The sequence below is a fragment of the Spea bombifrons genome, chromosome 8 (assembly GCF_027358695.1).
Source record: "Spea bombifrons isolate aSpeBom1 chromosome 8, aSpeBom1.2.pri, whole genome shotgun sequence".
In the NCBI taxonomy this organism is placed as follows: domain Eukaryota; kingdom Metazoa; phylum Chordata; class Amphibia; order Anura; family Pelobatidae; genus Spea; species Spea bombifrons.
In genome coordinates this window covers 42,566,230-42,843,438 of record NC_071094.1, presented here as the reverse complement: position 1 = coordinate 42,843,438, position 277,209 = coordinate 42,566,230, and the positions used below count along the sequence as shown (strand labels likewise).

At 47.5% G+C, this 277,209-nt stretch overlaps 23 protein-coding genes and 1 long non-coding RNA gene across 32 annotated transcripts in view; 12 read left to right on the top strand and 12 right to left on the bottom strand.

Moving 5' to 3' along the window:
• The window catches only part of LOC128503795 (complement factor B-like), an 11,154-nt gene extending 7,520 nt beyond the window's left edge, over positions 1-3,634 (bottom strand). Inside the window, exons 1-7 of the mRNA XM_053473988.1 lie at positions 3,586-3,634; positions 2,740-2,934; positions 2,441-2,626; positions 1,965-2,138; positions 1,261-1,359; positions 916-1,049; positions 395-533 (exon numbers count right to left, since the gene is read on the bottom strand). Of these exons, the coding sequence (XP_053329963.1) occupies positions 395-533; positions 916-1,049; positions 1,261-1,359; positions 1,965-2,138; positions 2,441-2,626; positions 2,740-2,934; positions 3,586-3,619 (961 nt within the window). The 5' untranslated portion in view covers positions 3,620-3,634. The remainder of the gene's footprint in view (positions 1-394; positions 534-915; positions 1,050-1,260; positions 1,360-1,964; positions 2,139-2,440; positions 2,627-2,739; positions 2,935-3,585) is intronic.
• Positions 3,635-6,218: 2,584 nt separating this feature from the next.
• Positions 6,219-18,375, bottom strand: LOC128503794 (complement factor B-like). Its single transcript, XM_053473987.1, has 18 exons — positions 18,242-18,375; positions 16,215-16,409; positions 15,903-16,088; positions 14,945-15,118; positions 14,519-14,617; positions 14,279-14,412; positions 13,720-13,858; positions 12,917-13,048; positions 12,621-12,719; positions 11,764-11,901; positions 11,492-11,586; positions 10,686-10,806; positions 9,654-9,801; positions 8,725-8,804; positions 8,428-8,531; positions 7,351-7,483; positions 7,097-7,146; positions 6,219-6,543 (listed from the first exon to the last, which is right to left on the bottom strand). Exons 1-18 carry the CDS (start codon positions 18,273-18,275, stop codon positions 6,382-6,384), a joined length of 2,223 nt encoding a protein of 740 aa, XP_053329962.1. The 5' UTR covers positions 18,276-18,375; the 3' UTR covers positions 6,219-6,381.
• Positions 18,376-21,685: 3,310 nt separating this feature from the next.
• On the top strand, positions 21,686-33,866 carry SKIC2 (SKI2 subunit of superkiller complex). The gene is made up of 30 exons (XM_053473985.1): positions 21,686-21,753; positions 22,752-22,801; positions 22,891-23,012; positions 23,147-23,256; positions 23,630-23,747; positions 23,882-23,996; positions 24,110-24,184; positions 24,334-24,387; positions 24,657-24,835; positions 24,983-25,117; positions 25,463-25,608; positions 25,891-26,037; positions 26,225-26,309; positions 26,393-26,499; positions 26,844-26,990; positions 27,232-27,325; positions 27,641-27,853; positions 28,142-28,252; positions 29,169-29,280; positions 29,610-29,728; positions 29,904-30,041; positions 30,207-30,344; positions 30,799-30,903; positions 31,274-31,427; positions 31,699-31,825; positions 31,950-32,160; positions 32,242-32,352; positions 32,569-32,787; positions 33,218-33,358; positions 33,650-33,866. Exons 2-30 carry the CDS (start codon positions 22,789-22,791, stop codon positions 33,848-33,850), a joined length of 3,747 nt encoding a protein of 1,248 aa, XP_053329960.1. The 5' UTR covers positions 21,686-21,753; positions 22,752-22,788; the 3' UTR covers positions 33,851-33,866.
• A 1,603-nt stretch (positions 33,867-35,469) lies between these two features.
• NELFE (negative elongation factor complex member E) lies at positions 35,470-38,955 on the top strand. Its single transcript, XM_053473990.1, has 11 exons — positions 35,470-35,548; positions 35,836-35,915; positions 36,279-36,348; positions 36,636-36,781; positions 36,929-37,003; positions 37,085-37,122; positions 37,243-37,499; positions 37,596-37,740; positions 37,823-37,877; positions 38,002-38,104; positions 38,544-38,955. The coding sequence occupies exons 2-11, from the start codon at positions 35,841-35,843 to the stop codon at positions 38,651-38,653; spliced, it is 1,074 nt and encodes a 357-aa protein (XP_053329965.1). The 5' UTR covers positions 35,470-35,548; positions 35,836-35,840; the 3' UTR covers positions 38,654-38,955.
• Positions 38,956-39,598: 643 nt separating this feature from the next.
• LOC128503793 (complement C2-like) lies at positions 39,599-50,441 on the bottom strand. The gene is made up of 18 exons (XM_053473986.1): positions 50,305-50,441; positions 49,157-49,372; positions 48,403-48,585; positions 47,772-47,945; positions 47,155-47,241; positions 46,583-46,725; positions 46,247-46,388; positions 45,475-45,609; positions 44,849-44,938; positions 44,536-44,676; positions 43,983-44,086; positions 43,458-43,560; positions 42,513-42,660; positions 42,188-42,264; positions 41,267-41,382; positions 40,793-40,904; positions 40,468-40,517; positions 39,599-40,180 (listed from the first exon to the last, which is right to left on the bottom strand). Exons 1-18 carry the CDS (start codon positions 50,378-50,380, stop codon positions 39,983-39,985), a joined length of 2,295 nt encoding a protein of 764 aa, XP_053329961.1. The 5' UTR covers positions 50,381-50,441; the 3' UTR covers positions 39,599-39,982.
• Positions 50,442-55,262: 4,821 nt separating this feature from the next.
• Positions 55,263-56,977, top strand: ZBTB12 (zinc finger and BTB domain containing 12). The gene has a single exon (XM_053472860.1). The coding sequence runs from the start codon at positions 55,323-55,325 to the stop codon at positions 56,679-56,681; it is 1,359 nt and encodes a 452-aa protein (XP_053328835.1). The 5' UTR covers positions 55,263-55,322; the 3' UTR covers positions 56,682-56,977.
• A 1,168-nt stretch (positions 56,978-58,145) lies between these two features.
• EHMT2 (euchromatic histone lysine methyltransferase 2) lies at positions 58,146-69,443 on the top strand. Of its 2 annotated transcripts, XM_053472858.1 has the most exons (29): positions 58,146-58,277; positions 58,947-59,025; positions 59,652-59,783; positions 59,900-60,096; positions 60,320-60,392; positions 60,502-60,566; positions 60,850-60,999; positions 61,091-61,141; positions 61,368-61,476; positions 61,848-61,946; positions 62,078-62,223; positions 62,437-62,580; positions 62,911-63,131; positions 63,223-63,405; positions 63,521-63,627; positions 64,159-64,265; positions 64,363-64,485; positions 65,781-65,846; positions 66,169-66,270; positions 66,358-66,462; positions 66,630-66,784; positions 67,057-67,224; positions 67,369-67,513; positions 67,602-67,679; positions 67,769-67,884; positions 67,979-68,065; positions 68,289-68,367; positions 68,681-68,856; positions 69,016-69,443. In XM_053472858.1, exons 1-29 carry the CDS (start codon positions 58,251-58,253, stop codon positions 69,188-69,190), a joined length of 3,465 nt encoding a protein of 1,154 aa, XP_053328833.1. In that variant the 5' UTR covers positions 58,146-58,250; the 3' UTR covers positions 69,191-69,443. The 2 variants fall into 2 exon arrangements, with proteins under 2 accessions (XP_053328833.1, XP_053328834.1); XM_053472859.1 differs by lacking the exon at positions 65,781-65,846.
• Positions 69,444-71,233: 1,790 nt separating this feature from the next.
• Positions 71,234-91,440, top strand: SLC44A4 (solute carrier family 44 member 4). The gene is made up of 22 exons (XM_053472917.1): positions 71,234-71,308; positions 78,728-78,776; positions 78,859-78,932; positions 81,168-81,246; positions 81,327-81,417; positions 82,880-82,996; positions 83,361-83,421; positions 86,182-86,287; positions 86,702-86,785; positions 86,995-87,107; positions 87,600-87,722; positions 87,953-88,052; positions 88,144-88,236; positions 88,361-88,463; positions 88,774-89,030; positions 89,146-89,240; positions 89,386-89,489; positions 89,771-89,844; positions 90,456-90,526; positions 90,686-90,780; positions 90,882-90,966; positions 91,157-91,440. Exons 1-22 carry the CDS (start codon positions 71,290-71,292, stop codon positions 91,288-91,290), a joined length of 2,127 nt encoding a protein of 708 aa, XP_053328892.1. The 5' UTR covers positions 71,234-71,289; the 3' UTR covers positions 91,291-91,440.
• A 7,668-nt stretch (positions 91,441-99,108) lies between these two features.
• On the bottom strand, positions 99,109-105,283 carry LOC128503899 (uncharacterized). Its single transcript, XM_053474094.1, has 10 exons — positions 105,255-105,283; positions 102,115-103,244; positions 101,720-101,827; positions 101,511-101,585; positions 101,324-101,428; positions 101,105-101,242; positions 100,745-100,924; positions 100,421-100,633; positions 99,567-99,758; positions 99,109-99,293 (listed from the first exon to the last, which is right to left on the bottom strand). The coding sequence occupies exons 2-10, from the start codon at positions 103,240-103,242 to the stop codon at positions 99,201-99,203; spliced, it is 2,232 nt and encodes a 743-aa protein (XP_053330069.1). The 5' UTR covers positions 103,243-103,244; positions 105,255-105,283; the 3' UTR covers positions 99,109-99,200.
• A 2,108-nt stretch (positions 105,284-107,391) lies between these two features.
• Positions 107,392-114,166, bottom strand: PPT2 (palmitoyl-protein thioesterase 2). Of its 2 annotated transcripts, none has more exons than XM_053472682.1 (9): positions 114,074-114,166; positions 112,937-113,104; positions 112,296-112,452; positions 111,676-111,771; positions 109,069-109,176; positions 108,754-108,837; positions 108,080-108,164; positions 107,747-107,801; positions 107,392-107,608 (listed from the first exon to the last, which is right to left on the bottom strand). In XM_053472682.1, the coding sequence occupies exons 2-9, from the start codon at positions 113,090-113,092 to the stop codon at positions 107,465-107,467; spliced, it is 885 nt and encodes a 294-aa protein (XP_053328657.1). In that variant the 5' UTR covers positions 113,093-113,104; positions 114,074-114,166; the 3' UTR covers positions 107,392-107,464. The 2 variants fall into 2 exon arrangements, with proteins under 2 accessions (XP_053328657.1, XP_053328656.1); XM_053472681.1 differs by having other exon boundaries at positions 113,782-114,164.
• Positions 114,167-118,043: 3,877 nt separating this feature from the next.
• On the top strand, positions 118,044-125,036 carry LOC128502834 (carnitine O-acetyltransferase-like). Of its 2 annotated transcripts, none has more exons than XM_053472773.1 (14): positions 118,044-118,200; positions 119,294-119,521; positions 119,695-119,813; positions 120,818-120,871; positions 120,981-121,146; positions 121,399-121,573; positions 121,719-121,897; positions 122,081-122,181; positions 122,353-122,481; positions 122,797-122,919; positions 123,319-123,454; positions 123,685-123,747; positions 124,065-124,202; positions 124,712-125,036. In XM_053472773.1, exons 1-14 carry the CDS (start codon positions 118,156-118,158, stop codon positions 124,925-124,927), a joined length of 1,872 nt encoding a protein of 623 aa, XP_053328748.1. In that variant the 5' UTR covers positions 118,044-118,155; the 3' UTR covers positions 124,928-125,036. The 2 variants fall into 2 exon arrangements, with proteins under 2 accessions (XP_053328748.1, XP_053328747.1); XM_053472772.1 differs by having other exon boundaries at positions 118,044-118,245.
• A 1,279-nt stretch (positions 125,037-126,315) lies between these two features.
• On the top strand, positions 126,316-130,609 carry PRRT1 (proline rich transmembrane protein 1). Its single transcript, XM_053473418.1, has 4 exons — positions 126,316-126,738; positions 129,282-129,601; positions 129,866-130,042; positions 130,274-130,609. The coding sequence occupies exons 1-4, from the start codon at positions 126,720-126,722 to the stop codon at positions 130,448-130,450; spliced, it is 693 nt and encodes a 230-aa protein (XP_053329393.1). The 5' UTR covers positions 126,316-126,719; the 3' UTR covers positions 130,451-130,609.
• A 4,619-nt stretch (positions 130,610-135,228) lies between these two features.
• LOC128502774 (uncharacterized) lies at positions 135,229-136,416 on the bottom strand. The gene is made up of 3 exons (XR_008355163.1): positions 136,257-136,416; positions 135,562-135,669; positions 135,229-135,477 (listed from the first exon to the last, which is right to left on the bottom strand). It is a non-coding gene; the product is annotated as an uncharacterized LOC128502774 (long non-coding RNA).
• A 724-nt stretch (positions 136,417-137,140) lies between these two features.
• FKBPL (FKBP prolyl isomerase like) lies at positions 137,141-138,104 on the top strand. The gene has a single exon (XM_053473083.1). It carries the CDS (start codon positions 137,182-137,184, stop codon positions 137,986-137,988), a length of 807 nt encoding a protein of 268 aa, XP_053329058.1. The 5' UTR covers positions 137,141-137,181; the 3' UTR covers positions 137,989-138,104.
• Positions 138,105-141,484: 3,380 nt separating this feature from the next.
• On the top strand, positions 141,485-152,343 carry ATF6B (activating transcription factor 6 beta). The gene is made up of 16 exons (XM_053473285.1): positions 141,485-141,564; positions 141,836-141,921; positions 141,998-142,073; positions 143,734-143,816; positions 143,958-144,090; positions 144,851-145,009; positions 146,284-146,417; positions 146,973-147,158; positions 147,269-147,360; positions 147,433-147,591; positions 147,692-147,799; positions 149,693-149,783; positions 149,869-149,939; positions 150,052-150,163; positions 150,245-150,329; positions 152,124-152,343. The coding sequence occupies exons 1-16, from the start codon at positions 141,489-141,491 to the stop codon at positions 152,330-152,332; spliced, it is 1,860 nt and encodes a 619-aa protein (XP_053329260.1). The 5' UTR covers positions 141,485-141,488; the 3' UTR covers positions 152,333-152,343.
• Positions 152,344-168,500: 16,157 nt separating this feature from the next.
• Positions 168,501-193,596, top strand: LOC128503898 (tenascin-X-like). Its single transcript, XM_053474093.1, has 25 exons — positions 168,501-168,757; positions 170,762-170,994; positions 172,548-174,830; positions 175,092-175,234; positions 176,070-176,220; positions 176,314-176,577; positions 177,846-180,395; positions 182,363-182,461; positions 182,817-183,107; positions 185,032-185,316; positions 185,685-185,957; positions 186,075-186,347; positions 186,457-186,744; positions 186,894-187,193; positions 187,362-187,484; positions 187,595-187,732; positions 187,844-187,963; positions 188,532-188,675; positions 188,827-188,957; positions 189,096-189,228; positions 191,509-191,660; positions 191,752-191,848; positions 191,934-192,095; positions 192,455-192,618; positions 192,774-193,596. Exons 2-25 carry the CDS (start codon positions 170,790-170,792, stop codon positions 192,870-192,872), a joined length of 8,868 nt encoding a protein of 2,955 aa, XP_053330068.1. The 5' UTR covers positions 168,501-168,757; positions 170,762-170,789; the 3' UTR covers positions 192,873-193,596.
• Positions 193,597-194,138: 542 nt separating this feature from the next.
• On the bottom strand, positions 194,139-199,193 carry LOC128503639 (steroid 21-hydroxylase). The gene is made up of 10 exons (XM_053473795.1): positions 198,956-199,193; positions 198,223-198,312; positions 197,510-197,664; positions 196,981-197,076; positions 196,770-196,880; positions 196,583-196,669; positions 196,135-196,344; positions 195,806-195,975; positions 194,763-194,866; positions 194,139-194,400 (listed from the first exon to the last, which is right to left on the bottom strand). The coding sequence occupies exons 1-10, from the start codon at positions 199,191-199,193 to the stop codon at positions 194,147-194,149; spliced, it is 1,515 nt and encodes a 504-aa protein (XP_053329770.1). The 3' UTR covers positions 194,139-194,146.
• A 2,090-nt stretch (positions 199,194-201,283) lies between these two features.
• CENPA (centromere protein A) lies at positions 201,284-203,993 on the bottom strand. Of its 2 annotated transcripts, none has more exons than XM_053473576.1 (5): positions 203,921-203,993; positions 202,705-202,842; positions 202,227-202,372; positions 201,948-202,025; positions 201,284-201,832 (listed from the first exon to the last, which is right to left on the bottom strand). In XM_053473576.1, exons 2-5 carry the CDS (start codon positions 202,793-202,795, stop codon positions 201,698-201,700), a joined length of 450 nt encoding a protein of 149 aa, XP_053329551.1. In that variant the 5' UTR covers positions 202,796-202,842; positions 203,921-203,993; the 3' UTR covers positions 201,284-201,697. The 2 variants fall into 2 exon arrangements, with proteins under 2 accessions (XP_053329551.1, XP_053329552.1); XM_053473577.1 differs by lacking the exon at positions 203,921-203,993 and adding an exon at positions 203,795-203,903.
• Positions 203,994-204,974: 981 nt separating this feature from the next.
• LOC128502828 (proteasome subunit beta type-7-like) lies at positions 204,975-210,953 on the bottom strand. The gene is made up of 8 exons (XM_053472764.1): positions 210,577-210,953; positions 209,611-209,704; positions 209,274-209,371; positions 208,288-208,428; positions 207,808-207,923; positions 206,798-206,856; positions 206,109-206,260; positions 204,975-205,271 (listed from the first exon to the last, which is right to left on the bottom strand). The coding sequence occupies exons 1-8, from the start codon at positions 210,639-210,641 to the stop codon at positions 205,166-205,168; spliced, it is 831 nt and encodes a 276-aa protein (XP_053328739.1). The 5' UTR covers positions 210,642-210,953; the 3' UTR covers positions 204,975-205,165.
• A 3,010-nt stretch (positions 210,954-213,963) lies between these two features.
• On the bottom strand, positions 213,964-233,589 carry LOC128502910 (complement C4-like). Its single transcript, XM_053472861.1, has 41 exons — positions 233,467-233,589; positions 232,854-233,064; positions 232,471-232,654; positions 232,315-232,385; positions 231,547-231,635; positions 231,091-231,173; positions 230,759-230,846; positions 230,398-230,503; positions 229,422-229,545; positions 228,918-229,033; positions 228,334-228,489; positions 227,405-227,590; positions 226,486-226,668; positions 226,243-226,398; positions 225,397-225,520; positions 224,423-224,500; positions 224,088-224,285; positions 223,751-223,862; positions 223,290-223,360; positions 222,147-222,286; positions 221,553-221,765; positions 221,390-221,441; positions 221,206-221,295; positions 220,823-221,026; positions 220,650-220,725; positions 220,408-220,564; positions 219,912-220,010; positions 219,658-219,826; positions 218,961-219,127; positions 218,471-218,623; positions 218,083-218,142; positions 217,818-217,911; positions 217,321-217,480; positions 216,966-217,056; positions 216,488-216,562; positions 216,116-216,221; positions 215,762-215,851; positions 215,220-215,321; positions 214,917-215,000; positions 214,404-214,533; positions 213,964-214,239 (listed from the first exon to the last, which is right to left on the bottom strand). The coding sequence occupies exons 1-41, from the start codon at positions 233,538-233,540 to the stop codon at positions 214,098-214,100; spliced, it is 5,064 nt and encodes a 1,687-aa protein (XP_053328836.1). The 5' UTR covers positions 233,541-233,589; the 3' UTR covers positions 213,964-214,097.
• A 5,913-nt stretch (positions 233,590-239,502) lies between these two features.
• EGFL8 (EGF like domain multiple 8) lies at positions 239,503-245,475 on the top strand. Of its 2 annotated transcripts, none has more exons than XM_053473307.1 (9): positions 239,503-239,968; positions 240,992-241,077; positions 241,503-241,622; positions 242,125-242,237; positions 242,417-242,512; positions 242,967-243,131; positions 244,303-244,367; positions 244,960-245,122; positions 245,292-245,475. In XM_053473307.1, the coding sequence occupies exons 2-9, from the start codon at positions 241,019-241,021 to the stop codon at positions 245,339-245,341; spliced, it is 831 nt and encodes a 276-aa protein (XP_053329282.1). In that variant the 5' UTR covers positions 239,503-239,968; positions 240,992-241,018; the 3' UTR covers positions 245,342-245,475. The 2 variants fall into 2 exon arrangements, with proteins under 2 accessions (XP_053329282.1, XP_053329283.1); XM_053473308.1 differs by lacking the exon at positions 239,503-239,968 and adding an exon at positions 240,017-240,035 and having other exon boundaries at positions 240,989-241,077.
• Positions 245,476-252,187: 6,712 nt separating this feature from the next.
• Positions 252,188-259,503, bottom strand: AGPAT1 (1-acylglycerol-3-phosphate O-acyltransferase 1). 2 transcript variants are annotated; one of them, XM_053472464.1, is made up of 9 exons: positions 259,477-259,503; positions 258,653-258,701; positions 256,184-256,348; positions 254,895-255,084; positions 254,395-254,528; positions 253,775-253,950; positions 253,380-253,475; positions 253,152-253,224; positions 252,188-252,772 (listed from the first exon to the last, which is right to left on the bottom strand). In XM_053472464.1, exons 3-9 carry the CDS (start codon positions 256,233-256,235, stop codon positions 252,615-252,617), a joined length of 879 nt encoding a protein of 292 aa, XP_053328439.1. In that variant the 5' UTR covers positions 256,236-256,348; positions 258,653-258,701; positions 259,477-259,503; the 3' UTR covers positions 252,188-252,614. The 2 variants fall into 2 exon arrangements, with proteins under 2 accessions (XP_053328439.1, XP_053328438.1); XM_053472463.1 differs by lacking the exon at positions 259,477-259,503 and having other exon boundaries at positions 258,653-258,807.
• Positions 259,504-262,786: 3,283 nt separating this feature from the next.
• On the top strand, positions 262,787-266,668 carry RNF5 (ring finger protein 5). 2 transcript variants are annotated; one of them, XM_053472466.1, is made up of 6 exons: positions 262,787-262,978; positions 263,828-263,846; positions 264,367-264,479; positions 264,795-264,855; positions 265,244-265,361; positions 265,766-266,668. In XM_053472466.1, exons 1-6 carry the CDS (start codon positions 262,878-262,880, stop codon positions 265,858-265,860), a joined length of 507 nt encoding a protein of 168 aa, XP_053328441.1. In that variant the 5' UTR covers positions 262,787-262,877; the 3' UTR covers positions 265,861-266,668. The 2 variants fall into 2 exon arrangements, with proteins under 2 accessions (XP_053328441.1, XP_053328442.1); XM_053472467.1 differs by having other exon boundaries at positions 262,808-262,952.
• A 5,379-nt stretch (positions 266,669-272,047) lies between these two features.
• Positions 272,048-277,209, bottom strand: part of PBX2 (PBX homeobox 2) — a 17,431-nt gene continuing 12,269 nt past the window's right edge. The window contains exons 3-9 of one of the 2 annotated variants that reach the window (XM_053472461.1): positions 275,377-275,621; positions 274,581-274,771; positions 274,123-274,258; positions 273,783-273,936; positions 273,091-273,179; positions 272,856-272,939; positions 272,048-272,761 (exon numbers count right to left, since the gene is read on the bottom strand). In XM_053472461.1, the coding sequence (XP_053328436.1) occupies positions 272,669-272,761; positions 272,856-272,939; positions 273,091-273,179; positions 273,783-273,936; positions 274,123-274,258; positions 274,581-274,771; positions 275,377-275,621 (992 nt within the window). In that variant the 3' untranslated portion in view covers positions 272,048-272,668. The remainder of the gene's footprint in view (positions 272,762-272,855; positions 272,940-273,090; positions 273,180-273,782; positions 273,937-274,122; positions 274,259-274,580; positions 274,772-275,376; positions 275,622-277,209) is intronic. The other variant, XM_053472462.1, reaches the window with a different exon arrangement.

Here is a 277,209-nt window from a genome sequence, read left to right as displayed (position 1 = left end):
TGGAAAGTCTTTGGATGTGGGTAGAACAACCGATTCCAGTTCATCTCTGCCCACCGTCCCATCCGGTTCCATTACCGTCCAAGCCGGTACCTCACCGTCTTTTAGGTTGCCGCTCCCACAGCACAGATAGCCCCACCTCCTCAAATGTGGGCTCCTCCCCCCTATATAACGCCTTTACTGTGATGAATAGGGAGGCCTATGGGCAGGTGCACTCGAGAAGTTGCGTCTCTCCTTGGTCAACGCTGGACCACTTACCCCAGGGTGTGTATATATTTATGTGTGTGTGTGTGTAAAGCATATTAACCCCCTCTAGTGCCCGGGGCAAATGGAGGAGGTTACAGGTAACTACGCTGTGTTTTAGGAATTATCCCAACGTAAGCCACACAGCTCTTACTCGAATAACGGAATTCTTCCAGCCTTTCTGACACCGCGTCAGGATCCAGGCTTTCCTCTTCCGAGAGACGCACAATGGAGATGCCCTCCGAGGCGTAGGAGATGACGGCGTACCGAGGTTCTATGTCATAGCTGGAAACCTTCAGGAAGGAAGCATAGATTTATAGACATACGCAAGACAAGTCAAAACACAGCAAACACAAGCAATCCGGGTTATTATTTATTACAATTCTACCTTTTGAACTTAGTTTATTTTATGTCTTCCGGATCAACAGACATCTATACAAGGAATGATTCAACCCAAATAACCATAGAAAGAATATATATATATGTATATATGAAAAAGAAACGTGTGTGTTGCTTTTCTGCGACCCTTAAAAGAAAATAATAAAATGGCAAATATATGAAGGTTTATTTTCTTAACATAGTAAATATTGCAATTGAAGTCTGAGTGGAACCGCATCTTTAATACCTGTTAATAAGCCAATGTCTTATAGTAGACGCTATCGTACCTTATCCTACCTTTTCTATAAATGTTATGCTACTTTCTTTAGCAGTATTAAAGTTTTTTGGTCCAACGCTCTTTGAGGCATCCAGGATGATAAATATGTTCATCGGGTCTCCGTGTTTTATGCGCACTTTGCGATCGACGTCACCTAGAGGGATAACCAGAAACATTTACAGGAGAGGATACATAAAACAAACAAAGTAACAAAGTTAAGGACGATAAAGAGAAACATAAAAAGGGGATGTGATTTAGAATGAGGTTTGTGGAGAAGGAGCTACCTTGATCAAGAGAGAATTGCATCACTTTTATTTATATAGCGCCGGCAGATTCCGTAGCGCTGCCGTAGAACGTTCCCGTACCTGTCGTTTTCTTATCCGGGTCGGCGACTTCAATGCTCGCCGACAGAGTGGAGGAGAACATTTCAGCCACTTCCTCCGGGGTGTCGAACACGTACCAGTCTGCGGGAGAGAGAATACCCCATGTGAGATCGCCAAGATGCCTCCTGTAACTTAAAACCTGCTCTGCCTCCGTGGGGCTACTTAGTCGAAGATGCCCCTTCAATCAAAGAAGGGCGCGGGGTTTAGTCTTCGATATTATATGTAATATGCATGTTACATACTCTCGCCTATCTGATAGATGCTGCCCTCCTTAATACCCCGACGACCTCCCGCGATGTCATCACCAAGTCAAGACTAAAGCTATATCCTCGCATAGTAAATCTGGATATGGTGACTAAAGAGCCCAAGAGTTGTCCACAAACCCAAGAGATAAGGCTCCGCCATTTTGGGGGATTATCTATATAGAATAACATGATGGAGCTATAGTATAAATCAATAGATAATGATAATAGTGGAACGTATGAGCCGACAGATGCTTTAATACGGATCCATGTAATCACTACATCTGTCTATCGACCTTAGGGTTGGTGATTTAAGACAAACAAGGAGTAAAAAAACATCACGGGTTCCCAAATCAAAGGGTCTCCTTCCCCACTGTGTTGACCTGGAAGCCCGTAGTCCGTTCCTACTTTCCTACAGGTGAGCGATAGAGACGTTTCTCGCACCTCTGCATGAAGGTTCGGCGCCCGACCATCGTTTGTTCTCCTGGCATTCTCTCACTTTCGATCCGAACATCTCGAGCCCGTTCTTGCACTCGTAAATGACTTTGTCTTCAACTCCGTAAGAACTTCCAACTTTAGTTGTGCCGATAGGGATTCCGGGGTTGGGGCAGTGACCTCCTGTGCCGAGAGACGCCATACAAACAGATAAAACATCATAACAAAAGACTCCTTGCTCATTGAGTGCGAGTGAGAGTGCAATTCTAGCTCGCGTTTAAAGAGAGATGTTTTGAGGGACACACGACCGGCATGTTCCCTGCTTTTGCGAGGATGGCTTCTTCTTTCTTCTTCGGAATTATATTTTGGGCTTTGCTTCTCTTTCTAGTGATTTGCGGGGGATATGGACATGGTCCCGGTCTTTTAGGTGTGCGCCACAACGTGAATCGCCTTCCCCTTCTATAAAGCCTCTGATGTAACCTCACCAAAGTCTTCGCACACCGTCGTCTTCCCGCTCCACTTTCCATTCTCCTGGCACGTCCGGTTCTCCGGTCCCTTTATTTCGAATCCTCCCCAGCATTCAAAGGACAGAACGTCGCCGATGTGGTACGCAGCTTTCCTCGGGTAATATTCTCCATTCTCGAACATCATAGGACTGGGGCACCGAATATCTAAAGGGGAAAAGAAGCAGGCGGCTCGTTGGATGGGTGCCGCTTATGGCCGGGGGGGTTCCAAGAACCTCTGATTACAGTAGGAGACGCGGCTGATGGTGAGAGAAAGTTACCTCGGCAGACAGCCTTTGAAGTTGCCATTGTCCATTGCCCATTGTGTAGGCACTCGCGTCTGGATACCGGGTAGGGGTACTTTCCCTCCGCACAGGTGTAGCGCACCTGGTCTGTTTTTTCATCCACGGTGTAGTTTCCACCAGAAATGTCCACTTTGCCGAGGTCACATTTTGAGACAGGGGCAGCAATAGAAACTAGGAGAGGAACGGAACACAGTAAGCGAGAGAGAGAGAGAGAGAGAGAGAGAGAGAGAGAGAGAGAGAGAGAGAGAGAGAAGGTCCCTTTTTGCAGTGGGGTAACTACAGGGGTCGCATGAGGGTCCGCAACGGTTCAGATTTTTTTTGGAAAGGGCCCTTCCGACCTGGACCGCACTGGTGTAGGTGTTTGTGTGTGAACATGAGTGTGTGAGTGGGGTGAGATGGAGTGTGTGTTAGAATGAATGTGTATGTGTGTGTGTTAGTGATGAGTTAGTGTGTGCCAGAGTGTATGTTGGAAAGAGGGAAAGGGGCAAAGAAGGTACAGACAAGTTATTTGGGGGCGATGCTGGCACAGACCAGCTGTTGGAGTTGGGGGCCCCGGGGCAATTTTCATAACAGGGTGGTTTCTAGTTACGCCTCTGCCCGTTAAAAGACTCCAGCGGTCCTTCTTTTTGGATAGAGACCAATAAGATCCAGTCTTTCTCCAGGTCTTGGGGCCAGGGAGGGAAGGAATGGGGCTTAAAAAAAATAAATTGGGCTATATGTACAAAGAGCAATGCTGGAATGAACACTGATAACATTATGTCCATTTCCATGGCGACTGTGACATATTTAAGATTTTGTCTATTATAATATTCTGTTACTTACCTGCTAACTGGCTGAGAAGGACCAAACAGAGCATTCTGGATCACGGATCGTCCCTCGAATATCTGAGGAGAAAGTATCGGAGTCCCCCCCAAGAATCTTCTCCAGGAATTGTTGAAAATGAAGTTGAGGTCCACGTTCTCTGGCGCCGCTGCCACTCGCCAAATCGCTGTTAAGCGGGAGGGTAGGAACTGAGGAGTAAACTTTGGGAAGTTAGAATCAGGTGAACGCTCGTTAATATTAAATGAAATCTCAGTTTCACAACAGGTATTTAAGCAGCGGAGGAGGGGTGCGTTACGCAAACCAGAAGCAAACACACAGGAGGGGGAAATTCAGGTAAACGTACCAGAGAAAAGTTGAGAAATAATATAACAACGTAAGCCAATGAAACCCATGGTAACCGATAATTACAATAAGCCGGATTGGGTTAAATTGGGTCGATTTGTTACCAAATATTTATATGTATTGGAAAGCCAACTCCATGCGTGTGTAACGGGAGCCAATTGGGCCTGGCACTTTAAGGCCAAAGGCCACCAAATGATGTCCGTGCAGCTGCCGGCTGAATGTTTTCATGCTTCAGCCACATGTATTCAGCTGGTGGCCACGCCCTCCAGGAGCCGACGGGCCGCCAGTACACAAGATGGCCGGTCCTGACGTGATGGGATCGTCTTTACTTCCTTTTCTCAGGATCTGGATGATTATTCTTACAGTAATTGTCAGGTTGAAAAAAAGACGCAAGACCACCAAGTTCAACCTCGTTGTTGATCCAGAAGAAGACAAAAAAAAAACACATTGAAGTAAATTCCCAGTTGTACCAAAACTGCCCAAAACGGCATCTGATTTCTCACTGTATAAACTTACGCTGCTTGAAGTAAAACGTATTTTCTTGAACTTTATTCCATTAATGAACAGCTCATCAGAGATCGCTGGCATTGTCCCCGTATATTTATATCTATAATTTTTAATTATATCCCATTCCCTCTCAGATTCTTCTAATGTAACCAAATTCAATTTCTCTTCTTTCTTCATAAATAAGGTGTTATATCTCCATTATTAGCTTTGCAGCGACATGAGTCTATTGGTCGCCTAATTGGTTGATGCCAGAGGAGGACCCTGCAGGCAACCAATAGAGTCGTTCACACAGCCCTTTAACTCCTGACGGAGAACCTACGGATTTCCGCTTCCGTTAACCCCTGCGATGTTGCGGAGATAAGGTAGGCTAGATGGGGAAGGGACCGGGGATACGTATACGCTTTGCCGCCGCCGTGTTAGTATGTCCAGTATTCGGGCTGAGCAACGAAAACGCACCCTTCGTTTTCATGATCGCCCGAATACGAATGCACAAATCTAGTAACTACCTGGCTGAGATTTTGAGTGAGTAGATGCTTTTGGTTTAGATAAGACTATTTTCATAAACTCATCAGATGTGATCACTGAAGAAAAAACATTTATGGATCAGACAACTGGAAACCAATTTTCGAAGTCAAGTTGGGAGAGGTGAAGGTTATGAGAAGATGCGAAATCTAACTTTATTAAGGCTATACCAGTACCTTTTTCATCGAAAGAAGCCGCGTTAAAAAAAGACCAGAGGAACAAGTGTCTATAACTCGCAGTGCTTGGGCTTCTCCAGGCGTTCCAGTGAAATCAGGAGAGATTCCAATCAAGAGAAACTTTTTCTCGAAGGTTGATTTAAAGAATGCGTGCTTACAGCTGAGAGGAGATGAAAAGTCCCAAAACATTGTTAACCATTAATACACACAAAGGGTTATTTCGTTGTTTTTTTTGGCATTTCGCCAGCGCCTGTTATCTGAAGAACTATGGATTCCGGGATTCCTGGCACACGACGCTTACGCGATACCCGTTACTGGAAAGCATGACCAGGCACGTAAGCAAAATGTAAAAAAGTAAGCGAGCGAGATCTCGGGAGATATTCAGAAAGGGTTTCCGCGGCTACTGCTTGTTCGGAGTCTGCCCGGAGGATAGGCGCAGGCGTAGAAGAGGTGGCTCTGGGATAGGTCACAAGTCCACGTTTTGGGACTTGGTCCCGGTTAGAGGGCGCATCCAAGCGGTGGTTCTGGTATTGAAAAAAAACCAAAGCATCTGGTGCTTGAAGAAAGAGTTTTTATGCCAAATAAAGTACCACACGCAGAATTAAAAGACGTGACAGGTTTTATGGACATTTATTTTATACATGTACCCTACTTTCCAATAAACTGCTTTAAAAAACATTAAGAAAATACTTTATATATAAAAAAAAAATATTTGATTCGATGTCTCAGCGCTGTTGAGCTGCGGCAGAACAGAGTTACCTTGCCGCAATGAAACTGCCACTTGTTAGCTGCCGAGGGAACCTTTGTCATGAAGGGAGAGACTCTCTGGCCGTTTCTGTATGTGCGTCTATGGTCTAGATGTACTAAGGTGAGAGAAACATCTCCATTGATGTTATAGAGAATTTTCCATGTCGTTCTTGCCTCCTACTTCTCTATACTGCAGATGTGTGTATGTTGGGGTGGTTGAGGGGGTTAGAGCCAGAGGCATGGGCAGCGGGGCAAGTTGCAGAGAGGTGTGAGTAGATACAAGCAGGCGGGACAATATATTTCAGATATCCAGGAGGTGGACGGTCTGCGAGAAACGAAGCATTTATACGCTGAATGGAATCCGGCCTCCGGTGACAAGGGCTTCATCATAGAGAAATACTGTGTGGGGGATGGGAGATCTTTCTGTGTTACCCCTCAGTCTGTAGGACTGGGGCAGCCGAGTCGCCCCGTTGCCCCCAAGCAGTTTCGGGATCCAGGAGGTTCAGTCGGGAAGGTAGACGAGTTCGTCTTTGGCTATCTCCTTTATCCAGGGCAACGCGTAGAAAAGACTGACGTGAAAGTCCCGAGAATTCTCTGGAACCGGTGTTTTCCGCCTCGTAGATTTATCACAGTGATTCACTGTGCCCCAGCTAATTATTCCCACCTAACGAGAGAGAAGAGACGACGGTGATTACAGACGCGGCCTCTTCATTTATACTGAGAACTTTATCTCAAGACAGAAAAACCCAACGTCAGCTACAACCTCCATGATTCCCAGTCAACCTTTGGCAGTTGAAGAGCCTCGGGAGAGATACTTTAGTAGTTTTCCCATTAGGCACATATACGTAGGGTGAGGGTATAGCGTCTGACACCACCCGGGGGTCGTAATTAAAACATCCATCTGACCCGGTTCGTAGGACACAGCAGATCAGCGATGTGTTACTCCGAGAAGCGGAATGACTACCAACCTATAGCCGGCTCAGACAACGGCCAGGGACCCTCCGGTCTACCCGTTGCTCTTTTACTGCACTTTTCCCCCAAAATGTCTACCCACTTTGTTTCGTTTAAAGGTCAAACCCCTTTAAATGATACAAAAATAGAATCCTATCCCTATTGTGTTACTTCTGTAGAAATAGGAAGAACTACGTTATGTTCTTTTCCCCTCTTACAACGCTGAGAGGGAGAGAAAAAGGACGCTACCAATCGTGCTTACATACCTGAATGTAACGATTCTTATAGTTAATGATCAGGGGTCCTCCAGAGTCTCCTGTACAAAATGAAACCCAAGGACCATGTTAAAACTGCGAAGGACAATATGGGTGACATTGGGATAGTCCCATGATGAAAAAAGAAATTTGAAATTGAATACGTTAATCAATTTTATCACAAGGAAAGGAGATAAGACAGAAAAGGAATGTAAGCTACAAAGTATCGATGTAACGTAAATGCTGAGTAAGAGATGATGATTTACCTTTACAGGTCGGGGGATCCACAACCGGCTCCGTTCCCCCCGTGCAGAGGAATTGGTCGGTGACGGCATCGCGAATATCCGCCACATTCTCAAATTCCGTTATTTTTGCAGACGCTGAGAGGCAGCCCTCCCTCTGGGGGGGGGGGGATGCAAAAGAGAAGAGGAAAAGGTCACAAAGGATGAGAAGCATACCTGGGAACTCTCCGGGTTTGACCAGGAGATTGCCGGGTGAAGCACCCCTTCTCCGGTTCAAGACAAGAATCCTCCGGGTGGCGGGACAGGGGTCTTGACACGCCCTGCTCCACGTCTATTTTCCCTTTAAACTGGGGTGTTTCCCGCTGCCGGACCTCCCACCGAAGTCAGTGGGCAGTCCTTGCTGCATCCCACAAGGGAAGCCGGAACCCAGAAGTTCCCAGGTATGATGAGAAGGCGATGGTGCACAGGGCTGGGAGCTTAGCTAAGGCACATTACATTACAAGTACACTATATGACCAAAAGTGGACGCCCCTCCTAATTATTGAGTTTAGGGGTCTCAGCTGCACCCGTTGGTAGCCGGTGTATAAAATCCAACACATATGCAGCAGTCTCCATAGACACACATTGGCAGTAGAATGGGTCATACTGAAGAGCTCAGTGATGTTAAACATGGCAGTCATTGATGCCACCTTTGACAACAGTCTGCCCTGCGTGATCTGCCCTGGAGTTTGGTGCAGAGGACCTCGAGTGACCGCACAGAGGCCTGACCTATGAGATGGGAATTGTAACGATGGTTGCGAGACAGACCTTCTCGCTCAGCACCAGTGGGTGTCCTCACTAATGCTCTTTCGTCTGAAAGGGAACAAATTCCCACAGAGGCTCCAAAACCTTGTGGAAGGACTTCCCAGAAGAGTGGAGACTATTATAGCCACAAAGGGGACGATTAACTGCATATTAATGCCAATGGTTTTGGAATGGAATGTCAAACAAGATCATGTAGGAGTGATGGTCATGTAGGTGTGATGGGATGGTCAGGTGTCCCAATACTTTTGGTCATATAGTGTGTGTGTGGATAGGAGCGTGCGTTCCACACATTAGTACCTTTTTCCCCATCTTTATTCTCACGTCCTTCTGCTCCATGGGATTCGTGTCTTCCTGTGCAATGAACAGAGCTTTGACCAGTTCTTCAGAAAACAGTAATTTCTCTAGGAAGGAAAGATATGATTAGTTATGCCGTATATTATCCTTCATCCTCCCATATTCACTCTGTCTGCCTGCTGTCAGGAGACATCCTTCCCGCAGACACCAAGATCTCCTCTCACGCCATCTCCACACCGGTTTAAAACCCATTCTCTCTTCCCGCCGCGCTGCATCTCACCGCCCTCTCCCCCAACTCACCATGGTCTACGCACTTTGTCTCCGGATCTTTCTTCCTTAAGGCCCACGCTGAGCTTTTGGTGCACGGAATACAGATGGGTCTGCAACGACACACAAAGTCCATGTCATAAAACATAAAATGTAAGTTCCCAGCTTTCAGCATAACGAAGTCCACTAATTAACTTGTGAGCTGGGATCGTTGGCAGCCTGTGGCAGAGCCAGCATTATCTACTCAATTTCATGTCCTGAAATCCTCCAACATTTTACCCAACTGCAAAATGTAGGATTTGGACTCAAAGATGGTGCCGTACTTTATTGCTGTCCTTTTCTATTTTAAAGGTCTACATTTTATCATATTACCGAACTCTGAATATTCTTATATTTGATATCCTCGGTTTCATACAAAACAGGCTTTTGGGTAATACAGGGCCCGGTGTATCTTGTATTCAGATTCCTAAGTACCTGAATGACCAGGGGCAACTATTGGGACGTGTGAATAACAGGGACGAGCGTGTGTAATAACAGACCATGAATGACCCGGAGATATTAGCAAGCCAAATGTTTCAATCCAACAAAATGAATTTGTTAATATACCCCCTTTCTACACACATACTTTATCATCTTTACTTGTATGTCTATAAAGTATGTATATAAAGTTTGTAAAGACACCGTGGGAGCAGCCATATTATGCCGTGTTCTCAGGATTATCTCTCTCCTGCTCCAATGTTGCTGATTGCTTTTGGGGAGCAGAAGGGAGATAGAAAGTGATGGAATAACTTTGGCTCTGCTGCTCGGAGACACCATGTGGTCGTCGCCTCTAATAGACAAATAGTTATAAACTATGAATCATTTTGAGACATGAATTTAGTTATTCTATAAGGTGTGACAGTCGCCCGTTCAGGAGCACACATATTCCTTTGTGTGTTTGCGGAGTATCAAGGCGATCTTACCTAACCTGGCTGGAATAGCGGATTTTCCTTTTGAGTTTAAGAAGAGCCACGTCATAGTCAAAGGATTTTGGGACGTTTTTGTCTTTCTTCCCTTCTGGCTTATAAAGGGGGTGCCGGTAAAACTCCTGCACAATCAGCAGGTCTTTACCTGCAATGTATAAGAAATCAGTAATGAAAGGGGAGGTAGACAGAGAGCAAGGAGGAAAGGAGGGTTAAGGAACGAAGACAGAGGGCAAGGAGGAAAGGAGGGTTAAGGAACGGAGACAGAGAGCAAGGAGGAAAGGAGGGTTAAGGAACGGAGACAGAGAGCAAGGAGGAAAGGAGGGTTAAGGAACGAAGACAGAGCAAGGAGGAAAGGAGGGTCAAGGAACGGAGAAAGAGAGCAAGGAGGGAAGGAGGGTTAAGGAATGGAGACAGAGAGCATGGAGGAAAGGAGGGTTAAGGAACGAAGAAAGAGAGAAAGGAGGAAAAGAGGGTTAAAAAAAAGGAGACGGAGAGCAAGGAGGAAAGGAGAGGTAAGGAACGGAGACAGAGAGCAAGGAGGAAAGGATAATGACAATAATGCCAGAATGAGCAGAGGTTTGGGTACTGAATTAAAGGGACAGTACCGGATTTGTTTAAAGCATCATCTATTCCTTCTCTCTAAAACCTACAGAAACCCAATGCAGAAGTTTGACGAGCGGACTTCTCCATTCTATACAATGTAATATAGAAACCTGGGCATGCGTGCTTCTTTTTGTTACAATTTCACACTTCATTTTTCCAAAGAATTAAATATAATTATATGAAAGATATAATTTTTATCCTGCCAAAGCAGCCCATGTAGGGCAAGAGCACGCTGTCGTCTCTTACTGTGCATGAGGGGACGGACAGTGAATTTAAGACTTGACATCCGGCATTAATCTGGAATATGTTTGTTTGTTGTGCCGCGGTGTATTCACGTTACCATGTACTACGGCAATGGAGTAATCAATGGTTAGAGAAAGAGGGAGTAAACTGAGAAAGAAATGAGAAAGCCCAGGAAACACTCACTGTCACCGATTTCCACTTTAATATTTTCTACGTCTTCGTCGAAGTGGAAGCAGTGAGCCGCCGTCAGGATGAAGTATTCGGACAGAATGGATCCTTTGCAAACCTCTCGTGTACCAGCGCGCTGGATGGGAGATAAAGGGTAAAAACGATATTTAGCTGTCAGCAATGCCGATCTATCGATATTCGCTTAATCATCATTCTTGTCTGCATGCTTTGTGGCTCGTAGGGGCTCCTGGTGAGATACCGGCCGGGTCGCTGAATGACTTATCTCCTGAGACATATTTGTTGAATTAGATAAATGATGTACTTTAACTTTACTGTGAACCAAGGAACGGCCACCTTCACAGCCTTTAGGACACGCCGATTATTTTATTATACTACCGTTAGCTTGTCCTTTTTAGGGATGTTCTCTCCCTTCACCTCCGACAATCCTGCAACAATCAGCAGATTAACAATAGGGGAGAGATAACTTAATGGAGAGGGGGGAGGGGTCTTCTTTTGGATCAATGGCAGGAAGGATTGGTAGGATCGATGTAGGAACTTACATATTTTTTTCAACCTAAACTAAGTTAACTATCTTACCTAATAAGTTAATAAATTAACAGATTCCCCTAAACTGAACGCCAAGGTCACTGTCGGGGAGTGCTTAGCGCTCACGTCTTTCTTTCAGTGAGGCTGAGTGCACATGGCTATCTGGCAGAGTGCTGGGTGTTCATGGCTGTCGGTGAGTGCTTATGACTATCTATCGGTGAGGCTGAGTGCTTAGTGTTCATGGCTATATGTCAGGGAATGCTGGCAATACTCACAACAATCGTGATTTTAGCGATCCAAGGAAACTTCTCATTTTCATCAGCCGAGTCAGCTTTGTTGAGTCCGCACATGTCCATAGCGTCTGTTTCATCTTAGAGCGTGAAAAAACAAAGACAGACAGGGACATGATGATGGAGGAAATAATGAAAGAAGGAAAGGAATGAAAAAAGAATGAGAAAGCCTGAATGAACAGAAGAAAGGAATGATTAGATGAGATCCTTTAAGGCGGTGGAAGGTAGGATGATCGCCAAGCAAGTAGCCGTTCTACCTATCATTTTCTCGAAGGCTTGCTTCATGGTGTCTGCGTTCTCCATTACGAACGTGTGCTCCTCGTTGGTTTTTTTTGATGCAAGCTCATTCAGCTCGCTCAGAACGAGATCGCTACCCAGGCCAAAGACATACACATCTGTAAATGAGTACAGCGTATAGTAACTGGTACGACTGATATCATACAAAGTGCAGCCAAAACATTGTTTAGTACAACGCCGTTTCATAGTTTATTTGATAGCGCATAGCCGGTTTAATTAACTTTATTTTTACGTTGCCGGTCGGTAGCCAGTACATTCTATATAATACACAGTGTTGGCATTGGTTAGTATTATACGGTACGTTGCCGGTCAGTAGCCGGTACATTCTATATAATACACAGTGTTGGCATTGGTTAGTATTATACGGTACGTTGCCGGTCAGTAGCCGGTACATTCTATATAATACACAGTGTTGGCATTGGTTAGTATTATACGGTACGTTGCCGGTCGGTAGCCGGTACATTCTATATAATACACAGTGTTGGCATTGGTTAGTATTATACGGTACGTTGCCGGTCGGTAGCCGGTACATTCGATATAATACTCAGTGTTGGCATTGGTTAGTATTATACGGTACGTTGCCGGTCGGTAGCCGGTACATTCGATATAATACTCAGTGTTGGCATTGGTTAGTATTATACGGTACGTTGCCGGTCGGTAGCCGGTACATTCGATATAATACACAGTGTTGGCATTGGTTAGTATTATACGGTACGTTGCCGGTCGGTAGCCGGTACATTCGATATAATACACAGTGTTGGCATTAGTACCGCACGCATGGAGCATTGCCGGTCTGTAGCCAGGATGGTTTCCGTACCCAAATAGTCTTCTCTTGGGTTCTCTCTTTTTCCGATGTCCAGTAGCTCTCGGATCTTCTTCATCTCCACGCGGGGATCGCCACCCATATTGTATTTTCCTACAAAGAAAGAACTGGTTGATGGAACCCGGAGTCTGTAAAAACATAGGCATGCGCTGCTTTCAATAACGGTGCTCTAAAATGTGGTCCTGGGTGCACCAAAATACTATGTGATAGCATGTCAGAGATTTACATGTATGAAATGCCGGCACAGATATTAAATATCGGGTGTTTAGACGCTGGAAGTTTTTTATTACCGTCCGTCATAAGCAGGATGACATTTCGAGTCTTCAGAAAATTCTGGTTGTCTTTTAGCTCCTGAGCAACCAGCATCTCATTGACCAGAGCCAGAGCCGCCCGCGTGTTCGTTCCTCGCTTATCTTCGTGGCCTGAAATAAATCACACGTAATAAACCTCACACGCCTGACGGTGCATCTCCACTATCCTCACGCTAGTAATGAGTTAGGCGGCTCCACGACCGGCGATGTGACACGGACTGCAAACCTTAGTGCTGAGATGGAAGTCGGTCTTCTTCACAAACAGCCAAACAAATTCCAAAAGCGAGGAGCCACCGGCTCGTGAAATGCTTCATCTGGATGCTTTTTTTAAATAAAAATCCCGTTGAATGTCTTGTGGTATCTTAATACCAGTGGAACCAGTGGTATCTTAATCTTCGGCGGTGCTCTAAGCGTATACCAGGGCAGCCGCCTCTTCCGCACTACCTTCTTATTGAGAGCCAATTAGAAATCTCAGACATTATCAGATCGATGTATTAATGAGCGACCCTGAGATTTAACCCCTTCAAACTGAGATTGGAGCAAAAACCCTGAGTTCCCGGGTATGGTGGTCCTACAGGGACCCCAAGAGGGTGAGCTGCAGTCAGCCTGGGCCAGAATACACCACCGTGTCAACACTGGACCACTGAGACCTGCCGTGTGACCCAGTGTGCATGTATGTCTGAAGTACATTAACTGTCTTTTACTACCAGGATCAGGGGGAGAAGGAAAATAAATGGGAAAACCCTTTGCTGTAAATAAACAAAAAGTCACACAGCTCTTACTCGAATACTTGAATTCTTCCAGCCGTTCGGAGACGGCGCTGGCATCCAGGCTTTCCTTTTCCGAGAGACGCACAATTGGGATGGCAAGTGAAGCATACGAGATGACGGCGTATCGAGGCTCTATGTCATAGCTGGAAATCTTAAGGAAAAAAAATAGGTATTAGAACATTGTATGCATGCATTTAAGGCATAAAAAAAAAAAAACGTTAATTAAAAAAGGAGAACCCAAGCGTTCAGGGTTATTACACTTCCTGTTTTAGGATCGACATGATTATTCCTCCTCACTAAGTAATCTCTCTATCGTTACATCACTGCTTCCATTCTTCGCAGAAATAAATAATCATTCGCGTAAAATGTGGTCTCATTCATTTTTGTGCGGGTCGGGAACACTTAATAGTCATGTGATACAAAAGCATACACCGCTAGGTTGTTGCCATAGAAACTGGAAAGCACAAAATGACGGATCTTACCAATGAATCACCATTAGTGTTAATTAGAGTGTTGCACAGAAAGGCTACGCACACTCGCATGCAGCCTCTCAATGCCTTCCCGCACATACCTTGTCTATAAATATTATACTGCTGTCTTTTGCGACGGTAAAGTTTTTTTGTCCAATGCTCTTCGAGGCATCCAGGATGATAAATATGTTCATCGGGTCTCCGCGTTTTATGATCACTTTCCGATCGACGTCACCTAGAGGGATAATAGGTTCATATGGACACATAGGGGAGGAAAAATACATATAAAGCAGTTCTTGCTTTATTACATTTTTATCTTGAGTAAGAGAATATTTTTGTACTTTGCTTTATCTTATCCGGGTCGGCGACTTCGATGTTTGCCGACAGAGTGGAGGAGAACATTTCAGCCACTTCCTCCGGGGTGTCGAACACGTACCAGTCTGCGGGAGAGAGAATACCCCATGTGAGATCGCCAAGATGCCTCCTGTAACTCAAAACCTGCTCTGCCTCCGTGGGGCTACTTAGTCGAAGATGCCCCTTCAATCAAAGAAGGGCGCGGAGGTTAGTCTTCGGTATTATATGTAATATGCATGTTACATACTCTCGCCTATCTGATAGATGCTGCCCTCCTTAATACCCCGACGACCTCCCGCGATGTCATCACCAAGTCCAGACTAAAGCTATATCCTCGCATAGTAACAGCCAAAATCTGGGTTTCATTCCTCAAAACTAATTAAAGAGTCTCTTTTTTGAGACGTTTCTCGCACCTCTGCATGAAGGTTCGGCGCCCGACCATCGTTTGTTCTCCTGGCATTCTCTCACTTTCGATCCGAACATCTCGAGCCCGTTCTTGCACTCGTAAATGACTTTGTCTTCAATTCCGTAAGAACTTCCAACTTTAGTTGTGCCGATAGGGATTCCAGGGTTGGGGCAGTAACCTCCTGTGCCGAGAGACGCCATACAAACAGATAAAACATCACAACAAAAGACTCCTTGCTCATTGAGTGCGAGTGAGAGTGCAATTCTAGCTCGCGTTTAAAAAAAAAAAAAAAAAAAAAAAAAAAAAAAAGTAAAACGATCTTTTAAGGGAGACGATTGCTTATTCTGGGTTTGTTTTCTGTGAAAGGTGAATAAATACGGAATTTTATTTTGGTTTTGGGTTGTGCTTCTAATCTTGTGATTTGCAATGAAGCTGCTAGGATGGTAAGGAGTGAGAGAAAGGGTAAGGAAGTGAAGGAAGGAGGCAGAGAGTGAGGGAGAGTGCGACAGATGACAAGGGCTTGGCATGAGTGATCATGTGTAAGTGAGTGTTAGCGTGAGTGGGTATGTATAAGAGTGTGTATTAGCATGAGTGTGCATGTATAAGTGTGTTGCCATGAGTGTATATATGTAAATGTGCTTGTTAGCATGTGTATATGTGTGTGTATTAGCATGCGTGTGTATGTGTAAGAGTGTGCATTAGCATGACTGTGTATGTACACGTGTGTATTCGCATGAGTGTTTGTGTGTAAATGTGTGTTAGCATGTGTGTGCAGATGTGTTTGTTACAGCACATATTGTAGCATGAGTGCGTGTGTTCAAGTGTGTGAATGCGTGCCACAGTACTATTTAGCTCTTTACAGTTCGCAGTTTAATTGGAGGTACAATAAGTGCTGCCAAGTACTGGTAATAAGTAACATATGGTAATATGGGAGCAAATGGGGAGGAAAAAGCCAGTATTCTCACCAAAGTTTTCGCACACCGTCGTCTTCCCGCTCCACTTTCCATTCTCCTGGCACGTCCGGTTCTCCGGTCCCTTCATTTCGAATCCTCCCCAGCATTCAAAGGACAGAACGTCGCCGATGTGGTATGCAGCTTTCCTCGGGTAATATTCTCCATTCTCGAACATCATAGGACTGGGGCACCGAATATCTAAAGGGGAAAAGAAGCAGGCGGCTCGTTGGGTGGGTGATCGTGAAACAGCGCCGCTTGTGGCCGGGGGTTCCAAGAAGCCCTGATATTAGAGCAGAAGACGCGGCACTTGTCACGGAACGTTACCTTGGCAGACAGCCTTTATCTTCTCTTTCGTCCATTGCCCGTTGCGCTGACAGTCCCGCTTGGGCGCTGGATAGGGGTACTTTCCTTTCGGACATACGTAGTGCACATTGCCTGCTCTTTCATCCACGGTGTAGTTGCCTCCAGAAATGCCCACCTTGCTGAGGTTACATTTTGAGGCAGGGGCAGCAGTAGAAACTAGGAGAGGAAACATAGAAACATATAAATTGCCGGCAGATCAGATCCATCCAGACCCCCGTTTTTCCTGCTCAAATCTTAATCAGTCATTTTGCCTCAGGAGCCATATGTCTATCCTACGCATGTTTAAATTCCCTCTGCTGGGAGGCTGTTCCACTTATCTACCACCCTCTCAGTGAAGTCAAACTTCCTTACATTACATCTAAGCCTCTGACCCTCTAGTTTTAGATTCTGGCCGCTTTCTCCCTCCTGTGCTTTGTTAAATACATAAGTATTATTTAAATATTCTATTTCGCGGACATGCCCAGTACCTCTTACCTCCCAAGCTCCGCCCCCAGTGTCCCTATTCGCTGGGGGGGTAAAAGTTGGGACGTATGTCATCTGCAAACATACATACATTACCTTATAGATCCTTTCTAATATCGCTAATAAGAAATTAACAATTAATTCAATTATTTTAACGTCCAAACCCAAACACGGCAACTTATTTCTAAATCTTCAGTCAGCGTTAAATCCAGATGGACGATATCTACAGCCCCCCCCACCAGGGCTATTATTTTAATAACCCCGTGAAATAAATAAACTTAGTTTAGATAAGATCTCCCTGCAGTGTAGAGAATGAGGGATGGAGGGGGCAAGGTAGTGAAAGGGTTAATGAGGGCTATCGGTTACATATTCGGGTTTCTAAAGACCTGTTTTTCTGCAAATGTGGTCTGGTCGTCATAGCAGCCAAAGAAACAGTCCTGCTGAACGGACCCTTCCATTGGTTGCTATGATGATCAGAAAATGCAATTTTGTGCCAGAATCGCTCTTTATAAACAAACTCCCCATTTATATGAGAAAGTAGGGAACAAGGAATAAAACTGAAATAGAAATCCACAAAAAAAAAAAAAAGTATATAAAAACAAATGGAAAGATACACAAAATACTAACAAAAAAATTAAATATGGATTTTCTTTATATATATATATATATATATATATATATATATATATATACACACCGTATATATATATAATTTTATTTTTATAGTGTTTTGTGCATCTTTACTGTAAATAATAAAATAGTATATAATAATAATAATAAAACAAAATCCACAAAATAATAATAAAAAAAAATGTATAAATACAACTGGAATAAAGATACATGAAATACCAAAAACAAAACATGTACTAATATGGAGTTTATTTTTATATACCCATACGTATATATATATTTTTTTTTTGTTTTATTATTATTATTTTTTGGCTAGTGTTTTGCGTATCTTTACTTTAAGTAATAAAATCGTATTTATTAAGACCACTACTACTAATAATAATAACAGAAATATAAAACCACTAAATGAAAATAAATTTATAAATACTAATATCAGACAGATAAACACAACACAAACAAAAAAATAGGAATCAAATATGTAATATACGGCTAACACGGTACCAACTCTCACCATATATAAATTACCGGTATATATATTTTTGATAAATTTTTTTTGGTATTTTGTGTATCTTTATCTTTTTTTTAATTTTGTGGATTTCTATTTCTAATTAAATACTAAAGCAGTATTTTTTAATAAATTCACCTGTCGACGTTACTACAATACGGTGCAGCTATATTGATGGATCGTTAATAGGCAAAGATTCAAGATTGTAAGCTTGCGAGGCGAGCCTCTCCACCTAATGGATCGGTTTTTGCTTAGTCTGTCAATTCTCGTCTACTAATAATAATAATAATTGGAAACAGTAGTTTCACCTTAAAGAATGTAAGTATACGCAGTTGGAGTAAAGCACATTGACCTATTGATGTCCTTTACGGCTTATCGCTTTGTTACTTACCTGCTAACACGCTGAGAAGGATTAAACAGAGCATTCTGGATAACGGATCGTCTCTTGAATGTCTTGGGGGAGAATAAGCTGTAATTCTCCCTATTTCCTTCCCCAAAAATTGGTGGAGATGAAGTCCGGTGGGGGGTCCCCCAGAAATGACGCTCTGCTTAGGTCTTATTTTAGTTGTATTAAGGTCCGCGCTCTCTCATGCCGCTCTCTTGCTCACCGTTCCCTGCCGTCTGCCCCTGTGCTACGGACCGGGAGGGCGAGTGAGGTTTTACCTAGGAAAGGGGGGGCAAGGTCTGAAAAGTGAACTTTGGGAAGTCAAAACGAGGTGAATTCCCGTTAATGTTAAAATAAACTTCGGTTTCACAATAGGTACTTAAGCAGGGGAGGAGGGGTGCGTTACGCAATCAGAAACAAACACACAGGAGGGGGAGAAGTTCCCGTAAACTTACCATAGAAGAGGGTTTGTTAATAAATAATATAACATATATATATATATATCACATATATATATAACATATACATATATATATATATATATATATATATATATACACACACACACTCGATTATAAGACGACGCCCCCAAAATTTGAACATAATTTAGGAAAAAAAGAAAAAGCCTGAATATAAGATGACGCTATAGGAAAAAAGTTTTACTAGTAAATATTAATTCACATGTAAACTATTTTTTCATATTTAATAAAAACTATGATTGAGAAAATGCATTTTTTTGTTTCCTTTTATTTGCCGCTCTGCCCCCCAGATATGCCGTATACCCCCTTATATGCCGCTCTCCCCCGCATACACTAACACACACGCTAACACCATTTACCAGCACAAATGTCCTGCGCAGAAACTATGGGGCAAATCCATACGGGGAGTTCTGCAGATTCCCCCCCCGCACGCATTTGCAAACGATACAACGGTTCATGACAACGTAAAGGGAAATCACACGACTGTTCCTTTAACGAGAGAGATGGGGGAACGGACTTACATGGGGGGCTTACATGGGTGGGGGTCCCCAGATAGAGGGAAGGTTGGTTTGGTGCAACTTTAAAGAAAAAAGGAACCTCGGGTCAGTTTGTGGCCAGAATCTGCTGCCCTTCCTCTTATTATCTGTAAACAGAAGAGCAGACTATTGCTCCATTTTCTGCATTCGTTGGGTAATAGAACTGGTTTCGTTTTACTTCCCCAGCCGCATTTCTGCAACAATTCCTCGTGTAAATGTTTTTATTTAGTAAATATATATAATATCATACCCAAAAATGATAGTTCCCCCCCAAAAACACACACAGTGTTATGAAAACCAATAGAAAAAGCATAGATCTCCCTCCATAGACTTTCATTAATCAGTGTGTCTGTCTGGGTGATTAAGACTGAGCCATTTCATCGTGAAATGTGGTTTGCACAAGGCTTAGATTAGGTGGGACATCATATGATGCCACGCATCTCACAACCCCACCAAAGAAGTATTTTAATATGCATTCTTCCATAATGAATAACGCACTTAACTGAGGTAGAAGCTGCAGCCCTGCAGCTGCCCTCCACCTATGTCACTGATTGGCTGCTATGTATCCTATGCAAGTGCAGTATTGCACGTACAAGTGTCTCGAGATAAGCAGGCTCATCATAATAAAGCTTATTCTTCCCCCCCAGGCTGGCACTCAATGGGAAATGAATAGAAGAAATCAGCAGAAATCATTCATTACGACTAAAATATCTTACATTGGAATTTTCAGCATCCTACATCCACCAGCAAAGATCCCGAATATCCAAAGAGCCCTGCAATAAAACCAAGAAAGAGAAAACATCCAAATATCAAACAAATTCAAAATAGAGACCCTGCCGCACTTTAACCTGGCATCATATCTTATTTATTCATTCATTCATGTATTCATTCATTCATGTATTCATTCATTTATATGTCTGAAAAACGTTTGACAGAAGAAAACAAAGGGCCCTTTTTGTATAATCGCTCCAGGGACCCGACCTCCTTAATCTGGTTTTGGGAAGAACGCCGATTAAAGTCCTCATCCTGTATATGTCGAGATGCCGGTGACATTAAACTGTCCTTTTTATAAGACGCTCACGTTTTCAAGCAACACCATTTAAACGTGGCTCGGGAAGTTTAATTATCACAACGCTGAGACTGGGTGAGGTTTGTGTGTTTTAATTTTCTGATTACAGAAATTCTAAATGCCTTCCTGGTTTCTGTCACAATAACGTTTGTAAATCGACAAAAGACGTGGAAGGAACAGGACGGCAACAACGTATTTGGTTTCTAAGGAAAATAATAAACGGATAATATTTAGTTTGGCAGAGACCGCGATCTCTCCCGTATTCTCCAGAACGGATTTAAAGATATTATCTGATTAGGTATCGTTTACTTTCATTACATTTTATTAATCCGAAGCCACAAAACCAGGAAACTCAAGAATTTTGTGATAGAGGAAATAAAATGTATAGCCTCACATGCACCCATTTCAGTCTGCAAGTTCAATTAAAAGGGAAAACCTCACGATAGAAGAATAAATAATAACAAAAAATTTTTTTTTAAAAAAGGAGTAGTTTAGGACACATTATTTCAAAACAAATTTAAAGTGCTGACACAGAAGATGCAGCCCTGCTGTAGCAGCTGCCCTCATCCTCCACAGCCCAGTAAATGATGGCTGGAGGATCGATTAGCACAGATTTTTCTTCAGCTGTTTTTTTTATGTATTCAATTATTTTATATGCAAAATGATGAAATTTAGCTTTTTCACATTTCTTCCATTTTCACATTTTATACAGATTAAATATATTTAAACATTATCTCAAAAGACAGCCCTACTTGCCTGTCATATTTGGAGTATTTAATAGCCTCATTAGCCTGGCAATGAAAGGGTGCCTGTGTTTTGGCGCAATCCTTGTTCTGGATAATATCTGCCCCTCTCTGGAAATTCTCCTCGCTCTGATTTAGAAATTACTGAAATTCACAAGTGCAGAAATTTGGGAAATTTGTGTTTTTGTTTGTTAAGCCAGGAGTAGTCTGTAACCCCCTCCTCCACATTCCCACCTGTCCCTGTTTTATATCTTTTCCCCCTCATCTGGGCAGATAAATGGATGTTGCAAAAAAGCTTAACAGATAAGAGATAAGGCGGGAACATAACAACCCCACATCTGCCTTCCCTCTCTCCCTTGATTACTGCCATCCAGCTGCCGTAGTTGCCAGTCACTGACGTCACACCAGCGACGAGAACTGTCTTTCCAGTTCTAATAACTAGAGAAACGCCCCGATGCGTCTGTCGCGAATGTCGTCTCCAACAAAGTGGTGTGTCTACAGCCGCATGCCTCGTGTGTTTAGACCTCTAATGACGCCATTCTCCGGCGCCCAAGCCAACCAGGCAAACTGCGTGCTACAATACGGAAAGTTGTTTCCGCCACACCGTGACGTCACGTCGCTGTCAGGCCCCCCATGTTTGTTTCCCCCACAGCACTGACACACAAGCAGGACCTGCATCTTTTCTGAGAGGGTAAATAAACCGCCCAGTAGCATTAATGCGAAATTGCTTTTATTTTGCAGTTACAGTCATTATTTGTCATACATTGTGCTGCTTTATGTTGGTATCTGTAGGAAAATAACATACAGACCAATGGCTGTCTCTTCATGTGCATGCCAAGAGTTCTCTACTCCTTATAACGCATACATGAAGACGTGTTAAGTGTATGTAGTCATGGAAACTATATTATGATATATGATATAACGCGCAGACTGTGGTATCCTTGACTGCTGAGTTACAGCTCGTTGCTTTACTGTAATACGGGCTCAATATGGAAGTCAAACAACTCGCTGCTCACATCTTTGGCACTCAGATCGTTAAGGATATAGTGGTCTTATTACCGTAGCAACAGTCTCATCACCAGGTGCATCCCTTCGGTTGTTATGGCAATAAGACTAATTGCCCGTGTAATGACAGCTCAGCTTGGCGTAAACCTGTGAAAAGTTCTAGAAAAATAGAATTTGCCGACAGATCGGCCCCATCCGGCCCGTTTCTCCTGCTGTAGAAATTCAGACCTTAATCAGTCGTTGGTCTCGTCTTAGATTCAGGAGCCGTATGTCTATCCCATGCATGTTTAATACCCTCACTGTATTACCCTCTACCACTTCTGCCGGAAGGCTGTTCCACTTATCCACCACCCTCTTGGTAACGTAGTGTTAGATGCTGGTCTCTGGTTGTAACTTTTCTCCTCCTTTATGTAAACCCCTTTTATGTATTTTAATGTCCCTCTTCTCTCCCAGCCCCTTCAAAATCACCCGTTTCCAGCTACAATAGTCATTAACCCCGTCTGCGCTGGATCTCTGATCCTTTTCATGTTATTTTAATGCCCCCAAATCGGCTTTTCTTTCTAAAACAAGGAAATATCTAAGTGACCCCAAACTTCTGATTAATTATAATAATATTATGTAGCTCTGTACTGGGGCAATTTATAGCGATTTATATCAATGCAGTTGTGTCGTTATTTTTTTCAGGCGCGTTATTCTCGTATGAGAGCCGCAGAGCTACACGATGAGTAAACCGGGTAAGTCGGACGCTGCGAGCATCGTTCTCCGCTCCTGTCACAGCGATGTGGTTTTTTATGTTCATTGCGCTTCCCAAACTTTTACTCAGATCTGTCCCCCGGGGATCCGCTGGATCTCCCGCTCTCCATCCTCGAAGTCGGTCTTGCTGGGAGAGTGGAGCTAATTACGGAGCGCCCCGAGCCAAGCGGGTCTTCCTTTCCTTTGTCCACGGTAGGTTCCGTACGACGTTCTTCTCTTGATATGATGCTGAAAAGTTCTAAGGCGCCCCGGTTCCTGTAGTCTCTCGGGTTCTAGATTTGCGTGTTGCCCCTTTTTTATGCCTGATAAACCTTCCGCGGTTTCAGATCCCTCATGGGTTACCACCATATGACGTGGACCTGTCTTTCGAAGTCGTGCAGAAGTATCTCACCGACCCGGACTGGCTTTCCATTCATGATTTCGACAGGAGCCCGAGGTAATCTAACTGGTAATCTGCGGGGAGTTCAGCCTCAAGAAGCTTCTCCTCACCAGCAATGAAAGACGTCCTTCCTATTCCTATTTTATTGTTGGCCTTCACTCCACGCCCTCAGCTGCCTCCGCTCCTAAATTGTGGATACCCATCCCCATGTTACACTTCAATGCTGTCTTGGGTCGGGATACAAAGTTGCAGATAGAAAAAGATTCCTTATATACTCTTGAGACATAGGTGGAAGCTCAGCTTCAAGACCCCTTGGTTCCAAACAACCCCTTCTGTAGAGAAAATCCGGTCACCGTAGGACGCGTCTGCAGTGCAGCCATCTTGAATAGGCGAGATGTCCTCCAGTACTTTATCCTTATTGCCTCCCAAGGTCCTGGCCACGGATGAAGGACGTTCACTCTCTCTTTCACATGGATGTTACTGCCCCGCATATGGACCTCACGGTGGAACGTAACGCCGCCACGGGAGAACTGTGTGGGATCAATGAGGTGAGAACCTGCGGGAGAGGAGCTTATGGTGGGGCAAACACGGCTCTTTTGTTATGTGTGTCTCATGCTGTCTGGAATAACAGTTTGCAGCATAGCTACTCAGCGTCTTCCTCTGGCTTTTCCCCCCATGCCAGGTCTTGGTGGGCCACGCTGGGATCTCAGCTCAGAATTCTCTCTCTCTTCGGCGCCCTCCTGGCCCTCCTTCGCAGTCTGTCAAAGGAAGCACCTCCAATTTCCCCTTCTGGCCTGGTAGGTGGGATAGACGTAGCTATGGAACTGCATGCTATACGTTGGGATAAGGGGTTCCGAGGGCAGAGGGCTAATCGTTGAGCCGCTTTCCTTCACCCTCTCGCATGTCGCAGGAGGCATGGATGAGCCCACTCTGGAACAGATGAAGGCCGTAAGCGATGAAGATGAAGCCTTAGACTTTGAAAAAGGTATTGGCAACAAATTATGATAATTTATAATAGAAACTGTCACAGATGAGGTTATGTTTTATCTCCTTGCTGGCCCAAATTTCTTGACCTCTTGAATGAAGCCCAAGTCAGGACACCTTTATGACCCATCGTCACTTTTCTTTTCATAGATCTTTTAACCATTCCACCTGGATGGAAACAAGGAATGAACTTCAAACAGACAGGTAATCCTAATATGTTTTGTCTGCTGTATATATTGTATTATTATATATGTGTTTTGTTTATACACTTTTGTGTCTCGTGCTGCTATGGTATGGATTCTCCATGGCTTTCTGAGAACGTAGAGCTGGCCCAGGGAGACGTATTGAGCAAACATATGTACCTGGGGCTGGTGGCCAGTAGACACACCTTTTGTAGAGTATAGACAATGGGCAGGAATGACAGATGGGTGTCCAATATATCTGAATTGCTTCATTTCCCTCTTCTCTTGTAGATATTGGGCGAGCCGCAGGGGCCCTTCCTCTTACCAGCCTTCTGGGGGCCCTGGATGATTTCACTTTGGGTGACTCTAGCGAGGACGAGGAAGGAGGTGAAGGACGGGACTTGGCTGGCAAAGGAGCAACAAAGGAGGCGCTGCAGAGGACAGACAGCCTGGAGGAGCTGGGAGTGACGGTAAAATGCAAGGGGTGCTATTAGAACAAAATTCTAGAAGCCCTGTACAATGAATAAGTAAAATGTGCTATGTAAACCCATGCCTGGATGCAGTAATACATATACACTTCTTCTCCTCGCTGTCTCCTGCTTGGCTTCCCATGGCAGACCGTCTCTCCTCCGCTGCCGCCTCCTCCAACGTCCCCTCCACCAGATGTCGCTAGTGAGCAGTGGGCCGTCGCTCTTAACAGTAACGATCCAGTGGCGGATTTCTATAAACGCATCCCTGATTTGGCCTATAAGGTGGGACTTTTAAATGTCACATGATTTCTGCATTCTGAATTAATGGTCGCCATCACAGACGCTCTTTGGTTTTCTGTTCTGGGGTATGGCTCGCCCACCCCAGTCATTTGCATACTTGTAGGTTATGGTCCTCGATGGCCAAGATTCATGGCCGTGTTAAAGTTTCTTGTATTATCCTGACCCCTTGGCTTTTCTTTAGCCCCCATGTCGACCACCCTTGCATCTGGTTATTGCCCTCACTGGCATTGCATACAGCAGAAAATACCCCAATGCCGCCCCAATATATACTGTTCCTGCTCCAAACTAACGCCAGACGTGGTCTACCTGTGTCCCCCGCACCTGCAGCACCCGTTCGAGCTGGACCCCTTTCAGAAGAAGGCCGTTCTGTGTTTGGAAGCCGGCTCCTCCGTGTTCATCGCTGCTCATACATCAGCTGGCAAGACCGTGGTGGCAGAATATGCTATAGCGCTATCTCTAAAACACATGACCAGGTGAGGAGCTGCTAAACGTGCCAGGCTTTGTCTGAAGCGCACCGTCTGATCCTGAAGATGCCTGGATGGGGTATATGGGGTATTTCCGTGCCAATGATAAACGTGGCAGGTTGTGTTGTTTCTATTACCCCGTATCAGCTAGAAGCTTCAGGCCCTGAATATCTTTCCGATGCCAAACTGCTTATCATATCTCTCGTGCCTACTATAGGGGCCACCCTCCGTCTGCTCAGTCCCCACTATCCAATGCTTCACGTCGAGTTCTCCCTTTTGTCTTTGGATCAGGACTATTTACACATCGCCCATCAAAGCTTTGTCCAACCAGAAGTTTCGGGATTTCAAGATAACTTTCAAGGATGTTGGACTGATCACGGGGGACGTGCAGCTGTATACAGGGGCATCGTGTCTCATCATGACCACCGAGATTCTCCGGTAAGTAAACCCCTCCTCTGCCCTGCTGTATGCTGGTGTACTCTGCACTGTACACTGGTCTGATCTTCTTCACGATATTGTAGAGGGCTGCAGAATAGTCCATGACTACTAATGATCTAATTCCTTATCGCTCTTCATCCTTCGTGGACTTTCTGTCTCTGACCCCTCTTTACCTCCGATCTCTTAGTTCCATGCTGTATAACGGCTCTGATGTCATTCGGGATCTGGAGTGGGTTATCTTTGACGAGGTTCATTACATTAATGATGTGGAGGTAAGAGTCTCTTACCCCATACGATCCAAATTCTCCTTGTGTCCATGCGCAGCCTACTTCCATCTTTTTTCTTTCTCACCCAGAGAGGAGTTGTGTGGGAAGAGGTCCTGATTATGTTACCCGATCACGTAAACATCATTCTGCTGAGTGCCACCGTCCCCAACACCCAGGAGTTCGCAGACTGGATAGGGTAAGCGGCCTTTTCTACGTAGGTCTTAGAAAGACATAAACATAGAATTTGACGGCAGATAAGAACCATTTCGGCCCCCGTCTAGTCGCCCGTTTCTCCTGCTGTAAAGATTTAAACCTTAATCAGTCGTTGGTCTCGTCTTAGATTCACGAGCCATGTCCCTATCCCATGCATGTTTAAATTCCTTCATTGTATTAGCCTCTACCACTTCTGCTTTGAGCATCTTCCACCTATCTACTACCCTCCCAGTAAAGTAAAAACGTCCTTCCGTTCCATCTCAGCCTCCGACCCTCTTTTGCTTTTCATATGAGCTTTTTGAAACGTTGCTACGGAATCAATTACAGGAGGATTAAGAAGAAGAAAATTTACGTCATCAGTACGACCAGGAGGCCTGTCCCGCTGGAGCATTATCTGTACACCGGGAACAGCCAGAAGACGCAGAATCAGTTCTTCCTGTTGCAAGATGCTTCTGGAACGTTTCAGACCAAAGGGTAGGTCCATGAGCTTTATAAATTCATATACGGCGGCCATCAACGTACTCCGAGGAGCCCGGAGATGGCAAAGACCCTCCGCACCGGGGAATCCCTGCATCTCACATCAGATCAGGGCATTATAAAGTAAGTGATGCCCTGAGCGATATTATAGATCAATATAATCTGTGATGCCTTCTTTACGTTAATTAACAAAGCACAGGGTCCGTGATGTTGATTTTTCTCCCTTTTCTCCACTCAGATACTACGCAGCGGTTGAAGCAAAGAAAGAGCGATCGTCTAAATACTCCCAGACCTTCGGGGCAAAGCACCCGCATGGCGGAGGGGCCGGGCATGTGAGTAAATCGCAGTGGCCGGGTCCAGAGGCTGACACTCTAACTAGGGGCGATCACTGACAAATCATCTGTATGGAGGAGGAGAATACCAGGGTTCCTTTCACAACATGGCGGCACCTAAATATTCTAACATAAATACTGCATATATACAAATATTTAGGGTTAGACGGTAGGGATATAGGAGCAGGTGGCGAATGTCAGTAAACAGTTTTGATTTGCTTGAGAGATCCTCTGAGCTCAGGTTGTTCGTCTGCAGATCGCCATCGCTTGTAATTCATACTGATCCGCACGTATACTAACAGGCTTTCTCCCCAGGACAAAGGCACGTGGCTGTCTCTGGTGCAGTCTCTCCGGCAGCGGGATGCCCTTCCGGTCGTGGTGTTCACCTTCTCGCGCTCTCGGTGCGAGCAGAACGCCTCGGCCCTCTCCACCGTGGACATGTGCACGTCAGCCGAGCGTAGTGAGGTCCAAACCTATTACACCAAGTGCCTGAGCCGACTCCACGGGGGCGACCGCAAACTGCCCCAGGTATACTGCCCTGCCAGATTTAATCCCATGCATACGTGTGCTTTTAAAACAGGGGAATGAGCGGATTATTGTATAAGGGGCTGAGTCCACCTTAATCTGGCGCCTTTACCATACGTACCTTGCTACGTCGACACATTGATACTCCGTAAATACTGTATATGTCAAAGTTTATGCAAAACGTATTCCTTTCCTATCTGTGAGATATACACAGCCCCTAAAATGTCAAATCTGGCACCCAACATGCTTAGCCGTGTGTGTAATATATATATATGTACATTGTATTCACAGGTACTACACATGTTGGATCTGCTGAAGAGAGGAATCGGGATCCATCACAGCGGGATCCTCCCCATCCTGAAGGAGGTGGTTGAGATGCTCTTCAGCCGAGGACTTGTAAAGGTGAGCGTGCTGTTTTATATATATATATATATATATATATATATATATATATATATATAGAGAGAGAGCGAACCACGTGGTAGAGGTAGTTCCAACTGCGTCTTGATGAAGTCATCAACATAAAACAGCTTTAAAGTCAGTAAAAACTAAGTTGGTTGATGGGTTTAAGGGCAGGGGTATGATGCTTGTACCTGTCGGATCGGTTTGGGATCAGGGTCTCGGTAGATCCCACACACCTGCTTACTAAAGAAAGGAGTGTTAACATTCCTTTTGCTTACTGATCCTGAGAGATCCTTACGCCTGCGTGACAAGGGGTTGTCAGTATTCTCAGTGCTGAATGCGCAAGATGTACGTTTGCCGTTCAGGATATTTCCTGACAAACAAGATGCCTATTCCTGAAATATAATACCTGACTGGGTCAGCCTTGATATTATCTTCTCTCGGAGCCCTGCAAATATTTGGGTAAACATGCGGTCATAGTCTAAAGTTTGGCTGGCATTATCTACACCGAACTGACTCTGCAAACATGGCTTTATCCAGAAACGGCTCTGTTCCCTGCCAGCTGTCGCTGCAGATAAATGTGATCTCCTCGCAGCAGATAAAACGCACGTCTTTTATTTACCCAGCCGCCTTATGGGGTTCTAAGATGACTTTTATCCAGTCTGATGTCCAAAAACGCAGTTTGCGGTTGCATGCTTAGTTAGTGGGTGATTTAGAAGAAGACCACAGGGGAGGGGTGAGCGATGCCATCTTTAATGATGGGCCTCCCATCCTATGACATCATATCCTGGCACTTAGTCTGCACATTGTGCTAGATTGCATTGGTGTGGAGGCCTGTGCTGTCCTCGCCTGCCACTGTGATGAACCCCATGCTTCTTTCTTCTATATTATAACACACGTGTGTTGTCTCTCCCAGATTCTGTTTGCCACAGAGACCTTTGCGATGGGGGTAAACATGCCGGCTCGCACTGTGGTGTTTGATTCCATCCGAAAACACGACGGCTCCAACTTCAGGGATCTGACGCCAGGTAGATCACCGATACACTGATTGAACTTGTGAACATGTTCGCATGCAATCATTACAGCGGATAGAGGGTCATGTGACTACATGTATGATGTAAGCAAGGTCTGGTCACGCCCACCCGTCTCACAGAACCAATCACAAAGCACCATTGTGATTGAAAAGAAAATAACTTTTAATAATAAATAACTAATAATACCCATCGATAGCAATGCAGAATATCTCAGCGCTATATGAATAAATGTATAGTATATATTTATATTAAACATGTACTTCTTGCTGTCCTTTTGCATTTTGATGGCTCATATCCAATCTCCCCTGTGTTGTATCTTTCAGGAGAGTATATACAAATGGCTGGCCGCGCGGGCCGCAGAGGTCTGGATAATACGGGGATGGTGATAATACTGTGCAAATCAAGCGTGCCAGAAATGAGTGATCTGCACAAAATGATGATGGTGAGAAGAAGGGGGACCGAGAATTTGGGGTTAAGAGGGATGAGTGGGGAGGATCAGGCCAAGTCAAGGGGAGACAGGGTCTGATATCCCCTTCCACATTTTCCGCCACGACTCTCGCTCTTTTTTTCTTTTACCTCACCATCACAATCCACGTATCCCCCCTTTTCGCACCCAGGGGAAGCCCACCCAGCTGCACTCCCAGTTCCGCTTGACGTACTCCATGATCCTCAATCTTCTTCGAGTGGAAGCGCTGCGGGTTGAAGACATGATGAAGAGGAGTTTTGCTGAATCCAGGACCCAGCGGGACAGTAAGGTGACAACACCTGGGCAAAGCGTGTCCACGATCCGTGTAGATCCAAGGGGAGAGGGCAGACAGTGGCATAAAATAATAGATGATTCAGTGCCTGGTAACGCCATCCTCTTCTTCTGAGCCGCGGGAACGTGGTATGAGGCTCTTGTAACATGCTTTGTTTGACAGGCGCATGAGCAGCAGATAAAGGTTCTTACCAAGACACTGGCAGGCATGGGTGAGATTGAGTGCACAGGAGATCTTGGAGACCTCCAGGACTACTTTGTGACTGTCCAGGAACTGACATATACCAGAGAAATCCTGCAGGTAAGGGTTTGGTACCTCTAGGACTATTACTAAGCCATTGGTAACAGAGCTGCCATGGAACCTGGCACCCTAATCAACTATATTCTGGATGACTTCCTACAGAAAGCTACATCATCCTACGGCTGGGGATTTGTATTTTAATTATCCTATATATCGGCTCCATGACAAGTGGTGACAGTGTTGACTTGCACCCTGAGTGAATATGGGGGGGGTCTTACACGGTGAATAGGAGGGTTTATTATAGCTCGGAAAGCTTGCAATCTAATATATTTCAGTTGGCCAATAAAAGTATTATCTTTCTCAAATTATCATTCTAGTAAGTCAGGTTCCTCTGCATCCCTCCATTCACCCGGGGCTCTTTACTGGTTATATTTTCGTAACATCGCTCTGCTTTATGAAGTCAGATAAGTTTAGTTTTCTCTGTCCAGTTCAGAATTTTTTTCTGCTTTTCTAGAAAAGGGTTGCGGAGTCCATCAATGGAATGAAATGCCTGAGCGTGGGTCGCATCATCATCATTAGTACCGACTACCACCCTTGGGTGCCCGGAGTGATCCTTCAGGTGGGATTGGACCTGTTTTTTTTTTTTTTTTTTTTTTATGAAAGCCCTAAGCTTCAGATGCTGCAATGTGAAAAAAAAAAGTGCCAAAAAAATGTCATGTTTAAGGGCTATGGTGGTATCAGATCCCCTTTTTCTTTCCTTCGTTAGCCGACCACTTCCTTCCATTCCCATCCAAAGGGCCTGCGAAGGGCCTGGATCTTATTGTTCCTACCCAAAAGATTGATGGAGGGAGGGGGTCACCCATAAGGGCTACCTAAGTCCTCCTTCACCAGAAATAGCGGGACCTCTAGAAGACCCGGTTCCACCACGGCACTGATATGGGATCGGGCATTGTGTAACGGCGGGGTAACCGTTGTGTGTCATCCTGTAGGTGTCCTCAGATGCCTCAAACAGAATCTACACTACGTTGGTGCTGTGTGAGAAGAAGCGAGGCGAGGGAGTAAATACACAGGAAAGAGGGAAAGGAGAGAAGAAAGCACCGACCCCCGATGACCTACTAATGGGCAAAGTGTTCCGGCCCGAGGGTGAGATATTGTATGGCCTGGTATGTGGGCACCTGCATGTAGTATGGTGTAGTGGGTGGGTTGTGGGACGAGTTGGGTTAATAGGAAGAATATGTGTTCCTGGACTCTGAGTGATAATAAAGTTCCTGGACGATAAAGAATAAAGAAGGAAGTTAAATGGTGCATGGAGGTAAGATGTAAACAACTCTGTCAAGGGTACGGAGGTTTTGAGTGTCTGGCCGTTCTTGTCCCAGGGCAGTGTGATATGGTTTGTCTGATCTCCTCCAAATAGGCCCCTGTGACCACATGCTCCTCAAACTCCATGCCTCTGACATCATATATGTGACTGGGAAAACCTTGCGAGTCCATGCTGACAAAGTACTTGATGATGTCATCAGGGGTCAGACTCCTCGCTACAGGTTGGTCGTTTCACGTCTTATTATTCTTGCTGCTCTTTCTTTACATCTTCTGCTTGCGCGTCTCCCAATTCTGCGAGTTTTACCCCGGAATCATCTAATCTTCACCCGTTCTTCACCTCTTCAGGAATGATCCTCCAGGCCCTGCGGTCTCTGGAGTGACTCAGGAGCTCTCACGACTCGCGGATCTGCCTTCGGGATCGTTGTCCACCCTCTGCCCGGTCAATGACCTTCAGTTGAAAGACCTGGAAGTGGTGGAGGCAGTTAGCAGGGCAAGAAGACTCGAAGGCGCTTTGAGGGGGTTCAGCTGCGCCAACAGTCCCAGATTTAATAAACAGGTAGTGTCACCTCTCATCTCCATGTTCCCTGCGATCTCCAACGTGCATGAATAGGGCTTCACGAGCCACCATGTCTTTCAGTATCTCCTTCTGGAGCAGCGAGCAAATCTAATGAATGAACTGGACCGACTCCGATTCCTGACCTCCGACCAGTCGCTGAGCCTCTTGCCAGAGTACCAGCAGAGAGTCAACGTGAGTTAACGTCAAAGGATTCAACAGTTAGGAGGAACCTGAAAATATGGTGAAAAAGAACCAATAAAAAAGTCAAAGAAGGGAAAAAGGGGGCAGAATGCGGATGTCACAAAATCCAGAGCTAATAGAAGGGGTTTGGTTAGCAGCTTAGTAGATGTGAAAGGTGAACTAATATCTAAATGTTTGTCTCTGTCCTTCTCTTGGGGGCTTTCCTAGGTCCTGCGCACCCTCCAGTACATAGACGATGGAGGCGCAGTGCAGCTGAAAGGCAGGGTGGCCTGCGAAGTCAGCAGCCATGAACTTCTGGTAACCGAGCTGGTCCTGGATGGAGCTCTGTCTCCCCTGGCGCCCGAGGAGATCGCGGCCCTTCTATCGTGCCTCGTCTTCCAGCACAAGACGCAATGCGAGCCGCGGCTTACAGAGATCCTCAAGGAGGTGAGACCCGGGCCGAGCCAACAGCGGGAATCTACCATAAAATCCCGTCTGTCCCTGAACAGACGTGCGAGATCGTAGTCAGTCTGCGCAGAAATGTCATATCCTTCTGTTTTAAGTTAAAACGACAACTGTTCTAAAGTGAAATGTAACAGACCCCCCCATTTTACTACTGCAGAATCATCAAATCCTTCCCACAAACTGCTTTCAAACCAAAATTCATCATTTTATGCCTGGAACACTTTATCGTCACGTGACATAAAAGCAGCCACTTACAGGTTGCTACCATAGAAGCCGAAAAGGCTTCCTAAAAGTGTTGTTTTTAAACCTGTTGAGAAAAGAATTGCAGATCTGCTAAGATTTATTCGATTTATATGGATTTTATAAGATTTATGTCGCTCTTTTTTTCTCTACCTTCCTTCGCTCTGGTCAGGGGGTGGAGAAAGTGCGTTCGCTGGCCGAGCGGCTGGCCGTGGTGCAGAGGGAGTGCGGTCTCAGGGAGTCCGTAGAAGACTTTGTGGCTCAGTACAAGTTCGGTCTAACGGAGGTTGTGTACGAATGGGCGCGCGGCATGGTGAGTACCCCAACTGTGTCCTGCTTTGCGCGAGACAGTCCTGATTTAGCCACTCTATCCCACTGTCCCATTTTTCAGGACAGAGGTAGCTCTCGGTGGGACAGCGGGATTCAGAGTCAGTACCTTCGACTCCATGAATGCATACTAAGCATGTGCAGAATTGTGCCAGTTTGAGTGACACTCCATGGGTATGGGTGGGTGTAGAACTGGCATTAAATGCTGGGGGGGTATTCTTATACATGCTTAAGATCCGCCGGTCTCCGCCGCCATTAACCACATCATCTCGCGCAGCCCTTCGCGGAGATCATGGCGCTGACGGACATCCAGGAAGGCCTGATCGTGCGTTGCATTCAGCGGCTGGACGAAGCCTGCCGAGACGTCCGCTCTGCTGCGCGTCTGGTGGGAGACGCCACCCTCTGCGCCAAGATGGACGCGGCCTCGCAGCTCATCAAGAGAGACATCATATTTGCTGCCAGCCTGTACACGCAGTGACCTGCGCAGAGGTTATTCACTTTTTAAATACCTCTCATATGGGGCTCTTTGTGCAAAATGCTCCCAAACTCCCTGTTTTTTGCATCTTAAATCTTACACGTTTCCGTTCCTCTCTGTATAATCACTGATAAGATCGCTGAGTGGTCTAAATGACGAATCTGCCTTCCTTTACTTTAGATCCAGAACCTGCGGATGGGAAACACGACGACAGCCAAGAAGAGCCCAGCTGCCCTTACGTCAACCAACGTACTGCAGCCGACTCATAGAAAGTGGTTTCCCACACGCCAGACCTCGCGTGGCAGCCTCTTAAATTCAGGGATATCCGGGTTTAACCTCCATGAGGTTTTCCTAATGCCCCGGGTGGGCATCTGTGGATTTATTATGCTGCAGGTGGAATTAGCATTCACAGGCACCATTGCTGTAATTGACCGTGATACAGCAGACATTAAACCATTTCTGGTTCCAGTGGACACCTTGCTTCGTGTTTTGCCTCGCGTCCTTGAAGGGGTGCTGCGATGGGGTAGTTTTTGGGTGGCATGGCTCTGTAGTCACCGGAGGATCGTGGGTAGCTGGGTGTTCCCATTAAAATTTTAGGCAAGTCAAATAAAAGCTTTACAATAAATTAATTGCATATTTTAAGGGACACACGGTACCTTTTTTAATGGTAATCCCCAAGCAAATGCATAGGGGGTTGTGCCCATAGGCATTTTCCCCTTTGCCTCAGCTTTTTTTCTTTGCTAGATATGTGTTTGGTGGAACACGTCTGCCGGTACATGATGCACTTACTGCCAGTCTGTTCCAGTGCTGGCCATTGATAGGTGGTGCTTTAATATCGCAAATATGATTGATGTCCCTGCTTGAATTCAGGTGACTCAAGTATACCTCATGCTTAATTAACCACCAAATTATAGAAACATTTTCATGTAGATGTCACGCGTGGATTCACTACCCGCCTCTTTTCTAAGGAAATATTATTGTTACGGTATCAGCAAACATAGAGTTAATATTCTCGCTCTGTTATCTTATCCTAATCTATTAGACAAACTCACAAAGCCCTGGTAAACGATAGAATGACCCAGTCTCAATCACCCAGCCAGACACTCTGACTAATAAAAGGCTAAGGAGGAACGGACTTCATTAGCATTGCCATAAAGCATCAGCTCAGTGTGGCGACAAGAAAAATCACCCAAAATATCACATGACTGACTCCCGGCGGATAAAGAGGCTTTATTGGAACAAAATAAAGCCCCGTCTTCAGTGCTAAACTACATTACTGGCCACAGTGCCGGATTCCGAGCTCAGGGATATAAGTTTATACATAGCTTCAGAGATATAAGATATAATGCTTGTGGAGGTCTACACAAAGGAGACAAAAACAGCTCGTCCCACAGACTGGGGACACTATTAGCGAGAATTGTGTCTCTAGGGGTTTAGAACTCTTTAACATAAGAACTGCGGTTTGGGCTTTCGTTACTGCCATAACTTCGCAAAACGACGTTGCGCTACAAGGTGAGGACCATGAGAAACCGTGAGGTGGATTGGCTGCCTACTTTATGACGTAGCTTGTAGCCTCACTGTGGGCTGAAGCATGTTAGGGAAGTGCGTCAGTGGTTGGCAGATGTGGAGACTTCCGGTGAATTCTGGTTGGCGCAGCATTCGTTTTGGTCAGTGACGTAAGGAGAGCGACGAGCAGTGGAGGTAAGGTTGTGTTTATGTGGAAAATCCACTTCTAGAAACATGTTTTTACTACAGATTTCTTTGCATTTTGTTTATATTCCTAATATGAGAAATATTTCATATTAATTTATCTGAGAGATTATCGAGGTGATTTAGGGATCTATGACAGATTAGAGCTCAGTGTTTTCACTGTTTACACCTTTGACACGTAGTTTTCGGATGGATTTTTGGCTCTCTGACCTTCACGTTGTCCGCCACAATGCCATTTACTCTGTTTCTGTCGCCCCTTTTGCCCTCCGCTGTCGCAGGCATCATGGTCTTGCTGTCTTCCACCCTCACAGAGGAAGAGGAGTCTCTGCAGCGGAAATATGCGAAGCTGAAGAAGAAGGTATCCAAGAGAGTGTCGATTACTGGCGCGATCCATGGGTCTTACGTCCTAAGTCATGGCCTGTAGCTCTGCCACTTCTCCCATGGTGCAAATCCACTCTGAACAAAAGGAAAGCTTTCCTGCTCAATAGACACCCAGAAAATACTATTTAGAAGCACCGGAGACATAAATATCGGGGATTCCGTCACACTATACGGCCATACATATCGCTTCGCCCCTCGCTGCCTCAAAGTACCCACTTTTGGGGACTCTCATGAGACTCTCATGCCATTTAATCAAATATCAAGGTTTTTAGGCTGACTTTTTTGTGCTTCTTTAGGAATAACTCCTCTGTGTGTTTCTTTTTTTTTTTCGAAATAACAGAAAAAGGCTCTTCTTGCTCTGAAGAAGCAAGCGTCCACTAACCAGACAAGTCAGGCTGGGATCAAGAGATGTGAGTGACCTTTATTTCTATGATATATCGGCCCGCACTTCATGTAGCAAAAATGTCGTAATCAGATTCCTAATTTGTACTTTTTTTTTTTTTTTTTTTACCCATTATGAGTATAAAAGATAACTAATCTGATGCTAAAAGAGGGTAACATCCAGGCTGAAATAACTCTCCTTAGTAACAATGTTATTTTTTGTGCAATTTTCCTCTCTACTGTTTCTTGCTTCTGCCTGTCCTTCCGCCCGTCTGTCTGTCCCTTTGTTTTTAGGCATATATTTTGTTTCTTTCAGCCCTCTCCGACCAGCCGACTGTGGACACAGCAACAGCTACGGAACAGGCGAAGATGTTGGTGAAGATGGGTGCAATAAGCGCAATAAAATCAGGGACCAAGAATAGCGGCTTCAAACGTTCCAGAACCCTGGAGGGAAAACTAAAGGTCTTCTCCTACGTTCCTTGTGCCTTTCTGCCTTGTAACTCACACTGACCATGCTACACCTGTAGGACAGACAGCCTTTTCTCTTATGGTTGCACGTGTGCCGGTATATACCCCGATTACAGAGTTATGACTCCTTTCTCGTTTCAGGATCCAGATAAGTGCCCCGCACCCAGCTTCCAGCCCTTCCAGCGTAGTGTATCCGTGGATGAGGAGCAGGCAGAGGTAAAATGTTAGGAGAGGAAGGGGTAGCTGGAGCCGGACGAATACTACTGAATACTCCGTTCTCTTTCTGTTTTCGTTTAGGGTTCTAAGCGCTCTCAGAGGAAGTCTCTGTACGAGAGGTGAGACCGGGTGCCATCCACCATTTGTTGTTTATCCCCCCCCCCCCTCTCTCAAACTCGCCATTACTTTTACTCATATGCTCTGTTGTTTACTTTCTCCAAAAACACTGTTCTTTTCAGCTTTGTCAGCTCCAGTGACCGAATGAGAGACCCCGAGAGAGAGCCCGAGGAGCGAGACAGCGAAAGAGATTCTCGACGGGGAGGAGAGAGGGAGCCTTATGACAGAGAACGCGGGAGAGAGCGGGAGCGCGACAGGGAGAGGGACCGAGAACGAGATCGTGACAGGGAGAGGGACCGAGAGCGAGATCGTAGTGATAGAGACCGGGATCGGGACAGAGAAAGAGACAGAGAGCGAGACAGAGAAGGCCACCAAAGGCGTAATGTTTCACTTTTTTTTATTATTTTCTGTTTTTGTTCTGTGTCGCCTCGCAGCAAGGTAATCAGATTCACCGTTCAGTGTTCTTTCATAATAGGGTCGGATTCTTTCCCCGAACCCCGGACCCCTAGAAAGGGTAACACGGTCTATGTCCGTGGCACGGGCTTGACGCAGACAATGCTACAGGACGCCTTCTCCAAATTCGGGAACATTATCGATCTTGCTACGGATGCTCCAAAGAAGTGAGAAGATTGAAATTGAGTTGGGTTTCTGTGGGTGATCTCGGACAGGTTGGAAACCGAGACTTCTTGTTTCTTTTTACAGTTGTGCGTTTATCACGTTTGAGAAGATGGAGTGTGCAGATCAGGCTGTTCAGGAGGTGAGAGAACATTAAATGTGTTTTTCGATACGGCGGTGCGTCCTCTACTGGATTCCACCTCTGCGCTATGTGTGTTTTTTTTTTTTATTCTGTTGACTTTTCCGTTGCGACTTCTCGCCCCCAGCTCAATAACGGCGTGATAAAGGAGGTCGCTGTGGAAGTCAGCATCGCCAGGAAGCAGCCCATGCTGGATGCAGCCATTGGGAATTCTGTCTGGGGCTCATTGGGTGAGTAAAGGAAGGACCTCTTTGCCGGGTCTATATGGTGGCAAGAAAAGCATTAATGTATAAATCTGTTTTAACTAATAACTCACAAATTATTGTATTCTTATCAATACTGAATACATCACTCAAACGTTCACAGTGTGGGTTGGAAAAAGTAAGTGGTCCTCTGGGCTAATCACTTCAACAAAAGCTAATTGGAGTCAGGAGTTAGCAAACCCGGAGTCCAATCAATGAAAGGAACCGGCTGTGTGCGAGACGCCCCGTTTCTGCCTGGAGAGGTTAAATGCCAAGCCCTCCCGCAGCACCACCGTGTTTTATAGATCAGTATAACGACTTCCCCATCAAGGGGCCGCAGGAGAGCATCTTTTTGGATGAGAGCGTGGATACTGTGTGTGCGGCTTGTGTGCGGTTCTGATTCTTATTCCCTTTTATGTTTCCACAGCCATCCAAAACAGCGTGAAGGGGTCTCACAGAGATAAGAGGACCCATGTTAACTATTCGGATGATTACTTCTCCGGATCAGGAGCTGGGGGAGGCAAGAGCACGGGGTGACCCAACGAAGCGATTAAAGTGACCGGACGTTTTATAGCATGGATGAGAACGATGCGTTGTATTGACATTTATCACACCGGAGAGATGGGCGTATCAAACCAGCAATACACTGCGGGGGCAAGGGTGGACTGCATGGGGCTGTTTGGCCAGGACATGGTTAAGCTGTAACTATAGTGAAAAAAAAATATCTCAAAAACTTTGTTTAGATAAAAAAACAAACTCTGTATGTTGTGTTAAAAAAGATTAAAAGACTTCAGCGGTTAATAGGATATCGATACAATAAACTCCTTGGACCGAATTCAGTAACTTGATGAAATCTGAGTTGATATTAACTGGTGGGAAGCGAATGGTTTGCGACTCCCGGGTGTGGAGTTTAGTGTGAAAAAAAAAAAAGATTTCTTCAGTAATTTAGTGGTGCTTAGCGTATCGGCGCCATTTAAATGGATACATCGTGGCTCATACAATCCAGACCTTTAAATGCTTTGTCTGAAATACCCATGTAGAGAAATAGCTTCAGCTTTCTAAGTTGGGCTCTAACACCCTGCACATGCGCAGACACAGGTAATTTAACCCTTTAGTGCCAGCATATGGGCTGTAGCACAAAAAAGCAGCCACTGTGCTAATTTTTATCCCTGTGAGTTATATACAACTGCGCACGCCTACCGTCATCATATGACTAATACAGAAAGAACAGGCCAAGCTCGTCATAAAACAGACGTTACCGAGTTATATATATATATATATATAATTATACAGAATCGCATGATAAGAACAGAGAACAAAAGGGGTAGATTTGGGTATTTGAACGGCCTGGAACCACAACCAGTTCCAAAGAAAGGTCATTATAGGGAAAGCTTTTAGCTTCCAGTCTCTATAAAGCCGTTAAGAATTCATGGTAAAAATGAAAAACTGCTTCTCGTATTCATGTAGTTTTTTTTTTTGTTTTTTTTTTTAAACAGTGCTATTTTTGATGAAATCAAGTATTTTTATTTGTTTTGCCTTTAGATAAAACTAACAGGGTGTTACATGAATACTTTGTAATAAAAGATGTCTGCGTAGTGATGCCAACGAGGAAAAGCAGAAGGGAAATGCGTATATATTTTTTTAAGTAAGACGAATACCAAGCGTTGCCACATCTCTGTTCATACGGACACGTTGGTAGCATCCACACGCCAGACGGGCATGCGCGTTACGTTTACTTTAACTATAAACGCCGGTTTCTTTCATTTATCGTATTGACGTGAGGAAATGCGATGTTTGGAAGGTCAAAGGTCAGTAGCGATGTTATATTAACAGATAACGCATAGAGAGGGTCATGGCTGCCTTTTGTTAGGTAGGACAACGAATGTCCTCTTGATTTTCAATGTCAGGAAGGAACTCCAGGTCTTCTGCTACATGTTTGCGTATCCAGGGCAAGACCTCCAAGACGCTAACGTGAAAATCCCGAGCTTCGAACCCTCGTGGTGGAAGCTTTCGTTTAGTTGTATCAAAACAGGGGTCAAACAGTCCAAAACTGAGTACTCCAAGCTAAAAAACAAAAAAAAAACAGATTGTTTCACAGTTATTTTGCTTTACATGATCAGCTGTAGAAATGTCCCATCTTCCTACAGACAGCGAGAGCTACTCAGTGGTAGGCAGAGCGATTCGGTACCGGCAGACAGAGCGCCACCTGCTGGAGAAGCCAGTGACGGAGGAATGAGAGAGCTCACCCAAAAGAGTAAACGAAGAGATAACCGTGGGGCTAGTGCGAGACCGTATAGAATACGCCGAGAGTCAACCTTTCAGGATCTTCTTCAGATCGTCGCTGTCCTTACCTGAAAGAATCGCCTTTTCACGTCCGTAAAGAGCGGGCCGCCTGACTCCCCTGTGTGATAAAAGGAGGCATCAGAACCAGGCTGGGATTTAGCGCACGGCTGCAATAACTGAACTCATCGAGACAAGATGCGGCTTCAAAGAATAACCATTGAGGTGCTCAAGGAGTCTCGAGTACGTTAATGAGATGTAAAGCCCGGCCGTTTACCGCTGAGCGGGGTAAATGTAACCTCTTTAAGAAGGAATAATGGTTCCTGGCTTTGGAAGGCTACTTCCAAACGCATTATCTGATATATACCAATCTCGGTGAGCCAATGGAAGCCTTACCTTTACATGACATATCTCCTTCCACGCAGAGATGTCGGGGCGACACCAAAAGCAGAGGGTCGATATCTTTAAAAGCTTCCCACGTTCTCACTGCAGCCACACAGGCGTCTCTCTGCTCCGGAACAAACAAGAAAGCTTGTATGAGAACCAACAAGTCCCAGTCCCATGAGTTCTAAGTCCCAGTCCCATGAGTTCTAAGTCCCAGTCCCATGAGTTCTAAGTCCCAGTCCCATGAGTTCTAAGTCCCAGTCCCGTGAGTTCTAAGTCCCAGTCCCATGAGGTATGAGGACGGGGTGAGACAGTAAAAAGTATATGATGGTAAATAAGAGCCCTTCCTGCAGTGACTGCGAGCCCTAGAGGTAGATGTATATAAGGGGGACGGATAATCCCCCTACCTGGGCGCCATCGAATGATCACCAGCTGGGCGATGATAAGGAGACCCTGGGATAATTGGGGTGACGATATGTGACTTACAGCTTGGTTGATCTTTACAAGGACTTCATTCGTCTTCAAGGAGGGATGAATCACATTCTTCCCCTTGCGTGCCAAATATCCTGCAGCTACTTCGTTGCTTTTCAGCAGCCAATCCCCTAGGAGAAAGTAAGCGAGAACGCGCATGTTAAACCCGACTGATGGAAAACCGCCGGCTACGCGGTACTCTACGACGCCTCGCAGTCTGCCGTCATTTCGGAAATTGCGGAACCGGGGATTAACAAGGTAACGAGGTCGCTATTCACAGAATTCTGTCAAACCCCAGTAAGCCACCTGCAGTGCCAACTCCCCATCCAGTTATACAAGAACTTGGCAGTGCCACGAGGCAGAGATCAGTTACATCCCACATAATCAGTGTTTAATATGTGTGAAGCGGAGCATATGGACAGGAGACGCATCAAAGACGATGACATACACCATGGTGGATGGTAGATACAGAAGACCGGAGACATGGATGGTAGATTTGTGAATGGTGGATAGAGTAGACGGGATAAATGGATGGTAGATTTGTGAATGGTGGATGGAGTAGACGGGATAAATGGATGGTAGATTTGTGAATGGTGGATAGAGTAGACAGGATAAATGGATGGTAGATTTGTGAATGGTGGATGGAGCAGACAGGATAAATGGATGATAGATTTGTGAATGGTGGATAGAGCAGACGGGATAAATGGATGATGGATTTGTGAATGGACAGGATAAATGGATGATAGATTTGTGAATGGACAGGATAAATGGATGACTGCTATATATATGGTAGATTCAGTAGGATGATTGGTGGACAGATACAAGGATAGTAGATTCGGTAGACATGGGTGACAGATAGAACAGACAAGATGAGTGAATGACGGGGACGTGGATGGTGGATAGAGGAGATACGCTGCAAGGCAGACGGATTATTACGATGGTCTTTGCACGTCGACGTCGGTCTCTTTTTCATTGCCCGGTTGGCTGGCTCTGTGCAGGGGATGCAGATGGGCCTGTCAAATAACGGAGATTAGCAGAGAGAAAACGCGTTATTATTTGTGAGAACGGGGGCCCTACATCAACTATAAAGCCCTATTCTTTTAACTAAATATTTTAGTTCTGCTCGATAGGTTTAAGACTAATGTCGTTTGTAGTGCTTGATATCAATGTTTTTTTTAAATTAAATTACTAGTTAATTATGCCAATGAAGGTTTTTATAGGGCACGGCGGATGATTGACGTCACCCCATGGAGAGGGTTACCTGGCAGATGGCGAGAACACGACGGGAGTCTTAAGCTGGATGAGGGCCACATCGTAGTCGTAGTCTTCTTTTAACCCAATGGGCTGCTTCCTGCTCAGGTTGTAACAATCATGGATCTTAATATCCTTCACGTCGTAGTCGTCCTTCCCTAATAGAAGAGCAACGAGATCAGAGGCAGTCGGGATTCAGCGAGCGAGGCCGATCCTTGGAGGTTTCAGAGGCTCGTGGTGGGATTTGATTGAAATCATCATTTTTAAATGTAAAGTCTCCTTCTGGTTGGTTATCATAATCTTTCATATTTGATGAAGATCTTATATTTAGAATAATAACCCCTCAGCTGTATCAGAGCTGATTTTAGTTTAGTAATACGGTAGGTTAATCGCTCCTATTTGGAGAACTACTTAAATAGTTTTATTTAACTAAAATAATAACATTATATATATATACATATATACAATATACCGGTACATATTCTTGTATTTGCTTAAACATTAATTTATTGTGGCTAAACAAAATATAATTAAATATATATATATATATTACGAAGCTCAATTTCGTAATATATAATAATAATGATATAATAACCTTTGAACTATCATGTGTCGTAAATAGAAAACTATATTTATATATTTAAATAGATTTTTCCTCCAGAAGCATTTCATTGAAATAAATGTGATTAAAAAAAATCTAATTTAAATAAAACAAATCTAATTTAAATAAAAAAAATCTGATTGAATTTTTTTTTTAAAAATCCCTTTTTTTTTTTTTTTTTTTTTAAATCATGGATTTTAATCTAGAACCGCACACTTCTGCCTTGGTGGTAAGAGGAAGAACGGTGAGCAGTGACCCAAGGAATTCGGATGCTTAATTAATTTTTTTTTAACTCAGCCTCATTAAGTTCAAAGATATTCTGGTTCCCACTTCCACATCAACGCGTTTCCTTACCAATTTTAACCCGTTGGGCAAGCTTGTTTCTGAAACAGTGAGCGGCGGTGAGGACCCAGGATTGGGAGATCAGAGACCCCATGCAAGGTACTGAGGTTGCCGTCTGAAAGAAAGAAGTCTCATGATGTGGTCTCTGAGAACTTTCCTCCATAAACCTTGTTAGATTTATATAGTATATTTTATATCTGTACCAATTAATAATAATTCGTTAGTAACATTAGTGATGAGTAACATTCCGGGGGGGTCAAGGTTTGATATCCATGCTCTTCAACATTGTCTTCTCCGTGACCTTAATGGACTAACTAGGTTCTAGTCCAGGGGCATCCAACCTGTGGCCCTCCAGCTGCTGCAGGACTACATCTCCCATAATGCTCTTTCAGCTAAGAGGCTGGCTGAGGGGCATGGGAGATGTAGTCCTGCAGCAGCTGGGGGGCCGCAAGTTGGACACCCCTGTTCTAGTCTCAATGTGGGATTCCGTAATCAGAAAAATGTTTTTGGGTTCCATCCTGGTTTTCCAACACTTACATTTATTATGGCCGTCCAAGGGAAAGGATAACTCCACTTTTTGGGATCGTCAGGATCGGGAAGGTCTTCGTTTAGGCCGCACATATCCCCGTATTTTTTGATAACTATAGAAATGAAAAACAAAAATAAATGACGCTCCGCATACACCGCAGCAGACAATACAACGGAACGCGGTGCGATCCAACAACACCTTTAATGTATTTTGTAATAAAATCACCCTAAATTTATAGCAACACAACGACCTTGGACCGAACACAATGGGTGTCCATTTAGATAGCGGCTCTCTGGTTGTTGAGCCCCAGGCTCATTGGTTGTACGTTGATTCCACCAATTAGAGATGGAGGCTTTGCCCTGCTTGGCTCCCATTGGCAGCCGCCTGCGTTCCGTTTTGGAATGTTGAGTTGCAGCTACAGACTCTTTCGTAATAACCATTTAAACCAACGTATTCTACCAAGTGGTCACCTTCTACATCAACCGGCGAGAAGGAATAAGAAAGGAAGATGGAGAAAGAGAGGCGAGATGGACAGCAATAGAAGGAACGAGAAATGGCTACCCAATATCTCCTTGAACACGTTCTTCATGTCTTCCACACTTTCTAGAATAAACACGTGTTTCTCGTCATTCTTTTTTGAGGCTATTTCATTCAGCTCAGTCTTGTCGACGTTTTCAGTGCCGACTCCAAATGCATAAACATCTAGGAAGAAGTGAGAGTGAGTGAGCGAGTGAATGTGCACTTGGGGAGTATGCGGGGAGATTAGCTCAAATACAATGGGAGGATAAGTGATGGAACGGAACTCAAAAGGGTCTGACGTCGAGGGGGGGGGCGAATAACATGAGAATAATGAAAAGATGACGCTTTCTCTCACCCAGGAACTCATTCCTGTTCTCATTGATATTCAAGAAATCCATAATCCTCCTCATCGTTTCCTTGGGTTGCCCACCCATGTTGGATTTGCCTGTAGAACCATTGGAAAGTAATAAAACAATGCACTTTACCTTAATTAAAAAAAAATCAGGGGTCTTCTGGAGGTAGCCCTCCAGCTACTTGGATTTCTCTGGCTACCACTTGAATAGTTCTTGGGTCTCCCCGAAACATGCGCAGAGTCGGGGTGGAGAAATCCCGCACCCACCCTCTGAAAATAGCAAATTCAAGACTAGGCTTCAGTAGCAGGAACATCGGGGACCCATCATCTTCTTCCAGGAGATTCTTTGGGTCTGAAGATGAACTAGAACATTCGAAAAACTCCCTTCAGCGCCAGAGATTCCCTGTCCAAATGTTACAATGTAACAAAGCAACGGTACCTTCCTTTCTCAGATTTCCAATACAATGCAGCCATAGTACCCTTACTTCTAAACACTGACCTCCATCAGAGATCTCCCCATATGGCCCGTTGAGCTCCAGCCCCACCAGGAGAGCCCAATAGCCCAACAGGACACAGGGCAGCCACCTCTCTGCACCGGGCTTCGGCTGGAACTCATCTCTGGACCTTACCGTCTGTCATCAGAATAATAACATGCTGAATGGAATCCCAAGCATTGCCATCGTAACGAATCTTCTGAAATGCCATCATATTGAGGACGGCTTCCAGAGCACCTTTGGTGTTCGTTCCGGATTTATCTTTGTGATCTGGAACCAAAATGAAACATCATGCAATACTTATGAGTTCCGGCTTGGTGGGCGTACATTTTATTTCCCAATCTGATCTGCCATCTGCCGTGTCCACCTGCAAGATCAACAAAGATCTCCAGATCACCCTCGCTACAATCAACTCATCCTCACCCAAGCAGTCCTACTGTCTCCCTACCCCCCTCAACCACCAAATTGGTCCTTGTGTACCGTTATATCTAACATCTGTTAATGACCGTATTATAACAGCGCTACGGAATATGGTGGTGCTATATAAAGAAATGTAACGTAACTAAAGATTTCCACTCAAGGTGTCCCTGCGAAGAAAGTCTAAGCGGACCCTAAACCTACAAACCATGGAAAAGCCCGGCTGAGCCGTTAGCGGCCTAGAAGAAGTGATTCTGGAGAATTGGACGGGTGCCTCTGAATTTGTTTATGAAAACTGGATTTTTATTTTACGCCTCCGTAAATCTTCGAGGCGAGAGGAACATTCCAGACTCCACCGGCCGGAAAATCTAGGAACGTCCTAACCTTAATCCAAAAACTAAATAGTTGACGCTTTATCGTCGGAAAAAGGCTGGTTTAGAACGCCAAGTGGTTCTAGATCACGGCACTGAGAACGTGTTGTAGGACTCACCGCTGTATTTGAGATCTTCTTCAATTAACCCTAAAACTGTGTCGCTATCGTCCGAGTCCACATCGTAGATTTTGACTACTTCTTTAGGCTCGGTGGCAAAGGAGAGAACTCCGAACTCTATCTTCATATCGAAGCGACCCAGCTGGAGAGAGAAAGAGAACAAAAGCTAAGAGGACGGAACCACCTGGAACAAAACGGTCTGAATTCAACCTAAAAAAAAAAAGCAAGGCCCTCCAAATAACTTTTAATAAGAAAGATACTCTGTTAAGGAAGGTTCCAACCCCAAATTGGCCTGGATTTAAATGGCGGAGCTTGGAGCGCAGGACGGATACAGACCCCATCCACGATATGTTTTGCGCACTCTTTGTAGATTTCGAAGCTTTCTTCGCCGACGCTGCGGGAAGCGTCCAGGAGGATGTATACGTTCATCACCCCGTCCTTCTTTATATTCACAGTTCTCCCCGCAGACTTGGAGACAGCTGCAAACAGCGATGCCGGTGATTAGCCATCATAAGAAAAATGGACGTAGCTACAAGATGTAAAGTTGCTTTTGGGACCTCAGAGGTCTCTTCTTCGGATGGAAAAGAGACAAAGGCACAGGAGATTATATAACAGATAGCTATGTGTCTCAGATAACCATGCCTGGGGGGCTGTCATGGTTCACTGCCGAGTCTCAGGGGTTTTACCCCAAACTCCTTCATATTTTACCCTAATTGTATCTGAACATTCTAACGAGTGCTTTTCTCGCTGCTTTATAACAGTTGAAGTCCCTGCTTGAATACAGGTGACTACATTCATAATACATTTACCTCCTGACGGGTCATGACACTTTAAAGAGTTAATATTTGGAGCGTCTCGGGGTCACGGGAATTAGAAAGTCGCCAGGCATAGAGCCGGACATTTATTACCAGATGACTGCTTGGTGTTGAGGACGCCGGAGATCGAGCCAATGAATCGCTGCCCAACATCCTCAGGGAGATCGAAGGAGTACGGGTCTGAAGGAGAGAGAGGGTATATAGACCAATGAGAGTGAGTGAGGGAGAGAATAGACCAATGAGAATGAGTGAGGGAGTATATAGACAGATGAGAATGAATGAGGGAAAGAATCGACCAATGAGAATCCGTGAGGGGGTGTATACAGTAGTGAAACTGAGTGAGGGTGAGTACAGACCAATGACCAATGCCCCAGTGAGAATGAATGAGGGAGTATAGTGGTCAGTAATGAATGAGGGAGCATGTAGACCAATTAGAATGAGAGAGGGATATCGTATATGCCAATGAGAATGAGTGAGGGAGAGTGTAGGCCAGCATGAATGAAGGAGCATACAGACCAGTGTAAATGAGTGAGTTTGAGTATAGACTAATGAGAATGAGTGAGGCTGTTTTTGGATAATTGCGGTACGGCAGGGGAGTGAGACCTCGAGAAGAATAACATAAAAGAGGAAAAACCAAAAGAAAATACGTAAATCCCATGAAAGCGGTAACCCGGCCCGGTTTACAGAAAAGTTCCTGTCCCAGAACTCACACTGACAGCTGGCCTCGGTTCCGCTCCACCTTCTGTTCTCCAGACACATCCTGCTCTTCGACCCCATGAGTGTGAGTCCCCGCGAGCACTCGTACGAGACCCTTTCATCCACGTCGTACCGGTCACCGGTCTTCACAGCTCCAGGTGGAACCCCGGGGTCAGGGCAGTGACCAGCTGAGGAGAAGGAGCCCATCAATGCCACCTTCCGAAATGCCACACGTTCTGCTCTCCTAATACCGAGTTCTGTGATAGAAGCCTCTAGAATCCCTGACAGACATCGTTCATATAGGTGCCCATGGAATACTGAACAGACACGGGTTTGCTTAATACCCCTTTGATCTTGCTGCCCTACCCCTTGGCCTTGGCAGGGGATGGGCAGTGCCGACTTCTTCCTGGAAGAGCCCTTACTCATACTCAGTGCCAGGAATAGACCTCACCAGGTGAAGGCGCAGACCACCGTAAAACTGACCTTCACCCCCACCAACTACAGGTTATCCAAAGGGAGGTAATGGGCGCAAAGGTCTCCTAGGGGTTGAACAATGCCTATGGCTCCTAGACCACTGTCTTCTCCTCCTTCTCAGCCTCTCAGTGTTCTCACAGCCCCTCCCTGACCCACTTTATCCCCGTTTACCTCCGTTGTCGCACACGGCCATCTCTCCGCTCCATCTCGCGTTTCTCTGACACGTCCTCTCCTCAGAACCACGCATTTGATAACCGTCATTACATCGGAAGGTGATATTTGCCCCGACCACATAAGGTCCCCTGGGGTAAAACTCTCCATTGTCAAAGGATATTGGCTCGGGGCATCTCATGCCTGCAGAAAGACGTTTCTGTGTTACCGAACTCGAATGTTTACAAGAAGCTCACGAGGCTTCATCCATTATTTCTGTGACTAGAGAACGGCTTGAGGACCCTGGAAGAAAAGGGCCCATTTTATCATAAGACAGACTAGGGCAAGGGTGTCCAACCTGCGGCCCTCCAGCTGCTGCAGGACTACATCTCCCATAATCAGCTAAGGTGCTGGCAGAGTACTAGGGTGTGACTAGGGCTAGGGTGTGATTGAAAGGCCAGATCCACCATTACATCTTCATCGTTCATTTTATGGGTACGGATACCCACGTAGCATCTGTGCCTAGTGGTTACTGGGGTCTAAAGCCCCTCTGCCCAAAGACTAATCTATAGGGTATGGGGTTCTGATGCACACATATGTTTGCCGGTGAAGACTCCAGTGCCCCAACATCAATGGTCTTTTTTCTCCCCGGATAAAGAGGAAAACCCAAAGCTCACACATTGCTGGCCTCGGTACAGATAAGCCTCTCTTATACCTAAAACTCTAAGGGGCTGAAGCCGTCCACTCCAACACCTACCAGCGAGCCGCTACTCACTCTTGCAGACGACGGCGTTGTGCTTCCTACCGGTGCTGGACCTGATCGCGCTCCATTGGCCGTTGGGTTGGCAGGTTCGGCTGCTGATAGGCCAAGGGTATTGCCCCGTGGGGCACAGGAACTGGGCTTTACTGCCCTCCCTCAGCCCATCACTGAGCGACACCAACTGCCCTGCAAACCCTGTGATGGGGGGGCATTCCACCGACGGGTCAGCCTCTGAGAACAAGGATAACATTGATAACAATCCAGGAGGGGCAGCGACTCACATGTAACGCATTTAGGGGTTAATGCCCCACCAGCCATAAAATAAATAGCTACATATGCTGAGCACACACGCACACTCACATAAAAACATACAGCGCACACTCACACTCACACTCACATAAAGACATACAGTGCACACTCACATAAAAACGTACAGAGCACACGCACACTCACATAAAAACGTACAGTGCACACTATCCATACCGTATATAATATACATACATATCTGGAAACTGTCAGAGTTTGCCCCCGAATCTCAGTGGTTTTTGCCCCAATCTCAGGGAAGGGGCAGATTCTCGGGGTCGCACAGTCTGCCGCTGACCCCTTCCTACCCCCCCCCCCGCGCTGTGATTGTATACAAGAAGCCCGGTTGCTGCTTTTGCTACCAGTGTGTTACGGCTGATGTCCCTGCTTGAATGCAGGTGGCTCAATGAAGTGTGTCCTAAAATAATAACACATCAAGGCTTCCATGAGGGCCGGTATTAGTGCCTTTCTGGAACACATTTGGGGAGTCACTATATAGAACCTTCACAACGGGCTTTTAAAGGGTTAATATTGTCAGGGTCCGCTCATTTACAATGTTCCCGGGTGTGTATATATATACGGTATATTTAATTTAGAATGTTCCCGGGCGTGTATATATATACGGTATATATAATTTAGAATGTTCCCGGGCGTGTATATATTTAGATACGGCATATACAGTATATATATATATAATATATAATTTAGAATGTTCCCGGGCGTGTATATATATATACGGTATATACAGTATATATATATATATATATATACACAGCGGCGTCCCCCCACATACATGTCTATAGATACACTGGACTATATAAACATCACCCGCGTACGCGCATGCAGTCACCTTTACACACCTGTTGTGAATAGCGCAGTCAGCAGGCAGACACCCAGCGTGAGACGCACGTGCCTCGGAGCGCGTTGTGTGCCCATTCCTCGCCCCGTCTCACCCTATGGCACTAGCACAGAGCTCTGCGCGCACGGACACCGTGTACTGACGGGTACAGCAGGGGGCAGGGTACACTCGGGGGGGAGGAGGAGGAGGAGAGAGAGACTGGGGGGTGAGAATCGGGAGGAGAGGAAACTCGGCACACACTGCTACGATTTTGGTTTAGAGATAAAAGTCCGAGCGTTGCCGAGAAATCTCGCTATGAGTCCTATTCAGGTGGATTTTAACCCCTTAAGGACAATGGGCGGTCCCTAAAGCCATTGAAAACAATGCATTTTGAGCCTGTACGGGCTTTGTCATTAAGGGGTTAAACTGGGTCGCGCATGGCAGCCCTCTTTAGCAAACCAACCCAACGAGCCTTCGCTGATCTGCCATTTTTACTCTGAAGATTCAATCATAGAAAAGCGTTTTTTACTTTCTATGGCAACAACCTATCAGTCCCTTTCTTTGCGTCACATGACAAACGTTCCCGACAAAACTTAAGAATGAAGCAAAATTTGATTTATGTAAAGAATATTTTTTGGAAAAAAATCAGATATTCGAGTACTGGGGGCGGGGGGGTGTTGATGTTTCCAATGCTGCATGTAGTTATAAAAAACATGGGACTGCACCTTTAATTAAAAGAAAGAGAAAAAATTATATATATATTTATTTTTAAAAAGTGTATAAAAAAAGAATAAAAAATATTTAAAAAAAGAATTTAAAAAAATATATATATAAAAAATATAAAAAAAAAGAGTTTAAATATATATATATATAAAATAATAAAAAATATAAATACGACATCAGAATTAAATGTATCTTTTTTTTCTGGATTCCAAGTATTTGAGCCTTAAAATTCGAATCCTTTTCCTCCCCTCCGCCTCCCCTGTTTATAAATTCTTGGTGTATTTGCACTAAATCCGTGTTTTGCAATCGTTTGACCCTTTTTTGTAACTTTCACTTTTGATTACGTTCTTTTCATCGCGTTCCATTAATCTCGCCCCCCCCTCCCCTGCTTTCTTAGTAAATACCGGCTGTTGACATTAAGTGGATTTACTGGAAGTGTTTGGTTGAGTTGGGAGGCTGGAGGCCAAAAGGGCAGCCATGTTTCATTGATTTTGGACACTGCCCCGCTGGGTGGCGGATTCTAACCGTAGGGTATCCAGTGTAATGAGCCCCCCCGTATTTATTTAGGGGGTGCTTTACAATTTATTTTTAGAGCCCCAGCGGATTCCGTAGGGGGCAGAATGTGAAGTTGGCAAAAACATTAAAACTGATGATGTAACATGTGATGATGATGTAATATGTGTTCATTTACATAATATTACCCCTAAAAGCTCCCCGTTTCAGGCGATGGGTATTTGGAGGCGATACGCGGTATTCTAGATCGTGAGAAGCGGAACTAGAACCTTCACGCCGCTGAACGGACCTCTGGGGGCAGCTCTGGAGACCCCATCTCAGCGGAGGAGAAACGTTACAACAAGAGGCCGGAATCTAACACTAGAGCGTCACAGGCTGAGATGGAATGGAAAGAAGTTTTGCTTTACTGAGAGGGTGGTGGATAAGTGGAACAGCCTCCCAGTGTAAATGGTAGAGGGTAATATGGCGAGGGGGATTTAAACATGCGTGGCATAGGCGTACGGCTCCTGGATCTAAGAGGATGAGCTGCTGAAGAACCTCCTGGTACGGCTGGGATTCCCGCTCTTTCTGTTGGCTCTCGGCTCGTTGCCCTCAGTAAACCTCCGCAGCTGCCGGCCCGGCTGCCAGTGGTTTTGTTTAATCATTAAGCGTTACTCCCAGTATCTCCGACCCCCACAAAGCCTCCGTCCAGGGCGCTGCACTCAGCGAGCGAGACCCCCTCGTATGATCTGCAGTGATCTGCTTTGCAGTACTTTCTGCCATGGATTTGCTTATTTAATCCCCACCTCCCATCAGGAGGGTATTAAGGAACGACCACGGAACCGGAAAGTGACTTTTTATGGAACCTCGGGGCACTTGGTGACTCTGGAGACTGTTCCACGCATGAGAGGCGGACTGTAGGCAGCAATTATTTCATAGAACAGAACCGTCCCATTAATCGTTACAAACATCGGAACTGCCTGCAGATCGGCCCCATTCGGCCCTCGTCTAGTCGCCCGTTTCTTCCACTGTAAAGACTCAAACCTTAATCAGTCGTTGGTCTCGTCTTAGATTCAGGAGCCGTATGTCTATCCCATACATGTTTAATCCCCTCACTGTATTACCCTCTACCACTTCTGCTGGGAGGCTGCTCCACTTATCTACCACCCTCTCAGTAGAGTAAAACTTCCTTCCATTTCATCTAAGCCTCCGGCCCTCGTGTGTTTATCGTACTTTGTTAAATCCCTTTATGTATATAAATGTTTCCGCGGGGCTGGAGCACCCAAGCAGCCGATGGCCTCGCGGACGTAGGTCGCCCGTACCGGTTGCCCCGCGTTCAGGATATAGGAAAAGATGGATTCTTCTCACTGGGTTCGTGGACCTGGCAGGGAATCCACCCCGCGGGGCGAGGGATCGCCAGGATTATTAGACTTTTTTTCTTATTAATAAAACTTTTTTAAATTTAAAATATTTATTCAAGAAAAATAACTTAACATCGCCCTCTAGCGGTTTATTTTTAAAAAAAGCGTTACTACAGCCAAACCACTCTACTGCATACCCCGGGTATCTCGGGTCAGGGGCAGAATTTTTAACGTATCTTATCCATGCATCCAGACACCACGCGATGTATTGAGCTCTAGCACCGGTAGCTGGTCCCGGTAGCATATCTCATCGCTCTCCCAGCCCTGGTCCCGGTAGAATATCTCATCGCTCTCCCAGCCCTGGTCCCGGTAGAATATCTCATCGCTTTCCCAGCCCTGGAACCAGCAGTTGGTCCCGGGCTTTCCCAGCCCACAATTAACACGAGGAGCGGTGTGTACAGTATCACCACACATCATTAACCCATTGTGTGCTTTACACAGTAGGACAATAACCCCCTTTCCGTGGCTGCCTGGGTTTTGGGTGCCTGTGCCTGTGCCTGTGCCTGTGCCTGTGCCTGTGCCTGTGCCTGTGCCTGTGCCTGTGCCTGTGCCTGTGCCTGTGCCTGTGCCTGCCGCTCCAGCCCTCCCCGCAGGCAGCCAGTCCCGCCAGCAGTGTCCCTTTAAATCCTATAGAGAGGGGGAGGAGGGAAAGGAAGGAGAGGAACAGGAAGAGGAGGAGCTAGAGAGGACAGCCCTGTGTGTGGAGGTAATGTGTGTCTATACCTTTAAATTAAAGGGGGGGAAACAGAAAGGGATGGGGAGAGAGTGGGCAGAAAGTAGGCAGTTGGGGCCCGAATACCCCCTGTGGTCGTAACGGCCGCTCTTTTTGCCCTGGGCACAGCTTCACCCTGTTAACCCCTGCCCTGCCTGGAAGCCACCTCTCGCAGGGGTCATCCCTTTAACTTTTCTTAAAGGACCTGGCAGAACAGGGCTTCATAACTCCCATCACCCCCCGTCTGCAAGTAACCCGAGGATGATGGGAGTTACCGATCCCCAGCCACAGGCTGCATGGTTCTGTCTTGAATCATTATTCTCCAGCATCATCCCAGACCACCTGGGTGGCGATGATGGGAGTTGTAGTCCTTCTCACGCAGCAGACTTTTACTCTATTTCACTGAAAGGGTGCAAGACCTTGGGCCATTAACCCCTTTGCTGCCAGTGCCTATGAAGAAACACTTAGTGCCACTGACCGCGCTGGAGCAGCGCATTCACTGGGACTGTCACTGAAAGCAAATTGCCCTTTAGTTCTGAAACAAAACGTATCTTCTAAACTCTAGGTTTAGTAAATAAACAAAACGCTTTTCCTTCCAGGTTGTTTTAAAGTTAAAATGTGAGCTTTACTAATGTTTTAGAGGGTGGTAGATAAGTGGAACAGCCTCCCAGCAGAAGCGGTAGAGGTTAAAACAGTGAGGGAATTCATACGTGCATGGGATAGACATACGGCTCCTGAATCTAAGACCAGACCGAGGGATCATCCCTTATGTCCCCCCCTATTACCCGTTTTGTCTTTAAGTCCCCCGTAGCATCCCCCCTGCACCGAGCTACCGAATTTGGCATAACGTACCTGAGGAAGGCTTGCGTTGCAGAACCCTGGCATGTTATGTCAAATTCGGTAGCTCGGTGCAGGGGGGGATACTACGGGGGATGTGCAGACCTCCGTGCTGTAAACATCCATCACTGGGCACCCGTTGAGCTGTGGTGGTCCGTGGAGCCTCATGACCCAATAGGATGAGCTGCCCGTGGTGAAGAAGGACAGGCCTGGTTGGGTTGGCCTGGGCCAGAATTTGCCGCAGTCTATCACAAACTCCTGGCCAGGAATTCCATATCGCACAAACTGTGCTAATAATTGTACAGCGCTGCGGAATATGGTGGCGCCATATAAAACAATAGTAATAATGATGCTATTAAGCAGGGATCAGTCAGTTACCTGCGGCATTCATCAGAATCGGCTTTATGTTATTGGACCGTTTCATCGGTTTCTATGGTGATAAGTCCGGTTTTTGTCTATTCACTCGATTATCTTTTCTGTGTAGGATAAGCGGATTCTGTGAGGATCCTCGCGGAGCGTCCCCTCACACGCGCGGCTCTGGTGAGATGTCCTGGAAGACAGAAGCTCCTCTTTGGTTTTATCGATGTGCCCTTCAGCTTTGGCAGCTGGGTCCGGGCTCTTGAAAGGTCTGAGCTAAAATCCCGTGTTTTCTTCCCAAAAAACACAACAGAGAACCATCTTTTCCTATAACAAGCAGAATCCCCGAAGGCCACCGGTCACCTGGAAACGGCTACGGGATTTCACCACCGGCTTTATTTCACTTGGAGTACATGGTCACACACCTTCTAACAGTCCACCTGCTCCTCCATACTCCGTTATTCTAACGTAACCATCTTTCTTTCTTCCACAACAAAGATGGCCTCTTCTCCTGACATTCTACGCTTCCAACTTCCTGGCCACGAGGAAGCCGCGCTGCGAAGTATGAACCAGCTGCGTTCGGAGGAACGTTTTTGCGACGTGACCGTTCTATCTGACGGACTGAAGTTCAGGGGCCACCGCGTGGTTTTGGCCGCGTGTTCTCCTTTCCTCAGAGATCAGTTTTTATTAAACCCCGGCTCCGAGTTACAGGTATCCATGATGCATGGACCCAGGGTGGTCTCGGACCTTCTCCTTTCCTGTTACACAGGTCTCCTAGAGTTCTCGGTGAGGGACATCGTGAATTATTTGACGGCCGCCAGCTACCTCCAGATGGAGCACGTGGTGGAGAAATGCCGTCAGGCTCTCACGCAGTTCATTGAGCCAAAAATTGGGTTGAGGGGTCCTAACAAAGTCATGTCCTCTCGCGCACCAACCACGACGATGCGTCCGATGCATCCCTTCGAGAAAAGTAGGCCTCGCAAGGCTGAGGCCAGACCGGCAATGGAGAGCGAGGAAGAGATGTTGTTGATGCCTGAAGAGGATGAATGTGAAGACGAAGAGGAAGAAGAAGGGTCATCTTCGGACATCTGTATCGTGAAAGTGGAGGCCGGCATGGGAGGAGGGAAGGGAGCTCGATCTTGGGGAAAGGCAGCAGAGGAGCAGAGTTCTTTGGCACAACAAGAAGAGGCTTTAGTTAATTCCACCGTGGAAGGAGGAGAACCTGGTGATGGGAATGGCCAACAGAGTGGAATTTTGAAGGCCATATACAGCGATGAGGTGGAAGGAGGAGAGGGAGTGCTGATTATCCCCAGCAGCTATCACGAGGAAGAAGAAGAGGTCCTAGATGGAGGAACCGGCGGCTGCCAAAGCAGCGTCCTGGTAGATGGAGGCTCAAGGAGCGCCCTCGGTGGATTAGGAGGCACGTCGTGTTCGGTGATCATCGGGGACGCCAGGTTTGGCAACAGACAATCGGTTAGGTGCTGTAAGTGCGATGAGGTTTTCCAAGGGGTGGAGAAGCTGGTTTTCCACATGCGGGCGCAGCACTTCGTCTTCATGTGTCCGCGCTGCGGCAAACAGTTCAACCACAGCAGCAACCTCAACCGCCACATGAACGTGCATCGGGGAGTGAAGTCCCACACGTGCCACTTGTGCGGGAAATGTTTCACGCAGAAGTCCACGCTCCACGACCATCTCAACCTGCACAGCGGCGAAAGGCCGTATCGGTGTTCCTACTGCGACGTGAGGTTCGCCCACAAGCCGGCCATACGCCGCCACCTGAAAGAGCAGCACGGGAAGACCACGGCGCAGAACGTCTTAGAGGCCGGCATGGCCGAGATCAACGTGGTGGTGGGGTGATGGATAGATCGAATAGTACGGACTATGCGGACCTTTATAAAGACTTTAGGGGGCGATGAGCTTGCCCGACGTCCTGATCTCGTTTCACAGGTTCTTAAACGTACCTCTTCCGCGGGTACGTCGCCCTTAGACCGACCCCTACTTAAAATTACCGTTTTCGCCTTTAAGCCAATAGACTTTAGAGCTTTTTTTTTAATTTCCTCCGTCTCCACTATTTTAACGTTACAGCCTCCATGCCATCCGACTGTGTTATTCTTTCATAATTGTGCTATGAATTATAGTTTTATTACATTTTGCTGACAGCGTTTTATTTTTGGGATGCCGTTTGCGTGTCGTGTATGTATGCGGCATATACGTTACCGGCAAAGCATTTGTCTACGCTTCCCGACCTGTTTCGGTGGAACATGTATGATGTGAAACATACTCGGGGCAGAAGGTGGAGCGGGCTCTGCTCTTGTGAGCTTACACTCCATGGGGAGTTTGAGTGGGAAGGAGATAGAAGGTGGCTGGCTGGGTGATGATTTAAGACAGTATGCCGGGTTATGACATCATATCCCGTTACGTCATTCCTTAAAGGCACCGCACGCCTTTTTTTTTTTTTTTTACATTTCTTCTGATTTATGTTTTGCATATCACAGAAATAAAGACCTGCCGTATATAGTGTCACAAGCGGCACAACACACCTTTTCATGCAGTGGGAGCTGGCTGAGGGTGCTGCCCTTGGTCAGTCCTGTCCCATAGAGCTTACAGTCTAAGTAGTAGAGAGCAGCTACGGTACACATATAACCAAAGGGAGGTTAACATGTATCAAGTAGGGCAGCCATGATTGTAACGCCCTAAGGGTATAGGTTTTCCATGGGCAGCCACGGCTAAAGGGTTAAAACCCTATTGTAATCTGACTCATTACAAATAGCTACTGTATTATTATAGCTCATTCTTAAAGGTAAACGGGCAGATTTTTTTGTAGTTAAGAGGTTAAATGGATAATACAGGACTTTAATAAAATCACATTTATTTTCTGGTTAAAGTCACCTGGTCAAACAACATAAACATCTACATTTGCAATGTATAGTTTATATATATATATATAATTATAGTTTTTTACTATGTGTAGGTGGAAATAAAATATCATTTTAAATAAAAATACATAATTAAGTGTTTATTAACTGAGCCATAAAACAAAAAAAACTAAAATTATTGATGTGAAACGATTTTCTCGGACTATTTGGTGTAAGCAACTAATAGAGAAAAAAATGGGGAAAATCCCTTTTTTAAGATTGATTAATCATAATAACGAGGCTTGGAATACTGTTAGCCTACCAGGACACTAATAAAGTTCCTGTGGAACGCATATTTTGGGAACGAGGCTTGAGTTTTTATTAACGAATTAGCTAGCGAGGCGATGGAACGCAAGGAAGAATGTCTTCTCTATGGTAACCAATTGGCCAATCAGAGAGCGCGAAGGAGCATTGCGGCCGAGCTGCTTTCTAGAGGCTGCGTCGGCCAATCAGGGTAGGCGATACCCGGATGTGAGGTCAGGGGCTGGACGGGAAGCTGTGTGAAGGAGCTATGGAGACGGCGGGAGAAAGAGAGAGGGTGAGAAGAGGAAAATTTGAATTAAATAGAGGGAAATGTAAAGAGATGTGGGAGGGAGGGCGATAAAGACAGGTGCGAGGAAACGAACGAGGCCGAGCTGGGAATGGGGAGGATAATACTAGCCGGGGAACTGATGAGAAGGGTGATGTAGAGGAGTTGGTGGATGTTGGGGGCAATAGTATAGCCGGGGGCTGATGTGGCCAGCTAATTATGGGTGACGTGAAATAAATGATAGTGCTATGGACTTGAGGTGGGATATCATGGGGCTGATGTCAGAGAAGTGTAATGCTGAAGGATGGTGGGCAGGGGAATTATATTATGAGGGCCGGCTGTGTGGGGAGGAAAAAAACTTATGGAGCCCAGAGGTTATAGATGCAGGGCTTTGGGTACAAGGAGTTCAGGAGCAGAGACGAAGGCATGCAGAAAGGAATAGACAGCTTGCCATGAACTACAATGCCCATCATCAGGTTGGCATAACAGGGTAGGATCTGAAGACTAGGTTAGTGGGGAGAGCGACAGGTACCTGGGAGCAGGAGAAGGGTAGAAGCTATTATATGCAGAGAATGGTAGGCAAAAAGCACAATATAGGGGGCATTTTGGGGGTAAAGTAACATGGTTTTATGTACTCTACTTATACTTGTATGTACTCCTTGTTCTTCTCATTTTCAGGTCCAGCCGGTAAGGGAGCCGGAGACAGACGCTTCTCATGAGAGGGATGGCTTGGCGGTGTCTGCCAGTACCAAGCAGGGTATGTTTACTTGTATATAGATGTGAATTTCATATGTAAATGAGCAGGTCATAGAATTGGACAGGGTTGGTCACGTGACTGTCTGAAGGAACCCGAGTGTATCTCATTAACCTGTGAGTATGTTACGTATAAAGCCCGTAGTAGACGGCTAGTAGGTGACATGTTGCTGCATAGTTCCTGGAGCCATTCCATGCAGTATTTGCCTCATTGGTGAGGAGGCTGAAGCACCAGAAACCAAACTAATCCCAGGGCAAGCCTGTAATCATGTACAATGTCTCATCATTCATAATTCGTGACAGGAACGTTTGTCTTGTGACACACAAGCGAGTACTGATTGGTTGTTGCCATAGAAACTTGCTGTTTGATGCAGTTTTTGGATTATTATGGTGCCGACCCAGCATTGTAAAGATAATAACGTGTGCTTTTTGACCAGCAACAGCATATTAATTTTCTAGTTTTACCTCCTTTAGCCCAACCGCTTGGTTTCCCTCAGATAATATTCTATTACTTTCAAGCCAATTTCATGAATTCAGAACAAACGTGTTACAGGTAGTTTTAATAGGTTTCATAGTAGCTGTTTTTATTGCGTTATGTGTATATATATATAATCTCTTTTTGCGTTACAGATGATTCTGAAGCAGAAGCCGCTGGGGATAATAAAAATGCAACACAAGTGAATGTGACCCTCAATGAGGATGACAAGGTAGAGGCTGAGAAGGAGAGTGTCACGTTTTCCCCTGTGGCGAGGGGCTTGTCAGGTGAGAGGGAACAGTGACGTTTTGTACATGTTTTGTAGTTGTGTGGCATATGAAATATGACCTGGGGAAAACATACATGTCATAATGTTTATTTACTCATTTTCTCTGTTACCCAGGCCATGCCTCCAAGTCCCTCCCCACGCCTCCTTCCTCCTCTTCCTCCCCGGTCACCAGCAGAGCCAAGATGTCCCTTACTGGGACGGGGAAGCTCCCTCACGCTGCGCAGAGCTTGGCCATGAGGCTACTGAGTATAACCAGGGAAGGAGGAGACAAAGTGCATCGCGCCAGGAAGACCATTCCCCGGGCAGGCAATGTGCGTATATAGACGGGTGGCGAGAGTGCGAGCGAGTGAATGAGGACGAGCAGCAACAGATTTTATTTCCGAATGGAAAAAGCCCTCTGAATTTCGTCCGAACGGAAAGGGCAGGAGACAAAATGCGTTGTCTGAACACGAATGGACCAAAAAACTGAATCTGAAACTTTCTTGGTCTGTGGGCGCAAGTTTACTAATGATGTCTATTTCTGTCATATATTAGGTGGCGGGTGAAGGTGCCTTCACTGCAGATGGAGTGAGACGAGAGGCTGAGACAGAGAAGCGAGACAGTCCAGGTAGAGAGGGATGAATGTGTGAATGTTGATGAGTTTCATAAAGCTTACTAAAGGAGGGCTATCACTCCCCAACTAATACATTTCTATTTTTCTCCTTGTCTTTCTGTAGACTCCACTCAGAAGAGGTCCGGTTCCTCTGAAGGGAAAGAAGCTTTGGCTAATAGATCGATTGAGGTGAGAAGAAAATGCAGTAAAGTGTAATAGGTTCTATTCGCCAAGCCCTGGGGGTTTGTACCCGGAGCTAAAAACTGTTATAGTGCTGTTACAAATCCTCTGTTCAGTAGGCTTTTTTCCGTCCGTGTGCCATTTGAAGCCTTAAGCTTAAAGATACCGGTGTTTAGCGGAAAAGTTGGGCAAAGTCCCCAAATGATGATAATCTGGTGCATTTGGTAACACATTGGTAGCTGAGTATTATACAGCTCTGTCATATATAACGCCTACTGTTTGTTAAACACAGGGCACTTCACAACCCCTCTCTCCTGCTCCTGGTTCCTCGCGTGGCCAAGGTGGGGCTGAAACCGAAGACTGGGAGCCCGAGGTCGGGACAGAATTCAGCCTCTTCTATGATAGCCTGTCCCTTGAGGAGCAAGGTGACAGTGACAGCAAGGTGAGGAGGGCACCAGAACTGGAGAGTGGTGGGAACATGAGAAATGAAACCACCAACAGCAAGAATATTAATGGTGTTCTGATGGTTGCAGGAGGAGGAAGAGGAGGAAGAAGAGGAAGGATCTGGCAATCAGTCTGAAAGGGTGAGTGTAAAAAAACAGTGGCCGGGTTCAGTGAAGCTAATTGGCGCCATCGCTACAAGATGGGTAGAGCAATAAAGTCAATCAGAAAAAATAGGATCGTGCAGTATTCTGTTCCAGCCTCCAAAGCAGCAGGGGTTGCTGAATAAGGTCACGCATTGATATGGGGGGCCAGTGAAGCTATCCTATAGCAGTCAGCCTGATCATCGTTGCGTTTCTTTGCACCCAGAGCTCAAGCAGTTTGAAGAAAAAGAATAAGAAAAAATGGAAGATGGATAAGGCCTGGCTGAAGCCAACTAGGAAGCGGAAAAGGCGAGAGAGAGAGAAGCCAGGCACAGGTGAGGCAGGGAATTAAATGCCTTGGGCTAGAAAGGAAAACTTCTTACTGCTTGGTAGAGTTCAGCGGGCTGACTGTTTTACATCCTTTGCCAGACCCTGGTACAGCTCTTCAAGCTCATGCGTTATTCCCGCATCTCATATATAGGTCCTCATTGGTGTGTGAGAAGACCCAAAGACAGGAGGGGGGGGGGCATATGTTTACATAGCTTGCCCTACGTTCCTTTTGACCAATCGTGCCAGGCTCGCACTAACTCGCCCCAACGCTGCTGGCAGGAGTTGACAAGCATGGGTTGTGATGGAATGAGATAGGAAATGGCTGTTTTGTGATAATTCCAGATCTAGTACTCAACTTGTCGTCATGTTCTTGCAGCTGTCAGCTCTGCTGGGGGATCGCACAGTGAATACACAGAAGTACCTCTTGGAGCTCTGGATCTACCCAATGAAGGGACGCTTTCCCCCAATCACACAGGTAAGTGCTGCTTTTTACCTGTTAGTCTTTGGTACTAGACCTTTCACAGCGCTCTCCTAGCATCCCCAGCTCAATTACATTAAATCCTGGCTTGAAGTCTAAGCGGTCCACCTTCTAAATTCGTCTTTTAGGTGTCTGTAATGAGTCCAGCTCCATGGACACTGAGCGGTTTGAGGAGCTACCTCTTTGCAGCTGCCGCATGGAGGCTCCGAGCGTCGACAGAGTCTGCGAGCAGGCCAATAATGTTTGTATGGCCACGGAGAGTGTGGATGGAGAGGTGAGTGTCTATAAACACATGAACACTACGCATGCTGCATCATTTCTTGCGATAGGCTGCAGAAAACTGGCTATAGAAGGGTCAAGTTTTACAATGTTTATCACAACGTAACCTCCTGGCAAAGAGGGTCTCTGGGTCAGACTATGAGCTGCGGGTCGAGATGGAATTCGATGCCCTTTGTTTCTCAAACACGCTTTTCTTTCTCCTCTTTAGCTGAGCGGATGCAGCGTTGTTATAACCAAGCGGGAGACAATGCGGCCATCGAGTCGAGTTCCCCTCATGGTGCTTTGTGAGAATCACCGTGCCAGTATGGTAAAACATCACTGCTGCCCAGGCTGCGGTCATTTCTGTACCAGCGTAAGTAAAAACGCTCCGTTGGTCATGTTAATACACCCGACTTGTGTGTTATTTCTTTGTAAAGCTCCCGTCTGTTTACAGCGTCAGTCCTAATAACAGCAGAAGCCCTGCAGGACCCTGCTCTCATTATGTGACTGCTTACAGTAACCCAATGCTTTGCATGTTCATAATGTGACATCTTTAGTGCCTCCATTCAATAAAATGTCGCTGATATGCATTACATTTTTTGTTGTGTGACCCCTTCTAGGGGCTTCTCAGTTGCCTGTTGCATTTATAACCCCTTTCCGTAATTCTTATTTGATTTGTAGCCAGTGTGTCACTTATTTGTAGGGAACGTTTCTGGAATGCCATCCTGATTTCCGGATTAACCACCGCTTCCACAAGGCTTGCGTCTCCCCCCTGAATGGGATTATTTTCTGCCCTCACTGTGGAGAGGATGCATCAGAAGCTGAGCAAATCACAATAGCGAAGGCAGATATCCCTGTTCCAGTCCCTGCCCCGTCCAACCACGATGGCGGAGGCCTGGGCAGGGCAGACACAACCCAGCCTAGGTGAGCTTCAGATCTTCACCTGTCAACCAGCAAAATTCTGCTAAAATGAAACTATTTCTCACCTGCCATCTCATTCTCACCTCTCTCTCAGCGCTCGGATGCGTGGAGTGGGGGACGGAAAACGCGCAGTCTCAGAAGACTCCACGGTGAATGGGAGCGAACAAGGTCCTTGCATCATTCTGCCGTCAGGGGCATCTCTCAGTACCATAGGGTTACCGCCGGGACCTGCCCGAGACGCCCTGCAAAAAGCTTTAACGTCCCAGGAAACAGACAGGTAGCAGAGACATAACCATCCGGTCCTCCTCCCCAAGCTTCACCATCTCTCCTTTCATCCTGCTTTACTTCATATAACGCCTTTCCGTCGGAGTAAATCACTGTCCTTTCCATAGCTTATCTCAACAGAAGAGAGACCGCAGGAAGAAGATTCGCTATAACTCTCGTCAGCTGTACCTGTCTGTGAAGCAAGGAGAGCTACAGAAAGTCTTACTCATGCTCAGTGAGTACCCCGCTCCTCCATTCCCTTCTAACTTCTGTTTAATTTAACGCCTCCATGCGAACTGCACACTGGTAGTTAAATATTTTAAATAAAATATATATATATATATATATACAGTTTTGGGTTTGACCGGTTTCACGGGGCGTCTTTAACAAAAGCTGCTGCAAAGGTTGCAAAGCGAAAGCTTTTAGTAAGATTTGCTTAATGCTTTATTTTTTTCTGACCATAAAAATAAACTTTTCTCAGTGGAATATGAAATCTCCCAATGTACGTTGTGATACGTTAATGAGCCAATGCGCAGTATTTTTATATAAAAAACCTGATGCGTCCCACCGTGCAGTTCACTTACCCCTCCTTACTGGCTGTTTTTATTTAATGGATACATAACTTTTAACTTGTGCATAAATCAAATCATTTTATCGCAAATATGTGTGTGTGGTAATGGTTATATTACTCCGCAGTTTTATTTTAATTCTTTAAATTATTTTTAGTATCACCGTGTTGATATTTCTTGCTCTGTGTTCTTCTTAGTGGATAATCAGGATGCCAACTTCCTGAACGATCAGCAGTTAAAGAGAAGTTCTCTCCACGCTGCTGCGCAAAAGGGTAGCTTAGAGATGGTCCACATTTTAGTCCAGGTAACCGCTTCCTCTGCCTTGCAGACATCTCTCTCCGTTTTCTTCTACTCATATTTCGCCTCCCCAAATTCTCACAACGCCCTCTTCTCTTCCTTAGGCCGGGGCCAACTTTAATGCCACCGACAAAGTTCTTCGAACCCCTCTCCTAGAAGCCATTGTGAATAACCACCTGGATGTTGCGAAATACCTAGTTCAGTGTGGAGCATGCGTATACCACCAGGTAACCTGGAAACTGATTAATATGGCGTCTCAATCACGGCCGTCATTTCTGTTTTTATCTTTTTAGCTCTTGGTGGCTCACAGCTGTAGCTATGGTTTGAGATCCCCTCCAATAAATGCTTTTCGGGCGCAGACAGCGAGTGACTGGAAGTTTCTGGAAAGCATAGTCCGGAAACGCACGCGTTCTGACCGCTTATGGTTTACTCTGTATAAAACTTTGTCCTTTCCTTTTCGTCACGCAGACACGTCTTGAAAACATTTCTGGAGAGTCAAAAGGAGTCAGATGCTTGTCTGTCAGTCTAATGCGACAGAGTGAACCATAAGTTAACGTGAAAGGAATTTGCTTGTATTCTGATGCAGATTCTGATTGTTGAGTTTCTCTTTTAGTGAAATAGTGACCTTAGAACGTACTATTACAACCTATAAAACAGGCCCTAGGTGACAGAGGACATAATAGTACATCCTAGAGTTTTCTCGCCAGCGAAGAAACTTTGATGCTGTTACATAGGTGATCAGGGTGTCTTTCGACTGATCCCATGTATCAGCGTGAGCACCGTTTACAACGGAGTAATGGAGGAGCCCGAAGAACATAGATAATTAGGTTACAAGAGAGTCTGTCTGGACCCTCCTGAAACTTCTGATGAGGCCCTGATGGCTGATCACCTGTACTGCGATCAGCAATGCAAAGCAATGGAGTCCAGCTTATTGATCACTCTGTGATCAGCAGCAGTAGGGATCAAACATTAAACCGTTTTCCTCCCTCTTCTAAAAAAAAAATATTATAACAAATTACTAAGAAACGGACTATGGTGATGTCACCATGACATCAAAAAGGGTACCGTCCTTCGCACCAATCCAAAGTTCAAAATGAAATAATAATGTAGAATGTAAGAGCATTTGGCTCCCTTGTAAAATTAAAAGCCTTTTGAATGTGGGGGGGGGTTCTACTCAGGGGATGTTGCTGGACATTGGGGGTATTTGTTATCGGTGGACCCTATTTTGTGGAAGAAATCAAGTAAAATTGCGGAAAAAACATATTCACACTAAATAGAAGACTATTAAAGTTTTATTTTTGCTCTTTAGCTGTTATACTATATATCAGGTGACGATAATATAAGACATTTTTCCGGTTCGCCTGATGCTCTATTGCCTGATTTTTGGGGCTAGTTTTTTTTTCCATATCATTGAAACTGAAATCCAGAACAGATGCGCAAAAAATGAGAGCGATTTGCCTGGTTTATACAGAATTGCGACCTGATATTTAAAAAAAAAATAACTCCTACTTTTTTGTTCCAGTTGAAAGTTGCCAAACCCCATAACAGTCAATTAAGTGTGGAATCTGCTGAAAACAGAACGATCGAGGTGTTTACCTTGTTTTATCTTATTTTCGGTTTAGAGGAAGACTTTTGGTGTTTATAAAAATTTGGTGAATGTTTTTGGTTTTTTTGTAAAACGCTTCTAAAAGTTTTCATAGAAGAATATTTTGAACAAATTGAACCAATAAGTATTTTCACTGGGGATATAAATAATTTATAGTTTTAGGCTGAAGAAGAAAAGAAGATCTTGCCTTAGGTGACCCGTTCCACAATAGTTGGCATGCTTCTAGCGATAGTAACGATAGGCAAGTCGTAATGGATTTGGCGGACGTTATTTGACCTCTGACCTTGTCCATCCCACCGTACAGGAAGAGGATGGATCCACCTGCCTGCATCACGCGGCCAAGAGCGGCAACCTGGAGATGCTGAACTACTTGCTGTCTACGGGGCAAGTGAATGTGAATGCCCAGGTGAGGTGGCAGTTACCATCAGCCCCCCCAAGTTTTGTTTTAAATGCCTCTGTGGGTGACGCTTATTATTTTGCTCGGCTGTTGCAGGATAACGGTGGCTGGACCCCCATCATCTGGGCAGCAGAGCACCGACATATCGAAGTGATCCGCATGCTGCTGAACCGCGGAGCCGATGTTACCCTGCAGGACAACGTCAGTAAATGTTACCGTTTTCTTGTTCCTCCTGCGTTGTAAGGGCCGATTCCCTCTTCCGGTGGCCGACGCAGATGCTTGCGTGTGTCCGGTCACTCATTACCCCCCCCCCGCACCCCCGTTTCTCTTACGATGCTGTTGGTGGTGACCGTTGGCGATTCTTTTAGGAGAAGAACATTTGCCTGCACTGGGCGTCCTTCACGGGCAGCGCCGACATCGCTGAGGTTTTGCTCAATGCCCAGTGCGACATCCACGCCGTCAACTTCCACGGAGACACTCCGCTGCACATCGCGTCGCGAGAAGGCTTCATCCAATGTGTCAAGTGAGAGCCTGCACCTCCTGGGGTTATGGGTGAAGGAAAGCCCCGGAGATTAGATAAGAGGGGGCGCGCGGTTGGAAATGATGGGTTTTTATCAGCCGCAGTGGCAGTTTGTTAGGAGAGTGGCTCATCGGGGCCGTGAATGTAAACCTTTACTTGAGCGAGTTATTCCTGATCTGATGCGGCAGGGTAGGCTGGGGAACCCTTTGAAAGCGGGGGGGGGGGCCCAAAAACATGACTTCTAAATATTTTATTTTTTTCTCATTCTTTTGCAGTCTGTTCCTGTCTCGGGGGGCTGACACAGAAATTCGGAACAACGAGGGCGACACGCCGTGTGACCTGACCCTCGAGCAGACCGATGTCTGGTACGCCTTGCAGCTGAACCGAAAGATCCGCCAAGGGATCAGCAACCGAGCCGTGCGGACAGAGAGGATAATCAGCAGGTGAGTCTGCAGTAGAGGTGGGAGCGCGGAGAGAGGGGCAACGGGTCGCAGCTGAGATTTAACAGCCGCTGGGGGTCTGTGGCAGGTAGTGAGTAGTCGGTGTGTCTGGATCTGTGCACTCACCCAAACTTTACGTCCTTTCAGGGACATCGCGCATGGCTACGAACCGGTCCCCATCCCCTGCGTTAATGGAGTGGACGAGGAGTTAACGCCAGACGACTATAAGTATGTGTCAGAGAACTGTGAAACGTCGGCTATGAGCATCGATCGCAACATAACCCACCTGCAGGTACCGTATAATCATCTCCCGCATGTCTCTTCCCTCCTGCCTCTCCACTGCCCTCCATCCCTCACCCTCCATCGTCTCCTCTCCGCAGAACTGCAGCTGTCTGGATGATTGCTCCTCTAGCAACTGCCTGTGCGGGCAGCTCAGCATCCGCTGCTGGTATGACAAGGTGAGTGCACGCTGGGTATATCAATGAGTGCCGTCTCTCTGTCTGATTTAGGAGTAACCCCTCCCCCCCCTGTTTAATTCTCCCGTCAGGATGGACGCCTTCTTCAAGAATTCAATAAGATCGAGCCGCCGCTCATCTTTGAGTGCAATCAGGCGTGTGCCTGCTGGCAGACCTGCAAAAACCGAGTGGTACAGCGTGGCATTAAGTAAGTGTGAGGGAGGGAACACAATAACTCGTTTGTTTGAAAGTGTGAGTATGAGTATTCCTATTCCAACGCCGTACATCTCCCCCCCCTCCAGGGTCCGGCTCCAGTTGTATCGCACGGCTAAGATGGGTTGGGGCGTCAGAGCTCTTCAGGCCATTCCGCAAGGAACCTTCATCTGCGAGTGAGTTTCTCCGCATTCTCTCCTTTTCATTCTTCCGGCTCCCTCATACTGCGACTCAGTTCCGGGGCCCGTCAGACCGCCTGGCCCCCGGCCCCCAGATCACGTTTGCTTCCTTCCTATCTGCTTCTTCGCTCTCTGTTGCTCTCCGATCCTTGTATTCATCGTCGTATTTGTCTTTCTCCTCCGTTTCTCCTGCGCTCACCGCGTTCTCTCCTCTGTCCAGGTACGTGGGGGAGCTGATTTCGGATGCAGAAGCTGATGTGAGAGAAGACGATTCTTATTTATTTGATCTAGACAACAAGGTGAGGCCCGAACATCTAATGAATGGAGCTCAGCTGTATTCGGTTGCCGGGGGCGATCTTGCATTTGACTATATTTTGCAGCATTGCGTAAAAACACGTTGACCGGTGACGGCGTCAGCATCAAGCAGTTATTTACTATAGGTTGTTGTTGTTGTTGTTTTGTACTCGTGTGTCTGAGCCGTGTGTTACAATAAGACGACTCTTCACACCCTGTCCTCCGAGGGCCGACGCTGGTCTGCGGGATCTCGGCCCGGATGTTTTCACCGGAATATAATATTAATTTTCTATGAATTCACTCTGCTTTCTCGTTCAGGATGGGGAAGTGTACTGCATCGACGCGCGTTACTACGGCAACGTCAGCCGTTTCATTAACCATCTCTGCGAGCCCAACCTGATCCCCGTGCGAGTCTTCATGTCCCATCAGGACCTGCGCTTCCCTCGCATCGCCTTCTTCAGCGGCAGGGATATCCGAGCCGGGGAGGAGCTGGGGTAAGGGGGCCATAGGGCGATAATTAGAGCAGTGGAGAGGGGGCCGTGTAGACAGCAGAGCACGTATTCTAGGGTAAGAGGGCGTTGGGGCGTAATCTAGGGATCTCCGTTACCCCGCTCTGCCCTTCTCTCCTCACTCTCTCTCTCTTCTCCCTGTAGATTTGATTACGGCGACCGCTTCTGGGATATTAAGAGTAAATACTTCACGTGCCAGTGCGGGTCGGAGAGGTGCAAACATTCGGCTGAAGCCATCGCCCTGGAGCAGAGCCGCCTCGCCCGCCTGGAGGTCCCTGACTCTGTGCCTGCGCCGGCACCGGCCCCTCAGCCGGTGTGACGCTCGCCCGGCCGCCTGCCTCTCGCCGTTAACCCGTCACCCGCCGGGCTCCCTGTGGCTCCGTTAGTCCCTCCGGCCAGATGCGGCTCCGTTCTGTTAACCCTTTCTTTGTCGGAGACACAGCCAATCCGTCGCTTTTCGTCTTTTTCCTGAGCCTGTGGAGCATCGGTTTGTTTTACCTTCTCCCTTCCTGATCGTCGTCTTGTAAAGCACCCTGTCCTACAACTGAAAATAAAGTCCTTCGTTCTTTTTATTATTATTTATTATTATTATTGCCTGCCTAAAAGGTTGGAGAGTGGGAGAGGGTCCGGTCACTATGGGATGACCTTGGCTCGATGTATAGAGATCTTCGGTGTATCCCTTACTGGCATTTGGCTGCGTCTCACATTCAGTCCATAGGCTGTGTTTGCATTTAGGGTTCGTTGGACACCCCGACCCCAGGAGCTGGACCGTGCCATGTATACATTATTTTATAGGGGTCATTATTATGCATCATACATATACATTTATATTTATTGCGCATCCCGGGCAGCCGTCTCGCGCGTTGTCACAGGATATATTTGACATGGTGTTACCTCTGATTCGCTTCAGCTGCTACAGTAAATATTGTTACACGAAAGGCAAATATTTGGGATATTTTTATCCGTCAGCGGGGATCACGCCGAATCCGTACGGAATTTCATGTAAAATCGGTTTCTGAGGTCCGGTAATTTCATCTACATTTTTATTAAAGGCGATGTCCCATTTACACGAAGCATCGGTTGCGCTCCGTTAATCTTGTACAGCCTTGGCGGATCTTGGCATTTGCTTCCTTCCGCTGATGGTTTATCACATAAAGCTCTATGGCAACAGCCAATGATGTGTTTACGCTGCCCCTGAGACTCATGGCCTCTTCTCTGCTCCCGGGGATACGACGGACGTCGGCTGAGATCCCCGCTGTCCTGGGCCGCACCGGGGTGACTAGATGGCTCTGGCGCTCTAAGCGGCTCTCAAACGGCATGCATGTAACTGCCGACGGTATACGCGCGGCTGCACGTTACATCTTTATACTCAAACTGTGCGGCTGTGCACTGCGGGACCTGAGCTGCAGCAGGGGTATTAGTATGTGGCCCTACGGGCCCCCCAGCCCAGCAGCCATCTACTCTGTGTGCCCGGTGGCCAGTCGGACCCGCTGCTGTGAATGGGCCGGTTCAATTGCCCAATGAGCCTATCAGTGCCTGGTTCTGTGTCACGTGACAATTAAATACTCCCAGCAAAAACGGTGAACGTGACAGGGTTACAGACTAGTTTGTGGGAATGTTTTGGGTTTTCGGCTGAGTATGAAGCACGTGTGGCCCCCGGTTAATGAAAACCACATCGCTCTCACCTTCGCTGATGGTGCTATATAAAAAATAATAATAAGAAGAATAAATGCTGGTTGGTTAAAGTTTTCATGGCGGAAAATAGTAGTAGTAGTAGTAGTAGCAGTAGTAGTAGTAGTAGCCCTGCGTGGGTGCTATGTGGCCACTGCTGGGTCCATTTACATCAAATATTTCACTGTGAGATTGAGGAAGAGCATGGGATACCCTTCAGCCACCTGTCCAGAGGGGCCAGCATTTTCTCCATCTTAGTTGGATTATTCTAATGCAACTAAGAAAAAACTAAAATAATAAAGAGGATAATCCCTAAAATTATTAATAATAATTAATAAATAATTAAAGTCCAAGCATCATTTCTCCCGCAAATTGTTCAGATGTTGCCGGGGCTGGCCAGCAGGGGCGCTCTTTCCTACGCGGTCGCGGAATAGCCGTATCCAGGTGTGGGCAGGTGACTACAGTCTACTCCGCCTGTTGCCGAGGCAGCGGTGGGAGTTTCTTGTCGCTATGGCAGCCGAGGAGTGGGTGTGGCCCGTAAAATCTTTGCAAAGTGTGCGCGCGGTAAGGGAAAGTTACCTTCGGCGGGAGGGCGTCGACAGCAGGATTACAGGTGAAAGTAGGCGTGGCTATGCGCAGCAGTGGGAAGGTCCCGCTGACACCTCAGGCTGAGCTGCGGAATGAGTTTGTCCCAACCGCCCGGACACTCAGTTAGCGAGAGGCAGCGGAGTGAGCGGCTGGGGGAGCATGGCTGCCGATGAGTATGGTGAGTGCCGGGGATCAGTGCCGGGGATCGGTGCCGGGGAACGGGGGGGCCCCTTTCTCTGTCCTCCTATTGCCCCACTTACACCAGTTTGCTTTATGCACTTAAAACCTGTCATATACCAGTGTCCCCATATGACACCAGTTACCCCCCACTTAATACCAGTGTCTCCATAACTGTCACCTATTACGCTCCCACTTAATACCAGTATCCCCATCACTGACACCTGTTACCCCCCACTTAATACCAGTGTCCCCATAACTGTCACCTATTATGCTCCCACTTAATACCAGTATCCCCCATCACTGACACCTGTTACCCTCCCACTTAATACCAGTGTCTCATCACTGACACCTGTTACCCTCCCACTTAATACCAGTGTCCCCCATCAATGACACCTGTTACCCCCCACTTAATACCAGTATCCCCCATCACTGACACCTGTTACCCCCCCCCACTTAATACCAGTTTCCCCCATCACTGACACCTGTTACCCCCCCACTTAATATCCTTAAACGTGTGAACCCCGTTTAATAGCAGTCACCCTACCGCTGAACTTGTTACTCCACATTCTACCTCATCGTGTCGCTCTCTGACCCCCCCCCGTGTCACCCCATTTACTGCCCAGTATAACCCAGTAATGGGGTTACACCCCATTCACAGCAGTCGCCCGGTTTCTAAAATCTGTCGCTGTATACAGAGTCTGTTCATCCCATTTCACACCAGCGCCACCTCGTTTAAAACCAGTATCGAATTCAATGCCGCCCCAGTGCCCCGCTGAATCCCACCAGTCCCCGTCACCCCCCCCGTCCATTCTGTGAGCGAGCGTGTTTACCTGCCGTCCCTTTATCCTTATTACCCTCCACGCGTTTTATATGTTTATTATTAGATAATGTTGTTTCCTCTTTCTTATTTTTATTGTTTTCTCCCCAAATGATGCCCTGTGTAACCAGTTTAACCAGTTAATCCTCCACCCGCTTCCTGTGTGTCCCCTTTCATTGTCTCAATAACACAGAACCTGCCAGCAGATCGGCCCCATTCGGCCCCCGTCTAGTCGCCCACTTCTCCTGCTGTAAAGACTCAAACCTTAATCAGTCGTTGGTCTCGTCTTAGATTCAGGAGCCGTATGTCTATCCCATGCATGTTTAATACCCTCACTGTATGACCCTCTACCACTTCTGCTGGGAGGCTGCTCCACTTATCTACTACCCTATTGGTAGAGTAAAACTTCCTTACATTCCATCTGAGCCTCTGACCCAAAGAACAATGTGATCCTGGAATTTCAGTCGCCCCCATTGTTGTGTCCGCTTTAAATATTCCCCCACCATAGAAGACGTGGCAATTGACACGCGTTTCTTGGCTTCGCTCTCAGCCGTAATCCTGAAAAATCTTTTTTTTAATTTTTATTATTTATTTTATATTTTTTTTGTGATTTTCCTCACAGTAACAGGGCAGCGCGGCGTTATTCTATAGAATGTCTTTATTGCCGTAATTCGCTGTGGGGGTGCGTGATCCCTCGCGATGTATTTATTACACTGGGGTCAGAATTCTGAGTGATTAGTAACGTTTTAACTTTTAAGGCAAAAAATTCAGGAAACGTTTACTGCATGTTTATCACTTCAACAGCGCTATATTTAACAATAAATTAAATAAAAAATATATATAATAAATAAAATATAAAACAAATAAAACATATATAAAATAAATAAAAAATATATAATAAATACATTTAAAAAAATATATATATATATAATAAATAAAATATATAATAAATTAAAATATACGGTATATAATGTTTATAGAAATATATATATTTCGTCAATATTATTTCTGTTACTGTATTATTGTTTTTTATAATATTTATTGTATTTTTTATTATATATTGGTTTTTTTAAATACAATAGATTTAAAAAAATCTATATTTTAAATTCAGCAGACACCGTGGGGTAGCACCGTTTTATATCTGAAAGAGTTAAAGTCTTGTTATTATTCGAGCTCTGAGCCCGTTTCCTGATATATATATATATATATCTAGATTTCTCAGAGATTTATTTTTGAGATGAAATAGTCCAAAGTGTGTTTTTTGCATTATTTTAATTGAAGCCGAGCTCTGGGGCAGGAGCGACTAAATGCAGCTACTTCCGGGGTAGAAACCCAGCGATTCAAGGTCATTTCCCCCAAAATAGAGGTGTTTTTTTTTCCATCAACTTCCTCCATCTCTGGGTATGGAAAGCGAATTCAAATCAGAGCTGCGTTCTTCTGCGCCTTTAACCCTTATACTGCCAGAGAGACCATCCAGGCGCACACATGTTTGTAGCACTGCTGCTCTGCTGCTCTAGGGATCACCAGGGAGGAATCAGGGGTTAGTTCGGCAGCACAGGGTTAATGCGTCATCTATTTTTATGGAGTCGTCCTGTGCTGCTCCGGTTTAATATCTAATGGAGCCCAGAGAAGTTTTTCAAGAGACCCAACTTCCTCATAAAGGCGGCAAAAATGTGTGCTGCATCCGCCATGATGCCCCCCCCCATTCCTCTCTGAATGCCCCAAGGAGACTCGGCCCCTCATTAACACTTATTATCTAGATAACAATCGGTGGTAAAAACCTGACTTTCAGTCCAAGCCGGACCGGTGCCTGAAAAAATATCCCCCCATGCAAGACGTCCCTTTCTACCCCCACAAAGAGCAGTTAATTCACCAAATACCCCATATGGCATCTCTCACGCATCGTTGAGGCTTCCTTAAAGCCCCAGTCAGGGACCAGACCCTGGTGGGCAGGTGGCCATGCCTCAGACCCTGGCCACCTCCGGCCCCCGACTCACCCACCTCTCACAATTTGTGGCCAACTAAAATGTGGGGGGGGGCACAGAGCGGATCTCAAGTGGATTCTAGCTTGGAGGGGGGGCAATTCCCCATTTAGAAGCCCAGGCAACTAAAAAGCGTCGTCATGGGTCAACCAGCAGGAACGGGATGCCGGTTTCCAGGGCGACTGCTCCGCTGCTTTTCTTCTAGCCCTGTTTCCGTGGCGTCTGAAAGATGACAAAGAGGCTTAAATCTGAGCTGGGGATCGCGCCGGCGTCCCTCCCTGGTGATTAGGAGGATTTACACGCGGAGGCCAGGCTGTGAGATGGCCCCAGGGCCTCTTTTTCTATAGGGATGATCCTTAATTGCACCTAGTTCCAGGGCAGACAGCGTTTCTCTTTTAGCTCCTCCCCCGGCTGCCTTTCCTGGAAGCAGGGAGCGTACTGCAGTATGCTTCTCGCACATGCTCAGTAGAGCTCCCATTCTGGTCAGTGTGTTACATCCGATTGTTCCGTGAGATGCCGTGTGGTGTGTACGTTAGATTGTGTGTACGTTAGATTGTGTGTACGTTCTGAGTGTCCATATATCCATCGCCCCCTCCTCAGGTAGAGCGCGCCGTCCCTCCAATACGCCATGGCTGAGAGATACCAGCAGCCCCCAAACAACCTATTGCAAGTCCATGTTTATACCGGGGAACATTCTGTATGAGCGGCCCCCGAGGACCCCTGGAATATTAACGCCAAATGTGTTACCATAATGGCTCTAGTACCGGTCACCATGGAAACCTGGACTTGTCATTATTTAAAGATACACTTAATTGAGTCACCTGCATTCAAGCAGGGATATCGACCATAACATAATGGGAGCAAAAGCACCATTCAAGCGTTCTGTATATGATCTGTGTGGCCCTTGAGAATCTGCCCCTTCACCCCGAGACCCTGAGATTGGGGCAAAAACCCTGAGACTCGGGGGTCAAACCAAGAGAGCTCCCAGGTATGGCCGAGAATTGAGATCTGCTGCTTCGAGTAATCGCTGCTCGCTGTATTTAATCATTAAAGTCTGTAACCTCCCGCTTCTCGACTCTGTCAATGTTTGATGAGAGAGGATTCTGGGCCCCGGCGGCCATAGAGCCCGACGAGCCCCGTGGGATTCCAGTCATCTAGGCTGGGTGATTTCTTAAACTTAATTTACAGTGAGGGCAGTAAAGGTACGGAATCCGCTGCCCAGAGAGGGGGATCCATCAGATACACCCGATCCCTCCATAAAATAATTTCCCCCCCAAGTGGCAAAATCCGAAAAATAGCTTAATTGGGGTTTTTTGGCTTCTTCTGGATTAAAAGAAGAAGGATCAGTAAAAGGGGGTCTGTATAACCATTCTGACCCCTAATACAAGAGGTTCGTGGGGCAGTGGGCTATAGGGCCAACAGAAGGACTGTCTCTATTAAAGAGGGATACTTGGGAGCTATGTTACCAGGTAAGATACAAACATTCTTCACTCAGATCTCCCACGCGTGGAATCCTGGACTCGTCATTATTTAAAGATACGCTTAATTAGGCCACCTGCATTCAAGCAGGGATGTCAACCAGAACATACTGGGAGCAAAAGCACCAACTGGGAGTCATATATGATCACAGCGGGGGGTCCTGAGAATCTACCCCTTCACCCCGAGATTGGGGGCAGAGACTCGGGGTCACACGCTGAGAGGTATGGCCGTCACACATGTCCTGTCGGGTATGATATGGTGATATATAGTATGTGAATGTGAGGACGGCTGAGACTGCTGTGAGTGTAGGTGATGGGTGATATATAGTATGTGTGCTGGGTGAGGACGGCTGAGGCTGCTGTGAGTGTTGGAGATGGGTCATATATAGTATGTGTGCTGGGTGAGGACGGCTGAGGCTGCTGTGAGTGTAGGAGATGGGTCATATATAGTATGTGAATGTGAGGACGGCTGAGGCTGCTGTGAGTGTAGGAGATGGGTGATATATAGTATGTGAATGTGAGGACGGCTGAGGCTGCTGTGAGTGTAGGAGATGGGTGATATATAGTATGTGTGCTGGGTGAGGACGGCTGAGGCTGCTGTGAGTGTAGGAGATGGGTGATATGGTGATATATAGTATGTGTATGTGAGGACGGCTGAGGCTGCTGTGAGTGTAGGAGATGGGTGATATATAGTATGTGTGCTGGGTGAGGACGGCTGAGGCTGCTGTGAGTGTAGGAGATGGGTGATATGGTGATATATAGCATGTGTATGTGAGGACGGCTGAGGCTGCTGTGAAGTGCCCCACTCAGGGGAGCATCTCCATGGAGCTCTTTGTTGCCTCTAATTACTGCTTCGCTTCCAGGAATGGTGACGCAATAAATTCATGTTGGTTCCGGGTCTGCTGTCACCCGGCGGCCCGCGAGCTGCCGGCTCCACACGGCAACCCGAATAATAATAATAACAATAATAATAATCATTAATAATAATAATTCATAATAACAGTGCCATCTCTTGAATACAGCGCACGGCTTACGAGCTGCCGACTACACAGAGCGGCCGGAATAATAATAATAATCAATGTAATAATTTATAATAGCGCGCGCCGCTTTCCTTTACCCCTCTGCCCCTTCTCTCCCTCTGTCACTTCTTTCTTGCTCACTCGTTCTCTCTCCTATTCTTTTTCTTTATCCCTCTTCTCTTTGTTTTCCCTGCACTCTCACTCTTCATCCTCCCTCTCTCCCCCTTTCTCTCTCGCTCTCCCCCTTTCTCTCTCTCTCTCTCTCTCTCTCTCTCTCTCTCCATCCCTTCCTCTCTTCTCTCTCTCCACCTCTCCTTTAATAAACCCCCCTCGCTCGTTGAAGTAAATAGGGCAGTGTTTGCTCGGTAGTCGTTTGGTGTTTCTTGTGAAAGCACGCGGACTCTTTTTGTTTTCCTCCCTTTTGGCCGGGGTGGGGGGGGGGTACTATGATGTGCGTTACATTATATGGAATAGAGTGCTAGCTTCTGGGTCGCTCGGTTTGCTCGCCAGCTCAGTGCATAAAACAGATCTCTATTGCCCTTGATCCGGTTTGCGGCTGTGATCGTAGACATCACCGCCGAGTATAATCATTAACCCTTTACTGGCAGGAGTCCAGCAGGCTGGCTTAAGGAAGCGCTGCTATAAATACCTTTTTCTGCGAGGCTTTTGTGTTTTGGGCCAAAACTTCCTTGTGACGTCAATGAGAGCGAGCAGGTGGGGGCTAAAGAGGGAGCAATTACCACTGCTGGGGCAGTTACAATAAATGTACGAAGGGGGGGGGGTCGTCGGTATGGCCACTGCTGCCTATGGGGCATTTGGTGAAGTAATTGCCACACAGTGTACATTAAGTCTCGAGCCCCCTAGGGTCTTGTAGCGCCCCCTTCTCCTGCATACAGTGATCGGGGTCGCCTATATTGATGAGGGTGATGAGAGTGGAGGTTTTAATGAAAAAATAGCAATGGGATGGGATTCTGTGTAGAGCCGGGATAAGGATGATGGGAGTTAGAGCGGTATGGCGGGCCCCGGTGCTCTGTATGAGTGTAGATGTTCCGGGTATAGGGTTCTCTTGCGTTTGTTCTGGAATATAATGGAAGCGCGGCCCCTCCCTGTGTATACACTGATACCGCGAGCCGTGCGCGCATGAAGAAATGCCCGACGTGTCAATAGAACTATTGTTGCCCCGAGTCTTGTGACCGCAGGGCAGGTGGGGTCGGGATGGGATCGGGTGTCGTGCACCCACCCGCTATGACCGTGACTCCCAGGCAGCCTCCTGGCTGGCTGAGCATTGTGAGATTTGACCGTTAATACCAGATGCAGTGCTTGCTTTGGGGGCTGAGTATAAAAGGGGCAGAGGAAAGGGCGCTGAGGGGTTTTGCTTTAAATATCATCAATAATAATGGGTTTATTTACCCCGTTTAATTTATAAAGCCGTTTCCTGCTGTTTCTATATACATTATCGGGGCTTTTAGGGCCGTAGAACCCTGCGATCCCCTCATACCCAGCAAACATTCCGAGATCCTAGAAAAGAGGGGCATCAGGGGGATTAATAGGGACTGTCCTTGCTGAACCGGGACACTTGGGACATGTTGTTTATAAACACATTCTTCTCGCTGGGTGTGGATCAGGGTTATCATCAGCGTCCAAGGTTACGTGTATCGCGTATCGTATCCGCGAGTAATTTCCTGATAAGAGGCCGATATACGCGGTAATTATCCCCATAAAAGCCCAGATAACCTCATTAAAGAGGGCGGGGGAGGGGAAGCACCGGATCGTCATAGTAAATACAGGGGACAGGAGAGGAATGGGGGGGGTGTGGGGGGCAGTCTGCGGGGGGTAATACAGTGAGGGTATTAAACATGCATGGGATAGACATCCGGCTCCTGAATCTAAGACGAGACCAACGACTGGTTAAGGTTTGAGTCATTGGCAGGAGAAACGGATTTTGATTTTATGCATGCGCGGGGACGTCTTCCAAGCTGTATAGACCCAGCACTGGATACATACATGGAGACCGCCGGCACCAGGACCCCCAAATTCTGTATTCCCACCCCTGCCCTCGCCCCGTCCCCTGCCCTCGCCCCGTCATATTCCGCGTCTCTCACTCGTTTCTTCCTTCTCTAGGGGAACCTGCTAAATATGACCCGACTTTCAAGGGGCCGATCAAGTCCCGGTGAGTGACCCCCCCTTTCTCGTGTCGTTTTGTACGTTTCTGTCTTGTTTCGGCTCCTGTAACCGGAGATCTCGCCCTCCAGGAGCTGCACCGATATCATCTGCTGCGTCCTCTTCATGGTTTTTATACTGGGGTACATCGCCGTTGGAATATTGGGTAAGAAATGTCAGAAACGGTGAATTATAGAGTTCCGGGGGTTATATTACTGTATACAGCGCTGGGGGGTTATTACTGTATACAGCGCGGGGGTTATATTACTGTATACAGCGCTGGGGGGTTATTACTGTATACAGCGCTGGGGGGTTATATTACTGTATACAGCGCTGGAGGGTTATATTACTGTATACAGTGCTGGGGGTTATATTACTGTATACAGTGCTGGGGGGTTATATTACTGTATACAGCGCTGGGGGTTATATTACTGTATACAGTGCTGGGGGTTATATTACTGTATACAGTGCTGGGGGTTATATTACTGTATACAGTGCTGGGGGGTTATATTACTGTATACAGCGCTGGGGGGTTATATTACTGTATACAGCACTGGGGGTTATATTACTGTATACAGCGCTGGGGGTTATATTACTGTATACAGCGCTGGGGGTTATATTACTGTATACAGCGCTGGGGGGTTATTACTGTATACAGCGCTGGAGGGTTATATTACTGTATACAGCGCTGGGGGTTATATTACTGTATACAGCGCTGGGGGGTTATATTACTGTATACAGCGCTGGGGGTTATATTACTGTATACAGCGCTGGGGGTTATATTACTGTATACAGCGCTGGGGGTTATATAACTGTATACAGTGCTGGGGGTTATATTACTGTATACAGCGCTGGGGGTTATATTTCTGTATACAGCGCTGGGGGTTATATTACTGTATACAGCGCTGGGGGGTTATATTACTGTATACAGCGCTGGGGGTTATATTACTGTATACAGCGCTGGGGGTTATATTACTGTATACAGCGCTGGGGGTTATATTACTGTATACAGCGCTGGGGGTTATATAACTGTATACAGCACTGGGGGGTTATATTACTGTATACAGCGCTGGGGGTTATATTACTGTATACAGCGCTGGGGGGTTATATTACTGTATACAGTGCTGGGGGTTATATTACTGTATACAGTGCTGGGGGTTATATTACTGTATACAGCCCTGGGGGTTATATTACTGCATACAGCGCTGGGGGGGTTATATTACCGTATACAGCGCTGGGGGTTATATTACTGTATACAGCGCTGAGGGTTATATTACTGTATACAGCGCTGGGGGGTTATATTACTGTATACAGCGCTGAGGGTTATATTACTGTATACAGTGCTGGGGGTTATATTACTGTATACAGCGCTGGGGGTTATATTACTGTATACAGCGCTGGGGGTTATATTACTGTATACAGCGCTGGGGGTTATATTACTGTATACAGTGCTGGGGTTATATTACTGTATACAGCGCTGGGGGGTTATATTACTGTATACAGCGCTGGGGGGGTTATTACTGTATACACCACTGGGGGGGGTTATATTACTGTATACAGCGCTGGGGGGGTTATATTACTGTATACAGCGCTGGGGTTTATATTACTGTATACAGCGCTGGGGGGTTATTACTGTATACAGCGCTGGGGGGTTATTACTGTATACAGCGCTGGGGGGTTATTACTGTATACAGCGCTGGGAGTTATTACTGTATACAGCGCTGGGGGGGGTTATTACTGTATACAGCAGTCCCTGTGATCTCCGCGTCACAGTAGTCTCTTTCTGCTATCTTATCGTGAAGGATATCTCGCAGACTTGCTGAGGGTTTGTGGCCGGAGGAAGGACTTTCTGTTATCACGGCAGATAAGGCGGTTAGAGAGTGACGGGCGATCTCGCTGCAGAGTGAGCGTCGCCCCCAGCCGAGGGTAACCTAACCCTCCGTAATGACGCCATGCAAATCTCTCGCTCGGGGCATTGGGACAAACCGGAACCCTCTGCCCATGACAGGCGATGTATCGGCACACGCGGAAGCCGTGTAACCCGTGTTTACGTGTCACGCATTGTCACAAAAGCAGAGCAAATATTTCACTGTGTGATTAACGCAGCACAGGAGTCTTCAGACAGCGTGCCAGCCGCCCAGCAACAAGCGCATGCCAGGGGCAACAAGCGCATGCAATCAGTTTGCCCCAAGTCTAGAGGCAGCTCCGGGGGGGGCGCCTCCATGTTACCCGAGCAGGGGGTACTCGGGGGGGGGGGGTGCATCACCAGGACCGTGCGGCTTCCGCACTCCTCTGTGAGTCGGTTTCTATGGGGGCCGGTGGTTCGTGGGATGTGCCAGCCGTGCTGCCACGGGCGCTGCGTACGGGATAGTTTACCGGAACGTTGTTTGTTTGTCCCCAGCTTGGTTACACGGAGATCCGCGGCAGGTAATTTACCCCAGAAACTCCACCGGGATGTACTGCGGAATCGGGGAGAACGCGTAAGTGATTGCCCTCCACCTCTTTCTATCTCCCTCTCCCCCCCCGTCTCCTTCTCCGTAACGCGCTCTCCTTGTTTCAGCGAGAAGCCCTTCGTTCTCTATTACAATATTCTCAAGTGTATCAACATCCTGACGTCTGCGATGAATGGATTCCAGTGCCCCACCACCCAGGTAACCCCCCTAAATCACCATTTAATATTGCCCCGATCTACTAAACAAACCCCCGACTCCTTATCATACTGCCTGTGAGGAACAATAGAACAGCTCAGTCTCATTCACCCAGTCGGACTCTCTGACTAATGAAAGTCTATGGAGGAACAGACTTCATTAGCATCGCCATAAAGCATCAGCTCAGTGTGGTGTGTTAGCAGGAAAGTCACCGACCGACCAACATAACTGTATACAGCGCTGGGGGTTATATTACTGTATACAGCGCTGGGGGTTATATTACTGTATACAGCGCTGGAGGTTATTACTGTATACAGCGCTGGGGGTTATATTACTGTATACAGCGCTGGGGGTTATTACTGTATACAGCGCTGGGGTTTTTTACTGTGTAGAGCGCTTGGGGGTTATATTACTGTATACATCGCTGGGGGTTATATTACTGTATACAGCGCTGGGGGTTATATTACTGTATACAGCGCTGGGGGTTATATTACTGTATACAGCGCTGGGGGTTATATTACTGTATACAGCGCTGGGGGGTTATATTACTGAATACAGCGCTGGGGGTTATATTACTGTATACAGCGCTGGGGGTTATATTACTGTATACAGTGCTGGGGGTTATATTACTGTATACAGCGCTGAGGGTTATTACTGTATACAGCGCTGGGGTTTATTGCTGTATACAGTGCTGGGGGTTATATTACTGTATACAGCGCTGGGGGGGTTATATTACTGTATACAGCGCTGGGGGTTATATTACTGTATACAGCGCTGGGGGTTATATTACTGTATACAGCGCTGGGGGGGTTATTACTGTATACAGCGCTGGGGGTTATATTACTGTATACAGCGCTGGGGGTTATTACTGTATACAGCGCTGGGGGTTATATTACTGTATACAGCGCTGGGGGTTATATAACTGTATACAGCGCTGGGGGTTATATTACTGTATACAGCGCTGGGGGTTATATTACTGTATACAGCGCTGGGGGTTATATTACTGTATACAGCGCTGGGGGTTATATCATTGTATACAGCGCTGGGGGGTTATTACTGTATACAGCCCTGGAGGGTTATATTACTGTATACAGTGCTGGGGGTTATATAACTGTATACAGCGCTGGGGGTTATATTACTGTATACAGCGCTGGGGGTTATATTACTGTATACAGCGCTGGGGGTTATATTACTGTATACAGCGCTGGGGGTTATATTACTGTATATAGTGCTAGGGATTATATTACTGTATACAGCGATGGGGGTTATATTACTGTATACAGCGCTGGGGTTTTTTTACTGTGTAGAGCGCTTGGGGGTTATATTACTGTATAAAGCGTCGGGGGGGGTTATATTACTGTATAAAGCGTCGGGGGGGGTTATATTACTCTATACAGTGCCCGGGGGGGGGGGATATAATATTGTCCGTCTCTGCATGTGACTGCTTTTTCTGTGGATCCTCCAGGTCTGCGTCGCGGAATGTCCTTCGAGTTTGAAGTTTTCTAAACCCGGTGAAGCCCCCGCCCGGGCGTTTGCGCAGGAATATTGCCAGCCGCAGATTAATCTGTCAGACACCAGAGAGGTGAGGCCAGCGGGGACCCCCGACCAGGAGAGAGACGGGCTGTGACTCCCATCAAACTCCACCGAACGTGACCCCCCCAACATGATGCAGAGGCGTCTTCTATATCACATAGCCTGCCCGTATACCCCAGTAATATGCGTGAAACAAGAGGCCGTCATCTAAAACCAGACGGTCAGAGGTTTACACGTAATGTAAGGGTGCTAGATAAGTGGAACAGCCTCCCAGCAGAAGTGGTAGAGGTTAATACAGTGAGAGAATTTGATCACACATGGGATAGGCATACGGCTCCTGGATCATCTTTTCTGTTTTAAGATACATTGTTTGTGTAATTGTTGCATTTTTATGTCTTTTTTTCTTCTGACAGACCGTCATTTCGATTATCGAGAAGGAGCTGTGTCCCCCGTTTGTTCTCCCCTCCAAGCCCTGTGAGTATTGTAATGTCAGCGTGTGAGGATGAGCGCGCGTGTGAGGATGAGCGCGCGTGTACGTTTTGGGTGTGTGCGCCGCTGCTCATGCAGCCAATCAGGGAGAGCTTGCAGGAGAACTGTTCATTCATCCGCCTCGCTCCACCATTCATTAGAGGCCGAAGGAGGCCGGTTTCTGCCCCTGATTTTAACTATACATTGTACAGGGCCAGCCACGATCTCTGGGGATGGCCCTTTGTAAAGTACAGCGAAGGAGCTGAAACAGAACTCTTCCTTTAGTGAATAGACCCGAGGCTCTGCGGTCGTGACTGAAGGACGTGGGGGTTTATTCACTAAACGGGAGAGTCGTGTTTCATTTTATAATCTATACAGAAACCCGATAACCCGGCTAATCCCTCGCCCAAAAGGTTTATTTTTGCCTTCATTTCCTCTTCCCCTCTCGCCCTCCGGTGCTCGGCGCTGCCCAGACATGCCTATTAAACGGGGGAGGGGCAGGGAACGCGCAGGTGATTGCACCCGAAACACGCAGTCAGGGGACTGTTTGCCGGACTGCGGTTACAAGGACATCTGACTACTCTAGAGAAATTCTCCCAATCTGTCTGGAGCGAGCGTCAGACACGGAACGTGGAGATCTAGAACTGTTCTGTCTGTGGTAGCCGAGGGGGTTGGAGAGGCGACCCCCCCCTCTTACCTCTCCTCTCTACAGTAACTAAGAGCGAGGAAGCACTAAAGAGTTAAACGATTGGGTTCTCAGGAGTTCATCGGGTTCCGCGTTCCAAGTCGCTTCCTGTTGAGTTCCCGTTGAAGCCACCGGGGATCTAGAACTTACCCCCCCTCATTGTTAAACACTCCTTCGCTTATAGAGTTGGGTTTTATGGGGGCAGAGTGGGCTGGGTTATTGTTAGCTCCTCCCATTTGTAGATGCACAGCCCACGCCCCTTGGTACCATAGCTCATTGGTGACCTTTAATTCCATCTTGGGATGGGGTAGCACGGAACCCCTGCCCTCCCAGACCTTGTGCCGCGGTGACCCGCTTTGTGTCTGGAAGTCGGCGGGTTCTGGGTCTTTTGATTGGTTCAGGGAAGCTCTATCTGGGGCTAGCGATAGGATGTTATCGTTGCCACTTTTTGCCACACACCTCAAACCCCTAAATATGAGAATATTGTTAATAAATCGTATCTGGATACATGGCCGCTGGGCGGCCGCTGGTCTTAAAGTGACAGAGCCCCTTTTACTGTCTCAGGGCCCGCTGTCTGTAGCGTATCTCGGGTCACGCGTGTGAAGTGCGATACGATAACGGAATAACACAACATGATAGATATTCAAGAAGCCATTTGTGTTCTAAACGAATCGACAAACAGACGGAATCAATACAGAGCAGATAAGATAAGAGTCCTCGCGGGGTTAATGCATGAGACGGAGAGAAAACCCCCGGGCAGCGCATGCGCGAGTATATAGCACCGCCGAGCACCTCTCAGAACAACCTCCTACACTCAGCTTTCCCTTCTAAACATTATCTGTCATGTATAGCTGCCGAGTGTCCCGATTTATAGTAATCAATACTGGAAATCCCGTGAGTTTCTTATTAATGGCCCCATTTACTAATGAATAAGAATGTCGGCGTGTGATCGGGATATCCTGAGGCCGGGATGGCCCTGTCCGCGTGCGACCGCTCTGCTGGCATCTCACCTGCTGTCACCTACCATGATGTGTGTGTAGATCGTAACATTTATTTACTTTACTGAGAGTGGTTAAGTGGAGCAGCCTCCCAGAAGTGGTAGAGGTTAACAGCGTGGGGTGGCGTACGCCTCGGGTAAAGTCATGGCTTCTGTCGGTAGATGAGGTTTAGCCGCATTCCATTCTAGATTCTCTACTTTTCTGGTTTATTCCCAGCGCCAGACCATTAAAGGGTTAAACCGATCACAGCAGCAAACAATAGCCCTGGTAACCCGAGCCGATCTTTATGTCCGGTTTGATTCCGTGTGCCGGCGCAGCCTTGGGGCATCGCGGATGTCGGTTACCACGGCTCCCGAGACTTACCGACGTGGAGTCTGACTGCAGGTGTTACGGGGTTAATTCCCATAAACCGGCCTCCAGGTGTTACGGGGTTATCGACCCTGCACAATGAATAGTTAACCCTGCGTGGGGTCGGCCCTGCGGAATACAGACTGGTGTCAGGGAAATGAAACTGCAACTTCCCTGCAAACTCCCACCAGAGGGAATACGCCCCTGTCTGTCAATGTGTAGCTCTGGATGATGGTGGTTGGCGTGTGCTTGGTACTCTGTAAGTTGGTAGTGGTTGGCGTGTGCGCATCGCTCTGTATGTTGGTGGTTGGCTGTGCGTGTCGCTCTGTATGTTGGTGGTTGGCGTGTGCGCATCGCTCTGTATGTTGGTGGTTGGCGTGTGCGTATCGCTCTGTATGTTGGTGGTTGGTGTGTGCGCATCGCTCTGTATGTTGGTGGTTGGCGTGTGCGTGTTGCTCTGTATGTTGGTTGGCGTGTGCGCATCGCTCTGTATGTTGTTGGTGGTTGGTGTGTGCGCGTCGCTCTGTATGTTGGTGGTGGTTGGCGTGTGCATGTCGCTCTGTATGTTGTTGGTGGTTGGCGTGTGCATGTCGCTCTGTATGTTGGTGGTGGTTGGCGTGTGCATGTCGCTCTGTATGTTGGTGGTGGTTGGCGTGTGCATGTTGCTCTGTATGTTGGTGGTGGTTGGCGTGTGCGTGTCGCTCTGGAGCCGGTATATACAGAATCTCCTCTTAGTTTTTAACAGATGTTTCCCGAATATCAGCGATCCGCTGCCCAGCGATTTCAATTTCGATTCCCTCACCTCAGAGGAGATAGAAGCCAGGATCGTCAACGGAACCAAGTGAGAGACGCTGCGCCTTTCTGCCCCCCCCGCCTGTGCCTTTCTGCCCCCCCCTGCCTGTGCCTTTCTGCCCCCCCCCTGCCTGTGCCTTTCTGCCCCCCCCCTGCCTGTGCCTTTCTGCCCCCCCGCCTGTGCCTTTCTGCCCTCTGTTTTTTGTCTCCCGCGCTCCCTTCTCACCCGTCTCCTCTCTCTCCCCGTTGCTCTCCCCGCTCTCTTTTTGTCTCCCGCGCTCCCTTCTCACCCGTCTCTTCTCTCTCCCCGTTGCTCTCCCTGCTCTCTTTTTGTCTCCCGCGCTCCATTCTCACCCGTCTCTTCTCTCTCCCCGTTGCTCTCCCTGCTCTCTTTTTGTCTCCGGCGCTCCCTTCTCACCCGTCTCTCTCCCCTCTCGCTCTCCCCCCTCTCGCTCTGTTTCAGGCAGGTTCTGGAATCCTTCAATCTTCAGAATTTGGGGAAAAAGATCTTTGAAGATTTTGCCAAATCCTGGTCCTGGATCCTCATGTGAGTCTCATAGGTGACAACACACCCGGCCCTCTGCACCGGTCACCCCGGGTAGTAACCCTTTTAGTGACAGCTCATTGCCCCCGTCTCCATGCTGCACCCATGTGGGGGCGGTTCCCCAGTAATACCCCCCGTCTCCATGCTGCCCCCCTGGGGGCGGTTGCCCAGTAATACCCCCGGGTGGACCTGACTCTCCCTTTCTCCCCCAGAGCTCTGGCGATTGCCATGGTGGTCAGCCTCCTGTTCCTCCTCCTGCTCCGGTTCACGGCCGGGATCCTCGTCTGGGTTCTCATCGTCGGAGTCATCGGGGTCATCGGATACGGTAGGAGCCCCAATCATCGCCCCCCGGCCCCCACGGACTCTCTTCCTCCGTGTATTCATCCTTCTCCATGGCCGGTCTGCTCGCCGAGCGCACTCTCTCCCACCTACCTTCATATAATGATTGGAGACCCCCTCACCCCTCCGTCTCTACCCAGTTTCTGTCTGCGCTCTAAACTTCACTCACTCTACACCCTGGCTAACTCTGTCCTCTCTCACTCTAAAGCGCAGACACTCCGTCCTCTCTCACTCTAAAGCGCGGACACTCTGTCCTCTCTCACTCTAAAGCGCGGACACTTCGTCCTCTCTCACTCTAAAGCGCGGACACTCCGTCCTCTCTCACTCTAAAGCGCGGACACTCCGTCCTCTCTCACTCTAAAGCGCGGACACTCCGTCCTCTCTCACTCTAAAGCGCGGACACTCTGTCCTCTCTCGCTCCTGCCCCTCCTCCGTGGTTGTCTCTGATTGCCGTACCCCGGGGGTATTTGTCTCGTAGGAATCTATCACTGTTACATGGAGTACAGCACCCTGAGCAAGAGCGGCCAGTCGGTGGCCGACGTGGGCTTCACGTTTAACTTCGGAGTTTACTTCAGAGTGAAGGAGACGTGGCTGGCTATCTGTGAGTAACACTGCCCCCCCGCTAATACCCAGTGCCCCCCCCGCTAATACCCACTAAGCGTAGCCCCCCAGTGCCCCCGCTAATACCCCCCCCAGTGCCCCCTGTGAATCCAATCCAGTTATATATAATCAATGCCTTTTGTTACCCTCTTGCCCTGCGTCGCGTCGGCTGCGGAGTTATTGCCCCTTCCCGTTATTATTCACTAACGTTGCCCCCCGTTTTCCCGGCAGTAATAATACTCGCGGTGGTGGAAGCCGTCCTCCTGTTACTCCTACTCTTCCTCCGGAAACGCATCCTCATCGCGATCGCTCTCATTAAAGAAGCCAGCAAGTGAGTGAGGAGGGGAGGAAAGGACGCTGCCGGCGGGGGAGGGGCAGTTTGTACTCACGTGTTTGCCCTTCTTTTTGCCCCCTCTCCGCAGAGCCATCGGCCATATCATGTCCTCTCTGTTCTATCCCATCGTGACGTTCGTGCTGCTCCTCGTCTGCATAGCGTACTGGGGGATGACCGCCCTGTATCCTTCCATCGCTTTTTGGGGCTGCTCTTTTTCCGCGGGGAGGAATAAGGTCGGGGTTTATGGATGGGGGGGGTAATCCCTATCAGATTTTATTCTGTTCCCTTAACCCCTCCACGACCAGATACCTGGCGACGTCGGGTGCCCCGCTATACCGAGTCTCCACGCCGAACACCAGCCTCCCGGGATGTGGCGGCATCAACGGCAACCAGACCTGCGAGCCAACGGTGAGGGCACGCGGAACATAGATAAACCCGGGGAGGAAAAACTAGCATCAAAGAGAGTATGACATCATAGAAAAGCCACACGCCGAGCATTTTAACCGCCATGTCTGAAGCGACGCCTGCAGGCGGCCAATAGGGCTTTATTCATGTAATTGTGGGGCAAAGATATTTCTGAATGTTTTATGGCACCCACCGTACCTCGCAACTGCCCTGATTCACACAGACCAGTCCCGATTTTTATTTTATTTTTTTATTTTATTTTTTTTGGGGGGGGGGCGCGGACCTCAATTGACGATCTCGTTCTCGCCATCAGAGCTTCAACGCCTCGAGCACGTCCTGCCCGTGGGCTCGCTGCATCTTCTATAAGTACAACAACGAGGGTCTCTACCAGACCAACCTCTTCAACCTCCAGATCTACAACGTCATCGGCTTCCTGTGGTGCATGAACTTCGTCATCGCGCTCGGGCAGTGCGTCCTGGCCGGCGCCTTCGCCTCCTACTACTGGGCCTTCCACAAACCCAAAGACATCCCGTACTTCCCCGTCTCGGCGGCCTTCATGAGAACATTGAGGTGAGGCTCGAGGAACGCCCTGCAGCCGCCCCGATAGTTACCCGCTGCCCCGATAGTTACCCTCCGTGTACCGCCTCTCCGCTCGCCCTCTAACGACCTCCGACCCCCTCTGCAGGTATCACACCGGGTCGCTTGCGTTCGGAGCCCTCATCCTCACCATCGTCCAGCTGATCAGAATCATCCTGGAGTATCTGGACCACAAGCTGAAGGGTAAGGCGTTTGGCCCCGGTCGGTATTCCGCGGTGGCTGTGGCGAGGTACGGATAGGCAGTCATGGAGCTGAAGGAATAAGTCCCTCTGTGTTAATAAACGTCCAGAGAAATATATATATAAATATGGCTGCCTCTCCTCTGTAGGGGCCCAGAATCCGTGCACCCGCTTCCTCCTCTGCTGTCTGAAATGCTGCTTCTGGTGTCTGGAGAAGTTCATCAAGTTCCTAAATCGAAACGCATATATTATGGTAGTACTGCGGCCCCTCGTGGCCCCCGCTTTGTGTCTGTCGCCCTCCGCCCCCGCTTTGTGTCTGTCTCCTCCGCCCCCGCTTTGTGTCTGTCGCCTCCGCCCCCGCTTTGTGTCTGTCGCCCCCGCCCCCTCTTTGTGTCTCTCCTCCTCCTCCTAAACTCATATACATATATATGTATGAAATAATACAGCCGCTGTGTAATAATGACGTGTGCGTGTGTATGTAAGTCTGTATGTATGTTCACACGCGTGTTCCAACCATTTCTTCCTCTCGTACAGATCGCGGTCTATGGGAAGAACTTCTGTGTTTCTGCTAAAAACGCCTTCAAGCTCCTGATGAGGAACATTGTGAGGTGAACATCCACGTGCTTTTTGTGAATCATTCTGAACATACGTGTAACCACGGTAACTGTATTTACCTAATGAGCATACCTGGGAACTTAACACACCCTGCCCATTTGCCCTTTAAATGGGGGTGTTTCCCGCCGGCGTTGGTGGGCAGTCCTGGCCGCATCCCACAAAGGAAGGCGCCGGGTAGCTGGAGCCAAGAAGTTCCCAGGGATGCTACTGAGAGAGTGGTAGATAAGTGGAACAGCCTCCCAGCGGAAGTGGTTAATACAGTGAGGGAATTTAAACATACTCGGCATAGGCATATAAGACAAGACCGAGGACTGAGTAAAGTTTTAGAAAAAGAGTAACAGCCGTATCGGTCCAAGAGAAATTGGATTCTGTCACTGAAGTTGCCTCCTCTCATTGGGGCAACATAGAAAAAGATTATACGAGCTTTCAGGACCTCAGAGGTCTCTTCTTCAGATGTAATGGATCTCGGTGTCCTCACGGCCCATGCAAGTGCATGCAGTCATTCTGTAACGTGTCACTCCGTTCTTTGGCGTGTTTGGTTCCTCGGCGGGGTAGTTTGAGGCGTTGTTGCCCCCGTGTCCTCACGTTCTGGGTGTCTCTGCAGGGTGGTGGTCCTGGATAAAGTCACCGATTTGCTCATATTCTTTGGGAAGCTGATCGTGGTTGGAGGAGTAGGTGAGAGGACCGCGCCGTGTATCTACCTTTTCTTCTTTGCCCCCCCCCCACCGTCTCTCTCGTGTCTTTCTTCTCATTCACAAAGCTCCTTTTCCCACTTTTTCCTCCCCATCGTCTCTTCTCCTCCTGTAACTCCTCGCCCTTTCCTCTCTGTTTCAGGAGTCCTGGCGTTTTTCTTCTTTTCTGGTCGCCTCCCGATTCCCAACGATGCCTTCAAGTCCCCGAGTCTGAATTATTACTGGATCCCCATTCTGGTGAGTGACGCCGCCGGACCTCTCACTCATCGGGGTGAAAAAACGAGTTTATATAGAATGTTGTGTGATAACATTCTCTTTTCTTCAATTTTCCCCACCAGACGGTGGTTTTTGGGTCATACATGATCGCACAGGGCTTCTTCAGCGTGTATAACATGTGCGTGGACACGCTGTTCCTCTGCTTTTGTGAGTATTATGTCATAGAGCCAGACCACAATATCACATGGTCCCTGCGCACGGGGGTCTCACTAGACTAGGAGAGAGATGCTCGAGAATGTGGTGGTATTATAGTATTCCTGATACGTAGGCCCTCCTTGGGACTTGCTGTGAGACTCGGGGCTGTACGCGGCGCTGACTCTCTTGTTTCCCTGCGCAGTGGAGGACTTGGAGCGGAACGACGGCTCGGCGGAGAAGCCGTACTATATGCCCAAGTCGCTGATGTCCATCCTGAACAAGAAGAACCGACCGCCCCAGTCCGAAGAGAAGAAGAAGAAGAGGAAGAAGAAATAGTGTCGTCCATTTTCCTACGACCTCACTTCCTGTCTGTCACCGTCACGCTAAGTCTGTGCTGACATGACTTCCTGTGTGATCAGACGTCATTTCGCTGCTGATTTTTACAAACGTCCGGATCATCCCCCGCCTCTATATATATATATAATATATAATTAATCCATACGGTATATATATATATATATATACACGGCAGAAGACGAGCTTCAAGCGTCAATCATTTCATATCTTTCACTTTTTTAAGTAGCGTGACTGAGCGAGAGGAATCGGGAACGCCGACAGAAGTGCCCTCTGTGACCTCACCGCCTCTTAGAATTCATTTCTATATGACCTCATCTGCCTTTTCTTCTCCCTTTGCCTTAATTTATGTTTCTGTAGTATGAAGTGACATCACGTTACGTGACATGATGTCATTCTTCTCCCGGGGGGGGGATTTTTAACCTCGCAAATAATCAGAGAACTTGGCCAAAGACGAGAAATCGGAAGGGGGCGGAGCTTGATTGAAGCGCACTTTACTGTGTATATAAAATGTGAATTTCTTACGGAACGCTGATTTAATGATAATAATTAATAATAATAATAATAAATAGTCCGTTTTTAAACCCATTAACCCCGTATACAAATCACGGTATACGCGACGAGTTTACGCCTGTATATACGTCTATTCTGTAAATTTGTGCATAGTTATACAGCATGAATGATATTTTCTATCCTAGATTAATAAACCGATTCGTTAAGGAAATCGTCTCGTTTCCTGCGTCGATCAGCTAAATTAATTTTATTAGCAAGAAGTTGATTTTTTTGGGGGCAATCGTAGGAAGAGTTAAGGTTACGAGACCTCAGGGGTCTCTTCTTCAGGCGAGGTCCTGCAAGCTTACTTAACTGTACATATTTACTTATGATGTCCTAGGTGAGTTACCATGGTTACCAATGAGGTCATAAACTGCTAAATGAGAGTTTTAAACAATGAAAGTGGAGCTTCTTTTAATTCAATTCACGGAATTCTCTATTTATACCAAAAAAAAAGTGTGCAGATTTAAGGAATTTGTGCTTAATAAAAAAAAAAAAAGTACAGAAGATACATTCTACGTACAGATTCCTCAGCTGCGGGCGGCGGGGAGTCCGTCGGAATAATAAATTAATTTCTAAAAACTAATATTTGTGGTTAAACGCAATACTTGAATAATTTGTAATAAACAGACTTTCCTCGTATTCCGTAAACCTTCCGAGCCGATGCTTTACGGCGATGCTAATGAAGTCCGTTCCTCCATAGACTTTCATTAGTCAGAGAGACTGGCTGGGTGATTAAGGCCGAGTCATTCTATGGCTCCCCACAGGCAGTTTGTTTTGTAGATCGGGGCTCAGATAACAGAGCGAGAACTCCATACAAACGCCCGCCTAAAAACATATTATGGGGTAAAAGAAGATTTTTCAGTCCGGCGCGAGGAATAACACGGAGGGAGATCCTTTAAACTTCCAACATTCCGAGAGATTCCGCACGGCCCTCTATTCACTAATATCCGCCAGCAAAATGAGTCACAAAACGTGGAAACGACGAGCGAGCGAGGATTATAGAAGCAGCCCGTCCGCAGCGTGTAAAGAATCAGTCGTTTATTCGCACAATAAGTTTATTTATATCATATATTTAATAGAGAATCTTATACCGCACCATCGTCCCAGTAACAGAGTATTAACGGCAGTCAGGCTCGGATAGCAGAAAGGACCCCGCTGCTGCTCTGGTTATGGCACTACGAGGGTACTGATATCCCCCCATTATGGCAGTAAATGGTACGATCCCCCTCTGATAATACCTCAGCAGTACCGATCCTCAGAGTATTAATTAGAATCACTTCTCCCCCGTTACCCTAACATTTTCTCACCACAGCGCAGGGCAATCATACTATAAATGAAGACCCCCAAGTACTAGTGACCTCAATTAACCCCGTATTAGCTGTAATTACCTCTTATTACCCTTGCGCATGGCAGTAGCAGAGTACTTTGTCATGCCGGTACTCCCTTACTCCTCGCCCGCAGGCAGCGATAGGCTCAGCTTTTATGAATTACTGACAAGGCCGTCACCGGACATCGAAAACAAAAGAATCAAAAAAAAGGCAGAAAAAATTCCTATAAAAAGTGCCAGCTGTCCTCTTTATGACATCATTGCTACGATTTGCATATGGGGCGGCGCAGCCGGGTCACAAACCGTTCGCACTGCTGGGGATAGAAAAAATGGAAATTTTTACTCACCGTAAATTCCTTTTTCCTTAATACAGTGGCAGTACGCTGGGTAATGTTCTTTTCTCGGGACAAGATCTAAAGAATGAAACAAACAATTAAGTGCCCCGGAACCCCTCCTCCTTACCCATAAAAACCAGGGCGAAACCGGAGGAAGACAGTAAGTAACAAGACAGACACCAAATCGCTTGCCAAACATAATTTATTATATAAGGGAGGGAAACTGGTACTGCCACTGTATTAAGGAAAAAGGAATTTACGGTGAGTAAAAATTTCCATTTTTCCCAACATACAGTGGCAGTACGCTGGGATGTAGCAAGATCCCAGAAATGGGGGGGCCATATCAGGAGACCACCGCCTGGAGCACCTTACGCCCAAAATCCGCCGCAGAGGAGGAAAAGATGTCTAGCCGATAATGGTGCACGAAAGTGGAAAACGAGGACCAGGTAGCAGCCCTACAAATGTCCTCAGGAGAAGCCGCAGCTTTTTCAGCCCAGGAGGCCGCCATAGCCCGAGTAGAATGTGCCCTGATGGGCCATTGTAGAGCGAGACCACTAGCGTGGTAAGCCATGCGGATGGCGTCCACCAGCCAACGAGAAATAGAAGCTTTAGAAACTGCTGACCCGGCCGACCGTCCAAAGTATTTGATGAAAAGCTGGTCTGAAGAACGGATGGAGGAGGTACGAGCAATATAAATTTCCAAAGCTCTCTTGACATCTAACGTGTGCCAAATCAATTCATCCGGAGAGGAAGGACACGGAAAAAAAGTAGGAAGGACCAAGGGCTGACAAATACTGGACCGGGAAATGACCTTAGGAAGAAAAGAAGGCTTAACATGGAGAACAACTTTATCTTCATGAAAAATCGTAAACTCCGGAGAGGATGAAAGCGCCTGGATTTCCCCAACTCTCCTAGCCGATGTAATAGCCACTAAAAAAACTGTTTTCAGCGACAGAAACTTCATGGATACCTCCTCCAGAGGTTCAAAGGGAGCTGAACACAATGCTCGAAGTACAATGGCAAGATCCCACGATGGAAACAAGGACCTCCTAGGAGGACGGCGAATAGTAGCGGCCTTAAAAAAACGTCTAATAAGCACGTGAGAGGCCAGATCTGAAAGAAAAAAATGACTAAGGGCCGAGATCTGCCCTTTAAGGGTCGAGACACTAAGGCCCAAAGTCAAACCTTCCTGTAAGAAAGAAATGACGGAATTGATGGCAGGAGGAAAAATGGGAATGTGCCTAGTGGTGCACCATCGAAGGAACTTGGTCCATACCCGAAAATAAATCTTGGACGTCGAACTCCGGACAGAAGTTAACAGAAAGTCTGCGACGTCCTCGTCCAAACCCTGGTCACTCAAGATCAGCCTTGCAACAGCCAGGCTGTCAAACGGAACATCTGAAGAAGTTCCAGGCGAAGGTCGACGTTCTCGAGAAGATGTGGAGAAATCGGCAGCTCCCAAAAGGTGATGGTCAACTGCCGGAGGAGGACAAACCAACCCCTGTTGGGCCAGTATGGAAGGATGGCCAAGACCCTGGCTTTGTCGTGTCGGATTTTCAGCAGAACTCGAGGAATCAATGCCACCGGCGGGAAGATGTAGGCTAACCGGAAATTCCACACCATGGAAAGACCGTCCAAAAAGTGCGGAAGATCCCATCGGTTGAGGGACGCGAATACCGGGACCTTGCGGTTCTTGCGAGTCGCCATCAAATCCACTTCCGGAAGACCGAAGCGTGACACCAGAGTGGAGAAGGTTTGAGGGGTCAAAGACCATTCTGTCTGTGACCATCTTGCTCTGCTTAAATCGTCCGCGATTAAATTGTAGCGACCTCTGATGTGCGTTGCCGAAATGTCCGTTAAATGAAGTTGGGCCCACTCCATAATAACTGCGCACAGGATCTGAAGACTCCGGATCCGCGTGCCGCCCTGCTTGTTGATATATGCGACGGCCGCTGCGTTGTCTGATTGGATCTTGACAGCTTGACCCTCTATCAACGAACTGAAGGCCAGGAGAGCCTGAAGAATTGCTTTTAGCTCTAGGAAATTTGAAGAGCGGACAGCATCTACTGGAGCCCAATCTCCTCTTCGAAAAAGGGAGCCCACATGGGCTCCCCATCCTCGGGCGGAGGCATCCGTGGTGATAATAATCCAATTTCTGGGACAGAAAGAGAGTCCTCTGGCGAGATGGGACGACTGCTTCCACCAATTCAACTGGGAGAGAACCTGGCTGCTTATAGCGAAGGATGTTTCCAGATCTTCTTCTTGCCTGGACCAGTTTGAGAGGATCTGCCATTGCAAGGGACGAAGTTGACACCTTGCCCAAGGAACCGCCGGGATGGCAGAGGTGAGAAGACCCAGAATGCTCATAGCCTTCCTGACAGAGCAAATTGGATTTCTTTGCAGCGACGAGATCTCTTGTTTTATCTTGAGGCGCTTGGAACGCGGAAGATAAACGCAAAGGGACATTGAGTCCACCAAAAACCCCAGAAAAAGCGTCCTGGAAGAGGGAATGAGGCAAGATTTTTTCTTGTTGATTAACCATCCGTGGATTTCCAGAAACTTCATAGTAACGGAAAGGTCTGACAAAAGCTTCTCCCGGGAGGCCGCCATGATCAGCCAATCGTCCAGGTAAGGAATTATCGAGATACCTTGTTCTCTGAGATGAGCCGTCAATGGACAAAGGATCTTTGTAAAAACTCTTGGGGCTGATGCTAGACCGAAAGGAAGGGCCTTGAACTGGAAATGATGCACCCTGTGATTGACGCGCAAAGCAAACCTCAGAAACTTTCTGGACGCTTCGGCAATCGGTACATGAAGATAAGCGTCTTTCAGGTCTAAGGTGACCATCAAATCTCCCTTCTTTAGCACCTGAGTGACTGAGGTGATATTCTCCATCCGGAAATGCTGGTAGGGGATACAGCGGTTTACTGACTTCAGGTCTAGAACCGGACGAAAGGAGCCATCCGGCTTTGGTACCAGAAACAACCGGGAATACACTCCTTGAAATCTTTGGTGAACGGGCACCGTCTCTATCACCGCTTTTCCCAGAAGCTTCATGCTTTCGGAAAAGAGAGACAAATTTTTTCGTTCTAAAGGGTAGGACGAAATCAGGAAGTGGTGGACCGGAGGCCGAAAGAACTCTATCCTGTAACCTTCCGAAATAATTTGACGAACCCACGGATTTTGCGTGGTCTGTTCCCAGGATAGGCTGAAGTGACGAAGACGTCCTCCCACCTTGCAGTCAGAACTTTCTTTTATCCTGCTTTTTCGGCCGATCTTGGAATTTTTTATCTCCAAATGGCCCACGAAAATTCTGAGATCTGGAGGATTGGAAGACGGGTCTCGGGTTCCTATAAGGATATCTACGGTTCCACCTTGGCCTACGATCCTGAGGCAAAGCTCTTTTAGTATCTGAAATCTGTTTAATAAGATCCTCCAACGGAGCACCAAACAACTTCTTACCCTCTAAAGGTAAGTCACAAAGCGCAGATTTAGAAGCTGAATCCGCCGTCCAGGACCGTAACCAAATGGCCCTGCGTGATACAGATGACAAGGCCATGTTCTTGGCTGATAGCTTAAGAGATTCCTGCGCTGAATCCACAAAAAAATCGTTGGAAAGCCTTAAATTCTTCAACAGCTTAGTAATCTCTGAATCAGCATCATCAGCAAGACGATCCTGCAAAAGTTGAAGCCACATGTGCTGGGCCCTAGCCACTGCAGCACTAGACACTGCCACCTTGCATTGAGCTCCTGCCGCCTGGAACACCCGCCTGCAAGAAGTCTCCGCTCTCCTGTCCATAGGGTCTTTGAGCCCGGACACTTCACCGATGGGGAGAGTAGTCTTTTTGGAGAGCTGGGCCACCTGTACGTCCACTTTGGGGGGATCTTCCCAAGAATATTCCCCTTGAAGCTTGAACAACTGCTTAAAGCGTTTAGAAATGAAGGCTCTTTTTTCAGGGTGCTTCCATTCCCTGGCGATAAGGTCATCCACTTTAGGGAGTACCGGAAAACCTTTAACCTTCCCCACATCTCCTACTAGGAGCATACGAGTCACCTCCTTGGTGAACTTACGGAGATCCTGGGAGGGGAAAACCATCTCTTCCTCTGAACTATCACTAGAAGAACTAGAGGACCGGGAGACCTCACCCGAGGAAAGGTCTGAATGAGATGAAGACCTGGATCTCTTGCGTTTGTGCGTGGAATCCAACTTGACTCTCTCCTGAGATTGAGCTGCCGAGAATTGAAATGCCTCAAAAGTTTGAGCTAAATTTTCCTGGAACCACCCGAGGAAGGATTGAAGGTCTTTGCGCTTTTCAGCAGCAAGCTGTTCAGCAGAGCAGGCATTGCACACCTTTTTCCTGCAGCCATCAGGCAGTGGAGTAGCACATTCAGCACAAGACAAATGCTTAGCTTTGGAAGTGGCCTTTTTGGGAGCGGAAGGAGGTCTTTTATCCTTATCCGGATTTTCTGACGGTAACGGACTAGACATCTGAAGAAAAATAAAAATATTTTATATTAAAAGTTTTTTTTTTTTTTTTTTTTTTTTTTTTTTTTTTTTTTTTTTTTTTTTTTTTTTTTTTTTTTAGGAGGGAAGAGGATAGGAAAGAGTCAAGATAAAGAAAATATCTTACCCTAACCTCCTCTGAACCGTGTGGGGGGGCTGGTGACACGGCTGCACTGTACTGACGAAAGCTCCAGCAGTCAGACAGGCAAAGCGCTTAAATGCAATTTTAAAATTGCCGCCCTCCGGAAGATCCGATTCGCGCATGCTCAGTAGCGCGATCGGATCTTCAGTGGAACGCAACGACACCCGGGCGTGCGTTCCACCCAAACCGCGCATGCTCCCACTTCCTTGCTCAGATAAGGAAGACGCCATTACATCCTCCGTAACGCGGACCGCTACGGAGGGAAGCCTCTCTCTGCTCACCACCCGGGGAGCAATCGGAGGCAACGGAGACCCCCAGGCAGCAACCCGTGTGCCTCACCAGCTGCCGGACTCCTGTCCGGATAGATGAAACACCCGTCCGGACCGACGAAAGACCTGTCCGTCCCTGCAAGGGACAAGAAAAGAACTGTCTTCCTCCGGTTTCGCCCTGGTTTTTATGGGTAAGGAGGAGGGGTTCCGGGGCACTTAATTGTTTGTTTCATTCTTTAGATCTTGTCCCGAGAAAAGAACATTACCCAGCGTACTGCCACTGTATGTTGGGAAAATAGACGCTCCTTCCTGAAACTCCGTGCCGACGACCGCATCATATAATAAAATATATATTAACTCTACATTCTCCCTCCGGAACAAAATATATTAATCATCGTATATACTATACAGCTGGCACACGGATAGTACAGCACCGTGACGTCGCTGGTCATTGTGGGACAATTCCCCCTGGCGACCCAACAAGTAATCTTTCTCACCCTACCCTGGCATGTATTGCACCCGGCTGACCCAACCCCTAAACCCCCCCCGCATAGGCTCAGAAACGGATTATTAAGTAAATTTGCATAGAAAGAGACGCAGCGATCCCGCCGGTCTCATGATCCCCGACCCCAACATGTAAACATATCCCGGAGCCCTGTGAATGCCGGCCACTCCCTCACAGCGTCTCATTCCCCCGCCTTCGCTCAGCTGCTCCCTCACAGCGTGTCTCTCATTCCTCCGCCTTCGCTCAGCCGCACCATCACAGCGTGTCTCTCATTCCTCCGTCTTCCCTCAGCCGCTCCTGCAGTTTGATGAGGGTTTCATCTCGGCTTCGAGCTTCTTGGAGCAGCTTCTACGAGAGAAAGAAAGGACAGGGGCCGTTACGAGGGCCTAACGCTCGCCGGCTTACAATCTAACACTTTAGTCTGGGATTAGAGTGCTACCCTGATCCTCATTGAAAGGAAAGGGTTATGTGGAATGAAGACACTGAACGGAGTGACAGAAGGGTTAATGGATCACATTATTATAGTTAGCGTGGCCTGATACGTGTAGTTATTTAAGCCAGGCATGATAAGGGTTAATGGATCACTGGTCTGGGAAAGGTTAAAGGGATGACATGGGTTACCTGCGTGGCCTGGTCTCTTTCCCTGGCGATTCCATGCAGTTGGAGCAGTTCCGTGTGAGCTTCATGCATGTCGCTAGCGTGTTTCTGCTTCTCGGCTCTCAGCTCAGCCTCCCGATCCCGCAGAGCGTCGCGCAGCTTCTTCTGCTCCCCTTCCCCGGCCTGGAGACGCTGCTTGCAATGCTGGAGCTGTGCCTTTAAGAGAACGAGACAACACGGCGTTACACACGCGTGTCACGTGACGCCACCGACGTGTTCCACGCCTTAAATCCACCTATATGAGAAGTGTTCACTTTAACATGTATCTGTGCACAGACATATATATTATATATATAAAATCACTCTACATGGCATTTAAAGCTGTACGCGCATGTTTCTCTTCTCGCCTAGTATCCGTTTTTGTTTTTTCGAACCGGAGTGGGAAATATTAAAAGGGAGGGAAGTGCAGACGGGTGCCCGCTGTGCCCAAACCTTTACGGACCCTGTGAAATCATCACGACCCTCGGGCAGCCGCTCGGTGAACTAACCTCAAGTTTATTTTATAGGCTGGAGACAACTTAACCCCTTAATGACAAAGCCCATACAGGTACGGGCTCAAAATGCATTGTTTTCAATGGGTTTAGGGACCGCCCATTGTCCTTAAGGGGTTAAGGATGCACTTAGAGAGTCTGCTGCACCCGCCATATACAACAATAATAAGAGCAATAAATAACGTAGCGGACGTATACGGTCACCCCTATCCTTTACTGACATCTAGAGGACAGAGTCGGTACTGCATGAACTTTAATATTTACCCAGCGGTCACGATTCAGGGCTTCCAATCCCGATACGAGTTGGGACGGACGTTCCGCTCTCACCTGCAGCAGGGTCTGGCTCTCGTTGAGGGCATTCAGCAGATCGCGGATGTCCTCCTGATGCTGGACGCTCTGTCTCTGATTGTTTGCCTGGGCCTGGGACAGGAGGCGACTCTTCTCCTGCAGCTGGGTGATGAGGGGTCCGGGCGATGAGACTCCGGGGATGGATCCGCTCAGATCGTCCAAGCCCTGGGAGAGGAGCGAGTCTGCGAGGGCCTGGGGAAAGAATAGGAGGGAGAGGTGGAACGACCCGGAGGAGGTCAGATAGGGGTTGATCGCTTTTGCTGCACGTCCTCGGGACACGCTTCATGCCTGCGCGGGCCTCACCTCTACATCCTGGTTGCTGCTGCTCAGCACCCCCTGCATGGCGGCGATCAGCGCGTCCTTCTCCCGCAGCGCAGAGAGACGCAGAGCATCCTGAGAAGCCGCGGTCCGCACGGCCGAGTCCAGCGCAACTTCCAGCTGCCGGATCGTGAAGTCCTTCTCCCCCAGGAGGTCGCGCAGAGCCTGGGGACGATAGACGAGGGGGATGGAGATCACCACCAGCCTCTCTGCTATTACAGTACAGCAGACCCCCAATATCCAGCCCCCTATCTGCACTCCACCTCCCCATGGAAGCAGAAGCCGACCCTCTTTTCCTGATTTACCGCCAGAAGTCCCTCTCTGCTGCCCACGCGCAGCACTCACCGCGATGGTGTCCTGGTTTTCGCGCAGGACTCGGCTCAGTCGCTCCAGATCTTCTCGGCTCCGGTCCAGTTCCAGCTGCAGACGCTTCGCCTCGGCCGCTCTTCGCTGATCGCTCTCTTCCAGCTCTCTCCACGCTCTCTAATAAACGCGAACGAGACTACACTAACATCATGCGCGATCGGAGACGATCCAGTGACGTCGCAATCTCATCGTCTTTACCTTCAACTCCTGTTCTTGGTCCCGTATCTTCTCAACAAAGGTCATCACGGACCGGCCAGAGGGGTCAGAGGTCACCGGCAGGGAGAGCAGCAAAGTCAGGCAATTCTAGAAGCGGAACACGAGCGATAAATGAATCAACGGACATATCCTCAGAAATCAGACTTTCCGGGTTACTGTAAATACAAACCTCTAAGGCCTCCTCCTTGGAAGTCAAGCTTTTGGTCAGAACCCTCACCAGATCCGGCCGCTCCTCGAGCTGCTCCTACAAGACGGAAGAGAGATTATAGCCCAGGCGCTCCGTTTACACGGGGAACACATTTAGAGCCATTACTGTACCGAGGGACCCGGAATACGGGCCGACAGACACACGAGATCGAGCCGTCGGGGAGGAATTACCTTTCCTACACCGGCGTCATTGTTTCCTTGGGCGGTCTGGAGTTGAGTTTGTAGCAGATTGAACGCGTCCTTGATCCAGAGGGAGCGAGCGACTTGTGTCTGGAGGACCTGAGAGAAGCATTCGTAAGGCACCGGGAGATACTGGAGAGGAACGGGCGGCGGGGAGGAGAATGGGGGAAGGGAGACAGGAGCGGGGTGGGAAAGAAGGGAGAAGAATTTGTTGAGTGAGAGTTACGAGGTGACCACGGGGCAATCTTTTGAGTTAGTTGGTGGCCATGGGGCAATCTTTTGAGTTAGTTGGTGGCCATGGGGCAATCTGTTGAGTTATGAGGTGGCCATGGGGCGAGAGGAATGGTGGCAGAAGAGAAAACATGCGCAGATGACAGAAGACTCACCTCAGACCCGATGCCCAGGTACGTGTCCCAATCGTCTTCCACCTCCAGAGGAGCTTCCAGTGGCCTCTGCGCTGCCTCCTCTCTTCTTCCGTCTCCTGCCCCCGCCGGCCGCGGCCCTCTTCTCCGCACGGGGATCTTGCTGAGGGCCGGACTCGTCACAGGGCAGGACTTTATCTCCTTCAAGATCTTCAGCGCCTCCCCGGCCAAGGAAGCGGCAGCGGGCGGAGGAGACGCGACGGGCGAGGAGGACTCCCAGAACACCCCGGCTTCTTCGTCTTCTTCTCCTGCGGTGGACAGAGCTTCCAGAGAAGACGTGGAGAAGGACAGGAGGGACCCCCGACTGCTGCCGCCAACAAAACTCCCCAGAGATCTGCTCCGGAGCAGGCGCTCGCTGCCGCACTCCCCTCCGTCCCCCCGGCTCCGTCTCTTCTGCCGAGGCACGGTGCAGACGGTCTCGTAATTGGCATCGGGAACTCTCCAGGACGAGCAGGAGACGCACTTATCCCCCTTGGCGCATCGCGGACAGCGCTCGGCCCGCTCTTCCCACCAGCTCTCGTGCTCCCACTGCGACCGGTCCTGATCCAGAAGCTGCTGGTAGGATTTGGAGGGCGTCCCGGAGGAGAGCGACCCGAAGGAGCCATGGAAAGAGCCGTGACGGCCCGGAAAAGGGGAGCTGGGGCTGGAGTTCTGGTAGCCAGGAGACCCGCGTGGCCCCGCCGTACGCAGATCGTGGTAGGAACCGTACCTGGGCGTCCGGCACTCCTGGTAATCCGGAAGCGGGAGGTTCCAGGCCTTGGCGTGGATCCTGCGCAGGGTGAAGGAGAGCTTTTCCTTCTCGGAGAGGAGGCGAGCGGAGCGCTGGTCGTGCAGCTCGCGCATGCGAGACATCACCAGGTCATAGCGGAGGTAGACGTTGAGAGAGTGGCAGCACTTGCCGCAGAGGAACTCGCAGTCTTCCGGCCTCCACGGGCCCCGGCCGGATCTCGGGGAGGCCCCCGGCTGGGCTCGCCCCACGGGAGAGCCGAAGACGTGAGAGTACAAGGCGGGAAGGGTTCCAGAGCCGCCGAAAAGCCACTTCCGGCGAGAACCGCGGAGGGGAGCGGAGCAGAGACGGCACAGGTCGGCCATGGCTGTCGGGAGAGAGAGAGAAGCGTCGGAGATTAGAGCGCAGCGAGCGGAGGGGCCACAGAAATATCCAAAACACTAGGAATCGCCCCGTTCCGATCGCTCGGTATTTGTCTCTGGAAGGTTTCCAGCGGTTCTGGATTTGGAGAGCATCACGGTTCGGGTTAGCGACTATTTATTGTATGAGCTGTTGCCGTGACGCCTCTGTTATGTATTTTATAATTAATTACGTTTATGGTTCTGGTTGTCTTTTTTGTGATCCCTGATCTAGAGCTTCGCATTTCAGAAGCAGCCTGGATCTGATCCAGAATTAGCAGCGCTTTCAGGATCCTGACCTGTAGAAGGTTACGATGAGTTACCGGTTCTGGACTCGACTAAGAACCCACTGATCCCTCGTCTGACAATGATTCTGGACCCTGGTTCTGGATTAGAAAGGAATTACGGGTCTTGAGCGGTTAATGGTTCTGGATTTACAGACCGTTCCCGGAGTCTGATCCGGGTGAGGATTCCGGATTCACAGACCGGTCCCGGAGCCTGACCCGGCACGGGTTCCGGATTCACAGACCGGTCCCGGAGCCTGACCCGGCACGGGTTCCGGATTCACAGACCGGTCCCGGAGCCTGACCCAGGTGAGGGTTCCGGATTCACAGACCGGTCCCGGAGCCTGACCCAGGTGAGGGTTCCGGATTCACAGACCGTCCCCGGAGCCTGACCAGGCACGGGTTCCGGATTCACAGACCGTCCCCGGAGCCTGACCCGGCACGGGTTCCGGATTCACAGACCGCTCCCGGAGCCTGACCCGGCACGGGTTCCGGATTCACAGACCGCTCCCGGAGCCTGACCCGGCACGGGTTCCGGATTCACAGACCGCTCCCGGAGCCTGACCCGGCACGGGTTCCGGATTCACAGACCGCTCCCGGAGCCTGACCCGGCACGGGTTCCGGATTCACAGACCGCTCCCGGAGCCTGACCCGGCACGGGTTCCGGATTCACAGACCGCTCCCGGAGCCTGACCCGGCACGGGTTCCGGATTCACAGACCGCTCCCGGAGCCTGACCCAGGTGAGGGTTCCGGATTCACAGACCGGAGTCTGACCCGGGTGAGGGTTCCGGATTCACAGACCGCTCCCGGAGCCTGACCCGGCACGGGTTCTGGATTCACAGACCGCTCCCGGAGCCTGTTAGTCCAATAAAAAAAGGTATTACAAGATTCTGCGACATTCTGATTTTTGCATTCCTATACACTGTACTAATACCCCAAACTACAGAAAATCATTAATAGATCCAGATCTGTCACGTGATCTTTGAAGCCGTGTTAGAAGCAGATTTATATTCTGGATCCTGCAGACTCTTCTCTGACTGAAGCTCTGATCCTCATAACTGCCACCCGGCCCGCGGGTCTGCCGGTTGTTGCCCCCTCGGGGGGTGTTACACACCGGTCTCTCTCTCCTGTCACTTCCCTGATCCCGGCTTCCTGTCCTGCCCCTAACTCTGCCCCCTACATCGCTCCATGTCACTCATCTACCTGCCCCACATCCGCCCCTCCCCCACCTGTTACCCCACAAACTTCTCACTCTCCAGTAACCCCTTCCCTGCCAGGGACTCCCGAGGGGACAGTCCCGCCAGCTCACCCGATCCCTCCCGGGAGATAGTCCCGCCAGCTCACCCGATCCCTTCCGGGAGATAGTCCCGCCAGCTCACCCGATCCCTCCCGGGAGGCAGTCCTGCCAGCTCACCCGATCCCCCGGGCAGGCAGTCCTGCCACCTCACCCGATTCCAGGGGCAGGAAGTTACGCCAGCTCACCCGATCCCCCAGGCAGGCAGTCCTGCCACCTCACCCGATCCCCCCGGGCAGGCAGTCCTGCCACCTCACCCGATCCCCCCCGGGCAGGCAGTCCTGCCACCTCACCCGATCCCCCCCGGGCAGGCAGTCCTGCCACCTCACCCGATCCCCCCCGGGCAGGCAGTCCTGCCACCTCACCCGATCCCCCCGGGCAGGCAGTCCCGCCAGCTCACCTCTCTCCAGGAAGCGGAGCTCCTGCTGATCCCGGAGGGAGGGGCAGAGGTGTGAGTGGCAAATATACCTGAGCGGGGTTAACCCCCTCCCTCCCGCACGGCATCAAGCTGCAGGGGTTCCGCGGGATAGACATACTGGGGAATCCCACGCGTTATACGGAGGGGCTGAGAGTGCAGGGGCTCAGGCATAGAACGGGTTAATCATGTTTTACAGGTAGACGCGGTTGAGGGTTGTGAAGTACTAAACATTTTAACTGTGACGTGCTGCAGGCTCTCAGGGGTTAACTGTGGAGTATTAAAGATTGCTTGTGGTGAACATCATGCGGCTCCGCAGGGTCTCTGGCACGTCATGGGTTAATTGTAGCATTCTGTGCTCTCTCTCAGACCCGGCTCACACGCTTGTGTACCAGGCGAGTCTTGTGCAGACTTGGTATAATCCATTAGTACCCCTCAGGTGTGAATGGTTTAACCCATACCTGATATATCACCTTGCATCGCGTGCCTTCAGATCCCAGCAGCTGGCTCTGCCGGGCGATCAATCAATGTGCACCCGACACCCCTAATAAATACCCCAATACTCCTAGATACCCTAATACCCCCCTATACCCCTAATAAATACCCCGATACCCCTAGATACCCTAATACCCCCCATACCCCTAATAAATACCCCGATACCCAAATACCCCCCCTGTACCCCTAATAAATACCATGATACCCCAATAACCCTAGATACCCTAATACCTCTAGTAAATACCCCGATACCCCCAATACGCCTAAACTCGCTCTGGTTACTCTCTCCGCACTCCCAACCGTCTGATTCCGATGGGAACCTTTAAACACGGGCAGGGATTTCACAGAGTACCGGAGGGGAGTTTATTCCAGAGGAGGAGAAACTTTACAACCAGAGACCGGAATCTAACCCCAGACGGTCCGAGGCTGAGACGGAATGGAAGGAAGTTTCACTTTACTGAGAAGGTGGCAGATAAGCAGAACAGTCTCCCAGCAGAGGTGGTAGAGGGTAATACAGTGAGGGTATTAAACATGCATGGGATAGACATACGGCTCCTGAATCTAAGACGAGACTAACGACTGATTAAGGTTTGAGTCTTTACAGCAGGAGAAACGGGCGACTAGACGGGGGCCGGATGGGGCCAATCTGCTGGCGGGTTTCATTTCAAATGAATGCCCTCTGGCCACCGTTTCCGTGGTTCCGGATTCACAGCACGCGCTGGCCTCTCGTGATGCGTTCTCCGGCTCTGTATTTTCAGACGTTCTCTAGTCCCGGAACCCGCGGGGCGTTCTAGATCAGCGCAGCTCAAGTTCCGGATTCTCACGGGTTTAAAATCCAGAATTAATGCAGAAATGTTTTTATTAAACACAACACCAATAAAAAACACTCATAACAGCGACACAGCGGGCAGTATGACATCACTAACGCAGCATGACATCATGAACGCCATCCTTCACTTCAGTGAGCGTCAGCTCTTGTGCCTTTGAGGAATGACCGTGACGTAGAAGTACCCCGCGGTACCGACTCGTTCAGGGCCGTTAAAAAGGGTTCCGTTAAAAACCGCTACGTGCTTGCGGCTGGGAGGGGTAAATTCCTTGCTGGGGGGCAGAGAGGGGATACTTCATACCCCCCACTAGCAGCCGGGGGCAGAACGATCGGCTTCTCCGTATTAGAACGTTAATGTTGGGGGTAAAACAGCCGCTAGATGCCCCCTAAAGTGACAGCGTGGAGATTTACCCCCCGCGTCGCGCTGAAGGGCAGAGGTAGAAGTTCCCGATCCGTTACTATGACATCACATACATGTACCTCGTCCACACGGTAAAAGGGGTGCTCGGCGGGTACCCCGCTATCGGCAGTAACGCCCCGTCTGGGGGCAAACGTTCCCGAAAGTCTTCTTTAAAATGATTTGAAATGCATTCCAAGCCGGGGTGGAGAACAGAGACGTGGCCCCCGGCGACGGGGTGGAGAACAGACGTGGCCCCCGGCGACGGGGTGGAGAACAGAGACGTGGCCCCCAGCGACGGGGTGGAGAACAGAGACGTGGCCCCCAGCGACGGGGTGGAGAACAGAGACGTGGCCCCCAGCGACGGGATGGAGAAGCTTCGCGGGAGGGGGCATCGAGGAGGAGCGCTGGGGCAGTAGGGGGCATTGAGGGTATGGGTGCTGTGCGTTAACCCTCGCCTCCCCGCCGCCCCCTGCTTTAAGTCAGCCATTTCTCGATGCACTCCTTGAACACGGTTTGGTTGGAGTGCCACATGGTGTGTAAGACCCCGGGCACCGAGTACACGGCGACGGCCCCTCTGCGATCCAGCGAGCGGAGTCCGAACGTGTCCTGCCGATAAACCTGCGGGGGAGACGGAGACGTTACACGGGGGGTACAGGAAGTGGCTTTTACAACTTCCTGTCTGGCAAAAATGGAGGGCAATCAGCAAGAAGTGGCACAGAATGATCGGGGAGGAATAGGGGCGCGGCCGTTACTCACCATCTGCTGCTTCATCTCCAGAATGGTCTCATTTTCATCATAGAACCCAAAGTGACTGAAAAAGAGATTTATCAATCAGCGGGTTTTACGGGGAAGCATTAAAGCGGCGCACGCTGCGCCCATTCCCCACCCACTTTACCCCGTCACTCCACCCACTGGCTGAGACCAGCCGTGCCCCTTCACTAAGCCGCTCCCCTGTAAGAGAACTAGCTAGCTTTCCCTGCTTGAGAACAGGTAGAACAGTTAAACTCATCACCCCCCCCCCCAGGCGTTATAGCGGTGCGCCTGTTTTATAAGCGCCCCCCTCCACCATCACACCTACTTCTTACATACCTCGACTGCCAAGGAGTGATGACCCCGTCATCCGGACCCCCGATAAGCACCATTCTGCGCAGGCGCAGGAAATTCTTCTTCCAGTCTGGTGGAGTACAGAGAAAGATGCTCGGTGTGAGTGGTAGATAAGCAGAACTGCCTTCCAGCAGAAGTGGTAGAGGCTAATAACATATTCCCTGCGGGTTGGGACAGGTGACTCACTCTCATTCGCTTTAAAAGAACAACATGTGCCCATAAATCAAAACAAAATATACCTTCAGGGGGGGAGCTTTAAGTGGGCGGGGCTGTATGGATCAGCCAATAGAGGCGCAGCTCTCACCAAAACAAAAGCCTGCAATGCCAAACAGAACACCCCGTCTGACCTCAAGCCCGACGTGTCACCCGCTGTGGCATATATTTTAGTTCCGCAGGTACACCGCCCTGACGGGGGATCGGGGCGAGGAGCCGGGGGGGGCATAATCGGGGCGAGGAGCCGGGGGGGATAATCGGGGCGAGGAGCCGGGGGGGGGATAATCGGGGCGAGGAGCCGGGGGGGGGATAATCGGGACGAGGAGCGGGGGGGGGATAATCGGGACGAGGAGCGGGGGGGGGGGAGCCGGAGCGGGGGGGGGGGTTGTTGGGGACCGGGGCGAGGAGCCGGGGGGGGGAGGTGTACCGGGGCAGGGTTCTATTACCTGTCGCGTTGGGCTGCGGCCGCTCCGAGTTGAGGGCTGCGAGAAAGTCGCTCACGTTCACGTAAATGTCGTGGTGATGCGGATCTGCGCAGGAACATTTCACGTTAGAACATTTACACCAAACCTAAGGAACTTTTACTTTACTGAGGGGGTAGTGGATACGTGGAACAGCCTCCAAGCTGAAGCGGTAGCGAGTAATACAGCGGGGGAATGTAAACATGCATGGGACAGGCATACGGCTCCTGATTCTAAGAGGAGGCCAGCGATTGGACGGGCAGGCTCTAGGTGTCTCTTTTAACCCTTTGCACGTCTTACCGTTCCAGAAGTTGCAGATGGAGAAGGTCTGCCCAAACTGCGTGTAACACAGCCGGTAGAGATTGGATTTCATGTACTTCGGGAACAGGTAGCGCAGGTAATCCGTGTCTAAGGGAGAGATAATGTCATTATCGCCATCGAGCCGTTTATATTGCGCCGTCATATTGCGCCGTCATATTGCGCAGTGCTGTACAACAAGTAAACAGCACATACCGAGCAGCGACTCCCCGCACACTGGGGGGGACACGGCAAAAATGTCATAATATTAGCATTTAAAAAAAAGAAAAATCATCAAGGATTCGGAGGCGCCGTCGGTCATGTGACATTTGGGGGACTTTCTCTGCTCTGACACCACACTGACCTCACGCTTTATGGCGATGCTAATAAAGTCCTGTATTCCCAGCGCAGTCCTTTCAAGGTCTTTACATGTTGGTTTACTTTATACTCGTCCTGGAGGTCTGAGAGGCGTGTCCGATTGTTTGATTTTACTGAGAGGGTGGTAGATGGACAGAACAGCCTCCCAGCAGAAGTGGTAGAGGGTAATACAGTGAGGGGATTAAACATGCATGGGATAGACATACGGCTCCTGAATCTAAGACGAGACCAACGACTGATTCAGGCTTGAGTCTTTACAGCAGGAGAAATGGGCGACTAGACGGGGGACGAATGGGGGCCGATCTGCCGGCAGTTTTTTGCCCGCCAGTGGATTGATAATAATAATAATGGACTCAGCGCTCCTGCAGTATACATCACGGCCCCTCGTTTGTACACACGCTGTGCAGCGCCGCAGAATATGATGGCGCTATATAAAATATTATTATTAATACACCCCGGCTTGTCCCGGGTCACCTCGGGATAATTACGGCGGTTATTGGCTCGGCGGCCGCGTGATGCTGCTGTCGGAGGGGGAGGGGAGGACGGAGCGTCTCATGACGGGAGGAATCAGATTATTATAACGGGTATCATGAGCCGCGCGTTACCAGCTGATCCCGATCAATCGCTAATTAAAGGCACGGTAACCGCGTCAAAGAAACTCCGTGCTGGAAAAACACCCTACCAGCCCTGCTGGCTAGCGGATCACTTACACAGGATACGACGGCAGATCGGGCCCATCGGCAAATCTACCCTGCTGTAAAGACTCAAACCTTAATCAGTCGTTGGTCTCGTCTTAGATTCAGGAGCCGTATGTCTATCCCATGCATGTTTAATACCCTCACTGTATTACCCTCTACCACTTCTGCTGGGAGGCTGCTCTACCTATCTACCACTCTCAATACAAAGTAAAATCCGCATCTAGGTATTGTGGCGCAGGGTGGGTTACGCGAGTCCCTTGCAGTCTCCTAAAGGTCTCCTTAAAAATCTTCGCTGGACCTGAAAGCGACATTCATTACGCCCCACAAAGTACTATTTTTGTTGGCTGAGCTCTGAAATGTTTACCATTCCATGAGATATTCAAGAAAAATAAAGCTTGTGGAAACCAGTTGTGGCAATTAATTCAACCTTCGATGTCTCTTATTGTAATGCAAAATAGCTGGGGGGGGGATTCAGCCCCCCCAACATCTACAAAAAAGACAGCATAAAAATTTAAAGGGACCCCCCAGCTGTCGTATGCATTAAAGTGTGATGGCGGCACTGCCCCTTTAATAGCGCTTTATGTAGAATAAAATGAGGGGCAGTTACAGATATAACGGCCTATCACCCTCAGCCGTGGGCTGCCCTTAATCAAACCGGTTATAATTAACACGTCACACTAGAACAAGAGACCGTCATCCAACACTAGAGGGCCGGAGGCTTAGACGGAATGGAAGGAAGTTTTACTTTACTGAGAGGGTGGTGGATAAGAGGAACAGCCTCCCAGCAGAGGTGGTAGAGGGTAATACAGTGAGGGTATTAAACATGCATGGGATAGGCATATGGCTCCTAAATCGTCGAGACCGACGACTGATTAAGGTCTGAGTGATCAGCTGTCACATTCTATGCTTCTGACATGCGCACGGATATTAGTATATATATATATATATATATATATTAATAACCAGTTTGCTTCTGTCTCCTGATTGGCTGCTCGAAAAACATTTGAAAATATCTAGCATTAAAAATAATAATAAATATATATATATATATAAATAAAAAATATCTAAACAGAAATGGATAATAAACTTATATGTCATTTATTATTTAACCAATTCTATATGATAATTAAAAAAAAAAAAAAAAAAGCTTTGGTCCTATTATTAAATGAATATTATCTGTTATGAAATTATTAAATTCTTTTAAAAAAAAATTAAGTAAACAAATCTTGAAAAAAATAATTGCATTACAAATTAGTTACATATATATTACATACATACACGTATATATATATATGTCATAATAAATATTATTTATAATAATACATAAATAAATAAAAAAGACACACACATACATGATTCAATCTGATATATGCACACAGTCATGGGACAGGTATGTCCCAGGCGTGTGTATGACCGGCAATCTGAATAATTAACTAGCCCAGTCGGCGTTTCTTGCAGTAACTCCCATTACGTGAAGCCAGCATGCCACGTTAATATTCCATGTGCTTTATAACATATAACATATCGTTCTCACCTCCATACTGTCCCATCTGAGGAGAGGACAGAGATATAAACGTGTCCACGTTGTGGTCGGGCATTGTCTGCAGGATACCCCGGCATATCAGCCCTCCTACGGGGAGAAAAAACACGAGAGGCCGCGGCGTGAGACATGTAAGAGACACGCGTGACCCCGGAGCGGAACCCAACCGCCTCTCCGGGGGTTGGAGAGAGGAGCGTGCAGGCGGATTACCAACGGCTCGGGCATTTGATGAGACGTACGGGAGACGAGACACGTGAGGATATTAACGTGTGACGTCACCGTGTAATTACAGGTGCGTGTGGCACAGGCGTGTCACCGGGTGCTGCCGGTGCGCCGAGGCCATGTGACGTGACTCTGGGTTCAGGAATGAGAAGAAGCCAAAGAATTTGGATAACCGGGATGAGACGGCGCAGGAAGTCACGGAGGACGGAGTGGTTTATTCACTAAAGTGGGAGTTGGCAGGGAAGTTGCAGTTTCATCTAACGCATTGGAAGAAGCGGTGTTAGTACCTGGCACGCGGGTATAAACGGACGCATTAAGCAGGGTACCCCTGGGGCAGCTCTGGGGGGAGTAACGATGCCCTCCCGGGGGGTCCGGGCAGGTAGCGGGGGTACCTTGTGAGTAGCAGAGCAGGTGGACCCCATCGCTGCCCGCGTTCTGCATTATCGGATAAATGGCTTCCCGAAAGCCCTCCACCTGCTTCCAGAGGGGCTGCAAGCTCTCCCGGTGATCAAACAGGTCCAAGACGGAGACATTCGTGCCGGGGTGAGACTGGGGAGAGAGAGGCGCGTCATAACATCGTCACACACACTGCCGCTGCCGACCGACAGCCGTATCCCCCCCCGGCCCCCTTCATCCAGCCAGAACCCTGTTCTAGATCCTATCTGACCGCTGTTTGAGTTCCCCTTCTGGAGAGGCTTTCTTCCTCTTCCCAGAGTCTGGAGTGACTGGGTTTCAATTTCCTTCTGACCACTGCTCTTCTCTAAGACTTCTTTCATTTTCTGCCTCCGTCCTCCTCCACCTCTTAGCGGCGGCCCCCCGTAGGGCAAATCCCCGCACCCCCAATTCATCCCATTTCCCCACCCGAGGAACGGGTCTTAAGTGCCCTCAGTGTCCCCCAAATCCCAGCCGTTACCCCCTGTACCTAAACGCCCCGACCCATCCATACCCCGAGGGGGTCAGACCCACCACAGCCCAGTATATACCAGTACCTGCCCCTCCCCGTGCCCAGAAACCACCAGTTGCCCCCCCCCACCTGGTTGATAAATTCCAGCAGATGCTTGAAGTTGGCGGAGCTGTCGAACAGTCCGTGGACCACAATGACTGGCTTGTAGCTCAGCGTGGGGGCCACCAGCCACGCCAGGTAGGGTATCAGCAGCGTGTGAAGTGCTAGGGGGCAGAATGCCGCCATCCTCACCGCGACCTAAAGAAAGGAATGACAGGCGACGGCGAAATAAGTCTCATATATACCTAGGAGCGCACGTGACACGTATCACACGTATGAGACATCTGATTTATATAAACACGCCAGTGACATCCACAAAAACAGAATCTAAACATGCCATGTGACTTCATACCCCGGCCCCGCTCCCCCGCCACCCCTTCCCCTCCCCTCCACCCCTTCCCAGCCACTCACTATCTCCCCTCCCCTCTATCCACATCCAGAGCTGCTGTTTCGCCCCGGGAGCTCATTCACAAAACCCTCCATTAACCCTTTCAGATGGCGCCCCGTTGATGCTAGTTTGCTTATTAACCCCTTCACTGCCAGATAGTCAAGTAACCTTCCCCAGGAGACGGAGGAAAATGCAGAATGAACTGAGAGAGGAGGAGGGGGGAAAAAAAAAAGGAAGAGAAGGATGGATCGGAGTCAATGAAAAAAAAAATTAGGAAGAGGAGGAGAGGGAACAGAAAAGAGGTGTAAGGGGGGGGATATTAAGAAATAACGTGAGAGAGGCGGGTGGGAGGTAGGAAGACAGCAGGAGCGGGGACGGAAAAAGTAAGGAGTGATGGAGAAAATGGAGAAGCGAGACGAGGAAATGCAAAGGAAAGGAGACAAGAGAATAAGAGGAGAGCGAAGAAAATGAGGAGAGCGGCGCTCACTTTCTGCTGCCTCATTCTCCTTCAGGGAAGATGAAGATTTATCCTCTTCTTTGGCTGTCTCGGAGTTCCCGCTGTCTCATTTTCTGCTGCCTGGGCAGTGTCCTTTCCCCTGGCTGTCTAATCTATGGCCCCATTACTGTTCCTTATCAGAGCTCCATGATATCTGTCTCTACAGCTTGCACTAAACTAGATGTGTCTCTATGTGTTGAGGCGGTCGTTGTTATGTAAAGTCTCTCTCATTGACTTGTGCCGTCTCTTTCCCCCTTTGCGTGCTATACAGCCGTCTCTTTACCTGATCTCGCTCTCTCCAGTGTGTGCACTAACTTTACACGGTATTTCCTTGAGCGCTCTCTCCTAGGTCTCTCTGCGCTCTCTCTCTCTCTGTGCGGTCTCTCTGCTCTCTTTCTGAGCGGTCTCTCCTAGGTCTCTCTGTGCTCTCTCTGCGGTCTCTCTGCTCTCTTTCTGAGCGGTCTCTCTGCTCTCTTTCTGAGCGGTCTCTCTGCGTGCTCTCTCCAGGGTCTCTCTGTGCTCTCTCTCTCTCTCTCTCTCTCTCTCTCTCTCTCTCTCTCTCTCTCTCTCTGCTCTCAGCGGTCTCTCTGCTCTCAGCGGTCTCTCTGCTCTCTTTCTGAGCGGTCTCTCTGCGGTCTCTCTCCAGGGTCTCTCTGTGCTCTCTCGCTCTCTGTGCACTCTCTCTGCGGTCTCTCTGTGCGCTCTCTCTGCGGTCTCTCTGTGCGCTCTCTCTGCGGTCTCTCTGCGTGCTCTCTCCAGGGTCTCTCTGTGCTCTCTCTCTCTCTCTCTCTGTGCGGTCTCTCTGCTCTCAGCGGTCTCTCTGCTCTCTTTCTGAGCGGTCTCTCTGCTCTCTTTCTGAGCGGTCTCTCTGCTCTCTTTCTGAGCGGTCTCTCTGCGTGCTCTCTCTGTGCGGTCTCTCTGCTCTCAGCGGTCTCTCTCTGTGCGGTCTCGCTCTCTCTGCGCTCTCTCTGCTCTCTTTCTGAGCGGTCTCTCTCTCTCTCTCTGTGCGGTCTCTCTGCTCTCTTTCTGAGCGGTCTCTCTGCTCTCTTTCTGAGCGGTATCTCTGCGTGCTCTCTCCAGGGTCTCTCTGTGCTCTCTCTCTGGTCTGACTGTCTCTCAGATCCTGTTACCCTGAGCTGAGTCTCACTCTTGCTGCCTCTTGTTTACACTATCACCAGCTGCACAAATACAAAGCCCCGCCCCTTCCCTTAAACATCACTTCCTGTAGCAACCTGCACATGGCTTCCATAGCAACGGGAGCTGGGCCTTGTTTATGTGGTGAGCAGACAGGGGTCATCCTGAAAGACACAGACTGAGTGGGGCTGACAAGGTCACCCGCAGGGGCGGGGGGGGGGAGGGGATAGAGAGGCACATGAGACGGGGCAGTAAGGGGGCAAATACTGGCTCAGGGCAGATTATATATATATATTATTCTAGCATAAATGAGAATGTATGCATTAATATCTGTCGGTCTCGTTTTGTTCCAATAAACTCCCTTTGCTGTCGGTCATGAGATATTTTGGGTGACTTTCCTGCTCAAACACCACACTGAGCTGATGCTTTATGGCGATGCTGATGAAGTCCTTCCTCCATAGACTTTCATTACTCAGTGAGTCAAGCTAGGTGCTTAAGACTGAGCCATTCCATTGTTTCCCCACAGGCAGTATGATAAGGAGTCGGGGTGATTGTCTAGTAGATTGGGCTCGGATAACAGAGAAGAACTCATACACATAATATATCCCACTTAAAAAGAAAGCAGGGACAGGGGGCGGTGGGGGCTGGGGATTTGGGGTCTTCCCATCATATTCCGCAGCGCTGTACATAGCAGGTAGTGCGTCGCTTAGCAATGTGACGATAGACAGATTGCGTGTCGGTTTCTTGTCTCGTTGACCCCGTGTAGGTCACCCAGAAGTGGGTGTTTCGCAGTCCTCTCCTATCAAGAGTCCTTCATGTTGTTTGCTTTGCCTTATCGGCTCCGACAAACAACGCGAGGAGACGAGTCAATCATTTCTGGGATTCAGCGAATGAATCGGCTCTCATGTATCGCCCGGGATTATAACACTATACTGTTATACAGCGCTACGGAATATGATGGCGCTATATAAAACAATAATAATACTATGAGGGCTGTATAGGCGGAAACATAAAGACACAGAATCCGCCGGCTCATCGGCCCCATTCGGCTCGTCTAGTCGCCCGTTTCTTCTGCTTCTTAATCAGTCGTTGGTCTCGTCTTAGATTCAGGAGCCGCATGCCTACCCCATGCATGTTTAAATCCTCTCGCTGTATTACCCTCTACCGCTTCTGCTGGGTGGCTGTTCCGCTTAACTACCAACCACCTCCGACATTGGGACTCACTCAATCAGATCAGGGCAGTTTGCGGTTATGTGACACGTGTTGCGTGTGCTGTAGATATGTGCGTCGGCTCGTGTTCCCTTTATGAAGGGAAGTAAAACACTTTTTTAGGGAACGGAACCTGAAACCGCCAGGTAGAGGAAGCGCTCAGCGCGTTTTGTTCCCTTGTCGGAGCGTTTCGGGGTTCTGGGGTCCGCTCTGGTCTATGTGACGCTTTTTAACTCTTTCCATGCCGAAATGTTTGCGACCAAGCACAGATCTGCTAAACAAAAATGTGAGAATTTAATGAATTTATCTATGAAATATTATACGAGGGAGAACTCTCCGAGGTTTATTCATCAAAATGGGATGGAGTCTCAACTCACTGTACCCCCCTCCAGCATTTTAGGTGTCCAGGTGTTGGGACATGCGCGACAATGGCGGGGTATATATACGAATATATATATATATATATATGAGTATATATATATATATATATATATGGGTGGGACAGGACACGGGGGCCACTCGCCAGCCTTACCGGTGCTCAGCTTCAGTGTGTTGTAAGGGCACCGGTACGACTCCCTGGGCAGATCAGGAGAGATCAGAGGATCCCAGCAACCCGGAACAATGCCTAAACATGAGGACTTGTAAGAAATATGGAGGGAATGAGAAGTAAATGTATCGGAATGAGAAGTAAATGTATCGGAATGAGAAGTAAATGTATCGGAATGGTCTGTATGCTACAGGTGGTGGGAGTTTATTGTAGTTTCACTTCCCTGGTTAATTCAGATGCCAGTCCTTTTGAAATGCAAAATAGCAGTTTTTCCCGGAGAACGGATAGCCTTTTCACACCCAACTGATGAGAAAAAGGAAGACAGGAATCTTTTCACCTCAGAACAACACCCTGGAACCAGAATTAAGAACCAGGCTGGGTGAATTGCTTCCTGACATACTTGAGTATGCGCGAAAACTACATAGAGCAGAAGATGTAGCGCTGACTCTTTGTGTGTGTTAGGGCAGTGTATGTGTATATTTGTGTGTGTGAGGGCAGTGCACGTGTATATTTGTGTGTGTTAGGGCAGTGTATGTGTATATTTGTGTTTATGGGCAGGTGTGTGTGAGGGCAGTGCACGTGTATATTTGTGTGTGTAAGGGCAGTGTATGTGTATATTTGTGTGTGTGAGGGCAGTGCACGTGTATGTTTGTGTGTTAGGGCAGTGTATGTGTATATTTGTGTGTGTAAGGGCAGTGTATATGTGTGTTTATGAGCAGGTGTCTGTAAGGGTCCTGGGAGGGAGGCTAACATTAGCCTTTTTTTAATTAAAAATCTCGTTTTAAATCTCTGCTGCTCTTGACTACCAACGATCCAGTGATACTCAGCCAGCAATATGGTGGACACCTGGCTGGCTGAGAATCATGGGAATTGTAGTTCACAGCTAGCATCTGCAGCTTTACTGGTGACTGCACTTCAGCCAGCATCATGGAAGCCGTATGCCTGGCCATGACTCGTATGAACTGTAGTTAACAGCAGATGACATGACAGGTGACAACTCCCACGATGCCTAGTCATGGTGGACACCTGGCTGGCTGAGCATCATGGGAATTGTAATTCACAGCTAACATCTGCAGCTTTATCTACTGTTAACTGCGCCTCCCATGACACTCAGCCAGCATCATGGAAGTAGTATGTCTGGCTGAGGCTCATGGGAATTCAACTCAATGTGTTGGTTACTTTTAAAATGCATGACTGTGCTGACAAAAATGAAGCGTGTTTTAAGTGGCGATGCGACACACATGCACACGCACACACACACACTGCACTGACACGTACACTGACACAAACATACACACTTGACACACACACACCATCACCCCTCCTCCCGGCTCCGCCCTGCAGGAAGTGTGTTGGTGATTTCCACACCCCTAACACCGAGGCCGGGCCTCTCTAACACCTCCAGCCGTGGGCCCAAAATACCCCCCCAGGGGTAGATTTCAGAGTGTCCAGGAGGGGAGGGGGGAACTGAGAGAATGATGCGAAATCTGATACGCTGCGGGGGCCCCCTGAGGGCTGCGGTGAGGCGAATTCCCGCTGCAGAGCATGGCTGCAGAGCATTGCAAGTAATTATAGGCATGCAGAGCATCGCTGTGCTGCAGGGGACGTGGGGCAGAGGCCTGGGGCAGTTTGCAGAGCTTGCAGGGGTGCTTTCTGGGCTGTGTGTCGGGGGGTAACCCGTGCCTTGCCTGGGAGTGCTGGGAGCTACTAAATATCCATTAAAGAGTAAAGCTTTGGGGGTAATGCAATCCTTTCACTCTTACTGGACTGAGACTCCCAAACCCTCAGCCAACATCAAAAAAAATACTAGTCGTATAATTCTGGCAGCGCTTGACGCCCCTGCTGGGCAACATCAGAGTATTAGTTCCAGAACCTGCAGCGTGGGGGGATCAAGCTGGCAGCCCATGATTATGTTTACTGCCCCAGCCGGGTATAGCAATTATGTTTACTGCCCCAGCCGGGTATAGCAATTATGTTTACTGCCCCAGCCGGGTATAGCAGTTATGTTTACTGCCCCAGCTGGGTATAGCAATTATGTTTACTGCCCCAGCTGGGTATAGCAATTATGTTTACTGCCCCAGCAGGGTACCGTGATTGTGCTTCCAGCCCCTGTAGGGTATAACGGTCAAACTGCCAGCCCCTAGGGGGGGTGTAGTGATCGTGCTTTCTGCCCCAGCATTGTATAGTGATCAGCCCCCCCACAGGGTATTGTGACCATACCCCCACCCCGGAGGGGTATCTGAATCATGTTCCTGCCCCTGTGGGGTATAGCGATTGTGCCTCTTGCCCCAGCAGTACGCAGTGCTTCGGGCCCCTGCCGGGGATCGTCGTCATGCTGTGGCCCCTGCCTGTATTTTAGTGGGCCGGTCTGGGGACGGGCAGTCATTATACTGTCTGTCTGTCCTGTGTTTGCAGTGTAAGTCCCGCTCCCCACGCTCTCCTTCGCTCTAATTATAGTCGTGTTTCTGGATTTTTAGGACACGCTGCTCCCCGGAGCTCTGCTCTCCTTCTCGATCCTTTTCTGGATTCCTCCTGATAATCCCGCTCGTTCCGTATATGTCCCGTGCATTAAAGCTCTCGTATATAACATACCCCCTGTCTCTTCCTCCCCAGCTGCCCTTGCTCCGCGGGTACCACTCGCCCTCCTCGCCCCTGCCCCGCCAGCCGGTTCCGTACCTCTCGAAGGTTCTGGCCCGTTACCTGCGCTCTCTCCAGCCCCTGGTCAGCGAGGAGGAGCTGGAGGGGACCCGGGAGCTGATGCAGGAGTTTCTGAGACCCGGGGGGCAGGCGGAGGAGCTGCAGAGACAGCTGCAGCGAAGAGCAGAGCGCACCGACAACTGGGTGAGACCACAGAGCTGACTCTCTAATAAAAAAATATATATATTTTTCTCCTTTTTTCTCTTTCATTCTCTCTTTTTTTTATTGTCCCTTTTTTTTATTGGTCTTGTTGAATAATATATTTTCCCTCCCCCCCCCACACCCCCCCCGTTTTTCCTCCCCATCATCCTCTGTAGCTGACGGACTGGAGGCAGCAGTCTATATACCTTGAGAATCACCTGCCCCTTCCGGTACATTCCAGCCCGGCTGTTATTCTCCCCCAGAGAGATTACAAGGACTGGAGGGGACAGCTAAGGTATCTTTCTGTCTCAATCTCTAGCTTTATATCCTCCGGATTTACCCCCTGTGCCCCCCCCCGGGGCAGATATCCCTGGCTGTCCAGCTGATGATGAACTTTGTGTGTGTGTGTGTGGGGGGGGTTATGATACTGGTGTTCTTATCACCATAGCAACCGATAGAATGATCCGATCAGCAGGAATGTTCTATTTGTTGCTATGGCGATGACAATACTTTTATCCCCCCCCCCGTATCTCCCAATACTCTTGCTTGCGCAGGTTTTTGTATCGCCACGGCGACGAGCCCCCCGGCCTTATCTGAACCCTGTGTTTGCCCCAGGCGTACAGAGCATTGGGTACGAATTATTTGATCTATACATCATAGGATGTAGGGTATCGTCCCGTGTGACATCATACAGAGCAACCCTTTGCCTCCGTATTCATCATAATCACAACAGCGTCGATCTCCCCGCGGAGAATATTATTATTTTATTTATTTATATAGCGCCGTCCTATTCCGTAGCGCTGTGTTTCATGGCTAAAGACTCTTTAGGTCACTGGGCTTTATTCACTAAGGCGGGAGATGAGTTTGCAGGAGCGATGCAGCTGCCTAACTTCGTTATACATTATGAAGGGCCAGCACCTGCAAGCTTCTCCTGCAAGAAGCCGGCCCGTATAACACATAGGTAATTTAGCCCCCCGTTTGCCCCCCTGTCCCTCCTGCCCCTCTGTGGTTAATATTGCTGAGGGGCAACTAATCTGTGGGTCCATGAATGTTGTTTGAACTACGATGCCTGTGATCAGGGCCGGCCCGAGGACGTCCGGGCAGTTTAAGGCCAGTGGGCACCAAATGGGGTAAGCGCTCCGGCTCTGGAGTGTTGACGGCCAGTGGGCCAGTGCCGGGACGGACGCCAAGTCCGGTTCTGCCCACCCGTCCGCGCGGGCCACCTCCTATTGCAGCTTATGGAAAGTGAGCGCTCGTGACCTCTGGCGACCTTGATGGAATCCTCGTGTCTCGTTCCAGATTTGCCGCAAAATTAATCTCCGGGGTTCTGGATTTCAAAGCAAAAATCGAAAGGTTAGTTTCTGCCGTTTCCGTCCCGAACGTTATTTCTCTTTTTTTTTTTTACGCTCCCTCTCTGACCCCCGCGGGTTCTCCGTCTCGCGCTCTCTCTCTTTTTTCCCAGCCCCGAAGGTCTCAAGGAGCTGTGGAGGGGCCGTAGCCTCTGTCCGGATCAGTACCGGAATTTCTTTGGATCGTGCAGAGAGCCGGGATACAAGAGGGACAGAGTCCTGATCCACCCGCCGCACAAGGCACCGCCGCAGCACGTGACGGTCTGCAGGAACTACCAGGTGCCTGTCCCCCCGACAGCCTTTTATACCCCGACGCTCTCGCTCTAAAGGGATCTGTCACTTTCTCCAAACTCTTCGGGAAGCCTTCCTCACTTGGAAGCTTCATCCCCGTTTAGTTATTCCTCCCCTATTCCCAACTCGCTGGTTGTCGCTTATTGGTTCAGGCGGTCTATTGAACAGTCTCTCAGCGGTGTCCCTCTTTGCCCGCATGCTCTCTCGCCCCTCTCTCCTCATACGTCCGCTGTGTCTCAGTTTTTTCGGATAGATGTCTATAACAGCGACGGGACGCCGATCACCGAGGATCAGATCCACCAGCAGATGCTGTTCCTGCGCGCCCATTCGTACAAGACCGACAAGGAGCCCGTGGGGGTCCTGACGACAGACCACCGCAATAGCTGGGGGCGAGCGTACGCCTCCCTCATCAGGGGTAAGTGTGTCTGTCGGGCGCTGCTGGAATAGAAGGGACATCTCCATCCGAAGAAGAGACCTCTGAGGCTCTGGAAGGCTCAATAAAAGGTATGAACTTTGACCTTCATATTAGAGGGTATAGCGTGTCTCTGCTCTCCCCGCAGACCGGCTGAACCGCGACTCTGTGCGCAGTATCCAGCAGAGTCTCTTCACGCTCTGCTTAGACGCCACAGCCCTGAAGTACTCCGAGGACCTGTACAGCAGCCGCACGGCGGCACAGATGCTGCACGGCGGCGGGAGCCACGCCAACAGCGGCAATCGCTGGTTCGACAAAACCCTGCAGGTTCGAACGCGGACTGTCTCGCCGTAGCCCACCCCGCTCGTCTCGCACAGCGCCTGGCTGTCTCTTCTACATCTCTTCTAACCTCACCTAATCCCTCACTCTATCCACGCTAACTGCTCACCGCTACACTAACCCTCCCCGAACGCCGCGGCGTACAGTGACACTGAGTATGACCCCCTGCAGTTCGTGGTCGGAGAAGATGGCACCTGTGGTCTGATATACGACCAAGCAACTGCTGATGCCTCAGCGGTCCTCACGATGCTGCGCCACGTTCTGGATTACTGGTATGTGATTATCCGGCTGGTGGATGGAGGATAAACGCGTACACTACTCCTTTTGTCTCGATTACCCATTCAAGTTAGACTGTAAGCTCACGGGCAGAGTCTCCATATTTAACTCTTAGGTTGGGGTCGCTCAATTAAGGGTGTGACGGGGTTATCTCCTATCACTCTCAGTGCCAGGGGCCCCAGCCTGCTGCCGCCGCGCACCCCTCTCATCCGCCTCCCGCCCCCGAGGAAGCTCTACTTCAATTTCCCCACGGACATCAAGCAGCACATAGAGCAGGCCAAGCAGAACCTGGACATGTGAGTCTCCACGGGTGGTGGGGGCCGAACCTGCTGTGAATGGAGTGGTGGCGGCAGGTGTGATGGTGGATGTGTATTCTCAGAGGGGCCGGTAGCCGAAAAAAAAACATGGCTTCTAGGATGTCATGGCTGGCCAGCCCCATAGGCGTTGTGATACTGAGGGGCATGTTTCAGGGTTGTAGAAAGGGGGGTCTGGCCGGTGGGTGGCAGTGAGAATGTGTGGTTAGTGGCGAAGGCTCTGAATAATGCAGTGGGTGTGGTTATGATAATGAGTGTCTAGTTGATTTGCATGTTATGACTCCTCCTCCTTCACAGATTAGTAAATGATCTGGACATCTGCTGCTTCACGTTCACTGATTTCGGGAAGCGGTTCCCCCAGAGACACAACTTGGGACCCGGGGCCTTTTTGCAGATCGCCCTCCAGTTGGCGTATTACAGGTAGAGACGGAGGGGCATCGCGCTGTAACGCCGGGCAAATGGAGAGAGGGGTCTACCATGATCTGTCTCGTGCCCCCCATCATTCAAAGGGGCCGGAGGGGCACTTCTGCTTTAGGGGTGCGGTTGTAGATGTGTCTTGGGGTAGTCCTTACTGTTTATATAACAGGGTAATATACACATTGTCGGGGCTTTTCTAGAAATGGTCTGGATTTGCTGTCTTTTATGCTGCCAGCGTGGAACTGGGCTGCTCTATAACATCGCAATGAAGGTCCAGACTGGGACGTCTATCACATCCAGAGAAGCTTTAGGCTCGGGTGGTTGCCCCTTTGGAGAAGGTCTAGGCTCGGCTTCCTTGCAGTGGCAGAGACATTACCATTGAGAATCTTCCCCCCCCCACAGGTTACATGGGGCTTTATGTGCCACGTGTGAGGTGGTCTCCATGCGTGCCTTCCATCGGGGCCGCTCGGATGTTGTACGCTGCTCCTCTCCCGAGGCTCTGGAGTTTGTGCACGCTGCAGATGATCCGGACAGAAAGGTAAAGGATCGGGCTATATAAAAAGGGTCAAAATCTGTATAATGATACGCTCAGACGACCTCTGTTTCAGGAGACGGTAAAATAGCTCATCAGCTGTTTTTGGTCTACTACTCCTATCACCCCTAACCAAACTTTATTTGCCTGAGGATAATTAAAGCTGAAGGTAGGGATCAGGGGTGCCCACCCATCATTTTGGACACATTGTTTATTCTCCTTATGTTCTGTCTCAGGCTGAAGAGAAATTGTCTCTCATGGTGAGAGCCGTAGAGAGTCACCAGGAGTCCACAGAGCAGGTGAGACATCTGTCTGTTACTACATTATTCGGTTAGTGAATATGGTAATTTATTGGTTAATTAACCTTATCCACTGGCCATACGAATGGGGTTTTCTTTCTACTATATATATGTTAGCCTATAGTGATCTGAGTTCAGGGTGCTGCAGGTGCAGTGTACGGGCACTAGATGGCGCATTCTCAGTTCCCTATTAAGCTTAGTACACCCAGCAGTTAGCGAGGCAGCCAGTAGGTGGCGCTCTCCGCTATGGGATTCTTTTATTCATTGCAATGTACATGTCTTAGCAGGTGTGTTAATGTTGTGTTCATCTCTCCCAGGTGCTTCAGGGGCAGTCAGTAGATGGTGCCATCTTGGCCCTGAAGATGCTGTGCATTTCTTCTGGCGTCGCTCTCCCTTCTCTCTTCATGGACACTTCCTATGCTATCTCTTCCCACTGGAAGCTTTTCACCGGACAGGTTTGTATCCTTATGGCAGGAGTTCCCCTTTATATATATATATAGTTTCTATTGATCTCTGCGCAGTTACGTTCTTGCAAGGAGTTTCTTCGAATGCCTGGGTTTGCAATTTTCATCTTTTCCACCATACTAACAAAAAAATGTAATTTTAAATCAGTTTTAATTTTTTTTGTAAATTTTTTTTTTTTTTGCCATCGTTTTTCATTAAATGCTTGTCATGTCACTCTATGCCTTGTTTTTGCCATAGAACCCGAAAACTCTATTGAACCCATAGAAGAAAGGATAAAATGACAGGTCCACTAAGGTTTATTTGCTTGAAGGGGAACTCCTGTGATTTTGTTTATGGGGTCAGAAAGAAAAAATATTTTCCATGGGACTTCGCCTTTTAACGTGTTTTTTTTCCAGTGGGAAGGCACCTTTAATCCTGTACCGTTAGTTACATGGCTGTATTAGGCACTCAGATCCTGCTTCCAGTCTTTACTGATTGTGGACGTCGTCCTCTGCTTTAGGTTTCGTCCCCCATGGATTGCGTGATGTGTTACGGGCCCCTGGTACCCGATGGCTACAGTGCTTGCTTTGCACCCTCTGAGGACTCGGTGACGGTTTGCGTGTCAGCGTTTGACTGCTGTCAGGAGACTGATGCCCAGAAACTGTCCGAAGGCCTGCAGGATGCTCTTAGGGACATGCGCGCGCTCATACTCGAGTGCCGGCCCGGCGAGGAGTAAGCTGGCTTTGTTCTGATTTTGTTCTGTTACAGAGAGGTTTCTTTCTCTCGGTTGGGATGTCTCTTTCGGTTATAAACTGAATCGTATCTCAATAAAAACCCAAAGATCTGAGCTTTGTATTTTATTACTTTTTCATTCTTTTATTCTTCATACACCACTCCCACGACTTGGAGATAGAGCATGGTGCATCCTTATGATGTCATATAGTTGAGCTCATAGGAAGAATAAGTGTGTGGAGGGGGGTGGCCGGTGGTGCTCCGCAGTCAGCGCTTTGGCTTGTAATAAAGTACTTTAGCTGTTCTCTTAGATAAGTAATATATATATATATATATATATATATATATATATATATATACCTTTCTTTTCTCCCTCCCCCCCCCCGGTTTATGTGCGCTGTATGCATCTCCCCTATCGTCGCCGAGACTGTATAGGATTGTCAGTAGATCATTCCTTCACTACGCAGTACGCTTTACTGCAGGCTGGGGAGTATAATTGTCTAACGGGGATAGGTGTGGTATTTAAAGCCAAAATGGTGTGATAATAGCCCCCCAGGAGAGGTTATTTAAAGTGGTCCCCTGGGAGACCCTTTGTTCTGCTTTCAGAGAAATGAATGGAAGGAAACAGCGCCGCTATCGGAAAATGTTCTGGCCCCCGCTCCATCGCAACCCGTTATGTTAATTCTCAAAGCTCAAACTCTCAGAAGAATCCCTTAAATCTATTACCCCATGTCCCTCACAGGGTTAAAAAAAAAAAAAAGCCCCCTCTTTCCCCATGTTAATGAAATAAAACTCTTTGACCCCCATATTAGCCCATTGCCTGTTGATGGTCTGAGTAAGACATTTAAAAGAATAATGGGTTTTATTTACACCATTTAATGAATAAAGCCGTTCCCTGCTGTTTCTATGCACATTATCGGGGCTTTTAGGGCAGTAGAACCCTGCGATACCCTCATACCCAGCAAACATTCCGACCTCCTAGAAAAGAGGGGCATCAGGGGAGGAGAGCGAGGGGCATCAGGGGTTTGGGTCCCAAGGATGGACTGTCTCTTCTAAACGGGGACACTTGGAAGTAAAGTAGGTGTGCGAGGTCAGGGGGTCATCAATAGTCAAATAGTAACATTCCCCCCATTATCGGATTTTTGTGGTGGACGCGCGGTTCTGCTACATAAGACACAAGGACATTCGTGAAACGCAGGATCACTATGGGAGGGTTCTGTTTGGGGGGCATGGAAAGTGTGGTTCTCCTAATTATGTCGATATAAGAGACCAAAGTCTAGTATGGAAGCGATAGGGAAGAGAAAAGAGTGTGTGCGGGGGGGGGTCTTAGAAACTGCACGGGAGAGAAGTTACGGGTAAAATGTACAAAGCGTAGAGAAAAAAGAGGGGGCGGCTGGAGAGGATGGAAGTGAAGGCAGAAAGGAGAAGGAGGGCAGCATAAAAATGTCATAAAGGGAATTTAGACATAAGGAGGAGGGCAAAGACAAATGGGAATAGAAAGAATATTAGGAAGAGGAGGAGGAGAGGGAAACAGTTGGGGGAATAGAGAGAAAGAGAATCAGAGAGAAGAGGAGGAGAATCACAGGAGGAGGAAAGAGGGGGTGAGAGATCCAGAGAGGAGGAGAGAAGAGAGGGGGGAGATAGAGAGAGAGGCTGCAGCAGAAAGAATTGGTGCAGGATCACAGGAGAAGCAGTGAGGGGGGGAGACCGTGAGAGGGGGCGAGGAGAGACCCCCCATCCAGCCGTATTCATCTGAGGACCCCCCCAAATCTGCACAGCGCCCTCCCCTTGGAGATATGTCCAGCGAGAAAACAGGTGAGAGGGGGAGGAAGAGACATGGGGGGGTGACATGATGGAAGAAGAGTATATAGTGATACAGGGAAAGGGAGACGGGGGTGGGGGACAGAGGTAAGGAGAGATGAATGGAGGAAATTGGAGTAGGAGTGCGGAACATGAGCCTTCATGTATCGCTTATACAGAATCAAGTATCTATCTATCTATCTATCCATCAATCTATCCATCTGTCTGTCCGTCCGTCCGTCCGTCCGTGTGATTTCTCTGTCCCGCCGCTCTGTGCGTGTCTCCGTCCGTCATCCCCGCAGGAGAGTCTGACGGTCAGAGGAAGGGCTCTTAGAAAAACACACATAGAGGGGACAAAGGGAAATATTAATGGATGATACAGGTGAGGAGGGGGAGCAGGAACAGGGGACGACTGGGGTGTCAGGGGAATACTGATGGGAAAGAGACGTAACAGGAAAAGATGGGGGACACATCCGAGGAGTAGAGGACACTGATGGAGGGGAGGGGAGAGGTGTCATGGAATGATATGGGGGCAGTTGACGAATTGAGGAGACCTGTGGGAAGGGTAATGGCAAAGGACAGGGGCATGTCCTAGAAATAGAGGAGACTGTGGTGAGGGAGAGAGGTAACGGATAGAATGGGGGCCGGTGGAGGAACTGAAGAGACAGGTGGGGAGAGAAGATGGAAATTGTTGTGAAGGGAAGGGAGAAGAGAAGCAAAGGAGTGAGTGAGACAGGCGAGCAGGGAGTGGAGTTACTGGATTAAAAAGGGGGAATTACCATAGGGATACGAAAACGTCTGAAGAGCAAGTGGGGTAATTGTAATAGGTAGTGGAGGAAAGAGGAGAGGGTAAAGTAATGGTAGAGAAAAGAGTGAGGGGGGAATGGAGGAATCTGTAGAGGAGGATGTGAAATAATAGGAGTATAACAAGTGGAGGAATGGAGAAAACTGCAAAGGAGGGGTAAAGAAATAAGAGTACGGTATATATAGTGAATGGAGGAAAGTGGAGAGGTGAGGTGAAGTAATGAGAGTATTTAATGTGAAGGAGGAATGGAGGAAAGTGGAGAGGTGAGGTGAAGTAATGAGAGTATTTAATGTGAAGGAGGAATGTAGGAAAGTGGAGAGGTGAGGTGAAGTAATGAGAGTATTTAATGTGAAGGAGGAATGGAGGAAAGTGGAGAGGTGAGGTGAAGTAATGAGAGTATTTAATGTGAAGGAGGAATGGAGGAAAGTGGAGAGGTGAGGTGAAGTAATGAGAGTATTTACTATTTAATGTGAAGGAGGAATGGAGGAAAGTGGAGAGGTGAGGTGAAGTAATGAGAGTGTTTAATGTGAAGGAAGAATGGAAGAAACTGGAGAGTAAGGGGTAACATAGTAGGAACATACAAAGTGAAGGAGGAATGAAGAAAACTGTAAAGGAGGGGTGAAGTAGTATATTATTATTATTATTATCTTTTATTTCTATAGCGCCAACAGTTTACGCAGCGCTTAATACAATACATATATTCAAGGGGTCTGACAAGACGAGAATTGACAGACTAAGACAAACCGATACATTAGGTGGAGAGGCTCGGCTCGCAAGCTTACAATCTAGAGGAAGAGAGTATATAAGGTGAAGGAGGAATGGAGGAAACTGGAGAGGAGGGAATTGTAACATATAAAATATTGGAGGGATTGGAGAAACCAACAAAGAGTGAGTGAGGGAACTAATAGAGTGAGTGAGGGAACTAATAGAGTGAGTGAGGGAACTAATAGAGTGAGTGAGGGAGCTAATGTAATGAGTGCCGGAGGATGAAAGTGGAATTACCAAAGAATGGATGGAGGGCAGTATGCTTTAAATTAAGTAAATTTACAGAAAAGATGGGGGCAAAAAATTAAATGAGGCCTTTGAAAGAAAGCTAACTGTAGAGGATGGGGGTAGAATTTGGTAGAATTGGGGTAAGGGGGAGAAAATTGACAGGAGAACCAACCGAGAAATGGACACGGGCCACAAGGGGAGGGCAGGTAACAGAATAGGGTCAGTGGGGGGAGAGAGGGGAATATGGAGAATGGGGGTGTATACGTGAGGTCATTTCTTCTTCTACGTGTTCGTGATTTCACTATAAATCCTGTAAGAGATACATATATGTACGGCATGTATGCTCACAACTACAGGCTGTGTATCTTTGCTTGCCATGTATGCACTGTGTGTGCTCATGTGCACGTGTGTGTGCTTGTGCACGTGTGTGTGCTTGTGCGTGTGCATGTGTATGCTCGTGTGTGTGCTCGTGTGCTCATATGTGTGCTCGTGTGTGTGCGTGTTTGTGTGCACATGTGTGTGCTCGTTTGCACGTATGTGTGCACGTGCTAGAGTCCCTATAAATATCCCTGTGTGGTTGCCCTGTCACTTCTGTTGTTTTCTGACCTGTTTTTGCCCCAGGGGGTCACGTTGAGCAGCTCTGTCTGTGACAATGTCCTCTCCCTCCTTTCCCTCGCTCCCTCCTCCCACCTCCCACTTTCCTTTCTCCTCTCTTCTCTCCTCTTTTTCCTTCCTCTTTCAATCTGTTTTCTCTCTCCAGGTCCTCCTGACGCCGGACCCCACAACTCCCCTCCACCTTATAACCAGCCCGGTGGTGACGGCCCTTGTAATGGAGTTATCCCAGGCTATAATGACCCCCCACCCCAACCATCCAGTGCCACCCTCCCTCGCCAGGACCCCCAGGGATACCTACAGGAGACTCAGTTTAACGGCCCTCCCCCTACTTCTCAGGGGTATGTGGTACAGACTCACCCCTCTGGAGGAACGTTACCCGTTGGGGGGTATGTTCCCCAAGGATCGGGGTACCCAATGCACCTGCAGCCGTGCACCGCCTATGTACCCGTCTATCCTGTAGGCACAGTGAGTATCAACAAGGGAACAGAATGAGGTGGGAGGGTGGAGAAGCTGATAGGGTACCTGGAACAGTCATCCAGCAGAGGTGGTAGCCACAAACGAAGCTAAAGGTTTCAGTTAAAACGCATACTTTTTATGATTTTTGGGGCAATAATGATTTGGGGCGAGTGTTTTAACCACTAACATAAAAATAAATGAAAATTGCTAAGCGGCTGCAGAAGGGCGGCTTGGACTTCATTCCCTTATCCGATTCCTCTATTGTTTTTCTAGCAATATCAGGGGGGATCTGTACCACCCCAGCCGGGAGTCCCCCCTCCGCAGATCCCCCCCGGGCTGGCGCTCTTGGAGCCACGACGTCCCCCCCATGACTACCTGCCCATTGCTGTCCTCACCACTATCTGCTGCTTCTGGCCCACCGGAGTCATTGCTATAATAAAGGCCGTTCAGGTGAGTGTTCTGCCCCGGAGGGGGCAGATATATACCCGCCTTCTGTCTGTGTTACCCTGCAGGGAGGGGGCAGATTTATACCCCCTTCTGTCTGTGTTACCCCAGGGAGAGGGGCAGATTTATACCCCCGTTCTGTCTGTGTTACCCCAGGGAGAGGGGCAGATTTATACCCCCTTCTGTCTGTGTTACCCCAGGGAGAGGGGCAGACTCACATTTCCGTTGCCCTTGCAGGTGAGGACAGCCTTGGCTCGCGGTGACCTGATGTCCGCAGAGATCGCTTCTCGGGAAGCCCGGAACTTCTCCTTCATCAGCCTGGCAGTGGGCATCGCCGCCATGGTCCTCTGCACCATCCTCACCGTGGTCATCATCATCGCAGCTCAGCACCATGAGAACGAGTGGGGGCCGTGAAGTACCCCACAGGGGCAGAAGGAGTGCAAATATAATTTCCAGAACCTCTATGTGCCCCCCGAGACTTTCCTGTGTGTCTCTCACCGTCCATTTCTTCGTCTGATTTCTGTTTCATCTCGGTTTATTTTCACCCCACTCTCTTATTTTTTCTCCTCTCCATTCTTCATTCTTCATCGTCGTATTCCTTTTCTTCTACCCCCCCCCCCTATCTGTTTCTTCTCCTTAACGGACCTTTTTGTGTATCTTAAATGTATCTTTTATACTACTTGTTTCCGTATATCTTCATATCTCATCTTCTTCTTTACAATCCCACCTCTCCTGCTTCCTCATTGGACACTTCCCCCCTTCTACCCATTAATCCCCCCCTTGCTATAACAATAATACAGATGCCATCTAAGGGTATTAACGGGATAATACATGGGTATTGGAGTATTACGGGGGTCTGTGAGAGTATGACGCAGATATCTATAAACTCTGCGTTACATGGGGAGAGTGCAAAGAAAATAAAGGGGCCAAGATGAGTTCTGAGAAGGGACAGTCTTAGAAGAATAAATAGCTGGACTGTGAGATTGCTAAACCCAGAGAGAAAGGGGGAGAATTTTTGGGGAGAATTTGAGGAAAAATGAGAAAAGTCCAGCAACGGTGAGAAAAAAATCTCTCTAAATCCACGGGACTCCATAGAGTGTCATCATCATGATGTGAGATATTTCCATATGGTAATGTCCAATACGATGACATCATATTTAGAGACCCCCCTCACCCCAAAAAAAACAGGAAAATGAGAAAGAACTAAAGAGAGAGAAGAGACAATCGTTTCTCATCGGCGAGGTGCAGGAGTTGTTCAGGGGAGATACGTCGGCCGAGGATTGTCCAAGAAGCCATGAGGAGCCTCTTCTGGAGGAGCTTGGGCGATGTTCTAGATGGACAGGCTTTGTCTTAGAGACAGCCATATCTAGAGCAAGGCAGGATAATAAAGGGAAGGGAGATGGAAGAGTCTCATAAGAGAGAGAGAACAGACTCAGAGAGGGGTTAGACTGTCGAAGTGCCAGCAAAAGAGACAATTAGTGTGCAAGAACCGAGCGAGATAGTGATACGTGAGCGTGAAGGTTTGTTATAAAGAAAGCTGCTATTTTGGATCTCAGTGTTATGAGTTGGGGTGGGAGGGGGTTCTTATCTCTGTAATATACGAATATCTATTGTTCTGAGTAATATTCTCCTTATAAATGAATTATTTATTGGTTAGAGGGATGCATTGTGGGTATTTATTCATTAGCGTTTGGAATGATAATTTAGCTGCATTATCTATAATAAAATGAATCTATTGAAAATATACGTCGTCACTTATGTTTTCCAAATCGAGACGCCAAACAACCAAATTGGCAAGAATGTCGGCGTATTTCCATACAGCGGCTAAAAAGGGCATCGCCTAATCCGGTGTATCCCTAAATATTCCCAATGACAGCGTAATAATGTTTAACAGGGTCTGGTTTTGGGGTGGGAGGTAGAAGAAGATATATATATTTTATTGCTATAATACATAAAGAATAATATAATATATTTTATGAAGAATAATATATTTTATTCATATATATTTTATTAGGAATAAGATTTTTTATTGCTATAATACATTTTATTAAGAATAATATTTTATTGATATCATATATATTATATTTTATTAAGAATTATATTTTACTGATAATATATTTTATTAATAATATATTTTATTGATATAATATATATTTTTTACAATAATATATTTTATTAAGAATAATATATTTTATTGATATAATATATTTTATTAAGAATAATATATTTTATTGATATAATACATTTTATTAGGAATAATATACTTTATTTCAATCACTAAACCCATTTCGAATGTAGGAAGTAGGGCAGTAGAACCCTGCGATAACCTCATACCCAGCAAACATTCTGAGCTCCGAGAAAAGAGGGGCATCAGGGGAAGAAAGAAGGATTTTGGTCCCAAGGAGGGACTGATCCTTAAAATAGGGCACTTGGGAGGTACATAGTTAAAATGAATCTTGTACCAATAATGTTATATTGCAGTCTTTTACTCCTTTTTTTTTTTTATAAATTTGGGCCGTAAAATAAGTATTTTTTTTTTATTATCGGGCAATGTATTTTTTGGTGGGTAAAATGTCTTATTCCTCCCTCCCACACGTGAAGCCGCGGGGACGGTCTCCTAGGTTACGACACAGAGCAAATTGTACAGCCCTTTGTAAATCCCTCCACAATGGCCAGGAACGCGACAGGATTTCACCTCCGCCAAGTCTATTTAACTCTCGATAAGGCAGCTAATTACGCTCTATAGCCAGATGGAGCGATCCGCCACCCCTCCCAATTTGGATCATTCTTATGGAATCCATGGCAACGGTCTGACCAGCTCCTATTGGTCGACTTTCTGCTCTGCAGCACTTATAAGCAGCACGCGCCACCATCTGATTGTGACCGGTACACGGCTGCTCGTGGCCCCCGGACGGCCCTTTAAAGCAGGCCACGCGCCACCACTTCACGCATTCACTTATACTTACACAGAAACCGCATTTTATTAAAAGCCCAGTGTACGGCGCTTCTTCTTGTGAAAAGTATAGGGGGCCGTTCTCCAAGGTGCCCAAAGTAAGGCCCACCGTCTTTATCTTCTGGAGCTGCACTTCCCCCTCAATGGGGATCTCCGGTCCCTTCCATCGCCGAGGCCGGAGGGGTGGTCGGATCCACTTGGGCCCCCTCCGTGAGCGAGGGCAATCGCCAAAGCCTTCACGGGAAAGCGATGGCCAAGAACGCCAGAACTTGGCTATAAAATAAGAAGTGTAACGGAGAGTCCCGGGGGCGATCAGCATGTCTGGGACACCCGGAGACTCTGGGTCATGCGCTGCTTCTCCAGTTAGACACCCAAATCCTCCGGGTCGCGGGGTCCGAACATGCCCCACTCCCATCCGTTTCCCCCTAAAATGGGGGGGCTCAGCTGTTTCCATGGAAACTAAGGACATTTCTGGCTGTAACATAATTGCAAAAGGGTTTCTAACCATCAATTAGCCTTTTAAACTTAAACTTGGATCAGCGAACACAACGTGCCACTTGAACCCAGGAGTGATGGGAGTGATAAAGGGCCATTGGAACACAGGAGTGATGGGAGTGATAAAGGGCCACTTGAACCCAGGAGTGATGGGAGTGATAAAGGGCCATTGGAACACAGGAGTGATGGGAGTGATAAAGGGCCATTGGAGCACAGGAGTGATAAAGGGCCATTGGAACACAGGAGTGATGGGAGTGATAAAGGGCCATTGGAACACAGGAGTGATGGGAGCGATAAACGGCTTCATGTTTTGTGTCACATATTTCTCATTTTTAATGTGAAAAGTTAACATTTCTGCCCTGGGAGTGGCCAAACTGTCATTTTTATCACCTCCGCGGGACTCAAAGGGGTTAAACGGAGCCCACCAATTACATTTTCAAAACCGGCGGTGGTTAAAGTTGCTGTTCCACTTGAACCAACCGTTATTTGCATTCGCTACCGTGTCGAGCAGATAAACCTCAGTAGGAAATGTGAAGAAGGCTCCCTTCCTACGGCAACAACCTATCAGTGGCTGCGTCTGTGTCATGTGATTAAGGGTTCCCGGTGACAATTATAAACAAGACATTTCTGGGAAGGGTTTAGGCCGCCAGCGGCACCGGGGTTAAATTCAACAAAGTATCATTACAATGGGTAACATTTAAACCCTTCGCATCTCCCGTCTAGTCGCCCGTTTCTCATGCTGTTAAGAATTTAACCTTAATCTCGTTTTCAGGAGCCGTATGTCCATCCCGCGCATGTTTAATACCCTCACCTGTGTTACCCTATACCACTTATGCTGGGAGGCTGTTCCACTTATCTACCACCCTCAGTTAAGTAAAACAGCCTCTTGTTTGAACATCTCTCCCCCTTCGAAACAAATTTCCCTCTGGAACGTATAGATATCACCGCCGTAGCATCTTACCGTCACGGTTCTGCGTTCGAGAGCCGGGTGCCGTCGTAACCCTTGCAGGGACGCCTCCATCTCGCCCCCCCCCCGGGATGTTTCTCACAGCTCTGTGCTGCATTTAGGGTGCCCCTCAGCGACCGTACATACCGCGCCACTGCCGAGCGTGCGATATGCACATAGAGAAGGCACTGGCTCGACTACAGAGTTTTTACGTTGCGTGACCCGACCCTAAACCAGAAATCTTTCACCGAACCAATCAAATGCAGCGGCACACCTGTCCTGGGACCATCGCTGCACCGTTACAGGGTGTGAGATCGGGGTAAAAACCTCCAGAACGAGATAATTATAATTATTTAAATAGGATGCACCGATTTCACATTTTATTTCTTCTTCTAGATATTTATTTTCTTAAGATAGAGGGATTTGGTTAAACCGAAAAAAAAACAAAAAACAACCATTTTACTTAACCGAGACCACGACCCAGCGTATAGCTGAAATCCAGAATTCTCCCTCCCGCCTCCACAACCAATGAACTTCCAACCTGTAAGAATTAGCCTTAACGGGGGAGGAATAATCATTCATGTAATACATTTTTTTTTTTTTTTTTTTTTTTTATAAACACCCAAGAACCAGGACCCAACCAGGGATAACTAAGCAGCCCTGTCACTAAGGCCAGCGGCCACCCACAGCATCAGCACTGCTGCCGGGGTGGCAGGCAGGGTAAGTACGGGGCACTATCAGCCAGCAGCCCAGCGGGCACCAAGATGGCCAGTATGTGGAGTAAAGCACAGCCAGGTGTAACGTTTCAGACATTTATTAAAGACACAGCGGGCTCTTTTTCATCTCGCCTCCTCCCAACCTCTATCCAGAGGCTGCTGGGAGGAGGTTCATTCTCCCGCGGTGCTGCCTCCCGACACCCAGCGCCGCGTTACTGCGACCCGCATGGCTCGAGGGCTGAGGTAGGAGGCGGAGCTTCAGCAGGTTGAGCAGTCAGGGGAGTGGAAAGGTCAGAGGTCAGAGGCCGCGCCAGGGCATCTTTCTTATGACCTATAACAGAAGAAACATGAATGATTTGGAGAGAATGTTAAACCGGGAGGCAGCAGAGCGAGGGTTAACGGATAAATCACCTACCTTGACGAAGAACACAAGACGGCTTCACGGCCCCGCGGTCAGCCGCTCTCTTCTCGTCATCTTCCCCACGCCCCGCAGACGCAATCTTCCTGGCCACATAGCGGCAGGCTGGAGGAGAGGGCGATTAAATGAACGGATCATTAACCCCTTAATGACAAAGCCCCTACATGTACAGGCTCAAAATGCATTGTTTTCAATGGGTTTAGGGACCGCCCATTGTCCTTAAGGGGTTAAACGAGCGCAGAGAGGTCACCCGACGAGCAACGATTACGCAACGTCTTACGTAATCCCCACAAAATGACCCAAACAGTAACCGGTACAACCTGTCCCCCCTCCCACTCGGCTGGACACATGTATATAAACACAGAATCGGCCCATCTAGTCATCTGTTTTTCCTGCTCTAAAGACCCTAATCAGTCATTGGTCTCGTCTTAGATTCAAGAACCATGTCTATCCCATGCATGTTTAAATCCCCTCACTGTATTACCCCCTACTACTTCTGCTGGGAGGCTGTTCCACTTATCTACCACCCTCTCAGTAAAACAGCACCCACGATCCCTGTTTAATCAATGCTCCAGGGTGGATGTTACTTTAGCAGATCAACTACAAGTCCCATCATCCACTAGCAGATTCTTCTGCCTCTGATTGGATCCATAGGTTACATGTTTTTGATGCAGCATGAAAACGCCTCTTACCGCCGATTATCAATCACACCATCCTTCCTACGTCTTTCGTTACCGGTTTTCCTCCCCGGTACTGTTGTTCTGCGGTACTCTTTTCGTCTGCTTTCCTCCCCGGTATCGCTCCCGCACGTCACTAATCGCCGCTCCCAGGTTACACAAGCGGAGCCGGTATTTAAAGGGCTGCAGTACAGGTGGGCGGGGCTGCAGTGCAGGTGGGCGGGACCGCGGGGGATTCTGGGAGTCAATGCTCTCTCCATTGGAATTCACTTCCTGGTTTCTCCTTCCTGTCCTGGGGAGAGGTGAGCTATGATCCGACTCCCGGGCGCGATGGTTCCCGTCATCCTACACCCTTCCTTGGCATTACTTTATGCTTTTCTTATTTGACTCAGCATTTAAAGGCCCGGTTGGTTAAGGAAGTCATTAGCTCAGCACTCAGAGGGTTAAGCTGTTATGAAACATGCATTTAACCCTCTCTGGTATGTGCTGTGTCCTCTGAGCAGGGCTTTATCTGGGGATGGGGAAAGGGGCAAATGCATGGGGGGGGATTCCCTCCATACGACCACCGTGTAAATTTAAAGGGGCCGCTCGGCTATTGTATGCATTAAAGTGCGGAGAATGGCTGCGCTGTCCCTTTAACAATGCTTCGCGTTCACTGGGGACGTTATTATGTGAAATATACAACATCAGCATTAGCTTTTCATAAATAATCTAAAACCTCTACATTGGTACGATCCGTTTCCTGTTCCCGGACGGACCCGCCTGTGACTCGGAGCTGTCCGTGGTTCTGACCGCACACGCGTGTCCGTTTTCCTGGTTCTGCTCCGTGGTATCCCTAACCCTCATATTGGAAATTGTCATTTTTTATCTCCGCTCATTTCCCTTTTCATTACAGATTTTAGAGTTGGACTCGGATTTTCCGGATCGCTTCCGAGTAGCGATGGAGGCGCACGAGACCTCCGAACCGCCTCCGGGGAAGATCCCGTCCTGGAAGAGCCCCGACGGCAGCTTCACCAAGACCATCTTAGAGCCGGGCTCAGGAGTGGACAAGCCAAAGGAATGTGCCAAATGCACGATATGCATTGAAGCCGTATCGCTGCCTCCTGACCAGTCCTGTTACCCCAAAGGCTGCTGGTTCCAGGTTGAGCTTGGGGAGGGCGATACGAGTTTGGAGCATCTGGTGGACCGGTGTCTGGAGACCATGCTTCCTGGAGAGGTTTGCCAAGTGGACGGCGCTTTGGGCTTTGGCTTGATCTTGAAGATGGCGGGTTTTGAGAACGGGAAAGAGACCTGGGAGCTGGGGACCGAGGAGAAGATCCGGAGGGCGATGAGGGACCGAGAGAAGGGAGGAAAGGCTTACAGGGATGGGAACATCGAGGGGGCAGAGAGGAGGTACTCCAGAGGGCTCAGGCTTCTGGTCTGTACCCCCGGGGAGGCAGAAACGGAGAGGGTAGCGCTCCTCGCCAACATGGCTGCCTGTGACCTGAAGATGGGACGGCTCCGGGAAGCTGAGGAGAGATGCACGCTGGCTCTGGAGAAGGAGCCGGGACACCTCAAAGCGTTCTATCGGAGGGGGGTGGCCAGGGCCGGGATGGCGGACTGGAAGGGGGCAAAGGGAGACTTCGAGACGTTGCTGACTTTGGATCCGGGGAACAAGGAGGCGCGGAGGGAACTGCTGAGGGTGCGGGAGAGGGACAGGCAGGAGCAGGCGCAGATAAGGAAGGCTTTGGGGAAGATGTTCCTCTAAGCGGCCGGCCTGTACACGCTGGGTGCCGAGGATTACTGGATCATCCCGGGGCTGACGGCACTTTATTTATTGGTGTAATAATGTATATAGCGATACGCAATAAACCTCCACTTCTATTTATGTTTTATGTTTGTGTTACGTCAGGGTCTTCAACCTTCAACAGGGTCTTCAAGCCTGCCCCCCCGCCTGGTACCTGCCTGCTGCCATGTAGAAATGGGCAACAATTTGGGCCTGGATAGCTCTGGGCAACTGAGTATGGGGAATGACTGAAATTGGCCACGTGTTTGGACAGTTGGCAACTATGAAGCACACATCATCACAGAGGGATCTTGGGCACACAAAGGGACTGGCCAAACTAAACAGGGACGTTTGATTAGTATGATTCTAACCAACCAATAAAATACGTACATTGTAATGTAACATTAGCTGTGCGCTTGTACACCCAATAATATATTTCATTTACAGGGCAACTGTAAGATGATATATTATAGCAGCCCCGCTCCCCGGGGTAACGGGACAACCGGCTGTGATTCTTATACGCGACGTGCAAATCAGGTTGAATTTTCTAGAATATTTAGTGCCACTAAAACTACATTTCCCAGCATCCTCCCTCCTTCGTGTTGTAGGGCGTGGCGGCACGGCAAAGCATGCTGGGATACCTGTCAAAGGATGACTTGTATTCCCCTTTAGCTCTGTCTCAGCAAATCGAAAGCGCCTACACGGGTTTGCTTTGCTCCCAGTTGGGTCGCTCCTATTCATCATTTCTTTGGTTAGCTCAGCTGTCAATCAAACGTACATACTATGCTGATTGCAATGTTTCCACTATACCCTCCTACTTTGAGACGCGACGGAAGAAACGTTGGGCGTGGCAAACTGCGTCCAGCCCCGATTGGTTTAACCCCCTACCGTTCGGCCAGTGATTGGCTGAAGGTGTTACACGGGGCTTGGCCTCAGACCCGGAGCTTGCGGTCTCTTCCTGCTATCGGCGATACCGGGCCTCTGCAGCCGGTGATGTCGCGTGTGTCTATACCGTGACGATTGGCGTTGTTTCCACCATATCCTCCGTATATCGTCCGGACATTTTTATCTCCCGCGCTGGGCCGGTGCCGCTCCCCGTTAAGTGACCTGGACCAGGCGTGCGCCGTGTAACCCCCGTCCCTGGAACCAGCAATATTACTATATACTATATAGTATATTTATATTTATCCCAGTGAGCTGCAGTGCAGTGAGGTAATAACCGCTTCCCCCGCCTAGCATCCTCACTACACTACCTGTATCCTGCATGTTAGGCCCGTGACGTCACATCCTCGACATCAGTGATACTCTATGGTATTTTATAGAATCCCTTAATAGCGGGGATACTCGGTATATACCTCTTTATGCCTCGGTATAGCGGGGATACTCTGTCCCGGTGTCTTTATGCCTCGGTATGGCGGGGATACTCTGTCCCGGGGTCTTTATGCCTCTGTATAGCGGGGATACTCTGTCCCGGGGTCTTTATGCCTCTGTATAGCGGGGATACTCTGTCCCGGTGTCTTTATACCTCGGTATAGCGGGGATATTCTGTCCCGGTGTCTTTATACCTCGGTATAGTGGGGATACTCTGTCCCGGTGTCTTTATACCTCGGTATAGCGGGGATATTCTGTCCCGGTGTCTTTATACCTCAGTATAGCGGGGATACTCTGTCCCGGTGTCTTTATACCTCGGTATAGCGGGGATATTCTGTCCCGGTGTCTTTATACCTCGGTATAGCGGGGATACTCTGTCCCGGTGTCTTTATACCTCGGTATAGCGGGGGTACTCTGTCCCGGTGTCTTTATACCTCGGCATGGTGGGGATACTCTGTCCCGGTGTCTTTATACCTCGGTATGGCGGGGATGCTCTGTCCCGGTGTCTTTATACCTCGGTATGGCGGGGATACTCTGTCCCGGTGTCTTTATACCTCGGTATGGCGGGGATACTCTGTCCCGGTGTCTTTATACCTCGGTATAGCGGGGATATTCTGTCCCGGTGTCTTTATACCTCAGTATAGCGGGGATACTCTGTCCCGGTGTCTTTATACCTCGGTATAGCGGGGATATTCTGTCCCGGTGTCTTTATACCTCGGTATAGCGGGGATACTCTGTCCCGGTGTCTTTATACCTCGGTATAGCGGGGGTACTCTGTCCCGGTGTCTTTATACCTCGGCATGGTGGGGATACTCTGTCCCGGTGTCTTTATACCTCGGTATAGCGGGGATACTCTGTCCCGGTGTCTTTATACCTCGGTATAGCGGGGATACTCTGTCCCGGTGTCTTTATACCTCGGTATAGCGGGGATACTCTGTCCCGGTGTCTTTATACCTCGGTATGGCGGGGATACTCTGTCCCGGTGTCTTTATACCTCGGCATGGCGGGGATACTCTGTCCCGGTGTCTTTATACCTCGGTATAGCGGGGGTACTCTGTCCCGGTGTCTTTATATCTCGGTATAGCGGGGATATTCTGTCCCGGTGTCTTTATACCTCGGTATAGCGGGGATACTCTGTCCCGGTGTCTTTATACCTCGGCATGGTGGGGATACTCTGTCCCGGTGTCTTTATGCCTCGGTATGGCGGGGATGCTCTGTCCCGGTGTCTTTATATCTCGGTATAGCGGGGATACTCTGTCCCGGTGTCTTTATACCTCGGGATAGCGGGGGTACTCTGTCCCGGTGTCTTTATACCTCGGTATAGCGGGGGTACTCTGTCCCGGTGTCTTTATACCTCGGTATAGCGGGGGTACTCTGTCCCGGTGTCTTTATACCTCGGTATAGCGGGGTTACTCTGTCCGGGTGTCTTTATACCTCGGTATAGCGGGGATACTCTGTCCGGGTGTCTTTATACCTCGGTATAGCGGGGGTACTCTGTCCCGGTGTCTTTATACCTCGGTATAGCGGGGATACTCTGTCCGGGTGTCTTTATACCTCGGTATAGCGGGGATACTCTGTCCGGGTGTCTTTATACCTCGGTATAGCGGGGATACTCTGTCCGGGTGTCTTTATACCTCGGTATAGCGGGGATACTCTGTCCCGTTGTCTTTATACCTCGGTATAGCGGGGTTACTCTGTCCCGGTGTCTTTATACCTCGGTATGGCGGGGATACTCTGTCCCGGTGTCTTTATACCTCGGTATGGCGGGGTTACTCTGTCCCGGTGTCTTTATACCTCGGTATGGCGGGGTTACTCTGTCCCGGTGTCTTTATACCTCGGTATGGCGGGGATACTCTGTCCCGGTGTCTTTATACCTCGGTATAGCGGGGATACTCTGTCCCGGTGTCTTTATACCTCGGTATAGCGGGGATACTCTGTCCCGGTGTCTTTATACCTCGGTATGGCGGGGGTACTCTGTCCCGGTGTCTTTATACCTCGGTATGGCGGGGATACTCTGTCCCGGTGTCTTTATACCTCGGTATGGCGGGGGTACTCGGTACACTTTTACCTCACAACACTTTTCTTATGACCAACAGATTACTGAGGTCGCCATGGGAACGGAACTCCTGATGAATGATTTGGATAGCAAGTTCTGTGCCGATAACCTTCTGACCAGCGAGGACTGGGGTACGGTTATTACTATTACCAGTTACCAGGCGGTATTATTTGCCTCCGCTCCCTTCACACGCGCCATATAATTGGCGTAGGATGGGGCTGTTTTTAAGACATGGGGCATGTAGATCTGTCTGTTTCTGATTTTTCTATTTATTTAATTTGTAATACACATTTTTTATAACGCACCAAATCAATTATTTGTCTTATTTTATTTACATGTTTTTGATTAGTGATACGTAGTTGCATGAAGTGTATAATCGCCCGTACGTCCCTTTATCCTCAGACACCGGCCTGTACAGTTACCTGGACGAGACGGATGACAATGGGGAACTTTTTCCACCTGCTTTCAGCCATTATCCTCTGCATTTGGTGAGTTTACCTCTCCAGCCTGTGCTCCCATCCATGTACTTCCTGCCCTTTCTGACCTCCTTCCATCTCTTCGCAGTGCGACCGGCAGATGGATATCGAGCCGTACTCCACGTCATCCTCGTGGGACGACATCCGCAGCAAGGATTTGTCAGGTTTGTGCCTTGATTTCTGTTGTGGAGCGCACATCCAGTCAGTCTTCTTGCCTGGAGATATAGTAAGGGACCCGGCCCAAGGAGCTGAGGCTGATAGTTTAAAGTTTGGGACCTGATGTGCCAATCAGGGGGGACCTGCTTAAGGGACACCCCAGGAATCTTAAGCCCTTTAACGCATTTGATAGGTATATGGTTCTTTCAGCAGAATTCCCCCAAAGGTTGATTCGATTAGAGGATCGAGGGGAACCCTGCTGTATGTTACAATAACCCCCGTTACTTGTTATCAGTAAAGACACAGAATCTTCCACGCTGTTGCATGATATGGAGAGGTTCGGGTCGGAGGTTAAACCGCATCTTATCGGGCAAACTCATGCAGCTTCCTGTGGTTTCCGTGCTGGGTGCCGAGTGCAGCCCGTGCGTTATAAACACATAGGAACGTATACGTCGTATATACACTTTATATCCTGCAAGTATAATGGAAGAAGCCTCCTGGCAGATACCTCTGGAGTCGGGCAGATATCGACGCCCCGCAGCCTCTTAAACCTGGAATACAGGGTGCTCCAGCCGCAGAAACCTACAGCACAGCTGCACCCTGCTGATTCCCCCCGAATCCCTGCACGAATACTGATTCCCCCCGAATCCCTGCACGGATACTGATTCCCCCCGAATCCCTGCACGAATACTGATTCCCCCCGAATCCCTGCACGGATACTGATTCCCCCCGAATCCCTGCACGGATACTGATTCCCCCCGAATCCCTGCACAGATACTGATTCCCCCCGAATCCCTGCACGGATACTGATTCCCCCCGAATCCCTGCACGGATACTGATTCCCCCCGAATCCCTGCACGAATACCGATTCCCCACGTACCTGTGTATTTCACACTAAAGTTAGTTAATCTGAATTTAATCTGGTATTTGTGAGCATTACGTTAGCAGCTGTTGGTGCGATAATCCAGATGTGATGGGTGAGGGTGATGTAATGCACGATGTGGCCACAAGATGTCCCTCTCCACAACCCTCCCCGAAGAATAGCATTTACACAGAAAGCCGTAGCCCCTCCTGTCTGTCCGTCCTTCGGCCGCTGGCTGAGGATGTTGGGAATTGCAGTGCAGCAGGTTATTAAGCCTCCAGCTGGCCAACCTAGTGTTCACTTGTACAAATCTCCCACAAGATGTCATGTGAGGTCAAGTACCATGCGTCATCCGTTGCTATAAGTACAAATTTATGTTGAAATAAAAAGAATAACCCCTGTTTAGGAGGAATATGGAAATTAAATGATTTTAATCAGATTTACTGGTGGGGGGGATACAGGAGCACAAGGAGCTTCGGAAGGTGTCAGGGAACCTCATAGCATAAAATTGGAGGTGCTGTTCCACCTACTAACTTGTGTAACTAAATGCAGCATTAGACACCTCGCTCGTAGCACTGATGGATGCACAAGCGCTTCCCAGGAATCATGTTTAATCTTTAATCGTGTTAATTAAGGTAAAACCTAAATGTCATGTGACGTAAAAGCTCGCCCTGATACGTTGTTACTGTTGAAGCCGTAAAACTCTTCTTTATACGAGTTTCTTGTGTTCGTGTCATGAAACCTGCGGATCCGTGTAACGCGCTAGTGAGCGGAAACGCTTCTAAACGGACAAAATGTTTTTCTAGATCTTCTCGTGAAGGCAGAGCCGCTTTCCCCGTTCTCATCCTCGTCCTGCGACTCGTCGTCCTCCTGCGATGCCCTCTACACGGTGAGTACTGATCCTGTACCAGGGACCCCGGAGACAGTATAATTAATAATCACCCTGTAGGGCACACACTCCTGCGGATGGAAGACGGCACCGTCTCAGAGTTTTACTTGTTAACCTCCTACTTCTGTCTTCATCTCACAGAAGTCTCAAGGAGACTTGGCGGCCACGGTGAAGGTCGAGCTGCCTCCGTCCCCCCCGTGTCAGACGCAGGATGCCCCCCTCAACCCTTGCGGTGCTCTGCAAATAACTCTCCTCCCCGTCCCCACAGGGCCAGGTGAGTCTGGATGGTATGCTCTGCGTGTGCACGTTTCATTGTTTCTTGTTTTATAAAGGGTTTTGCTTCAGACAGAACTACCTCTGGGATAAAATACTTAAAGGGAAATGATGACCATTTTATTCATAGCATGAGAAATAAAAACATATTCCTTATCATACTGCCTGTGATAAATAATAGAATGACTCTGTCCTAATCACCCAGCTGGACATGCTGAGTAATGAAAGTCTATGTAGGAACGGAGCTCATTAATAACTGCCATAAAGTGGGCTCAGTGTGGTGTTTGATCACCCAAAGTATCGGCTTGTTATTGTTACAATCATTTATTACAATTATAAACGCTGTGGTTGACCAAACCTTTCCCCGCTGGCGTTTATTTTAGATTTGGTGGAATAAAGGTTGTTTTTGGTAAAGCGCCTCCGTCGGTGGATTTATTGTATTGAATCTTGGGAAGGGGCGATGACCGCAGGCAGCCGTCCTCATCCAGAATCGCGCGCTGTATGTTTATCCGCGGTAACCAAGAGACGCCGCGCATGCAGTCGTGTTACTAATTGTGTTTTTCCCCGTGGAGACCGAGGGTTACTATAACCGGTGCTTAAATATTTTAACCCCTTCAAGATCTGGATTACCTTTTACCTTTTTATTTCTTGCTTTGGGATCATGTGGGATCGCATAACTCTCTCCAGCTTCCCGCGGATGTGCGATCTCTCTGCTATGTACTAATCTTTCTCTCTCTCTCTCTCTCTCTCGGCTCCGTCAGGATGTCTCTCGAAGTCTAACGGTCTGGTGTCCAAGAAGCCGGCCCTGCAGCCCAGACCTGCCCCGGGGACTAAACCTCCTCCCAGCACAAGCAGCGCGTCCCACGCCATCATCCTGCACCCCGTTACGACGACCGCCGGAACGACGCCGGCGCTCACAGGTACGGCTCTCGATGGGGCCCCGGGGCGGTGCTCCGGCCCTCCAGGCACAAAGTGAGGCTTTAATTACTCTTCCGTTAATGAATTGGACATTAGTGAGGGATAACACACTGGTAACCGGTGGCGATTATTTTTTTCCCCTCCCCATTATGCATTCTTATTTTTTAAAATATTTTTACGTTTTTATTTTCCCTCGAAGCGTTAAAGAAGCGCTGGGACGCCGTATCCAGGAGCTGGATTATTTTTACAAACACATCTGTGTCCCAACGCGCTTCGTAACACGGAGTTTGTTATGATGCTTTCAGGGCTTCTGTTCTTTTGGACGGCTCGGTGGAAAGCAGAGTCAGAAGCGTTACGATTAGGGGCCCGGGCAGGCTTTACACTCATACGAGCCAATCTCCAGTCCCTCCAGCTTTTCTTTACTGCAACTCCCATCACTTCATTCCAGGTGCCACAGCCTGCGCTGAAAGGGACAGCGCATTAAAATTCACTCGATTCAGGAAAACACAAAGCGCGAAGCTTGGAGGATACAGACGATAGCGGCGGAATTAAACGCGGCCGCCAGCTATTGTCTTCCCGGCCCTGCTCTTCGAGCCGTTTCTTAAATGAAATTACCTTCCTCGGCTCTGGAAACGGCCTGCGAGATTATCCTCGAGAGGCTTTTTCTTGATTTTCACCGCCTGCCAAATGTTTCTTTCCACTTATAATAATAATAAAAAAAAAGGAACAAAAGAATTTTGTGCAAAAACACCGGAGAAAAGACCCGCGTGCGCTCCGCCAGAACCTGAGTTACACCATTAACTCTTTAATGCGTATGATGGCTGCGCGGCCTCTTTATGTTTTCGGGGGGGGGTTACAAATGCATGGGGTTTAGAACTGACTCTGAATATCCCCGCGGAGAGTTAATTGTCCGTGTGAATTGTTTTCTGGTCGGCCGAGCTCCGTACAGATCTCTGAAGAAAATTAAATGGGAACAATGTGTAATCTTCTTACAGAACAAAAGCAGACGCTGGAAGTTCTAGAACTAATAGAAATAATGTAAAATGAGTTCTAGAACTTGTAATAAAAACTTCTAAAGTTAGTATTTTTTTCACGGTGGTACCGTTTGCTATATACAGCTCGGACGGACCTTTTCTGTAAAGTGATCGTTCGGCCCGAGTTGTTACAGGTGTAGCTGCGGCTGATTTCTTCTGGGTCCCGCCAATATTCTTTTTCAGATTCGTGTAACTTTTGGGTATAATCTTTTTGTCTTTTTGTCTTTTTTTTTTTTCTCCAGCCTCCCCTCCTGTTCTGGTCTCCCAGCTCGTGCCGGTACCCAGCGCAGGATCTGCACCGTCTCCTGTTAAACCCGAGACCAAGACAATTATACCGGCGCCGAGTGCTGGTAAAACCAGCCGCCCCGAGGTGGACGTGAGTATTTCCTTTGCATTAGCATTTACGTTATATTATTCATTTGATGCAATATTTTATATCATAGACAATAGGTATTAGAGCGTATATGGATAACTGAGGTTCTCTGGGTCTGGAGGGTTAGCGGAGAAAAATAACTTTCCAGCTGAAGAAGAGACCTTTAAGGTCCCAAAAACTACTTGTTCTACATCTTCCCAATAAAAAAAGATATCGGCTTCCGTTCCATCTTCTCTTGGACCAATACGGCGATATCGGTTCTCCTTCTTTTGGCGCAATGATTAGTATGGCTGATAAATGAATGGCTGATGAAGTAATATTCATAATTATTTATTATGGAAGCAATATAAATATTACCGAGGCGTTCTAATGGCGCAGGAATTAAAGGAGCCAGATGCCGCAGAGGTTATGTGTTACAGAGGTGGCACAGGTAGGCTGTAGGGGTTCTAAGGGGGTGATTTAAGAACGTTTGGCAGATCCCTTGCTGTCTCGAGAGGGTTTGATAGTTATTTTCACGCGCGTCCATTTAAAAGGAATTAACTAATCCGTGTTTTACAGCCCAAGCTTTTAAAGAGACAGCAACGCATGATCAAAAACCGGGAGTCTGCCTGCCAGTCCCGCCGGAAGAAGAAAGAGTACGTGCTGGGACTGGAGGCGAGACTGCAGGAGACGGAGAGACAGCTGGAGCTGGCACGCCGGGAGAACCGGGAGCTCAGAGAGACCGTACAGAACTTAATGCGAGAGGTGAGTGCGAGAGGCTGCAGGATGCTCAAGTGGCCTCCGCCGAGGCCGATGGGACGTTCCTTTGGGGCGGATATTGTGGGTTTAATTCTTCTTTTCACCCCTTGTATCAGAACGCGTCCCTCCGGGTCTCCTCGGGCAGTCGGAAGGTGGTCTGCGTTATGGTGGCGCTTGTGTTCATCGCGTTTAACTTCGGACCTTCGAGGTGAGTCTCGGCCCAGTCGCTGAGGTGACCACTCGGTGCCGGCGAAGAAATAACCGTCTTTTCCTCCCTTAGCCTCACCCAAACCATACAGGAGGAGACCGCGAGAAGTCCGGAGATTTCCCATCGCGCTCGCCACTTATTAACCTATCAGAGCGGAGAAGAGCCCCGCGAGCCCCAAAGGCCAAAGATGTACCCGTTTCACACGACTACAACCGCGAGAAGCTCCTTCAGGTAACAGGCAGCTGATTCCTACATCTTTGTTTGATCGCCAAGACTTATTCTGGTTCTGGGAGCGTCTCTCGTGGGCTGTAACAGACCGTCTTTCTTCTAGTAACGCCACCGGCTCGCTGGCGAACGTGAAGCATCTCATGGTACGGGATCTGGATCAGCTCTTCCTCACCTCGGACTGCAGGCACTTCAATCGCACGGAGTCTTTGAGGTACGCCTCGTTATGTGTTCCAAGCTGCTTGAGGGGTGCTGATGTGTTTTGAAGCTGCGCTCCTTGTAACAGTAGAACCAGAACTACGAACCGTTACGGAAAAAGTCACGCATTGGAAACCGCTTTACCTTCCTTCAGTGGTTTAAAAGATCTCAGACTTATCCAGAGATCTCACTCCAGCTGAACAGTATGTTCTTCCATTAGCGGACAGCTCAAGCCAGACCCCCCCCCCCGCCGATACTCTGGTGTTTGCAGGCTGTAATTCCCAATAACAGGGCCCCTGCGTTATAACGCCGAGACACCACTTATGAAACGGACGCTTCACGGGGTGGCCACCGGGGGGCAGAGTTGCAGCAGGAAGTGCTAACTGCCTGGCTGTGCCTTCGGATCCACAGATGGGTTCTGCGTATAATTACACCGCAGTCCATCTTCGTCTGATATCCTGGCTTAGACGGCTCACCCAGTCCTTCTAACAGCGACAATCTCCGCAAGAACCTAAGACAGAGTTCTATCGCCCTCCGGGACAGTGGCTTCGTATCCCAGACTGTGTGTGTGTGTATACATATAATTTATATATATAAATCCCCCATAAAGCAAGTTCATCGACTATCAGATCAACAGCTGAAATTCTCTTCAACCAAGGTCTAGAATCTCCTTCTGCGCGTTTCTTAATGTTTTTGAGAAAGGTGTCGGGCCGGCTCGCTTCTTTCTTACGTGTCGGTCCTTTAGATAAGACCTTCCGCCTATAGAAGGGGTTGTCTTATGAGTTAAGATTTCGTCCTCTGGATAGAATCCATCCCTTACATCAGCGCTGATTGTCCAGCCTATGATCAAAGGGTTTATTAATAAGAGGGAAATCACCTGACCTCTGCGGACCTATTATATACATCCCGTACTAATGAGCTAGTATTTCCTCGTGTGTGTAAACGTGCCTCCGCTTGCTCGAGGAGACCTCTCTGTAAAGGTTAAAGCGGAATAACCGAGCTGGAGTTTTTTCTAACGCAGCCTCCTCTGGGAGGTCATCTGATTAAAGGCGAGAGATAAATGCTCCAGCATGCGTGTCCGGGTACTCGCTGGAAATCAGGACCACGTTTAATCAGATCCGTAGCCTCGCACGGCATCCGCAGCTCTTCGAGGGTCTGGGGACTTGGCCGGCGATACAAAGGAGAAAAATAGTAATGTTTAGAAAATGCTAATTTGTTATTTTTTGTTTAAAAAAAAACAAAAAAAAACAAAAGGGTGCATCTACCGCCTCATCCAGGAGACGCAGAACGCGCGGGGCTTACCAACTGCATCCGTGCTGAATTCTAATGACAAAAACAGGGGAAAAAACCTAGAGATCCAAACAAAAAAATCCCCGAAACTCCCGCGTCGCTGTTACATCAAAACAGGAAATACATTTTAGGTGTGTGTGTGTGTGATCCAGCTCCACAAATAAGGGTTTAAAAATTCAAAATGTAATTAGACCAGTAAAAACATGATAGACAAAAAAAGAGATGTGCTCAAGTGCATGCCATGATTAAGAACTGTTTGAAACGCGTTGGCGTATTTTTTCTCAATCACTTGAGCACATCTCTTTTTTTCTCTTGTCTATCATGTTTTTACTGGTCTAATTACATTTAGAATTTTTAAACCCTTATTTGTGGAGCTGGATCTTCTATCTACACTGTTATTTGGATTAACCGAGGATATGGCTCAGCCTTCTATCCCGTGCTCCCTGCAATTTGAAGCGTCTCTCCAAAACATATAAATGGTGAGCTGGAGTTATCTATGTTTTATGTGTGTATATATATTATATGATTATAATTACACACACACTATTTGTTTCTGCAAATATGCTTTACGATACAAGAATATATATATATATATATATATATTTTTTTTCTCCCGCAGGTTAGTTGATGAGCTCAGCCTTTGGGTCCGACGACATCAGAATGAAAGGAAGAGCGGGAAGCAGCCCCCCAAGAAGCACCGAAGAGCAAAGGTGGGCAACTTCGCCTCGAGGTAGACGAAAAGCTTTTAATGTATCCGGCAGATATAACGTGTTCCACTTTCCTCTCCCCTTCCAGAAGCCGTTCGTTAGGAAGACCGTGTCGCTTTCTGATCTGGTGCCTGCGCAGCCTTCCAGAATCACACACAGGTCGGTCGCATCCCTCTTCCCGCTGTGTTTTTTATTATTTGTTTCCGAATCATTCTTGAAATTGGGTTTCTTCCCCTCTTGGTGGCCGCGTCTCACTTTTTCTTTCTTTTAGGCTGCACAGCGCTCCGTTACAACTCTACGGCCCCCCGAAACCCAGCGACACCTTTCTCATGGACGCCATCGAGAGACGCGAGGATACTTTCTACGTGGTGTCGTTCCGCAGGGTCGGTGTTCTTCTCATCTCGTCTCTGCCTGCTTTCCCTCCAGACCGTAAACTCAACCTTGCGTTCGTTTCTTCGTTTTAGGATCATCTCCTCCTGCCTGCGATAAGTCACAACAAGACGTCCCGTCCCAAGATGTCCCTTGTGATGCCAGCCATGCCCGTGAACGGTGAGTGACCTCCAGAGCCGACACTCAATCCTCATAACTGCGTCTTTTGCTTCATTTATGGCGCCAACGTCCGCCGTATCGATCCCTGCTGGCGCTTGATCCGGAACGTGATCACTCGTCCCCGACAAATGACTTCTTCACCAAAGCTGAAGGTTATTGTCAAGGACAAACCCCCCCCACCAGGGGAGCCAGGAGTCTCTTAATGTTTTGTCAGAAGCCGGGACGCGGTTCGTTCCGCGCCTAATGAATCCATGAAGCTTCTAGAGCCGCGCATCCGGATGGGGAAGAAAAGGCAAAAAAAACCCCAGCATCAAATAATAATCTTAACGTAACGGCAGCGAGCGGAACGGTGGGAGGAATAGTTTTATTCCCCGGCGTGGGGAAGTTTGAATGCGTAGCCTGCTTGAGATCTCTGTCCCCGGGGATGTTTACAGCTCTCTGCGTCCAAGAATTATTTCTCGGATCGCGCCGGCCGTAAGGGTTTGTTGTTAAAAAATAAAAATACCATGGGAACCGCGGGGAGCGCCCTGGCCGGCAGAGAACGGCATAACCGCCGTGTCATACGGTTCACAGATTGAAATAAGAAATCTATACCTAATAAAAGCCATATATAGATAGACCAATAGGGAAAGGGTTCATAAGCTCCTGCTTTCTGGATCTGCATGGTTATTCCTCCCCATTGAGTTCTCTGCCCATGTTACGTTTCTGATTCATTAGTTCAGGCTTTGTTAAATATGAGGTCATCCAGCTGTCATGCGCGTTAAAACGATGCGCTTGATGGCTGAAGCGTCCCTTTAATGGTTTTTAAAAGCCCTGAATGCTCTGACAGAGACGTTTCCACGCTGGTGTTGGGTTATGATGTCATGTGACTGAGCTCATGATTTATCTCTTGCATGAAGTTTCACGTTAGATTGTGGGAACCCAGTTCCGGCCCCCAGATGCTTCCCCTGTTTATCGCGTTCGCTGTGTTTCATTTACATTCTGTGCCGTGCACGCGTGATCGTGTAACCAGACCTGTGGCGCTCTCCGGCTCAGAGAACCGATTCGCTGACCTGGAACTTTCATGCGGTTTCTGCGACCGGTCCGGAGGTCTTTGGTAAAAAGTCGCTCCCTTTCTGGCCAAGCGATGACTCCATTAGGGTTATGGGCCCTCGAGGACCCTCCGGAGCCGCGTGACGGCGCAGCAGATGTGCGAGAGGCCACCAGATCCTCGCTCCGCACTCCATCCAAGACTGCTTCCAATACTTCTTCGAGCCAAACTCGTACTGGGATGCGAGAGACCCCCCGGCCGTCGCACCTCAGCCCCCCCCCCGGCCTTTATTTACTGTATGTTTCATGAGAACCTTCTTCTCCGGGACTTGGTCGCTGGGATTGGAAGCTCCTCTGGGCACAGTCGGGAAGCTGATGTTCTTGGCTGCCTCTCGTGCAGACGCTTCTGCGCTCTCTCCCGCGGTTTGGACCTCCGTGGCGTGAATTCACTCACCTGAGAGTTTGTAGGAGAATAGATTCGCTGGCCCCGCTATGCCCGAGATGAGCCGCTAGCCGACTGGCTGATGCCGGAAGGGCCAAGCTGGCGCTTCATAATGCGTAGCGATGTCATGGATCTGACACGTTCATCTCACAGACCCGTTTCAGGTCCCAGCGTCTTCTCCCTGCCCGTCGCCCGCTCCGTTCACGGCCGCCCTTATAACCCCCGCGTTTTCTCTTTTCTTAATCGCTTTTGCTGATATTTTATGTATTTTATCAGTCGATTTAAGCCAAGAAATAACTTTTTCTTTCTCTCTCCCTCTGCAGACAGCGTGTATAACAATTCCCGAGGATACGAAACCATGATGCAGATAGATTGTGAAGTTATGGATACGCGGGTTATCCAGATCAAATCCTCCACCGTTCCACCATCTTTGAGAACGCCGCCGGCGCGACCTGCGCAGCAGGGGGCTCCCCGCGGGAACCTCTCCCTCTATCTTCAGGACCACGACCCGTCGGAAGACGGACAGAACTGAAGACCGAGGAGCCCGTGTGATGTAAACGCGCGTGTATAGCTGTATATATGATGTATTATATACATATTTTATTATACGATGCACATATAGTGTGTATATGTATTAGAATATAACGGGAGGAAAGCGTTTTAGGGGTAACGTGTCCATGCAGAAATACTTTTATTATTATGTGTAAATACTTTATGTATATAGGAGAGGTTACAGGTACATATGTGCACACAAGCGTCTGACACGCACACGGATATTCTGTGTGCAGAGACCCGGACATCGTCTTTCTGTGAATATATGTGTGTGTGTGTTATTTATATTATATATAAGTATGCACACGTATATACACAGCCCGACCCCGCGCGTTTGGGGTTATTATATATAATATATATATCTGTGTGTATACATATGTTTGTGTGCACATTCACTTCAGCTTTTTAAAGGGACGATGAGCGGCCGGGCGCGACGTTCTGCTTCCAGGGGGCCGTCGGGGCCGGGCACGGCGGGCGCTGCTCACGCATGGGACCCATAGGGGGCAGATTGCTGGTTAAAGGATTTTGTCTTTAGGCTGCGGGTCGGTTGTAAACGTTGAGTGTTTGTGTGAGGCTGCGCAGGCACTCTGTGCCGTAGCTCGCTGTATTCGTTGCAGTCGTTGGTTAATTAAGGTTTTAATCAAGATCGTTTTTTTTTTTTGTAATTTTTTAAATAAACAATAAAGAGCTTAGCTTTATAATTTAAGTGACTTTTGGACTCTTTATGAATGGGCAAAAAGTACCGAATTTTTCCTGCGACTACAGGGTCCGGTGTGAGAAGGGATACGCGGGGGCCGGTGTGAGGGGCCGCTGGTATGCGCAGGTTATCTTACTTTAACCCGAGCGGGGTCTGCTGATTTCCCCCCCCCCCCAGCGCTGTATACTACCCCCCCCAGCGCTGTATACTACCCCCCCCCCAATGCTGTATACAATACTATCCCCCCCCCCAGTGCTGTATACTGTACTACCCCCCAGCTCTGTATACAATACTCTCCCCCCCCCCCAGATCTATATCACGTAATGTCGGTCATCTCATCGTCTCCGGGGTGAATATATATATTTTAGAGAATAAATCTAGAGTGAAAACAGACGCACGTGTGGCTGCGCTTCCGAGGTCTTCAGACATCTGCATGCGCGGATCTATAGTAGAATATCCTCCAGGAGTGTAATATTTTGGTGAGTTATGTAACTTCCCCTCCCGTCAGTTCCTATTAACCGCTGAAAAGGGCCAGACCGCCTCGTCGTGCAGAACAAATCCAGCAAACGGCTTTTACACCTGGGGGGGGCAGTCCTTCTGGGGTCCAAAGCGAAATCCATCTTCTAATTAATACAATTTACTTATTACTCATATTTATCCTTAAACTGCCACATTCTACAAACATAGAATCAAACAAGGCTGGGGGAGGGGGGGGGCAATTGTTCTTAAAGGGCCAGTAAGGGCAGGCAGGAGGGCAGCCGAGGCGCATAACACAATGTTAAGTAAGCCTGCGTTAAAAGCCAGAGAGAAAGCTGTGAGTGAAGAGCGGGAGTGTGTGTGTGTGTGTTGTGAGTGTGTTTCTGTTGTGTTGTGAGTGTGTTTGTGCGCGCGCAGCATGACTGTATATAAGCTCGCCGCGATGGTCGTTATAGAAGGGCGCCGAGCTGCCGGTGAGCTGAGAAGCCATCGTCCTGGCAAAGCTTGGTGGCGGTGTTGTGGGAAGACGCTTTCTCTGCAGGGACTGGCAGACCTGCCAAGGCTGAGAGTGCTGGGTGTGGACGGCTCCGGAGAGAGACAGAGGTTCATCTAACAGTACAACGATGCACGGCCAGGCATGGACTTGGGGTCCAGCGTGGAGCAGAAGGATCTGTGCCTGTGGGAGATATGACATCATAATCTATCACTCTTGCGTTGAAGGGGATCAAGTTGCCTCCGCGCGTTCTGATGCTTCGCCTCTCTCTGTCCGGTAAATCGGGGTCAGATCCCCCGCTCCTTTTTTTATTTCTGTCCAAGCTGTTCTGCGATGCCCCACTGTCGTATTTACCCACTGTACTGCGCCGCTGAATATGACGGCTCTACATAAATCATAGAAGTCCTGTACCAGAGCCTCGCGTGTAGCCTTTTAAATCTAGACACATAATGTGTAAGAGTTATTAATGATGGGTCTTCGTAGCCCCCCAGCTCTCTGACGTACGTATGAAGCGTTCTGACAGCTACCACCCGGTTATAAACGATCGCTCTCTGACGGCTCGGGTCTCGGGAGACGCGGCTCATTTCCCCAAATTCTGCTTTCATCTAACTTTCTATCCTTACAGCAAGCGAAACCCCTGCCAATTAGGAGTTAAAACCCCAAATTGGGTTAATTCCCTGTAATTACAGCGTATAAAACGGGCCTCGCCATATGTTTGGTTCCCGTTACCGTGTTTACGCGTCTCCTCGATGCCTGTCCGGGGTTTGTGTACACTTCTTTTATGATTTCTTACATGATTTATTGCTACGGCGTGTGGAATTTGCTGAAGTCGAGCCGTTAAAGTGAATCGATTGCCGCTGTCGATGCTAAACGGTGCAGCTTGAGCTCGTTTAAAAACCTTCTAAGATTTGGGAATCGACCCCAAAATGGCAATGACTTCTTTCAAGATGACCTCATCAAGAGCCGTCAATTTCTTTCAAGATGATCTCATAAAGCTGTATGTTTGTTGACCTCGGCAATTGCTGAAGGACCCCTCAGTGCTTAGTGATTGCACTCCTGAAACCAGGTTAGGAGTAATGCTAGTGATGTCATCATTTATTTTAATATCTCATATAAATGATGTCGTCATTTATTTTAATATCTAATACATGGAAACCCAAGGATCCGGCTTGTGAAGAATCTTGTGTCTATTAACCGGGTTAAACTCGGATCCAGCCGAGCGGAGCGGAGGAGTTATTGCCTCCTAGAACTTGGCAGCAAACTCATGGATGGAGGTTCCTTTATGTTCAGGATGTTTTTGGACTTGGCAAAGACCCGATTCCTTCCACGTTGTGTGTTTGATTCCGGGGGAGGTTCCGTTGAGTGAATACCCCCCCCCCGATCTGATGACAACCGCGTTTCCCCCAAATCTGGGATTAGTGAATAAGACTCCAAGTGGTCTGGTGGGACATTGGATATGTATTTCTACGCTGAGGCTCCTGGCTTTCCACTCATGGGTTAGACTTCAGAACCACAGGCCGTGAGACCTCCCAGCTCGTGATATCCATCTTCTCGTTCCTGGAGCTCTCCCGGGCTGTCTCTGTTTTATGGGATTCTGCACCTGGGACTTCCGCTCTTCTTATCTTGTAAATCTTTACAGCGTCGAGCATATCTGACCTTCCAAAAAAAGAAACATTGTATCCATGGTAACATCCATGCAACGAGGGGTGCAGGAATTCCATCAACTATACAAGAGCATTTGTACCTAGGGGCTCCTGGGATGAATATGCAGCCCCTTTTGGGTGATAAGGCGCCCTAGACATCTTTTTCCTTTTCTCCTGCTTTGCGTTAGAGACCCACCCAAGACCCGCCCATTTTAAATCAAGCTCTGCCTACTTTCACCATGTATGGTCTCTTTATGCCCAGGCTCCACCTCTTTGATTCCCTTGCCCCGCCCCCAAGGACTTTTAATTATTTTTTTAGAGCACTGGGGAGGTCAGGCTACGTCCGCCTATGGGCTTCGCGTGACTACCAAAGGTCTTATGTCAAAGCTCAGCTGTAACAACTGGCAAAGCGGTCTCATTCTGCTAATTTATATACATTCTTCAAGCCACAAAAATGTTCTTTATTCTAGAAAACAGCTTAAAACAGATGTTTCTGGGACTTGCCAGGATCTAATGCCTATGGATATCCATAAGGGGGAGAGCGACCGGGGGTCCACAGGCAAACTAAGCGCCTCGTCAGGATGGTTCCCGCCGCTGCCACGTCCTAACGATGATGTCATATTTATTTTAAACGATAGCGTGCAGCAGGTACGATGTTATCGTGAACCCGTGAAGTAATCCCTCGGCCCGGCGCTGGGAAAGTAACTGCAGATTTTGTAAATACGTGAAAGAATTTAGCAAGTCGGGTTCCAGTGGATTACGCAGCTCATCTGGCAGCGGAACCGACACTCAGGGACTTTTTTGTTTGTTATTCTATTTAAGATTAAACCTTTTTAAACTCTTTTTATTAATTGTGAAAGATGGCAGGATAGGTTTCCGTTTTTATGCGGCTTGTAGAATTAATTTCTGTAAGTGACTCTCTTATCATAACCTGGGAACTCTCCGGGTTCGGCCTGGAAAACTCGGGGTGGCGAGAGCGGGGCCCATCTTTAAATGGGGCTGTTTCCCAGGCTGCATCGGTAATCGGCTGTTACCCCTGCCGCATCTATGGAAAGAGAGCGGCAGGATGCGCCAGGTGTAACAGCTGATTACCGATGGAGCCTTTCACTTCCATGGGTCAAAGGAAGTGGATTCTAGCTCCACCCACATCCTGCTTACCCACAACTGGCCACACCCCTCCAGCATTACCAGCTCCAGCTTCTCTTCCCCACCCCCTCCCGGCTTCACCTCCCCCTCAGAGATATATATATAGAATTGTGAGAACAAGAGTTGGGGTACGGCCTTTGACGAGGGGCCCCACATATTTTAGGAAACTGGGCACCCTGTGGCCAGAGTTATCAGCAGCTGGCTTTGTGGTGGACGTTTCAGTAAAGGCCCAAGAAGCTCCGGCATCTTCCATACTGCTTATCACAGGCGCCGTTGTCCTGACGCCGACACACAGAAGTCGGGAAGTGACCCTTTTTGCGATTATCAGAATATTTTTGAGTCCTTATGAGTTAATGGCGGAGCGGTGTCACCGTCATAGTGGCAGCCTGTCCCGCGAGCCAACATGAGTCAGCAGCCAACCGGCGCCAACTCAAGGAGCTAAGAGCGCCCGGCATGGCTGTGGAGTGTCGGGTTTGGCAGAGTCCTTCGACTCCCGCAGCCGGGTACTAAAGCTGCCTCCGTACCAAACATACAGGCACAGAACTGGGATCTAAGTCCCTTCCCAGTATGTAGCCGGTTCCAGGTTAGGTCTATAGGAACAGCGAGAGAGAGGAGGGGGGATGGGAGAGAGACGTTTACATACAGAAAGGGATTTAACGCCGTACAGGAGGGAAGTTACAGCAAGAAGCCGTAATCAAACCCTAGAGGGTCAGATGCAATGGAAGGAAGTTTTACTTTACTGTGAGGGTGGTGGATAAGTGGAACAGCCTCCCAGCAGAGGTGGTAGAGGGTAATACAGTGAGTGGATCAAACATGTATGGGATAGGCATACGGCTCCTGAATCTAAGACGAGACCAACGACTGATTTAAGGTTTGAGTCTCTACAGCAGGAGAAACAGACTAGACGGGGGCCGAAAGGGGCCGATCTTCCGGCAGGTTCCACACGCTGTAGAGTTCGGGGCCCATGTGGCTCTTTGCCTAGGGGCCCTGCTGACTTTTAATCCATCTCTGTCAGGTGAGATCACTGCGCTCTGTCGCTATCCTCCGGCTGAAACGTGCCGCTGTCTCTCCGTGATCCGTGCTGTTCATACATGACACATCAGAAGCCCCCTCCTTCCTCACATTCCTGCCTCCCTCCCTCCCTTGTTCTGTTTACCAATCCCCATTCCATTTACCATGGCAACACACTCGCGTGTGACATCATAGCTTTTCCGCTGACCTCACCCCGAACTTCCCATGACCTGTAACATTGCTCTATTAACCTTTCCTCTGCCATAGGGAAGCTTTACTGGAACTGCCACCCAATCAACAGCGGCCGTGTTCGGGAGACCCTTCATCAGACCCAGTGTAACGCAGAGCATCGCACCATGACGGGGAGGCCTGCAGATCGTTTCCATATTTGATTTTCCTCCAGTGTCCAGCCTTTATACCAGGTTTCAAACTTTATCTCTTCCTACCAATGCTAGAACATCTATCGAGGAAATTCCATAAAGTCTACGTTAACCCTTCGGCCACCTTATGGATTGGATCTCGCCTAAAGTACTGAGGGTAGTAGATAAGTGGAACAGCCTCCCAGCAGAAGAGGAAGCGACTAATACAGTAAATGCACACCGATTCCAGAAGGTTAACTCATTCCAACTAACCATTCCATCAGGGGGATCCCATTAAGCTTCCATGAGGTGCACATTAACCCTTTCCGCAAGAGAAATTCCTTCAGCTCTACACTTAACACCTTCCCTTCCTAGCCTGATGCTCGCATTAACCCTTCGTTGCTCCTTTGGCGCTCCTTACCCTTATCTCATTCCGTGGAGACATTTCTGCAGTGGGAAGATTCCTTGGAAGGCCTTCAGACAGAAATGAGTTCATTAAATAAAGGAGGAGAGTTGAGGGAAGAGCCAAATGGCGTGAGGAGCGAGACACAATTACAGGAGGGGAGAAGGATGAAGATGGAGAGAAGGTTCCGTGTTATTTCAACACGTTCTAAGAGCATTATGGGGGGCGTCTGAGAAAGATACCCCAGATGTCTCTCTAAAAGGGTTACCCCGGACCGCTCCCTCTGTAACCAGCCCCCCCCCACCGCCGCTCATTCACTAACAAAAAAATGAGATGTCATCAAATGGAAAATCAAAGTCACTCTCATTAACACGTCTCTCTAATCCTGGGCAGGGAACGGAAACGGGGACAGGGAGTGAGTGTGACGGCTCTGGGCATGGAGAGGAAACAATGCGACAATTTATACACAATCCTGTGTGCCCGTGGGGGCTGGGCACAGACAGCCAAACAAACAGACGGGGCGGAAAATGTGAAAGGGAATAATTAAACATGGAAAACGCATGCAATTAACACAACGGATCAGTACAGATACGGCATTACGGTCATCTTCAGCCTGCGAGGATCTCTTGGGGTTCTCCTCAAGTGTAAAGCGGAGTCCCGATGTGGACCTCCTTTCTCGTGTCCATGGAGGAATACCAACTGCACCCCAGTGATGAGGCGCGTGGTGGAGAAGGGTATGATGGGGCTGTCTGTTTTGACTAGTTCTCAAACCTTTTTATATGCAACCTCTCTCTAACTCTATCCGAAAAGGCCTTCCACCCCACACAACACTACCTAGGAGCTTCCTGCACACAACACTATCCGACAGCCCCTCTCCTCCCTGCACACCGTATTATCCAGCACTGCCGTGAACCCTCATGCTGGACAGGACATACGGCGGGTCCTATAATAATAGTATCTGTATAATTAAATGGACTGGCAGCTAACAGACAGCTCCTTAAATCTTTCTCAGTTGTAACATTTGACATCATGGGTGTGAAGGAGCCGCCATATTAATAGTTCTTCATTCCGTTTCTTTTCTCGCCCCATTCTGTCCTCCATGCTGCCGAGTCTATCCCTCACATCTTGAAACCTCAAAGCCCCGATTGTTCTCTGTCTCCAGACTCCCGTCTTACGCCACTAAGAAGAAGCGAGGAGGTTGTTTTTATTTCAGAGATATCACCCGGGTTTAGCCTAAAGGCTGTAACCGGTAACAGGTCTTGACCTGACTTGGGTTGCGCTGCACCTTCCTTCAACTCCCCATCATGAGAGAAATTCTTGGTGCCCTCGCCGAGGTCTGACGCTCTGAATCCTTCCCCATCACAGCTGGTTGGACTCCCATCTGGCATTAGATTTGCTTCTAGCCAAAGGGAAGGCAATGACTCAGATTTACGCGCATGTCAAAGTATAGCATGGGTCGCATTATTCACGGGGCCGCAAACCAAGCCAAGAACTCCTGTGCTGCAGCCTTTGGGGTCCCGGGACATGCGATGACTCCAGAAGTCGGGCTGGATTTCCGATTCTGACACATGGAATGGCCGTGCCGTGTTTCATACACAATGCGTCAACTGCTCCTGGAAACGACCATAAACTTTTAATATGGCGAGACGAGTGGAAAACGAGAGAGAGAAAGAGAGGAGGGCTGTGGAGAGATGAAAAAAGAAAGGAGGGAGAAGCGGTCGGTTAAGATCAATGGGATGGGGGCGACGGGTGATTAGAAACAGCAAGGAAAATAAGAAGAAACAGGAAAGAACAAGAGAAGGAATGGAAAGATGTCAGAAACGACATGAGCAGGGATGGACGGATGAGAGAGGGAGAAGAGGAGCTAGAAGAAACATGGGGAGGAAGAGAGGACAACGGGGGGATCCGGGAGAGAAGCAGAATGATGAAAGATGGAGAGGAAGTAATGGAAAAAGAATAGAGGGGGAGAAAAAATATAGGAGAGGAGATGCGGGAAAGAGAAAAATGAAAGATGCAGGGAAAGTAATGGAAAGAGGAGGTGAGCCCCCCCCAAAAAAAGAGGGCAAAAGAAAAAAAGAGGTAAAGAGGCAGAGGAAGAAAATGGACAGGTGGGAAAAAAAGAAGGAATGGGAAAAAAAAAGCAAAGTGGTAGCCGAGAAAAACAGGAGAGGTGTATATAACAGAGCAGATAATAACGAACGTGTGGAGGGAGGAATGAAAGGAAAGAATGCAGCAGGGAGGGGTGAGGAACGAGTGAATGTATCAGGCAGTTCGGTGGAGAGATGGAGCCAACCGGAGTCACACAGCCCGGCACCTAGCGTGCCAAAAACAGAGTGTAACGTTCCAAAAATGCATCAATTCCATCCGTCCGTCCCTCCGTCTCTATATGCTACCGACCTGTGCCAGCGCTCTCGCTGCACGCTCTCACTCTACTCTCTCGCTGGGCTCTCTCACTCTACTCTCTCGCTGCACGCTCTCACTCTACTCTCTCGCTGCGCTCTCTCGCTGCACTCTCTCACTGCACTCTGTCGCTGGGCTCTCTCGCTGCACTCTGTCGCTGCACTCTTGCTGTACGCTCTCGCTGCACTCTCTCGCTGGGCTCTCTCGCTGCACTCTCTCGCTGGGCTCTCTCGCTGCACTCTCTCGTTGGGCTCTCTCGCTGGGCTCTCTCGTTGGGCTCTCTCGCTGCACTCTCTCGCTGGGCTCTCTCGCTGGACTCTCTCGCCGCACGCTCTCGCTCTTCCTCGCTAACTCTCTGCCCTTCCTTTCACCTCTCCTTGTTTTCTCATCAGTTCTCTTTAATTCCTTTTCCTTACCGTCCTGAGATCGTCTCCTCCGTCTGTAATTCCTCCCCGCCGGACACCTGTGATAGAAAGTGCGAGCTGCCCACCTGCGCAGGTGAATCGGCCCGGGACGCTCCAGCCGCCCTTCACACTTTAACGCATGTCATCGCTGACCCTCGGCCAGCTGCTTTAAAAGTATAATAAATAATAATATTTAAGTTTATAAATAACGAGAATATTTTAAAAGCATATTTAATGATTAGCATTCCAGGCAGAACGCCAGCGCTCCGTAAGAAGATCTGAGCATCCCGGACACTCGGAATACCAGTGACTAAGAGCCTTTTGTGCTTAAAATGCTTTTAATGCCCCAGATGGGAGCCGTTTGCGGAATTTCCAGCAGATTTAGTTAAAGCACCTGTTTTACTACCGGAAATTCACAACTTTTCTTCCTGTTATATCACAGCTGGAATCCCTGCTTGATTACAGGTGACTTCATGTAGACTCTCTTTACCTCCTGACCAGTTATTAGAGCCCTTGAATCGTTAGGGAGGGACTACATTTAAGTAAAAAGGAGAGTTCCCAGGTATGAAAGCTGCGCATGATCAGTAAAGGAACGGCAGGTTTATGACCCAAAGAGCTGCTTGAGCATCATGTGTAGGACGCCGAGCACACTGTCAGGTCTCAGGCTCCATCACGTTTCTGTGCTGCCCCTGGGCTCCCAAGTTCTGGCCTATTCCCCCCTCTTTATCAAATATTCCCTTATTTCACTCCCACAATCCTCAGCCAGCGTCTTTGCCCCGCAGGCTCTCTCCTGGCCCCCGGAAGGCAGCGATTTCCTCTCCCTGCTCCCCTTGTTGTCTCATTCTTTCTTTCCTCGCCGCTGCGCCCTCCTTTCCTCCGGTTATCCCCCCTTCTCCTTGTTCTTTCCGCCCCCTCTCTCTCCCTCTCCCCCCTCTCTCTGTGATGCCGTAATGTTTATGCACATCTGTTTAGTGACACATCCAGCCGGGCCGCGTCCAGCCGGGCCGCTCTCCTCCCTATGCGCTGCCCGTTCCCTCATTCCTTCCTCACACCTCTCCTCTGATCCATGCGCAGCGATGGCAGAGAGCGAGACGCGGTGGGGGAACGAGGGGCGGGAAAGGGCAGAAAGGGAATAAATGTGCAGACATGCAGAGGAATGGGGCCGTTCTTCTCCTTGTTTTTCCTCCCCGCTCTCACACTTCTCCCTGGGGGTATTTACGCACGGCTGTCCTGTACATGCAGGTGCACCGTGCCCTAGGAGCTTAAATATTCCATCGCTTCTCCCCCGGGCCCCCTCCCCCTTATTTAGGAAGGTGACGGGGCCAATAATCTTCTCGTGTATGATGTCATCGCTCCGCTATGCTACATGTTTATTTATCTGCGGAGTTTGAGAATAAACAGGCTCTACTTCTTAACCTTCAGCCCCGATGCTGGCTTTATCCGTGACCTTGAGCATTAAAGCCCCCGTCCTGCCCCGGCTATTCTTGAAATTGCCCATTGCATGATTTTTTACGCCCCCCACGTCCACCCTGCTCCCCTCCTGCTCCATTATTAGTGCGGGAATCTCCCCCTCAGGCCTTATCAACTAAATGAGCCGCCTGGTAAAATGCATCGCTTGAGGGTGATAGATAAGTGGAACAGCATCCCAGCAGAAGTGGTAGAGGGCTAAACAATTTAAACATGCATGGGGTAGGCATACGGCTCCTGTATCTAAGACGAGACCAACGTCTGGGTCTTTACAGCAAGACAAGCAGGCGACTAGACGGGCCGAACGGGGGCCGAGGGGCAGATTCTGTTTCTAAACAACTATTTCCCATTTCGCAGCCTGGGATAGATTACGATTATATGGAGTCCCAATATATTCATTCATATTTCTAAATCACGCGTATAATGAACATTCAGTGCTCCATTAACCCCTTGTTAATCCAGCCCTATCCCTCCATTCCTCGTATAATATGTCTTAACCCCATAGACCCCTCGGTTAAGCATTTATTTTGGATGGCGGCCGACGCTCTTATCCGCCGGTAGGTCTCTTTCCTTGCGGTCGGAGATATTTAGGGCCGGCCGCGTGCGATGAAGCGAAGGACTCGATGATAGTTCATTCCCTGTCGGCCGGCAGCGTCTGCACTTTCTCCAGGCTGCTGTTACAGCTCACATTCCGTTTGATTTTTCTTTTTTCTTTCTTTAATAACAGAGTTTTTTTTCTGAATTCCCGCATGGATGAGCCGCCCGCCGGGTGTTTGTTCTGTGAATCACCGCATCCTGCGCTCCGTCACTCACACGGCGAAAGCCCAAACAATAGCCACCCACCGCTCCATCCCCGGCGACCCTCCACTCACGCTTACTCCAGAACGCCACCGATCCTGCGCTCTTCACACGATCCCAAGCTCCTCCGCCTGCCCAATCCATTATATTATTCAACGCAGGACCCCACCTCGCTCCTCGGATTTTTTTGGGGGGGGTCTTGGTGATTTTAGAGCATTACCGCCCCCCCGTATGGTGCCTATCACTGACTTCATCTCTGACATTCAGCAATGATCGATTTTATCTTGGACTGTGACTAATCGCGGCCAACGCAGCCACGATACCAGCCAAGAATCTCGAATAAACAAAGAAGAGCCCTTCGTTTTAGCTTTCAGCCTCCAGAATCCTGCTTTTTTTTGACCCGGGATTTAAATCTAGATACTTCTTGTGATCCAGAAAAGCTCTAAAGCTGGTGATTATTTTAACACACAGAGCGGCGAATGTCCGATAAATCAATCAGTTCTGGTGTGAAAATCGTCCACGGCACCTGCAGCCACCCCCTCCTAAGGCAGCGGATTCTGGATCTTTACAGCCCTCACCGTCTTTGTTTTGAAACCGAATCTTCTCCGAGCGTAACAAGTGTCCGTTTGTTGTCTCTTCCGCCCGCGGGATGGATGTTTCCACCCAGATTCATACAGAGCTACATTATCTTTGTATTCATGGATGGAATAACTGTGCGCAGCAAAGTCTTCCTGGAAACGTTTTAAAGGGCAGTGAGCGCGCGGGACAAGCTGGATGTTCCCTCCGTGCCTGTTTCCGTGTTAAGTCCATTTTGCCCGGACCCCGGGGCATTTTATTCCATTCAAATCGGTGCAGGCATTCTCTAGTTATTGGAGCTCGAAAATAAGCCTTCTGTGTCACGTAGCTCCTCCCCCGGCTGCCTCTGCTGAAAGCATGGAGCGTACCTCAGTATGCTTCCTGCACTCGCTCCATGGAACTCCCATTCCAGTCAAGGGGAGCAGCAGAAGCCAATGACGTATGGTTTCTCACCACTGATGTTTTGCTAGCATACATGTGATTGGCTGTCTGCTATAGTGACGTCAGTGGGAGTGCTACTGAGCATGTGCAGAATGATAGAATCCAATTTGCATGCAGTAAAATAGAGACCTTGTATCCATGGCTACCTGTGGACCATGATGCCTATGGGACCCTGATGCCCAGGGGCCTTTTGTAGGGACTGATTAAAACTAGAAGTGTTTTTTTGCACTGAATCTCCCTGCATTCACCCCAAACTCCCCTGAACCTATTCCCTCCTTTGCACTTTATTTACATGCGCGGTTATCTTCCTGCCTTACAAACACCTCCAAATAAAACAATAATCTCTAAAGAACTCATCGTTTCTGGAAATTAACGCGGCCGTGGCAAATACTCGAGCTGCGCAGCCATTTCTCCTTCCAGTTTTTTTTGCTGATCTCAGCACAGCCCTTTATCCTTGGTTTGATTCCGGGGAGGTGAAGCCGACCTGCCAACCTTTCTGTTTACAAAAATACCCCCTTTGATCAGGTGTCAGGTCCCACGATCTGGAGACTTGTGTGGATTAACTCGGTATCTTTTCTCCTAATCACACCTTCAGCTGCAGGCATTTTAGAGGCAGAGGCTGCTGGTCAGTGATTTCAGCTCTTGGTGAGGTTTAAGGCGATCGCTCGCATGGAGAGACTAAAATATTTCTTTTATCCTCCTGAAAATTGTTCTATCCTCTGTACCGTTCTTTCTTCTCTTTTTCCATCTCTAACGTTTTCGCGCTGTCTTTTTTCTCCCTTTCTTGTTTACTTCCTGAATGATTGTTCTAGAAACTTTCTTTCTTTCTTTCTTTTCTCTTTATTTGTTCTCCATTCCTTCCATCCTTCTTTTGTTCCTCCTTAAAAAAATATATTATAAAATAAACTATAAAGTTCGTTTTCTTTCTTTTTCTTTCTTTCTTTTTTCTTTCTCCCTTCTTAAAATATTATATCAAAAACTGTAAAGTCCTTTATCTTTCTTTCTTTCTTTCTTTCTCTTTCCTCCTTTCCTTCCCTCTTTTGATCCTTTCCCTCCTTCTTTCTTCTTGTATTATAAACTGTAAAGTTATCTTTCTTTCTTTCTTTCTCCCTTCCTAAGATATTTTATTATAAACTGTAAAGTTCTTTATCTTTCTTTCCTTTTGATCCTTTCCCTCCTTCCTTTCTTCTTGTATTATACACTGTAAAGTTATTTTTCTTTCTTTCTTTCTTTCTTTCTTTCTTTCTTTCTTTCTTTCTTTCTTTCTTTCTTTCTTTCTTTCTTTCTTTCTTTCTTTCCTCCTTTCCTTCCTAAATGATTGGACTATAAACCTAAATTTCCTTTCCTTTCCTAATTTCTTTCTTTATCTTTCCTTTTCTCAATTTTCTTCCTTTCTTCTTTCCTCCTAAAAGATTGTGCTGTAAATGATCCTTCTTTCTCTATCTTTCCCTCGCACTCTTTCTTTCTTTCCCTCTCTTTTCCATTTTTATTTTTCACTTTTCTTTTTTTCTCCATAACCCCTTCCGCCCTCCCAGCCCTTGACTTCCATTCTCCTTGTTTCCTCCCAATTATGATAATTTAAATGTCAAACTACAATCATCTCCTCTTCTGGTGTAAGACACATATTTTCCTACACCCCCCCCCATTATCCTGAAGCCCCCCGAGGGGCAGGGAGGTGATCCGGGGGGGACACAGGAAGCCGCCTGTAGATACTGCATGTAATGTGCCTGCCCGTCATCTCCATCCCGGTAGTTAAGAGAAATGTAGAAAGATCCAAGTTGTAAGCAAGCAGTTTTGTAAAAGGCTGCTGCCCCGGGGGAGCGGAGCGGACAGGCAGCTGTTTGCTGACGATGTTTTATTACTTAATGTATACATACACGAGGCTTTGCATTTATTTCCATATTTCTTAAAGAGACAGCGGTGACTGAGAGCAAATAGGAGAAGATGGGAGAAAAGGGGAATATTTAACGCTGATAAATGTCAAATTATGCACTTTGGGGACAACAGAATTGCGGAAGTTGGGAGTAATGATTTCTGAGGACCTAAAGGTAAGCAGACGATGTTATGTTTTAAAAAATAGGTCTAGAGAGTCAAAGTAAAGAAGTTTTTTTTTTTTTACAGAGAGTAGTAGATAAGTGGAACAGCCTCCCAGCAGAAGTGGTAGAGGGTAATTCAGCGAGGGTATTAAGCATGACGAGACCAACGACTGATTTAGGTCTGAGTCTTTACAGTAGGAGAAAAAGGGATCTAGATGGGGGCCGAATGGGGGCCGATGGGGCTGGCAGATTCTAGGTTTCTTTATTTTAAATAAATATGGGGCTATAACTGTATTATGGTGCCAACTAAATGTTTCCATCACTCCTAAAGTCAAGGAAAAACTGAAAGAGGTAATTCCAGTCTTGAAGTAAGGCTGGTGAATGTAACTGCAGCAAGTAAAATAATCAAAGACGGAATGAGGGAACGAATGAACAACAAAAACACGGAGAGGAAATATGGGTGTGAATACAGGCAGGTGACGCGCAAGAGTGAACGAGTGATATTAATAATGAAAGCGATTATTACTTAACGGGCAAACAATAAAATGTTGTGCATCGCATAACAACAGCACAAAAGGTAAATGAATATGAGTGAGAATGAAGTGCATGAATGACAAAAGAAGGGAGACTGAGAGAAGGAGTTCATTAGAGACATGTAATGTGAGAGAGAATGAAGGGTAACTGAGTGGCAACGTGATGCGACGGATGAGTGTGAGTGAGTAAAAGACTGAAGAAGGGAAGTAGAGAAGGGATGAATAGACAATAAACACAGGAGGTGCCTGGGACTCAGTATAACGAAGGGCACTCAGATCGCCACTCACGTGGGAATATGCAAAGGGCCCCCTGGCTTCGTGGGATCAGGGAAGCCCCCTTATTCCATTAAATAAAGAATGTGGATGCGACAAACATGAAAACACAAAATGATGCAACAAGTTACATTCAGACACCCCCGGGGGTTCTCCTGATTTGTTGTTTTTTATGGTGAATCAGCTCTGCGGCGTGTTCCGTTGTGACGTGACATTGTACAGACACGGCGATCCATGTCTGCGTGTGTCCAGAGTCCATTTCTATACACAGAGAGCTGTGTACTATCCCATGCATATCTAAATTCCCTCACAGTATTAGCCTCTACCACCTCCGCTGGGAGGCTGTTCCACTTATCAACCACTTCAAATACATGAACTATGTGGTTAATCATGAAGTTGTCCTCTGTGCTTGGCTGTGACCCAGGATCCCTACTTTATGAATAAAAAAAAGACCTATCCTATAAAAAGCAGGATACAGGCTGCAGGGTTTGGGTGATTTAGGGTGAGAGAAAGGGAAGTCTACAGACTGATAAGGCAGAGAGGAGGGGGAGGCACGATAAGAGGGAGACCTTGGGATGGAAGGATCCATGCTGGTGAGGAGAGATGGACGTAGGTAGGGTATAGAGGAATTGGGGAGGAAAAAGGAATAAATATTAGGAGGATAAAGAGGGAATACAGGGGGGGGATTTGAGGGATTTATTGAAGAGTTAAAGGATGAATGAGAGAGATAAAAAGTGGAAAGGAGGATAGATGAGGAGGCGAAAAGTGGAAGAATATACTAGAAAAATGTTGAGAAAAAAAGAAGGGGTTGAAATAGAAAGTGGAGAGAATGAGAAGTGCTGAAAGGGGGAAGGAGCGAGAGAACAAGACAGAGGAGTGCAAGATGAACTGATGTCATTACAGATGTGCATCAGGATTTTGCCATGACATCATAACTTGGACATATCTCGCCCTCCCTTCTCTCTGCCTCACTCTCTCCATGTGTCAGTCACCCCGGAGCTACACGGAGCTGGGGAGTCGTTGTTAGAAGGGCAGATTGACAGACGGAGAGCAGAGAGGAGAGCTCCATCCGTCCTCATTCACACACACACACACGGAGCCAACTAACTGCTGGGCTGACTCTGGAGACAGAAGGACCGGCTCAGAGGAGATCCAGAAACCTCATACAAGAACATTGGAGTGTGCTTCGCCTGCACCCCAAAGCTGGCTGCACGCAGACCATCCTAACCCTACCTGCCTTTACAACAGGTGAGTGCCCCCCCAAGATACCTACCTTATTATCTGGTTCTTTTAATTGAACGCAAGATCTGCTTATTAAACTCTAAAATACATTCCCTTTTTTTTTTCTATGTAGACGTAGCTGGAAATACGGATCGTTAGTGATCTATAACCCGATAAATAATATTTAAAGAGGGTAGCGTAACAAAAAAATCCAAAAAAACATTTTCGACATGAATGAACATTGTATCCTAAGAAGTAAATGACGTTTGTGAATGAAAAACAGAATTTGAATGGAAGGGGGTCTAGAAAAGAATCTAGAATCGGCAAAGTTCTATTTTTTAGGAAGCTTATATGTTACGGAATTCTTTTGCGTTTCGAGTTGAGATAATTCTAGAATCGCTTTGTGGTTTTATTAATCGTTTTGATACATTTTATCATTTTATCAATGAGATACCATTTATTGCAGTTTTTATGTCTTTTTTATTGTTTTTATTGAGAATGAAGTTACATTCATGCCAGGTATTTTAATTCCGCATTGAATAGATTCTGGATAGCTTCTAGAAGTGATGGAAATAACCCAAAATTAAATTTAAGATTTTGGGATTAGCACATGAGAAATTTTATTACATTTTTTTATGTCTTTTATCAATTTTGCGGGTTTATTGGAGAATTACGCTGAATTTACACCAGATAATTTAATTCTGCATTGGATAAATTCTGGATAGCCTCGAAAAGTGACGCAAATCCTCCTCGTTCCCGTTATATTACGAGCCGATACCCGTGTAATGATGCAGACCCTTATAACGAAGCCCCCCGAAGGAACTGGATTGAGCGTGAATGGGAAAGGGGCTCCCAGGGCATCAATTCTATAAAGTCTTCTGGATTTAACCCCCGTAACCAGAAGCAGGTCTGGAATTCCCAATACTCTGTTAAAGTTACTCCAACCCCATAAAAGCTGGAGAGCGAGTGATTGGAATCTAGATTTTTTAACGTATTGATGTTGAGCATTAAGCATATCATAAAATTCTAGATCAACGCTTTTTCAATCCTCACGCGAGGTTCTAGACTAGAGGTAGCTGGATCTCTATTGAACCCTTGGATAATGTCACATATTTACTACCCGTCAGGCACGTAATCTCCTCTTCCTGATTGGGTGATCATTAGTCGGTCCATTTTTTGGACCGACTAATTCTTTTAAAAAAATAAAAAAATGTAAAGGTTTTCTGGATCAGAGCCCCTTAAGATTCAGCAAACGCGAGGAAAAGCAGCCAGTCCGAGGAATTCGTTATCCGTAAGCGGTTTCTGCCGAGCTCCAGCTCCTCCGGCTCCTCTTGGGCAGACAATGGACGCCTCCACCCGTCGGCTTCTGTGGTTCTAGTCTGACTACTCTACGCAATCGGCGCGAGCGTTCTGGGTTATCGGCTTCTGGGTCATTTAGTAGCTGGGGAAATAGGGGGCATCTGGAGAGCCCATGAAACGTATTTGGAATAAAGGCTCCACTTGGATCCATTCGTGGTGAAGAACCTTCATGAAGCCCGGTGGAGGTCCCTCTCTGGAGGTCTCGAGACACCGTGGTCCCCAGCAGCTTTGGGCTTTGCCGTGGCCAACGTAGTCTTCTGGGTCGCCCTGGTCAGATACGTCCAAGTGATAGGAAACTAATTGAGAGGAACTCTAGATCAGGGAATGTTCCTACAGAAACCCCGATGGAGAGGCAGGAGGTAATTCTCCTCCAGGGCCGCCACGAAAGCGATGCCCTGCTCCTTCTCTCCTGAAACGATCTGAAGCTCATGGCTCTGCGCGGTCCTCGTGGGTATAATGCTCTGCATGTTCTGTCTGGGAGTAATGCTCTGCAGGGTCATGTATGTTCTACGGGTCAGTAGCGTTGCTGTATGGGATCTGCGTGGGATCTGGGTGGGATCTGCGTGGGATCTGCGTGGGATCTGTATTGGATCTGCGTGGGATCTGCGTGGGATCTGGGTGTTCTGTAATAGTCTGTAACTGCCCGCAGCTCATCTCTTTATTCTCCCCCAGGTGATCCAGCTCTCCCTCCTTCATCGCGATGCTGCCTCTCCTCGCTCTGTGCCTGTTTGCCCTCTGTTTCCGGGGCTCCCTCCCCGCTCCACCGTCCAGAACCCCGGCCGATTGCCCAGATTCAGGAGGCATCCGAGTCCTGCTCAAACGCCTGGAAATTTTGGAAAAATTAGTACGGGACATAAAGGGGCAATGCAGCCCCCCGTGCTGTGCGAACCCGCAGACCGGTGCCGGTGAGTCCGACGTATTACTCAGTATCACTATATACCGCCGTGCCCAAATCTGCGTCAATATTATTACGCTTCGTGTATATAGCGCCATCATATGCCGCAGTGCTGTACAACGATCGGAGCAGCTGTGCAGTGTGAGGCTGCCGGCCGGCCGACCACTAGATTGTCAGCTCCTATGATCAAGAACCTCCTAAACTCTTGTTTCTGTAGGTAAATTGTCCTGTTTACCCATTGTACAGCGCTACGGAATATGACGGCGCCATATAAGACAATAAGGAGTAACATCTTCGTTGTCTCCAGATGTCACGTCCTTTTTAAGCTCCGTTATGGAACTTTGAAGCTTTTTTTTGGGTATAACAAGGACGGTTTTAGTCAATTTTTGGCATTAGCCGCTTACAATCGCTCCTTCCCTTTGGAGTCGTAAAACGCTGTTTATCCAAAATCACAGACTGAAGAAATACTCAGTTATTGGACTGAATTCAGGTGTTTTTTTTTTCGGTGGGAGGAGGAGATAAAAACCCCCATTTTCACATCCGCGCCAGTTTCCAGCTTTTCTTTAAAGATCGCTCTTAGCCGAGTGATTTATTTCACCCCGAGGGATTATGTTTATCCCTGTTAGTGACTTAAATGTTTTTAATGACTTTTCACATTTTTATGCGATTATGCGGTGGATACGGATCAAAATCTAATCTAATTTCTCTAAAGTGACATTTTTTCCCCCAAAAAACCCTTGTGTTTTATCAACAAACAAATTTTTGTAAATAAATGAAAATGGGTTTCTTTTATAGAAGATTTTATGATTAATAAGCCCCTAGATTTTGGCTTTTCGGGCAGCTTCGAGTGGCCAGGCACTTTGCATAGTTACATGCTTAGTCATGCTTTTTTTTTTAAGAAAAAGAAAAAAAAAACGAGAAAAAAAGATTTTTTTTTCTAAATTCCCATCTTGTTGATCCAAAAAAACAAGCAAACAACATTCCTTGATAAACGGACACTTTACTCCTACGAGACCTTACTCCTACGGCCTGGGGATAGGGATATAAAAAAAGGAGTTATTTCAATTGATGGCGTTGGTGTTCCGCTCCCCCTAGCCTTAGCTGGACCCCCTAGTCTGCCCCGTGAAGACCCCCATCACTGTTCTGCGGAACGAAACCCTACCGTCCAGTTGTCGCGGGGTTAATCTGCCTCTGGAAATTTTTACTCGAAAAAGAGGCATTTCCAGAAAAGTTCTTACTCTGCGAATCCTCCAACTTTACTGCCCTTACTGTAAAAAGCCGAAGCTTCCCTTCCTCTAAAAGAATTTGGCATTCTGTTGATATTTCGTATTCTACCACATTCTTGTGTAATTAACCCTTTCTCCTTTTATCCGACCTTCTGCGATTTATGTACTTTTTGTCATTTCTGCCGTTTTCCTTTTTCTCGTTCTCGTCTCCTTGCTCTTTTTTCTTTTTCCTCTACGCGTTTCTCCTTCCCGCTGTTCCACTCCGTCGAACTCTTACCTTCATCACGCGTTTTCTCTCCAATAACCTCTCCCACCCCGTCCATTTTTGTTTTTCCAGATGACCCCTCCAGTCTGAAATCCCCCCCTTGCCCGCAGGGATTGGAAGACTGTCCCGGGGGCTGCGGAGGGGAATCTCATGGCGAATGCGTTGATGGGCAGTGCCAGTGCAAGGATGGCTATATGGGCGACAGATGCCAACTGAAGACGTGCCCGGAGGATTGTAATGACCAGGGCCGATGTGTTAATGGCCGCTGCCTCTGCTTTGAAGGCTACTACGGCTTGGATTGTGGCTCTAAAGACTGCCCGAACGATTGTCAGAACCAGGGCCAATGTGAAAATGGAGCTTGCGTTTGCGACCCTGGATTTACCGGTCTGGACTGTGGCACTAGAACTTGCCCCAATAACTGTTTGAATCGGGGTAAATGCGAGGGCGGACTTTGCATCTGTGCTTCTGGATTTACCGGCGTGGACTGCGGATCTAGAACCTGCCCCAGGAACTGTCTGAACCGCGGCCGCTGCGAAGATGGGGTCTGTGTCTGCGATTCTGGGTTTGGGGGTGATGATTGTAGCTCCAGGATGTGCCTCAACAACTGCCAGGGCAACGGCAGATGTGAAGACGGGGTCTGTATTTGTGATGCTGGCTTTTCTGGAGAAGATTGTAGCTCAAGGACTTGCCCGGAGGACTGCAACGAGCAGGGGCGCTGCGTGTCGGGGGTCTGCGTGTGTGACGCGGGATTCGTCGGGGCGGACTGTGGAACCAGAGTCTGCTCTGAGGCGTGTGAGAGACATGGCCGATGCGAGGACGGGGAGTGCGTTTGTGATCCAGGCTACACGGGGACAGACTGCGAGATGAAAACGTGTCCCGACGACTGCCACAACCGAGGCCGCTGCGAGGACGGAGAATGCGTTTGCGATTCTGGATTCATCGGGCCGGACTGCGGGTCCAGAGCGTGCCCGAGCAAGTGCTCCAACCGAGGCAGATGTGAAGATGGAGTCTGTATCTGCAACCCCGGTTATTCCGGAACAGACTGTGGATCTAGAGCTTGTCCGAAGAACTGTAGCGGAAACGGGCAGTGCGTGAACGGCAGGTGCGTGTGCCACGCTGGGTTTGCTGGACCAGTCTGCGGGACGAGGAGCTGTCCAGTTGGGTGTAACAAACACGGGCGCTGTGTTAGGGGGACCTGCGTCTGCTCTCCGGGGTACACGGGACCCGACTGTGGCTCCAAAACCTGCCCCAGAAACTGTAACAACCAAGGCCTCTGTGAAGACGGAGTCTGTGTTTGCAACGCTGGGTACTCCGGCCTGGATTGTAGATCTAGAACATGTCCCAACGACTGCAGCAACCAGGGCCAGTGTGATGACGGCGTGTGCGTTTGTGATTATGGATACACCGGTCTAGATTGTGGATCCAAAACATGCTTCAACGACTGCTTCAACCGAGGCCAGTGCCAAGATGGAGTGTGCATCTGCGATCCCGGTTATACCGGTTTGGACTGCGGATCGATGGCCTGTCCCAACGACTGCTTCGACCGAGGCCAGTGCCAAGATGGCGCCTGTGTCTGCGATTCTGGATATGGGGGGCTAGACTGCCAATACAAAACCTGTCCAAATAACTGCAACAACCATGGCCAGTGTCAAGATGGCGAGTGCATCTGTGATTCTGGGTACACCGGCCTAGACTGTGGATCCAAAACCTGCCCGGGCGACTGTCAGAACCATGGAGCTTGTGATGATGGAGACTGTATCTGTGATTCTGGATACACCGGTCTAGACTGTGGAACCAAGACTTGTCCCAATGACTGTCACAACAGGGGTCAGTGTGCCGATGGAGAGTGCATTTGTGATTCTGGATATGAGGGTCCAGACTGCGGATCCAAAACCTGCCCCAATGACTGCACCGACCGGGGTCAGTGCGTTGACGGCGTGTGTGTTTGTGATTCTCTATACACAGGAATAGACTGTGGTTCTAGAGCTTGCCCAAATAACTGTCAAGACCGCGGCAGATGTGACGACGGGGTGTGTGTTTGTGATACCGGATACACCGGCCCCGACTGTTCCTCTAGAACCTGTCCAGATAACTGTCACGTTCACGGCCGCTGCGAGGATGGAGCCTGCGTCTGTCATTCCGGATACACGGGTCCAGATTGCTCGTCCAGAGCCTGCCCCAAAAATTGTAACGACAACGGACAGTGCGTGAACGGAAAATGCGTCTGCAGTCCGGGCTTCGGGGGACCCGTCTGCGGAGCCAGAACCTGCCCGGCCAACTGCAACGGCCGAGGAAAATGCCTCAACGGGATCTGCGCGTGCAAGAAGGGGTATGAAGGCGCAGACTGCGGACAGGGTGAGTGTTCCAGAGCAATGCTCTAGAACCTATACAAAAAAATTATATGAAAGATTAGTTATTATCTTTATCGATATAAGTGCCCTAGACAAGGAGGTCGGGGGGAACATGTTTGAATAATACCCCACGGAGAGGCATTAAGACCGACCTCTCTATAACAGGCAAGGCTTACAAAAAAACCAAAAGTGTCCAGAATGGTCATTTTTTGGGGACAATTTAGCTAATTGCATGACTTTTGCCGCATCTGTCTTTGTACCCCAGTAATCACTGAAATCACTGAAATCACGGAAATCACGGCAATCACCGGCCTGCGCGTGACGTCAGAGGAAGAGACGGCGATGACCGTGGAATGGGACGACCCTCAGACCCCCCCCGATTCATACGACGTCTCCTTTAAAGCCAAGGTATGTAACGCAAGGAACGCTTCCGGATAAATAGGGTTCTAGACCCTCCAGAACGCATCGTTAGGGAAACGGGGTGAGCCTCATGTATCCCCTGAGAAGAAGTTGTGTATATAACATAACCCAGAGATTTATGAAAGAAACTGGGTAAAAAACGTCCTTATTAACTCTTTAATGTACAGATTGTGGCGGGTTATAGAACGATCTTTCTACATATGATGATTTGACGCAGGATTATTGGCTCCATGTAGTCGCTGGGATTCTTCCCTCTCCCTTCGTCAGAAGACGGGAAATCAAATGTTAATTCTGTTTTTTTGCTTTTTTTTAATATCGCGCGATATAAAATGTTATTTTCGATGTATTACGCTACGGTCCTTGCGGACTCTACTGTTTTGCCTCCGAGTACAGCGTGTCTTTGGCTTCGAGGGTCTCGAGGGATGGTTCGATCATTTTTTTTCTTTCCCTCCCTGCTGATCAGAGCCAGATTGTTTGGCTATTAGCGCAACTTCTAAATATTTGCAGCGCCGGCCACCCCAAGAGAACGGTAATAAATAAACCGTTGGCAACGCAGGCCCGATAAATCCTGGACATTGTCTCAAAAGAAGTTTGGTGACTAAGTTACGGCCCTCGGCAAAAACATCTTCTCGCTTCAAATAGTGGGGTTGAGTCACGATCCTCTCTGGGGTTTTGCAGAATGATTTATCGGCGTGGAAAGCTTGAACTCTCGCTCTGTCTTCGAACATGGTTTCCAGTCTCTTATCTCCGGCTCTTAATCTGATTTATCCACGTTTTTTGGCTGTGTACGAGAAGAGCTGACACTCATTTTGGTGCGTTCCAGAAAGAGAATGGTTTGATACGGACCACGGTCGATGGCTCGCTTACCAAGTACCGTCAAACGGGCCTGGCTCCTGGGGAGGAATACACCGTGACCGTCCAACCTCGCAAGGGACAGACCCTGGGCCCCGATACGTCCATTACAGCCGTTACAAGTGAGTGAGTGAGCGAGCGAGTGTGATGGGTGCCGCCGGTGAGTATTTGTCGCTGGTTACTTGTTATAACATTTTCTGTGCCCCCTTTATTAGAGATTGAAACCCCCCGTGGACTGCGAGTGACAGATATCAGCACCTCTTCCTTCGTGCTGAGATGGGATCGGCCGCAGTCTCAGCCCGACAGATACCTTGTGACGCTGATAGCCCCCAGCGGCAAGGAGAGGAGGCTAAAGGTGCCCGGGAAGGGGGACAGGGTGAGGGTCACGGGACTCGAAGAAGGGACAACGTACGCGGTGGTCCTGAGAGCCGAGAGGGGGCAGCAGCAGAGCGACGGGACGGAGACCGCGGCAAAAACAGGTAACGTGAGGGAGACCGAGGGGCAGCGAGAAAGAGAGAGAGAGGGGATGGAAAAACAGAGGGTGACGGTGAACGATTGAAACACTAGCAAGACGAGGATGAGAAATATTATTAAAAGTGTCTCTTGTATATCTGAGATAAACTATGGCAGGGAAATTATCCCCCGTGAAAAAATAACGGGCACTTTTAAGCCTTGAAGCTTATCCTCCTAGTGAGAGGCTGGGATTGATACGTTATCTACATGGAATCCGCGATGGCTTCCAACCATAGACGCGTCTCCGTAATCAGTGTCGCAGCGGCGGATTCCCGGGGTCGATGTCAGCGAACAGCCATTTATTCTTAAGTCTCGTTTAGGGGATGTGGATGTGCGTTGGAGTCCGTCATTGAAAAAATGAAATAACCCTCAATATATTTTTCTCTTTTTTTGGTCTTTTTTTTCTAGCGAAGATCCTCCGAGGAACCCACTGGATTTTAAAGAATTATTAACCTGAAACCTTTTTCTCTTTTTTATTTTAATTTTTTTTTTTTACTATTTCAGCACCCAACGCAAATTCCTGATCTTTATCTTGATTAAATCTGGTGGCAGGATAAACTTCAGTTTCTGAATATAGTTTAACTTTTAACTCTGTCAGTTGACCTTTATGCCATTTTACATTTGTTTCATCCCAATACCAGCTCATAGATCATAGAAACATAGAAAGAATTTGCCGGCAGGTCAGACACATTCGGCCCCCGTCTAGTCGCCCGTTTCTCCTGCTGTAAAGACTCAAACCTTAATCAGTCAGAGACCTTAATCGGTCTCGTCTTAGATTCAGGAGCCGTATGCCTATCCCATGCATGTTTACATTTCTTGATTGTATTAGCCTCTTCCACTTCTACTGGGAGGCTGTTCCACTTATCTACCACCCTCTCAGTAAATCCAGCATATAAAGCAGATGACCACCTTAAAAAAAAAAGCTGATTTACATTCCAAAAATATGAAAACTCCACTGACTTTGTTTATCTTCCTATTATTAGAAAGAATGACTTCAGATCTAGTCTTTGATTCGGTGATACTACAGAGCTGACCTCTTTAAAACATAGTCATATAAAAAAAATATATAAATATTTCTGATTATATCAAATCCCATGATTATTTAAAGTCCTGTGCTAAAAAACTCATTATCAGCCAAGCCTATCTTTTAAAAGGTTCTAATACTAATGTTAACGTTTTGTCTTATCCTCACACCAAAGACTGATTATGAATGGATAACTTTTCTCTTTGTTAGCTGTTCAGAAGGAGAGAAAACATCTGGATGTTGAGGATGAAATCAGGGCTCGTGGACCTGAAAAGGACTCCAAAATTGTTAGCAGACAAGAGAAAGTAATATCCACAGAGGAGAGACATCAGTCTTATCCCTCATCAAATAGGACATCAGGTTCTCATGGAGAGGGTCAAGAAGAGAGCTTTCATACAGACGAGACAAAAGACATGGATACAGAAAACCAAAAAGGGAGTAGAGTGATCCACACCACAAGAACAAAGACCACCATCATCAAGACGTATCATACCATCTACCATGAAGATGGAAGTGTGGCCGATGTCATTGATGAAGGTGTGGATTTTGATGAGAGGAGACCACAAAATAAGTCTACAAGCGAAGTGGTGACCCATGTGGTAGAAGAGGGAGACACTGGGGATGATGAATTGACTGGAACAAGAGTAAAGATACCCGGTGGCAAAGTCGAAAGATGGATTGTTACAAGGAACATAACACATATTGGATCCCCAGAGGACTTATACCATCACTATAAATATCCAGAGAGTGGAAAAGATGGACTCACCGAGACTTCTGAAGAAACCCCCCTTGATGCTTTATCCACCAGGAGGATGACTGTATCCTCTGAGGAGCATGGACCAAGGACTCATCAGGAGAGGCCCTCACAAAATAAAGACATCCATTCCAACCTGCATTTGCCTGGAAAAGAGTCAAGTCCAGATGTTGAACCAGAAACAGCCGTTGAAAGTAATCATGACATTGACGATACTGGTGATGGTGACCCAAGATATGGCAGCAAATCTAGGCAGATCATTACCACCATAAGTAGGGTTGTGAGCATCACCAGAAGGAAACAAGGAAATCAAGATAATGAGGAGGTCCGCAATGAGACAATAGTGCATAGGGATACAGATGGCATTTCTAATAGAGTTAAGGGTATGAATGAGACGAAAACCCCAAAAAGACCAATATTTGCAGGAAAACACTTGAGGACCGTTATTGAAAACCTACCCGAGAAGCTCTCTTTATTCAATGGGACTTTTATTCAACGTTTAGAGAGTTATTTGCGGGCCACATCTTACCCTTTAAGGGTGAATCAGACAGTGGAAACAGTGGCCAGGGCCATATTCCTTTACCTGGTGAGACATAAGCCTGATACTTTCACAGGGATGGTGTATGACCGCCTTCCTCAAAAGACACCAGGGGCAAAAGGAAACGCAGAGCCCATTGGAGCATCGAGAATGCAAGGGAACGTAGGACTATCAGCGATGGAGGACAATGTTGTCCATTTGGGAAATGTTACCGATGACATACACGAAACATCAGCCTTGGTGGGTAAAGGCAAAAAAACAAAGACCCCCATGCATGATCTACTCAATCCAGAGATGAGCAATCTAGGAAGGGTAGAAGCTTTAGGAGAAATAGACTCACCACTACCATCTGGACTAAGAACCCAACATTCCGCTTCTACCCTTAAAGAAGAAGATGGCTTGAAAACAAGAGATGCTCCAGAAGACCATAACGGAGAAGCAACTGAAGATGACTCAGATACTATGGCTTCCAAAAACATTTTAGATAATACTGAAAGTAGGGAAACACATAAAAGTTTACCACCACCGAAGAAGTCAACGACTGCTGAAAACGAGCAAGAGTGGAAGGCGGATGAAGAGAGAATCACAAAACCTAAAGTGCATGGACAAGATTCTGATTTAGAAGGAAGGACAGTGATAAATGTCCTGAATGCCAGTGTTGGAGAATCCAGAGTGATCCCTGGAATACAGGACAGTTCCACACGAGAACCTGATAAGAAAAGTGAGCCACCTTCTAATACACGTGGCATCCCAAAATATAATTATAACCCTGATGCCAATCAAGAAGAGAATGATTTTAATCCTTTATCTCCTTTGGATCTAGAAAATAGACTTAAACAAAGGGGGGATGGGCCTCCAAATTACGAGAGTGAAGAGAAACTCTTGATAGAAGATATAGGAGATCATGGGGCACCTAAAACAGAAAGAAACCTCCATAATACCTTAGTAGAACTAAACCAGGACGTAGGACAAGACGTAGCAACAGAGGGAGAAGGGGAAAGGAGGAATAAACACCTTATAGATGGGAGCTTTTCAGGAACACAGACCAATGAAGAAAGAAGATCTCAGTTTCAGGAGGAAAGAAACCAAGAAAGTGAAGAATCGACAGTGGCTGCCAACAGAAATGAGGGTTCTGTGGAAGATCAAAGCAAAAACGAACCACCAAGAACTCCCATTTCCGTGAAAGTGCCAGGAATTGTGCGACCAGGCAGGCCCACCATTTTACAAAGAAATTTCACCAGCCTTGTCATATCTCTAGAGGGTCTTGGGGTTCTTTGGGACAAGGTGATGATACTCTATCACCCATTGTCATCAACTGCTATGATTATTCCTCGCAAGGTGGAGGTGGAAAGAGGTGTCACACAGGTGGTGATCGAGGGATTAGAACCAGGGACCAGCTACAGATTTGATCTTCATGGGATGGTGAAGGGCCACTCATCCAAATCCTACTCACTGGTGGCTGACACAGGTACCAGCTGGTTCTACAACACTGGTCGGGAAAGGGAAAGCTTTGATACCCTACTGGCTGTTCACTGCCCTCCCTGCTTTCACCACCACCCTTCACTAAAGTCTGTACCTTTCTGTGGTCACCCAGATCCTTTATTGCCCTGTCACCATGGTAGAAAGGAGAGAAACCTTTCTTATGGTAGGAGAGGGTTATGAACTCACTTTATCTTCTTTCCATTGTAGGTCAGTGTACCATTGGAAGCCTTCCATTTCCATACCTACCTTTTCCTTCTTACTCTCGTTCTTTTTTCTTTTACCCATATGTTTCTGCCATTGACTTACTTTGTTTTCTCTTTTCTCTTGTTATTTCCTCCTGACTCTCTATGACCTCATCTAAAAACATTTCTTTCCGTGATCTCCTCCTCATTCCTTTTTATTTCTAATCTTTCCCTATCTTCTTCATGCTTCTTAGTTGGTGGACGGGCGAGAGTAACGGTTGGAAGCAGACAATTGGAGTGCAATCTTTTTATTCCCTATTAAGCCAGAATTACACATATGGCCACCACAAACCATACCATGGTCGCTAGCATTTCCATTCCTTTTCCATTTCCTTTGGCTTTAAGCTCGCTTCCACCAGTAGATGTGGTTCAGAACCACTTATTGTCCACTGGCAGTTGAGTTCATGGTCTTCCATATTTCTGCTCCAACTGACTTTATCCTATGTTTGACCACTTACCAGGTTGTCCCTGCTCTGTAGCCACCTTTCCTCGAGTCTCTCTCTTCATCTCCATCACCCGTCTTCTTGTTCCTTCCTCTGCTCGCTTTTGTTGATTGGTTCCTCCACCATTCCCTTCTCTCTCTCACAATATCTAGATCTCTTCCTTAATGTCACCATCTCTTCAAGACCCTCTCTATCATCTCCGTCTTTCAATTCCTCTTTACCTCACTGTCTACATTCCTGTCCATGTTCTCTCCATTTCGCCACCTCTCTCTCTCTCTCTCTCTCTCTCTCTCTCTCTCTCTCTCTCTCTCTGTTTTTTTTTATAGTTCCACCACTTACAAATTAATAATTCCACAGTTTTACCTCACAGGCATCTCTCTCCCTTTGCTGCTCGTTGTCCACACACCGTTTGGCAATAAGGCACCGCACCTGACCTGCTGATAACACCTTTACCCTTCAGGCAATGTGAACGCAAATATATATATCATACTGGGAAAGAATGGCGTGTGTATAAATATGTATGTCTGTGTGTGTGCGTGTTTATTGATCTGTGTACCTATATATGTTGTGGACAAACCACGAAGGCCGCCATTTTCCATACAGGCCATGTGACTCTTGGCTATTCTTAGAACTCTCGGCTCTTTGGCTATAAATGAAGATCTTTTTATCTGGACATTGGCTGGAGATATAGTCGATACCAATAATATTTATCTGTTACCACAACATATATACCGTATATATGCTCGTACGTATTTACACGGGTAAATAAAATCATGCATGTGTATTTTCCATTGGATGGCGGCATTCGATTACATGGAGGGGCGAATGTGATTATGATATATATATTAATGACAGATCTTTCTGTCATTCTTCGCTATATATGTGTGTGTCCTATGTTTTTTGTTTGTATAGTCCCTCGGCACATATATTTATACATATTATCTCGTATATATGCTGCATATATATATACTTTATGTATGGTTTGTATGCATGTGTGTAGCGTGTAGATCTGGTTTCACACGGACTACACCAAGATGCATACGGACTGCTTTGAAGCATGCGATCGTGCACAGTTCTGCATGTGGGGGCATGTGATGAGTGGGAGGGTAATTATAGGGGGGCAAGTGTGGAAATTGAGGAGTGGAGAAAAGAGAGAAGGGAAGAAGGGTATTTGTCCGGGGAGGTGATAGAATGTGGAAATATAAATTTGGGGGCTTGTAAGCGCTGGGTAAGACCCCCAAGTGTTCACTGTCTCTTTACACTCACAGCCGTGACGCCCACAGCTTCCCCGGCCGACATCGATGAGACAACCGTTCAGCCAACGGCTTCACCAACCCAAGAAGTGCTCACTAGCAAAGATCCACCAGGTAATTTAAAGGGTGAAGTCCAACGGGAACAATAACCCCCAATGCTGTATACTGTAATAACCCCCAACGCTGTAAACTGTAATAACCCCCAGCGCTGTATACAGTAATAACCCCCAGCAATGTATACGGCAATGTAGAATCGGCATTGACAAAAACCTGGTTTATCTCATTTTGTTCTAATAAACCAAATAAAATAAATAGGTCATTGTTTGGATTAAAATAGTCTTTAAATCATCAGATCCCAATAATAACAGTCCAAAGATGTAAAAAGAGGTCACGGCGTCATCGTCTCTGGGAATAATATCATCATAATTTTCACGTCAAATTTGACAGTAAATCCGTCTTCTTCTTGCAGCGACTCAAAGACCCCGGGGGCCGGTGGCTCAGATGGGGGCCCTACAGGTGCGAGATGTAACAAGCGACAGCGTCTCCCTGGTGTGGAAGGCCAGGCCGTGGGTATACGATTCCTTCCTGGTCCGATACGAGGACGTGACCGGCAACACGAGACCACAAGAGACGTCCGTCCCTGGAAACCAACGAGACGTGACCCTAAGAGACCTGAGCCAGAACACGAGATACGCGGTGTCGGTCTATGGTGTGCGGGGAGGAAAGTTATCTAGGCCTCTGAAAGAGGAGGTGACCACAGGTACGAACCCCTCCACCATCATTAAATAGCTAAATAGGGCAATATGGCTGCACCACATGGGTTTGGAGGTTGGTCCATTACACAGTCCGTTGATCTGGTGGAGATTTGTTGATGATCTGGTGAGGGTTTCGGTAAAGCTTTGATGAAAGTGATCTTGTGGGGATCTGTCGATAATCTGACGGGGATCGGGAACACACCGATGACCTGGACTTGGTTAACTATCTTGGCGGTGGATTGGCAATGAGTTGGTTGTGAATTGACAGAGACATGATAATGATCTGATGGTTATTCATCAGCGATCTGGTGGCGCTTCGCTAGCGATCTTTTAATGTCAAGTCATTCACTTTTAGAGCTTTTTTATGGTTATCTGAACATTATTTTGAGATCTAGATCTGTTAGTTTGCTTTAGACTCTCCAAGGAGACTGGGTGGGTGATCCAAATGATTACAAACATAATGGAGACAGCCAGAAAGAGCATCTATTTGTCTAAAGGGACAAGCCCTTCCCTTCTCTTCAGACCAGTTAGTAACTGTCTAGACCGATAGGTCATCCTCTTGGTCATAAAGAAGCCTTCTCCAAAAATTGGACCAGAGGATCACCCTGAAAAACATGGAGGATCCTTCCATTTCTGTAGTAGGGAAGGTCGAAGGGTCTCACACGTCCTATAGAGTCATAAGCGGAATGGTAGCTTTCAAGATCTCAAAGCTTCTGCAGATGGAACCTTAGAAGATGCCACAATTCGTGATGATTCCATATGGTTGAGTGATGGAATATCTCACAAGTTCCCACAGAAGGAAAGAACCATAATTCCATATTTTCAAAGTAGGAATATTTTTAGAGTTACATCTCCATTGCTACAAAGTAGCTGCCCTTATATACCTAGAAACCCCCCCACAGGTTACCAAAAGGGGGGCAGAATCGGCAGTTGCTCCGGGGAGCAGCACTTTCTAGTTCAACAGAATTTGGAAAAGTTTAGAAGTGAAACTCATGTTACTCTGGGTGGCAAAGAGTTAACTCTCGGAAGGCAGGGGGATTTTTTTCCCCCCGTGTGGATCTTTGCCAGGTTTAAGTATGAAAACAATTGGCGGGTGATGTCATCTCCGGAGGAAAGCACCCACATTCTAGAACACAATCAGGGAGTGATACAAAATTACCCTGTAATTGCAGGGTTTTTAAGAAAGCTCCTGGCTTACAAATTCGCCGTGACCTGCACAGCCACCGACGTGATGACGGGAGTTAGTTATAAAGGTCTGCTAGTGATCAGCGCGCGATCAGCGCAGGTACACCGGGGATTATGTATAAAGACCTCAGTTACAACGAGAACTAATACTTAACAGTGATGCTTCCATTAGGGGTCACGTTTCATTTCAGCTCCCATGTGTGTCTTATTACCGCTCGGTGATTACTATTTAAAGCGAGGGAATTCTGTAGGTCTCATTCCTCTCCGCGCCCCTTGATGGGGATTATTATCTAAGAAAGCCGCAGGCTTCAGAAAACTTTTCTATGACATATAGTGATCCGGAATATGCTGATACAGTCCAGACGGCTTGAGGTTCGCGTGGTTGGTTGTTAGCAGCTGCGCATGTTCAGTTCCCACATTGAGTCTGATGAGTGGAACTTGACATTATGCTCAACCTTTAAGGATTCCAGAATTCCGAAGGTTTGATAAGGCCAACAGATTACAAGAGCTACCCGGGACAATGACATCATGGAATTTTTTATTTCTAATGAATGATTACAGAGGAATTTGTGTATGGGGCGTCCGTTTATTATCTATATTTTTCTAGGTTTGGTTTTCCCGGGTAACAGAATTCTGGAGCTCCTTTTTTTTGCAGAATTGTGATATCCAGTGACACTATTCGGGTGGAAATGCGAATGAATTATTTATTCTGTCGAAGTAATATATTTCCATTCCTTCGCACAGAGTCGTCCCCGGATAGAGGCACGCCTCCTCGCCTTTCCCCTATTTCGGTGTCAGAGGTCCAATCAAATTCATTCCGTTTATCGTGGGTGCCCCTGGATGGGGATTTCGATTCATATTTAATTCAGTACGGACCCCCAGGAGGCCCAAGTCAAGAAGTGACCCTAAATGGAGATGAGACGTCTTACCTCGTCACGGAGCTGGTTACGGGGGTTAATTACACGGTGGAGCTTCGAGGGATATGGGGAGAGGAGTATAGCAAACCGGAAACCACCTCTGTGATAACGGGTAAGGCAGGTGATGGCGATCACCAAAATGTATAAGGACTACTGTCGAGACACATAGAATTTGATGGCAGATCAGACCCATTCGGCCCGTCTAGTCTCAATTATTTCTGCTTTAAAAACTCAATCCTTAATCAGTCGTTGGTCTCGTCTTAGATTCAGGAGCCGTATGTCTATCCCATGCATGTTTAATACCCTCGCTGTATTAACCTCTGATGGGAGGCTGTTCTACTTCTCTATATCCCATCTGCCATCAAAGTCAATGTTTCTCAGCTACTTCTGTTGGTGGTCAATCTATTCACACATCTTTTCCATTCCCTTTGCTCTCTTTCTTCTCTTTCTTTTCCTCCCTCCTTTCTTCCTCTCCCGTAGAGACGCCCCAGCCTCCCCGCATGGAGTCTCTCTCTGTGTCCGATGTCCGCAGTGATTCGGTTCACCTGACCTGGGAGGTCCAGGGTGGAGACTTTGACTCTTTCCTTCTTTATTATCGGGATGGTGAAGGGAACCCTCGGGAAGTGTCTTTAGAACGTGATCTCAGGTCCTTCCACATCACAGACTTGAAGCCGGGAAAGAAGTATAAGTTTGTTGTGTATGGTATTCAAGGAGAGAAGAGAAGCAAACCCGTAACAGCCGAGACCATCACAGGTGAAAAGGCAGCCCACAAAAATCTGTCTTTCTATGGCAACAGCCTATCAGAGACTGCTTTTGCGTCACGTGACCATGAACCCAATGTTATCTATCATCTCTCATTTTTTCCTATAGAGAAGCCCCTGCCGCCCCGACTCGAGTCTTTTTCTGTGTCTGATGTCAGCAGCGACTCTGTTCGCCTCTCCTGGGAGGTCCAGGACGGGGATTTCGACTCCTTCCTTCTCTATTATCGGGACGCGGAGGGGAACCCCAAAGAGATTACGCTGGAGAAGGAACTCCGCACGGCCGAGGTTGATGATTTGAGGCCCGGGAAGAAGTACAAATTTGTCCTCCATGGGATTTCAGGAGGCAAAAAAGGCAAAGGGGTGATAGCAGAGACCAGCACAGGTAAAACGCCAGGAGATAAATATTCATCTAAACATTCCACAGGTGGTGGGAAGTTCTCTGCGGAGCTTCTCTGGATATAATAAAGATTCTCTTTCCCTTACGTCTGCAGCCAAACCTTCGCCTGCCTCTCCTTCTCCTCGTCTGACGGACCTGGAGGCCGGCGAGGTTGGGAAGGACTCCGTCAGGCTCTCCTGGACGGTGGAAGGAGAGGTTCCTTTTGACTGGATAGTTCTGCAGTACCGGGAACCAGAGGGCGGTGTGAGAGAGCTGCAGGTACCCGGCGGAGACGTAAGCGCCCTTGTATCCGGACTTCTACCCTCCCGGAAGTACAAATTCAACGTTTATGGGTTGAGAGGGGAGAAGAGGAGCAAACCTTTATCCACCGAGATCGAAACAGGTAAAACTCTCCACAACATCTTTTATCGTTCCCACCATGATTTATATTCTTTCTCCCCGTCTATCACGTCTTTGGTTTTTTATGTTTCTTTCTCGTTTTCTGTTCTTTCGTTTACCATCTTCTTGTTCCCACCTCCCCTTTCCTCCTAGGTTATCCCGAGGTTCTCGGTCAGCCCTCCTCTCTCCTGGATGATCTCTACATCTCTCCACGCGGCCCGCACTCCATCCTTCTTTCCTGGGAAGCTCCGGACGGCTCGTTCGACTCTTTCGTTGTCCGATACGGACTTCAGGGGCATGAGGAGCTCAATGAAGTGTCAACCGACGGCTCGTCCCGCACGCTGCTTATTACAGATCTCCAGCCAGACTCTCTCTACGCCGTCACCCTGCATGGAATCCATGGGGAAAAGGAGCAAGGCAGTTTGGAAGCCACAGGAAGGACAGGACCTCTGGGTAATATCATATTTTTTTCTTCATTACCCCCTTTTTTATACAGAAAAACCAAATTCTTCTAACTCTTGGAGGAGCAGGGCAAGTAGGAATGAGAAAAGAGAAGAGATTATTGGTAAATCACCTTAAATAACGTTTCCCAGTTAAGCCTGCTCTCTGCCATTTATATAGACCTGGAGCCCCCTCGGAACCTGAGGTTTACCGACGTGGAGGAAACTTCAGTTGTCGTGAGCTGGGATCCTCCGAATGCTGAAACAACCACATTCAAAGTGTCGTATCAGCTGGCCGAGGGAGGTGAGACCTGCTCTTATTTCAGTATTTATGATGTCACTTCTGGCCCCCGGCTCTGACCCTTTGGCAACGTGACCCCATTACCCCCCCACTTGTTTGATTTCGTACTTCAGGGGAACCGGAGAGCATCAGCGTGGTTGGAACAAGCACTCCGTTGAAGGGCCTGAACCCTGGAGCCAAGTATGAGGTCACCGTGGTGTCAGTGCGCGGTTTTGAAGAAAGCCAGCCTCTGAGCAGTTATATCACCATGGGTACAACGGTTTATCCTTTAAATGCATTAAATATCCCAGTCTGACACTTGTCTCCATGTAGAACGTTGCGGTGCGTTGCAAAGTGTTTGATGTGCTGTGTCTGTGTTACAGTGGGTGGCGGACCCCGTTCCCTACGTGCTTTTGACATCAGCGAGCAGTCAGCTCTTCTGCGCTGGGAGCCTCCATCGGGAACGGTGGACAGCTACGTAGTTACATATAGAGCAGAAAATGGTGAGAAGGCTTCGTCGTGTTCCCTTACCTCTGTCTGTGGATGTCAGGGAGTTGGGGGCTTTCTGAGGGGCTTAATGAGGATTGCTCTCCAGTTATTGAGCGGGAAAGCAAGATGGTAAGAGGAGGGGGAAGGTATTTTAATATTTTAAGGCAAGGTTCACCCATCTCGATAACATGCCCTACTGATCTGAATGAATATAGTGTCACCGGGGCATCAGTCCAAGCCAGTGCTTGTGTCCTTCCTTCTCCTAAAATATACGGTATATCTTTATCCTGGAGGAGAGACATATGCTCCTCCAATTATCCATTGTTTTTTACCTGGCGTCCCAAAAAAGAAAGCTCTTGGCCTCCTGGATATCATCTCCTGGTGGTCTAGTAGGGGGGAGAGAGATCTATGCCTCCGATGGTAATTTAATGTAGCAGAAGAATGGGCAGATTACATTCTATAGAAGATAAAGCTCTTGCAGTCAAAATGTTCAGCCATGGGCTCCTCCTTGGGCAGGTTCCTTTATTGGCTTCTTCTTGATGACTCTCGTGTACTCAGCATGTTGCTCTCTCTCTTTCTTAGTGCCCTCGATCACGATGGAGATACCCGGCGACCTCACAGAACTCCCGCTCTCTAGCCTTTATTCTCACACGGAATACTTTGTAACCATACAAAGCAAAATAGGATCCAAGACCAGCCGGCCATCGTCCACCTCCTTCACCACTAGTAAGTGCCGCCAGCGACAGAATCAGTCGTTTCTTGTGTCGATAGCCGAATACCACGTAAAATTACCCTTGGATGTGTAAATCAGGTGATTTTGTATTCCATGGCACTTTTTATATTTACAACTTAATCGAGTCCTCATTTTGTCCTCCAGGTGTGGATACACCCAGCGATCTGTCCGCCATCCAAATCACAGCTCGCAGTGCCCTCCTCACGTGGAAAGCCCCCCAAGGCGTTCCTGACGGCTACCAGCTAATTTATCACACACCAGAGGGTGAAAGAAAGGTGACAGAGAGCAGCCCCCTATATATCGGCCCCTGGTGATGGATGAGCCACATGTTATCTTTGTGAATATCCACCATTTACATCATTGGTGTTTTTTTTCACGATATCGCCCTAATTCTTGTTATCTCTCTCGCTCAGGAAATCCACGTTCTTCCGAACCTTACATCCTATACCATGACCCGTCTCAGCCCTTTGTCACAATATAGAGTTCAGCTTCATGCCCTGAATGGCGGGGCCAGCTCAGCACCCATCTCCACCTCCTTTACCACAGGTGAGAGGCTTTCTGAGATCAGTGGTGTGAGGTAGCATGTTTGGGGCGGATAAAGTGGAACAGCCTCCCAGCAGAAGTGGTAGTGGTTAACACAGTGAGGGAATTTATACATACATGGGACAGGCATACGGCTCCTGAATCCAAGACGAGACCAACGAGTGATAAGGGTTTGAGTCTTCACAGCAGGAAAAACGGGCAAGTAAACGGGCCGAAAAATAAGTATTGGCGGCATCATGACGAGTAGACCCTAACTTTATGAAACTTTTAGGGGGGAGGGATTTATAATATGGAGGGGGGGGACTGTATAATATGTATCGTTTTTACAGAAAAGTTTCATATTGAGAAATGGAACAAGTTCCTTATGAACTGATATCATGTTCTTTGTTGGTTACTCTGTATCTGGTGCCATATTTGCCCCAGTTTAGTGATATTACTCCTATAAAACCGCTGTTAATCGGGATCCCTCGATGCTGCCCCAGGGGGCCACGTTTTTGGTGGATGTCAAAGCCTCGGCAGTTCCTTTACGATGAGGTTATTCGGCTGCGCACTATGGACCTGGTTTAGATTAAACGTCCTGCAGGGAGTCCAAGACAATGTTTGATTCCTACAAGTTTCCCATCTGGGCAACATTACGGAGCCCGAGCCCCATCGACATTTAACACGAGGACCTCCACGTCTAGAAGTGAGAAGAGCCAGATCTCCTTCCATGAGGGAATCCTCTCTCACTCGACGTTCTCCGTAGAACATGATCTTAGATGCTTGGTGTTGTCTCTGTGGTGAGACAGCAACAGAACATAGTTGTGTTCATTCCCTGATCTCATTGAGTATGCACTCAAGTCTCACTCAAAGCTCCGCTCACCATGTTTTTTTTTCTGGGTGAGCTCAGATCTAAAAGTCCATTAAGACCTTTATATTCTGGGAGTTTAGGAAATGCCGATCTCCACTCCGGTCGAGTCTCGTCTCTTTAAGATGAGAAAACGGCGCGTTCCGGAACTCGAAGTTCCCCGGAGCGGCCGTCCAAAAGCATTGGTCCGCACTCTGATTCTGTCTCGTCGAGAGGACTTCCTGAGCTTGTAAACCGGCGCGGTTCTGCCTCGTCGACATCTGGGAAACAGGGATTTTCTTGATATCGCCTTTTGCTCGTAGAATACATTTGGCGAAGGACAAACAGGAAGACGTCTTTAATAAATTTAAATTCCTGGAACCTCTTTGGAAGAAGTCAGTCCAGAGATGACGAGACCGGACTCACATCTGCGCTGTCACGAGACTGTAGAACCTTCTGTCTCTTTGTTCTTCTGTTCTCCATACTTTGTATCTTTTTCATTATTTTCCCTGATTACAAACGGCCGCCAGTTGGAACTATTTGCTCGTTGAATGCCATCAAATCCCAAATATCCCAATACTTCATGTTTCTGTTAATTGGATGAGGAACCTCTTGGTCTTCAAAAGCCTCCAACGCGGCGGTTATAGATTGGAATGGTTTGGTATCGCTGTCCCAAAAGGAAAGTACTTGGCCCCCGGAGTGAAGAGAGTCAACTAGCGATCCAAAATGCAGAATTTAACTGAAATTGCCTTTATTTTTGTTCATCTGATAATCCAGAACTTGGAAGAAATGATTAAGTAAACCTTGACTTGCCATTAATTTAAAGAAACAATTGAGTCACCTGCATTCAAGCAGGGATATCACACTGGGAGAACAAACACCCATCCTGGGAGTCTTTTATATATATATGATCACAGCCGTGTAGAATAGGAAGGAGTTGGCTGCCCTGAGACCCCGAGATTGGGGCAAAGATTCTGAGACTCGGGGTAAAACCCCGAGAATACCCAGATTTGTTAGAAATATATGTTTTTTTAGGCATTTTAAGCTCACTGTTAGCGACGATCCCATTAGTAACGAGTACACGCAGGGTGTATAAAAATCAGCGGATTTATGTTTATCTTTCGTGCTGCAAATGTTCCGATTGGATCCGATCCACGCGCTGACCGATTCATAACTCGATCCCAGCGTTCTTCTGCCTATTCGCGCTTTTTCTAGGCGTGCCCCAAAACTGCATTCTCATGGGTGTTTATTCCAAAATAACATGTGTGTTTTATAATGATTATGGCAGGGTTTAGGAAAATGTACTAGAAAACACAATCTGGAAAAAAAAAACGCGGGTACCGCTAGCTTTACAGACCCTGTGTGTGATTATTATTCCTCCCCTTTAAGTTGGCCTAGATTGATTATAATTCTAACGACGGAACGCCATGTTAAGAAATGCCTTTTCTCATCGGTAGGGCGCCTGCGGTTCCCGCTTCCTCGGGATTGCTGGGAGCAGAGGATGAACGGAGAGCTCCACAGCGGAGTATTCACTATACACCTGGGGGGCGTTAAAGAAGAAACCCTGTCCGTGTTCTGTGACATGGAGTCCGACGGCGGGGGCTGGATAGTGAGTATGGAGACCTGACCCTAGGCATTCTGGGTGGCCTTACATCTTTTGGGATAAAATACTGAAAATGCCCCTCTGTGCCGCCCGGCAGGTTTTCCAGAGACGGATGGACGGGAGCGTAGACTTCTACAGAGACTGGAATGACTATAAGAGAGGCTTTGGAAACCTGACTTCGGAGTTCTGGTTAGGTGAGCCGTCGCCATGAGCCTTTCCCACCTGGCTGAGCGTTTTTTGGGTTCAGTTGCTAACCCCGTCCTCTCGCTCTCTCGGAAGGTAACATCGCCCTGCACCGGATCACCTCGCTGGCTCCCTTCGAGTTACGGGTAGATCTTCGCTCCGGAGACGAAGCCGTGCACGCGATTTACGACAACTTCATCGTGGAGGCCGAGAAACGCCATTTCAGAATGCGGCTGGGGAGCTATAGAGGGAACGCAGGTCAGCGGGGCAGATACATCGGGACGTTGGGGAGGCTGGGACGTGAATGAGGGTATAAATGATTAATTATTAAGTAATGGAGATGAGGGTGAGGGGACAATCAGGGGTGGGCCTGGAATTAGTGATGCCTGGGTGAATTATTCATTCGATACTAACATACTAACACGCAAACTCACTCTAACATATAATAATACACACGCTCTATCATCATTCACTAACATATACTCATTCTAACACCATGTATTTACGCAAACTCTCACTCTAGCACCATACATCTGAGGGTTTTAAGAAAATAATGAGCAGACTAGATGGGCCAAATGGGTCCTATTTGTCGTCAAATTCGTATCCATTTCTTCCAGGGGACTCTCTGAGTTATCACAACAACATGATCTTCTCTACTCGTGACCGAGATGCACAGAGAAGGATCCTGCCCTGTGCGGTTTCATACCACGGGGCTTGGTGGTACCGCAACTGTCATTACTCCAACCTCAATGGACAGTACGGTAACTACAAGGACCACCAGGTGAGATACACTCAGACTCAAACAGCGAGGGGATCTAAACTGAGTCTTTACATCGGGAAAACCGGCGGACTAGACGGGGGCCGAATGGGGCCGATCTGCCGGCAGATTGTAGGTTTCTATTTTGCTCCAGATAACCTGATTTCTTTCTTTAACAGGGTGTGAATTGGCACACGTGGAAAGGCTTCGAGTTCTCAATACCCTTCACCGAGATGAAAATTCGTCCAAGAGGAGGGGGCAATAGGAACCGTCTTTAGAGCCCCAACCACCTGAAACCACTATACTGAAAACTGGAAGCAACGTGGCACCTCCTGCAACCTTATGCACAGTCCTCACGGCCGGGGCACAAATTGAGGTTGAAATGTAGACCAAAAAACCCCCCAAAAAAGCAAAAAAAAAAACGAAACTGTATAAATATCGGAATTTAGTGCCATATTATTTGCTTATTACGATCTACGAAGACGAGCAAATGGAAGAGGAAGAGATCATGAAAGCCAATTGGTTAAGGGCTGGGCAGAATGCGACATCTGGAACTGGAGACTCCAGAGAACACCCGGAACACGGCAACGAGAATGAAATGAGAAATATGAAATAAGGGCTAGAAATAAGCTAAAAAATGCACTTTTCATTAAACCATTCAGACCAAATCTAGTAAAAATCCAGAAAAAAATCACATGTAGGCACAATAAAAACACAATTTATCCATAATACATAAAAAACAATGCAGGAACCGAACTCAGACATGAAAGCAGGGGTGAGAGGTGAGTGTCACAGCGTCACAGAGCAGCCGCCGGGGTATGTAGGGATTGCGTTTTAACCCTTTAGCCTCCACCAATACAGAAATATAAATATATATATAAAGCAAACGGATACACTGTCTATTTTTATAAAAGCACAGCGTGGGGAGAGAGTGAACGGGAAAAGAAAAACAGATGGAAGATATATGTAAACTGCTTATAATAAAATCTGATGGGATATGTTTCTGGGTGCGTTTGATTGGACGATCAGGATCCATGGATCTAGAGTTTGCCATTAAGCAAGACGACCCCCAATTTTAGTTCCGAATTAATGGAGAACAGGCCATGCGGGGTTCAGGTCAGAGGGAATGCCGGGTTGTGGTTTTTTTTCATTTATTTTGTAATTATTTGTTGTTTTTTTTTATAAATATTGGTGGAAATTATTGGGGGGGGGCACGGCTTAGTTAGAAAAGGAAAAAAAATGAAAAATTAAATCCTGGCAAAGCGTTTAGAACAAAATGGAAATAGCAGATCGGTCAGTCCTTTGGCGCTGAAAGGGTTAAAACAAAATGATTCCAGCGTTGATCCTTCCTGGGGACTCTCCGGGGTTCCCCCAGAGTCTCCGGGGGTGAAACGCCGCTTCTTCGGGGTTCACGGGGCTCCGTCATCCGAGCCGAGCGTAGACCCTCCTCGCCCACCGCCCACCCCATACAAATTTCGGCTATCTGGGGCTAGCCCGGCCCTTATAGAGGGAGAGCTCCGGGTATCCTGAGCCGTAATATAGACGTCAAACCTCAAAGGAGGTCGCTGCGGGGCAAGAGACGGACGCGAAAGGGCAGACACTTGAGGTTGATGCCAAAGACCCCTTTGAGGTCTGGGAGCCGCTCGGGCGAGACGGGTGAGAGGCGGAAATCCCTCAGCAGGTGGGAGAGGAAGATAAATATTTCCATTCTTGCCAGGGTTTCCCCGATACAGAGCCGCGCGCCCGCGCTGAACGGCAGCAGAGCCCTGGGGCTCGGGGGGGCTTCCGACTGGGCCAAGAAACGTTCTGATAGAAAAGAACAAAGAAACCTTATTTAATCCAAATTAAAAGGACCAAAACACGGAGAAAACATTAAAATATGATAGACACACAAGTGCAAAGAAATGGGGGGGGGGGCTGGTGTTCTGGAGACCCAAAACCTGAAAAACAGTATTTATTAAAAGTCCAGATTCAGTGCAAAATACGTAATGGAATATAAGCTTCTAGCGCGAGGAGAAAAGTACCAGTCCAATGGGTTTGGGGGGTCCTTCGGGCACGACCGTTTAACTGGAGGTCCGGTGAGATTTGGCCACCTTTCCTGTTGTTACTAGACCTATTTCCACGTAACCCCCCGATAACCTCGGCGTCACGCAGCGGCTCACACTTACCTGGGGAGAATTGTGTCGGATCGTCCCAAACGGTTGGCTCGTGATGAGCAGCAAAAATATTTGGAATAACAATTGTCCCCTTAGGAATAGAGTATCCAGCGATGCTGGGGAGGAAAAAACAGATTGCGTTTTAGAGGATTAATAGCGGTATTCCTTATAGTGTGTATAGCGGGAGACAGGAGACAGGAAGTTAGCTGCTCTGGGAGGGACAGAGGGACACCAAGGACAGGAAGTTAGCTGATGTGGGGGGGTGGCAGAGGGACACAAAGGACAGGACGTTATCTGCTGTGGGAGGGGCAGAGGGACACCAAGGACAGGAAGTTAGCTGCTGTGGGAGGGGTAGAGGGACACCAAGGACAGGAAGTTATCTGCTCTGGGAGGGGCAGAGGGACACCAAGGACAGGAAGTTAGCTGCTGTGGGGGGGGAGGGGCAGAGGGAGACACTGAACAAGATAAAGTCCTTATGTCAAGACAGTGGGGTGCGGAACTATTAAACTATGAATTTGTATATTAATAAATCTTCAAACGCCACAAGGTGTCCCGTGAAGAGGTTCGATGGAAGGCCAGGATCCTAAATGCCAACGGAAGCTTAAATTAATCAGGACAGAATGAAAGAAGATTTTTTCCAGTATGTGAATTGTTGAGATATGATCGAAACCCCTAAATCAGTATATCTAATGAGAATAAGAAGCCCCTCGGGGGCCACAGCAGTGTATAGACTGTCGTCTCGGAATGGCTCTTTCTGTGACTTGTGCTCAGCGACACCTTGTGGTATCAGAGTGCATTACACAGCAGGTCGGGGCTATTATTTAAATTACAGGGGTTTATAGCAGAAGATGCGGCTCTAGCGGACATCGCGTCTTATATATAACACATGCCCTTCCGGAAATGATGTTAAAGAAGTCATTGGAATGCAGAAAAGTTTATAAAATAGATTGCGTTTCGGCTGGCTGGGCATGCTGGGAGCCACAATTCACAGAACCTGAAGAGTCGGGAGAGCCCTGCCCATGGATATATCATAAGGTTTTCCTATCACTTCTCACCTGCTGTCTCTTGTAGCGCAGTGTGGCACGGCTAGGGGTACCACTGGGCGCAGTCTGAGCATCTCAGAGATGGTGGCATTAAGATAGGGCAAAGAGCTACGCTCTGAATATGAGGGGTATCTATCAGGTCCCACGGCTCCCATAATCTCTCCATAAATTTTCTCTTGCGCCTAAGAACAAAAAGTAATAATTATTATTTGGCCACAGACGTGGGCACAGAAAGAGGAGCCCACTCTAGAGATGGCAGCCTCCATGTAACAGCGAGCCGAGCTGTATAAATACAACGTATCACCGAGGATTCTATTTCAGACCAAACGCCAGGATCGTACCTCGGGGTGGTGGATGAGAAAGGCCACCGTCCATGTCAATAAAGAAGCCGTGGTCTCTGTGCCGCCGATAAATAAATCTACTACAGACATATGTAGGTGACCTTCGGAAAGTTCTGCCACCCCATTGCTGTCATCTTTGGATTTCTCCATGAAGAAGCGGATCATTGTGTCCAGAATATCTCCCTCAGATGCGCTAGATTCCTGTCGAGACTGGAAGCGGAAACAAGGATGACTTCTTCCCCCTCCAACCAGAGAAGAAGGTATCTCTGGACCGCACAGACAAAAAATACGTCTAGGGTCTCCAAACTGTGGCACTTCGGCTGTTGCAGGACTACATCTCCCATAATGCTCAGCTAGGAGGCTGGCAGAGAAGTGTGGGAAATGTAGTGCCGCAACAGCTGAAGGGCCACAGTTTGGGGATAACATGGGTCCAGAATACTCCACGCACCTTGTGTCTCTCCAGTTGGTTCTTCACGAAGGAATCTCTCCGCTCCGCAGTCTTCAGGAGAAGAGCCAGGGTTCTGTTTGGGAACTTCTAGCAGTGGAAGCAGAGAAAGGGTTTAGGAAAGGCTGAAGCCGCGGCTCCTTCTCTCTTTTTCCCGCTTGTTCTCGTTATTAGGAAGAAAGCTCCTTACCCGCAGGATGGGTATGAAGTCCAGCACCGTCACGGATGGAGATTCCCATAACTTTATGATCTGGACAACGCAGCGGTGGATTTCAGAGAATGAGGGGTCTGACAGCTCGTACTAGAAAGGAAACGGAGTCATGAAGGATCCGCGTGGCCAGAAACGCAAAGAGAGAGCGTTTAGAATGAGTGGAGTGGAGTAATGAGGGAGGGCGTCTCACCCTGGTGCCGAAGGTCAGCTCCGCGATAACCCTGCACGTGCGCAGGGAGAACTCCTCCGAAATCTCCACCGGGTCACCCTTTTTGTTCATTAAATCCTGGGTGGAATAAGAGAGAGCAGACACTGGGATTACATGACATGGCCTCACTCACACTCACCATGCACTCAGATTAGATCAAGGGGCAAACCGGCCAACTGGGGCAAACCGCAGAAACCTGGACCAACCCAGAACCTTTTACCTCAGACATCCCAAGCAGAGAGCATTGATACCCCGAATCACCCCGGTTACCCCCATGTCTTCTAATTGCCCCATAAATTAAAGTGCAAACAACACCGGATGCCAATGCCGGTTCATCATTTACCTTTTGTGTAATATACCCCAACTCCTTCTAGATTGTAAGCTCTTTGAGCAGGGCCCTGCTTACCTTTTGTTATGTTATACACTACTTGTTATGTTATACCCATTGTACAGCGCTGCGGAATATGACAGCGCCATATAATTAATGAGTCCTACGTGGGAACGGACTCACATCACATAATCTTCTGGCCTCTCCATACAGCAGACTCTCCAGATCCCTGCGTATTCGGCTCTGTAACGACGAGTGTGTCAGACGTCGCTGCACCTTCCACACCGGAGTGTTGTCTCCCAACGAAAGGTCCTTCCCACCCAGAGAGATGAGGTCACCTGTGCAGTAGCGCGGTACAAGAGGAACATAGAATCTGTCGGCAGATCAGACCCATTCGCCCCAAAGACTCAGACCTTAATCAGTCGCTGGTCTCGTCTTAGATTCAGGAGCCGTATGTCTATCCCATGCATGTATTACCCTCACTGTATTACCCTCTACCACTTCTGCTGGGTGGCTGATCCACGTATCCACCCTCACCTCCTTATTGTTATGCACTAGACACATTTCAGCATGAGAGGTTCAATCTCTTAAAACAAATAACTGTGATTTTAGTACAATGCAGTCTCCCCCTGCGTTCTTTTTCGGGTCAGGATTAACTGAATTTGGAAAAATCTTAATATATTTTATACTTAAAGAAAATAACCGGATTGATCTTCATTGTAACCTTTGGAATTCTGAGGCTTTGTTACATTTCAGTTTAAGTGCCAAATGTGAGATTTAAACATTTCCGCTTCATTCATTCATCGAACCAAATCCCCTTTCCGCGGACTCGTCACTAATCCCTGAATAATTCACATTACATTAATATACAGTTCTAGACAAAAATAATCAATTACCGATGTAACTCGGGGGTCTCCCGGCAAAGTCTGCCCACTTCTTAACCAGCGCTTCGCGAATCAGAGCGGCCGTGTTTAATACGACGACATCTGCGGGATAAAGCGAAACGGGATTTACAGAACCGAGAGAGAGACGGGATTGTGGGGTTAATATTATTATTATTTATTGATTTATATAGCGCCATCATATTCCGCAGCGCTGTACAAAAATAGGGAGACAAAAGAACAGCAACGGGTGGTTTGGGGTAAAAAAATCAGAAATAAGGGCAAGGAAATAAATACAAAAAATAATTAATACTAACAAATAATTTTAAAAAAACCCAATAACAACAATTAATACGCGATTCCTCACTACATTCCCAATTATTTTGCTTTTATAAATGTGAAAGCTTTGAGAAAAAAAAAATGACATAAACAAAACTGCAATTAGTACCAAAAAATCCCATTAATACACATTATTGAACTTTTTTTTTTAACAATCATTGTTCTGTTTTGTGACAGATGTCCCACCGGCATTTATTATCTTATTTTATACATTATTTTACATTAATTTATGTGTATGCTAACCCTAACTGCACATCAACTTTCCTAGTAAATACCCTAAAACTATCCAAAGTGTGTCTATTGTCTACACACATTGATCATATAATCATATATCATATAATATACAGATAGATACACTTATTGTGTATTTATATAAAGTGTCGTATATATATATATGTATCAAACTCACCTTGCCCCCAAAAGCTTAAGCGGTAGATAGGGCCGTATTTTCTGGAGAGGTCCATGAAGTGAAGTGGTAAGTCATTGTGCCCTAAATGGAATAAGTGACCCACAAATGGGTAAGAGGGGGGGCATGGAGGGTAAATCGGGCCGTGCCGGGGGGTTCCGCGGAGAAGTAATTGGGATCGCTTGAAGTAGATAAAAGAGAGGAAGAGAAGAAGGACCGGGAACAGCAGCACAAGGACCATGATGAACGCACGGAGGATGGAGGAGGCCGGGGTACTTATAGTGCCGGGTATAACCTTGGGTGGGAGGGAGGGGGCCGAGCAAGTAAAAAATGGAAGGGGTGGAAAAAGAAAAGATAGAAATCCAGAATCAGAAGCAAAAACATGCAAAAAAAATGAAAACAAGAACCAGAAAATCTTCACTGCGGATCCAGAAGTAAAAGGACACTGCAGCAGGACAATAAAGCGATACAAATCCAGAACCTGGCAGCCGGTTCTAAGGCACGGTCCCCAAAATAAGATCCTACAATGCCTTTCAGAATCAGATTCCAATGACGTGGATCCCATAACACGTTGGAAACGCAGAACCTGAAAGCAGGAGCAAAGGATCTGGAACCTGAAAGCAGGAGCAAAGGATCTAGAACCTGAAAGCAGGAGCAAAGGATCTGGAACCTGAAAGCAGGAGCAAATGATCTAGAACCTGAAAGCAGAGCCATAGTCCCAGATACCACAATGCTTGAATACCCAGAAGACCTTCGTTATAGATAATTATGGAAACGCAGCCCATCCAATGTTTTATTTCTGGGTTTCTCCAGTTTCTGTGATTTTTATAAATCGCACGATTGGTCTGCAGCCATGAACTTCTCACACGTTATCATCCGATCTGAGGGACGAGGCAGAGTGACGTTGGTGGAAGGTCCTTGAGCGCCAGCGCCTTCCCGGACAGAATGTCAAGGAGAGATGGGGAACGTAGATTAGCCAGGGAGGGTCGGGGAGCGCAGACCGTGGAGATAGCGGAGGCGGTGAGCTGGGGGATAATCAGTAAGATACAGATCAGACGATGGATACATGTGATGTTATAGAAGCGTGATGTCACGGGCCGCACTCCTGTCCATAGCGTGGAATTCTATGAATGTTGCATGAATGACTACAGCTCCCTGCACCATGGATAAGTCACACATACAATTTGACGGCAGATAAGAGCCACTCGGCTCACCCTATCCTGGTCCAAACCATTCCTGAGTAAAGCAAGTCGTAATTTGGTCTCTTAAGGGACGGTTTGGTCCCCATTTCTTTTTATTAATGCATATTAGTGTCCGATGTAGTGTTATTCACTTGCGCATGCATATTCTTTCCTACTGGAGAATGTGGTTCTGGGTCATTATACTCCTCCCCTGTCTGTCTCTACTGAAAACAGGAAGTGTACTTAAGTATGCTTCCTGCGCGTTAATACACCCATTAAAACGAATGAGAGCAGCGGCAGCCAATCGCATGTATGCATGTAGCGACTCTCAAACTACTCAGAACAAGCGTATGCAGAGGATTCCGAACAATCCCTCTGCACTTCCATTAAACCAGGGCTGTCCAACCTGCGGCCCTCCAGCTGCTGCAGGATTACATCTCTCATACTCGTCAGCCAGCCGCTTAGCTGAAAGAGCATTATGGGAGATGTAGTCCTGCAGCAGCTGGAGGGCCACAGGCTGGACACCCCTGCATTAAACAGTTAACTATTAAAGTGCACTTGAGGGCTGGAGCGCGTCCACAAACCAAACAAGTGAGCAAAAAGGTATATAATGATATTTTATTGGACAAGTTTAAAAATAGACAATTACAGAAATTCAGCTAAATAAGGTTTCTTAGAAAAAATGATAAAAGGCAAATTAATGAAGGATGAAGCATATAAAATATATATAAAAACCTATTTACAATAGATTTTTCAATGCCGTGTAACTTCATAAAACATATGAAAGGACATGAGTGTGGTAAAAATATTTAATGTAATAATGAGTGTTCTGTTCCACTTTCAGTGGCAGATCACAGCACTCGGGGCAATCGATGTAAATAAGTAGCAGTAATGAAAGAGTTAAATTGATAGAAACTGCAAAATAAAATATAATTTTATCATTTAAAAACGACCTAATCACACCCCATTACTCCACTCTTTACAGCGTGTCACCCCATGGCATGGGAAAGCAGAAATTATAGAAGAGGGGCTGGACGTTATGCCTAGAATAAATTGGGATAAAACACACATTTTGGTGATATATATATATATATATATATATATAGAGATATATATAGATATATATTATATACTGACATTTCCATACCGCCTGTAAATTCATAGCTATTAATGCTGCCTTGCCTAAAAGGGTCAGTGATGTCATTTTTAGAATCTGTAAGCCTCAAGCTACACAATCAATTTCCGGGTTTAAAAGGGGAATTGTTAAAATATACAAAAGACGTTAAAAGGGATTTTCAGAACTATAGGGTTTGCGCTTTTATAAAAGTCTCAAGAACTTGTTGAAAGGGAACACTTCCTACGAGGCGAAGACCCCACAGAAGAGCGTAAGCTTTGCTCGCTCCACATAAGACAGTCACAGACTGCAAAACTACACCGACTTCCCCTTATAGTAGGGTAAGGGGGAGGACAACAAATTCATTGTAATTCCAGCAATTCTGGTAAATTTAGAAAAATAAAAACACTCTGTTCTGGGAAGTTGAGGGGCGAGAACCAATAACGAGCGTCAACCCAGTCCTTCAGTGATCCCCCGTATTCTCCTGGCCAGCTGGATGTCCTGAACGAAGAGCGTGACCCGCTTGGCGTGGATACTGCAGAGATAGGAGTCTTCGAGGAGGCGCACGAGGAAGGCTTCGGCGGCCTGCAGGGGAGAGCGGGTACCGGGGTGGAGGGAAGGACAGAGGTTACGATAGAGCGACAGCCGAGCGTTCTAACGGCCATTCCCTTCACTGTGCAGAGAATTGGGCTTTACTCACCTCTTGTAGAGCCATGATCGCCATCGACTGCCAATTAAATGCCACGCCGCGGGTGTACGTCATGCAAACCTCCCTAACCTGCAGAGACAAATAAAAAGAAATAAAGTACGGCCGGCTCCCACTCCATGTTTTCTACGCGGACGGAATAATAAAAGATTGGTTTCATTTTTAGGTTATTGTTGCAACTTTGTCTCCCGACTACAAAGCATTCCCTGAAAAAAAATATCGGGGGTAAAAGTTTAGATGATTGAATAATCCCCGGCAGAAAAAGCTTCCTACCAGTCTTTGGAACGGCGCCTTCCGGATGAGAAGCTCGGTAGATTTCTGATACTTGCGAATCTCCATGAGCGCTCGCGTTCCCGGCCGGAATCGCCTCCTTTGGGCAGTCTCTCGCTCCTCTTCAGCTCTCCGTCCTCTTCTGGAAGCTGCGAAGAGATGATGTCAAAAAAAACAAATCCCAATCCCAACAAACATGGCGTACATTCACCCCAAACGCCACGTTGGTCTCGTCTTAGATTCAGGAGCCGTATGCCTATCCCATGCATGTTTACATTCCCTCTCCCTACCATGTCTGACGAGAGGCTGTTCCACTTATCTACCACCCTGTCAGTAAAGTAAAACTTCCTGCTATTCCATCTCAGCCTCGGCCCCTCTGGTGTTAGATTCCTTCCTGTACTTTAAGTCCCTTTCTGTATTTATTATGCATTAAGGATGAGTCTAAGTGTCTGCGTTGGGTACGCGATGATGCCATCATTACTTGTGGGGGGTGCGACAGGTTCCGGGGGCGACCTCCTCTGTGGGGGCCGCGACTTCCTCTTCGAGGGGGGGGTGGCTGTGCTCGGTCTCATGGCGATCGGTGTAGAGTTATTGGTTACACTCCAGCCACATCAACTTCCTGGGGGAGAAAAATGAGCACACGGGGTTAAAAAAAATCCCCCTCCGAGACGCGTCACACAGACCTGACATTATTACACAAAACAATCGGGTTATTCTCAGCGTCCGGAGAACCCCCGATATCCCTTTTCGTGACAATTACAGGAGATTGAAACCCTTTAAAAAAAATACAAGTTACAGGGTTCCCAGTGAATTTAAAAATCTTGTCACCTTTACCCAATAGAATCGCCCCGGGCTGCTCGGCGTTGCTATGCGGTTGTCTCTGTTAGTCAGTTCGTTATGTTACATGCTACTCGTTATGTCCTGTCTACCCATTGTACAGCGCTACGGAATGTGATGGCGCTATATAAAACAATAAATAACAATAATGTTTATATAAGCTTGTCACCCACCCCAGCAATGCACCCTCACAACTTAATCCCAGCGGTGGGGCAATAAACTCCATTCACCAACCGCTTTCTTACAGAAGGCCGCAGCAGATGTTCATACCTGAGAGACTTTACATATTAACCCTTTAATGGCTCATCATGAAGATTCTACGCAGTGACTCGCCAAATTTCTCTCATACCGGTCGTCATGGAAACCTTGACTTATCATTGCCCTTATTTCAAGACACACTAAACCGAGTCACCTGCATTCAAGCAGGGATATCAACCACAACATACAGGGAGAAATAGCATGCACCAGGAACGTCACATATAATCAGATTATCGGAGGAGTCAGTTACAGATCCTCTTCATCGGAGGATCCGAGCAAAAGAGAGAGAGATCTCTGGTATGGCAAAGTGCCCCAGTCTGATCCCACCAGTGGGGCAGTTCGCCCCATACCAGTTGTCGATACAGTTTGGGGCTGTTTAGCTGGCTTGTTATCTACCCCAGTAATACCCCCCCGGGGGGCTGATACTGTAGCAGAACACTCTGCCATAAGCTGTCAGGGAAGGATGCTTCTGATACCTGTATACCTCCAGCCGCGATAACCACCCGCGTCCCTATATCCATACCGTCCTATACAAAGCGTACGGCAATATACCGCGGCCCCAGGCACATATATTTACTTATTTACTAATATATCGCCCTTACCTTTTAAATCTCGCGCACTTGCTCTGACGTCACATCCGGGTATTTGAAACTAAACATCTCCCAGCCAGGCCGGGTCGTTGCTAAGTGACGGGAGACACGGGGTGTGGCCTATAAATTCACGCTCTCGTCTTTCGTACGCACTTTTTTTTCTTCAATATACTTTATTAACTTGAACATTAGTAACAGTGCGGAGTGGCTGCCATGTTTGTGAGGTTTATGAGATGGTAGTTGTGAACTGCCAGCCTCACACTGGTGAGGAAGGACGTTGAAACCAATCTCGCCATCTTTAGTGTGGCATATGAACAGAAATGATATGTTAATTTAACATCTTAGTCACCAATAGCATATCCAACCCAGCATTGAGTTAATTCGAATCAGACCCACGTGGTTTAGGATAAAACATGCGCATAGCTGCAGGGAGTTTGTAATTATCCCCAAACTCTGGCTCCTTTATGGAATTGTGTCATAGGAGTATGTATGGGATCCATCAGGGTGTTTGCCCCTGTGGCAGGGTAAGTGGGCAGATTCCCAAGGTCACCCAGCCTGATTCCTTCATTTTTTTACTCTGATTTAATGATAACCCAACTACCTCCTAGCTTCTACCCCCGGCGAATCAGGGCAGAGCGTCACTGACAGCGCTGCGCATGCGCAGTATGCATTCTCTGGTGTCCTGCTGCGAAAAGCACAACAGAGGTAGAGCTCTGGATAGAGTGGCAACGTCGTGACTGTCCTGCATAATGCGGGAAAGTTGGGAGGCATGCAACTGGTTCCGGTCGCACGGGTACAATCAATGAATCATTACAACAGGATCTTTGCGATGGGCGTACCTGGGGACACGCCCACTAACTGCCCTACGCCCCTCCCACCCTCATACAAACTTAAGATAGTCGGGGCTAACTCTGCCCGCTAACTAAGCCACTGCCCCCTGAAGAGTCAGGACGTTCTGATGGACAGCTAACTGGAGTGTTCCATTTTCGGTGGGAGGGGCTTCTTGTGGATCACGTCCACCAGAGGCACAACATGTATGACGCCAAGTAACACCAAAGATCCCGGGTCACGTCTGAGACATTTTTATTTGTGTAGCATAACACGGAATCCACGTGATGTTTAAACCATGAGACAATTAAACTTTGTAAAATGAAGACGGCCGCCAGAGATTACCATTTTTTTTAAAAGCGTGAATCAACAATACCATAATTTCCCAAATTGAATCTTAAGCGCTAACATCCCATAAACTCCTTGTTGTTATTCTGTATCCATGGTCTGGACGGTTTCCTCCACCAGCTCCAGCCGTTTGATGGTTTCTCCCGTGATGGCCGTGGTTCCCCGGGGATAACGGTACGAGGCCAGCCTATGGCGATAAAGAGGCGGCTCGTTATACTCAGAGTGAGCACGTGTTACACGCACACGCGTGAGATCACGGCCTGCACAAGACATTGTGATGCCTGGGTCCAAGAGTGAAATGTTGCCCCTCCCACACCCACATCCGTTAGCACATCAGACACTCACACTAACCCACACACCCAGACACTCACACTAACGCACACACCCAGACACTCACACTAATGCACACACCCAGACACTCACACTAATGCACACACCCAGACACTCACACTAACACACACACCCAGACACTCACACTAATGCACACACCCAGACACTCACACTAACCCACACACCCAGACACTCACACTAACGCACACACCCAGACACTCACACTAATGCACACACCCAGACACTCACACTAATGCACACACCCAGACACTCACACTAACACACACACCCAGACACTCACACTAACGCACACATCCAGACACTCGCTAACACATACGTACGCAGAAACTCATACTAACCCAGTCATCCAGAGACTCAGACCAACACAGCCGGACACGCAAACTAACATATCCAGACACACACAGACACATACACTAACAAACTAACATTCCCGAGCACGCTCAGTCACACACAACTCACCTTAACGCACCTGGCAATGTGAGCTGCAGCGCCACTACCGCGAGGTGAGGTCACATTAATCATAATACTGCCGCCGAATGCACGCGAGCGCCAGAAATCCCCCCCCCCTTGTAATAACGCCGCCTGGGTGCCATGGACCCCCCGGGACCCCCTGGGCCGGCTCTGGGTGAAATGGTGGCGGACGCTCACGCCTGCGTATACAGAACTGTCTCACCTCTTTCCCCGGGTCTCGGTGTCCGTGTGACCTCTCAGGATACGCGCCCCGTCCCGGGTAATGATGCACAGATCCACCCCGCTACCCGATCCCAGGTCACACAGGATCCCCGCAGTAATGGCGTCCGTGACCAGCTTCATCCCTTCCTCTAACTGGGAAACGTGGAGACAGACGATACAGGTAAAGGGCCTCATCTTGTGTATTATTCGGTTCTGTATATAAGGGCCTCCGAGGACCCGGTGAGCGCGCACTTACATAAGATCCCCATTATTACCCGCTCGCACGCGGGCCCCGGACTGACCCTGATATGGACTCCTGACTTCACTTTATTCAATGACGTTTCACATTTTCCTTGCACGTTATATATACTTACTTCCAGTCAGCTCCAGCTCTGGTTCAGCCAATCAGTGGCAAGGATCCTCAGACCACAGAGGTGCTGGGAAGCTGCAGCTCTGCAGCTGCATCTTCTCCCAAATCATGGCTATTCCGGACACTTGCGATCTATCCTGCTATTACCCTCAGTCTGCAGGGTCCTGACTTCTCCCTCGCTACAATCCCATCATCCTCACCCGAGGAGCCCTTTATCTTCTGTCTCATTCCCCCTCATTCCTCCGCATTAACCATGCGCGGTAACCCTTTTCCTGATTCCAAATTTCCAGGTTCCATTTCGGAATGGATTCGATTCTCACCTCCATGTACGGCTTGTAGCGATCTTCCAAAACAGCTATAGCGGCGGACGACCCCGACCCTGGAAAAGAGAAGAGAACATCGAGCGATGCGGACAGAGACTCGTTCAGACGTTTAGCTCGGGATGGGGCTGTTTGAAACGTAAGCTCGCACCCCGCAGAACCTCCAATTTTTGGTCGAATAGAATCTCGAACAGAATCTGGTCCAAAAATTCAAATCCACCAATCAAAAAATCCCTTAAAATATTAGCATGAAAAAAATTAATAAACAAAAATAATACAAAACCAATAAATAATAATAATAATAATAATGTCCCGTTCTACTGGAGCGACATCAATAATAAAAGATTCTCGTCCACACACGCATACATACATACACACACACACGCACACATGCACATACATACACGCACACATACATACACACACACGCACACATACATACACACACGCACACATACATACACGCACACATACATACACACACACGCATACATACATACACGCACACATACATACACGCACGCACACACATACATACATATACACATGCATACACACACATACATACACACACGCACACATACACACATACACATACATACACACGCATACATACACACATGCATACATACACGCACACATACATACACACACACATACACACACATCATACACACACGCATACATACATACACACGCATACATACACACATGCATACATACACACGCATACATACATACACACACGCATACACACACACACGCATACACACATACACACGCATACACACACACACACATACATGCACACACACATACATACACGCACACACACATACACGCACACATACATACATCCACTGTAATCTAGCAGCCGGGGGCAGCTCCCTGATGGCGGTTTTAGGTTTTAGAGCCCCCCACGTGTTGGGGCAGCAGTGGGATTTCTCGCAGATATTCTGACCCGGGATAAATAACCGCGGGAGCGACAGAGACCGACTTCCTTCCCTCACCAAGGGCAGTGAACGGGGTGGCGTCTGTAGATCCATGCGGATACACGCTGTACAGATGGGGGCCATGGATGTCCGTTCCTCCGATGATGATTGATGCCCCTATGTGGCCCTGGTATCTAAAACAGTGGGAGATGCAGCAAAATATTTGAAAGACAAATAACAATGATTCCAAAAATAAATTGATTGGTAAATAAGATCCTTTCAGTTTTGAATATATTGTTGAGTTGGAGAATCCCTACCGAGCCCGGCTGACCGTCTAGTGAGGGGGTAGGCAACCTTTGGCACTCCAGATGTTGTGAACTACATTCCCCTTGATGCTTTGCCAGCATTATGACTGTAAGAGTATTCTGGGAGATGTAGTCCACAACACCTGGAGTGCCGAAGGTTGCCTGCCCCTGTATGGACACGTGGCTGGGCAGGGCTTCCAGTGACAGGGGGAGCATTGGGTTGGTTACATCGTATCTCGCACGACGTTCTGACCTATACAGCGTCTGTTTGAGCATCCGGTTGGCCGTGCACACTCTCGGCTCACGGCCCGTGGACATCGCGTGGAGATGAAGGTTGGAGGACAGGACTTGGGTCACGTTTTCAGCGTCGGCTGCGACCCCGGCTCCGCAGCAGCTATCGGGGAAGAGATAATGCTTGTATTCAGTGCAAATAAATACATAGACGTAAGAAGAAGGTAGGCAGGCAGGCACTTGCTTAGATAAGCAGGCAGGTAGATATATGAGCAGAGCGGCAGATGACAGGTGGGTAGACCTGCAGGTAAGAAGCCTGACTAGTAGGTGGATAGAATGGCAACGTAAGGAATATACACGCAAGGACTTGGATAGCTTTGTGTGATAGGTGGATAGATACCCCGGCAAGCAGACACAGGCAGATTAATAGGTTGTTATCTATACAGAGCGCCCTGCAGGTAGGTAGCCAGCCCTGGCGGTATAGAGACAGACCGATGTGTAGACAGACAGACTTGCAGATAGATACATAGTTACTAGTAAGTAGGAAGCCGGATGGGGCAGGTAGCCAAGAAGACCAGCAGGAGCTGGATGGCACAGGTAAGCAGGTAGATCAGTGGGTAGATAGCTGGATGGGGCAGGTAGACCAAGAGGCAGAAAGCTGGGTTGGGCAGGTAGACCAGTAGTAGCTGGATGGGGTAGGTAGAAGTAGCTGGATGGGGCAGACAGGCAGGTCAACCAATAGTAGGTGAATGGGGTAGATAGACAGAGAGACCAGTAGTATGGGGCAGGTAAGCAGGTAGACCAGTAGTAGTTGGATGGGGCAGGTAGACCGGTTGTAGCTGGATGGGGCAGGTAGACCAGTAGTAGTTGGATGGGGCAGGTAGACCAGTAGTAGTTGGATGGGGCAGGTAGACCAGTAGTAGTTGGATGGGGCAGGTAGACCAGTAGTATCTGGATGGGGTAGGTGGGCAGGCAGACCAGAGGGTAGATGGGACAGACAGAACTCACTATATGTTATCGGTGATGTAATGGATCTTGGCACAGTTCTTATCCGCCACAACCATATCATCTGTCGCTCTTCTGTCGGCTCCCAGTATCACCCCATCCTGACGATACAAATAAATATACAGTGAGAACACACAGGGGTCCTAGAAATACAGAAGCGGCCCCCGGAAGGTTCACAAAACCCAAGCTGACCACCATTTGTCCTTCTTTTAATTGTTTGTGTGTTTTGGGCACGGTGACCTAAATGAGGTGTCAGCGGTGATTAATGAAATAAAAGCAGCCTTGTGATGCCTCATTGAGAGGTTGGCATTTTATTCTTATTATATTATTTATTCTTTACCTTATAAATGATTCCAGCAATGGTGGTCCCGGTCTTGCGGGGATTTGGGGGATGAAGGCCAAGGTTTGGACCCAACTTTTCCAAGGAGGAATTCCTGTAACCATAGAAAATGACCCTTTAACTCCCTCTACTGAGAACTGGGCTTTAAATCTTACCACGAGGAGATCCGCCACACCAGCAGCTTCCTATTAATATGACATTAGTAGGGCATCTGGGGGTCCCTACATCTGCCAGTAGGCTATTCCATGGATCTACTACCCTTTCAACAAATTTGTATGTATCAGCTCAGTGTTGGCCGTCGTTCACCTGTTCTCGTTCACATGAGAGTCTCATGATTGTAACATGTTTATATGATTGCTAATAATCTGTATATTAAGTCACATGGTCAGTATAGCCAATTGCGTTACATTACATTTTATGTAAATGAGAATTATAAGCCCTGGACTAAGTATTATAATTATTCCCGCCATTCATTGGTATTAAAAGTCGTCATCCTCATTAATCCGAATGACACGTTACCAAATGTAACCGTTATTAAATATACATGCCTCAGGGCATGTTGGGCATGGCGGCACATGCTAAACCGGAACAGATTTTTGTTGTGAAATGGCCGACTTTTTGGAGCGCTACTGAAAAAAATACTCAGGCATCGGGTATACGGAATACCCCGAGAGGAAGCCACGAAATGCAACATATATCATAATAATTAATATTAAATACTTTACTCTCTGCTGATAATACAGTGATAATTATGGAGGGCAGAAACCTGCAAGCTTTAAAAAAACGCCTTTAACCCCTTTGGTGCTGAGGGAGTCAGCACCAAAGGGGTTAAAGGCGTTTTTTTAAAGCTTACATTGGACCGGCGGTCAGGTTGTTAAAGGGTTAAATATATTTTGGGGGTAATTATATATATATATATATATATATATATATATGGTGTTATATTGAGGTGGGGGGGTCTCTTACCGGAGACAGTTCTCAAAGCTGAATCCTCCCTCCTGGGGCTGAGACACAGAGAGCGCTGGCAGCATGATGAGCGGTCTCTGCACAGGTTCCGGGGTCCCCTGCTTGGTGGTCTTTTCACTACCTTCGTCACCCTGTTTGCCCTCCGCTGTCAGTCTGTCTCTCGACGCTCTCTTCTGTCTTTCCCCGAGTCAGAAACAGTCTCTTTTCTGATTCCGAAAGTAAAATTAAAATGCTTTCACTTTCCATTTTAAATAACCCATCGCAAGCCACGGGCCCGCCGAGCTCCAAGGGGAAGTATCATGGCTGATTAACTCTTACTGGACTGCATTAAAGAAATGGCGGTCCTCGCGCTTCTAGTACACAGGCCCGGACCGGCCGCCTGGCACACTGGGCAAATGCACGGTGGGCCGCCGGCCACCATACCTGGGGACTTGTGGGCTCTCGTTACCCGGAGCCTACCTTTGCGGGACGCGACCAGGACTGCCCAATGATGTCGCGGGAAACACCTCCATATAAAGGAGAAATGGGCGGGGAGTGGGGCGTGTCAAGACCCCGTGACCCGCAGGTTTCGGGGCGTTCCCAGGTACTGGGCCCACCTGTGTTGCGTTGTGTGGCCAGTGGCCAAATGCTACATGAGAATAAAAACGTTACTTCATCAGACGGCTGCTGGCCTTAAAGTGCCAGGACCACCCCATCATCGCCAGCCCGGCCCTGACAGTACATCAGTTTAGCACTTTACTGCATGCAAATCACTGCAGGCGTTCTTGAGTTATCGGCGTTACAATATTGGACTTCCGTCTCATTTAATTCCTCCCCCTGCTGCCCCTACTGAAAACAGGAAGTGTACTGCAGTACACTTCCTGCCCATGCGCTATAACGCTCCCTTTAAAACCAGTAGTAGCTCAATACTGGTTCCATGCTGTGAACATTTTTTTAAATTTTACTTTTTTTAACTGAATATTTCCAAAACAATTACACTGACTCAGGGCCACAACTCCCATCAAGCCCAGCCACAATACTGATGCGAGTGATGGGAGTAGTTGCCCACAAAAGCAGGCTAACAAGGGGTGCAAATATGCAATCTACATACCACATACTACATACATGTACAATCACATCTGTTGGAAGCTTTTAAGAAAATGAGTTCATCTCCACTTTTAGAATTTGATTTGGATTTTGGGGGGAAATGTTTTTTTATGTAAGAATAAAATGTCACATTCTGCCACCGTGCGATGTTGCGTATTAGTGGAACGGCACCTTTAAATTTGAAGCCATTAACATCAGTTGCAGACCGGTAAATAGTCGGCAGAGACGCTCCAAACCGCTCTTTAAACTTAACCCCTAACGCGCCTTACAGCGCACGCCCGACATGGATACCCAGCACAAGGCTGTTCGTTATGACATCACGGCAGTTTGACGTCAGAGCGCGGTGTCCGTTCCTCCTGCCCGAGGCTCGTGTCGCAGACATGGCCATGAAGTGGCTTCGGCTCGCGGTGCTTTGCTGTGAGTATTCTATACGTTCAGCACCGACGGGTGACCTATAGGACCAGGGCAGCAGATTTTATATATAGGGCAATTATTTTCTTTATATATATATTAATACCTCCAGGGGAACTGGAAATGACGTTAACATCATGCTATGGTGACAGTTGAAAACCAGTTGGCCCGTCCAGCCGGCCCGGTTTGAAATGTATAGTTTTTTCCTCGACTTGAGGGATATAAAGTTACTCCGTCGCCCCTGAAATCACTCAGGGTTGATATCGTGGGGCAATTTCCTTTTTTTTAAAGGGGTCCGGCAGCTTTGAAAGTTTCATTGATGTGCGTTGAGAGCGTATTTCCCAGAATGCCCCGGGGTGCCCTCTCCCACCCAGCCGATGTATTTTATAACACGTTGATACAATGTTACCGGTGAGATAACGACGATGGGACGGTATAATGACATCGGAACGAGATTTGCCTCTAATTCACACTAACACCTGTTTGTTTTTTTTTGGAAGTCTTTGTGGGGGCGTCTGCTTCACCCTACAACGATACGATGGCCGACTCGGAGGTCAGTAAGTCACTCCGCGTTTATATCATCCACTTAATGTCTGAGATGTTAGTAATGGCGGCTCTGGGCTTATAGGGGGTCTAAGGGTGGGGGCATTTTATTATGGATACTCCCTTACACATCATGCTTGTTGTTGACACATTGTATTGATAATCATCCTCACCCCGCCCTGCATCTTCTGAGGGCCCTTCTAGGCCAGTAGGGGCCCTGAGCAGATTCATTTGCTTATAGGGTAGCACCATTCATGGTCCTGACTACATTAAGGCCCCTGATTCCTGTCCTTGAGAGCCACAGGCACAACTGGCTTCCAACATAATACGCCATACCAGCCCATAGACACTTTTTGTTTATTTTTTTGTGCCGTTGTATGTATCGAGCTCAGTTTATTCCAAGTTTATGTGAATATTCACGACATTTGATGCCCCTCGTTCTTTTGCGCAGTATTATCCCGGTGAGACAGAAGAGACCACGCTTTCCCCCGATCCAAATGCCAGCACCACGAACTGCTCCACAACTCTCGACGCCGTTAGCCCCGTCCGGCCTAGACCTGGTGGACTGACGGTGCACGGAGCCAACATAACGCATGGGACTGAGAGTGAGGACTCAGGTGAGGTGGAGTGGGAGTGTGATGAGTATGTCCAGTAATAGGAGGCGGAAGAGACTGATAGTGAAAGTTGGTTATGAAAAAAAGAAAGGAGAGGCTGGGGTTCAACTTGAAACTACAGAAAGTTTGAGGGTCCTGGGTTGGAGAGGTGGACTGGCCAGCAGAGGCTTGGAGAAGACATCAAGGCCCTGAGATTCTGCATTTGTCCCGTCTCTTTATCCATGCTTTCACCGGTCAGTGTCCATCGCGTCCCTCTCCAGGGTTGTGTTTCTGATGTTTCTTCTCTCCCCGTTCCAGCGCTTGGCAAGTGTAAGTGCAAGTGCAAAAAGAAGAGAGACATCGGATTTGCCCTCATCGCTTACCTGGGCATTTGCGCCATCATGGTCAACCATGCCTTGTGTTTCGCTGGATCGTTCATCGCGTGCATGTATCACAAGAGGCGTCAAAGAGCGTGGGACCCTGTCCACAACGACCCTTAACCTCCCATCGGCCGAGGTCTTTCACCCAACGGTGGCCAGTGAGCTTACAGACGACCTGCAGAGTTCTAGATTAAACCCAGATGATCTAAAAAATAAACCTCCCTGCCTTTCCGTGTCGTCTTTACACGCGTGAATGTTGAGTGCGTACAGTTTTGGCATCATTATTACGTGTCTAAGGTCCGCGGGAGGGAAGGACTATTTCACAACTCTCTTTGCTAATTTGTGGATTTAAATATCTAGAAATCAGACAAATCTAAAGTATAAAATACGTTTATTGGAACTATCATGATAAATGCGTGATCGGGAACTGATTATTATCCCAATACGTGGGGATTAAAAACAAAAAAAAAGCAATGTACGTATGGAAAACGCAGCCCGGCTGGCTGGCTCACACTTGGCAGCCGTTTGCCCTGTAATTCTCCATAAAGGTGTTGAGTTCGGCGCAAGCGTTCCGGAAGCGAGTGGCAGCGCATGTCCGGGGGGCGGGCAGCCCCTCGACCCAAGAACTGCTTTCCAGAAAGTATCTCATCCTGAAAGAGAGGAGGCAACATGGACCATCTATACAAAAATAATATAATAATAAGTGATAAGGTTTATAAAAAAGAAAAGGGAAAATCCAGACATGGAAAGGGGGGGCGACTTAGAACTAAGTCCGAGGCATAAGACCGGCAACCCCAATTTGTTACAAACTTACCGGCCTTCGGCATCTTTGGTTTCTCCGTCTTGCCCCATTATCAGATACTCCAATTTCCCCAAGCGCATTTTGCATGACTTTCGCTGGTAGAAAAACCGAACATCGCCAGCCTTAAGATCTTCATCTCCGTCTAGATTTGAAAAGCGGCCAATAAAGGTTTTAGATTTGCGTTTACTGAGCATTTCAGTAAGTTACGTGGTCATGAATGAGCGTGATGGACTTTATGTAGATAAACATCCCCAAAAAGAACCTCAGGATAACAATCTGTTTAGGAGAAGGATTATGGAATACGATTTTGTATAAATCATGATGAATGAGGCTTTTTTGCCTCATTCATCATAGCAACACGGACTTCACCCCTAGATAAATCTGCTTCTAGATCTGTGTTTTCGAGCAAATCAGCCGACATGCAAATCGGCCAAACGGCACAAAAAAAGCTGAGGAGTTTGGATGAAAACCCTTAAAGGATACACGTTCCAGACAATGGCAATGCCTTCCGGAACCATGACTTACTTTTCTGTAATGCTTCCAGAATCCTTGTCTGGTAGACCAGGAACGCATCTTGCTCCTGAATGTCTTCCACTTTCAGTTTGTAACCTGAGAGAAAAAACATCTTTTCATCTGTGCTCTTGAAAAAAATTCTAATCTAATTCTAGTAAAAAGATTATAACAAAGTATAGCGTTGGGTTTATTCATCTGAAAACTTTCTGGAGTTTAATTATTTCTTCTCCTCGGTAGAGCGGGGGGGAGGGGGGTCTTTGGAACTGTCTGATACCCCCCGTTCTGCCAAATCCCCAGCCCTCTCATTCATCTCACCATACATCACGATGGGGTTGTAGCAGGCAAACATTTCCCGGTCTTTGGATGACATCTCGGGCCTCCCCTTGTGGGTCACGGATCGTTTCTCCGGGCAGGCGCCTGCGTTGGATTATAAAACAACAAGTGAGATCTCCCGCGTCTCCAGGACCAAGCCAGCTCGTTCCAAGCATTTTACTTTATTGCTCAGTAAGAATGAGAAATACGTTCGCTGGTGGTACAAGCATTGAGTCTTGTGGCTATCTGTGTGTCCAAGCTTCTGGTGTGAGAGGCTATTGTGCGAACTGAAATTACCAAACCAAAGACACCAAGAGCTCATGGATTTTCCAATTTAAACGAAGAAATACATTCTTTGCGGTAAGAGCCATAAAGCTTTGGAATCCACCAGATATCGGGCTTTTTTGAGATGTTGGCAGTAGGAAGTACCTCGAAGTTCTATCAATAAGACGAACGTCTCTTCCTAACTCCAGATGAACCGGTCAGTATTAATAATGATGTCTCGTTAGTCTCATTGTCTCGATCGTGAAGCCTTTGGTACTCACCCTCCGCGCATTGACACACATCCCCTGCACAAAGGGTGTTAATGAACTTGGGTTTTTGGGGAGCTCCATAGAATGTTGTGCAGCGTTTGTCTGTAAAGGCGGGAAAGAGGTTAACAATCAGATCTTATTGATTCCAAAGTTCCAACGGATCCTGGAAGAGGGCTTTAAACAACTTAACGATATGCGGGAAGAATATCATAATATACGATACGTGTAGGGTGTAGCAGGGCTAGGGATGCGCATGCGGTTCTAGAATCTGCCGTCTGGTAATTCTCTTTATAATGAGTTTCCAGCCCGTGGAGGGAGATTAACGCTGATTCAGGATAGTTTGCATCGTTTGGGTACGGTGGCTACCTGGCTCATAGAAATCATAGACAACGGCGGACGCGGGTTGTAGGAGGGAGACGCGTATGGTCTGAATGGCCTCGAAAGCCACACATTCGTCTTTTGTATCCGGAATCTGGGAACAGGGGATAGACGGGAGAAAAATAACAACGAAAAAGAGAAGGGATTCATACAAAGAGAAAACGGTTAATATTCAATGGAAGGAGCGATAAACCCCGAGGAGAAACCGATAGCTGCGATAACAGCGATGGTGTCAGAATCAGTGCTTACGTTCCGAATCCCACTATATGTTATGTATATATTCTTATTTCCCTTATAGTAATACCCCTTACTATTCATCCCGCTGCCCCCATCCCACCGCTCCTTGGACCTCTCTCTTACCTTATCAAAATACATGAGAAGCCTCCCGTTCTGCAGTTCGTAATGACTGATGTACCGCTCAGAATTTGTCTTCAGCTGTCCGAAACATAAGACTCATGTAATAATAATACTAATAACGCTAAAAATACTAATAATGCTTATAACACCACTACTGATAAAATAATAAAATAATAAAAGTAAAACTGAACGGCGATGCAGATATTTGTGTACTTCTTTTGCTCGTAGGACATTGGAATCCAATGAAGATCCTATAGCAATATTCGTGATTCCGTTACAATGAATAGAACTATTCCGTAGAAATATATCAAAACAGAAGAACCTACAGACCACTTAACATTTCTTGAGGATACAGCCCAAGTTACTCTCTGCTTTGACATCTGTCTAAGAGGAAGATAAATGGGTGAGACCACCTAAGGCTCTTAGGTGCTATTGCATTAAAAGTATAGGCATTTTCTTCTCCTTCACGACCCGAACCTACCTTGTCTAGGTCCTGCGTGTTGGGTTCAAACCCACTCAACAATGTGATATCCACGATAGCCATTCCTGCGATTTGAGCTCCTGGCTTCTTCCTGAAATACAGACAAACCTTAGCGACATTAGGGCAACAAGAGGTAGAATAGGAAAAGAAAAGTCAGGGATAGGCAAAGTGTCTGTACGAGGAGGACACCAGTGTCCATGGCAAGGGTTGCGAAGGTCCATTGAAGATCATTAAATTGTCCACGACGGGCCCCAGTAAATGTCCACCATGCGCAATGCTGATGCCTACCCCTGAGATGGAGACAATAAGAAGTGAGACAAAGGGAAAAGCAGACAATAGAATCTGTTTTCCTTACCATACGCACACTTGGTAGGACACCTTAGGCTCCTCTGCTTTTGGCCGCGAGACCTCCCTCCGCGCTCTCTTGCGCAGGTCATGCCAACCGATGGCATCAATGGGTTCATCTGACTGCACGTCCTCGTAGTCGTAATCTTCATAGTCCTCGTCTATGGACTCTGCTGGTACAAGGCAGAGGGTCAGTTGTGTTTTCCGGAGAGACGGGGGAATTGGTATGGGGCAAGAGGATGGGAGCAAGGTGAAGCAACCATCCATTGAGGAAACATTAAGGCTGATGGGGACGGAGCAAAAGGATCGCATCTCATGCGGAAAAGACATTTACAGAGAAGACAATGGAGGAGGAGGTATAGCTAAACGTCACAATCCGACGTGACCAAGACCACAGGGGACTCCAACAGAGATATTAAAAGCCACGTCCATCTCCTGATTCTCTGACCACACTCCATTAGGGAATAATAGAGGAGTATTGAACACGGGTCGTTTGAGGTGACTCACCTAACTTTCCATCCACTTCCAGCAAGGTCACTTCAAGCCCCAGTTTTGAGCAGGTCGCGTTCTCTATTTGCATGATGTTATACATCTTCAAAACCTGACAACAGTGTCACAGACAGGCTCATAACAGTAATCCCGACAGTAATCCCGACATCACGCGTACAAACAAGGACAAGCGTGCAGCAAAATAACGCAAAGCATTCCAACGCTCTCTACCTCGCTTCACTCTGCATTCTCTTTTCCAGTTATGCTTTAGGATAATACTTACTGTAACGGTTGCTTTTCCTTTTCCAGAGACTTTTATACCAAATTTTGTTCCCATGGACCTCTGGATAAAGAGAGAAGGGTTATATTCTCCATTCACCTCACACTCCTTCATTTTGACACCATTTTTTTTATTAGCAATACATTTTTTTCTCAAGGTTTCTATTCCAGAGAACTTTGATTCTATGTACATTCCGTAATATTTCTGTAATATTCCTTTTTATTTACTATTTTTTTTTGTAAAATTCCATAATATTCTACTAATGGTCCTCATGTTTTTTGTAGCCCCTTTTGACCTTCACGACATCTTGCTCTATTATCTACCCCTCCTTCTTTAATCTTCCTCTTAATTCCCAATCTTGTGTTTTTCCGACCCGCTCTTCTCCGCTTACCAGCTCCTCCTGTACGCTGTCCTCGTTCCTCAGGAAGAACTTCTGTTTCTGCTGCCTCTCCAAAGAATTTATTTCCACTTCTATGGAATTTCGTTCTTCTTTATTCGAGAGAATCAGATATTCAGAGAGAGCTTCAAGAGCCATCACCGTGTCCTAAAATGAACAGACGCGTGACACGGAATGATTAATATCCTCTGTCCTTCCACCAACTCCTGTCCACTCTCATTCTTCTAAATATATTATTATTATTTTATGACAAAATCTATTTACTATCTGAGCCAAAAAATGGACAGTTTGGAAAATCAATTATTTGTGTCTCATTTTGGGCCAGCTGATTCACTATATCCCCAATCCTACATGCGTGTAGGGCTGCCGTCTTCTCTGAAAGAATGAAGTCCGTGTAATAGTTGGGTCATCTCGTCTTGCATGGCATCACCTGCATGTTCCTCCCCCTGTCTTATCCTTCCTCCTATTAAGAAAGTTTGCCCACCTGGGTGGATTTGAACCCTCCGCCGTAGTTCTGTTGTTCGGTAAGCCAGGTGTATATGAGATTAGCAGAGGACAGGTCCTTACGGAGAAGAGCAGTCAGGAGGGCATAGGATGATGTTTCTACTGCTAGAGCGCTACCTCGGGGTCCGAAAAACATCTCACTCTTCTCTGTGAATAAAAGAGTCGGGGGTGGGGGCTGTTAATCAGAGATCTCTCTGGTTAAATAAGCACACAAATGGATATTGCTCTGTCTCAAGAAGGGACCGCTGTGGTCTCGGGAAGCTTACGTTATTCCGCATCATACGTGTGTACTTGGATCCACTAAAACTAAGAGTGAGTGAGCTTGGAGCGTTGACACTAATGGGAGTAAAACTGAGGAAGGGGTTGGGAGTTGTAATAATAAGATGAGGAAAGATGACGAATGAGCAGACGATAAGAAAAGAAGAAAATTCATCAAGTGATAGAAAGAACCCCAAAAGGAATGACGGCAAAACAGGTGATAAATGGGTCATTTTGCCAAAACTTTGCAAAAGATTAATTGTTTCATTTTTTTTTACAGGAAAATGATCATAATGTCTAGAATTTTTCTGCGATTGATGTTTAATTCGAATTTGAAGCTTTCGCTCAAAGATAAAACCAATTAAAAAGTACGTAGAGGGGGGGTGGAAGGCATATCGGTAACGAAGAACATTACTCACTGGGGTCTCCCTGCTGTTTCGAAATGAGCAATGTGTAGGCCTTGTCCTTCAAAACCGGGTCTGCCGAGGCGAGTGTGAGGGCGTACGCGGTAATGGCCAGAGGGTACGGCTCCGAGAGCGAGTCCAGCTTAACACGTAGGTATTCCACAGCCTTCTGTATGGCGGACTTCTATAAAACGAGGACAAAAGTGAGATAATGAAGTTGAAATCGGTGCTTGTGCGTCGTTATGGAAACGTGCACGCCGGTTCCGTACCACTTTGGTGTTGTCAGACAAGGCGTCCAGGGAATGGTGGAGAGCCACGGTCACGTAGGCTGCGAGAGACACCTCGGCGTCGGTACCACTTACTCCACCCTACGAAGACAGAGAGGAAACAGAAAGGAAGAGGACAGCCATGATGGAAGCTTCCCGTTCACCTCGAGCCCAGCACGACCGAGAACACGCCGAGTGTCTAACGATTCCAAGAGCCGGCGGAAGTCCCGAGACCAAGCCGCGCTTTACTTTGCCTTCCAAGAGAAACTGGGTAAAGAAAACCCCCCCAATATATAGGCAGCCATCAGCCCGTAGGCTTTGTAGGAGATTCGAGGGCGGGAAATACATTAAAGAGAGAAGAGAATGGGTTATTTTAAGGTAAAAAAATAAATTGTAATGACCTTTTTGGCCCATGGGCTACAGGTGAGTAGTCAAGATTGCCTAATGGTCAACCTCTTCTCATCTATAAGAAAATGGAGGGAAAATGGCATTTTCTTACTTGCATGTCTTGGTGAATCACTGGCATTTTTTCTTGGAAAGCTCCGGTGCTGGTCTGCATGCTGCAGAGATAATCCGTGGACAAGCGGATCTCGTTCACGTCAACATCTACGTACTTCCGGCTGAGAGACATCACCTTGGCCACAAAGGCCGTGAGCCTGGGGCAAGAGGACAGGGGGGGGGTAATAATGTATAAACTCTTGGGTAAGACAGGCGATGAGTGAGGAGGAATATTTATCTCACCACGTGCTGCTCGTTCTGCCAATCCATGCTCCATACGACCCATCCGACTTCCTAAACTGTAATATCCTCGTGTATCCTTTGGAAGACAAACTTATGAAAATAAGCCATCCCATGTCTTGAAAATATATATTTTTTAAACTTATCACCAATTTAGTACAAACTGGACTCCTTACCCTGGAGCATCAGTTCCTGGCCCTCGTCTTTACGGTCAGGCGGTAACATGGCCCACTTGCCGGTCTGATCCAGGTACCGTAGCGCGTAGAGCCCGGGAGCTGTCAGGATCATGGTTTGCTCGGCGCATCCCCTCGGGACCCGGATGAGACGACTGATCCCGTCAGCGCTCAGGCTTTTATTTATCATGGCGTTCGTGACGTCCACTGCGGCGTGTCAGAGAGAAGAGAAAGAAGGGGAAGAGTTAGAAATAGGATAACGAAACGCAAATTAAAGAAGGGGGTTCTGCCCTTCTCTCCGCAGAACAGAAAAGAGACTACCGAGACATGGTGAAAAAGAGTGATGAACGAGAAATAAAGCGAGTGTGAGCGAGCGCTCCACTTACTGCTGACTCTGATGCTGGAACGGAACTCCCCGTCTGGGATCATGTTTGTAGGTAACTCGTCATCTATGGTGATGGAGCTTCTAGCGGAGTCTAAAAGACAGAGGAGGGAATTTGGGTGATCTCGCCGGGATTACCGGTCTGCTCGCTCTAATCGGCGGGGATGAGAGACGGGTTTGTTTCCTACCTCGAGGATTCATTATGTAGGTTTTCTCTTCGAGAACTGAGACACCTTCTCTCTGAAATAGAGAGAGAAAGAGACGGTTCCAGGAGAGGAGAGACGTCACGTTCTGGAGGGACTGGAAGAGGGGTTAGAATGAGACCAGACAGGGCGGACGTGATCTCCTCACCTCGATCCGGAGAGTTTTCTCCACGCCGTCGGAGAAACCATTCTCCCCCAAGGCTATCACTTTCACCGGGACGTTGGTCTTTCCGATGGGTACAACAGCGAAGGGGATGGTGAGGGCCGAACTTGCGGGAACCGTCACGATCTGCCCGTCCGACGCCGGTTCAGGGAGACGGGGTGAGCAGATGCCTTCCGTTTCCTCCATATACACCTTCACCTGCACAGGGGGGATAGAGAAAGATCCGGAACGTTCTCAAAGCGAGCTCAACGAGAAAACAGCAGCAGAATACTGAGACAGAAAAGTCGTTCGGCCCCCGTCCAGTCGCCCGTTTCTCCTGCTGTAAAGACTCAGTCGTTGGTCTCGTCTTAGATTCAGGAGCCGTATGTCTATCCCATGCATGTTTAATACCCTCACTGTATTACCCTCTACCACCTCTGTTGGGAGGCTGTTCCAGACTCCAACTACAGCTCTCATAATATGCCAGCTATCCAGGAGTTAATTTACCACGAGTAGGCAAGCTCTACGGGTTGAGTGTAGATAGAACTTGCCTGTCCACGGAGTGCGAGTGAGGAGAAGATACAGAAGGAGTGCGCCCACCTTTATGTCATTTGTGTTGTAGTTGTATAGAACGGGTCTCAGCTCGATCTGCTCGAACCTCTTTATAGAGTACGGCACTCTCATGTAGATATGGAAGTTCTTAAAGACCCGGACTTTGATGGGATCCGCGATACAGAAACCTGCAGACAGGGAAGAGTTAACGGCGTCATGTTCCACTGTGTGTGTTTTTTGTCACATTCTCCAAATTCTGTTTTTTGCAGGAATATTTCTGGGAGAAGGGTTAGTTTAGTATTTTACAAGCCCCTTCTGACAAAGTTGAGTGTTCAGTTGAGTTAAGGGTAAGCTCGATTGAACAAATCACATGCCCTTATGTGCAAAAACACACAAAGCAACCTATGTATTCACTAATATACATTCAAACATACAATCTGACAACAGTTTCCTGCTGTAGAGACTCAAACCTTATGCAGTCGTTGGTCTTGTCTTAGATTCAGGAGCCATATGCTGATCCCATACATGTTTAAATTCCCTCACTTAATTACCCTCTACCACTTCTGCTGGGAGGCTGTTCCACTTATCTCCTACCCTTTAAGTAAAGTAAAAATTCCTTGCTATATATCTAAGTCTGTTGTTGGAAAAACAAATAATAATAACAATAAATTGGGAGTATTAAATGCTTCTTCCCTGTGGAGTTCCTCAACCTACTTTACTGAAGACATATGATGTCACTCTCTGCCCATTTTGTGTTATGACCTTACATCACATTGGGGTTATTGGAGCAATACTCCACAGTGAGGTTATTGGAGTGATGCTCTGCAGGGAGGTTACTGGAGCGATGCTCTGCGGAAGGGTTATTGGAGCGACGCTCTCCAGCGGGGTTATTGGAGTGATGCTCTGCAGCGGGGTTAGTGGAGCGATGCTCTGCAGCGGGGTTAGTGGAGCGATGCTCTGCAGTGGGGTTAGTGGAGCGATGCTCTGCAGAGGGGTTAGTGGAGCGATGCTCTGCAGCGTGGTTAGTGGAGCGATGCTCTGCAGAGGGGTTAGTGGAGCGATGCTCTGCAGCGTGGTTAGTGGAGCGATGCTCTGCAGAGGGGTTAGTGGAGCGATGCTCTGCAGCGGGTTTAGTGGAGCGATGCTCTGCAGCGGGGTTAGTGGCGCGATGCTCTGCGGAGTGATTCTTACCTTTTCCCTGAGACATCCCTACTCCCTGGATCTCCCAGGTAGTGATCGAGTCTGGTACATAAATCTTTTCTCTATGGAGAGAGAGATTTAAAAACAGATATTTTATGGCTCCACTCGTCTTTTTAAAAATTATCCCCCAGTTTTATTTCAGTCGCTTTGTCTAAAATAAGCCTTTATTCACTAAAACGGGAGTTTGCTGGAGAGCTGACGTTCCTACCGCAGACTAGACAGAGCAGATGGTTCTCACCTGCCTTAAAATTCTGTGTTTAACCCTCTAATTTATCTCGTGTGCATTATCCAGGGCCAGCTCAGTTCTTCATATGGGAGGTGCTCCTCGGGGGCCGGCCCTTCATAATGCATTGTGAAGTCAGGGAGCTGAACTTTTCATCTCTCCTGCGGAGTCCTGCTTTAAACACCACGTACTAAGCATCCTTTTTTGCGGGGATGGATAAATACGCCACCTGAATTCTCTGTTCACGTTAATCGTCCTCCATAACCAGCTCTCTGGGAAGTAGGAACGAAGTTGGACGTCATCCTCATCGGTGAATTCCACTTCCTCTTCCATGCCCTGAGCTGAAAACAAAAGAGCAGAGACACTAAGGGATTATTAATTTGGACCAATCAAAAACAATCAGCAATTTAACCAGACAGTGGGGGTGCCCATAGTATACACAGCGCCTCTCCCGGAGTCTCTGGGCAAAACCCGGAGAGATCCCAGGTATGAGTATGAGTCTCTGCAGAGAGGAAGCAATTTGAGTAACACTCTGAGTGCTGCCATAAACCCAAATCATGTCTTACTTCGCCCAACCCCTGAGGTTTTGCGCCTATTGTCCTTGCGCAGTTTCCCGGCGTAGATGCAGCACTCGAGGAAGGCATCCCGGCAAGGCTTAGACGGCACGCGGCCAGCTCGCTTATTACAGTCCTGGTTCATCCGGCGAGGCAGCAGAACCATCCCATCCCGGCAGCAGCTCTGCAGCTCCGCGGAGTACGAGTGAACTGCAGAAAAGAAGACCACTTAGCCCGGTGCCCGTACACAGTGCCCCACGTCAGTAAGGGTCCGCTACGGCGGCGGAAAACAAGTCAGAAACTAGGAGCTCGCAAGAGTTCAGTCTTTGGCAGCGCGACTGCTTTACCTTTCTGTTTCGCGAGTGCTGTGGGATCCTGCGCCTTTGGTGATCTTTTCTGACGTTCCTGAACTCTGCATCCGAACTCTGCAAGTAAAAATTAGAGGTTGATACAGAGAGATGGCCAAGAAGGGAGCGGAGAGACAGAACTGGGGCTACTGATCACCAGGAGCCTCTCTAGGAGGGGGTGAAAGGGACTGAAGGTTTTGGTGAGCAGCGGTGGATGGGGACTCTGAGGCTTCCTCCTTTAGCCACAGACTATCTCCAGAGACTCGAGGCTGAAGTTACTTCAACTTCAGAGTCTCCATTACCAATGTAGGGAGAGTGGAGGAAGAGTGAGTATGTATGCGTTTATATGTAAATACATGGTACTTGAGTGTGTGTGTGAGTGTATAGTGAGAGAGAGTATGGTGTTGGAGTCAGTGTGTGTCAGTGTATGGTGTTGGAGTCAGTGTGTGTCAGTGTATGGTGTTGGAGTCAGTGTGTGTTAGTGTATGGTGTTGGAGTCAGTGTGTGTGTTAGTGTATGGTGTTGGAGTCAGTGTGTGTCAGTGTATGGTGTTGGAGTCAGTGTGTGTTAGTGTATGGTGTTGGAGTCAGTGTGTGTTAGTGTATGGTGTTGGAGTCAGTGTGTGTTAGTGTATGGTGTTGGAGTCAGTGTGTGTTAGTGTGTGGTGTTGGAGTCAGTGTGTGCGTTAGTGTATGGTGTTGGAGTCAGTGTGTGTCAGTGTATGGTGTTGGAGTCAGTGTGCGTTAGTGTATGGTTTTAGAGTGTGTGTGTATTTAAAAGTGTATGCTGTTAGAGTGTGTGTGCGTGTATGTATCAGTTTGTGGCCTTACAGTGAGTGTGAGTGCATGTGTGTTAGCGTGTGTATAAGTGTATGGTGTTTTAGCAGTTACATAGATCTACAGCAATAAACTTCCAATCAGTGTTTACAGGGTGGACCAACTTCTTAAAACATGAGCGTTCCATGTGCTCCTCACCATTTATATCACTGTATCCTGCGGAAGAAACAAATGCCAGCCCGGCGTCCATGAAAACGTTTCTGTAATCCTTCCCTCCACCCGGAGAGCAGCCAAGATCATAAGCGTTCATTGCTCTGAACATCTGGAGTGGACAGAATGATGAACATCCTCGTTCTATCGTTACATTTAGAATTATATGCCCAGCATACCCATACCTGAGTTATTCATCTTATAAGGAGCATATGATGAAGGTCTTTCCTCCCCTGTGCCCATCTTTCCTCCCCTGTGTCCATCTTTCCTCCCCTGTGCCCATCTTTCCTCCCCTGTGTCCATCTTTCGTCCCCTGTGTCCATCTTTCCTCCCCTGTGTCCATCTTTCCTCCCCTGATGCCCTTCTTTTCTAGGAGCTCAGAATGTTTGCTGGGTATGAGGGTATTGCAGGGTTCTACTGCCCTAAAAGCCCCAATAATGTCTTTATAAATGAAATTTTGTAAGTAAAACAAATTATTATACTTCTGAATACCACTCTTAACTACATAAATAGCTAGCAAAAGAAAGAAATCCCTTTTCAAACAGATAATAAATACCTTTGTTTACTTATTACATTTATTATTATTATTATTACATTAATTACAGTCTGCCTTTGATCCAGATCATCATCCCATTCTTAGATTGCCGACATTATCTCTGATTTCTTGAATTTTGTACAGGAGATCCATTTAAACGAAATGATTTGTTTCTAGTCAATTTGCCCCAAAGGCCCAAACCAAACACAATTACATCTTTAGTAACACGTGGATACATATTATTATAGATGGGGGGTTTTTGGATTCTGATACAAATAAGAAAGCAGATAGTGGCTCACCTTGTCTGGTGTCAGCTTGTTCTTGGAATTAAGAGCGTAAACAGCCGTGTCCACTGCAGCTAAAGACACCGTGCTCGTCCCGTCTGTTTCCACCACCAGCTCGAAGCCTCCTCGTGGTGAAATGTCTTTTCCACCATCACCATTTCTAATCAGCAACTGTGATGTGACAGATAGGTCAGGTTCCGCAGCCTCGTTACATTACATACATTATCTGTGCTGCTTAAATGAAGATGTGTACATTACCTTCCCTTCACAAACATCAGTCACGTCCACCCAAACCGAGTTGGCGACGATCTCTGAACCCAGGTAGTAATAAGCGATGACGCGAACGGAGGGGATCATAGAAGTGGTCACAGGTATTTGAATACGCATGAGGTCACTGATCACTATAGACTTCAGGCTGAGGGTCTGACCTTTGTTCAGAACCTAATCGAGAGAGAAAGGAGGTCACAAAGGCGTAATAACTCATAGCCCACCTTGATAGGCTGCCCCACACAATACCATCTTTCTTCTCCATCACAGAACAGGGGGGGTATTGGTATCTGGGGTAATTGGAACACACATTCTACCATACAAAAATCTCAATATCCAATCGTAAGGACATAAAACTAATCTGTAAACAATGGACGCCTGGCTGGAGAGGACCAATCATTGTGAGGCTTGATGCAATGAGTTCCCTACTTCCTGCCTTTTTGTATGATGTCATAGCATTGGATCACAATTCTTATTGCTTCCTTTTTTGTACCCCAAGGAACCAGAGAGACTGACCCCATCAATCAACTTCAGTATCTTTGGGGGCCCTTGACTCCCATCATTCTATTTCAAAATTCCGCCACCGGTTACATTGTTACGGATATTTAATACGATGCGGAAAAGGACGCCAGGCACATGTTTGGGATAGAAAGTGGTTTAGGCAGATGAGGTGGGTATCACAGATACGTTATACCATTATCTGACAAACTATAGTCTTTTTTCTGAGGACATAGAAGGGAAAAAATGAAATGAGATAAAAAAGGCCTAATAAAAAGGAACCAGACGGGAGGTTGGCTGTTGACCGGGAGAATGGAAGTAGAAAAATAAGAAAGATGGAACAGAAAAAATGAAAATAGTAAAAAAATAAACTCTATAGAGACAAACAGGATAAAAATCTGTCTCCGCTCACCATATAGTAGAGTTTCTTTACACGTCCGGGGTTAGGAGCCACTAATTTCAACGTGATCTGGATGGTCTGACCTATGCTAAGCACCTCATTAGGGGTACTCATGTGAAGAAAGCCGTTTGTTCTAGAATTATACGAGTAAAGACGAATGTTTTCAGTCATGGAACTGGAATCTTCACCAGCTTTGATCTGTCAAAAGAGGAAAATGTCCAATCTATTAAATATATTATTATATATTATCTAGATAGCTATATTTTAAATATATAGAGCTAATATAATATTATTATACATCTAATGATATTTAATATATAGCTATTAAATATTATATCAATATAACTATATTTAATACATAGCTATTTTATATTATTATACATCTAATGATATTTAATATATAGCTATTTTATATTATTATACATCTATGATATTTAATATATAGCTATTTTATAATATTATTAATCTAATGATATTTATTATATAGCTATTAAATATTATTATTATATATAACTATATTTAGTATATAGCTATTTTATATTATTATTAATCTAATTATATTTATTATACAACTATTAAATATTTTTATATATATAACTATATTTAATATATAGCTATTTTATATTTTTATACATCTAATGATATTTAATATATAGCTATTATATATTATTATCTACTATATATATAGCTATATTTAATATACGATACATCTATATATATATATATTATATTGTTTGCCTGGGTGAAGCATACGTCTTAACCAATTGAAAGCTGTTTATAAAGGCGGCATAGAAACTTTACGGTGGACCATGGATAACCCTACGGAGCTTCCTAACATACGGCTTTGTGGGTACACGTCCTTGTGATAAGAGGTGGTGGAAGGGAATACATGTGAATCATTTCCATGCTTTGATATTGGGTGTGTAGTGTGTGTCGGTTACCGTGATGTCCAAAGTTTTGTCTTGTTGGTTTGTGTTCAGAATAAAGGTCACAACGCCTTTGTCATCCGATTTAAACTTGTGCTTCTCGACGTTTGACTGAGAGAGGGTGACAAATATACCCGTAGCCGGAGAACCATCTACGTGAGACACCTCGGCCTGCGAGAAAGAGAGAGAGAGAGAAGGACATGAAGTGAGGGAGCCCCGTGCATCCCAAAAAATAAAACTCTAACGTCCACCGACTGGAATACATCTCCCACCCTGACCGTGATTCCTTTTATTCACCCGATCTGAGCGGATTCTTGATTTTTTTACATAGGGCGCCATGTTCTTCACACACGTTGTGGGGGTGCCTTTGCCTCGTGTTGGTTTGGCCAGTCACACAGTAACAATACGAACGTCTTTCCTCGACAGGTTTGATTTTATATTTAGCCGTAATAAAGGTTCTCGTGTAATATTTTTAATGGACGGGTCATAAAAGTTGCTTTAAATTATTGGTTAGTATTCATTTTTGGATTTTGTCATATAATCAGTGTTTATCCCGCTAACCAGAAAACATCACACAACACTAAAAAAGAACTTCTTACCACTATCTGAGTTGGGCTGCCGGGAATGAAATACCTCTTGGTTTTGGACAGGTCGAGCTGGTAAGGAGAAGCCACAAACTTCACGGACGTGAGTTCCTTCTCTTCTAGAACTCCAGCTATAAACAGAAGAAACGGGATTGTGGCCGGCTCTCCCCATTAATATATAAATAATTAATACAATAATGGAAACGTATGTATATTCTATAGCATGAATGAACACTGAGCAATGTGTAGGGTACAAACGTCAACACGTTAAAATGCATCAATGTTTGACCCCAAGAGATTGACCCCACGTTGGGTTCCTCCAAGTTTATGATGAGCACCTCTGATACACCATTGCTTTTGGTGAATATGAAATTCACATTAGTTGTGTTGGTAAGTTGGGGAGTGATGTGGACTTTGAAGCTCATGTTCGGTCCTAGAGGGAAGGGTTTTATACTCAGCGACACAAAGTGTCTGATGGAGGGACAGAGCTCAAAAATTATAGGAGGCCAGTAGACTTACAAGCGGTCTCTATCACACTAGCCGCAACATACAAGTTGAACTCCAGCAAGGCATCTTCTGGCTGCTTGATCCTCTCTAAGATGTCCTCCTTAATTATTGTTATAGCCGCATCTCCATCAGTCAGCTGTGGGACAGACAGAATTTATGTTTTCTCCTATAAAGAACCCAAATTAATGTAACAAAATTCAATTAGAATGAATTAAGTATGCGGGGTGCTTTAAACCAATCGTATTTTGTTCTCCAAATAGGCTTTAATCCATTGATCAACAACGACACATGGATCCATTGACCAACTATGTTGAGTCTCCAGAGGGACCTTTACTATTTGACCAACAATGTAGAACCATTCATCAATCGACCAAGGACATTTGGAATAGGGTCTCTTTGGAAATGGTGTTTTGGTCTCAAATGAAGCTTAATCCGTTTTTGATCTCCAAAAAGACATTAATCCATTGACTGCGTTTAGACGGCCTGGTCCATTGACCGACTATGTATGGTCTCCAGAAAGACCTTCACCCATTCACCAATGCAGTAAAATCTTCAGAATCCAATGAAGAATGAAACTTGGATCTCTCTGGATATTTCTTTAGCTTATATAAAACAAAGCTCCATAAGAATTAGGTGAATGTGTGGTTCTATCCTTATATTTTCTTATGGAATGTCCTGAACGTCTACCTGAGGATAAAACCAGGTTCTCCTAAACCATGTAAGAAAGCAAAGATATATAAGGAAAAGCCACAGATGGAAATGCACAAAGTGGTAGAAATAATATTATTTTTATTAAAAAATCTGACGTTAATTAGATGTTAACCTGAAGATTTTATCACACCAGACCATCCGTAATTATGAGGAAGATTTGCTTTCATGTTAGTTGACGTTCAGGAACAAGTCTCAACTTTTTTCCAGCGTTGATAGACATCAACGTCTTCCTTCAGGTCTTGCTGATAACGGCTCTTATGCCTCCTTCCTTACTCACCTTAATTTGTTGCTCCAGACCACTGAGAATAGTCCGCTGTCCATCTTTGCCTGTGATTCCCACCCGCACGTAGGCCACACCGACAACGTCCTCTCCGTACACATACCTCGAAAAATAAAAACATTCTAGACACTTTCCATAGAACCGTGGAAGGAAGAAGATGTGGCTGATCTTTGTATGGAAAATATTATTCCTCTAACATTCTACAAGATAGTCAAGCCTTACGTTTTACTTGGGTTTTAATCCCCTTACCGGTTCATTTTATGGATACGTATAATTGTATATCCAATGTGTAGAACACAAGAACGCGTGCGTACAAGTGGTGGCCCCTTCCAGACATGTATGTCATTAAGACTATTACCTGGCTTTCACGTTGACAGTAAATGTATCCATTGAAATTAAGAAATAAGGAACCTTTGGAATAATTTTCACCTCGAAATTCGGGAGAACTGAGGGAGACAGAAACAGAGATTGGGGAGGATATTAGACGGACGATTTAGCTCCGGATAACTTATGTTTTGGGATAAGAATTGTAAATAGTTTATTTTTTTAAGAAACTTGAGATATCAAAAACAAAAATGACCCTGTTTCTATATAAAGTACTTATACCCGGCATTTTGAGACATGTTCTCCTTGTATACAGTCGATGTAAGGGCTTTATCTTTACAAACTGCTTCTTGGAATGGGACTCACCGTATTTTTTTACTTCAAACTCAACCGTGGTGTTTGATTCCGGAGCCGTCTTGAAATAAGCAGAGACTTTCCAGACTCCAGGACTGAGGAAAGAAGTTGAGAAGAAGGCAAGTAAGGCTGACTAGAGCAAGAAGGAACATGGGGCAAAAAAAGATTTGGGAGGTTGTAAGAGAACAAGGTTAAAATATGCCAAAGAAAAGAACATTAAGTCAATTGACAGATTATTTGAGGCAAGGATCTCCTAAAATTTTAATAGGAGGTCTCCAAGGCTTCACTTCTGAGGTCTACTTCTTAGCGTCGGTCCACCTTCTAAACCAGGGTTGGAGAATCAGTGGCCTTCAGTCTGATATTAATTGGAAGCCCCAAAACTGCCTGGTTTTGCAGAGTTTAGTGGAAGACTTTTTCAAGAAAGAATCTACTTTTAGTTCACGCAGCTGGTTGTAGAAGGCCACTTACGTTGAGATATCTGGAATCAGAAGACTTTCTTTCACCACTGAGTTCAGAGAAAATTGTTCTCCCTTTCTCACTTGCAAATCTTGGGCATTCTGTACGTTAAGGGAAGAGGGAAACGATTAGGAGGGAAATGCCAGGGATAGAAGAAAGGGGAAAAACATAAGAGAAATGGAAGACCAGATAGAAGGCAAGGTGGAAGGTTGGGTGCGTCGACAAAGGAGGAAACAGAAACAAAGATAGAGAACAGTTCTAGAATGTTATAGGTGAAAGAATGTTACTATAGATGAGTAAAAAAGGAATTAGTGAAAATAAATAGATGAACTATCATAATATCTGCCGCTACATAAACATCTATACATTGATAACATATAGTAATTTCTTCACAAACAAGGAAGCAGTGTCAGAAACCGATTGATGAGACACGAAGATCAAACACAATGAGACATTATTTACTAATTCCGCGGCGGCGGCGCTTGCCAAATGTGAAGCAATCACCGCGAAAGCCAACGAAATGCAGATTGCTTCACTTTTTTTCCCCAGAACAGTTCTTTATATTCTTATATATCGTGTGGTAATTAATCCAACAGGGTTTATTCTTCTACATGTGATACCCGTGTTCAGACTAAAGCAGTTGGTTTGGGGGGGCCGAAGGCTTCTTATCTGACGTAAAATTCTATGTTTCTGTGTTTATTAATATATTATTATTGATAAATATGTATCCATATAATCATAACTGCCTGCTGGGTTTTGGGCAGGTCCATTCGTACTCACAGAGACGGTGAAGGTTATCTTCTCCTCTGTTGGCCTCATCATGTGATCCAAAGTGTAGATTCTAATGTGAACTGGAAGAGAAAGCCACGAAACGTTTACTCTTACTCCACTCCGCCTGGAGGCAGCGTTACGAGGAGCTCTCTTTGAGACACTCACCGGTCTCCTTGGGTGTGTAGATGCTCTTATCTGTCTGTATGAAGATGTAACCGCGTTTGTAGGACACCGGGATGTTGACCACCTTGGGCTTCGAGCCAAATACTTTGCTTACCACAGCTAACTGAACATATCGGCTGCTTCTCATCTGATCGAGTTCACAGAATTGTATGAGTTGTGGGGTGAGCTAAGGGAATAAAGAGGGAGGACACGGATCGTGAGCAAAAAGCGACCACACGGCGGCAACTTTGGTAGAAAGTAGTCCGGAGTCCACCGGTGGGACCGCTGGTGAAATTTGGGCTGCAAGAACATCCCTTAAGGAAGATGTCTCCTGTGTCGTGTGGCTTATAGGGAAGGTGGCCCTGACTCCATTGTCTGCTCCTCACCTGCAGGCTCTTTGAGGCCGTATAATCGTTCCCACTGTTGAGTTGAATGGTCTCTTTTTTGGAACAGTCCTTCATGGTGATCTGATTCCGCAGGACGACGTCCGCATTAACGTTGCCGCTGGGGGGCTTCGAGCCCTGGGGCCACTGGAGCTGCACCCAGACAGTTTCCGCAATGCCCACGTGCAACATACGAGGGGCCGCAATCATGAAGCTGCAAAAGAAGAGAGGGGGTCAGAACCAGTGAGGGGGGGGCAACTTTATGATAGAAAAACCGAGCAAATGGCAATGATGTGTTTGCTTTTAAATTACGGGGTCCAGGGTGATATTATAAAGGGTCGATAAAGGGTTAACATACCGAAGATGTCAAAAAAGAAAACTTATTGGATGCCCCTTTGGTGAATTGCTTGGGATTTTCTATGGGATCCAGGATATCCCAGAAACTATTTTTTTGTTATATTCCATCATTGCTTTAACCCCTCGTGCCCTATAATAACACCGCTGCCCGTAGCTAAGAGACCAATGTACAAGAGACAGAGGTGTAAGGACAGCGAGCGTCGGAGGGAAGGAGAAAGCGGAGACGCTGCGATGGGGTTTAGAAGCTTTTAGAACTTACTCAGGAGTCTGCCCCTTGGTCACTGCAAAGACGACCGTCCACAGGAGACATTGTAGGAGAGAAGACCCTGCCATGTCCGTAGGGGCCGAAGGCAGGGAGATGTGGGAGGACAGACTGCGAGAGAGGCAGTTAAATATTAGAGGATGGGCAAATAGAGAGACAGAGAGGGTGAGGGGGGAGACGGGGATCAAAGAACAGCGGGAATAGAAACCGAAAGAAACAAAGATTTGGAGCTGCTTAATATCAGCCAGACTGGATCCACATTCCATGCCTCCCAGAGATAGCCCCGGACACCGTTCATCCCGGACAGTTTTCCATTTTTCACGGTTTCTGGGCTCAGCAATGGACACTATAGTTTTATTTATTTTTTATTTAAAACAATACTAAATACTGCCCTGGGTTCAAATGTGCGAATCATTCCATACCCCTTAGGCCCCAAATAGTAACAGTAACAGGTAAACTGTCAAAATACACACATTTACACTAACCTTACATAAACGCACACGCCTGCCCATACACATACATACACATACATACACATACATACACATACATACACATACATACACATACATACACATACACATACACATACACATACACATACACATACACATACACATACACATACATACACATACACATACACATACATACATACTGCGACAGGCCTCCCTTTTCCTTGGGATTTTTGTCAAGGATCTTGGTTGTTACCACAGTCTTCTAGGGTAAATGAAGCCCAGGATACATCCAGCTCAGTTTCAATGTTTATTTTACAGGAAGAAACAGCAGCCGTTATAAGCAGCACAGGATAACAGTCTTTGCTTGAGCACTGACTTAGTACAAAACAGCTCCAAACATTCACCTTCCAACAAGTCACAAGTTACCATCAAAACGGCTTTTCAGAGAGAAACCACCCCTCAGTTCCTCAGCTCTCCCAGCTGGAATAACAATGGCCTTCCCCTCTGAATCAGGCTCAATTCCTTTTACCCTCTGCCTGCTAATTAATCAACCACAGGTGAGCTGCTGTTTAGTCCACACCTGTGGAGCTCCTGTCCAGAATGCAGACTCTGGATTGGATCAAAACAGCAATTAGTGCTGTTGGAGCACTGGCCCACCCTGCTCTACCAGATGCTCTGCCCCAGGGACCCTTACCATGTTTTGCAAACTGCCAGTAATGCAGTTTGTAGTCAAACAACATCTTTCCCTGGGACTTTAATTTTACACATAAGGACACACAAAATTAGCCAGAGTAGGGCGTATATACCGCCCATCCACTACTGTACCGGCCTTTCTGTCACACTTCACACATACATACATACACACACACATACATACACACGCACATACACACGCACATACACACATATACATACACACACACACATACCTATACACACACACATACATACATACACACACACACACGCACATACACACGCACATACACACACACATACACATACACACATACATATCTCTCCCCTTTCTCATTATCCCTCTTTTCTCATTCTCTCTCCCCGTTTCTCTTTATCTTTCCCTCCTTTCTCATTATCTCTCCCCTTCTCTAACTTTTTCCCCCAGATTTCATTAAATTTCTGTAAAAATTGTTTTACTAAAAATGTTAACAAAAATATCCCTCTCTTTCCTCGTCTTCCCAGTTTGAGAGCAGCGAGGAATGTTTCTCGTTTGGCAGCCCGCTGAGCGCTGATTTCCTAATCTCTGGAACTATTCCAAGGTTTGCAAAACACGGGATCCGGGCTCTGGGTGCCACAGATGCACCCCTCAAACCGATGATTTATATGAACTGGAATAAGGCGCCCTCCCTCTGCATTCTGGAGTCTAGCGGTACCTGTTTATATTAAAATTCCCTCCCTGTTATAACCTAAAGAAGTTTAACTTTAGAGAGCGGGTGGCAGATAAGCGGAACAGCCTCCCAACAGAAGTCAACAGCAGGTCCCCCCCGCCGGCGTGGAGTCAGGGGATCTACTAATCCTGCCCCACCCCCGCACATAGAACCCTTACGGGAACCGGTCATGTGACTTTGTCGAAATCAGGTGGAAAAAAACAAATATTGATAAAGAGTCTGGCAGAAAGTGACGCAGATCAATGGGAACACGGAGTCTCCGGACCGGAGCTCCCATCGTGTTTATCGAGGTCACGCTGGTCCCCAAATTCATGGAAGTGGCGGACACTCCGAATATATATTCCGGGAAAAGTATCAAATTCTATATATTCTGCTTGTAATGTTACCTTGATTTTGTAATCTGAGATAATTTGCCCCCCTCCTCCCCCCGGCTCCTACCCACTGCTCGCTGTTAGAGTTATTCACTATTCTATACAGATTATTATGGAGTATTTGAAATGTTGCTGCTTCTATACACATTACTGGGGCAAACATTCTGAGCTCCAAGGAAAGAGAAGCATCGGGGAGGAAAGAGGGGCATGGGGGAGGAAAGGGGGACATCGGGGAAGAAAGAGGGACATCAGGGATTTGGGGCACAAACAGGGACTGCCCATCCTAAAGAGGGACGGTTGGGATGTATGCTCCCCTGTTCAGATGGTCCTTTCTACCAGTGTTAAAGCGCTCCTTGCTCTGCTTTGTCTGATGCCCTCTGACCCCGCAGCGAGGGCAGATCAGCTGGCAGCATGTGCTGGTTTTACATTAAATCCCCCTTTCCTCCAAATCATTAATCTAGGAATCTATTATTTAAATTATTCATCTGCCCGGGTTCCCTCGCCTGTGTCTGAACTTTTAGAGGCGTCCGTGCCGTTGATTTAACTGGGAAAGATTTCCTGTCCCTGGTCAGAGGCAGGAAAAGTCAGAGCATGGAGCAGAGCAGCTGCAGAGCTGCAGCTTCTACCTCAGGTAAGATTTATTTTTGAAGAATATTAAGTACTCTCGGAGGGTTGGGGTTACTCGCGGAGTATTTTAATATGCATTCTTCTATAGTGGGGGTGTCGGGTATAGTAAACCGTGACTTTATTCACTGCGACAAGCTTCACCCGCAAGAATTACTGGTTTGGCCCTGCATGATGCATAGTTAAATCTACCAGATGAAATGTAAAGATTTGCCTATGCATTATGCTAACGCTCAGGAGTATTACTTACCAGCAGTGGCCACAAGGAGGCAGTATTAGTCCACAAGGGCTGTGCATGTACTCTGGTACATTAAAGGTGCTAAAGGGACTCTCCAGCCAGTGGGGTAACTGCAGGGGTCTTAACTGCGATGATGCCGTCCCTCTAGGGGGCTCAGGCCTCCCCAGTATAGATCATACACACAACCCCCCCTGTTCACAACATTGCTTACCCCACTGAAATAAACCATACTCAAGCCACTGCAGCATCCCTGCTTGAAAATAGGTCAAGCAGGGGCCAGCTCTTTGAGTAATTTCTCGAAGTACCCCGTGCTAGAGATACCCCGCAGCATGCTTCTCTTATTTCACGTCTGTTTCTCTCCCTATAATAAAGGTTTCCTTGCGCCGGTTCCTCTGTCTCATTGTCTGACTTCCTTATGATTTTCCTGTTCACACGTTGGGCGTGTGATGTCATCTCTCCCTAGGGAATAATGAGGTCATCCTTGCAGCGAGGTTGTGATATAGGTTTGGGGGGCTTCGCCTGGTATTCCAGCTCTAGGGTTTTAAAGGGACAGAGGGGTCTCTTTCACTTTACATGGTGCCCCCTTGCTAATGCATGGGGGGATTCTGCAGATACCCCTAGAATTAGCGACCTCCCATGGGGGGGGGCTTTTCATCTGCAGAATGGCTACCTAATAAAGTTTAAAAAGTTTGGACGTCCCGCGTCATCTTTTGCGATGAGTATATGAGCAAATCTTGGGTAAAGTCAGAATTAGAGACTTTTCCCGTATTACAGGGTGTGTTGGCAGCTACGCCTGGGTCGCTGCTACTGTCCATTATTGTCCGTGTGTCTCTGTGTCCGGCGGGTGACCTGCGCGTGTGGGAGATCTCTGTCTCAGTGTAATAAATGGTTCGTTACTGAGACACGGGATGCAGGGAGACGTCCATTGTGCGCCAGACAAAGACGGAGCTCAATCCAGAAAGACGGTGACCTTTCTGCTGCCGGGAGAGAGAGAGAGAGAAGGGAGAGAGAGAGGAGAGAGAGAAGGGAGAGAGAGAGAGAGAGAGAGAAGGGAGAGAGAGAAGGGAGAGAGAGAAGGGAGAGAGAGAGAAGGGACAGAGAGAGAAGGGAGAGAGAGAAGGAAGAGAGAGAGAGAAGGGAGAGAGAGAGAGAAGGGAGAGAGAGAAGGGAGAGCTGCCACGGGGCAGGAAAAGAGAGAAGGGCAGGGTCCATGGATAGACGGGGGGATTTACACTATCTGCCCCAAACTCAGCATTACCTTAAAGCGCCAATAAATATTAAATCAGAGCAGTAGAGATCTTCTACAAACGTGTTGCTGGGAGTCAGAAATGGGTGAAAGTGGATATCATTTTCATTGAGACTTTTTGCTGGGAAGAATTAATTGTCATGTGACAGAGGATCAGGCTGCCGCCAGAGGAACTGCGTTGTTCTTATTAAATTTTAATAGGTAAAAATAAAATGGCCGATCTGCTGACGTTTATTGGCTTTCCATGCCTTTAATAATATTTAGTCTTAGTGGAACGGCACCTTTAATAAAGACAACGGGTAATCAGGTGTAATGTGGGGGGCATTAAAGGGTCCCCCGAGTGATCATATGCATCGTAACGGGTGATAGTTAGGTGGTCCCTGCATGTGCAAATTCTGTTTTCCTGCCACTGACTGCACTGCAGCTCTGGATCTGCAGCTTCCCCTAAAGGTAGGGGTTTTTTTGTTTGTTTGTTTGTTTTAACCAACTTTTAAGCAAAACTGGGGTATTAATATAAATGACCTATGAAGTAAGACGGCCTGTTCTAAAGAAGGAGTTTGCAGGGAAGCTGCAGTTTCCCCCAGTGAGCTATATAACTATATATATATATATATATAATGCCGTTCCTGCAGGAGAAACCCGCTTTTCTAATACTTTGCGAAGTGAGCTGAAGCCCCAACTCCCCCCCCCAGTCGTGTGAAAGCAGTAAGTACGGCGCGGGGATGGAGGTTGATAAATACATGGTGTAGTCAGGGAGGGAGCAGGAAGGTCAGCTCTTTGTGTGAGATCTGTGTTTCTGGCCATGGCACCGGGGGCAGATTTTGGGCACAGAGCCACACAGCGCTCACAACACAACCCCTTGTCTCTTCTTCTCCTCTCCCAGGATTCCAGACAGAGGGGGCAAAGGCTGGCATTGACCCCCCCCCTCCTTTTCCCGTTATTCCCCCCCTGACGGGGCTTCAAAAAGACCCCGGACCTCCTTGACTCAGGAATTGAATGGTGATTATTATATTGTACAAAGCAGCACTTTCTACAGCATATGGAGAATGCGAGGGGTTATTGGGGGCCACAGGAGAAGAGTGGAGAGGGGGGAGAGGAAAACTGGAAAAATTAGAGATAGTGTGATATAGGTATGGAAGGAGAGAAATGGGACCCCAGTTTGGGGCAAAAATCATGAAGGACATGCGTTATAAGAAGCCCCCCAAGCACAACCCACAGTAACTGCAGAAGACGAGGACATCAAGGGCTGAGAGCTTTCACTTTTTTTTAAAGTTCCGGAGGTTCCGGGGATTTGTGTGAAGTTTTCAAGAGCAGGAAAAGGATGTATTTCCAGAGAGAGCTTGGAGAGCGAGGAGGGACTCGGGGCTGAGGGAGAACTAGACGCTCATCTGCTACGCGAGGACACAAAGTGATAGTTCTGGACGACAGACAGGTTTGGAACGCCGTGTATCTACTAGGTAAGTTCCGACCTCGCTTAGAGACAATGACCGGAACGTACTTCCAACCATTGATTCCGTTCTGGAGTTGTTCTGGATATGGTGCGGTCCTTTCTGGAGACACTGAAGGAGCTCCTGTGATATTAGGTTCTCTAGATTTGCCTACAATTCTTGGTAGAAGGATCACACAACTGACAACAAAGGTCTTCTGCTGCTTTGGGTTTTTTGTCCAACGTATTGGCCGTATGTAGACTTCAGGAACCAGATTATGATAGAGAATTCTAGATGGTCGAGGGTGGAGGGTCATAAGAGAGAGTTCTTGGGGTATAATAGTATCTCTTGGGGTATAACATACTCTTAATTGAAACTTTGTATCGCCAAGCTGAAGAAGATGAGGTTCTAACATAAACCCGTCTAGAAAAAAAAATGAGGGGTCTTTCAAATATCTTCAGAGCATCCAGAAAATGAAAGAAAGTCTCTGAAATAGCCAGAGGGTGTCTGGAACGGAAAACGCCGTCTCCGCTATAGCCGAGGGGTGTCTGGAGCAGGAAAGGGGGTGTCTCTCGGATAGCGTAGGGGGGTCTGGAAACGGAAAGGGGTGTCACTGGGATAACAAAGGGGTGTCATTGTGTTCCAGAGGCGTGCTTTCCTCGCATTCACGCTCCCGCGTCCTGTGATCGGCAAAACATTGTTCAGTCTGTGAACCGAAGGAGCGTTGGGGTGAGTTTTGGGTCCGATCTGCCTGCGGTTCCTCTGTCTGTCTACGGTTAGGAGTTAGCGTGACTGTGTGAGTGTTCTCTCTTCTAAACCCTTTATATACGGCTTGTGTGTGCGCGTTACTGTCTATGTGTTGGTATCTGGAACGTATCTGGAACGTGGTCTATGACTTTGTTCCACTGCAAAAAAAGACAACATTTTGACCTTAATGAAGGTCAATCATCAGAAGGACTCACCTGCCACCTGCCCCAGCAGCCTCTTTAGCTTTAGTTTGGGGCGATCGGCCGCTGTGTAGTTATTAATTATTATGTATTGGTTGATATGGCGCCATCAGAGAGGTTTTGAGATGTTGTCCCATTGATCTGATCTCCTGTTCTCTTCCTTGTTTCCGTGCTGCTGTAGAACCTCTGCGGGGGGCAGTTGAATGTTCTGTGGTTGTGGCCCAGGGGTATTTCATGGACGACACTTTTTAATAATAAGATATTTTTAGGAAGGCATCATTTTTAATTTAATTAAATAAAGCAAAAAAATGGTCCCGAGAGGTGATCAATATGTATATATTTGAGGGGCTGTAGGCCGAGGTTCAGGTCTCAGAATGTTCTATCTTAGAATGTTTTACATGATGTAAACTCGCACATTCAGTATCGTAGCTGGGAACCTTCTAAGCTCCCCCCGAGACCCTTTAATGCCCCACCATGCAGATTCTGTGGATCGACTTCTTACCCAAATGGCTCCAATACCCATCATGGAAACCGTCATTATTTAAAGATACACTTCATTGAATCACCTGCGTTCAAGCAGGGATATCGACCATAACATACTGGGAGCAAAAGCACTAATCAGGAGTCTTAGGTATCATTGTGTATGAATGAGCCGGCTCCACACTCCCGAGATTGGGGGCAAAGACCCTGAGACTGGGGGGCAGACCCCTGACAGTTCCCAGGGATGGTAAATATGTGTAAAGAGCCGGAGAGACAGGCGGACACCGAGGAGAGACGTTCACATGCCGTATGTCTGTGCCAGCAGGTATCTCGCCCCAGGGCGCGCAGCACTATGTATCTTTGGACCGTGGCTTTACTTATAGTCGGCGCGAGCGGCTCAAGGCAAAAAAGGTGAGAGCCCTGGAACGTTATTAATATTACTTTCCTTCTGTTATTATCGGTGATGTCAGTAACCCTTTCTGTTTCTTAGAAATCCCATTTATCCAATTTAAGGTGCTGTTCCACCTACTCTGCTGAATTTCCCAAACTACTAAATGCAGCATTACAAACATCAGTTCTAGACCCTTCCGTGAAATGATTTAAGGTTTAGAGTAAATCCTCTGGCCTGCCGAGATCTTCCTGCTATAAGAACTGAAGACTTATTTGGTATCAGCTTCTACCATTTCTTCTGGAAGGCTGTTCCTTTTATCCACCATACTCTCAGGGAATACATAGTTCTAGACGAAGCACGCCTCTATACACGTGGGTGTCATAGCTGAGGGTTTTTAGTAATCTAAACGTTCTTGAACTTGTCCATTTTTTTGTGGCTTTGTCAGGGGAGTCTGTTCCAAGCAGGTGGAGAGGATCCCGGTCGTGTACAATGAGACCTTCATACAGCCGATCTACCAGCCGTACCTGACCATGTGCCGGGGCCAACGAGCCTGCAGCACCTACAGGTAACGGATGCGAGAAGGACAGCAGAAGACACTGGGCATGCTGATGTATTATACTTGGCTGCTGCCCTTGGCCTGATCCGGGGCAGTGCCCCATCTGCCCTTCCCAACTTACCCCCATAGTCCCCGTCCCTGCATGTGATGTTAATGGCGGTGTAGAAACTATGGAGGCTTTGCTGACCAGCTCAATGTCCCCGAGTTTTTCCTTCCCTGAGTCTCCGGGTCACTGGTGTTTATTCATGCCCTTTACTCCCCAATTCCACTCCCGCCCCTATACAATGGGGCTATTGGTGGTGACTTCTGCCCATGTGCTGAGCCATATGAGCAATGGCGCACTCATCTTCGGCACTATCCTAGGCCTAACCCAGGGCAGAACCACCAGCCGCCCTCTCTGTGTGGAAGAAGCTATGGAGGACTCGACACGTCCGCCCCATAGTGAATAGCGAGCGCATTACATATTGGGACACATTGTATGACGTGCGGTCTATTTTCCTCCTTCTCCCAGGACTGTCTACTCGGTGTCTGTCAGGCAGGTGAAAAGGGAGGTCACGCAAGTAACGTCCGTGTGTTGCCCGGGCTGGAGGAAAAAGGAGCCCACGTCAGACACGTGCGAGGAGGGTGAGTCTGTGTGAAGAGCCCCTCGACATCTGAAAGGGGCAAAGAGGGGCAAATGTGTTAGTGGGTGTGGTTCGAGGCAGCAAAAATCTCCAACTGGCAGCCATGACCCTCCCACACCTTCTCACGGACACTTAGTCCTCCCCGGCTCTCCCCTCACACACCCTGTTTCGTCTTTTCAGCCGTGTGTCACAAGCCCTGTCAGAACGGTGGGACGTGCATCAAGCCCAACATGTGCCGCTGTCCCGCAGGTTGGGGAGGCAGATACTGCCATGTGGGTAAGTGTCTGGACGCTAATACCCCGAACGGACACCTAGAAAGCAACAGAATTCACTTCTTTTAAATTTTGTTCCTGATTTGTAATCCCCCCCCCTCTGGATTTCCAGAATTTTTATTACTTTTTTTTTTTTAAATTTACAAAAATCTACTAAAAAAAAGATCTTTTTTTCATTATAATGAAATTTACTAGAAATAAAATGAATAAATGTTCTTATCCAAATTAATGTATTAAAATGTTTTATGGTTTACTAATTCTTTTGTTATTAGAAGTCTCAGAATATAATTTTAATGTACTTATTTCTAATTAATAATGAACCCCAACCACACCCCATTGTTTTATTGTTTGGGGATTGGCGGATCTGGCCACCAGAATCCTCTTCTCGGCCATGTTTTCCGTTCTTAACCGCTTCCCATGCTCTCCACTCCAACTCCCTTTCCCCTTCCCTGTTCCAGATATTGATGAATGCCGCCGTCCCTCGCACCCGTGCCCCCAGCGTTGTGTTAATACCCGGGGCAGTTTCAGTTGCGAATGTCACTCGGGCTTTACCCTCGCAGACGACGGAAAATCTTGCGTGAAAATCAGTCCCCAACCGTCAGTCCCGGTGCAACAAGCTGAAGGTAAACCCGGCGGTGTGCGATAAACCCACGGCTACTATGTTTCCTCTAAGTCTTTGTTCTGAGACCTTAATGTTCCAACAGTGTTCTGTGCCACCTGTTTTGGTTATTTGGCTGTCACTTTAGGTGACTTTAGGGTTTAGGCCAAGGTGGGCACAGCAGGTGCACCAGCTTTATGATGGCTCTCGTCTTCTGACCATCAATGACCATCTGACATGAAGCTTCAAACACTGAATCAGTAATGAAGCTTCAAACACTGAAGGTTCTAGAGCGTGTTATTTCTCCTTGGACATGCAGGCAGATGAGCGACAGCCTATTTCCCACCTTCCATGGTTCTTCTCAACAAAGGAGAGCTGGAACGTGATTAAATGCGAGCGTTAAAAGTTATCCAAACAAGAGTCTTATCTGGTAGTAGCGATGCTGGAAAATAGCCACTGGAGATGACTTCTGAAGCCAGTTTCCCGGTGCGGAACCTCATCATACATCTGGAAGTGGAAAGTGGAAGCTTCTGACGCGTAGCTTCCGACAAGGCAAAGATAAGGAGACGTACAGAGAGTGGACACAGACAATATTCCTGGGGGAAGTCATTTCAAAGTCCAATGCGTTATCATTTCCCCCGGCTGATACTGTGCAGACGGAGGAGACAAGAGCACCTGGCACCATGCCCCAATCCTTTGCAATAACCTGGAATGCTATTGGCTCCAGGCCTACGAGAAGGAAGATGCCCACCTTGCCCTGTTGATGTATCTAGAGACTCCGCACGGTGTTGCGTCTGGCCGTGGATTGTCCTGGTTTGGATGCTTCTACATATTCTGTTTCACACTGTAATGGACCCTTCACAACCCGTTCCTAGAACACCTTCAAGATCTTCTTCCTGGTATTCAGGACACTGGGAATGGAATCTGGATGCTATATTGTTGCTCGGCATTGCTGTGTCCATCTTATTACCCACCGTGGCACATAGTTTGTTGACAGGCAGTTCATTTGAGCCACCAATTCAAAAAGATTGAATCTGGGGATCCAAGCAGGTTTGTGTAATGGAATGCTCAGAGTTCTTGTCTGTAGCCGTAACACAACCGTTCATTCAACTTCAGCGAGCAAGAATGAATAATGTTTCATCATTTGATTCCTCGCGACCAAAGGTGATTGAATTAATTCTTGATCTTTTCCTCAGATGCTTCACAAAGAATTTCCAATGAAGTCCAAGATCTCCGCAGTCTTGTTGTGTCATTAGAGCAGGTAAGTCCTCTTACACCCATGTGGGGTGGGCTCAATCCATGCTTCTTCCATGACGTCAGGATGGGGAGAAATCTGAGCTAAATCCAAACAATCTAAAATTACCTCCTTCCCTTCCGTTTTTGGGTCCGTGCCTCATGGTTTTTAAAATTAGTGCTGACTTTGGAGCCACCATCAGATGCTTTATGAAGGTCCAGGTTGGCGCAAAGGAGTCTAGGGCCCAAAGTAAATTTGATATTGACAAAACCAGTTCCCTTTAGCTCACTCTGGTTTCCATGGTAATTATTACTCCACATTTACTAGGAAATCTGGCCCATGGGGTGAAAAGTTAGCTTTTGCTCATCTTTGTGCCAGATCTTCAATGTTGCGTCCTTATAAATCTGCCTCTCTGTCTTCATGAATGAACCTCCGTGAATGAACAATACATTTCGTCATACCTCATAATACTTTCCGAGAGAGTATAGGCTGAGGGTGCTGAGTGTCCCAATAAGAGACGGCAAGAAGGTGTAGGGTCATTGATTAAACCGTTTCTCTGTCTCGGAGGCCTCTCGGTGTGTCTCGTAGCTAAAGCCTTTCTTTTCTTCCCCCGTCTCAGAGGTTGGACAGCACGCTCTCGGCCCTGCAGCGGCTCTTCCCTGTTAAGCTGTCCGAGATCCGCTCAGACCAGGTGCAAGAATTCTGGGAAAGAATCGGCAGCCTGGATCGAGTGGATTCCATAAGCGATCAGCTCATGTACATGGAAGAGAAGATGGGAGAATGTAAGGGACCTCAAACCACCAGAAATACATCTTTTACGGGTTCTATCATCCGTTCCTCTGGTTCCTCCTCTGGAACCTTCCGATGTCTCCTCCTCTCTGGTCTTCTCCCTACCCCTCCTCCTCCACGCGTCTCGCTTCTCTCCATAATAACTCTCCCTTCTCTTTCTAGGTTCCTGTCGCAGTAACGAGATCGAGATGGCTGTAAATTTAAAGCGTTAGTTCTCCGGACGAGCATCCCGCTCACCCCCATTTTATTTATATACCCTACCCTGTAACCCCAATATTTATGTCCAAACCTTTATTTATAACCCCGACTCACCCCTTAATCCCCAATCAATAAATACTATTTGTAGAAAATGTATCTTCATTTTTCTTTTTTTCCTGATTTTTTGAAACTCCTCAATTGTTTGTTGCTTAGATACAGTCGCCCCTTTCCTCCGTGTTTTTATTCCCCCCCCTCTCTCGTCTCCGTGACCTCTTTCCATCCCGTCTTCCTTTCTGGTATTTCTGTTCTTCCTCCACATTGAGTGTTGACGTTCCATCCGTCATCTTCCTTTCACTTTTTCTCTCTGTTCACTAATTGATTACTCATTCATTTTTTTATATGATTGTCCTAAATTCCCATTTTTCCCTAAATTTCCCTTTCTTTGATGATTTATCTTTCACTGGAAGGTACAGGAGGAACAGTTATTTTAAAAGAAAATACTTGTTAGAACAAGAAGTCATAATCTAGAACTAGAGGGTCGGAAGCTTCGATGTATCATCAAGAAGTTTTTCGCTACTGCAAGGGTGGTAGATAAGTGGAACAGCCTCCCAGCAGAAGTGGTAGAGGGTAATACAGTGAGGGTATTAAACACGCATGGGATTGACATACGGCTCCTGAATCTAAGACGAGACCAACGACTGATTAAGGTCTGAGTCTTTACAGCAGGAGAAACGGGCGACTAGGTGGGCTGAATGGGGCCGATCTGCCGGCAGATTCTATGTTCAAAACTTACATGCGAGGCGACCCAGCAAAGCCAACCCATTAATATCTTCATGAAGCATTACAGCTAAACACGGTGTGAAGGGTATGTCGGTCACCACGGCCACGCAGTCGAACATTAAATAATTCTTGTTTGCCGGGGTTTTTGGCCGACGGCCCTTTGGACTTCCCAGAAAGACAGTCTTCATCCACTACAGGCTTTCGAGGATCACACCGCTGACCATGCATAAAAACCAAACAAAGCAAGAGATATATAAACAAGGGAAGTCGTTTCGATGGAACTGATGATTGGGGGGGCACTGAATTATACGACCCCCCCCCAGCGAGTTGGAGTCCAAGTTCTCGGTTTTCTTGCATCGTATTACCTCGCGTGTCAAATCCAATCGCCGGTCCGTCAGATATCAGTCAATAAAACGATATAAAGGATATAAAAAAACAATTCCAGATAATCCTGATTTATAGCCGGCGGCCTGGAGATAAGCATGAAAGAGGCCGACGGTTTTCTCGAGTCTGTTAATTGTCGGTATCGAGCGGGAAACGAGACGTCGTAACTCAGACCCTCTCTCCGCGTCACGGAGGGACTTCCCTGGGGAGTTTCTGCTGCACAAGAGTCCAGAATAACACAGAGTTTGGTCTAAAAACCCCACCGACGTAACTATACGATTAGCCCGGCCCGTCACGTCGCATCCATACAAACTCCTATTTTAGTGAATTAACCCCCAGGGCTCCGAGTAGAATGTGATTTAATATTCAGTTATTCAAATGATTTTATCCCCCCCAGAGCCGGCCCTTGGATTTCTTGCTCTCCAGACAATGATCTGACGGTGGCCCCCGGCCCCAGCTCCGTGCGCCAGACGGCTGCCTATGTTCCTTATTAGTTACAGGCCCTGATCCCCTCTGCGCTGTGTTCCGTGTGTTTAACGCCTGCTCGGGCCCCCGCGTTTTAATGAATATCGCTGTTTGTTTAGCTCGGATCCCTTTCACTGCATGCAGATTGATGAATGAATTCCTCTGTATCTCCTGAAAGCAGGAAGCATACTTCAGTACACTTCCTGTGCATGCGCCGCTTCCCAAAGCACTTCCTCTTTTCACCCTGAACCTGCGTATTATATCACTTTTTACGCATTCTTTCTCCCCATTGCTTTCTGAAATATGTTTCCAGAATGATAATTTTTCCCCGGCTCCATCTATGCTTTAAATATTTACGGTCCTTTTAAATAATATATATATATATATATATAACTATATAATATATAATATGATATATAATATATATATAATATGACATTTTATATTACTATATATATATTTTTAAATATTTTTCTACATATATAATTCCATTTAATTAATCTGAATAAATTGTTGCCTCCGTTTTCTGCATCGATTCTTTTTCTTGTCTACGTTTTGTAGATTTTTTATAAGATTATTTTTTCGGTTCCATTCTACCTCCCGCCGTCTATTTATTGTAATTATTATATATTTTATTCTCTCCGTATTCCGGCCGGCGTATTTACTTTTTCCGCCCTCTTTTCCTTTATTCTGCTTCCATCTGCTAATTACAGATAAGAAGAAACTCTCGATTCGGTCCGACTTACTCCTCCCTTCCTTTAAGAGGCCGTGCCAGGATCTCGCCCCAAATACACCCTCTGCTGCCCCGTTTTATTCATTTACGGGTGATTTGAGATCTTTAGCCCCCGGGTGATGGGGGTGACCCTTCCGTGTTCATTCTAAGTTTATTATTTTATTATAAATTTATTATAATCTCCTGGAATTTTGGTTTCGGCGGGGGTCAGTCCTGGCATATATGGACACCCCAAGCAAGAATGCACAGGGGCAAATTTTCCGTGGTTCACGTGATGTCACAATACATTGGCGAGTTTCCTCCGACTCCACCTTCCTTAGAATAATCTTGAGAAAACACCAAAAGGAAGCTGGCCAGCTGCACTATGATTTCATCGGTGAACACCCCAAAGGATAAAAAAAGCAACAATTAAACAAAAATCCAACTCATTGCATAAAGTTACATAAACCTTCCATATCACTACCATATTAAAGGTGGTAGATAAGTGGAGCAGCCTCCCAGCAGAAGTGGTAGAGGGTAATACAGTGAGGGTATTAAACATGCATAGGATAGACATACAGCTCCTGAATCTAAGACAAGACCAACGACTGATTAAGGTCTGAGTCTTTACAGCAGGAGAAACGGGCAACTACACGGAGGCCGAACGGACCTGTTCTATGTTTCTAAAGCCTATGAGGGACAGACCGATGTAAAGAAAATGGAAATGACCTTATGGCCGGGAAACCCACACACCGCAGAGTATCCTTACTGCAGTCAGATGCAGCCCATGAAAAGAACAGTTATTTCTTAAGAAAACAGTTAATAAATAATATATCCACACACACACATATATACACTGCCGTCTGAAAGTTTGGGGTCACTTTCCTTGTTTTTTGAAAGAAAAGCTAATTTTGTCCATTAAAATAACATAAAATGGATCAGAAATCCAGCGCAGACGGGGTTAATGCTGTAAATGACTATTGTAGCTAGAAACGGCTGATGGACTTTTAATGGAATCTCTTCATAGGCGTACAGAGGCCCTTTATCACTCCCATCACTCCTGTGTTCCAATGGCCCTTTATCACTCCCATCACTCCTGTGTTCCAATGGCCCTTTATCACTCCCATCACTCCTGTGTTCCAATGTGGCCCTTTATCACTCCCATCACTCCTGTGTTCCAGTGGCCCTTTATCACTCCCATCACTCCTGTGTTCCAATGGCCCTTTATCACTCCCATCACTCCTGTGTTCCAATGGCCCTTTATCACTCCCATCACTCCTATGTTCCAATGGCCCTTTATCACTCCCATCACTCCTGTGTTCCAGTGGCCCTTTATCACTCCCATCACTCCTGTGTTCCAGTGGCCCTTTATCACTCCCATCACTCCTGTGTTCCAATGGCCCTTTATCACTCCCATCACTCCTGTGTTCCAATGGCCCTTTATCACTCCCATCACTCCTATGTTCCAATGGCCCTTTATCACTCCCATCACTCCTATGTTCCAATGGCCCTTTATCACTCCCATCACTCCTGTGTTCCAATGGCCCTTTATCACTCCCATCACTCCTGTGTTCCAATGGCCCTTTATCACTCCCATCACTCCTGTGTTCCAATGGCATGTTGTGTTCGTTCATCCAAGTTTAAACATTAGCATTAAGGCTAATGGATCGTTAGAAACCCTTTTGTAATTCTGTTACAGACAGAAATTTCCTTGTTTTCCATGGAAACAGCTCAGTGACCCCAAACTTTTGTGGTATGTATATTTATATATTTACGATTAATATAAACATATATTTCTTATTAACCCTTCCTTAGCACAAAGGATGGCAGATAACATTTTACACACTCTATATTTTATAGACAGTGATATTGTACATCGCTATGGAATATTATGGCGGTATTCGAATAAATGAACGAAAATAATTAATAACAATTTCCTCTGCCGGTAGCCAATCCAGCGAGCGGAATCAATGGGCCGGCTCACCCGCTCTTGATGAGAAAAGGTAAACAGCGCCCTCTGGTGGGGGATTTAAATGTAACATTTTTCCACGTTTTTCAAAAATTTGAGACGCATTCTTTAAAGGGACAGCGAAGGGAAAACGTTTCTCGCCCCGGCAGCTCGGCTCACAGGCGAGGCTCTCATAAGCCCACCATGCTTCCAACCTTTTCCATCTGAAAGCGAGAATGTGCTGCGCATGCACAGTTGATCCTGAGGTCCTGGCGGCAGCGGTCGGTGAGGTGGGGGCAGATTGCCATCTTGGGAGCTCATGCCCCCCCCAGGTGTCCAAGAGAGATTTCTGATCTCCCCGGCTGGTCCAGTTACACCATGACTTTAAATGACGATAAGTGCGTATTAAGATACTTTTACACGCATTCTTTAAAAACAAATAAGTTACTTGGGGAGAAGCTGCAGCTCCCCTACTGCTCTGTGGTCCGATTGTGCCCAGGTTAAGGTAAATAATCCTGACGAATCAGGTTGCTGTTTCATACTTATAAGAATCGCATGCGGATCTTTTAACACAAACAAGATGTATGAGGACATTCAGTCTAGACGGGATCTTGTTTACTCCGTAAAAGCGTCAGGGATCTGGTTACGGCAGGGTTAGTGGCACACAGGGGCCGGCAGGGACACCCTACAGCAATAGAGGTTTCCTTTTCGTATCCCGCCCCAGGATCAGATGTAAAATGTGGGGATTTTACTCCCTTTATTCTAAGGAACATAACACAAAATATTTTTACTTTGCCAAGAGGGTAATAGATGAGTGGAACAGCCTCCCAGCAGAAGTGGTAGAGGGTAATACAGCGAGGGTATTAAACATGCATGGGATAGACATACGGCTCCTGAATCTAAGACGAGACCAACGACTGATTAAGGCCTGAGCAGGAAAACCTCAGGCAGTCCCTTTGGTGCAGCACCGGAGGGCAATAAACAATCCCCCCCCCCCGTTCCCTTTCTTTGATCTCCCCCACCGGCCTTGTTATGCTGGGGGTTTTTGGTTTCGGCCCCCCAGCTAAATACATCACCGCCTACAGGTACAGCCGAGATGTAATCCTTTATTTCGTAAACCCGCGGCTCGCGCCCTCGTTTCAGAATAACGCCCGGTTACTGAAGCTTCTTCCCAGCATGCACCCTGCTTCTCCCAGCTGATTGGCTGCTTATTTTGCTACTTTTTAAAAGTTTGAAACATGTTCAGAACTGATTTAAGATGAAAGAAAACGTTTCCTACCCCGGCCTCGACGCCCAACGCAACTGCCTTCGATGCGGTGCGGAAAAAAAAAAGTCACGCAGCAACTGATCCACGTAAAAAGGGGGTAAACAAATGAAAAAAATTAAGAAAAAAATGATAAAAAAAAATAAAGGCAAAACGACCACGATACACAGACCTTTTTTTTAGTTTTTTTCTTGAATTTTTCAGGTTTTTCTACAGGCTTATGACGCATGAATGGTCGCTTTAACTGTACGCAGACATCGCAAGCTGCCATTCAAGCCACTCAACCTTCACACACCCATCCAAAAGCTACGGGGCGCGCGGCCAACGCGTTCGAAAACCAGACCGACAACATAAATTGACCCGGAAAACTGCGTGCAACGCTAAATTTCACATTTACAGGACAGGAGATTTATTTGCCCCCTCCAGCCCACGCGACACCCCATCCCACGTCATACCCACGAGACCACCTTCTTTAAACACCCCCCCAATCGATAACTACAAATACATTGGCACATTTACAGCTCCACACCCTGCTGAACGAGGCGGGCGGGAGAGGGGAGTCCGGTTACGAAGAGCGGAGCGTAACGAAACAAGGCTATTTCTTCAGGCCACGAGACAAGGACTGGGGGGAGACGGGGCAAGTTTGCGGGTCAGCAGTGGTGAAGCGCATGGAGCTCGAGGACATGGTTAACGGAAAGGCGTCTTTCACGGAGTCCGGGAGAGGAGGCCACGTTTTGGCCGAGCAGCTCCGCGGTTCTTGTCCGGAACCTCCTTGCCGTTATGTCATTGTGGAGGTGGAGGGGTGAAGAAGGCATTTACGTCGGACGATCACTATACTATAGTCCAAAGGTCTGCCCTCCCCTCCTTCGTTGGCCAGGGATCTGTTACGAGCGAAAGAGAGCGCGAGAGAGAGAGAAAGAGAGAGACGACATGGAAAAGAGAGAACAAATTGGCAGAAACAGAGGCTGGGGGGGGCAGCATGAAATAAGTTTATAATAATTAAATATGGCATTAAAGCATCCAATAAATATTTCCTTTTCCGCCATTGAGAGCGCTTTAACGCTTAAGGACGTCCCCTCTTTGGTCCGCTTTCTTCTGCTCGGCGGGGACCTGAACTTCTACAATCCTCTAGAATAAATTTGAATAAGTGCTATGAATTGGGTCATCTACCCGGCAGGATCTCCAGGGTTGGCCCTAAATTATTATTTTTTCTACGGGTAATTAAATAAGTAATCTTAACGCCCCTCATTACCCTGTATCTACCCCTCTCGATCCCGTTCCGCTTCTCCGTCCCGTTATTGATTAAATTCTCTCTTTGGATTCTCAAGGTTCTCTCGCCCCTTCACGTTCCTCCTCCCGCTATCGATCCTCCTTAACCATCTAGATCAAGACACTGCGCTTGTTTTAATTATTTTCCCATCTCTCTAGGTTGGCCTCTAATCATCTCGGTCTGAACCGGGTTATTTTATTTCTAATTTTGGCCTCTATAGGGGCAGGGATGGGGGGGGGGTCGTCTCTCTTTCCATGGAGGACTCGAGGTTCTCTCTCTTTCCCTCTTCTCTGTTAAAGGTCGTGCTTTCCCCCTCTTTTCTCAGGGATCATTTGTAAGTTCTCTTCCATCAAAGGCCATGAATCTCAGTTTAGCTTCAAGGGTCCCCCCTGCTCCTCTATGTCTTCCATGGGGGGGGGAATCCCTTGCCCAGGGTGGTTGGAAAGAATGATGGAAGGGGAAGGTCAATGCCCCCCTCCAGGTTCCTTCCCCGGGCGCTCAGTCGAAAATTGCGAGAAGGCATCGAGCATCAAGCCTCGTACTTCGTCGGCAAGTTCAGGGACATCATCAGAAGACAATCCACGGGTGGGAACTCCTGGGAGGATCTGCACCGTGCACTGCCCTGAAAGCAAAAAACGTGTAAGCGACACCAATGAATAGAGAGAGCCTTCATACCCGGAAGACACGGCAACCCGTCATACCCGGAAGACACGTGACCCGTCATACCCGGAAGACACGGCGACCCGTCATACCCGGAAGACACGGCGACCCGTCATACCCGGAAGACACGGCGACCCGTCATACCCGGAAGACACGGCGACCCGTCATACCCGGAAGACACGGCGACCCGTCATACCCGGAAGACACGGCGACCCGTCATACCCGGAAGACACAAAAAATACCCCGAAACAGAAACCAGAAGCTTACACGGGCCACATCCACCTGTGCTGATGGCAGCCGCTCCCTCCACCATCCACAGAACCCAGAGGAAAGAACCTCACCTGTAGTAAACCTTCTCTCTTTCTTACAGTAGAAATCCTTATAGGAAGACATGACAACCGGAATAACGGGGACCTGCGGCGAGGAGAAGAATGAGATAATTCCGTGAGGGACCACGAGAAACGAACGATGATGGAGAACGGACAGACAGACGGCGTGACGCGGAGAACAGACAACAAACGGTTCTTTCCATACAAATCCAAGAACAATGTATGCGCTAATTCACGTACCTGGGCCTGCACCGCCAGGTGGAACGCTCCCCGCTTAAACGGCAGCAGAGACCCGCTGTGATTCCGGGTGCCTTCAGGGAAAACCCAAACTCGCACCTGGGGCACGGGGCAGAGAAACAGACGTGTTAGCGGAAAACGCCAGACTCAATGACATCATGAATCTCGATCCAAACTACTTACTCGCCCGACCCTTCCTTCCTCATCTCTCTTCAACAATTTTAATTTTTATATCACGCATATCCCCAAAAAGAGACACCCCTTCTGTTAATATTCTTATTATTATTATTATGTTGTTTACTAACTTGTTTGAAAGTCTAAGCCACCTCCGCCTGCATCATGAACTCCCTAACCAGCTCCCCCCGTACCACCCAGTGTCCCAGCTCCCCGTCTCTCACGTCCTCTTTTAGCATGGTCTCAGCTGCCTCCGTCATGACGCTGATGGCGTCGTCCGTCTTCTTCCGGTTGATAAAAATGACGCCCGCCAGCCAACACGCCAGGCCAGCCGTGCCCGCGTACATCAGCTCCCGCTTGGCAATGGGCACGCAGCGGCCCGGCAGGATCTCCATCATCCCTTGGAAAGAGCAGAAGGAGGATTCAGAGTTAGTTCTTTCTGCGTTTTCCAGAACATAGAACGTGACAGCGGGTAAGAACCATTTGCCCCATCTAGACTGCCCCCCATCTCTCTTACAAAGACCATATTCCCCCCCGAACTCTTAATATCCGTCCAGCCGCCCAATTATTGGTCCTTCCTACCAACACCCTAAAACTTCTACTATTCATCATCTCATCGCCTCGAAAGTCTTCTCCTTGGTTCGTCTTCCTTTCAATTTCTAAGCAACCCCAAACCGGTCCCAACTCCAGCCCAACTCCAACTCAACTCAACCCAAATCCCGACTTTGCCCAATCGCATTATCCCACACTGCTTCTCTCCCCGTCTCTCTTGCCCCCAATTCTCCTCCCCCGACCCGTCTCCTCCATCGCCCCTTCGCACCGCCCCGGTGTTCCTTCCTCTCACCCAGCAGATCCAGCGAGCTTTGGTGGTTTGACACGACGACGTACGGCTCCTTAATGTTGAAATTCTCCCAGCCTCGGACTTCGATCTTGATCCCGTACAGATATTTGATGTGCAGAAGCATAAATCGGAGAACTCTGGAGAGGAGCAATAACATAAACTTGTCATTTTTATCCCCATTCTTAAAAAATATATATATATATTTACCCCCAAAACATGAATCATTGGTGATGTTGGATCCTAGAGGCGCGTATCGGGCCAATCATTTATCTTTAGTCCCTGCCGCTGGGGCCTTCTTTTGTTTTAATTATATTTACGTGGAGGCCGGCCAGGTTGGCAGAACTGAGATTTGTATCTACGCCGAGGCTCCGTATATCTCCTGTTCACAACGGGCCCGGAGACTTCACAGCGTTGGGACCGCGGGGTCACAGCGGCCAAAAGAGAGAGAATCCGGAGCCGAACCCGGGGGTTAGGAAAGACGGGGTCGGCGAGGGGCGACTCACTTCATGTTCTCCACGTTCCGTCCCCTCACTGCGCAGATAGGGATGGCCAAGATGGCCAGAGTGAGGATCCAGCCGTTGTAGAACGCCATCTTGCAGAAGTACTTGAAGGTCACGCTCCATTCGTACAGGAGGGGAAAAGCCACGAGACAGACCACAAGAAGCCACTGAGCCACAGACAGCTCCATCGCACCTACGGAGAGAGAGGGGAGAACGAGAGGGTGAAGAACCTGGACCAGGAACCCTACTGGCCGTAGAACGGAGTGTCGCAGAAGCAAGGACCCCCTAAGAAACGGTTCTACCTATAGAATCCATAACGGGATACAAGAAAGCCCCTATAGAACCTGGGATTACCTGTGACAGAGGAACGCCGTAGTGTGACAGCGGACAGAGTCTGGGCAGAGTTCACCGAGACGTCTCAGAGTCATCGGAATCTCAAATTGCACAAACTGCACAAATTCCAATTATTTCTGCCCTTTGTACACACTTTTTTTCCACGTTTTTTCCCCCATAGTTTAGTTTGCATGCGATCTCCGTGCCCCGCTCCTCGGCATCCTGTAGGCCCCCCTCCCTGGGACATTTAAACACCGAGGCTGAATTCTGATTGGCAGAAAACGACCAAGAACCCAACCAGCAAAACAAGCAGAACCGACATTTATAATCAAAGCTGAGTTCCGATTGGCTAAAACCCACCGAGAAGAACCAACCAGAAGATCCACGGGGGGGGGAAATAAAGCGATGGCCGCCTCGGCCAGAAACTTGCGTTATAAAATAATTAATTTACTTAATAAATAACATTAAAATTTCTAGGATTTATGATGACAGCGGGATACATTTGTTGGCGCGCGCTCGTATAAAGCAGCGTGTTGTATGACGGCCGCGCACACGCGGGGGTTGTGTCGAGGTGTTTGCCGTGTGCCGCTCCACCTGGGGTGTGATCGCAGATAAAGCCGTTATCGGAGCCGTGAGTAACTCGCCGTTATCTCGTGATCTCGCTCGGGCTCTCCTCCCCGTGAGATTATACGACGTTCTCACCTTGTCCTTCCGCCGACTACATAACCTCACCGTACTCTACACCGGGGGGGGGGGGGGGGTCTACACATTCTGCCCCCTCCAGTGACTCGCTGCAAACACAGCCGCTCCTCAACTCCTCTGTTGCGCCCTCCAGTGGAGCTCTACCACGGACCGCGGCCACCCTTAGCGTGTGTGGGTTCAGCAGAACATGCGCAGCCACCGACACCATAAGACACGGCGAGACCACGGACAGTCTCTGCGACCCGCTATTGGCTTACCTGTCACAGCACTGGCCAATGGAGAAGTTGCTTTCACGACATTTGATGACATCACACAAGTTCAGCAGGACACCTGAGGAGGTCAGGTAAGGGCGTTGGGTCTACCGCCTGCAGAGCGTCTCGCAGAGTGCCGTGGAAAGCAGCAAAGGATCGGCTCCTCGCTCTCTGTTAAAGAGACAGCCCGGCGTCACATAAGTCTCACAAACGAAGCCTGCGCGTAAAAGCTCTTTGTATGTCACGCAAATAAATAACTTACCTTAAGGAGGAGCTGCAGCTCCAGGGCTGCAGTGCAATGCCCCCTCCGCGGTCACATTGTCAGCCATCTGATTGGCTCCGTGATGAAGCCGACCAATGGCATGAAAGAGATCCCTTTGGGATAGCTTTCTGTGCATGCGCCCGGGGAGGGGTCTCAAAAGACCCCACAGAAGTCTTGCTGAGAGCAGGCAGGATATCAACCTTCAACCAGCTCTTGCCACTTCTACTGGGTGGCTGTTCCACTTATCTACTACCCTCTCAGTAAACTTCCTTTCATCTCAGCCTCGGACCCTCTAGCGTTAGATTCCCGTCTCTCGTTTTTTCCCCATCTCTCTTCTCCTCCAAGCCGGCACAAAGTTAAAGATGCCGTCCCACTTACACAAAACATCCAAGGCGTTCGCTGGTGCGTCTCGCAGACGCTCCGCAGCAGATCTGTGACCTTCCTCTGAAGGTTCAATTATACAAATCAAACAGCTATTTTTCCGTTTCTATGGCAACAGCCTATCAGAGCCTGCGTTTGCATAACATGATAAGTGTTCCCGGGGAAAAAAGTTTACATGACTAAAGAATGATTCGCGGCAAAGTTTCGGCCGTTCGCTGGGACCGATGCTCTGAACGCTGTATTAAGTGCAGAGTCTGAAAAGGCTGCCTTATCGATACGACGACCATGAGTTACCATGGTGATAAGACCACTTAAAAAAAATCCATGTTCTCCCCTTTGCTACACGTAATCTTACCGTAACGTTCTTGTATAATTACACAGCCAACGTAATCATCATCCCAGAGTCATCAGATACAACAGCTCTATCCATATAACAACCCCTCATCTGTCATTATTAGAGGGTGGTAGCTACATGGCACAGCCTCCCAGCAGAAGTGGTACAGGGTAATACAGTGAGGGTATTAAACATGCATGGGATAGACATACGGCTCCTGAACCTAAGACGAGACCAACGACTGAGTCTTTACAGCAGGAGAAACGGGTAACTAGACAGGGGGGCCAAATGGGGCCGATCTGCCGGCACATTCTGTGTTTCTCATCTCCAGGATCCTATTACCCTCAGCCACTACCCCCCCAACAAGCCACCCCAGCCTGCGTCACCTCCAACTCCCGCGTGTCATTCCTCCCCGACAAACATCCCGGCCGCTAAGCCGCTGCTCCGTGTCGTTATCCCAGCGCTCTCCACACAGCTGCTTCAACAAACACGGTATAGCCGCATCAAAATCACCAAGTTCAACCAAACGGCAGAAAAAAAGAGCCAGATGGCCCCAGAGCCGCTTCCTGTTTACTTAATAAACCAACGTCTCGACAACCCGTGTAAAAAATATATAGCCTTAAGACAAATAACTGGATTCACCGACTCCCAGGCTGAGAGGAGTGCGTGTATATAATAATAAAATATAATATAATATATGTGTGTATATAATATATATATATAATAAAATATAATACATGTGTGTGTATATAATATATATATATAATAAAATGTAATACATGTGCGTGTATATAATAAACTATAATATATATATAATAAAATATAATACATGTGCGTGTATATAATAGATAATATATGTGTGTATATAATATATATATATATAATAAAATATAATACGTGTGTGTATATAATATATATAAAAATAATAAAATATAATATATGTGTGTGTATATAATAAAATATATATATAATAAAATGTGTTTTCCATAAGATGACATTATATATAAAAACAGAGACCAAAGGCTTTAAAGAATCACATTATCACAATCATTTCTTACTTGATTTAACCCTCCCGGTGCCAGTGACTCTCACCCCACTGGCACAGATTAAACACAAATTGCCCCAAGTTATGACAATAAACCCACGCTATCTCCATGCATTCCATGTGTACGTGTAGGAATACATACGCTATTAACCCTTTCATGACAAACAGGGACACACGGTCACAAGGACACACACACATATATATTATATATAGCTATATACACACACATATACACACACACACAGATATATATATAGAAATTTAAATATTCCATTCATTTTGATTTTTCTAAGTGCCTTAGAACTGCTTTAATCAATATAGGTCACTTAACCCTTCGGTGCCAGGGAGTAAGCTCTGCACAGTCACTGAAAGGGTTACTAGTGAATCAGTGAGATTCCCCATCACAGCGGAGACAGGCGTGCATCGCGTGTAACATACATGTCAGAGACTCACCTGTGCAGAGGGTCCCAGCTCCTGCCTTCCTGTTATGTATCAGCAAATTCTGGGATGGAAGAAGAGAGATGATTGGAGGGGGGCAGATTGTGACACATTGTACCCTACATACCCCGCCTCCAGGGAGGGAGTGCGACCCCTCTCAGGGGTATGTGTGTGTCTGGCAATATGAGGAGCAGTCCTTTCTCTGCTCCCGGCTTCCCCTTCCTCTGAATGGCCATCCACTTCCTCCTCTCCCCCCCTCCTCCAATCCACCTAAGCCCCTCCCACTTTACTGTCCCTTTAAATTTCAGCCTGTCCCATCACTTCTGCCTCTGACCCCCCCAGGCTTTAAACATCTTCTCCCGCCAGATTAAATACCCCTTCCCAGTATTGCCCCTGCCCCCTGATCTACACACACCCCCGTTTTCCTTTTACAAATACCCCTCTGGGGGGGTCTTCCATACCAATTATCCCCCTGCCTCACACAGTCACCCTCCCCTGTCAATCAGATCCAAAGCCCCTGTTCTCTCCCCATCCCCAACATTGTAACTGCCCCTACTGCACCCCTGCCCCACCCCCCGAAAAATATATATTTCTCACTCCCTCCTTTTTTCCTTGAAAGTAACTTTTCCCTCCACACCCCCACTCCATCAACTACTCTGCCCCCTCTCCCTCAGTGACTCTTTCCCTTTACCTCCCTACCGCCTCCCTGCAATTACTTATCTGCCCCTTCCTTCTCCTAATCTATTTTACCCCATTGCCCCCACCATCCCCAGCAATTACCCCCCCCACCTTTCCTGTCCCCACCAGTTGCTTTCTCTTGCCCCATCCATGCCCCTTACCTCTCTCCCAGACGCTCTCCCCACCCTCTCTTTCCTCCTCCTCCTCCTCTCTCACACCCCTCCCTGTGATGCTGATGTAACGGTCCAGCCCTGATGTAACAGAACGATCATTAACCCGGTACTAACTGGTAGAGAGGGGGTCACAGCAGCCAGTTACCCCCCCCAAGACCCAAACCTGGGGAGGGGGGATCCCGGGTCCAAAATGGCTTCTGTAGATCTGGGGCCTAATGATGGGGAGAAAAACAAAGAGGGGCAGATGTAGAGATGGCTGTAAAGCGAGGAGGGGGCAGATGTAGAGAGGAGATGGGGGGGTCACAGAACAAGCAGGATGATGGAGATAACAGACAGTGGAGGATGGGGGGAGACGGTAAATAACGATTAGAAGAGCAGGCCGGGCGCGTAAAATGACAGGAGCGGGAAAAAAAAGAGGGTAAAGGGGGCAGAATGGGGGGGTAAGATGGGCAGAAAGGAAGGAGGGGCAGGTAACAATACAGGGGGGTAATGCTAGAACAGGGTCAGCAGCCAAAAAGGGGGCGCAGGAAAGGGAATAAAGGGGGAGACCCCCGATTGGCAGAGGGAGGGGGGGGCAGGAATGAGAGGAAGCCCCGAGATGCCCACTTCAGTCTGCAGATGGAGAGGCAGCGACACGGGGGCGGGGCTAGCGCAAAGCACTGTGGTTAATGTAGTCCTGTGCGAGCAGCGGCGGTGCATGCTGGGTACTGTGGTCCAGTTTTCATCTTGTCCGTCTGCAGCAGTCTGTGGTGTTACAGCCGTGTCCTTCCCTGACTCCGTCCCCGCACAGCATAGATGGGATGTGGGATATATGATGGGTTTCTGTATAGAGGTTGAGGGGGAAATTGTGGCCCCTGATCTATCTATAAGGGGATTATTTACTAAACAGTGAATTGGGGTGAGACTTTAAATACAGGCCAACCCCTGTGAGCTCTAATGCTAAAGAGCGTAACGTGCGATTAAATGGGAAATCTCACCGGTTTTTATTACCAGTTTTTGCCCCATAATATAATGTTTTCAGGCGGCTGCATATCAGCCATTTGTATGATTCTCGCTCTGTTATCTGATCCCCAATCTACTAAACCCCCCCGACTCCTTATCATACTGCCTGTGGGGAACAATAGAATGCCTCGGTTTCAATGACCCAGTAGGACACTATGACTACTGAAAGTCTATGGAGGAACGGACTTCATCAGCATTGCCATAAAGCATCAGCTCACTGTGGTGGTTGAACAGAGAAAGCCACTCAAAATACCACTTGTGGCAAGATGGCGGCTTGAGATGTTACCACTCGCTGTTTAGTGAATAATGCTCTCCGTCTTCACATGCGACTCAAACACCGCTGACTGCTTGTATTTAACGCGCAGCGAGTCCTGCGTGTGGTTCGGAGATATTTACAGCTTTACCTCCGCTCCTGAGAGCCTCCAATCACGTTACGAAATCACTGGGGATGTCACGGAACGAGTGACCTGTAATTACCGAGACGCGTTTAGAATGAGACGTGCAGAGAGAGAGACGATAAATCACATAGATTGAAAGAGGGAAAGATATTACGGTAGGTAGATAGAGGATAGTTGGATGGGTAGATAGATGATAGAGGAAAGATGGATATGTATTAGATAGATGAATGATAGATACAGGATAGGTTATAGATAGAGGATAGAGGGACGGATATTAGGTAGATATAGATGGTGATTGATAGATGGGTAGATAGAGGAAAGGTGGATAGATACAGGATAGATTATAGATGGATATACTGGTAGGTAGATAGAGCGATGGATGGGTAGATCGATTATAAATGATGGCTGCCAGCCCGGGGGTTTACGCACAAAATGCTTTCATTGACTTCATTGGGAGCCCATTCCTGCCACTGATTGGTCGCTTCAAACAGCTAATCAGTGACAAGAACCATCCGGCAATGTAGAGCGGCGGGGACAGAAAGCCAAACTTTATATATAATTGGGGAGAAAAGGTGAAAATTATACGTGCAACATGCAGCTATGAGGTTGGGTGAAGATGTGATGACATCACACACTGCCCAAATAACAGTGCTGTGACATCATGTTACGCCACATACAGCCCATGTTCCTTCCTGTCCTACCCACAAATGTGCAGCGTCTGTGGGTCAGGGGAGCTGGAAAGCGGGTATGACTTTTTCTCTTAGGACTGCCCCAACAAAATCAAGACAGTCAGCAACTATGTACACATGCTATGTGACCCCCCACTCTGAGGGAGAGTGAGTGAGTGTAAGTGTATGGTCTTAGAGTGAATGCTCAGTGTATGGTGATAGAGTGTGTGTATGTTAGTGTATGATGTTACCTGACGCTGATTGGCTGCTTTAAGCTCTGGAGCCGCAGCTTCTCCCTAAGGTGTTTTTTTTTTCTTTTCTGACTTTCTTTTTGCAGCTTTGAAGAAAGGATATTAAAATAATTAGAAAGTTCTCTTAAAGGGACACACCACCCGTCATACACACTTCAACGCACGTGATAGCGGAATGTCAGCTTCTACCCCGCATTCAGACTGATTCCCCACACCGCCACCTCCTTGGCTCACGGGAGATGTCTTCGGCCAATGCATGCGCGGACCCTCACCCCCACCCACCTCTAATGCTGGATTGCGTGAGATGTCCAGAGACCCCCCACCCCACTGCGCCAGCCAGTGATTGGTGGCTTCTAGAAGCCAAAACCAGTGTGAATCTCAGAAAGAGGAAGGGGGGTTTCGCTGCAGCTTCCTCAACAGGCAAGTAGTATTTTATTATCACCCTCCAGAGAAAAGGAAAATAAGCATAGGTGCCAACTGCCCTGATAGGGTCACGTATCCCACATCCACATATCCATATTCAGTGGCCAAAAATGTCAGGCGATAGAGGAGGCTTTCTGCTCCCACTCTGGGGCTGCAGCTTCTACTAAAGGTAAATCAATCAACCTTTTTATTAAATAATAGTACTTACAAAATGCATTAACATGCATTATTTGGACACAATGCTCTGTCCCTTTAAATCACCTGTGTTCATTGTTCTTTCCTTCGAATGGTAAATAAAGCTTGAAAAAGTAGCTGAATGGGCGGCGCTTGGTATTTCACCAATAGTTTGATATTATGTAACTGAGGAATGAAGGGCGGTTCCTCTGTTTGAATGGCAGTGAGTTTAGCCAACCGTAGTCACTAGATATTCCAACAGAGCCAATCACCGCTTCCGAAGGCTCTTTTTTTTTTTAATGAATCATCGTGGGGGCTGGATGAGTTCGGCCAATCAACAGGAAATAGTGTGACGAAAGTGGATTCTGCCCAATCAATTTTCAGATCCGCCTGTCGCTGTATCGAATCAGGCTTTTGACCTCTCTCGTGACAGCCCATCCTTTGCCCGGCTGGGGTCCGATCTGACGGTTGCCATGGCGGCGGCTGCTGGCAGCCCCGGTGCGGCCTATGAGTGTAATATCTGCCTGGAGACGGCCCGGGAGCCGGTGGTCAGTGTCTGTGGTCACCTTTACTGGTGGGTGTAAGGGGAGGGGCCGAGCTCACAGTGTACGGAATCCGGCTGTGTTTACGGGAGCCCCGGGCATCTTAGGGGACTGACGTTACACTGTGTGACCTGCACCTGCAAGGCCTATCAGGGCCTGGATTATAATGGCGGCCTGTCCGCCTTACTATGCATCAGATTAGTGCCCACTGTATACTTCCTGAATACACCTTGTGTGTGTGTGTGTGTGTGTGTGTGTGTGTGTTTGTGTTTGTGTATATATATATATATAGTGTATGTGTGGGAGAATGTGTGTCTTTGTGTGTGTGTATATATATATATATATATATATATATATATATATATAATGTGTGTGTGTGTGTGTGTGTGTGTGTGTGCGTGCAATATGTATAATTCTTTAATAACCACTGATTTTGAGTCTTTTCCGGACGGGCCAGACGGGGCCGATCTGCCGGCGGATTCTGTTTCTGTGAAGGCAGGAAGATAACCGGCGGTTTTGCAGTTTATTTCTCGCCGCGTAATATAGCTTGCAGATAAACAGATTTATTATTATTGTCATTTAATTAAATGGCGCCATCGTATTCTGTGGTGCTGTACAATGGGTAAACAGGACATAACTATTTGTACCCGGCTGACTAACAATAATAATAAGACCCAAACCTAATAAAAAGCCGGCCGTGCCGTTCAGGGGGTGTAAAAAAACCTCTATTAATATTATTTAAAGGTCTCGCCAGAAAGGGGGGATATTTTAATGTAGTTCTCATTTTCCAATACTTTGTGCTGATCTGAAATATCTGTATTTTTACTTTCCTCCATACCTGTGTACAAACTGATTATTTCTCCTTTTTTTTTTCTCCCCAGCTGGCCTTGTCTGCATCAGGTACGTCGGTGTTCGTAAAGCTTGAACCTGCGCGGGGCATTGAGGTTCTCTTTAGTATCGGAACTCTTTCAGCTTTGGTTGCCATGTTTATTTGGAGTTTTAGGGGGCAGTTATTAACTGTTTAGTGACCCTCCTTTTCCTTTTGGTTCCCGTTTTGTACCAATTAAAACGCCTTTAGTGATTTCAGGGACTCTGATTGGGCTAATTGGACCGTGTCCTGTTGCGTCAGACGGGTTTGTTGGTCAAAGGGTACCGAGGAATCCTGAGATGGCTCTTATTAATCCGTCCAGCCTTCTGCTTATGAAATATACTCGCTGCTCCTCCGTGTCTCCTGACGAGGCGCTTGGCTGGTTTCCAAGGAGTAATCAAATTATAACTGGGCAGATTCCCCAGCGGCGGGAGTATATATATATATATATAATATGACCTTACAGCCTGTCGGTTCCTGCATGTTCGTATTTGTATGAGTCTCCGTGCAGGATCTCGGCCCCCCGGTACCTGACACCGCGTTCTCTTTCAGTGGCTGGAGACGCGGCCCGAGCGCCAGGAATGCCCCGTGTGTAAAGCTGGAATTAACAGAGAGAATGTTATCCCTATATACGGCCGAGGGGATGGCAACCAGCAGGACCCCAGGTACGGCAGCGCGGCGCCGACATATGCCGTCTCTGTACAGTGCCGAGAGGCAGTGTGTAATCGGTGTCTGCTTCCCCCTGCAGTGGGCAGTTTTTCTTACTCTGCATATTGCCCTTCGTTTGGGTCATAATGTGCTTTATTAATCAAGAAGGAGGAAAACGATTCGACTTATTTCTTTTCGCCTCTCTTACCTCTCGTCTGGCCCGGACGCCGCTTGTGTCTGTGCAGTGATGTCTGGCGTGCAAGTTCCATGGCCATAATTTGTAAATGTTTATTACTGCTGGATGAAATGATCCAATCTTCCAATTTCTCCAGGCTGAAGACTCCCCCCAGACCTCAGGGTCAGAGGCCGGAGCCGGAGAACAGAGCAGCGGGGGTAAGTCCGCCGTCCGCTGGGGCTGGGATTTGGTGATATTTATATTATTTATATTCTATAACACTTTTTTTTCTGTTAACCTCTGGATAATGTGTTTTGTGTTAAAAGGCTTGAGCTGGTTTTGTTTCCACTCTTAGCCTGTGCTGCTTTATTTGTTAAAGGCTTTCTATTATTATTGTATATTTCAGTTATTACACCCAGTTAACATCTGTTATTCTGAATGATTAACGTTTATCTGCCCCCGTTGTGTCTTCGTGTGTCCGCGTGTGCTCTCCATCCCTCGATTCTGCCCCCAAGCATCTCGTTCCTTTCCCTCCTACTTCTCCTCTCTTCTTCCCCACCGAGTTTCATGCCTGATCGCTATTTTTTTGTCCCCCGTTTGTCTCAGGGGGTCCCGGGATTCACAGACACGGGCTTTCACATGTCTTTTGGCATCGGAGCTTTCCCGTTTGGCTTTTTCACCACAGTCTTCAACACTAATGACTTTTACACAGCCCCCCGCGCAGGTAACCCACCCACTTCAATACCCCCCCCAGTCACTTCGATCAGATCACACCGTGGCTAACACGGCTACTCAGGTAACATGACTACCGCCCATCACATGCATGTGAGTAACCTCGATTATATGTACGGTGGCCCCTGTAGGCCGCAGTAATTACCGGTTACTAAAAAAACCTTTAACACTTTGATCCAAATTCTCAATATAATAACTTTACTTTATAACCAAAAAAACATATTTACGTATATATTTCAACCAACATATTAACCGATTTATTAAAGATTTAATATATATTATATAATTATTTCTATTTACACATGGATATGTTGCCTAAATCCGTTTCTAGTTCTGGCCGCTGTGATAGACGATTGTTAAAACTGAGACTTTGAACCGGCTTTTATCTCTACCCAGAAACCGGGCAGCCCCAGGGCAGATTCTTCGGATTGCCCGACTCCCTCTTCCTCATCATCGCCATCTTCTTCTTCCTCTGGTTAATCAGCGTGTGAAGCCGCTTGGCCTCGCGTGGATCGCTCCCCGCACCGGCCCCATGGACAAGTACCCGTCGCTAGTAACACTCCAGGCCGTAGAGGACCGCTAACAAATATATGTATTCCATGTAAAATCTTTTTTTTTTTTTTTGCTGCGCACTTTAAATATGGCCGCTTCGTGGATATCGTAATGTATATGGAAACCGATTATATTTTTAACCCTTAAATACCCTTCTCCTTTCTCCTAAATAATTTTTCCCAGGAAGATCATGGAATTATTGGACTATTAAATTCTGCCGCATTGGATTTTTTTCTCCTGTACTGTCTGATCCAGAAGAATTTTGTCTGGTTTCTCTCTTTTTTTGGAATTGTTTGTGTTGGGTGGGGTGGGGGGTCTCTAAATATGGTGCTTATATTGTAAAATATTGCCCTCAATCTCGGTTTGACTTTCAGATCGGTACAAACTTTAGAGAGTTGGCTTTAGCGTTCTTTTAATGGAGCCGGAAAGTGAGCGCAGCCACCGCCTGCTCGGCGACGCGGCAAATTGCCGACGGGCTGTGACGTGCATGCGCGGGTTTTTACGGAAATGCCTTTTTCTCCCCAATGACAGGATCGCAGCCGTGACCCCGTTAACAGCTATGATTCACCCACGTGTTCCACAAGCATGGCGCACGGGTTACTGGTTTATACTGGTGGAGAAATAGGTGCCGCTGACCCACTTTTAACAGACTTAACGATCACAGCTCTGCCCCGCGCAGGTAACGCTCGGCTGTACAACGCTAATTAAGGAAACTGGTTTTCTCAATAAAATGATTCTTTCTGTAAAGCGCTTCTTGGGTAGAAATCTCATTGCGGAGACTCCGTGCTCGCCGGGGCCTGGGCCGGGATCTCGGTGTCTGTTTAATCTCTGGGAATGGGTAACACCGGCACTGGAGTGTCGATCGGGTGTGCGGGGGGGGGGGGGACACATTCTAGTGCTGGTGTTATATACACAGCTTCTCCCCCCCATGGCCACAATTTGCTGTTGATTTTAGATTTTGGTCGTTTTTTCATCCCTTCGTAAAATATCCAAACACTCGCTGACTCTCTAAGGCTCGGCTCGGCTCGGACCGGGTCCTTTGATGCAGCTCGGATACCTGGGGTTGCCACTAGGTGGCAGAGTAAGATTTGCCGTGAGCGAGGGGTCCGAAGTGACATATGTTGGGCCCGTGTACACGTGTCTGCATTGACGTCGTTGTAAAACGTGAATCCATGCGCGGTTATGGTGCTGGCAGCGAGGAGCCAGCTGCTGGTATCGGTTCTTTGTGAACTAACCCGGTTTACCCGATAAGCTTCCTCGTCGTGTAGGATCGGGGGTTTGTTTAGATCCCCCTGTGATAGAAACGCCACATTAATGGCTCTTTGAGTCATTCGTTTTAAAAGGAACTTCTATCCGGAGAGTTGTGGTTTCAGCTCCTTGACCACATTACACGTTATACGTCGCGGTCAATCACCGGCCCTGTACAATGTATAGTTAATTCAGTAAGATTTTCTGTAAGTCTTCTCACCCATTGAATCATGCATTATACGGGGCCAGCTCAGCCCTCCTTACTGGAGGGCCCTGCCCGTGCTGGCCCTTCGTAATGAATGGTGAAGCGAGGGAGTTAAAGCCACAACTATCCATTTAGTGAATAAGCCCCAAGTCGTGTAACGTGTTCTATAGAGTACGCAGATACTTATAAAGTGACGTCAGATAGGAACCGATTGGCCCGTCCCGGGCCGCCGCTTTATTACTTTTTACTTATCAATTCTTTACGATATCTCTGTGCGCCCCCCCAGTCTCTGTGCCGGGGTATAAGAACGGCTGGGGGGTATCTGCTGCTCCGCGGAGCGTTTCTGTGACATGTCTTTTAATAAATACGCTTCTTATACCCGCCTGCCACCAGGTGGCGCTGCTGAGCCGACCCATTCTGTTATGACATCATAGGTCACGCTGACGTGTGTTTGTATATGTTCTCTTCCCGTATATCCTTTATCCGCCAGGCTTCTAATCAAATAATAAACTACAAGCGAGCGGCGAGAGCTCATCCCCTCCTCACTGGTCTGTTTCAGACCCCCTGATGATTTTGTGCATAAACATCCATCCCTAGGAGGACTGGAGATCTTTTCCGCCAGTAATGAAGGGAAATCGGTTCACCACGCAAAAAAACTAACATTTTTAATGAAACTAATGGATTAAAAAAATAGTATATATATGTAAATGATCACAAAAGACTAAGGCAGATAAATGCAACAGCCTCCCAGCAGAAGTGGTAGAGGGTAATACAGTGAGGGTATTAAACATGCATGGGATAGACATACGGTTCCTGAATCTAAGACGAGACCAACGACTGATTAAGGTCTGATTCTTTACAGCAGGAGAAACGGGCGACTAGATAGGGGCCGGATAGGGCCGATCTTCCGTCACATTCTATTCTATTAGAAATCACTGACAGTCTATACTACGGCAGCAGCCTGACTGTTACGCTTTTTTTTTTTAAATACTCTTAAATCCCCACAACCTTCCAAGAAATAATTGTATCGTATTAGCATCATAATTTTCCAGGGAATGTTTAATTGTCATGTGATCCACAACCAGGCACTGATAACGGAATTAGAATAAATAAAGGGTTAAAAGGCGCCGTTTCTGGGAAGCGGCTGGAAATCCATGATATACACAAATATTTTAGCTGCCGTCTCCGTGGGGTCTCTGTGAGTGTCGTGGGGTCTCTGTGATTGTCGTGGGGTCTCCGTGGGGTCTCTGTGATCGTCGTGGGGTCTCTGTGATTGTCGTGGGGTCTCTGTGATTGTTGTGGGGTCTCTGTGATTGTCGTGGGGTCTCTGATTGTTCGGTGATCGCTGCGGCTCAGCCCTTTATGTTTTATTGCTAATCGCGCAGCCCAACGCGGAGGCGTTTAATAAATAAAGCCCTAATAACACGGATTAGATTTACCCCCGACCGGGGCGAGAATAAGAAACCATCTCAAAAGCTGCAATTTATCAATAATATATAACCCCCGACATCTCAAACGGGGGAGGCTGGGGGTGTCAGGGGGGCATAAGAGGAATGTGTAGAAAGCCCATAGAGGAAACACAGAAAGGATCAGGCCGCGGAGGCGATGGAGCATCTGTTTCTTTAGACTCGGTCACCATGTGTGAGGCAAATGGTGCCAGCGCCCCCCCCATATGGTGGTTAGAGAATAACGAGGGGGGGCACCGCGTGAGGGTTATATATAGTCTGCGTGTAAATTGATATGATGCGTGTCATATTCTGCTCTCAGACGTGTCGATGTCGCTGCTATCTGTCTCTAATTAGGCTAATTAACATGCCTAATTAAAATGCAATTAGAGGACCAGCGACGACGAACTCGCGGGGTAATTAGTATTCATTAGAGGGCCGTTATGTACCAGAGGAGGTCCCTCCTGTGCCATCTATCTGTGGAAAACGGCCCCATGCGAGCCATCTGCCGAGAGAGCGCTCTCACGCGTGACACATGCAGACGGGGCCCCTCCTGTCACCCCGAGACCCCTGAATACACGGGATATAGCGGGTCACACTATTTACCGCCAAGGCCCCCCCGCGGCTCAGACCCTACGGGGCCCGGCCGGCGCAGGCGGTGAACGACCGGCATCTGAAAGGCCGCGGAGTTATAGAGAAGCGGAACGGCTTTACTGCTCCTGAGCGCAACCTGGCAGGGGGCCGTAAACTGCATTAAGTGAGTAATGCCCTCCTGAGGTCGTTCTCAGGAACGCAGCAGGCGGCCGCGCACATCCAGCCAGTCAGGGCCTGGTAGAACTGCCCTCCCTGCTTATGCATAACTCATAACATACTTGAGTCCAAGTCACCTGTATTCAAGCAGGGAATACAGCCGCACTATAGCAGCAAGAAACATGCCAACTAGGATAACGCGGAGCTCAATGAATCGGGGTAGATTACGAAGGCTTCAGCTCCTGAGAATCTGCCCATCTACCCCGGCACTGAGCCCCAGCGGCCCCCTTAAGAAGCCCCTTTTGACAATGCAGGGCTTGGTTCACTGCCCCCCGTGAAGCTTAGAGCACCAATCCACCCCATAAGAGTGCTTTTTCTATACAAATACTGTCCAAAAGTGTACTCAGTGCTGTACTGGACCAGCTTAGACTCTTACATGGTTAAATGCCGTGGGCTAGCGATAGCCACACACCAGAGACCGCCTGTGCTATGCGCAGGTCCATGGCGGGACAGGGGTTAATAAAAAGGAGGGGTGGGTTTTTTTTTATACAAAGGAATCTAAAGACAGTGACAGTTTCCATGGAAACCAAGGAGGCAATTTCTAAAATCATTAGAGAAGATAAAGGGGGGGAGAGGAGAAGGGGGGGTTGAAGAATAAACAAAGGGAGAGAAAATGGGGGAGTAAATCGTGGCAGAAGGTGCAGGAAATCTGGGAAAATAGTAAAAAATCTAATAAAAAAGTCACAGAACGGCAGAAAAAAAGATAAATTCAGATAAAATAAAAAAAATAAAACAAATAATTTTAAGATTTATTTAAAAAAAGATGAGACAAATGGACACTGTTTCTCAGTGATTCTTTTAATAAATGTGAAAAAAACTGATTCTAAAGAACCCAGAAAAAGAACCAAAAAAAGTTAAAACAGGAAGATTCCCAACTAAACCAGGGAAAGAAATAATGATAATTCACACACCAAAAAAATATAATAATAATAATAATTCAACCTTCCATTCACATACAGCTCGGCTTCCGGCTCCAACGGCCGGACGATGGAGGGCGGGGGGTCACGCTTCTATTATATATGTGAATGTACATATATGTATCCGAACATAATGCGTGCGCGTGAATATTGACGCCGCGGGTGGCTAGCTTATCAGGAGTGTATTTTTTGGGGGGGTCCTATGGTTTTAAGGTGAGCCGGTACTTCATTAGTTAATAGGGATTCATATATATCAACGTATACATATACGTTGGGTGTACACGTATGTATCTATGGAAGCACACGCATAAACGACACTGCTAGCCATACACAAATCCATTCTGTGCGCCTCGGTGGGGGGGTCGCCATTCCCCAAATTCACCAACCCCTAATATTTCCTCCAATCCGCCTAAAAAGCTCGTAGTAACAAGTTTTTTTTTTTTAAATTACATGTTTTTGGTGTTCAATTGAATTAAATCCGCCATCACTCCCAAAAGGAGTGTTTCTGCCATAAAAAGGTCCTACCCCCCCTGTGAACATGTACGATTCGCGCTCACGCGTTGTGTACGTCTAGCAGTAGCTTCTATTTGTATGCAAAGCATGTATTTAGGGCTGACATTTACCCTGTTATTTTTCTCTGCTCCGAGGGGACCGTTTTTTCCGCCCCAGAAAAGGTAGCAAAGCCTAGTGTGTAAATATAACACATTTTCCGGGCTGTCATAGGGGTGGTTGGGGTACAATAAAGCTTTGTCGGTGCCTGAGGCCCCCCCCTCCCCGTAGCATTCTCCCCTCAGGTTATAATGGAGTGCTAGCTTGGCGTCACAGTGAAAGCGGTAGGGCGAGCGAGAGGAGGAGTATGTGCCGGCTCGGCACTGGATCACAACCCCCCCCCCCCCTTCTAGGTAAGTCAGGCTTTAGGGCCAACTAGGCACATATACAGGGGCTCGGTGTGTCCTGTTGTCTATAGGCCCCCGATGGCAGCCCTTGGGGGGGGGGGAATAGATAAACACGCAGACACGCTTATACCGCCCACCCTCTGCTTCTGTAACCTTTACTCCAACAGCAAAACAAAAAAAAAAAAAAAAAAGCCTCCCGCCCACCCAAAAATGAGCCCCCCCATTAAACAAATAACCTAAAACCAACCATATTTATAACCTATCACCCCAAAATAAAATGGGGGGGTAGAAGGGGGATGCAGGTCAGGAGAGAGAACGTTCTCATTCGCCCCGCCGCCTCTCCCCGTGCAGGAGTGACAGATATATATATATACTTTTTATTTTTCCCTTCGGAGGTAGTCAAACTTGCGAACGCGTGAACAAAAAAAAAAAGAAAACTCAAAAAGAAAAAAAAAAGTCTTCTATTGGTTATGTGAGCCGCTATGAGGTAATAATGCTGTTCTTTGATTGGCTGAGCCTCAAAGGATTTTGGGTAGACTCCGGAGGGCAGGAGTACAAAGAAGTTAAGTCTTTCATGTCCATGTCCCCCCTAAATTTTGTAGCTCTTTTTCTAATTTTTTGCTCGTCTCCTTTATCTCCCAAGTTTCCCTGTTTTGTATCTCTGCGCCTCTCCTTCCCGCCGTCCTCCTCACCATCCTCCTTCCTTTTCCAAGATTACCCCCCCGTTTTAGGTTTCTTCTACCCTTGCCTGCTTGGGCCGATCGTCTCACTCTTCTCTGTGATCTTCTTGTTCTCCTTTCTTCTTCTATCTACTTCCATTACTTTGGTCTTTTTATCAGTCTTTCGTTTTTCCTCCCCAGTGCATCGAAGACAATACACAACCCATAATGCCCCAAAGAATAATCATGTTCAGAAAATCATTCTCTCCGGCTGTATTGTTTCCAACGGGAGTCGCGACAATAGTTTCTCGTTGTATCAGAGAGGAACGCATGGGTCGCGCTTCTCGCTCGGTCTACGATCCCGATGAACGTAGCGGAGGAGAAGAGAGGTCTTTCGAGTGGGGGGGGGGGAATAAGAACAAGGAAGGGGACGCTAAAGAGACTCCATGACTTCTCTTACAAAAACCTCCGTGTCGTGGAAGCAGCTGAGGGGCGCTCAGTCCATTGAGAGAGGTCAGTCCGTTGGGAGTGGTGGGAGACGAGAAGCGCAGAGAAGAGGAGAAGGGCTCAGTTAGAGGTGTCAGAATGTACACTGCCAGGTCCTTCTGTCGGGGAAGTCACAGAGGATGGGGTCACAGCTTCTTGCCACCCTCCGTTGGCCTGTAAGGAGTAAAAAAGACGAGGCAGGTTGGATCCAGAGAAAGAACAATCCTCAGTTTTTTGGACTTTAAGCAGATACAATAACCGTTCTTACCCTCATCTCGCGAGGGCTGTAAATCTGATTGGCTGACAAGCTGTCACTGTAGCCAGGACCCATTGTATGACGCAAGGACTCCACCTGAAACAAGACAGGAGGATCAGAACCTCAACGTGAAGGAATGTCCAACAATCGAAAGGCAGAAAGACATTGAGCTCCATAGGATGGAACGCTCGGGACAACACAAGAGAAGGGAAAAGATCGACGAGAAGATGAGAGGAAGGGAACTGACCTGTGAGGGAGGGTAAGAATCACCGTTTAAGCCCTGCATTGCCATGAACATATCATTAGATCCCGAGAGATTGAACGAGCCACCAGAACCTACGAGAGGAAGAAACAAGGTAAGGAAGAGAAAAGCCACAGAGAAAACGTAAGAGGGGTCTCCTGGTGGGATGGTGAGAATTGGGGGGGGGATTTGGTCTACTTGGCAACGGGTAGGAGGATCGAGAACAAACGCGGCACAAATCCAGACCTCGGAGGTGGCAAAGAGGCTGCGTATCCCAGCCAGAGGCAGAGCAGTCTAATGAATTCTCAACTGCGATGGCGCTCAAGCTGGGATATCAAAAAATGGTGGCCCCTTTGCAGCCCTCAAGGACCGGCATTGGTTTAGCAGGCAGGGTCGGCTAATAAAGGGATTAATAGGAGAGGAATTAGTTTTAGTAGAAAGAGGTTGAGGACAAGATAAAAGAAGTTAAATAGGAGCTCCCACCAAGCTTTGCCCCATAATATAATGTTAGCCATGTGTGTGAGTTCTCGGTTAGAATGGCTAAGTCTTAATCACCCAGTTGGACACTGTCTAATGGAAGACTGTGGAAGAAAGCCAGGCAGCAGCTGGTGTGGGAATGTAAGTGTTAATAAGTATTGCCCCTAATTTTGCAGCACAAGGTCCCAAGCAGTAGATCCGTCGTCCTGAGTGCTCCTTACCTGCAGAAGTCGGAGTTGTGGGAGAATTGGCCCCGCTGTGGCCCCCCTGGGTCACGCTTACGGCAGTCTTCACAGCATATATATTGGCCTCCTCCTGAAACTTCCCGATGTTCTTCTTGTACCGAATTCTTTTGTTTCCAAACCAGTTTGAGACCTTAAGAAAAACACAAAACATGGAACGATAACGCACGGGACCCACGAGCGGCTGCCCCGGCAGGAGGGTCCAGGGGCAGGACGTACGAGCGGCTGCCCCGGCAGGAGGGTCCAGGGGCAGGACGTACAAGCAGATATATACACAATGTATAAAGAAGTCAGAGGCAACCATGTGATGTCATAGTACCTGGGACACTGTGATGCCACACTTCTTGGCCAACTCCTCCTTGGCCTCTTCACTCGGGTAGGGATTACTCAAGTGCGAGTAGAAATATTCGTTCAGGACTTCCGTGGCCTGTTTACTAAAATTCCTCCTTTTCCGCCTAAAAAAATAATAAAAAATAGCAAAAACGATAATTAAAAACTGTAGCTTCCCAGGCTGCTTGACCTCAGGTGATTATTAGAAAATACAAAGCAGTAATAATAATTTGCACCCAAGTGGCACAATCAGAGATTTATGGAATATATCGGGGGGCCCTAAACAGATTTGGAGGCTCACAGACTTACGATAAAACGGGAGGTGTTATTTCTCCAATATTTATACAATTTACTGGCTTGGCCTCATCTTATATGTCGAGCACGCCAGCCATTTTGTTTTCTCAGAATTACCGCCATTAAAGTGTTTCTAGGGATGTATTAACTCACCGCGCGTCCAGGAAGCGGGAGCGCAGGATCATGACGGCTTCGCACGTGCTCTGCTTCAGCTGCATCTGGATGGAGCTGAACTTCCGATGGATGATTCCCACCATGCGCTCGATCTCCTTCGGAGAGATGGGCCGCGTCCGGCTCTGCTCCCTCAGAAGGTTCATCACGTGGGTCGTGAACTCGTTGCAAGCCTTTGGGGTTGTCGTAGAAACAGGGATGGAGGGGTCAATAAAACGGTCGGAGGAGAGGTGTACAGTATAATAAGTTGTGTTTCTAAGTATCGGAAGCCTTCGCGCCCCCCGCATGCTGGGAGTATTTGGCAACCCATGTCCCCCCTTTAAAATTTAAAAACCTCACTCGCTCACACTCACTCACTCAATGTCTCCCTAACTTCTCCACCGCCCGCTTCCGTGTCCCTGACTCCTTTCCTGCAGCTCCGCTTCTTCTCCTTCTTTCTTCGCTTCTCCCTGGTATCGGCTCCACCGACCAGGCCTCACGGAGCGCTTCTTCAAAAGGGCGGAGCCTCTGTGGACGCACACCATCCCCCTGGTTGGAGGAACAGGAGAGAGGCTGTCCATTTGGTGTGTGTGCCGTGGCTCCACCCTTTTGCAGAAGTACTCCTGGAGGCCTGGTCAGCGAAGCCGGTACCAGGGAGAAACGGACGAAGAAAGAAGAGGCAAGAGAAGAAGCGGACTATGGGAAAGGAGATGGAAATGGTCGGTGGAGACGGCGGAAAGACATTGGTAGAGAGGAGGTTTCCGGGAGACCACTAAGTTGGCCATTGGCTCCATCTCACCTGTTCGTACTTCTCCAGTTCGGCGTGATAGATCTGCCTTATCTGAGACAGCTTATTCCTATAATCCGAGTGCTCGATGGAATTATCCGGAGAGACGCCACCCGAAGCTGCCGCTGCAGCAGCCGCCGCAGCCGATCCTCCCCCTTTCTCCGGCCCGGCTACTCCTTCCGCTAGGAGCATGTTGTCCAAGCGCATCAACTGTGGGTCAACTGGCTCCTCCTCCTGGTTGTTACGGATACTGAGACCTGATTGGACGAGAGTTGAGTTACTATTAGAAGTGAGGGACGATATTAAATATTATAACCCATTGAAAACGGGGAGATCGGGGCAGAGAAATATTTCACAAAATAGAATAAAAAATAACTAAAATTCTATAAATATAATAAAAATGAGCATGTTTACATTGACTTTATGGCTGTGATGTCATGAGACAAAATATTTACTACAGACGTAAAGCGATCCTCTGCTGGGGACATGGTTTCCCACACACAACGCCATCTTTTATTTTTTTTTTTAAAACAAAATTGGAGACGTTCCGGTGAATGAAAGAAACCGGCAGCCATTCACAGGAAGCCTCCGTATGTTTTTTAAAGTGACGGTGCCAAATACGACACTTTTGCGCCCATTCTGTTCCCAAAGACGCCATTACAGGGCTCTTAACGCCGGGCACAACACGACCTCTGCATGTATGTTACATCATGCTGTGAGCACACGCGTACCGTACCACACACGTATGTACACACATACACAGAAGGGACGCCATGCTTTTAAGCCTGTGCCCAATCCCCTCGGCCCCTCCCCCCTCTAAACCAATCCACAGCTTCAGACAAGCAGAGGCTCCCAGCCACCGTCACCGTGGAGACGACCTAGCGACGACCTTTTCTCCCGCCACGGCAACAGCAGAGGAAACATGGCTGCCATAGCAACGAGGAAAAGGAGAGGGGGGGTTGGGTTAAAGAAAACGGGGAGAAATAGGGGAAGAAGTGTAAAGGAAAGCGAGAGGTAGAGAAAGGATGGACGGGCCTACGATGTGGCTGACAACAAGAATCCCGATTCAGAGTGACCACCAATCCACGAATGAGGGGCCGTCCAGACTGGCACCCATACAAACGCACATTCATTGTTTGAGGGGGTATTAGTGCTGTCAGTGGGGCAGATTAGAGGGGCCCCCGTCCAGGAGGGGCACAAATTCCCACCAATGGCAGACCCCCTCGCTGGGATGTCTTCTCCTGGTCACCGTCCGTGGCAAAAGGTGGCAGAACCAGCATATATATATATATATCCCATACAAAGTTCTCTCCCTTCTCTTCCCACCATCCTAACGGCCAGTTAATACGTCACGGACCCTACAAACCGGACGAGACACGCACGTGGCGTGCGTTCAACACATACGTGTCACGTATATTAACCCGTAACACACCATGACGCCGGTGAACAGAACCAGAAACTGGTGACTATTGCTGGAGCGCTCTGGGAGAGGGGAGCTCCGGATACTCCATACCATTAACACATCGCTGCCAGGAGCGCACTTTGGCCCGAAATCTTTTATCTCCTAGTTATTTCATAACACATCATGATTCATGCAAAAAGAATACGGATTTGGCCACACAGCCGGCTGACCGCGGTGTACGTCAGGGAACCGGATCACCCCTTTATTCTGTAATTACAGAATGCTTATGTGCTACTTTTACTTTGAGGGTGGTAGATAAGTGGAACAGCCAACCAGCAAAAGCGGTAGAGGGTAATACAGCGAGGGAATTTAAACATGCATGGGATAGGCATATGGCTCCTGAATCTAAGACGAGGCAATATGGGCGACAAGACGGGGGCCAG

What these genes read in the sequence shown, in the direction of transcription:
- LOC128503794 (XM_053473987.1), bottom strand. Translation starts at nt 18,275, where the DNA reads ATGCTCTGTTTAATCCTTCTCAGCGTGTTAGCAG. An exon ending in CGCCGAACCTTCATGCAGAG is followed by an intron (nt 14,618 to 14,944) that starts GTGCGAGAAACG and finishes TCTCTCCCGCAG; the next exon opens with ACTGGTACGTGTTCGACACC. An exon ending in GGATCCCCCGACCTGTAAAG is followed by an intron (nt 7,147 to 7,350) that starts GTAAATCATCAT and finishes CATTTTGTACAG; the next exon opens with GAGACTCTGGAGGACCCCTG.
- SKIC2 (XM_053473985.1), top strand. An exon ending in GATTTCGACAGGAGCCCGAG is followed by an intron (nt 23,257 to 23,629) that starts GTAATCTAACTG and finishes TTGCCTCCCAAG; the next exon opens with GTCCTGGCCACGGATGAAGG. An exon ending in GGTCAGACTCCTCGCTACAG is followed by an intron (nt 31,826 to 31,949) that starts GTTGGTCGTTTC and finishes TCACCTCTTCAG; the next exon opens with GAATGATCCTCCAGGCCCTG.
- NELFE (XM_053473990.1), top strand. Translation starts at nt 35,841, where the DNA reads ATGGTCTTGCTGTCTTCCACCCTCACAGAGGAAGAGGAGTCTCTGCAG. An exon ending in CAGATCAGGCTGTTCAGGAG is followed by an intron (nt 37,878 to 38,001) that starts GTGAGAGAACAT and finishes TCTCGCCCCCAG; the next exon opens with CTCAATAACGGCGTGATAAA. An exon ending in TTCTGTCTGGGGCTCATTGG is followed by an intron (nt 38,105 to 38,543) that starts GTGAGTAAAGGA and finishes ATGTTTCCACAG; the next exon opens with CCATCCAAAACAGCGTGAAG.
- LOC128503793 (XM_053473986.1), bottom strand. Translation starts at nt 50,380, where the DNA reads ATGGGCACACAACGCGCTCCGAGGCACGTGCGTCTCACGCTGGGTGTC. An exon ending in GGCCGTGTGCGACAACGGAG is followed by an intron (nt 47,946 to 48,402) that starts GTAAACGGGGAT and finishes CCTTCTCCTCAG; the next exon opens with CTGGTCACTGCCCTGACCCC. An exon ending in GTGTTCTCGCCATCTGCCAG is followed by an intron (nt 42,265 to 42,512) that starts GTAACCCTCTCC and finishes GTTATTTGACAG; the next exon opens with GCCCATCTGCATCCCCTGCA.
- ZBTB12 (XM_053472860.1), top strand. Translation starts at nt 55,323, where the DNA reads ATGGCCTCTTCTCCTGACATTCTACGCTTCCAACTTCCTGGCCACGAG.
- EHMT2 (XM_053472858.1), top strand. Translation starts at nt 58,251, where the DNA reads ATGGAGACGGCGGGAGAAAGAGAGAGG. An exon ending in AAGGTGACAGTGACAGCAAG is followed by an intron (nt 61,000 to 61,090) that starts GTGAGGAGGGCA and finishes TGATGGTTGCAG; the next exon opens with GAGGAGGAAGAGGAGGAAGA. An exon ending in GCGGTCATTTCTGTACCAGC is followed by an intron (nt 62,581 to 62,910) that starts GTAAGTAAAAAC and finishes ACTTATTTGTAG; the next exon opens with GGAACGTTTCTGGAATGCCA.
- SLC44A4 (XM_053472917.1), top strand. An exon ending in TGTTCTCCCCTCCAAGCCCT is followed by an intron (nt 83,422 to 86,181) that starts GTGAGTATTGTA and finishes ATCTCCTCTTAG; the next exon opens with TTTTTAACAGATGTTTCCCG. An exon ending in AGGATCGTCAACGGAACCAA is followed by an intron (nt 86,288 to 86,701) that starts GTGAGAGACGCT and finishes GCTCTGTTTCAG; the next exon opens with GCAGGTTCTGGAATCCTTCA.
- LOC128503899 (XM_053474094.1), bottom strand. Translation starts at nt 103,242, where the DNA reads ATGGCCGACCTGTGCCGTCTCTGCTCCGCTCCCCTCCGCGGTTCTCGC. An exon ending in ACCTGGGCATCGGGTCTGAG is followed by an intron (nt 101,828 to 102,114) that starts GTGAGTCTTCTG and finishes TGCTTCTCTCAG; the next exon opens with GTCCTCCAGACACAAGTCGC. An exon ending in AGAGCCAGACCCTGCTGCAG is followed by an intron (nt 99,759 to 100,420) that starts GTGAGAGCGGAA and finishes GTTCTCTTAAAG; the next exon opens with GCACAGCTCCAGCATTGCAA.
- PPT2 (XM_053472681.1), bottom strand. An exon ending in GCCGCAGCCCAACGCGACAG is followed by an intron (nt 108,165 to 108,753) that starts GTAATAGAACCC and finishes GTACTCCACCAG; the next exon opens with ACTGGAAGAAGAATTTCCTG. An exon ending in TGGAGATGAAGCAGCAGATG is followed by an intron (nt 107,609 to 107,746) that starts GTGAGTAACGGC and finishes TCTCCCCCGCAG; the next exon opens with GTTTATCGGCAGGACACGTT.
- LOC128502834 (XM_053472772.1), top strand. Translation starts at nt 118,156, where the DNA reads ATGATGCGAAATCTGATACGCTGCGGGGGCCCCCTGAGGGCTGCGGTG. An exon ending in CAGAGCGCACCGACAACTGG is followed by an intron (nt 119,522 to 119,694) that starts GTGAGACCACAG and finishes CATCCTCTGTAG; the next exon opens with CTGACGGACTGGAGGCAGCA. An exon ending in ACCAGGAGTCCACAGAGCAG is followed by an intron (nt 123,748 to 124,064) that starts GTGAGACATCTG and finishes CATCTCTCCCAG; the next exon opens with GTGCTTCAGGGGCAGTCAGT.
- PRRT1 (XM_053473418.1), top strand. An exon ending in CCGTCTATCCTGTAGGCACA is followed by an intron (nt 129,602 to 129,865) that starts GTGAGTATCAAC and finishes TTGTTTTTCTAG; the next exon opens with CAATATCAGGGGGGATCTGT. An exon ending in CTATAATAAAGGCCGTTCAG is followed by an intron (nt 130,043 to 130,273) that starts GTGAGTGTTCTG and finishes TTGCCCTTGCAG; the next exon opens with GTGAGGACAGCCTTGGCTCG.
- FKBPL (XM_053473083.1), top strand. Translation starts at nt 137,182, where the DNA reads ATGGAGGCGCACGAGACCTCCGAACCGCCTCCGGGGAAGATCCCGTCC.
- ATF6B (XM_053473285.1), top strand. Translation starts at nt 141,489, where the DNA reads ATGGGAACGGAACTCCTGATGAATGATTTGGATAGCAAGTTCTGTGCC. An exon ending in TACAGAACTTAATGCGAGAG is followed by an intron (nt 147,159 to 147,268) that starts GTGAGTGCGAGA and finishes CCCTTGTATCAG; the next exon opens with AACGCGTCCCTCCGGGTCTC. An exon ending in AATCGCACGGAGTCTTTGAG is followed by an intron (nt 147,800 to 149,692) that starts GTACGCCTCGTT and finishes TTTCTCCCGCAG; the next exon opens with GTTAGTTGATGAGCTCAGCC.
- LOC128503898 (XM_053474093.1), top strand. Translation starts at nt 170,790, where the DNA reads ATGCTGCCTCTCCTCGCTCTGTGCCTGTTTGCCCTCTGTTTCCGGGGC. An exon ending in AGGCGCAGACTGCGGACAGG is followed by an intron (nt 174,831 to 175,091) that starts GTGAGTGTTCCA and finishes TTTGTACCCCAG; the next exon opens with TAATCACTGAAATCACTGAA. An exon ending in GATAGCAGAGACCAGCACAG is followed by an intron (nt 186,348 to 186,456) that starts GTAAAACGCCAG and finishes TTACGTCTGCAG; the next exon opens with CCAAACCTTCGCCTGCCTCT.
- LOC128503639 (XM_053473795.1), bottom strand. Translation starts at nt 199,193, where the DNA reads ATGGTCCTTGTGCTGCTGTTCCCGGTCCTTCTTCTCTTCCTCTCTTTT. An exon ending in AGCTGACCTTCGGCACCAGG is followed by an intron (nt 196,881 to 196,980) that starts GTGAGACGCCCT and finishes TTTCCTTTCTAG; the next exon opens with TACGAGCTGTCAGACCCCTC. An exon ending in TGCGCTACAAGAGACAGCAG is followed by an intron (nt 194,867 to 195,805) that starts GTGAGAAGTGAT and finishes TTTCCTCCCCAG; the next exon opens with CATCGCTGGATACTCTATTC.
- CENPA (XM_053473576.1), bottom strand. Translation starts at nt 202,795, where the DNA reads ATGAGACCGAGCACAGCCACCCCCCCCTCGAAGAGGAAGTCGCGGCCC. An exon ending in ACCTGTCGCACCCCCCACAA is followed by an intron (nt 202,373 to 202,704) that starts GTAATGATGGCA and finishes ATCTCTTCGCAG; the next exon opens with CTTCCAGAAGAGGACGGAGA. An exon ending in AGGCGCCGTTCCAAAGACTG is followed by an intron (nt 202,026 to 202,226) that starts GTAGGAAGCTTT and finishes TTGTCTCTGCAG; the next exon opens with GTTAGGGAGGTTTGCATGAC.
- LOC128502828 (XM_053472764.1), bottom strand. Translation starts at nt 210,641, where the DNA reads ATGCTGCCAGCGCTCTCTGTGTCTCAGCCCCAGGAGGGAGGATTCAGC. An exon ending in TTGCTGGAATCATTTATAAG is followed by an intron (nt 209,372 to 209,610) that starts GTAAAGAATAAA and finishes TTGTATCGTCAG; the next exon opens with GATGGGGTGATACTGGGAGC. An exon ending in ACCGAGACCCGGGGAAAGAG is followed by an intron (nt 205,272 to 206,108) that starts GTGAGACAGTTC and finishes TTATCGCCATAG; the next exon opens with GCTGGCCTCGTACCGTTATC.
- LOC128502910 (XM_053472861.1), bottom strand. Translation starts at nt 233,540, where the DNA reads ATGGCAGGGTCTTCTCTCCTACAATGTCTCCTGTGGACGGTCGTCTTT. An exon ending in GTTTGAAGTAAAAAAATACG is followed by an intron (nt 230,847 to 231,090) that starts GTGAGTCCCATT and finishes TGTCTCCCTCAG; the next exon opens with TTCTCCCGAATTTCGAGGTG. An exon ending in AAGGAAAAGCAACCGTTACA is followed by an intron (nt 217,912 to 218,082) that starts GTAAGTATTATC and finishes CACTGTTGTCAG; the next exon opens with GTTTTGAAGATGTATAACAT.
- EGFL8 (XM_053473307.1), top strand. Translation starts at nt 241,019, where the DNA reads ATGTATCTTTGGACCGTGGCTTTACTTATAGTCGGCGCGAGCGGCTCA. An exon ending in GTCAGACACGTGCGAGGAGG is followed by an intron (nt 242,238 to 242,416) that starts GTGAGTCTGTGT and finishes TCGTCTTTTCAG; the next exon opens with CCGTGTGTCACAAGCCCTGT. An exon ending in AGGCAGATACTGCCATGTGG is followed by an intron (nt 242,513 to 242,966) that starts GTAAGTGTCTGG and finishes TCCCTGTTCCAG; the next exon opens with ATATTGATGAATGCCGCCGT.
- AGPAT1 (XM_053472464.1), bottom strand. Translation starts at nt 256,235, where the DNA reads ATGTCATCAAATGTCGTGAAAGCAACTTCTCCATTGGCCAGTGCTGTG. An exon ending in CGGAACGTGGAGAACATGAA is followed by an intron (nt 254,529 to 254,894) that starts GTGAGTCGCCCC and finishes GCTCCTCTCCAG; the next exon opens with AGTTCTCCGATTTATGCTTC. An exon ending in AAGCTCGCTGGATCTGCTGG is followed by an intron (nt 253,951 to 254,394) that starts GTGAGAGGAAGG and finishes GCTCTTTCCAAG; the next exon opens with GGATGATGGAGATCCTGCCG.
- RNF5 (XM_053472466.1), top strand. Translation starts at nt 262,878, where the DNA reads ATGGCGGCGGCTGCTGGCAGCCCCGGTGCGGCCTATGAGTGTAATATC. An exon ending in CGGAGAACAGAGCAGCGGGG is followed by an intron (nt 264,856 to 265,243) that starts GTAAGTCCGCCG and finishes CGTTTGTCTCAG; the next exon opens with GGGGTCCCGGGATTCACAGA. An exon ending in TTACACAGCCCCCCGCGCAG is followed by an intron (nt 265,362 to 265,765) that starts GTAACCCACCCA and finishes ATCTCTACCCAG; the next exon opens with AAACCGGGCAGCCCCAGGGC.